The sequence below is a fragment of the Tursiops truncatus genome, chromosome 8, assembly GCF_011762595.2.
Source record: "Tursiops truncatus isolate mTurTru1 chromosome 8, mTurTru1.mat.Y, whole genome shotgun sequence".
Lineage (NCBI taxonomy): Eukaryota > Metazoa > Chordata > Mammalia > Artiodactyla > Delphinidae > Tursiops > Tursiops truncatus.
Genome location: NC_047041.1, coordinates 65273119 through 65485652, shown reverse-complemented (window position 1 = coordinate 65485652; position 212534 = coordinate 65273119). Strand labels below are relative to the sequence as shown.

Here is a 212534-nt window from a genome sequence, read left to right as displayed (position 1 = left end):
CAGGATATGTTTGTTTTTCTCTTTCACATAATTTTTAGAATCACCTTACCTAGTTCTGAAAAACTTATCGGTATTTTTATTGAGTTAATTTACAAATTAACTCAAGGATAATTGACATCTTTATGATACTGAAGCTACTATGATAGGAAGCTACTCACTTAGGCAAATCCTTTATTTCCTTCAGGAGAGTTTAAAAGTTTTCTTCATACAGGCCTTGCAAACTTCTTTATTATTATTATTATGCTTTCACTACTATTATTTCTATGGGCTTATCAATCTCAGAAATCTGCAGGACATCTATGGAGGATGGGAAAAAGCGTATATGTTCCAAGCCTAGCTGATATAACTAAAGAATATTTTCACATGAATATTTAAGGAGAGAGAAATGTAAATAAAGCAATTTTTATGTGGAGTAGAAGGAATGACATGGGGAGATTAATGAAAATATAGGAAAGGCTTTATGGTTCATTTAACTTATTTTAGCAAATAATTCCAGGGCTTTATTATGTGTCAGGCACTGTTCCAAGTACTTTATAATTATTAATTTATTTAGTCTCACAGCAACTCTATAAGATGGGTTTATTGTCATCATCGCCCCCGTTTTACAAATGAGGAAACTGAGGTAGACAGAGGCTTGAATTGCACGGCTGGTTAAGGGGGCAGCTGGGATCAGACAGAGCCGACTGGCTTCTGGGGCCATGCTCTTAACCAGATGTTCTGCATTATACGGAGAAACAGTGAATAGGGACTAGGTTATTATGGCCCCAAATATTAAAACACCAATGTGTAGAAAATAGGTAACTTGCAGAATAAATGTGAGATTTTTATTCATGACTTGAGAGGGATCTCATAGTGTCACTGACTCTGTGGAGGCTGGAGCTGGACTGGAATATGCTGACAGAAGAATCACCTTCATTCACAGAAACAGCCCTATGAGAAGGGGCAGGGGTGGAACGTGGGTCACTTGAGTGAGAATCAATAAACCTGGCAGTGGTGAGGACACCTGTGGGACTTTGTGGTAGGTCACATGGCCATGGGGAGACATCCAGTGATCCCATCTGAACCAACAACAGAAAGGACACAAATGGCACTATAGCCATGATGGGGAGTTGTCTCTCTGGATCCTTTCCCAAAACCTCAGGTTCAGCTAACAGCAGAATGATTGGCAAGCAGACTTGTGAATGATATTATCTCCAGGAACTCTAAGAAGTGACCTGAAGAAATTCATCTGTTTGTTATTCTGATCAATGAGGAGAGATTGGCTGGTTTAATAAGACTGGGAGGGAGCTGTGTTATTTACAGCTATAAAGCTACACAAAAATGATTTGGTTAAGTGACCACATTATCTCATTTCATTAGAGACGAGGGTAGTCAGATGTGTACTCTAAAATTCAGGGTGAAAGATTCTAAATAGATAAGAAAAATAACAGAGGCATGAATTTATAGATTGGAACTGTGAAAAGAAAAAGAATATAGGAAGGATAACAAGAGATGAAGGAGATAATTGACATTAATTATGTGCTGACTGTGTCTCTGTGCTTTACATACATACTGTGGCCAGGAATAGACCATTAAAACAATGAAACAGAAGGTCTAGAAACAGATCCTTGCATTTATGGAAATTCAATGTATGATAAACAGAGCAAAGAATAGTGATAGTAACACTGGGTCTTCACTTAAAAAAAATTAGAGCCCAAGTTTTATCCCCAAATAGGTTCCAGATGGAATATAGAGTTAAACCTAAAAATAAAATGTTAGAAGAAGAAAATAGAATCCTTTATCATTGTGAGTGGGAGAGGGCACAAAAGTCAGAAGCCATATGTAGAAAGAAACGGATGAATTTAATTCCATCAGATTTTAAAAACTTTTGTGTGACAAACTATATCATATCAAAGAAATGGCGTAGGTGAAACTTTTTGCCACATTTATAATAATACTCAGAGTTCCTAAAAATCAATAACTAAAAGACAGAAAACCCAATAGAAGAAGTGGGCAAAGAAAATGAGCAGGCAATTCACAGGAAAAATACAAATAGCCAATAATCAATGGAAATCAAGCTTAATGTCACAGTAAATCTGGAAATACAAATGAAATGAATACTGAAATACCATTTTTTTACCTATATTTTAAAATGACTTAAAAACTGATAGCATCCATTATTGGCCAGGGTGGTGGGAAGCAGTTATTCTCAAACAGTGAGGGAGGGAATTAAATTGATGCAGCATTTTTGGATTCAAATGTTCTTTCTGTCAGACATAACAATTCAACTTCAAGATATCCAGCCAAAGGAGCACAGTGATATGAGCCTGGCTTTTGGAGCAAGGTTGCCTGGGATCTAAATCCTTGCCTGTTAACTTATTCCCTGCTGACTTTGGGGGCAAGTCATTTAACCTCTTTTTTTCTCAGTTTTGTCATCTGAAAAATGGAAATGATAATAATAGCACCAACCTCAGATGGCTTTCGAGAATATTAAATAAGTTAATACATGTAAAGTGCTTATAATAGCATCTGTAACTAAATGATGATGACCATTTCTGTTCTATAAACCCAGTGGAGCCAGGATATTTGGTATTATTTGTAAGTAGTATTATTTGTAAAAGGTTAAAAAAAATGGGAAGGAACCATCTCTTTGAATAAAGTAAACATTCTGGTTACTTTAATGGCGAAAGGTTGAGTAAATACTATTGAAGACCATGTAGACATTAGAACAAAAGAGGCTGGACATTCATTAGTTGAAACTTTCTTTCTTTCTTGAGTTCCTACCATGTTCCAGAGACGGTTCTAGCACTCGAGATACAGTCGTGGAGAGAATCAAATCTTCACTGAAAAGGAAGATGCTCGAAGAAATGTTCAGAAGGCAGTTGAAGAACAATGTGCTTGGAATGAATGTATTAATGATAAAAACTAATAACCATGCAAAAATCTATGGATATGTGGAATGCTGAGAAAAATATGTGAAAAGATACCCAACATACTACTGTATCTCCTTGCATCTTTTAACATCTCAGAAATGAGCATGTATCTGACAATTGACGGCATTTCAGTTTGCATGAAATATGGCGCGAGCAAAGGTAATCTTGGAGGTAGGATCGATTATTAAGTAAGTGATGAGAGACATCTGTATTTATTCTATATACTTTTATATTGTTGGGAACTTTACTAAGAGTATATATATATGTGTGTGTGTGTGTGTGTATGTGTATGTATATATATCTTAGTTGTGTAAGAAAACAACAACAACAAACTCTTCAGGGTTTGTGGAGGAGGGCAGTCTAGATGAGGTGAGGACAGTTGCAGTTCCATCCTGACGCCCAGGTCAACCACTTCACCTTACAAATGTTACCGGGACGCTCTCTGTTCCTACCTTGGCCTGTGGACCTTTCTGGGCTTCTGTCTTAGCCAATGTTCTTTAGGTTATAAGTGACAGAAACCCACTCATACAAGCTTAGTCAAAGAAAATAGGGGGAGGGGGATTATTATAAGAATAGATGGGTTTTGTAGAATCCAAGGATGTGACCAGACCTGAGCAAAGATACCCTTAGGAGCCAGGGTCAGGGTCGTTCAGGGGCTGTCTGACTCTACGTGGTCTCTCTCTGCTTCTGTTCACCTGGTCAGTTCATTCTTCTTCTTTTTCTACAGAGGGGGTTTTAGGCTTCTCTATCTACAGGACAAAAGATGGCTACTCCACTGCTGCTAAAATACATCTCTTCAATTCAAATGGCTAACTGGGACATGTAGCATCTTTGGATCCCAAATATAAACTCCTGGACAGAGAATCTGATTTGTTCAGTTTGGGTCAGGTGTCCATCAGTGATCAATTAGCCAGGGGGTGGGGAGCAGGGCATATGTTCAGCTAATGCTGTAGCCAAGGGCTACTTTTGTGGCCAAAGAAATGCAGCTTCTCTGGAAGCTAGATTATGGGCTCAGCAGATGACTATATTACATTAATATTATATTATATTAAAGTAATTTCCATGCCATTTTATTCCTTTATGCTTTTTGTTCTGGTCCTGAAGGCTTCTAAGGTTTTGGTGCCCTATGGTACCAACAGAGCCAGGATGCTGTTTCGCTCCCTACAAACTACTGTTTCTCCCCCAGATAGTCCTTCCTTGTAAGGACTTAGTCTGGCTTGCTGGCCTTGGGAGAGACTGATAGTTTTGCCTTCAGGGACATTAATTAGTTAGGGCCTCACCAACAAAGCCAGTGACCTACTAGTTTATCTCTTAGCCTTTGGAGATGAAATGGAAAGGTGTCTTTTTGAAAACACTGGAGATTAAGATGATCCATGTCCTAGGCTACTGGTGCCAAGATAAACAAGTCTTAACAGCCCAGCTTACTACAGAGAACTCTTCTCAAGTGTCTACCACTCCTTGGTACCAATGCCACCAAGTGGGAGGGGGAATCAGAGCACAGGGCTCCCAGCAGAGAGCATTTCTCAGTATGACCAGCACAGGAGATGTTTGGAGGACACACAGAAGTCTCTGGATGCCTAACTCTAGGCTCAAGCTTCCTTTTTAGTGTGGTGGTAAGAAAATTTCTGTTGAGCTGCTCTTTGGGGGAGAACATGAATATCACAGTTTCTAATTTTAAACAGAAAATCCCACTTCTACCATCATCCTCCATTAAATGTAGCCTTTTCTAAAAGCTGGGGGGGATCGTAATGCGGAAATCTGGTGAGCTCACCTGGTCTCTCGAGTACATTTTAAAGGACACAAGGAAGCACTTCAGGAAAATGAAAATGCAGTGGGTTTGAGTCCCTTTCTTGAGGAAGGACAGAGAAAGCTTCAGGGGTGGGGAAGAGGGGGTTGGGCACATTCCCCTAGTCATTTTCTTGAGGATGAGAGAAAGAGGAACGAATAGAAAGATCAGCTGAAGAAGTGGGACTCTTTGATGCAATTCTTTTAATAAGCTTCCATCTGCAGTGGTGAGGGAAGTGGCCCATACCATTCCACTCCTGGGAGGCTGTAGGAAAGTACTGAACAGTGTGATTCCTGTTGTGTCAGGGATGTGAGCAAGGGAGGAGACTTAGCTGGTCCTCTGCAAAGCATCCTTGGGCCAATGGCACTCCACACATTTTTCTGAGACTTTGGATCATTTGCAGTTTGCCCCATAACTCCCACACATTTGCCTCTTAGTGTCCCAAAGCTCTCCCTGCTGCAACGTTCCCATAGGAATGTGGATGCCTGCCAAGCGACCTCATGAACATTCCATTCATCTCCTTGGCTGGGAGGCAGCAAGGAAGCCAAATTGGCTGATATTTAACTGTTTGGGTCCCAAATTCACCCTGAAATGAATGGCTAAGCTTGTTGGAATTTTCCAACAATCATGAAGAAAAACAGAAGATAAAACAAAAGAGAAATACTTATTTGTTCATATGATCCCATCGGAAAGACAGTTCTTTTTAAAGGTAGCCTAATGAAAACCATATTCTCTGGTTCTCCTTGTTGTGAAATCCTCTTCCAGCGGAAAGCATTTTGAAGTAATGAGGCTTTGTGAGGTGTGACTAAAAACAACGTGACTATTATTTTTCAGCAAACACAGCAGAATATAGCCCTCCAAATGAAGGTTGCTGTCTTCCAAGTAACCTCAGAGGGATGTTATCCTGCAATTCTAAGATGCTCAAACATGTGTAACATTCCTTTTAGGGAATTTCTGTCTGAGTCTTGTTCTCACTGTTTTTCTTTCTGTTTATCATTCATTCAGCATGTATTAGACACCTCCTGTGTGCCAAGTACTCTGCCAGGCCCTGGGGATGGAATGACGATGGAGATGCAGTCTCATTGAGTGATGGTAGGAGGCCCCCAGGGGCCAAAGGAAAAAGTTAGCCCAACCTAGGTTTGAATCCCAGTTTTGCCTTGTGTGGATTGTGTAAACTTAGGCAACTTTTAAAAACTCTTTGAGTCACAGTGTCCTCATTTCTAAAATAAAGATGGTAAAATCTACTTCATAAGATTACTTTGAGGAGAAAATAAGATAAAGTGTGTAGTAAGTAGCTTTAATATAAAGGCTGATACAGGTTAAATGCTCAGCAGATGAGAATGCTAGTGATTATAATTGTTTGAATTCTATAGCTAGTTCAACCATCTTTCTTTGGACTGGACTCTGAATGTATTTTGGAAAAATCAGTTATTTTATTATTGTGTATATGGGTAATACAAGGTACAAAATGCAACATCTATAAAAATCAGATGATGAAAACAAAACTTCTTGCTTTCCCTTGGCCCTCTGCCTCTAGTTTTCCTCCCCAGAGATAACCAGTATGGCTAGGATCTATTTCTTCAACATGGATCTCTAACAACACTGGTTTATTCTTGCTACATCATTCTTTTTTTAATGATTATTTGGCATTCCATTGGCTGGATGTATCATAATTAATTTAGACAGTCTCCTTTATATATATATATATATATATTTAAATTTTATTTATTTATTTTTGGCTGCGTTGGGTCTTCGTTGCTGCACGAGGGCTTTAGTTGCAGCGAGTGGGGGCTCCTCTTTGTTGCGGTGCGCGGGCTTCTCATTGCGGTAGCTTCTCTTGTTGCGGAGCACGGGCTCTAGGCATGGGGGTTTCAGTAGTTGTGGCGTGCGGGCTCAGTAGTTGTGGCTCACGGGCTCTAGAGCGCAGGCTCAGTAGCTGCGGCACACAGGCTTAGTTGCTCCGCTAGCCAGTCCCCTTTTGATGAACATTTGTTTCTGACCTTTGGCCATGGCAGTGCAGCAAAGACCATTCTTGCACTTGGTTTTGACTAAAAATGATGAACCAAAGACATACAACAGGCCCCTAAGGCAGCTCCAGGAGCTCCGGTCAATGCCCTTGGAATAAGGTGACTAGTTGGAAGCAGATAATGCTGATCTGATTGGATTCATTCTGGATTGTTGTCTCAAAAAATACCTCACTATTCTATTCCTAGATTATTCATACCACTCCCCAAATCTGCCTATTTGAAAAGTGTAGAATCTACATAATAATATTACAAGAATGGTGGCATTTTCGTCCAGACATGACTGTCTTAAAACCCCTCCAACATATATAATAAATGGAATAGTCTTTCTTTGGTTGGCACCAAAGAGTCAAAGATGCAGAGATTTCAGACAGCCACTCTAGAAGCGGCTGTTAAGGAGATTCCCACTCTAATTTTCTGTCACAGCTTGAAACAGCGAAGTGTATTAAAATGTGCCACATTGGTTAACATGGGTTCGATTAGTTGAAGCCTGCCAATTTGGAAGGAGGGCAGATATTCCTTGGTGGCCATCTTCACTGCTGCCCAGGCCTGTACAGGCTGGGTGGGGAACCGAATCAGAGAAAACCTATATGTGAGGTTCTGGCACTATCCAAGTACAAGTAAGACCAGGGGATTAGCCTTCCTGGATGAATCATTATTTCCGAATTAGGAGAAAGACACACGTGGAAGGGAGGCAGGGGAATGGAAGTCTTTCTAAGAAGTTTCTGCTGTCAGAGGCGCGATGCTCAAATGAGCTCCATGCAAATGAAAACCAGTCCCAACGGCGTCTTGAGCCAAAGACAATTCTTGGTTGGGGTTGAAGAAATGTCAGATAAATAGTTTCTCCTTGCTTCTCAGCAGGCCCCGGCTATCACTGCAATCCAGATCTGGCCTCTGAGCAGTTCTGGCAGGTTTATCTTGGACCAGCTGCTGTTATGAAATTGCAGTAATTCCAGGTTTCCCTCAAATCTGGACTGAGCCAAAGGCAGTCTGGGCTTCTAGCATCCGGCTTACTTCATTGCCTTCTCTCCAGTCCCTCCTCAACTTTCAAGCTTTTGATTTTTAAAAAAAAAAACTGAAGTAGGGATGGTCGAGGAAACCCTTCCAGTGCAGCCCAGAAATCTGAAAAATGTCTATTTCAGGTTAGTTCAAGAAACCTATATGGAACACTAGTGAGTCTGTTTAGGTGGGCTACATGGTGTGATGCTGAATGACACGGACTGTGTATCCGACAATATGCCAGGCTATGTACCAGTTCCCCTACGCAAAAGATCTCATTTAATCCACCAACAGAGCTGTGAAGTAGGAACTATTATCCCTATTTTACAAAAGAGGAAATTGGGTCTCAGGAGAGTTACTTTAGAACTCAGTGGTAAGTAGAAGTATGTGGATTGGAACCTGGCTGTAGCCTGAATCTCAGGCCTCTGCTTGTTCTCACTATGTTACAACACTGGCCATAAGCAAGAAGGTCTTATTTAGCATCCAGGAAAGGAGACTGAGACAAGAAAAACTAAGGTGAACAGTAGAGGGGAAACTGGAACTCAGGTGAGAGAAGGTAGAGGTAGGTGGGTAGAGTATATGATAAAAATGACAGAGGCTAGGCCCACATTCACCCCGAGCCCAACCTCTGAAGACCTTGTGAGCCCTGGGAGCCCAGTGGGAGGTCATTGACCAAATTTCCCCGGAAAGCACTTATTTAAGGAGAAGAACTTTGAGCGACTGGCACAGAGCCTGAAGTGTTCTGAGAAGCAGCCCTTGCTCTTTGCCCCCGAGGGAGAGGAGGAAGCTTCCTGGGTGCACCCAACATAGAGATACGTCTGTGCTCTAAGGAGTTCAGATTCCAGACACGACGGCCCAGGGCACTGAGAGACCTACAGTGGGATTCACTGGGGTTTAGGGAGCGATGTTTATGGATTACAATCCCTTTCAAACAGACTTCCTGGGCCAGATGGGTGGCTGAGTGCCCACTCCTGGGATTCTGGGCTCCCAGGAGGATGGCAGCAGATCTGTTTTAAGGCACAAATCATCCTCAATCCAGAGAGGGAGATGGACTCTGAGCATATCCCAGTAACATCCAGCAGTGTGTGCTGGTGAAGAGAGAAGAATGGGTTCATAGCAGACCCAGTGGGACCCTGAGGCACATGACATGTCAAGAAGGACACTTCTGGGCTTCCCTGGTGGCGCAGTGGTTGAGAGTGCGCCTGCCGATGCAGGGGACACGGGTTCCTGACCCAGTCCGGGAAGATCCCACATGCCGCGGAGCGGCTGGGCCCGTGATCCATGGCCGCTGAGCCTGCGCATCCGGAGCCTGTGCTCCGCGACGGGAGAGGCCCCAACAGTGAGAGGCCCGTGTACCACAAAAAAAAAGAAAAAAAAAAGGACACTTCTGAGCAAAGCTGGCCAACAAATGTCTTTCATTTTCTCCTGTGGCATCTTAGAGCGTGTCCCCTGGATCATCCTGAGGCAGTTCTAGAAGGCCCAGAGGTACCAGAGGCTGGTGGTAAAGTGGAGGAACTGCTGGATTCCAGAGATGGCTCACCAGTGATTCTGACCTGAGGAAAATCTGCTGTCTAAAGAGCAAAGAGAGAAGAGGCATCCCACATCCCTGACTGTGGGCTCTCCCTGACATGTCTCCAGCTGAGGGAGGGGAGACATTTGAATCTTCCAACTATTTTGCTGGAATCTTTATGTGAGGCATTAAGAGTCAGAAGAAATGGCTCAACTTTGCATCTCTTGGAAGGGGAAGGGCGATCCCTACTGAGTAGATCAAAAAAGACCAGGAGAGAGAAGCAAAAATTGGCCTTATGACAATAACTTTTGAGACCTACGTACCCACATGCTAGTTTAACTTTATACATTTTTTAATTGCTAAGCTAGAACATCAGTAGGGCGAGGGGCATGGAGAACACGACTGACAGAAAGAGAGTGGTCTCTGAATTAGGCAGACCTGAGTTTGTCCTTGTGCCTGACGCCCATGAACCCTGAGACTTTGGGCAAGTTACTTCCTGCCCCACAGTGTCAATTATTTGTTAAATGGGGTACAAAAAAATACCCTGAATCTTGACATGAATGTTATATATTTCTAAAACTTGTAGCACATTATGTGTGTTTAAGTAAATGTTAGTTAATAATAACAACAATATAAAAGATAATAACCCAAAGGTGCCAGATTGTAAGCTCAAGGGTAGAGACTCGGCCTTGTTCATCCCTGTACCCCCATCACTCTACAAACTTCTTGGCACATAGTAGGCAACCCCTAAATGTCTTGCATTAAATCCAGCTAGTTTGTTGAGCACCACCTATCTGAAAAGCATTGTTCTGGATACGCTTGGGGTTACAGAAGTGAGGGAGAGGCTGGGTAAAATCCAACAGATGAGGATTCAAGTCATTGAGTTCTTCTCAATGTCATTTTTTTCTTCCACCTAAAGCCAGAGAAAATAGCATTTACCAGCACCAGAGATAGTTGGTCAGCTCCGCCCAAACCATTCTCCCCTTTTCCCTTGCTGGCAGAATCCTGATTGTATTCAGGGCTCCATGCTCCCTCTCCGTGACTCAGGGAGGCATAATAAATATTCATGATTTCAGGCCAGTCACCCTGGTGATCTCACTCCCTTTGCCTGAGATTGTTTTAAGGGTGGCCGTGAGGCTCAGTCCTGGCCGAGGAGACATGCGAGAACATCACTAAGGGATGCCAGGAAAGGTGTTTTTGCTTTAAAAAAGAGGAAGAAGAAGACACATAGGGGGAAATAAATCCTGTTCTGTTTCCACTGGCTTTCCTTGAGTCTGCCTGTGAGGTCTGGAACGGAGGCAACCGTCTCAGGCCCATATGGAGAAACACTGACCCCTGAGGATGGCAGCACTGAACCCCAGAAGGAACCTGTGCCCTTGATGACATCACAAAGCCACCGAATTAACCAGCCCTGGAATTCTTGTTACATACAATAGATGAAGTTTCCTTCTGATTTAGGCCGGTCAAGTCAGAACTTATGCTTTCTCTAGTTGAAGGCGACGTATGTGATACACTCCTTCACGGGTTTGTTAATGTTGGTTCTCCTCCCTTCCCCTTCCCGGAAACAGGACGTCCATCTGCCGGGAATATTGTGGGACGGGTTCCTGCCTTGTGTGGGAAATGCAGCAGGTCCTTTCAAACTCTGAATTCTTTGCTCCTGTGCTCTTCAGAGAGAAACTCTGAAAAGCCATTGGAGGGAGTTCCTTAGGGAAACAAGGGAGGGTGGGCGGGGGCACTAGAGAGAGTGCAGGACTTGGAGGAAGAAATACCTACCTTGATCCTGGAGATTCCGTTGCCAGCTCTGCAGCTCTTGCTGAATCACATAAGCTCTCAGAACCTCAGTTTTCTTACCTACAAAATGGGGATATAAGGAGCCGCTACCTGAGGATAAGGATTAAATGAAAAAATGTCAAAGTGCTTTACAGTGTGAACTCCTCTTTATACAAAATCTAAAAAAGGCCTCAAAGAGCAGAAAAGGAAGACTTTCATTTACCTTACTAGAAATATATAGATATTTGTTGGGAAACAAAAATTGGGGGGAAAGTGGTGGTCTTCTCTAGGAAGGATTTCATGCCCTCTCCCTCACCAGCTTTCCCAAATAATACAACTCTTTCTAAGTGGTTTAAAGAGCAGAGTAGCTGAGAGCAGCGGGGAAAAGAGAAGTCCCTTGGACAGTGGCCTGCAGCCCTGCTGCTACGAACTATTAATAGCCTATAAACACTTGGAGCAGGGCCCCAGCCTCTCCTACCCTGGGGACAGTGGAGGGGTCAGAGCACTGCCTGATATGGTCTCAGAATACTGGTGATCCCCGGAATTCTCCCAGTTAGGGAACTTTTTTCCTGCTGGGCTGGGCCTGGCTAGACTTCCTCCCGAAGAGCCTCCAGCCTGAGCTGCTAGGTTCGTGTTCGGCAAGCATTGATTGACCTCATTCTGGGTGCTCAGGGCACACAAGCTGCCTTGACACACGTGATCTCATTGCACACCCCCTCCCCCCAGCAATGAGCAAAGCTGTTCTCCAGTAACAGAACCCAGCTCAGAGAGTGGTCATGTCCCGTTCAAAGTCATTCAGAAAGGAAATTGTGCTCTAACATTTATATTACACTGTGAAGTCTGAAGATTTCTGGGCCTTAACAAGACCATCCAAATCCTCTGATCCTGCTGGCAGGAAGCATAAGGAGCCTGGGGGTAAAGTGAGCAAGAGAGCAGGGATGAAGCCACCTGGCACCTGGACTCTGTGGGCCAGGGGAGCTGACATGCCCATCGGCGCTGCTCTGGTGGCCAGGCTGTGAGCCCAGGGAACAGGCAGGGCCCCTCTTTCCCTCTCCTTGCATGGTCACACCTGATCTTATCACTTCTGAGCTTAGAGAAACTTGGAGACCCTCTCTCTCCGGAACGCGGGACAAAGACAGTCCCTTAGCTTGACATTCAAGGTCTTTCACGACCCAACCCCTGTCCTTCTTTCAACACTTACCCCTACTCCGCGCCTTCCGTTCCCTATCACTCAGACCTGTTTACAAGTCTGAGGATAGCCATTTTGAGGGCAAAGATGTGTCTTATGCCTTTCTGAACCCCCAGAGCCCAGCCTAGCATCTGGAGGAGCTGTGATGCTCAGGGACTGCAGCAAAAGCTGTCTGCCTTGTTAACTGGGTCCAGACAGCTGGAGATCCTGGGCCTGGGATGCTTGGCCTTCTCTCCTTTAAGATGTGCTGGGACCTGGGGTCTCGGTTCTTTCTGGGGCATTGGGTGCAGACTGCTTCCAGAAGTCCTTCTCCAATAGCCTGGGTACAAATATTAGACCATGAGTGTTGTTTTCTTGGGTCCAGATGGCAGTACATGCCATGGGGGAATGAAAGCACGATCGTTCACTGACTGCTGGTGAGGGGCCAGGAATTGTTCTGGGAGCTGGTATCCCAGGAAGCACGTCCAGAGAGAAGCCAGAGAGATCATTTTTTTCCAACAAAGACTGGGAACTGGGGAGCTTCTTCAGTTGGCCTATCCTGAGAACTAGAATCACTAAGCTTATAGACAGAGTCTACCTAGGTTGGCTTCCCTCATCACCAATCACCTGGAGCTCTTGTGAGCATAAAGAAGGGTTTGCTGGGAATGACTGATCCCACACTCTACAATGAGAACCTTACCCAGTTTGTACACCATGGGTCAGGGCAGGTTTGAGAGGTACGGGGGGAGTTATCTCTGCCCTGACTCAGGCAGGAGTCCTCTCATTCCAGCTGCTGTATTCCCTGACTGGGAGCTCACTGCCGAGTTTCACTGGATGCCCCTTCCATGCAGGGAATTCGCAGCATCTACAGTGGTTCAGTTGGCTGTGAGCACAGTCTTGGTGAATTAGCTCTCTTGGAGGTTACTTCTGTCTAATCGGCTTGCCCTGCTAGTACCACCCCAAATCCCCAAATGACTTCTCTCCCTGTGACCTTGGTACTCAGATTTCTGGGACCTGGATGTCTGTTCTCCATACCAATCAGCATAAACTCCCTCCTGCCCTGAGGCAGGGAAGAGTTAGCCCTCCCTCTGCCTTTGATGGGGAGAGTCATTTCCCCACTGGGCACTTCCACCTAGAGGAGAGCACAGAACTCGGGACACTCCCCCTTGATCTTCCGCACCCTTGGGTGAGTACTTTTCCACATTCCATGCACTCTTTCAGAGTCATCATGGAAACTCTGTGAAGTAGAGATTATCATCACTCCTGTTCTGCTGTTTCTGAGAAAAAGAGACTCAAGGAGAAGCCGCAACTAGTGGCACAGTGGGAACTGCACCCAGAACTGCTGGCACTGCATCCAGGCGTGCTTCCTCAGCGCCCGATTCACGTCCCTCATGCAACTAACGAGGAGCGGGCCCCTCATGCAGAGAGAGCACATGCCCAAGGGTTTATCCTAGATGCCTATCCCAACCACCAGGGCACCTGGAAGCCGCAGGATGCCCTCTGAAGGAGTGTGTGTTCACCAAGACTTGGTGAGCCGGCTGCCGGAGGACCTGCAACTTTGGCTGGTATGTGCTTTGGACCACGTTCTGCCCTGAGGCCGAGTCATCTCTGGACATTCACGTTGGGTCACTCTATGGTCTCATATTACCTGTCTTAAAGCATTTTGGGGGTTCTTTCAGACCTTCCCCAGCCCTCCTTTAGGGGGACTGGTTTCATGGGCAACCCATTTCCTGAGACAAGCCGAGCTCACTTGCTTTTTCACTTTTATTTTCACCATTTCACACTAAGTCTGTGCCATTTTCTTCCATGTCCTGTGTCCCTAAGAAAGGAAAGGGAAGAGCTCCTACTTAATGAGAACAAACTGTATGCCAGGCATTGTGACAAATCATCTCTTTGAATTTAATCTTCATAACAAGGCTGTGAGAGTTTATTCCCATTTTTACAGTTTAGGATAGTGTCTTTCTTTAGTACTGTTTCTTACCTAATAAGTGGCAAAACCAGAATTTGAACCTGGGCCTTTTAACTACTCCTTTTACATATACCCATTGTCTCCTGAGGAAGTTGGTGCCAACTGTGGCGGCCACTTAAATTTACACTCAAGTTTGAACTCTGGGTCTCCAGACTGGCTCTGTGAGCATCCACAAACTTTTCTGTCCCAGGTGCCCTTCTCAGTCCTTCCTTCTAGTGGATTTATTTGCTGAGAATCCTAGGCTCCGAGAGCTGAACGGGACTTCAGAAGTGCCCCAGTCCCCCGTCTGCCGGATCCTCACAGCCTCCTTGGAGGTTAGCAGGACAGATATGGTTTCCTCCTTTTTTGGATGAGGAAATGTTTTCAGAGGATGTACTGGATCGTCTCTGTTTGCCCCTCCAGGCCTGCTTCTAAACTTTGTTCATGCTTCTCTGTGCCCCCAGGAGACTGCAACACCTGGGCTCCCCTGGCCTCCGGCAGGAGACTCAAGGGCCGGAGGAGAAAGAGGGGGTGTTCATCTGCCTGCCTGACCTTGGTTTGGCAGTAGTGAGTAGATTCCACCACCAAAAGCCATGGCTCCTGGGCTTCCCTGGTGGTGCAGTGGTTGAGAGTCTGCCTGCCGATGCAGGGGACGTGGGTTCGTGCCCCGGTCCAGGAGGATCCCACATGCCACGGAGCTGCTGGGCCCGTGAGCCATGGCCGCTGAGCCTGCACGTCCGGAGCCTGTGCTCCGCAGCGGGAGAGGCCACAACAGTGAGAGGCCCGCGTACTGCCAAAAAAAAGGGAAAAAAAAGCCATGGCTCCTGTCTGGTGGCCCTTTCTTGCAGCTATAGATTTTGTTGGGTCCCTGTGAGGGCCCCTACTCTTGCCCCTGGCGTGGTACCAGGTCCCCAGAGCTGCTTGTCTCCAGCGCTTCATTGTCCCTCATTGCTCCCTCAGCCCTGCCCGCAGCTTTGAAAACAGTGACTTCATTAAATTCTCACTCCTTCTGAGTGCCCCATGCATTTTCTGCAGGGACTCACCTGAGACAGAGGTGCTGCGACTCGCCCAAGGTCTCCCGGCATCTCAGGGGTGGAGCTGGCTCTTGAACACGGGTCTCAGGACTCCTTGCCTGATGACACATCTCACGTGTTACCTGGACTGACCCTGCTCTGCAGCCCCAATGCTTCTGTACCAGGCTGAGCACCGTGACAGCTCGTCTCTTGTATGCATTCCTGGGGTACACCCCTGCCTACCCTGGGTCACTTTTCGGGGACTGATGACTCTTGGCTTTTCTCAGGCAAACGTTGCTGAGTGCGTGAGCACCTCAGGGTCCAGACCCCTTATTTCTTGCCCTGGCTGGCCCCACCTCTCCAGGGCTCTCATTGCTGATCCAGATGCAGTTCAGTCCTTGGGCCTAGAGGCCTTTTCTGGCCTGGGGCTCAGCCCTGAACTCCAGGGATTTCCCTGAAGCTCCCAGTCTGCCAAGCTGGGTAGGTGGCCAGCATCTCCACCCTCTGCCTGATGTTGGATATTGGATACCATGTCTGCCTATGGGGCTGGCCCTGCCCAGGTCCACCCCATCTAAACCTTGTCTGAGCTTCCGCAGCCATATAGCGCCACCTCCTCTGACCACCCTCCATCGTCAGCTTCTAACACCCTCCATCGGTGGCCGAGTGCTGGGAACGCTATCCCTTTGAGGAGGCCACAACCAGTGGGCACAAATACTGACATCCCTACCCCTAACCCCTGGGGAAGGGAGCCAAGGCTGGGCATGATGTCAGGACCTCAGTCAAGCGGGGTGGACTCAGGATCAGCAGTACTTTCTTTGGGAAATGTGGGAACCAGGAAAGGAAACTGGGGCAGAAACGCAGGTGTGTTGGGGAGCGGTGAGAGGCCGCTGCTCAGATTCGCAGCGTCTGAGGCCTCAGCCACGCAGGCTCACAGGCGTGGGAGGATAACATCGCTGGGTGCTGCGGGGCCCTCTGTGGGCTCAGGGCCTGAAAGGAGACTGACCTGGCAGGTAGAGGCCTCATGGCCTGAGGTGCGCAGGGTCGGGGTGTGTGTGCACATGCAGAAGCAGTGCAGGGGCACCCGCAGGAACTGGTGGGCCTGCCCCCTGCTTTTCTGCCCATTTCCCTTTCTTGCCTGTGCAGAGGTAAGCCCTCCCTTTTCTCTCCTGGCTGGTTTGTCAGGAGGCTTTTATCCTCCTCCTCTTCCCCGTTGTACCTCGTCTTGGACATACAGCCTGCTGCCTCCTCAATGAGCCATGTCTTGAGTCACAGCAGTTCTGACTCAGCCTAGTGTATAGAGCACGAGTGTGACACATTTCTGTCACCTTTGGGGACCTCCCTGGGGAGCGGCAGCGGATTTGGCTTAATTCCTGATTCTGCAAGCTCTGGCATTCCTGGGGTGGAAGGCCAACCTGACAGGGCTGCCCCGAGGAGTACGTGGGAACTTGATCTGCAAAAGGAATGACTACATGTGGGCCACATTCAGCTCAGGACCCGCCGCGGCCTGGAGCGCAGCCTCGTCCACAGAGCACCTCCCCAGGCCATCCTCACCCAGAGGCAACAGGGGACGGGACCCACGTGGGTCTCGTATGTGTCATAAACAACCCGTTTTCTCCCAAAGAGCTAGTGGCACTGTGCACAGAGTCTGGGCTGGGGAGATGTGCAGACCTGGGTTGGAATCTGGCTCCACGATCTCCAAGCCGTGCAACCTCAGGCAACTCATTTATAACATCTGTGAAAAGTGAAGCTGATGACATGTCCCTCACAGGGGTGCTGTGAAGATTAGGGGAAATGCTTATATACAGAGTAGGTATTCAAATGTATGGTCAGGCCGCTCAAGATGGCTGTTCTCTTGCTCTTTGTACATCCTCCTGCTTGACCTACACTGGCTTCACCTCTGCCCTACTGACATGAAGGTGCTTGCTCCCTGCCCCTTTGGCCAGAGCAGCTCCACCTGTGAGTTTATTAAAGGAAAACATCTGCTCTCCTGATGGTCATTAACCTGAGGGGCTGTGAAGGATCTGCCCCTGCTGCTGGTTTCCCTGGTAGCTGATGAGCCAACCTGATGTTAATTCCCCCTATAAATGGTAGCCTCCATCTCCTCTGGGTGGAGGAGGGTGTTGTCACGTCTTCCCCGCTATCTGGCGCACATGGTGGAGTGTTGCTTTAGGTATGTAAGACCTCCCTATCCATTAAACCACTGATGTCTCTGTTGCTGTCTCTGGGCCAGTTAGTTGTGTTGAGGCTGGGCAACTACAAGCCTTGCAGGCCTGTGGGGTGTAGCCCAACATCGAACATGTCAGGAATTTTAGTATCATCCCACAAAGGTGGAGGGCAATGGGGTCAAATACCCCTGGGGCCAGCGTTGCCACCAATCAGCTCTGCAACCTCGGGCAGGCTGTTTCCACGGGTGGGATGGTGGGGCTGGGTGAGATTAAGTCTCAGTGCTCTCAGTAACCAGACCCCATGACTCTTCCTTCCCTTTCCAGGCTCTACATTTCAGCTTCCTGGGAAGCAGGCTCTGAGATGGAGGTTTGCCAATACCAGGCAGACAGGGGAGCGGGGAACAAGATCCACCTGTCGGGAGCGCTGACTGCAGGGCCCACAGCGGTGAGGGAGCCGGAGCCGGCGGGAGGGAAGGTGAGCCCCGCGGCCGCTGCAACTCTCACCGGGAGCTCCGAAGCCGGGCCGGCTGCGCAGAGAGGTCCTGGACAGAAACAAGGTACTGGCCTTGGTGCCCACGTGGACCGGTGATTGGGTCTCCAGGGGACGCCGTGTAGACTTGGACCCAGCCGCCTCTTTGGCTGGGGCTGATGGCCGTGTGGGAGACAGCTATGGCGGGAGGGGGACGGAGGAGATAATGGGGGAATGAGAGCTTGGGTCCTAAGGGGAATCTGGGTGGGCACCATAGCCTCCACAGTGAAACCCTTCCCACCTCCAGACTTTTCTTTCCTTTTAAATATTTATTATATTTATTTGGCTGTGCCAGGTCTTAGTTGCGGCACATAGGATCTTCACTGCCCTGTGCGGGATCTTCCTTGCCGCATGCGAACTCTTAGTTGCGGCATGCATGTGGGATCTAGTTCCCTGACCAGGGATCAAACCCGGGCCCCCTGGATTGGGAGCGCGGAGTCTTAGCCACTGGACCACCAGGGAAGTCCCCCTCCAGACTTTTCTAGAGGAGAGACTTGGTCTGCTGGCTTCTTTGTCTCAAGCCTGGCCTTCCCCAGCAGAGGAAAATCAGTGTCTGTCCACAAACACTCACCCTCTGCCTGGGGCTGCCAGAAATTCTGAAGGCAAAAGCTGAGGAATTTGAAGCATTTATGACTTAGCGGGATTGTTCCCAAGCTGCAGGCTTCTCTATAAAGAGCCTTCTGGATTTCATTGTGGTTGCTTCTCAGCTCTTAGAACCTGGCCAAGGGCTCCCTGGGTCTCACTTTTCAGGCTGCCCTCTGGCTGCAGGGTCTGCAGGTCTCTGCAAGGTTGTCTGGGTAACACATGGGTGTTTGCAAACCTTGTTGCCTGCCCAGAGGTAAAAAGCACAGAAGCTGGGGGCAGATGGTTCTAGAGGGTCATCTTGTCCATACCACTTAACCTCCCTGGGTTTGTTGGCTCATCTCCCACGTGAATTGGTGCTACCCTCAGAACCCGGTGTAGTGGCTTTTCCAGAGGAGAACAATAGTTCCACCTGAGCAGAACAACGTGCTTTCTTCTAGTAGATGTTTCCTTCTCTCAAGTTTGAATGGTAGTTACTACCTCCTTATAGATTCTGCCTTCTGCCCCTATGCCCAGGTGCAGCTAATTGGCCCAGGAGTAGGTATCTGAGCTAAACAGGGCCAGTGATTAGCATTCAGGCACCTATTTGGAGACTTGTGTTTGTATCCAAGTTGTAAACTCTGTGCAGCATTGCAATGGCAAAGAGCTTTCCTTTCCTACCTCCCTCCTACTCCACTGCAGACATCGCTGGTCAATCTAAGGAGGAAGAGTGCTGGATTGATTAGTAATGTCTGCCGTAGGTATGTGAGGAGCTGAGTGAGCGTGCTGCTTTTGGCCTACCCTGGTCTTATGCTTGTAGGAATAACAATAATAAGAACTTCACATCCACCTTGGCGCTCTCGGCTTCACTGAATGTCTGTAGCTACACTCATTCAGTTGTCCTGACAAGCACTGGGTTATAGAATGGTCCTGCTGGGTTTGGGATGGTTACCCTCAGAGTTGAAACACAGCCCTCAGAAGGGAGGCCTGAAGAGGGTGAGGTTAGAAGGATACACCTTCTGAGTCAGGCAAGCAGAACCAAGCCCAATACTCAATGTGTGACGACCCCCCTTTACCTCTCACTGCAGAAAAAGAGGCTCAAAGAGGTAAAGGGACTTACCCAGTGACACACAGCTAGCAAGTGCTAGGGCTTGAGTCCAGGTCCTTTGCTCGAAACAGAAGTTTTCAGGGGTTCTGGCTACACCTAGTGCTTGTGTCCTCTCTCCTGGGTTTGTCCTGGTTCATGTAAGTTAACTCCCTGACCCATCGGGAAAATCTAAGAGGAGGAGAGAATGGCTGCTGTGTGTGGCTTTCTTTGTTCCCTAGAAATCCATTCTGAAACGTGATCTCATAGAGTTATTGTAAATATGCATCTGTGTGGCACCTTTAACTTTGGAACTGCATTTATGCGGGCGGAGGCCAGTGTGAGTAATCTTGGGTCGTGAGTGGAGGAAGCAGAGACTTTCGGTGCAGCCGTTCACACATGGACACCGGCCCTGCCGACAGAGCCGTGTACTCTAGGCAGGGAGGCTGGGCTGGGCCTGGATTTGTGAGCCAGGATGGCTGTCATCACATTTCTTCAGTTCCCCACTGCTGGGTCCTGGGTCCACTGATATGCCCAGCCAGATGTGGGAGCCAACTCCCTGACTGGGGGAATTTGGGGAGGAAGATTGGAGAGGGTGGGGATAGGGTTCGCAGGCAGATGGCAGCTCAACAGCTCTGGAAAGGTTTGGTTGTTAAAGACCCAGTGTCACGTTAGAGCACCTGGGCACTTTAATGGCAGCGCCCTCTTCCCTGGCTCTCTTGTCCACCTCACAGGCGTAGGCTCCTGCCTGGACTCCCGCCCTACATCGCCGTTCCCCAGTGGTGCTCAGAAGGCTAGTTGGTCAGCCCCCCTCTGTGTTCTCAAGCCTTGCTTACTGCCTGGGCTCAGACCTACCTGCTGGGATCCTCCTTCCCACCACCCCCTCCCCATATACCTGCCTGAACTGGGTGGAGCCTGTGTGAGCCTCACCTGTGGGACCTCAGCAGGTCTGGCTGCTTGCCCGGCAGTGGTCAGTTGCCCCAGCCTGCTCAGACCCAGGCCCTTCCCCTCCCTCCAGCCACGTGCCTCGTGCTCAGCCTGTCTCCTGCGTTCTGCCCAAAGTCACACAGCCCCCTGAATCCCCACTCCAGGGAAGTGACAGGCCATGTCTTTGCTGCAAAGGAAGTAAGCCTCCTTCAGGCATTTATACTTGCACCCCTTCCCAGAGTGTCCCAATAACCAAGTGTTTGCCAGAAAAGACACGGAACATACCCTCGAAAGAACACCTTTGGAGTTTTGTTAAACCTTTCTTCATCCAATTAGAGTTTCTTGCAGTCAGTTAAGGAAAGCCCTACCATTCCCCCTCTGCCAATCAAATAATGAAATACACAAATACATAAAATAAAGTCAAGAAGAAACATAGTATTTAAGACATTAAAAGGAACACTGTCCCACAGTTAAAGTCAAACCCCACTGGCATTGCTCTTGACCCCTGTCTCCATCTCGTGTGCCCTGGGTCAGCCACGATTATAAGAACATCAAGGCAGCAGGGAATTGTGGAGAGAATGGAGACTTCAGAGTGCGACAGAGCTGGCTTTGAGTCCCAGCTGGTGAACCTCTGTGGACCTCTGTTTTCTCTTCTGTAAGATAGGGATAACAAGAGCACCTACCTGAGAGGTTGCTGAGATGTGTGTAGGAGCCAACCCTGTACCTGGCACATGGTTGGAGTCCAACAAGGGTTAAGTCTTTGCTTTACCACTGCCACTCGTCACTGAATCATGGCCTCCTGAGCAGAAAGGGGCTTGGAGCTGAGCCTTCCCAAGAGGGAGCATCTGTCCCTTGGCAGCACTCTTGGCTATGGCAAAGCACAGGTTATGTACGACACAAGCAAAGGGGGTCTGGTCCCAGAGACAAAGGGATTAGCAGGTTCCTAGCAGAGATGGCAGCTGTAGGGGGTCAAGACTGAGCAGAAGCACAGGAGGTGCAGCCCAGTTCCACGTGGGGTCTGGAGCGTATACATGTCGGGACGAGGCATGTCTGTTTTGTTCTCTGTGGTGTTCTGTGCCTAGAACAGTGTCTGGCAGTATAGGTAATGTCTAAATATTTATTGAACAAAGAATAAATGAATGAACGACAACCTTATCAGTCAGAACCTGGTTGTTTCAGGAATTCCACTTAAAAACAAGGCAAAGGAGAACAGCTGCTGGCAGGAAACAAAGGTTCTCTGGCAACAGATGGTTCTGTCTGGATGCAAAGAGTTAACGATTGCTCAGGTGGCAAAGAACCAGATTCTGGGGGCCTTGAGTAGGCAAAGGGATTCTGGTCTATGGACAGTGGGAGCCACTAATGGTTCTGAGTTCATGAAGTTAGAACCTGAACTCTGGGGCCGGGCTGCCCAGGCTCAAAGCCCAGCTCTGTCACTGACAAGGCATATGACCTGTGTCAAGTCACTAAATCTCTGTGCATCTTCATTTTTTCTTCTGTAAAATAAGGATGATAGTGGTACCTACCTCCTAGGGTTGTTGAGAGGATTAAATGAGATTTACATGTGTAAAGTGCATACTGTCAGTTCTCAAGAAGCACCACCGTTAGTGTTATTTGATAAGTTGTGAGATAATCTGAGCTGCATTTCAAGACATTTAAGCAGGGAACATGTGAAGCATGGATTAGCCCAAAGGGAAACTAGTTCAGAGGCCATTGTGATGTCCAGGAATGAGAGGATGAGGTCTAAGTCAGGGAAATCATTGAGTGCCTGAGAGGAGGGAATCAATGCAAAACAGGTGGTTCATGAAGAGGCAGTCAGTAGAACTGACTGGCTGCAGTGGGGTGGGGAGCAGAAAATTCAGGACACATGCATCTGAGAGCTAGGAGGCCTGGAAAGGAGAAAGCACCTCTGGAAGAGACAAGGGATGTTTAAAGAAGAAGCTGGTGTAGGAAGGATAAAAATTGAGTTTGGGGTGTGCCAAGTTGGACTTGGGGTACCCCATTCAAAAGGAGATGTTGTGAAGCTGGAAATACCCAATTGGCCGGTGAGATGTTGGGGCCAGGGGATAGCAGGTGGCAGGAGATGCCAGGGAGAGATGTAAGGAGAGAAGTATGGAGCACGCCCCCAGGCGGCATTCACATTTGGGGGCTGGGGAACGGAAGAGGGTACCTAGGAGCAAACAGAGCAGCAGCCGGAGGCTGGGAGGGAAGCAGAAGAATGCAGTGCCTCCGAAACCTTGGCTGCGGAGTTCCTGGAAGGAAGCGATGGACAATAAGGTCAGACGCTGCACAGCCTGGGAAATAAGGGCTGGCTCAGCCCAGTGGGTGGAGAGCTGACTACTCAGAGAGCAGTTTCAGCTTCTGGAAAACTAGTGATAGGTTTTAGGGATTCATAAAAGAAAGGGAGGAAATGGAATCAGTATGGATCTGTATACTTCCAGGAGAATGTCTTAAGGAAGAGTTCAATAGGGAAAAAGATGGAATTGCAGGGAGGAGTGGCTCAAATATCGATACAAGTTTTTGTCATCCTAGAAATATGAATGGTTTGGAGTAAAAGTCAAGATGCTGGAGGAGGAGGGAGGCTCGAGTTTGTAGGAGGATGAGGAAGCTGGTCCTGGATGAGGCAGGTGGAGGAAGGGACAGTCCAGGGATTGAGGTAGGAAGAAGCAAGAGGCAGCAAGAAGTTGAGATTTTGTGGAAAGAACATGAAGCAAACAGCTTTGATTTTTTGGTGAAGGAAGGGCTGAAGACATAAACCGGGAGGAAGTGAGAGAAGTGGCATGGGGAAAATGTAGGGCATAGGTGCTTGTAAAGGTGAAGGCAATTCACGAGAGATGAGAGAGGACTTGCAGAAGCCAGGGAGCACCCAATGGCAACTGAGGATGCACCCAAGATGACCGAGTGGGCAGCTGGTGTTGTCCACACTGTGACTTTCTGCAACAATTCTGTGCTGGGAAAGAAGACTAGAGATGCCTAATGGTGGGGCTGAATGAAGGGAGACTTGGAGAGGCAATGGAGCTTTGAGTGCAATGACAGAGTCAAAACATCTGGCAATGGAGCCCAGGCTAGACGTTGGGGTCCTTGCTGGCTAGTTGGGACCTGTGGAACAAAGACAGTGATTTCCCAGCAACAAGCAAGAACTGTAAAAAACTATTCCTAAGTCTCCATTTGGCTTTAGGGTGAGTTGTGTGGTTTTTGAAGCACCAAATCTGTATGGAACATGAAATTGCTGATCCTAGGGGCAAATGCCACTGGAGATTACATGGCAGCTGGAGCTGGGGTATTTTCTGGGAGAATCTAACTAGGGACCCTCAAAGGTATCTAGCCTGTCTCATCACGTCACTGAATTATTTCAAATGAACTGCATCTGTCAACCCCATTAGGATGGAAGACTCCATTTGGGAAGGGACCCTGTAATTTCTGATCCCATTCTGTGCATAGAATGGGCCTGGACCTAGAACAGGCATTCCACAAATATTCCCAGACTTGACTGCATTCTGATCGTGTGCAGTCTGGGGCCTTGCCAAAGGAGTTGACTGGGAGTCTTCTTGTCCCGTGGTGTTCGGTGTTTTGGTCATCAATGCTAGGGCAGGCCTGTGCTGCCATGGGTGGGAACACTTCATGTAGGAATTGGAATCATCATGAAAAGAACAGCAGAGAAAGCTCTGTATCTTATTGGAAAATCACACCAAAGGTACGCAGGTCAGAAAGCCATTTATTCCATAAATGAAGACACATGAATAGGTAAATTTTATAAACCAAAACAATCTGGCAGGTCCCCAGATTAGAGCGGTTGCTGGTAAGCTTGGTCTCTCACAGGCAATGGCAACCTTGATCATGGGTCTGGACTGCATGCAATTCCAATGCAGATAGTAGGACATTATGGGAATTAGCTGGAGAACCAACCATGCAGGAAGTATAGGCTCAGGTACTGTACAGAGGATGCAGCCACTCCCTGCCCCCAAGTGCGCTGCATCATCTAGAGACTCACAACGTGGAGGAGATGAGGGGTACATGGCCTCAGTAACCTAGCTTAGCACATGTTCACTGGTCACCATCTTATTATCCATTATTTCAAGCCAAATGTCCCCAGTTCTATGAGAGTTTATATTCTCCAATACCATGGCAAATAAGGAAAGATGGGATAGCCTCTGAAGCTCGAGTGAAAAAAAATCCTTCCAGGAGCTGCTTTTCAGAAACACTGGCAAATGTTTGCCAAGGGCAGGCAGTGAGGCCATTGTCAGGGCTTCCAGGAAGACATACAAGAGCCTGAGTGTCGTGCGGTCCTAACCCTGACTCCCAGACTGAGCAAACGTGTAGCAGATTAAATAGTTTTCTATTGTCCTGTCCACCTCAATAAAACAGGGCACTCTTTAAAGCAGTTGCCTTAGTGACGTTTGTGTGTCTTGGAATGCCACCCAGGGCGAACAAATCAGATCTGAAGATGTGAAAACATGAAAATTGATAACAAGAAATGAAAAGTTCATTTCACTGATAAAACATCATTTATCTTAATCATTGGGGCTTTTTAGAATTTCCTAAGTGCCCTTTGAAATGCCAGCATCAAGGCTAGTGCCTGTGTGTTTGCAGAAGGCCTAGGGGAGTCGAGGCAAGAATACCGATTGCTCGGGCAGGGAGCCTGCTAAGGAGAATCTGTATCCTTCTGGGGCAGGTACCCACTGGACTGGTTTCCACCCAAGGAGCTCCCAAGCAGGGGTTTCCTGGGATATTTTTGGTATTTCAAAACTCCCAGTGAAAATAAAATAATATACTACCTTCCTATGAAAGATATTTCACAAGACCCTAACTGTGAAGCATAAGTGACCGTTTTGATAGGCTTTATGTAATATAGCAATAGTAGTTCACACTGATGAATCTGAATTGGGAAAATGAAATTATTATTCCACCTTCAGGAACCCTATACCTTGCCCTGCCCCCAGGCTAGATGACAGCATTCCCACTGCCCGCATTGAATCCATACAGGGATAAAATAGCACAGGTCCTCTGGTGAGAAGGTTGGAGGCCCTGGTACCCAGAGATCAGCTTTCTGGCTGGTAGTCCTCTCCTTTCCTTTGCTTTACATATGCAGCCTCGTCCAGTCTTCTGGTTCCCTCAGCTCTTTTCAAAGGACCCAAATGTAGAGAGGATGGAGATGGCCTAAGAGTTGCTGTCCCAGCAGGAGGTGGAGTATTAGGGGCGCCCAGCAGGCCTTGCATTTGGATAGCACAGCCAGGCTTCCTGCACATGCTTGAGACCAGATTAGCTGTGGGGCAGGGAAGAAGCTGGAGCTCCTCTCCTGGTCTCCTTTGCCCTCCAGCCATGACCACAGTATGGAGATGGGAAGGGCAGTCTCAGGCCTCCATATTGCTGACATAGCTTTCTCCAGAGTTTTCCCACATAGTGGCCAGAAGGCTTTTTAACACACGTTGTGTCCCATTTCTCCTATGATAAAATCTGTAATCCTCTGATCTGACACCTCTTCTCCCCGCTCACTCTTTGTAGTCTAGCCATCCTGGCTTTCTACCAGCTCCTCCAGGGAACCTAGTTTTCTCCTAGCTGGGACCCTTCCCTTAATAGCTCTTTACTCGAGCGGCTCAATGATTCAGGCGTCACTTTAAAACATCACTTTGCCAGAGACCTCTCTTGACCTCAAAATCTGAATGAGATCTCCTTCAGAATTTTTTGTACTTCTTCACAGAGGTCATTCCGATGCTACTCTCTCACTTCGTCCCAGCTTCCCCTCCGGCATCTTTATTCCTGCCCTGACACTAGGTTCATCGGTACCGTTTGTTTTAGATTCCATATAGGTGCGTTAGCATACGGTATTTGTTTTCCTCTTTGACTAACTTCACTCTGTATGGCAGACTCTAGGTCCATCCACCTCATTACAAATAACTCAATTTCGTTCCCTTCTATGGCCGAGTAATATTCCATTGTATATATGTGCCACATCTTCTTTATCCAGTCATCTGTCGATGGACATTTAGGTTGCTTCCATGTCCTGGCTATTGTAAATAGTGCTGCAATGAACATTGTGTACATGTATCTTTTTTTATTCATATATCTTTTTTTTTTTTTTCTGTATGTAGGCCTCTCAATGTTGTGGCCTGTCACTTTGCGGAGCACAGGCTCTGGTCGCGCAGTCTCAGCGGCCATGTCTCACGGGCCCAGCCGCTCCACGGCATGTGGGATCTTCCCAGACCGGGGCACGAACCCGTGTCCCATGCATCGGCAGGCAGACTCTCAATCACTGTGCCACCAGGGAAGCCCCATATATCTTTTTGAATTATGGTTTTCTCTGGGTATACGCCCAGTAGTGGGATTGCTGGGTAGTATTGTAGTTCTATTTTTAGTTTTTTAAGGAATCTCCATACTGTTCTCCATAGTGGCTGTATCAATTCACATTCCCACCAACAGTGCAGGAGGGTTCCCTTTTCTTCACACCCTCTCCAGCATTTATTGTTTCTAGATTTTTTGATGATGGCCATTCTGACTGGTGTGAGGTGACACCTCGTGGTTTTGGTTTGCATTTCTCTAATGATTAGTGATGTTGAACATCTTTTCATGTGTTTGTTGGCAATCTGTATGTCTACTTTGGAGAAGTATATATTTAGGTCTTCCGCCCATTTTTTGATTGGGTTGTTTGTTTCTTTGCATTGAGCTGCATGACCTGCTTGTATGTTTTGGAGATTAATCCTTTGTCAGTTGCTTCATTTGCAAATATTTTCTCCCATTCTGAGGGTTGTCTTTTCATCTTGTTTATGGTTTCCTTTGCTGTGCAAAAGTTTTTAAGTTTCATTAGGTCCCATTTGTTTATTTTTGATTTTATTTCCATTACTCTAGGAGGTGGGTCAAAAAGAATCTTGCTGTGATTTATGTTAGAGTGTTCTGCCTATGTTTTCCTCTAAGAGTTTTATAGTGTCTGGCCTTAACATTTAGGACTTCAATCCATTTTGAGTTTATTTTTGTGTATAGTATTAGGAAGTGTTCTAATTTCATTCTTTTACATGGAGCTGTCCAGTTTTCCCAGCATCACTTATTGAAGAGGCTGTCTTTTCTCCATTGTATATTCTTGCCTCCTTTGTCAAAGATAGGGTGACCATATGTGCATGGGTTTATCTCTGGGCTTCTGATCCTATTCCATTGATCTATATTTCTGTTTTTGTGCTGGTACCACATTGTCTTGATTAGTGTAGCTTTGTAGTATAGTCTGAAGTCAGGGAGCCTGATTCCTCCAGCTCCATTTTTCTTTCTCAAGATTGCTTTGGCTATTCGGGGTCTTTTATGTTTCCATACAAATTGTAAACTTTTTTGTTCTAGTCCTGTAAAAACTGCCATTGGTAATTTGATAGGGATCACACTGAATCTGTAGATTGCTTTGGGTAGTATAGTCATTTTCACAATGTTGATTCTTCCAATCCAAGAACACGGTATATCTTTCCATCTGTTTGTATTGTCTTTGGTTTCTTTCATCAGTGTCTTATAGTTTTCTGCACACAGGTCTTTTGTCTCCTTAGGTAGGTTCATTCCTAGGTATTTTATTCTTTTTGTTGCAATAGTAAATGGGAGTGTTTCCTTAATTTCTCTTTCTATCGTTGTTATTGTATAGGAATGCAGGAGATTTCTGTGCATTAATTTTGTATCCTGTTACTTTACCAAATTCATTAATTAGCTCTAGTAGTTTCCTGGTGGCATCTTTAGGATTTTCTATGTATAGTATCATGTCATCTGCAAACATCAGATTATTTTTGATCAGCCCCTACTTAGGCAGGGCAAAACCGCTTGACCTACTGACTCCATCTAGTCTCATTTTCCAGTGGAAAAATAAATTAGTGATAATATAGGGGGAGTGGATTATGTATACATTTGCTCTAGCACTGGAGTATGGATGATTCATATTTGAACCACAATGTATACATGTCTGAGAGTCAAGTTATTGGAAAATTACAGCCCCAGAATACTGTTGATGCAAATAAGCTTCAGTATACTCTGTAGGGTTAACCAAGCAACCCACAACAAAATAAACTGATAATGATAAAGCTAAGCTAACTGTAATTCATAATTAAAAAGTACTGAAAGCAGCAATTGCAAATAGCAACCAACTCAAGACAACACCGATGATATCCTGATAAAAAGTCCTTCTCTCACATTTTGGAAGTGTCAGTTCTGTGCCTGCACATGTGAAATTGGACCTTCTCATAGAGTGGACAGGCACTGTACAGGCATCAGGCTTATAGCAGGATACTGTGGGGCACTCAGTAACCTTTAGCACTTTCTTAGTCAATTACAAATTAGTAGCCCTAGTAATATGTACAAATGAAAGCTTAATCAAACTGTACATCATTTGCCATAATAATCCAAAGGAGGCCTTTAAAAAAATAAATTCAGTTTAGGGCACAGAAGAATGTTTCTGGTAATGCCCTCCCTACCCCCCCCCCCCCCACCCCAGTAGGTACCAGTCTTGATTTTTGAAATCACTGCCTAGGCAACGTTACCTCCTTCTGGTAGGGCTTTCGTTTTCTAGCTCATGCAGACCAGAGGTGTGCATTTGTATTTATAAAGTACTCATATTCTCATTTTAAACTGTAAGAAGTTTTAATACTCAGTGCAGAATAATCTCCAAGATAGAACATTAAGTGAAAAAAGCAATGTGCACGATACTGTGTATAATATGCTATTTATGTTTAAAGAATGATTTTATATGTATGTTGACAAATAATTATATGCTTTATATTGTTGGGGCATCTCTGGAAGTGAATATAAGAAACAGAACAAAATAGTTGCTTCTGGGGACAGGTACTGGCTGCTGGGGGAGGGGAGGGAGAGGAAGTAGGTTTTTCACTAGATACCCATTCACACTTTTTAAATTTTGTACCATTTATACATCAGCTATTAAAAAATCAATGAATTTAAATTTAGAAAAGAGGAAAAGGGGGAAAAAAGGACCCAGTGAGCCTACAGAGACTTGATTCTTGCCTCAGCTTTTCTTTTTTCTTTTAAAAGAGATGAGGGTTAAGTCTGGCTTGTTTCCTGATGCCTTTTACCCCCCTTCAAAAACACAGTCATGTATTAGGCAGAAGGTTCCAGAATGTAAACAAAACCTCTAAATGAGACAGCAGCATCATAAAACCAGGCCCAGGCCCTGGGATTCTGGACTGTGGCGAAGACCTCAGTCTCAAAACACAATTTTCTGATAAACTAGACCTGCTATTAAAAAAGTTTCCGAGTGTTCTGATGTGTCTTCATACAGTATATTTGTAAAATATAAAAAAAGGATGCTCTTCATAAGGCCACTTGTCCACTGTCCACTTGCAGCTTGAATATAAGAACACAAAAAAAGGAGACAAAATTCATACAGCAAAGCACGTTTAAATGAATGCATTATTTATTTCATCCCGCTTTAGTATTGCTCAAGGAGACAAAGCAATTATTTATGTTGATTTGCTATCAGGAATTTAAAAGAGAGCAAACAAATATCACAGTATTTAGTGTTTCCTAATGACAAATGAAATATTTCACTAATTATGTAAAAAGAATTGTATACTTTTGCACAAATTGACCCAGAGAGTACATTTTCTTTCTATCCTTAATGCTCATTATGCTAATACTTCTTTCTTAGAGCAAAATCTCCCCAGAAATAGGTAGTATATCGAAATTGTATGGGTTCTGAGTGACTGCAGCTAGACCATAGAGTAAGAAGTGATGAAAAGCTGGAAGGAATGTTTTGGACATGATGGGAGGCCTCCCTCTGGGTGGTGTAGACAGAGATCACAGTGAATTCCTCAAACTAGGGATGGGCTTTGGGCAATTGGGCCTAAAGTAGTGACAAAGCAGGCATAGACTTCTGGCGGTGGGTATACAGACTGGTGTCCACTGAGCATACTTAGGAAAATTCTATAATGAAGATATAATATCAGTACAAGTTATTAATTATCCTAAGGGCTTGGTCAACTTATGAGTACAAGTGTTAAGTACCCCAAGCTGGAACCTTCGGTCTAAGGGGGTCCCATGCATACTAAGTGTGCAAGTATTTGCCCCACGCTTCTTGTCCTCCTAGTCGCCCCCACTTCAGCCCCTTTCCTATCCCTCCAGGCCCCACAGGCTGGGACAACTAGAGCCCTGTATTCCAAACTTGGGTTCACGTAGAGGGGATCCATGTAACTGCAAGTCTGCGGGTAACCCACGCAAGGAAACCACTCAGCTTGGGTCTAAATAACTTACATTTTCCTCGCCTAAATTAGCCAGTAATTGCATGTGGGCAGACTTAGCCAGAAATGGTCTAAATGATCAATTAGAGGGCAAAAAGGAGTTCCTTTCTTTAAGCTCAAGGGTCCCTGTTGAAGAGCCCTATTTCCCAAGCCCTGCTCGCATGGGCCCGCGCCCAGCTCTCTGTGGTGCCTGGGTATATTGCACATTTGCCTAACGATAGTGAATTGAGGACTTATTTTGTAGGAAAATATAGGGCACTTCCATTACATGCAATCAAGCAAGAAGGCTGCAAAATGTGCCACTCCATTAATTTTAAACAGGATCTACCCCAAATGTCACCCTGAAACCAGAGTAAGGGGTTATTACAAATCTGAAGGAATTAAGAGTAATTTTCATTTGCAAAGGATTTGAGGGACATGACTCCTGCCACGCACACACTATTAATTGGGTGAAATTTGATTTGCCAATTTCAGTGTGAATCACTGAGCCCTGACCTAGCCTGCCTGGTGGTGAGATCAGGGGGCTCCTGTCTTCTTGGAGCGCACAGGTGCACACGTAGACACACACACACACACACACACACACACACACACACACACACACACACGGATAGAATGTGCAGAGACTGTAATGCAACGGGCTGGTTATTAACACATATGTTCTTCAAAGAAGAAAAACCAATGGCAGCTACTGGCAAGTCATGTAACCTCTCTGAGCCTCAGTTTCCGTATCTGTAAAAGGGGCTGATAACATCTGCTTCAATGGGAGTCATGAGTATTTGTGAGTTTGAGTAGCTCAGAGCACTTAGTGTGGTGCCCAGCCCATAGGTTACACCCATTCAATGGTAACTATTACCTTTATTTTCATCTTCTGAGGGTGGGTGGGGGGGTGGGCTCTTGTGCCTACGTTGGTTCCAGATCACACTGAGGGAAATCTGGACCTGGCACTAGGATGGCAACAACCTTCACAAGCCATTGCAGGGTCAGCTTTAGAGCCTGGGAGGTGTGGGTCAGCCCCCTGAGTTACTGATCATTTCCTTCCTAATCTCAGTTTCCACTATCTCTGGGAATAGAGCAGGCGGACTTGGGAGAGAGCACAGAGCAAGAGACAGGAATAAGCAGGTTAAGGCGGTCCAGGGGACGGTCCAGTCTGCCCCTCACTCCACATTCCGGTACTTGGTGAAGAGGTTGTACAACACTCGCAGTGTGGATTTCAGGTCACAGTTGACGATGTCTGCATAGAAAACGAAAAAACACACATTGCTTCAGTGGTGCCACATGGCCCCAAACTGGCATTGGGTGTCCTCTTCCTTCTGCCACCCACCATGTGCCCAGCATGGTCCTGGGGAGGGTGTCTCCCCTCTCCCATAGGACACCATTCTGTGCTCCTGAAGAGCTAGCTCCCTGTCCTGCCGGGAGAGAAGAGCATCCCCATGAGACAACCAGGGGCAGGTGGGTGTTGAAGGATGGGCAGTGTGTGCAGCAAGAATTCAGAGCAGGGGGCAGCGAGGGGCAGAGGTGCTGGGGCATGGGCGTCTCATCTCTCACTGAAAGAAAGCAGACCCCAGAGCATGTAGTCTTCGCCCTGGAAATAGAATCCCAGGCGAGAGGACCCTGACCCGACTCTGTGCCCTGGGTCTCACCTGTCTCTCGGGGGCCCCTCTCCCTCTGCCTTCACCCTGCCCCACAGAGCCAGCCGTGAGGGGTGGCAAGGAGGGGAGGGCCTGCAGCTACACTGGGGGACGAGGTGGTGAGTTAGGAGAACTAAGCTGCCTCTCCCTTAAGACGGGAGGGAGGGCCCCTAAAGGGCAGAGAAGCCCACCCGGCAGGGAGCACTCAATAGATTATGTGTCATCCGAAAGATTAAGGACAGAGCAAGGCGGCCAGGTTTGAGGCTGGGAGCTGGATTATATTTTCAGGAGAGTTCCACCGTGGGTCCTGAGCTTTTATACAACCATTTCCTCCCACCCTCACTTCCCCTGACCCCTCCCTCTCTTCCTTCTCTTTACTGGTCACCTCCTCTGGCTGCCTCTCTAACCCTCTGTGGAATCCTCTGCCTTCTCCTGCCCCCCAAGGCCCCACCCTGCACTTGCCCCTCTGCACTCACACCCCTGTGGGAGCGCCTTCCCTGAGGAACTGGCATAGTGAAAACATAAAGAAAGGAACTCTGCCTACTACTTAGGGATGCAGACTGAGGTAATAGAAGGAAAAGGAAAAGTTTAAAAAAAAAAAAAAAAGAAGGAAAAAGGCAAAAGCCTGATGACTATACAAGTCAGGAGAGTTGAGGTTGAAGATTGTGTCCAAAAAGAGCAAGCGGAAGGAAGTCTGGGGAGCTGGGATTGCTGTATCCCTTGAGCTGGGTGCTGGTTATATGGTGGCTTGTTGGATAATATTTCACTAAAGTTATTTGAAAAAAACCCTAACTGTGCAGAAGGTCTGATGAAGTAAATGATGTAAGAGAAAATAATAGAAAATAATAAATGCTCTGGGTTTCAAAGGTGGGAGGCTGAGTCACTGGGAGGGAAGGGATTGGGGGACAATGTCAGGGCTCCAGCAGCGGCATGGTCAACAGGAACAGGGATCGTCCAGGACCAGCAGAGCGGGAGGCCGGTGGCTCTGGCAGGCTGGGCTGTGGTTCCAGGTCTTAGCCTTGGGACTCTTGCAGTTGTAGCTGCCACAGTCAGGTGTGCCCAGGCCCTAGGCCCCGCAAAGATCAACACCTACTGGGCCATAAGCCAAGGGCCCAGGGCTGGGGAATCTCCTTAGGGCTCCCCAAACCCCTGGGCCCCATCCTGCCTGCCCCCTCCCAGGCCTTAGTCCCAGTTGTAGACCAATCCTACTCCACCCCTGCTGGGTTCAGACTCTGCTTCAAGCTCTCTTGCGATAGACCAGGGGCTCAGGGACCACCCGTGAGGCTGGAGCTCAGCTTCCTTTCTGCTCCCATGCTGGTTTGTGCACGTACGTGAGCCTCCAGCTTGGACCCTGCCCAGTGGCTGAGCCCTGCTACCTTGCCTTGCTAATGCTGAATCGCCCTGTCAGGTAGGTCCTATGTCCTCTGGGCTGATTCCTGTCCTCCGCTGACTGCTTGGCGATGAGTGTTCCTTAAATTCCACCCAAGTCAAAGATTAGGAAGTTACCCTAAGAAGGAACTGCTAGAAAGGCAGACAGGGACAAAGGTGAGCTCACTAAGGGAGTGAGCGTGAAGGGGAAAGTAGGCTGACACTGGGGCCACTGCAGCAGGCTCCTAACTGGGCTCCTCAAAGCCTCTTGCCCTCTCCAGTCCCTTCTACCCACTGCAGCTAGACTATTTGGCTTCTGGGTATGGTTGTGCAGGATGCACACTGCACAACTCCAGGGCACATCTTCATATTTCCAAGGTATCATTACCACAGACTACAATACAACTCTGGCCCCAGGGATTGTGCAGGTCACAACTTGTATGCCCACACAGCTATTTCACATAAGATAAAGTCCAGAATCCTAATCCATGGTTTTACAAGGCAAAAGCTGACTCCGGCCCACCCTTCCAGTCTCACTTCATGCCACGTTCCCCCTCATTCACTCTGCACTGGTCACAGGGGCTTCCTTTCACAACGTCCCAATAGGCTGTGCTCCTCCATCATCTCGGCCTCTGCACATGCTGTTGCAACATCTAGATTGTTCTTCCCAAGTAGCTGCCTCCTGATCCTCTTGCAGACCTCAGCTCAAAGCACTGCCTCCTGAGTGAAGCCTTGACACCTGGCCTTGGTGAGGGCATCCTGTCTTATGTTCTCAAAACCCCCACACTCTTCCTTCATAGCACTCACTCCAGTTCTCAAGCAGTGGTTTGTGTGCTTATCTAATGAAATCTGCCTCTGCTCGGGAGTGTGACCAACGTGACTGCAGAGAGTTGATCTTGTTTTGCTCCAGTGCCTGGCCCAGTACCTGGCATGCACAGACCTCAAAAGATATTAATAAATAAATGCATGAATGATTTCCCAATGTCCTGGAAGCCAAGAAAGAAAATTCCAGAAAGAGGGGATGACCAATAGAGCCACATGCTCCCAAGAGGGTGAAGAGGGTAAGGGCTGGAAAGAGTTCCCAGGGGACATGGTCCTGCTGGTGGCTTGGGAGAGAGCAAGGCCATGTGCAGGTGGTGGCAAGGTGTGAACAGCAGAATGGGCAGATGAGAGGTGGAGGCAATGGGCATGGGTGCAAAGAATGAACTTGGGAGACTGAGGAAGGAGAGCTATGGATGGAGGCGGGAGGATTTATTGTTCCCTTTTTTTTTTTTTTTTTTGCGCTACGCGGGCCTCTCACTGTTGTAGCCTCTCCCGCTGCGGAGCACAGGCTCCGGACGCGCAGGCTCAGCGGCCATGGCTCATGCACCCAGCCGCTCCGCGGCATGTGGGATCTTCCCGGACTGGGGCACGAACCCGTGTCCCCTGCATTGGCAGGCGGACTCTCAACCACTGCGCCACCAGGGAAGCGCTGTTTTTCCCTTTAAAGACAGGGGAGTTCTAAGATTGCTAGAGAAAGAAAATGTCCAATATGGGAGAATGTTTCGAAATGACCATTTAATTTACTCCAATTTATTTCTTTTTCCTTTTATTGCTGATTTACAGTATAGTTTATTTACAGTGTTATATTAGTTTCAGGTATACAACACAGTGATTCAATATTTCTGTAGATTTTACTCCATTTAAAGTTATTATAAAACAATGGCTATAGTTTCCTATGCTGTACAGTATATCCTTGCTTATTTATTTTAGGCATAGTAGTTTGTTAATCCCCTACCACTATCTTCCCCCTCCCTCATTCCCTTTCCTCCCTGGTAATCACTAGTTTGTTCTCATATCTGTGAGTCTCTGTTTTGTTATATTAATTTGTTTTATTTTTTAGATTCCACATATAAGTGAAATCATATAGTATTTGTCTTTCTCTGGCTTATTTCACTAAGCATAGTATTCTCTAGGTCCATCCACATTGCTGCAAATGGCACTATTTCATTCTTTTTTATGGCTGAGTAGTATTCCATATTATATATATACCACATCTTCTTGATCCATTCATCTGTTGATGAGCACTTGGGTTGCTTCCATGTCTTGGCTATTGTAAATAGTGCTGCTGTGAACATCAGGGTGCATGTATCTTTTTGAATTAGTTTTCATCTTTTCCAGATATATACCCAGCAGTGGAATTGCTGGATCATATGGTAGTTCTATTTTTAGTTTTGGAGGAAGCTCCATACTGTTTCCATAGTGGTTGCAACAGTTTACATTCCCACCAACAGTGTAGAAGGGTTCTCTTTTATCCACACCCTCTCCAGCATTTATTATTTGCAGACTTTTTGATGGTAGCCATTCTGACAGGTGTGATGTGATATCTCATTATTGTTTTGATTTGCATTTCTCTGATGATTAGCCATGTTGAGCATCTTTTCATGTGCCTGTTGGTCATCTGTACATGTTCTTCAGAAAAATGTCTATTCAGGTTTTCTGCCCTTTTTTTTTAAATGAAAACTTCTTTATTTATTTATTTTTGGCTGTGTTGGGTCTTTGTTTCTGTGCAAGGGCTTTCTCTAGTTGCGGTGAGCGGGGGCCACTCTTCATCACGGTGCGCGGGCCTCTCACTGTCACGGCCTCTCCCGTTGCAGAGCACAAGCTCCAGATGCACATCTGCCCATTTTTTAATCAGGTTGTTTGACTTTTTGATATTGAGTTGTATAAGCTATTTATATATTTTGGAAACTAACCACTTACTGGTAATATCATTTGCAAATATTTTCTTCCATTCAGTAGGTTGTCTTTTCATTTTGTCAATATTTCTTTTGCTGTGCAAGTTTTTAAGTTTAATTAGGTCCCATTTATTTATTTTTGGTTTTATTTCTTTTGTGTTAGGAGAGAGATCCCCCAAAATATTGCTACAACTTATGTCAAAGAGTGTTCTGCCTATGTTGTCCTCTAGGAGTTTTATGGTTTCAGGTCTTAAATTTAGGTCTTCCATTCATTTTGAGTTTATTTTTGTATATGATATGAACAAGTGTTCTAATTTTATTCTTTTACATGTAGCTGTCCAGTTTTCCTTGTACCACTTATTGAAGAGACTTTTTTCCCATCATATATTCTTGCCTCCTTTGTTTTAGATTAATTGACCGCAAGTGTGTGGGTTTATTTCTGGGCTCACTATTCTATTCCATTGATCTATGTGTCTGTTTTTGTGCAAGCACCATGCTATTTTGATTACTGTAGCTTTGTAGTTTGGTCTAAAGTCAGGGTGAGTGATTCCTCCAGCTTTGTTCTTTTTTCTTGAGATTGCTTTTGCAATTTGGGGTGTTTTGTGGTTACATATACGTCTTAGGATTATTCTAGTTTTGTGAAAAACGTCATGGGTATTTTGGTAGGGATTGTGTTAAATCTGTAGATTGCTTTGGGTAGTATGGACATTTTAACAATATTAATTCTTCCAATCCATGAACATGGGATATCTTTCCATTTCTCTGTATTGTCTTCAATTTCCTTCATAAGTGTTTTATGTTTTTCAGATTATAGGACTTTCACCTCCTTAGTTAAGTTTATTCCTAGGTATTCTTATATCCTGCAACTTTACTGAAATCACTTATTAGTTCTAATCATTTTTTGGTGGAAACTTTAGAGTTTTCAATACATAGTATCATGTCATCTACAAATAGTGACAGTTTTATTTCTTCCCATCTGGTTGGATGCCTTTTATTTCTATTTCTTTTCCGATTGTTATGGCTAGGACTTCCAAACTATGTTAACCAGAAGTGGTGAGAATGGGCATCCTTGTCGTGTTCCTGGTTCTAGAGAAAAAGCTTTTAACTTTTCATTGTTGAGTATGGTGTTAGCTGTGAGTCTGTCATAAATTGCCTTTATTATATTGAGATATGTTCCTTCTATAACAACTTGATGAGAATTTTTGTCATGAATGGATGTTGAATTTTGTCAAATGCCTTTTCTGTGTCTATTGAGATAATCGTGTGATTTTTATCCTTCTTTTTGTTAATGTGATGTATCATATTGATTTGGGGATATTGAACCATCCTTGCATTCCTGGAATAAATCACACTTGATTTTGGGATTTTTATATTGTTGAATTTGGTTTGGTAATATTTTGTTGAGAATTTTTGTTTATATTTATCTTAGATATTGGCCTGCAATTTTCTTTCTTTTTTTTTTTTTGTAGTGTCTTTGCCTGATTTTGGTATCAAGGTAATGATGGCCTTGTAGAATGAATTTACAAATGTTCTCTCCTCTTCAATTTTTTTAACAGTTGAGACGGATGATATTAGTTCTTCTTTATATGTTTGGTAGAATTTCCCTGTGAAGCTTTCTGGACTTTTGTTTGCTGGGAGTTTTTTTCTTTTTGTTTGTTTGTTTGTTTGGTTTTCTTAAAATTACAAATTCAATTCACTACTAGTGATCACTCTGTTCAGATTGTTTCTTCCTGATTCAGTCTTGGAAGGTTGTATGTTTCTAGAAATTTGACCATTTCTTCTAGGTTGTCCAAGTTTTTGGCATATAACTGTTCATAGTATTCTCTTATGATTTTTTTGTATCTCTGTGATATTGGTTGTTATTTCTCTTCTTTCATTTCTTATTTTGTTTTTTGGGATCCTCTCTCTCTCTCTTTTTTTTCCCTTGGTGAGCTTGGGTAAAAATCTGTCAATTTTGTTTATCTTTTCAAAAAAATGCCAGCTTTTGGTTTCATTGATATTTGGGTTTTTTTTTTTTTGGTCTCTATTTTATTTATTTACTCTCTGATCTTTATTATTTCCTTCCTTCTGCTAACTTTGGGCTTTGTTTGTTCTTCTTTCTCTAATTCCATTAGATGGTCAGTTAGATTGTTTATTAGAGATTTTTTTCTTATTTCTTTAAATAGTCCTGTATTGCTATAAGGTTCCCTCTTAGAACTGCTTTTCCTGCATCCCACAGATTTTGGAAAGTTGTGTTTCCATTTTCGTTTGTCTCGAGGTATTTTCTGCTTTCTTTTTTGATTTTTTCATTGACCCACCACTTTTTTAAAGTAGAACATTGTTTAGTCTCCATGTGTTTGTGCTTTTCCCATTTTTCTTCCTGTAGCGGATTTCTAGTTTCATACCATTGTGTTTGGGAAAATGCTTGATATAATTTCTATCCTCTTAAATTTGTTGAGACTTGTTTTGTGGTCTAGCATGTGCTCTATCCTGGAGAACATTCCATGTGCACTTGAAAAAAACGTGTATTCTGCTGTTTCTGGGTGGAATGTAGATATCTATTAGGTCCAACTAATGTAATATGTCATTTAAGATCACTGTTTCCTTACTAATTTTCTTCTGGTGATCTGTTCATTGATGTAAGTGGGTATTAAAGTCCCCAACTGGGACTTCTCTGGTGGCACAGTGGCTAAGAATCTGCCTGCCAATGCAGGGGACACAGGTTTGAGCCCTGGTCTGGGAAGATCCCACATGCTGTGCCACAACTACTGAAGCCTGTGTGCCTGGAGCCCGTGCTCCACAACAAGAGAAGCCACTGCAATGAGAAGCCCACACACTGCAACGTAGAGTAGCCACCACTTGCTGCAACTAGAGAAAGCCCGTGTGCAGCAACAAAGACCCAACACAGCCAAAAAATAAATTTAAAAAAGTCCCCTACTATTACTGTATTACTGTCAATTTCTCCTGTTATGTCAATGTTTGCTTTATATATTTAAGTGCATATATGTTAACAAGTATTACATCCTCTTCTTGTATTGATCCCTTTATCATTATTATTATTATTATTATTTTGCGGTACGTGGGCCTCTCACTGTTGTGGCCTCTCCTGTTGCAGAGCACAGGCTCCGGACGTGCAGGCTCAGTGGCCATGGCTCATGGGCCTAGCCGCTCCGCAGCATGTGGGATCTTCCCAGACTGGGGCACAAACTCATGTCCCCTGCATCGGCAGGCAGACTCTCAACCATTGCGCCGCCAGGGAAGCCCCCCTTTATCATTATTTCATGCCCTTCTCTTTTGCTATAGACTTTGTTTTAAAGTCTATTTTGTCTTATATGAGTATTGTTACTCCTGCTTTGGTCTTTCCATTTGCATGATATATTCTTCCTTCCCCTCACTTTCAGTCTGTGTGTATCTTCAGTTCTGAAGTCTCTTGTACGCAGCATTTAGATGGGCATTTTTTTCTTTATCCAATCAGCCACGCTGTGTCTTCTTTTCTTTTAGAATGTATCTATCTATTTATTTATTTATATTGAAGTATAGTTGATTTACAATGTGTTAATTTCTGCTGTACAGAAAAGTGATTCAGATATATATATATATACACACACACACACACACACACACACACACACACACACACATATACATATATATATATTCTTTTCCATTATGGTTTATCATAGGATACTGAATATACAGTAGGACCTTGTTGTTTATCCATTGCATATATAATAGCTTATCTCTGCTAACCCAAACCTCCCATTCCATCCCTCCCCCAACTCCCTCCCCCTTGGCAAGCACAAGACTGTTCTCTATGTCTGTGAGTCCGTTTATGTTTTGTAGATAGGTTCATTTGTGTCATATTTTAGATTCCACGTATAAGTGATATCATATGGTATTTGTCTTTCTCTTTCTGACTTACTTCACTTAGTATGACAATCTCAAGTTGTATCCATGTTGCTGCAAATGGCATTATTTTGTTCTTTTTTTATGGCTGAATAGTATTCCATTGTACATATGTACAAAACAAAAATAAACAAATGGGACCTAATCAAACTTACAAGCTTTTACACAGCAAAGGAAACTATAAAAAAAAAATCTTGTTAATCTTGTATCCTGCTACATTGCTGAATTCATTTATCAGCTCTAGTAGTTTTTTTGTGGAGTCTTTAGGGTTTTCTCTATACAGAATCATGACATCTGCATATAATGACAATTTTACCTCTTCCCTTCCAATTTGGATACCTTTTATTTCTTTTTCTCATCTGATTGCTGTGGCTGGCTAGGACTTTGCTGGTTTTGGTATCAAGATGATCGTGGCTTCATAGAATGTCTTTAGGAGTGTTCCCTCCTCTTCAAGTTTTTGGAAGAGTTTGAGAAGGATCGGTAAAAGTTCTTGTTTGTATGTTTGGTAGAATTCACCTGTGAAGCCATCTGGTCCTGGACTTTTGTTTGTAGGGAGTTTTAAAATCACAGATTCTACTTCATCTCTAGTGATCGGTCTGTTCAAATTATCTGTTTCTTCTTGATTCAATTTTGGTGGGCTGTATGTTTCTAGAAACTTGTCCATTTCTTCTAGATTGTTGAATTTGTTGGCATATAATTGTTCATAGTATTCTCTTATGGTTTTCTGTATTTCTGTGGTATGGGTTGTTGTGTCTCCTTTTTCATTTCTTATTTTGTTTATTTTGGTTCTCTCTCTTTTCTTCTTGGTGAGCCTGGCTAGAGGTGTGTCAATCTTGTTTACCCTTTCAAAGAAGCAGCTCTTGGTTTTATTGATTTTTTTCCTATTGTTTTTTAAAATTTAATTTTTATTGGAGTATAGTTGATTTGCAATGTTGTGTTAGTTTCTGCTGTACAGCAAAGTGAATCAGTTATACATATACATATATCCACTCTTTTTAAAATTCTTTTCCCATGTAGGTCATTACAGAGTATTGAGAAGAATTCCCCATGCTATACAGTAGGTCTTTTAGTAATCTACTTTATATATAGTAGTGTGTGTATGTCAATTCCAATCTCCCAGTTTATCCCTCCCCTCCTTTTCCCCCCTGGTAACCATAACTTTGTTTTCTACATCTGTGACTCTATTTCTGTGTTGTAAATAGGTTCATTTGTAACATTTTTTAAGATTCCACATATAAGCGATATATGATATTTGTTTTTCTCTGTCTGACTTACTTCACTCAGTATGACAATCTCTAGGTCCATCCATGTTGCTGCAAATGACATTCTTTCATTCTTTTTTATGGCTGAGTAATATTCCATTGTGAGATATATATATATATATATATATATATATATATATATATATATATATATATATAAATAAATACATACATACACACACACCACATCTTCTTTATCCATTCCTCTGTTGATGGACATTTAGGTTGTTTCCATGTCCTGGCTATTGTAAATTGTGCTGCAATGAACATAGGGGTGCATGTATCTTTTTGAATTATGGTTTTATCTGGGTAGATGTCCAGGAGTGGGATTGCAGGATCATATGGTAGTTCTATTTTTAGTTTTTTAAGGAACCTCCATACTGTTCTCCATAATAGTTGTACCAATTACATTCCCACCAACAGTGTAGGAGGGTTCCCTTTTCTCCACATCCTCTCTAGCATTTACTATTTGTAGATTTTTTTGATGATGGTCATTCTGACCACTGTGAGGTGATACCTCATTGTAGTTTTGATTGGCATTTCTCTAATAATTAGTGATGTTGAGCATCTTTTCATGTGCTTTTTGGACATCTGTATGTCTTCTTTGGAGAAACGTCTATTTAGATCTTCATGTTTTGATTGGCTTTTTTGGTTTTATTGGATATTGAGCTGCTTGAGCTGTTTGTATATTTTGGAGATTAATCCCTTGTCAGTTGCTTCCTTTGCAAATATTTTCTCCCATTCTGTGGGTTGTCTTTTCGTGTTTATGGTTTCCTTTGCTGTGCAAAACCTTTTAAGTTTAATTAGGTCTCATTTGTTTATCTTTGTTTTAATTTTCATTACTCTACGAGGTGGATCAAAAAAAATCCTGCTGCGATTTATGTCAGAGAATGTCTATTGTTTTTTTAATCTCTATTTTATTTATTTCCTCTCTGATCTTTATTATTTCCTTCTGCTGACTTTAGGTTTTGTTTGTTCTTTTTCTAATTCTTTTAAGTGTGGGTTAGGTTGTTTACTTGATTTTTCTTGTTTTCTGAGAAAGGTGTGTGTCGCTATGAACTTTCCTCTGAGAACTGCTCTTGCTGCACCCCAAAGATTTTGTATGGTGTGTTTTCACTGTCATTTGTCTCAAGGTATTTTTAAATTTCCTTTTTGATTTCATCGTTGATCCAGTTGTTTTTTAGTAGTACGTTGTTTAATCTCCATGTAATCATTTTTTTCTCGTTTCTTTTTCTGTGGTTGATTTCTAGTTTCATGCTGGTGTAGTCAGAAAAGATGTTTGAGATAATTTCTATACTCTTAAATTTGTTGAGGCTTGATTTGTACCCTAGTGTGTGGTCAATTCTAGAGAATATTCCATGTGCACTTGAAAAGAATGTGTATTCTGATTTTTTGGATGTAATGTCCTGAAAATATCAATTATGTATAACTGTTCTACTGTATCATTTAAGATCTCTGTTACCTTATTAATCTTCTGTCTAGAAGAGCTGTCCATTGATATAAGTGGGGTGTTAAAGTCTCCTACTATTATTATATTACTGTCATTTTCTCTCTTTATGTCTGTTAGTATTTGTTTTATGTATTTGGGTGCTCCTATATTAGGTGCATGTATGTTGACAAGTGTACAATCCTCTTCCTGTGTTGATCCTTTTATCATTATACAGTGTCCTTTATCTTTTTTTATGGCCTATGTTTTAAAGTCTGTTTTGTCTGATATGAGAATTGTAACCTCTGTTTTTTCATTCCCGTTTGCTTGAAATATCTTTTTCCATCCCCTCACTTTCAATCTATGTATATCCTTTGCCCTAAAGTGGGTCTCTTGTAGGCAGCATATTGTAGGCTCTTTTTTTAAAAATCCACTCTGCTGCTCTGTGTGTTTTGATTGGAGCATTGTGTCCATTGACATTTAAGGTTAATTATTGATAGATACCTATTTATTGCCATTTTAACACTTTTCCCCATTGATTTAATATTTCTTCTTTGTCCCTTTCTTTTTGTGGTTTGATGATTTTCTTTTGTATTATACTTATGTTCTCATTTTTTGTTTTTTTTGTGTGAATCTATTGTATGTTTTTGATTTGTGGTTAGCCTGTTTTTGAAGTATGTTAACCCCATCCTGTATCTACTCACCTTAGACTGGTAGTAATATAGGCTCAAACACATTCTAGGAAATGAAAAAAAAAAAGCTACATGTTCTTCCTCCCCCACATTTCATGATTTTGATGTCCTGTTTTACATCTTCATGTTCATCCTTTTGCTGTTCATTGTGGTTATCATCACTTTCACAGAAATTTTTTGATTTTTAAAAAAATCTGTGTACTTGCTTATTTAGGTGATTTGTTTTCCAATTGTGATTTTCTCTTTCCTATATATTCTTACTTCTTTTCTATTTATAGGAGACCTTTCAATATTTCCTTTAGGATAGGTTTAGTATTGCTGTATTCTTTTAGTTTTTGCTTTTCTGAGAAATTCTTTATCTCTCCTTCTATTCTAAATGATAATTTTGCTGAGTAGAGTATCCTAGGTTGCAGATTTTTCCCTTTCTGGACTTTGAATATATTTTTTCCACTCCCTTCTAGCCTGCAACGTTTCTGTAGAGAAGTCAGCTGATAGCCTTATGTTCACTTGTAATGAACTCTGTGTTTTTCTTGCTGCCTTTAGAACCCTCTCTTTAACTTTTGCCATTTTTATTATAATATGTTTCAGTGTAGGTCTGTTTGGGTTTACCTTGTTTGGGACCTTCTGTGCTCGCTGTACCTGGATATGTTTCCTTCTTTAGGTTTGGGAAGTTTTCAGCCATAATATCCTCAAATACACTTTCAATCCCCTTTTCTCTTTCTTCCCCTTCTACAATCCCTATTATGCATAGATTGGCATACTTTATATTATCCCATAGGTCTCTTATATTGCTTTCATTTTTTTTTAATTGGTCTTTGTCTGCTGTCCTGTGTGATTTTCATTATTCTATCTTCCAGGTCACTTATTTGTTCTTCTGCATTATTTATTCTGCTATTCATTGCCTTTAGTCCAGTTTTTGTCTTGGCAAATGAGTTTTCTAATTTTCCTTGGTTCCTCTTTACAGTTTCTAGTTCCTTTCTGCAGTACTTTGCATTTCTGTTGATAGCCTTTCCTAATTCCTTCAGTATTTTCTTTATCTCCTTTTCGAACTTGGTGTCTATTAGGCTGAAGGGATCTGTTTCATTGTTCTTTCAGGGGAATTCTCTTGGTCTTTTAACTGGGAGTGGTTCCTCTGCTTCTTCATTTTACTTATACTTCTCTTATTCTGTGAGTTTAGGAGAAACAATTATCTATTGAGGTCTTGGAGGGCTGTTTATATGTGGAAGTGCTCCTGTGTAGCTTGTGTGGGTTTAGTATTTTTGGTGCAAGGGCTGTTTTTAGTATGGGTGCTTGTTACCTCTTTCCTCAGTATGTGCTGGCTGTTATCCCCTTAATAGGGAGTGTGTAGATGCAGCAGCTGGTGCCCAGTCATGGGGTTCTCAGCAGCGGTGGTGGCTCATGCATGTCCCCAGAGCATGTGATGGGAATGGAAGCAGTTCACAACCGCTCCTGAAATGGGGCACCAGCAGTGGCAGCTTGTGACTGCTCCTGGAGCTCCTGTAGGCAGTGTCCTGCCACCTGAGAGCACATGAGGGGAAAAAGAGTGTAATGGTGGGTCTTGCCCCTTCCCTTGCATGCCACCGCACAATGGCTCCTTGCCTCTAAGGTGGCCCAGGCTTCCTCTGCATACACCCTCAGGTGTGGTTGCCCCTTCAGGCTGTTTCCATGCAGCCCATCCCAATCCTCTCCCCAGGTCTGATCTCCAAAGCCCGAGCTTCTGCACCCAGCCCACGCTTTCCCTGGCAGATGCACTGGGGAGAGGAGAGCAGTGGCACTGACCATCTGTGCAGATCTCTCTGCATTCTTTCTGCTGCAAACTGGTTCTTGCATTCTCTTCCAAGGCTCTGAAGCTCTGTCCTGGCTGATGTCCCTACTGGTGACTGGGGACTTCCCAAGGTGCAGGAAGCTTTCCTCTTTCAGAGCTCCCTCCCAGGGTGCAGGTCCCATTCGGATTCCTTTCTCACTTTCTTTTTTCTCTTTTTTTTTCTTTTGTTCTACCTGGTTACATGGAGATTTTCTTGCCCTTTCAGAGGTCAGAGGTCTTCTGCCAGCATTTGGTAGATATTCTGTGAGAATCATTCCACATGTAGATGTACTTTTGATGTATTTGTGGCAAGAGGTGAGCTTCACATCCTGCTACTCCACCATCTTGATTGCTTTGATTGCTCCTTCCTGCTCTGTCTTTTCTTTCTTTCTTTCTTTCTCTCTCTCTCTCTCTCTCTCTCTCTCTCTCTCTCTCTCCCCCTCCCTCCCTCCCTCCCTCCCTCTCTCCTTCCTTCCTTCTTTCCTTTATGGCTGCATTGGGTCTTCGTTGCTGTGTGTGGGCTTTTCTAGCTGTGGCGAGCGGGGTCTACCCTTCGTTGGGGTGCGCAGGCTTCTCACTGCAGTGGCTTCTCTTGTTTTGGAGTACGGGCTCTAGGCATGTGGGCTTCAGTAGTTGTAGCACATGGGCTGAGTAGTTGTGGCTTGTGGGCTCTAGAGCACAGGCTCAGTAGTTGTGGTGCATGGGCTTTGTTGCTCCATGGCATGTGGAATCTTCCCGGACCAGGGCTCGAACCCATGTCCCCTGCATTGGCAGGCGGATTCTTAACCACTGCACCACCAGGGAAGCCCTGCCCTATGTCTTGATTGGAGCATTTAGTCTATTGACATTTAAAGTGATTACTGATAGGTATGTACTTACTGCCATTTTGTTACTTGTTTTCTGGCTGTTTCTGTAGTTCTTCTCTGTTCTTTTCTTCTTTTAGTTTCTTCCCTTTTGGTTTGATGATTTTCTTTAGTGGTATGCTTGTGTTCCCTTCTCTCTATCTTTTGTGTATCTATTGTAGGTTTTTGATTTGTGGTTACTATGGGGTTCATATATGTTGACCTATAACTATGTGTAACTGACAGTCAAAGTTCAAACATTCTAAAAGATCTACATTTTTTTACTCCCCTCCCCAACATTTTGTGTTTTTGATGTCCTCTTTTACATCTTCATGTGTATTCCTTCACTGTTTGTTGCAGTTAAAATTGATTTTACAATGTTTTTTGTCTTTTAATCTTCATGTTAGCTTATTTAATTGGTTGATCCTCATCCTCTACTACATATTTGCTTTACTAGTGGGATTTTTCCTTTCCTATAGATACTTCTTGTATTAGCCTCCTATTTTCCACTTAGAGAAGACTCTTTAACATTTCTTTTAGGGTCATATCAGTATTGATGAACTCTTTAGTTTTGCTTGCCTGAGAAGTTCTGTATCTCTCCTTCAATTCTAAATGATAATTTTGCTGGGTAGAGTATCCTGGGTTGCAGGTTTTTCCCTTTCAGCATTTTAAATATAGCATACCACTCCCTTCTGGCCTGCAAAGTTCCTGCAGAAAAATCAGCTGATAGCCTTATGGGTGTTCCCTGATATATATTACTCTGTTTTCTTTCTTGCTGTCTTTGGAATTCTCTCTTTAACTTTTGCCATTTTAATTATAATATGTCTTGGTGTGGGTCTGTTTGGGTTCATCTTGTTTGGGACCCTCTGTGCTTCCTGTACCTGGATATCTGTTTTCTTCTTCAGGTTCAGGAATTTTTCAGCCGTAATTTCATCAAATACATTTTGGACACTTTTCTCCCTCTTCTCCATCTGGGACCCCCCATAATCTGATTTTTTTTTCATGCTTGATGTCCCAGAGGTCCCTTAAAGTTTCTTATTTTTTAAAATTTCTTTTTATTCTTGCTGTTATGACTGGGTGATTTCCATTATTCTATTTTGCAGATCACTTACACGTTCTTCTGTATTACCTAGTCTGCTGTTAATTCCTTCTAGCATGTTTTTCATTTCATTTATTGTATTCTTCAGTTCTGACTGGTACTTTTTTATATTTTCTAGTTCTTTATTAAAATTCTCACTGTATTAATCTTTTTTCAGTAATCCAGTTAGCATTCTTATTACTAATGCTTTGAACTCTTTATCTGATAAATTATTTATTTTCATTTCATTAGTTGTTTTACAGGGGTTTTCTCTTGTTCTTTCAATTGAAACAAATTCCTCTAGCTTCTCCTTTTGCCTAACTTTCTCTGTCTCTATGAGATTAGGTGAAACAGTTACCTACTCTGGTCTTGAATGGGTGTCCTTGTATGGGCGTGACCCTATACAGTCTGCATGTGCCCAGCGGCTTTGGTGGGAGAGCTGGATCTGACATGAGCATGAGTCACATCTTCCCCCATGGTGTTCTGGCAGGTATCACATTGGTAGGAGGTGGGGCTGGAGATGAAGGGGCTAGATCCAGAGCTAGGTGTGAGCTGGGCCTTCTGCTCTGCTCAGTGGCTGATATCACCTTATTTGGAGCAAGGTTGGGTCCCAAGTTGCTGAAGCAGAAGCCCTGAGGGTAGGGTCTGAACTGGCTCTGTTCCCCCTAAGTGTGTGCTCTCCCCCTCCCATCACTGGCACCCTCATCTCAGAGCAGAGCAGTGCTGGATTGGGCACTCAGTGTGGGTCTGTGTGTGGGCCATGGCAGTCCCAGCCCTAGCTAGGGTCTCAGACTGCTTCTAATGCGCTGCCTCCATAAGCACCAGTAATGGGTTCTCCTGCCCCTTTCAGATGCTGTTCTATGTCTGAGCCAGCTCCATCCCTCACAACTGAGCACTCCCCTTGGCCGCAGCAGCCCTTGCCTTAGTGTGGAGCAGCATCATGGAGCAGGTGGGGCTGGAGTGTGTACTCCGCTCAGGCTGGGGCAGTTGTGGGAAACCGGTCAGAGTCCCAAGCAGTTTCAATCTGCTTCCTCCGCTTGTTTTGGGAGCTAGCAAGTGTGTGTGTGCTCTTCATGAGGAGTCTAGGTTTCTTACAGCCCTCCTATTAGTCCCACTGATTGTCAAGCCTAAGGGAACTCGTCTACCTGGTGTTAGACCTCAGGGCTGGCGTGCCCAATATGTGGCTCAAACTGCTCCCTCCCCAGGGAGATCTCTGTCCATGTAATCCCCCTCCTCTTCTGAGTCCCCTCCCAGGGGCACAGGTCCCTGATGACTTCTCTTCCCTTCCTACCCGATTCTGTGTGGATCTTTCTTACAGCGCTGGTTGTACAAGAGTCTTTCTGCCAATCTCCAGTTAATTTTCAGTGACAATTACTCCACATGTAGATGTATTTTTGGCGTTCATAGGGGGAGGTGAGCTCTGAATCCTTCTACTCTGCCATCTTGATATGTCTCCTCTGTTTTAATTTTAACACCCACTGAAGTTTGAAGTCCATCTTCACTACAATGGGTTAAAGGTGTAAAGTCATTTAATGTCTCGGTATCAGTTTTCTCACTGGTAAAACTGGGTTTTATGAAAAACACCTGGAACGTATGAAGGGCTCCCTAAATGGTAGTTTCCTTCCCACTTTCCCACCTTTGCCTAGTAGCAGAGCTGTTATGTATAGCTGTTAAGTCTATGCACTGCACAACTCCAGGGGGGTACCATTCACAAAGATTAAGCCCTGCTCCTTGGCAAATCTGAGTTGCTTCTTCCTACAGGTGATCACCATGAGGTGGGCCTGGTGAAGTGGTGGTGGGGGGGACTACAGTCAGAGACACTGCTTATTGTCTGTTCTTTTCAAGAAAACCAACAGCCACACAGGTAGTTCCGGGTAGGCCAGTGGGTAGGCCATCTCAGCTAGGAGAAGAGCTTTGGCTTCCTGGGAATGATCTGTGACTCCCTGCAATATAGAGCCTCTTTAAAACCCTGGGCTAATAAATTACGTGATTAGCAAGTTAGCACTGCTCTGATCATTTCTCTGTGCTGGCCCAGAGTCCCCATCTGGGAGCAGGCAGTCAGGATGGTAGGGCACCTGGATAGACAGCCAAAGCAGAGGCTGTCTGGCTGGCTGGGGCCAAGGAAGAGACAAATCAGACCCAAGACCACTCTGAGGAGAAAATGGCCTCTGGTCAAGGGGAAAGGGCTCTAGGTTTGCTCCTCTCACTCAGTGGTATTAGTGACAATTCCCATCCATCAGAGGACCATCCGAAATGAGTTTGTGGCTCTTTAAAAGATGCAGAAGTCTAGGAGGGAGAGGAACTCTGCTAATGCAGAAACCCAGGCTTTACACAAGGGGACATGGCCCTGTGTGGCTATGCCCTCCATGGACCCCTTTGGCCTACCCCAGCCTGTCTCATCCCAGGCTGAGGCCCCTCCCTTCTCTGAAGTCTCTCCACCTCCATCTTTGAATTCCCTGACCAAGGTGGGAAGAAACCTGGTGGCTCAGTGCCACCAGCTGGTGGGGGCTGGAATAAGTTGGGTGGCCACAGGCTGCCTACTCAGGGTAAGCCCAGCCCCCAAGATGTCCATCATGTTCCAGCCTCCATCCCACCTCCAATGGATGTAGCTCATCCTCAGTCTCTGTCTCGCTCTCCTGTTTACTCCCTATTCCCCACTGAGACAGAATCCATCCTTTGGTATTGGTCATTTTCGTGGTGGCCTGCTACCCTATCTGGTGATCTTGCCATTTCTTTACATATTAAAATTTTTTCGTATGACAAGCATCCAGAAAAGTACATTCAACATATATATGTTCAGTTTTAAATACTTTTAAGGGAATCCTCACGTAACCACCACCCATGTCTCAGGTACAAACATTGTCAGTACCCTAGAAGCACCCCCTTCCTCTCTGCATTCAGGTCACAACCCTCTCTCACCCTTCAAAGATAACCAAAATCCTCACTTTTATCGTGATCACCTCCTTGCTCTTCTTCATAGCTCCACCAGCAACATATGCACCTTTAAACAGCAGACTGTAGTTTTATCTATTTTTACAGTTTATATAAATACTCATACTATGCATATTATTTTGTGATTTTTTTTCCTCAAAATTGTTTATAGGATTCATCCTTTAAACAATTTCATTGAGGTATAATTTATTGTTTTATTGAGGTATAATTATTCTAGTATATTCTGTCATTTTTCAAGAATGCTTCTCAGTCTGTTATCTACTTCTGGTAAATATTTAGTGCCTTGAAATGCCTGTTTTTGATCATTTTGTCCAGTTTTACACTTGCTTTTTTTGCAGAGGATAATCACTGACCTCTTCATGCTACAGTAACTAGAAGTCTCTCACGCGATTTCTCAGTTCATTCTTTCCTATTGTTGCCATTGTGTAATAATCCATGGTATGAATATACTCCAACTTATTTAGCTTGTTCCCTGGGGATGCACTCTCCAGTTTAGTCTATCATGGATATTTTTGGACTAGGGTCCGAGTATATGGACATGCATACTTATGAGTGGAATTGCTGGTCATAGGGTATATTAGTTTTCTATTGCTGCTTTAACATATTACCACAAATTTGGTGGCTTAAAACAATCCAAATGTATTATCTTACCGTTCTAAAGGTCAGAGTCCAAAATGTGTCTCACTGGGATAAAATCAAGGTATCAGCAGGGTCGTGTTCGCTTCTGGAGACAGTAGGGGAGAATCTGTTTTCTTGCTTTTTCTAGCTTCTAGGGGCTACCAGCATTCTTTGGCTCATGGCCCCCTTTCATCTTCAAAGCCATCAATGGCTGGTTGAATCTTTCTCATGCTACATCATTCTGATGAGTCTTCTGCTTCCCTCTTCTCTTGTGATTACACTGGAACCACCCAGATGATCCAAGGTAATCTCTCCAGCTCAAGATCCTCAACTTAATCACATCTGTAAAGTCCCTTTTACCATGTAAGGTATTAACAGGTCCCAGGGATTAGGATGTGGACATTTTGGGGCAGGCCATCATTCTGCATTTAATACCACAGTGGTATTACAAATATTAAATGTATTGATAAGGACAAACAGAAACAGCAGTTTTTGTACATCCTCGTTAATACTTGACATTATCAGAGTTTAAAATTTTTGCCACTGGTCTGTACACTATCCCTAAGGGAATGGGGAAGGGAAGTTGAACCATTTCCCATATTTCCAGCCACTGACCAAATCATTCCACAGATAGTATTGATCATCTACAACTAAGCTGCCTTCACCTGCCTGGATTTTCAGCATTGTTTTAAGTAGCTTGGTCCCAGCTATTTGACTCCTTGTATTTTAGATATTCCATCAGCCTGCTGGCTGTCTTACATTGCAGATTTCATTCCTGCCTTGTAGTAAGTTTCTTCTAGTCCCCACCTGTCTGTTGTGCTGGGGTCTTAACCATACTCAATGATGAGTCTACTTGGATGATAATAACAGGGTAGGCATGTGCATTTGAAGACACATGGTATGATACCCTAAATAGAAAGCCACCAGCTTCATGCCAATATGTCAACTGCTCCGCTGGCCATGAACTTGCTGCTGACACTTGGCTTACACTAACTGGGGTACTGGAAGATTATGAAGCCTGGGCAGCAAAAGTCATCTGAGCTGGAAACCCAAAGTTGCCAGGGGATTTCAAGGTATAACAGAGCTTTGAGCGTCAAACAGCATGGCAGAGGATGCATTTTCCTGACCTTAAAAACATTTGCCATGAAAAATGCCTCTGCCACATCCAGTTTGATGCTGAAACACCCTCAAAGAATTGCCCAGATTAGCCCCTTTTGAAAGTCTGCAGTATTTACTACTGAGTTTCACCTCCCAGTTAGAAGCAGAGAAACAAGAATGCTGGGGTATACCTCTTACCAAGTATGGTCTCACAAAATACCATTTCAATTCTCCTTTACGCGCTGGAAATTTTCAGCATGGGCATGGTGCCCAGTATAATAGCAAATAAAACAGATGTGTTTTTCCATTCATATTGGTCAGGAAATTTCATAGTAAGCAGTTTAATATTTATACAAGAAATGTCATCTATATACTGAAATATCCCTATAAATTAATTGATATTGGGAAAACTGTCTTAAGGGAAATAAATGCTTGAAAACTGAAGTATCAGAAGAAGTACTTCCAATCTGTAACCAGGAAGTTTCATATTAAGCAGTTCAAGAAAACAGACACAGAAATGCTGGCCGGACTATCCTGCTATGTCTCTCCTACCCAGAAGCAGGGTGCTTATCAGCTGGCTACAGGACACTCAGGGTCTACTTCTAAAGGCATTAGCATGGCTATAGTGGCCTTGCAGGGAGACAACCCTGTGAGGGACAGTAGCCTTGCTAGAGGTCCTCCTCTGGCAGTGACCAGGTGCTTAGAACAAGGTGATGCTAAATGACACTAAGGGATTGGCTTTTGTTGACCAGAGCTGATAGTTACTGAGGTCTGGAAAGAGTCATGAGACAGGGACCAACCAATGTCTTCACAATTGACCTCTCTCCTCCAGTCTTCCTGCCTTCTTCTCCAGCTTCACGAGTAAAGGCATTCCCACAAGATATTGTCCCTAACCCTTCCCTTTTCTCTACATGCTTTCCTGTTATACACCAAGAGAGAATGGAACAAGTGGAAGACTTGCAGTGATATAACCACAGCCCTGATCTTCTACCCGAACTCCAGTTCTGCTTGTGCCAATGCCTAGGTGTCAACCTCAAGGTTTCCAAAGCTGACACTCTTATCTCCCCTCCCAAGCTTGTTTTTTCCTCCTAGGTTCCCCAGTACTGCTGATGGTGCCCCACATCTAAATATCTGTTCTTCACACTGCCTTCCAAGTCATCTCTCTGGAATAGAGCTCTGATTACATCACTCACTTGCTCAAGAAACTTCCATGACTCCTACTGCCTACAGAATCAAGTCCAAACTTGCTGCCTTGGCATCAAGTCCCTCCAGGACTTGCTTCACTGTAATCAACTATTATTCAATTCATACTCTTAATATTCCAGCCAAATAGGTAACGGCTATATACTCATTATTAGGTGTCAGGTGCCGTGCATCAGACATCATCACATTTAATCATATAATGTGCATGTCCCTAGGATTTCCACTTTTATAGACAAGAAAACTATGACCAGTAAGTTGCCCAAGGCTGGTGGGGTAGGGCCTGGACCAAGGTCTGTCATGGCTTAGCCACATACTTGGCTGTCTCATAAGCTAAGCCCTTCCCCATTTCCCAGGCAGGACATTTGCTCACATGGCCATCCTGTCTGGGATGCTTACTCCTCTATCCTAATGTCTAAATACAAAAGCCCTGGGGGAGAGGAGACAAGATGGAGGAGTAGAAGGACATGAGTTCACCTCCTCTTCTGGAAACACCAAAATCACAACTAACTGCTGAATAACCACCAACAAAAAAATGTTGGAACGTACCAAAAAAGATACCCTACATCCAAAGACAAAGAAGAAGCCACAATGAGATGGTAAGAGGGGTGTAATCATGATAAAAACAAATCCCATACATGCTGGGTGGGTGACCCACAAACTGGAAAATATATAACAGAGGTTCTCCTACAGGAGTGAAGGTTCTGAGCCTCACATCAGGCTCCCCACCCTGGGGATCTGGCAATAGGAGGAGGAGCCCCCAGGGACTCTAGCTTTGAAGGCCAGCAGGGTTTGATCACAGGAATTCCACAGGACTGGGAGAAACAGAAACTCCACTCTTGGAGGGTGCACACAGGGTCTCAAGTGCACCAGGACCCAGGGTAAAAAGCAGTGACCACATTAAGAGACTGGGCCAGACTTACCTGCTAGTATTGGAGGGTCTCCTGCGGAGGCAGGGAATGGCTGTGGCTCACTGTGGGGACAAGGACACTAGTGGGGGCAGTTCTGGGGAGTACTCATTGGTGTGAGCCCTCTTGGAGGACACCATTTTCTCACCAAGACCTGGCCCCACCCAACAGCCTCTAGGCTCCAGTGCTGGGACGACTCAGGCCAAACAACCAACAGGGTGGGAACACAGCCCCACCCATCAGCAGACAGGCTGCTTAAAGTCTTCCTGAGTAGACGGCTGCCCAATAAACACACCCCCTTACACGGCCCTCCCCACCAGAGGGACAAGACCCAGCTCCACCCACCAGTGGGCAGGTACCAGTCCTTCCCACCAGCTAGCCTGCAGAAGCCTCTTAGACAGCCTCATTCATCAGGGGGCAGGCAGCAGAAGCAAGAAATACAACCCTGCATCCTGCAGAACAGAAATCGCAATCACAGAAAGTTAGACAAAATGAGAGGGCAGGGGAATATGTCCAGATGAAGGAAAAAGATAAAACCCCAGAAGAATAACTAGTGAAGTAGAGATACACAATCTACCTGAAAAAGAATTCAGAGTAATGATAGTAAAGATGATCCAAGATCTTGGAAAAAGAATGGTGGCACAGATCGAGACAATATAAGAAGTGTTTAACAAAGACCTAGAAGAACTAAAGAACAAACCAGTTGAACAATACAGTAAATGAAGTAAAGAATACAGTAGAAGGAATCAATAGCAGAATAACTGAGGCAGAAGAACAGATAAGTGACCTGGAAGACAGAATGGTGGAAATCACTGCCATGGAACAGAATAAAGAAAAAAGAGTGAAAAGGAATGAGGACAGTCAAAGAGACCTCTGGGACAACATTAAATGCAGCAACATTCACATTATAGGGGTCTCAGAAGGAGAAGAGACAGAGAGAAAGGGCCTGAGAAAATATTTGAAGAGATAATAGCTGAAAACTTCCCTAACATGGGAGGGGAAACAGTAACCCAAGTCCAGGAAGCACACAGAGTCCCAGGCAGGATAAACCCAAGGAGGAACACACTGAGACACATAGTAATCAAACTGACAAAAATTAAAGACAAAGAAAAAATATTAAAAGCAATAAGGGAAAAGCAGCAAATAATGTACAAGGGAACTCCCATAAGGTTATCAGCTGATTTCTCAGCAGAAACTCTGCAGGCCAGAAGGGAGTGGCATGACGTATTTATCAGGCTCCCTAACTTCAGACTATTACTACAAAGCTACAGTCATCAAAACAGTGGGGTACTGACACAAAAACAGACATATAGATCAATGGAACAGGATAGAAAGCCCAGAAATAAACCCATGCACCTATGGTTAATTAATCTATGACAAAGGAGGCAAGACTATACAATGGAGAAAAGACAATCTCTTCAATAAATGATTCTGGGAAAACTGGACAGCTATATGTAAAAAAATGAAATTAGACCATTCCTTAACACCATACACAAAAATAAACTCAAAATGGACTAAAGATCTAAATTTAAGACTGGACATTATAAAACTTAGAGGAAAATATAGGCAGAATGCTCTTTGACATAAATCGCAGCAATATATTTTTTGATCTGTCTCCTAGAGTAATGGAAATAAAAACAAAAATAAACAAATGGGACCTAATTAAACTCAAAAGCTTTTGCACAGAAACAGAAACCATAAGCAAAACGAAAAGACAAAGAAAAGACAAAGAATGGGAGGAAACATTTGCAAATGATGTGACCGACAAGGGATTAATCTCTAAAATTTACAAATAGCTCATGAGGTTCAATATCAAAAAACAAACAAACAACACAATCAAAACATGGGCAGAAGACCTAAATAGACATTTCTACAAAGAAGACATACAGATGGCCAAGAGGCACATGAAAAGATGCTCAATATCGCTAATTATTAGAGAAATGCAAATCAAAACTACAATGAGATATCACCTCATACCAGTCAGAATGGCTGTCATCAAAAAGTCTACAAACAATAAATGCTGGAGAGGGTGTGGAGAAAAGGGAACCCTCCTACACTGTTGGTGGGAATGTAACTTGGTACAGACACTGTGGAGAACAGTGTTCCTTAAGAAACAGAGGTTCCTTAAGAAACTAAAAATAGTGCTACCATATGATCCAGCAATCCCACTCCTGGGCATATATCTAGAGAAAAACATGGTTCGAAAGGATACATGCACCCCAGTGTTCACTGCAGCACTGTTTACAATAGCCAAGACCTGGAAGCAACCTAAATGTCCATCGACAGATGAATGGATAAAGAAGATGTGGTACATATATACAATCGAATATTACTCAGCCATTAAAAAGAATGAAATAATGCCATTTGCAGCAACATGGATGGACCTGGAGACTATACTAAGTGAAGTAAGTCAGACAGAGAAAGACAAATATCATATGATATCGCTTATATGTGGAATCTAAAAAAAAATTATACAAATGAACTTATTTACAAAACAGAAACAGACCCACAGACTTAGAGAATGAACTTACGGTTACCAGGGGGAAGGGTGGAGGGAAGGGATAGATTGGGAGATTGGGATTGACATGTACACACTGCTATATTTAAAATAGATACCAAACAAGGACCTACTGTATAGCATAGGGAACTCTGCTCAATATTCTGTAATAACCTAAATGGGAAAAGAATTTGAAAAAGAATAGATACATGTATACGTATAACAGAATCACTTTGCTGTACACCTGAAACTAACACAACATTGTTAATCAACTAGACTTCAATATAAAAGAAAAAAGAAAAATAAATACAAAAGCCCTACCTGGTCCTTCCAGTTTAAACCAAGTCTTACCACCTTCCCCTACAAATGCACACATTGCTTCAAGCGCAAGCATGGGAGGGCTGCTGGAGCATTTTGCTCCTTTTGTATTTTTTCAGCCTTAACATTTGCAACCTAAACCTGACAAATCAAACCTTGTCCTTGGGCAGAGTTGGAGCAAGCAAAGGGCAGAAAAGGGAATTATTCTCCGAGTACAGCTGCCTGTGATGACCCCTGTATCTTCCCCCTGCCTACCTGGGAGATAGTTCTTGGGCAGGTCAGCACCCTGTCCAGGCAGAAGAACCTGGAAACCAGGCCAGGACAGTTCTTGCAGCAGCACCTCCGCTCTGTGACATGTCTGCATGGGCCCTTATCCCTATGACCCCATGTGTGGGATTTCAGGTTCTGCTTTTTTTCCCTGAGGCTGTGCGATCTGCAGCTAGCAAAGGATGCCCAGGACTAAGCAGCTGCACCCTGTCCCACCTTCCCCTGCAAATGGCAAAGAAGGCTTCAGAAAAGACAGTCTTCCCTCTGGTATCAGACATGAGCCTTGCTCTGTGCCCTGAAAACCTGTGTGCAGGGGAGGGTCTTGCCTATTGTCACCAACCCAGGCAAGAGCAAAGTACCTTCTGGCCGTGGTTTTGGCTTTTCCAATCCTCCGTCTTGCATGAGCTCAAAGGCAAAGGAGACATTCAAGACCTGGAGAGAGAAAGGCAGCGCATGAGGTGCTGCGCACTCATTCCTGGACCCTTGGGGCTCCCTGTGACCTGCCCCTGGAAAGTGAAGGAACCAGCACTGTAGCCAGTGGGGCAGGGGCTGAGCTAAAATGAGGCTGCCAAACTGGGCTGGCCATGAGGAGTGTGAGGCAGGCCCAGCCTGCTGTTGGTGAAGCACTCCCAGAGGAGTTAAGAATCCTCTCCCTGTCTTACTGTGTTCTTGTGTCACTGCCAGGACTGTAAACTCAGGGACATAAGTGCCCACAGGTGAAAGGATCAGACAGCAAGACATGCTCAAGAGGCAGAGAAGGGTTTCTGCTTGGGACCAAATGCCCCTTGTCTAGCAGGTGGGCTGGGGCAGCCTGTGAGAGGCATCAGAAATCGGCTAAGTGCCGGCCTCAGGTCTGACCAGCCTTGCAGCCACCTGTCACCTCTGGGGAGAGATGAGGCTGGGCTGTGGCCCCAGGCAGGAGCATACGGCTAGGGGACCAAGGTGCAGGAGAGGGAAAGCTGTTCAGGATGCTCAGTGGCCTGTAGGTAGCTGCGTCCCAGCTCAGCTGTACATCACAGTGAGCCCCCCATCCAACCACTGAAGACTCCGGGCAGAGGGGAAGCCGCCGCCTTTTCCCCAGATGGCCTCAGCAGAGGTCGGGCATGTGGGCTCGGGCCTCCCGTGATGTCACCTCCCCTAACCTTCTGTTCAAAGCTGTCCGGGGTCAGGAAGAAGCTGTGCAGGGGCACGAAGTAGCCCTCCAGGAGCCCCATGAGCAGCACCAGGTACACCCCATCTGCAAACTGGAGGGAGAGAGACAGGTGAAGGCACTGGGCCCCTGAGCGCCCCAGCCCAGGCCCTTCCAGGGGCACATCAGCTTCCGTGTTGACCCCCGCGAAGGCTATATCCCCAGGCAGGCTGCTGCCAGTGGGTGAGGGGCAGTAACCCAAGGCAGGAAGGTCTGCTCTGCAGCAGGCCTGCCCCATGTCTGGCTGGTCCAGCACAGAAGCCACAAGCCCATGGTCCTGATCTCAACTGGTCCAGTATTTACTGAGTACCGACTAAGTACCAAGCCCTGATCTGGCACAGGGACCACAGAGGTGGGTCAGGTGTGGCCCCTGCCCTGGAGGAACTCATGGTACAGTGGCGAGACTGTTGTGGAGGAAATGCAGCCGCTGCTCTGATGGAGGGAGGCATGCTAGCCTGCATGAGACTGACGAAGGTCACTCATCCCACTGAAGGCAACAGGGAAGGCTTCTGGAGCAGGCGCTGCCTGGGTGGAGACATGAGGGATGAGCTGGAGTTAGCTAGGGAGGGCAGAGGGAGGAGGGAAAGGGGATGTCCAAGGCCAACGGCATGAGGCTCCTAGGGCTACTTCTGCTTTATGAACAGGGAAAGATCTAGTGTCATACCGGCCTGGGCATTCTCCCCTCTCACCCTCGCCTTATTACTGCTTGAGAAGCAGCATAGTATAGCTGTTAGGAACGTGTGCTCTGGAGCTGGCCTCTAGCTCTACCACTTATTAACTGAGTGACTTGAGCAAGTTACAGAGCTTCTCTGTGCCTCATTTTTCTCACCTGTAAAATGGGGACAATAATAATATAGTACCTAATTCATAGGGTTATCATGCGGCCTAAACCAGTAAGTATGTGTAAGGTGCCTAGAACACTGCTTGGTGTGTAGGCAACACTTAACACATACTAACTACTGCTATTTCTATCCAGGAAAACAACAAAGCAGTCACACAATGTACTGGCTCTTGCTGATAAAGCACAACCGTGTGCTCAGGGCCATGGCAAGAGGCTTAGAGCTGGTCCCGGCGCCTGTGGGATGAGGGAGATTTGAAAGGAGTAGGTGTTCTGGGTATGGAGAATGGCCTGAGCAAAGTTACAGAGGTCAGGTGCATATCTGCTATTCTAGAACCTTGCAAAGGAGGCAGGGCCATCAAATATTGGTATAAACAACAGTTACTAGAGTTCACAAGAGGTCAAAGTTCTTGGAATCATCTTAGGAAACTTTAAAAGTCCTGGACGGAATTAGTATTCTGTCTGGGCTGGGCCCAGTGTCTGAGTTCTGCTGGGTGACTGATCGGTGGGCCTGTGACTCAACCTTGGTTATGGGCAAACAACCTGGAGTATGAACTTGACCTAGAAGCAGCTTCCTCCCTGTTTCCATCCATCTGGCTGGTAGGGCCTGAGCATGACTCATCCCAGGCCACCCCAGGGTGGACAATGGGAAATAGACCCCAGCAACCGTGTCAAAATCACGGCCCGCCCATGGAACTAGTTAACTAGGCCTAATTCTGGCTGTGGCTGGAATGGGTTGAGAATGAAAGAAACTAATCTGTCAACTCAGGGGAGCACCCTGGGTTAGGGTCAGGGTTAGTCACAGCTGTGAGTACCACTGACCTAGACTGCTCCCACCCCTGACTGCTGGTTCCAATGACTTGGTGGTAAAACTCGCAGAAAGACACCAGATATGCTCGGCAGAGACCCCTTCCCTGCCCATGGGGAAGGGAGAGCTCATTCCAGCCCTCTCCAGGAATCATTGCTTCTGCAGCGCGTTCCCTATCTCCTGAAGAGCATATGAAGCTGCCTCCAGAGTCCAGACACACCCAGGCAGATCTCAGTCACAGACCCGGGCATTGCCTTTAACAATAACAGGAGGTGCCCCTGTGTTCAAAAGAAAACCACACTTCAGAAGTTCATTGCGAATGAAAAGAGGTTGGGAAACAGGATACATTACACGGTATAAAGATTATACCTAATAAAGATTAGTTATTAATTATAAAGCGGGGGGTAGGGGGGAGGAGCTTTACAGTAGGGAAATCTGGGGGATGCCCACTTAGCCAAGTGGTCAAAGTTACCACCACCAGGAACAGAACTGATGGAGAAAAGTGCCTGAGAAGGGACTTCCCTGGTAGCGCAGTGGTTAAGAATCCGCCTGCCAATGCAAGGGACACGGGTTCGATCCCTGGTCTGGGAAGATGCCACATGCCGTGGAGCAACTAAGCCTGTGTGCCACAACTACTGAGCCTGAGCTCTAGAGCCCGTGAGCCACAACTCCTGAAGCCCACGCGCCTAGAGCCTGTGCTCCGTAACAAGAGAAGCCACCGCAGTGAGAAGCCCGTGCACCGCAAGGAAGACCCAACGCAGCCAAAAATATATATATATTTAAAAAAAAAATGGCCTGAGAAGAACACAGCATTGCCTCCATGGTACTGTTCCTGAACGTGCATAACCTGGTTCTAATCATGAGGGAGAAAAACAGAGGCATTCTATGAACTAAATGGTCCACACTCTTCAAAAATGTCGATGTTATGCAAAGAGAGGCTGAGGATTTGTTCTCTATTAAAAAGAAACTAAAGAGACGTGACAACTAAATGCATCAGGTGAGAATATGAGGACAACTGTATTTCTCTGAACCATGTGACACGGTCAAGAGTAGTCACATATCAGTGATTTCATATGGTTCAACCTAAATAGATTAACATATTGTACTGATGTTAAAACTGCCTGAATTTGATTACTATATTGTGATTCTGAGGTATTTAGGGGTGGCGAGAGAGAAAAAAAACCAAATATGGCCAAATGTTAACAATTGGTATATGTGTGTGAAGAGTACATGGGGATTTATGATAATATTCTTGCAACTTTTCAAAATAAAATACTGGAAAGAATTCAGAGAAATTCCATGCAGTTCACCCCTCTGAGTGAAGAGAGAGAGAATCCCCTCTCCCTTCCCCGGAAAAGCTCCAGGATCAAGGTGGAAAGCCCTCCTGGCAATGTGGCTGGGGCACTGGGAACAGTGGCTGTCCAGCGGGGCCTTGTCCCCCACCCTGCACACGGGGCCGTCACCCACCTGGGTTTCCAGTTCCGTGACCTCCAGGTTCAGTTTATTCAGGTGCTTGTTCACGAAAGTAATGAGCGTCTAGAAGAAAAGCACAAGCCAGACATTGAGATGAAGACTCTCACCCTGGAGGCCGCCCCTGTGACTCAACCATGATGACACAGGACGAGACCCAGCCAAGATCTCGGGCCCGGGATCCCTGTGCCGAGCGGAGTGAGGCTGAGCAGCCTATAAGACTCTTGCCAAACTCCTTGAGTCCACAGGGCAGGATGGCCCCCAGGACTGGCAGTCCCATGCACTGTGCGATTCCAATAGCCAGGTCCAGAACTGTGCAACGAGCAGGGAGTGCTAAGAGGGCAGAGTGACAGGTGGAGTGTCCTAGCCGGGCTCAGGGGGCCAGAGGAGAAATGACCGCCTTGGGTCCCTCCTTCCAGTCCCCCTAGGTGCAGGTACCGGTGCCAGGGAGACAGAGGGAGGTCTGTGTGAGGAGCAGGGATGGCGGGGTTCAGTGTGGGGGTGGAGACACAGGACCGTAGCCTCAGAAACCCCCAAGAGATGCTGTCATCCCAATGGGAGAAGAAAGGGACTGGGTAAGGCATCCAGTGAAAACAAGACAGGTAAAACGGACATCAAGCAGGAAAGCTCTGTGTTTGTGGTGGTCTGGTGATGACACCAGTTTCGGGAAGCTTGCAAACTGCAGGGGGTGGGTTTTCCTAATGTTTTCCTACATCTCGCTCCCCTCCCTCCCTCCCTCTCCCCCTCCCTCTCAGGCACCTCTTTCCCACCTTTTTCACCACGTTCAGCTTGTCTGGTGCGTGGTCAAACAAGGTGTCAAAGGCATCACGTTCTGAAAAAAGAGGAAAATGTAAAGTAGGGCCCAGAGCTGATGCCAACCCAGGTCCCAGCCACGCGCCTCTACAGGCCACATGGTCAGCTCCAGGTGGGAATTCTTTGGGGTATGAGACTGTGCTGGGAAACTGGTTTGGGCAGGGATTTGGGGTTGATTCTTATCTTAGTGGCCTTTTTCTCTCTGTGTAGATGTAGGTGTGTGTGTATCCACCCTCGACATCAGCCCTCTTTGAGCTGGGGTTCAGGAGCTCTGGCAGGCAGTCTGACTTGGAGCCAGTCATTTCTCTTTACTATTTGTATTCTTTGATATCATGATTTAGTCATGATTCTAAAGTGTTTCTGAAGCTTTTTGGAAGCAGAATGTCATCCAAATATCAAATCACTCCCTAATTTTCAAAACCAACTTGCCCAAGACATACTTCCTGGCAGAGGGCAGATAAGCGGATTGGGAGCTACAGAGCCCTAGAAGGGGAGCTCCCCCTCTTGAGGGATCAGGTCACTTCAATCCTTTTAGCCTCACTTTCCTCTTCCATAAAATGCCCACTGGGTACTTCCCTGGCAGGCCAGTGGTTAACACCCTGCGCTTCCATTGCGGAGGGCACAGGTTCGATTCCTGGTCAGGGAACTAGCATCCCGCATGCCAAAACGCAGCCAAAAATAATAATAGAGAAAAGGCCCACTGAGCATGAACCTCCCCTAGGTGGGTTATGAGGATGAAAGACAAGAAAGTACATTCTCTGTAAACTCTGAAGTATCTGCTGATCTGAGTTATTATTAGAATGATTGGAATATTTCAATATATTATCCACAGTAAATACAGAATCATAGAAAATAGCGAAGCCATTCTCCCTGCAGGGATTTTCCTTGCTATAGCCCCCCTGGTCCTCTGATCTGAGAGGTGAAATAGTGGAGGGATCTGTGACTGGGAATGAGAAATCTCCAAGAGGAACCGGGGCTGGGAGGGTTCGTGGTCCTGGGCTGCCTTTCCTACTCTTTTTTTTTTTTTTTTTTTTTTTTGTGGTACGCGGGCCTCTCACTGCTGTGGCCTCTCCCGCTGTGGAGCGCAGGCTCTGGACGCACAGGCTCAGCGGCCATGGCTCACGGGCCCAGCCGCTCTGCGGCATGAGGGATCTTCCCGGACCGGGGCACAAACCCGCGTCCCCTGCATCGGCAGGCGGACTCTCAACCACTGCACCACCAGCCTCTCCTACTCTTGATGAGTAAATCTGAGATGGCCAGAATGGTGATTGTGATCTTGGACATTCACAGACCTTATAAACACACCCAAAGTTCTGGGAAACCAGAGAGGTAGGAGGTGTGATGAGGAAAAAGGCACCTTCTACAAGGGCTGGACAGAGTGGGGAGAGGGTACAGTCCCCAGCGCATACGTACACCTCTTGCTTTACTTCCACAAGATGCTTAGAGCAAGACTTCCCTGCAAATGCCCAGGACCCATCCAGAAGCCCAGCAGGGTCAGTGGTCTTGTTACTTGCAAGAGGCAGCTGTGGTTACTTTTCCTCTTCCCTCCAGTGCGCTGACCCTCCCTACCGACTGGCCCCGTCACCAGGTTGGCACAGACACACATGCAGGAATCAAGCTGAGTGCCTGTTCTTCCCAGCTGCTACAGAATTAACTAGACCCCATTGGCAGTCAGCAGTGACAGAGGACACTCTTATGCAACTCACCATGCCTTCCAGAAAGAGCCCTGCGGGAAAAGGAGAAAGAAAGCAGCGTGACTTTTCTCTCCGCACCCTTGGTGGCAGATCCCCAAAGCTTCCTTCCTTGGCATTTTATTCTGCACTAAGTCTCCAGCTATGGGTGGTCTTTACCACATTACCACCTATTTTCCCCTCTGCTTTATAGATTTACTGGTGTTTGCATAAAGCCTGGTATAAGTGATGCATAAAGGACTATTTCTTGCCTTAAATAAACTCACATTATTGCTTACAGTTGAGAAAGAATATTGGACTCAGAGATTCAGGATTCCCAACCATGTTTTAGGAGCAGAGCTCAGGTACCATCCCAATGTGGCATTTCACTGCCCAAGTTGCTGAGGGCATCGGCTTGGGGAGGTCAGATTGGGCTCTCTCCTGTCCATCCTGTGATACCCACCCAAGCTGCACCTGCCATTGACCTAGAATAGGTTTTCTCAAACAGGGCAGGAGCTGGAACCATACTCATACAGTGAAGCAGCAAAGTATTAGGAGCACAAGCATTAGGGTCAGACTACTTAGTTTTAAATCTTACAAAGCCATTTGCTTGCTGTGTGACTTTGGGCAAGCTACCGAACCTCTCTGGGTTTCAGGTCACTTATCCTTAACATGAGGATAAAATGGTAAACAACTCAATCAGATGTTGTGAGCATTAAATGATTTAATATATAGAAAGATTTTAGCATAATTTCTACTATATACTAAATGCTCAATACATTTTTTTCTCAATACGTTTTTGGTTCTTATTATGTTGGTTTATTCCAACTATACATCTGTCACCTATTAAACAATGACTTGTGGGTAGTGTACTGGGAAGAATGATGAACGTGGAGTTCAAGCCAGGTAGACCAAGGACAGTTTCCTCCTCCACCTTTGGGGTGTGGGGTTTTAGAAGGTGTAATCATTGCTTCGTGTGCCCCTGCTCTTTCCACTTGCTCTTCTTGTTCAAAGGAATATAGAGGAGAGTTAGGGGAGCAGGAGATGATACGAACAAATTTTGCCCGGTTTTGCGTGCGGCCAGGGCTCAAGCCTGCCCAGGGATCTCAGACCCACGCACACCGACCGCCCTGCTCTTTCTGCTTGAGAACAAAACTTCTCTTTCCCATGACAAAACTCTTACATGTTCTGATATTCCAATTTCTTAATGTAAATGAAAAAAAACAAACCAAAAAAGAAACCCCAAACAATCCACCACCCTAAGGTAGAGAGGGGCTTTCTGGGTCATGGCATGTGACCATATAAATCAGATTCAGAAAAGGAAGAAAAATGTCCTTTTGAAGGTTAACAATTTAAATTCATCCCCATGTTTATGGCATGATGATTTCATGCTGGTTGGCTTTTTCGGGCACACTCTTTCCTGGAGTGCCACAAAATTAGAATTTTTCAATCACGGTTAATTCCCTCTCCCCACTTCCCCACCCAAGTTTGTACCTTAAGCATTGAGAGGCATGTTTTGAATGCACGGAAAAGGCTAAACTATAATCATTGGCTGAAGTCTAATCCCTCTTGCAATCCCAATAAATGAAAACTAAATATCAGCAAATGGATGAATTTCGGAGAAACATCTGTGTTCCATTACAGAATCGCTGGCAACAATGCTGTTGACATACTCTGTGTTACCAGTTATTTCCTCTTGGATTTGCCGAGACTGGAGGATTCCTTCTCGTTTCTGAAAACGGGGGTGGGGAGAGGGTTGGGAGGAAGAGAGAGAAATATGCATTAGAAAAATACAAAAAACTGATTAGCATTCCTGATACTTAGAAAGTTACTGGCGTTTAAGAAATGAATCCAGAGACGAGATACTGCTAGAAGTGAAATGAGGCTCCTGCTTTCCTGGGACTGGACTGTACCATTCATACTTAAGTGCAATTAGTGTTTATTCCAAACAAGTCGGCTGTTTCTTGGATGGTGAATCTTTTCTTTCTTTATTGGAAGACATTCTGCTGGAAGCACACTGTTTGCCTCCTGGAGAAATCCACAGTAAACCAAATGGAAATGAGGGCCAGGGTGTGTCTGCCCTCCAGCTGGGGCCACGGAGGGAAGCGGAGAAACACATTTAACTGGGGCGGCTGGGGTGGAAGAACTGAGGTCAACTTGGAGAATTCAGAGGGAGAGTTTTCAAAAAACGTTTAACTAGAGGAGCTTTTAAGTAAGTAGAACAGTCCTTGGGTGACTAGCTTACTCTCTGAGAAAAGCGTAGGCACTTTGGAGGTCCATCCACCCACCCATCCACCCACCCAAAGTGCCATCCATCCACCCACCCACCCATCCATCCATCCACCCACCCACCCATCTGCCCATGCATGCATCCATCATCTGTCTACCCCTTCCCATCAATTCATTCTCTTTCTTCTCTGTTTCATTAATCAGTGCCTTCTCTGTACAAGCCACTGTGTTGGACTTAGCAAACACTGTGGAACATATGACATAGTTTTGGACCTTAAGGAACTTAGAGTAAAATGGCGTAGATGAACAGGTATGCAAGAACAGTTTTCCCCAGACAGTCCTCCTGGTCCCAGCTCAATGATTAGAGTAGGATCCCCTTTCCCTCTCAAATGTGTCATGGATAATTAATTACATGGTGGCCCCTTGCAGAGAGGAAGTGCTGAGGGCAGGACAGGAACAAGTACTTTCAGCTGAGAGGGTCAGGGAAACCTTCCAGGGGGAGGGGTTCTTGAGCTGGAACTTAACGGACAGCTAGGATTTGGCTGGACACAGAGGAGAGACCTCTTCAGTGGGAGGAATGGCCGGAGCAAAAAGGCAGAATAGGAGAGCACAGGCGTGTTCAGGAGGCCATTTGGAGGGACAGTGGCTGCCCTTGGTCAGTTGAGTGCTGGTTTGGAGTTTAAACCTCACTGTGTGGGCGTGGGAACCGATGAAGGAGTGCTGGCGTTCAGGAAGACCTTCTGATGGGGGTGAGGAGGGAGATGCATTTATCACGTTCCTACACAATCAGTTACCAGACGCTTGGAAGGCAGTCTGGGCAGGGCAAGAGGCTGTCAGAGCAAATCCATCTTCCACAAAGACTGAGATGTGTCAAGAGGGATCCTCCAAGCATTAGTGTTTCAGCTGAAATCTGCCTTCTCGACCCTCCTGCCCGAACTTCCACAACCTTTTCTTCACATTCCCAATAGCCACAGAAACTAGCGTCCTTGCAAAATACTTTTACAGAAGGAAAGGTAGAGCTGGATAAAGGCCATGAGTGTATCTGGATTAGATTAAGAAGAATGAACTATCAAAGCAAAAAAGGAAGAAAAACATTAAAATACCATTGAAAAAAGATCTAGTGTGGATAAACCAGGACGTTTTCCAAATTCAGCTTCAACATATGTAAAATTTTCACACAGGGCTAATGGAATCTGTGTCCTTGTCTTGCGAGGCTGTTCACAGACATCAAACCTCATCTTCAACTACATGCAGAATTAAATGCTGGTACACAGAATGGAAAAGAAATCTGGGTTCAATGACAGCTCACACAGCGTCCTGATTCATTTCGATCCACTGTTCCCTAAAGAACTCTCTCTGTAGTTCAGTCAGTGTCTTACAGCCAATTCTGAGTCTTGCTTCTGTGCCTGTTTAACTTGATAACGCAAAACACCCCATAAACCCTGACATACCTTGATGCCATTTTATGTAATGCCTCCTCCTTTCTCCCTCACACTAACAAAACTGCCTGCAGTAGAAATTAAACCAGCAACAGCCTTCTGATGGCCTATAATTGAGCTCAAAATAAGGCATGAGACATGGGCTTCCAGTGACCACTGTTTCCCCCCCAACCCTCGCAAATCCTGAATCATAGTTTTAAAAAATAAAATGAAATGGATTCACACTTTATTGATTGTTAAAAAATGACACAATAGAGATGGCCTGGATTCACTAGGAAGATGCATGTACCAGGATGCTCTGGGCTGGCACATATTCATAAAATGCTTAGCTCCACGCCTGACATGGTTGACAGCCCAATAAATGAAGCCAATTAGTCTCTTTCAGTCAGCGGCACTTAGTGTCGGAACCACACGCGTTTGCATTGATAGGGGGCTTCTGATAGCCCTCTCTGCTGCTTATGTATAGTCCTGTCTCCGGGAAGGCAGGGCCAAGGTGTCGTCTTTCTATTATACCCCCTTGACGTTTAGCAAGTTAAGTACCCAGAAGGTGCTGGAAGAAATACTTTTTCATTAGGTCACTGGCTGAGCAGCAACCCCATGTCCTCCTCCCCTCCCCCATTCACTTCTGATCCCTGAAAGCTCAGCCCTTCTGTCCTGGAAGCTGGCCTGGCCTCACCTCACCTCTCAGGCAAAGCCTACCTGCCCTCCTCACCAAGGGATGGCAGAGTTGCCAGACAGAACCCTGGATAACCTTGGATAGCCAGGGAGCTGCTCATAAGGGACGTTCTCCCTTGTAGCATGTTTATTTGGAAAAGAACAGAAGCCAACAAAATGACGACCTTTTGCTCATGGGCGTAAAGTTGGAAAATAAAATTGAATTTGAGTATCTAATGGGGTTAGGAGCAGAATGAGATAGTCACAGGGAGAGAGCATCCCCTCATTGTGGAAATCACACAGCCATGTGTGAATGGAAATTCCATCCAACAATCTGGAAAAAATGACTTGAGATACCAGCTGTGCTTCTCTGGGCAGGTGAAAATCGGCAGTGCCCTCAACACAGGCATGGCCTGTCAGGGTCTCTCTCAAATACACACACGTACACATGCACAGATACTTGCCTCTTCTCAATAACTGTGCATTGTTTGTTTAACCAAAAAATGATTCTTGGGCTTCCCTGGTGGCGCAGTGGTTAAGAATCCGCCTGCCAGTGCAGGGGACATGGGTTTGAGCCCTGGTCCGGGAAGATCCCACATGCCACGGAGCAAATAAGCCTGTGCACCACAACTACTGAGCCTGCGCTCTAGAGCCCGTGCTCTGCAGAAAGAGAAGCCACTGCAATGAGAAGCCCATGCACTGCAGTGAAGAGTAGCCCCCGCTCACCACAACTAGAGAAAGCCCACGTGCAGCAATGAAGACCCAGTGCAGCCATAAATAAATAAATAAATAAATAAACAAGGCAGCCCAAACAATCGACAACTCTACCAACATTTAAAATCCACAGGCTTATGACCCCATGATCCCACTTATGGGGCTCCATACTGTAGACACTGGAGCACGAGGCTGCATTATTTAAAAAAAAAAAAAGAAGATTCTCGCTGGCTGGCAGGACACACACACACACAGGGATACAGCCTCCCGATCCTACTACACAGACCTGCACTGCTGGTGGGAATGTGAATTGGTACAGCCACTATGGAGAACAGTATGGAGGTTCCTTAAAAAACTACAAATAAAATACCATATGACCCAGCAATCCCACTACTGGGCATATACCCTGAGAAAACCATAATTCAAAAAGAGTCATGTACCAAAATGTTCATTGCAGCTCTATTTACAATAGCCCGGAGATGGAAACAACCTAAGTGCCCATCATCGGATGAATGGATAAAGAAGATGTGGCACATATATACAATGGAATATTACTCAGCCATAAAAAGAAACGAAATTGAGCTATTTGTAATGAGGTGGATAGACCTAGAGTCTGTCATACAGAGTGAAGTAAGTCAGAAGGAGAAAGACAAATACCGTATGCTAACACATATATATGGAATGTAAGAAAAAAAATGTCATGAAGAACCTAGGGGTAAGACAGGAATAAAGACACAGACCTACTGGAGAACGGACTTGAGGATGGGGAGGGGGAAGGGTGAGCTGTGACAAAGCGAGAGAGAGGCATGGACATATATACACTAACAAACGTAAGGTAGATAGCTAGTGGGAAGCAGCCGCATAGCACAGGGATATCGGCTCGGTGCTTTGTGACCGCCTGGAGGGGTGGGATAGGGAGGGTGGGAGGGAGGGAGACGCAAGAGGGAAGAGATATGGGAACATATGTATATGTATAACTGATTCACTTTGTTATAAAGCAGAAACTAACACACCATTGTAAAACAATTATACCCCAATAAAGATTTAAAAAAAAAAAGACCTCACAAATACATACAACACACTCTCAGATATACATTACACAGGCACCCTCCCGAGGAAAGCATGTAAACCCCAGGCACACGTCCCACACAAGCCTGTCCCAGACAGAAGCACACGCTCTTCCACCCTTTGCACACATATCAGGGATAAGCCCACATGCATCAGAAAGCTCACTCACATGCCTCCCAGCATATGGCACACCCAGACACACTCAGCATTCATTCAGCGTTCCTTCTAGCGAGCTACCCAGTGTGCCTTGGCTCTCACAGGAGCTTAGCCCCTGCACCCCTTTAAGGGTGCAGATGTTTTTAGTGGTTTCTAACTTACCTGAACCACAACCACTTGGATGGAAACATGATCTGGGAGTCGGATTGGTGCCCGGAAATACTGGGACAGAGCAACCAGCAGATGCAAGATGGCTACCAGGCTCTTGGCGTGAACAGCTGAAATAAAAGATGATTTATAAATTAGAGAATCTTCTTCTAGGTTCTCGGCAGATATACGCAGATCTCCAGAGTGTGGCAGTACCACATCCAATGCCCCTTTCATCCCACCCCTATGGGTCAGGGGACACGCTTGGTCATCACGGGCCTCACGCTGGGACCCCTCGGTTCTCAGCCAGGTCCCGTGGATCTGCTTCCTAGATCATGTTATTGCTGGACAGCAAAGTTGTGCTTCTCCACTCTAATCCAAGGTTCCCATCGGGACCCTGACAACAGCTGAATTCTGAGTTCAGGTCAGCCCTCTGCCACCCCCATGTTCTTGTTCACTCTGTGCTGATAACCATGTCTGCTGAACCCCCTCTCCCTTCCCATCTGACTGTGAACTCTGTAGGTTATCACCACTACCCTTGTCCCAAGGCTCTACACAAAGCAGGCCCTCAATCAATGGACACTGAGTCAGGACACTGGATCCCTCCCTTTGTTCAGGGCTTTAAGACACCTGGAGGAAGGCATGAGAGACATCTAAAGGACTTTGTTGCTCTCTTGAGTGCCATATATAGTCAGTGCAGGCAATGCCCTCTGGGCAGTAGCTGGGAGGGGATGTTCGTGACCCAGGTGGCTTCTATAGCTGAGCTGTGTGCCAGATCATTTAGGTCATTTATGCTGGAGAAGGCTGGGCAACTACTGAGTTGTAGTTTCCTCAGTAGATGAGAGGAGAAAAAGACTGTGATGTAACAGGCACACACAGTGTTGGCCAACGGGAGCTTGAGTTCTGACTTGACAACTCTACCATTTATTTACTGAGTATATGACCTTAGGTAGGCCACTTAAGGTCCCTGAGCCTCAGTCTGTTCAACCTCACACATGGGGATAACAGTACCTATGCAGAAATATGGGGAGTAAGAATTTCCAGACATAATGTTGGCAAAGCTCCTAGTACATAGCAATGCCTAGGAATGATTGATATTTTCTATTATCACTTATGAGAAAGTACCTGGCATCTAGGCAATTACTGTCAACTTTCTCCCCTTTCTTTCATAAAAGGGAAGAGTCCCCAGATACTTTACCTGCCTTCACAGTCCTACCAGCGTTATGGCTCTCATTACAGGGGGCATTTAAGGAAAGAGCAAAAAATTGTCCATTTTGTGTAGTTAGCATGAACTGGGCCCATTATTAGGGTGTCATTCTGTCTGCCCTGGGATCAATGAATCCACTCTAACAGAAGCTTTGAGAAATCACCAAGAAAAGGAACTGATCCAGACAACCCTTGGGGACTCACTAGAGTTTCCTGTTATCACTGCTGCTTCAAAGAAGGTTTTCCACTGACTATGAACAGCAGCTCAATGCCACCATCAAATAGCAGATGAGCGGCTCCTAACTCATAGGCTTACAGAAGAAGTGTTTACTTCTGGGCTTTTGGGCTTTGCCAACTAAGTATCACCCACAGTTATAACCTCAAAAAAAGCACCTGGCATGGACTGACCCACTGACATGATGGACAGAGGCAAAAACCGGGTTTGCTCTTCTGTTCAGAACTGCCACTGCATCAGTCCCGTCACTGAGGGTTGTAAGAATATTTGCTACCTCTCCCCTTTAACGACAAAACATAATGCTGGAAAAGCAGTGGTCAGAAAGGTTGTTCTCACACACTGGGGACACTGTATGTTACCTTGACTGTCTTCGTAAGCAAAGTAGAGCTTTGTTGTAGGCACCATACAGATGTTAGACTCTTTCAGTGAGTGCTCTGTCCTCCTGGGTATTTTTTCAAGAGAAATAATTACACAGTTTCTTTTTCTATCCCTCTCTCACAGACATACATGCTACGTAGAAAAAGATGTTAATTAATAAATGCTGGAGAGGGTGTGGAGAAAAGGGAACCCTCCTACACCGTTGGTGGGAATGTAAATTGGTGCTGTCACTATGGAGAACAGTATGGAGGTTCCTCAAAAACCTAAATATGGAGTGCCCATATGATCCTGCAATCCCATTCCTGGGCATATATCCAGATAAAACTATAATTTGAAAAGATACATGCACCCCTATATTCACAGCAGCACTATATACAATAGTCAAGACATAGAAACAACCTAAATGTGTAACAATAGATGAATGGATAAAGAAGATATAGTGTGTGTGTGTGTGTGTGTGTGTGTGTGTACATACACACACACACACACAAAATGGAATACTACTCATCCATAAAAAAGAATGAAATAATGCCATTTGCAGCAACATGGCTGGACCTAGAGATTGTCATACTAAGTGAAGTCAGAAAGAGAAAGATGAATACCATACAATATTACTTATATGTGGTATCTAAAATATGACACAAATGAACTTATCTACGAAACAGAAACAGACTCACAGACTTAGAGAACAGACTTGTGGTTGCCAAGGGGGAGGTTGGGTGGGGGAGGGATGGATTGGGAGTTTTGGATTAGCATATGCAAATTATTATATATAGAATGGATAAACAACAAAGTCCTGCTGTATAGCACAGGGAACTATATTTGATATCCTGTAATAAACCATAATGGAAAAGAAAAAAAAAGATGTTAATTATTGTGTAATATATTATCCTTAAAAAAAATCTGAAACACATATATCCAAATGAAAGATGATGGTTGACCAGTGGTTTTCAAATTTTTAAAAATTAAGAAGAGAAATCCTTTGTTCTAAAAACCATTAGGCAAACCTGATAAAAAACAGTGCAACTGCTCTGGTCCCTTTGTCCTAACTACAGCCTGCCCACAGCTGCTTCTCTTCTCCTCAATGATGCCTGAGTTTTTCCTTGCAGATCCCTAGGTTGGGCCAAGCATGGCTTAATAGTCACTGCTTTAATAAATTATGGTACATTCACATAATGAAATAGTTTGCATGTGCTGAAAATCATTAAGACAATGTAGCTATAAATATTAATAATATAATGTTAAAGAGAACTAGAATAATGTAAATATATACTTTCATGGATTTATGCATATATAAATACACATATTTGTATATATATACATATAAATATACATACACAAACATGTGCGCGTGCGCGCACACACACACACACACAAACGTACTTGTGGCCAAGACTTGGAAAGTTAAAAAAAAAAAATAGTTATGCTATAGTTGAAAGATTTTTTTTTCCTGTTTCAAATGTTTCTTTCGAATAAAAACATGTTATCTTTTCAGTTAAGAAAACTTCTAACTACCTTTGCATGTCTGGACACTCTCATCATTGCCATCTCTCAGCACATCTCCTGGGAGCCTTCTCCCTGATGCCAGGCAGAACCCAGGGCCACTGTGCTCCTGCACTCCAGTCAGGATGAAAACATGCAGAATGACAGCAGGGTTGAGAAGCCAAGACTCTGCTGTATAAACTGGGCCCTGCAGCCACTGTGCCAAGAGGGTCACTCCAGTGCTGGGAGACTATTTCAAAGGAGCTGTTGAGTTAGAAGCAGTCCTCCAAACTTGAATTGTGGTAGAAACAGAAACTGGTACAATTTGGGGGGAGGCAATTTGACAATATGTGATATGACCTTAAAATGTACATATTCTTTGGCCCTAAACTACCACTCCTAGGTATTCATCCTTAAGAAGTAATTATGTCTATGAGCAGAAAGAACTCATCAGGCTGTATTGATATTAGTGAAAAAATGGGAAAAAATCTTAAAATTTTTCATTAGTTAAGTAAATTATGATATACCCAATCTATGTCATAGAATATTAAAAGTGACATATAGAAGGATGATCTGTAAAGCTATACATCTTCTAAATAACATATACAGGTTGATACCATCTTCGTAAAAATAAGAAAATATACTTTGTATATAAGTATATACACACATTTTATTCATTTACTGATATATTTATTTCTTACACACACACACACACACACACACACACACACACACACACATGACCTGAAGGAACACACCATAAGGCTGACAATGCCTATATCTGATAGGCAGCTCATGAGGGCAGTATGTGTGGGCTTAGTACACAGGCTCTGCAGCCAGACTCTCTGGGTCTCATTCCTGGCTCCACCACTCCCCACTTCCCCCAACCCCATGTGACATTGGACAATGACACTTCTTTAGCAAATAGTATTGTGCTTAATATTGCCAGTCACTTTTCCAGGTTTTAGGGATACAGCAGTAAAGAGACAAAAAACCTTGCTCTTAGGAAGCTTACACTCACTGTTTCTTAACCTCTCTATGCCTTGACTTTCCCATCTGTAAAATGGGGACAGTAAAGTTCTTACCTCAGATGGTTGAATGAAGATTGCAAGATTCAAAATATGTAAAATATTTAGATTAGTACAAGGCATACAAGCACTATAAATATGTTAGATGTTATTTAAATCTCTTTTAATTGATCTGTATTTTCTAAGTTTTCAATAATGAAAATTATTGTTGCTAATAAAAAAAAATAGAAAAGGAAGAACTCCCTAAAACCCTGGATCAAGGACGTTGGGAACTCAGCAGCTGTCCCTGCCACCCTTTTCCTGAGTGGAAAGATGACATGATGTCCCCAGAAACAGCCAGGGAAGATAACCAAGAGAGGAGGTGTCGGAGCCTGCCCTGGAGTTGCGCCTGCTGCATTCCTTATCACAGAAACCACTGCTGCCTGAAGCCCTGAGACATCGTGGGGAGCTGGCCACTGAGATAATTATTCCCTCTGACCTAGTAATTCCCCTCAGTTCTAAAAATCTATCTGACGAGAGTAATTCAAGAGAAGCAAAAGGAGTCACAACATAACATTTAACTTGGCCCTGTCTGATATTAGCAATAAGCGGAAAAACATCCTAAAGGATCAATGTCAGCATAGGGTTTAAGTTAACTATGGAATATCTACCCCAGGAAATAGAGCAGCTATCAAAAATTATAACTACAGGGTTTCCCTGGTGGCGCAGTGGTTGAGAGTCCGCCTGCCGATGCAGGGGACACGGGTTCATGCCCCGGTCCGGGAAGATCCCACATGCCACGGAGCGTCTGAGCCCGTGAGCCATGGCCGCTGAGCCTGTGCTCCGCAACGAGAGAGGCCACGACAGTGAGAGGCCCGCGTACCGCAAAAAAAAAAAAAAAAAAAAAAAAAAAAAAAAATATATATATATATATATATATAACTACAAAGACCACATGTGAATATAGAAGATGTGTATGATGTAACATTAAGACAAAGTGAGTTTGTATATACCTTCATCAAGTAAAAATATGAAAAAATATGCATTGATGTGGATGGTAATTACAAAAAATGAAAACAGCCAGATGAGAGTGGTAATACAGGTGATTATTTTACTCCTACACATTTCCCCATAAGAAATGAAAGTGAATGCAAACCCAAAACAAATCATTCAAAGCCACTGAAGACAATGGTTCTGAAGTGGCTTTAAAAAACTCCATTCTTAAGGCAGGCAAAATGGTTTGGGGGTGGGGAAGATGGGATGAAGAATGTTTCAGATCAAGGAAATATCTTCCAGAAATGGTTCTAGAAAGGTGGGAATATTGTGGCCCATTTAAATGAGGCCAGTGTATGGATGACGAAGAGAGGTGAGAAAGCATGAAGTATATGTGTGGCTGGAGAGGTAAGTGGGAGACCAATCAGATGTTATGGGTTGATATGCGACCCCCAGCCTCAAATTCATATGTTGAAGTCCTAACCTCCAGTCCCTCTGAATGTGACCGTATTTGTAAAATCATTGCGGACGTGATTAGTTAAGATGAGGTCATATTGGAGTAGGCTGAGCCCCTAATCCAATATGACAAGTGTCCTTATAAAAAAGGGAAAATTTGGACACAGAGACATGCATAGAAGGAAGATGATGTGAAGAAATACAGCAAGAAATTAGCCCTCTGAGAGCTAAGGAGAGAGGCCTGTAACAGATCCTTCCCTTGCAGCCCTCAGAAGGAAGCAACCTACCAACACCTTCATCTCATAATTGTGGCTTCCAGGACTCTGAGCAAATAAATTTCTGTTATCTAAAAACAAACAAAATAAAACAATTCCATTCTTCCTATTTCCCAAACTGGGTTCCACGATAAATGAAAAGGTGTTTTGAAACAAGGTCTTACTGTATAGCACAGGGAACTATATTCAATATCCTGTGATGAACCATAATAGAAAAGAATTTTTAAAAGAATGTGTATATATGTATAACTGAGTCACTTTGCTGTACAGCAGAAATTAACACATTAGATGGTAAATCAACTATACTTCAATTAAAAAAAAGAAAGATAAAAGGGGTTTTGTTTTGGAGTGGTATATAGAGATGGTCTGTACTCAAGGGAGTGGGAAACAGGATCAAACAAAATTAAGCAGAGGTCACCATCAGAGGACTTTAACGCTTATTACTATTATGGACTTCCAGAATGCAGATACATTTCCCCAACTAGTGATCAGCCCCTTTTCCCCTCCCCCGCTGAACACTATTAGCATTCCTGGGACACGGGGCAGCATCTAGGGCCCAGAGCCGTGGCCTCCCCTCCTCCCGCCCTCAGGTGTCTCCTCTGCTCCACAGAGGATGCCCTGTTCCCAGCGTGCTGCTAGAGGCAGCTTTTCACGCTGTGCAAGCAAAGGTGTCATTGTGCTGAAGGAGGTGCTTGGCGTCTCGCCTCCAACGGCGGGTGTTAGGAACCTGCTGAAGAGATTGCCATTGGCAGCTGCTGGGTCTCTAACTTGGAAAGCTGAAGATTCCCTTTTCTTTCCCAAGTCTGAAAGGTGTTTTTTTTTGGTGGTGGTGGTGGGGAAGATGTCCATTTTAAGCTGTATACATCAGATGCAATAAGATCTAATACTCAACCCCTTAATGCTTAAAGGCAGGAAACACAATCTCAGTCATTTCATTAATCTAAATTCATACTTTTATCTATTACAAGGAACAAAACAACTTTGGGCTCCCGATGGGAAACAGGTTGTTGCTACTGGATTCACCCAAATCTGCTGATTCCATGTTGACTCTGATATGGACTCAATTAAGTCCATATTAGCCAGGCCCTTGAGGCAGCAAAAGAATGAACGGTTTATACTTTCTGAGATCCTTGAGCTATACTAGCACGAAAACCTGAATTTTAAAATCCTATTCCATTGCCTATGCTCTTAGCCATATCTTTGCTCCCTCTGGGCAGTAAGGGGGTGAGAGGAAGGGCGTGGGCACTGGAACAGACCCAAGTCCTTGCTCCCCGCTTCTCAGCTGCCTGAACTGGGCATCTCCACTTCCCAGAGCTTCAACAAGCTGGAGACAGGAGCTTTTTCAAAAGGTTGTGCTGAGACTCAGAAGTAGCTCAATGAATAGGAGCTTCCTTCTCCACCAATCTCACATGAGGTTCCTACAGACAGCCTTTTACGGAAAAGGCTCACTAGATTTTGACATTTTGCTGTTTTTCTCAGCTTTCCTTAGATGTGGATGATGAGCTTCCTTTCTAAGGAAAGGCATATCTCGCTCAGAGATAAATGAGTTTGCACCCATCCGGGGCCTCCCAGCTTATGATGCAGCTTCCTGGGGAAACTCCACGGTAGGAACCACAGGTGTCATGTAACAGTCCCATTTCCTTTGCAAAACTCACTGTCTACATTCCACTTGATGCTCCTGGGAGGAAGTTTCAGGGTTTCATTGATCTTCTCCAGGACAGTCTGCAGCTTTTGCTTCTGGGCAATCTCTGACTGGGTGACCTCAGCGACGTTCAGCTTCTCACTCTCAAGTTTCTCTAGGGTGACAAGGGAAAAGAGAACAGCTGTTACCTTTGCCACAGACAGACCTAACCCACGCACTCACACATTCACTCACTCACTCACCATACTGAGCACCTAGTAGGTGAGGGACGCTGCTCTCCCCTCCACGTCTGGTGGTGGCACTGGTGGTGCCAGTATGTACTGTGAAAACCTTGTGATTGTGTCTTGAAGCCCCAAATTATAAGATCCCAGGATCATAGAAGGAGGGCATTTAACCCAGCTTGTCATATTTGAGCTCTTTTTCCTCATTCTGAGGTTTTCCCTCTTCTTTTCACCTCTGTCTTCTCCAGAGACATTCCTGTGCCCTGACTGGAACACCTTCGTGCTTGCCTGGGCAGCGGTCAAGTCCTTATCCAAGGTGTTTTGAACACTCCTGTAGTACAATATGTGTCCTGTTGAATCATATTTATGTCTTAAGAACCTTCTTTCCTCTTAAACCCACCTGGAAGGTAACTAATTTGATGAGTCCTACTTCACTAGTTCTAATGTACACACTTTTCACATTTTAACATCCCTGAAATCAGGCTGTGTCTTAAAATTGATGGCATCCTACAACTACCAACAGCCAGGTGGAAGGTATAAGAGTTATCACTGCTTCCATGTGTGTGAACTTGGTCATAGCTCTTCATAGTGTTGTCACTTCCATGTCTCAAAAAGCCTACAAGATGCTGTACAGCAGAAATTAACACAACATTGTAAATAAACTATACTTCAATAAAATAAATTTAAAAAGAACCTACAAGAGCAATTTCAAAAAGTAGAACATAAAAATTCTAAGCAATAAGAAAACATTGGGTTATAGTTTAATAGAAGTACTTTTTTCTCTTTGAGTGGTACTTATACTGGTATGTTTTAAAATCAATGGTTCTGGATTGGTTCAAGATGGCAGAGAAGAAGGACATGCACTCACTCCTTCTTGAGAGAGCACTGCAATCATAACTAACTGCTGAACAATCATTGACAGGAAGACACTGGACCTCACCAAAAAAATACCCCACATCCAAAGACAAAGGAGAAGCCACAATGAGATGGTAGGAGGGGTGCAATCACAATAAAATCAAATCTCATAACCGCTGGGTGGGTGACTCACAAACTGGAGAACAATTTATACCACAGAAGTCCACCCACTGCAGTGAAGGTTCTGAGCCCCATGGCAGGCTTCCCAACCTGGGGGTCCGGCAACGGGAGGAGGCATTCCCAGAGAATCAGACTTTGAAGGCTAGTGGGATTTGATTGCAGGACTTTGACAAGACTGGGGGAAACAGAGACTCCACTCTTGGAGGGCACACACAAAGTAGTGTGTGCATCGGGACCCAGGTGAAGGAGCAGTGACCCCATAGGAGACTGAACCGGACCTACCTGCTAGTGTTGGAGGGTCTCCTGCAGAGGTGGGGGGTGGCTGTGGCTCACCGTGAGGACAAGGACACTGGAAGCAGAAGTTCTGGGAAGTACTCCTTGGTGTGAGCCCTCCCAGAGTCCGCCATTTGCTCCACCAAAGAGCCTGTAGCCTCCAGTGCTGGATTGCCTCAGGCCAAACAACCAACAGGGAGGGAACTCAGCCCCACCCATCAGCAGAAAAGCAGATTAAAGTTTTACTGAGCTCTGCCCACCAGAGGAACACCCAGCTCTACCCACCACCAGTCCCTTCCATCAGGAAGCTTGCACAAGCCTCTTAGATAGCCTCATGAGCAGAGGGCACACAGCAGAAGCAAGAAGAACTACAATCCTGCAGCCTGTGGAACAAAAACCACATTCACAGAAAGACAGACAAAATGAAAAGGCAGAGGACTATGTACCAGATGAAGGAACAAGATAAAACCCCATAAAAACAACTAAATGAAGTGGTGATAGGCAACCTTTCAAAAAAAGAATTCAGAATAATGTTAGTGAAGATGATCCAGGACCTTGGAAACAGAATGGAGGCAAAGATCGAGAAGATGCAAGAAATGTTTAACAAAGACCTGGAAGAATTAAAGAACAAACACCTAGAATAATTAAAGAACAAACAAACAGAGATGAACAATATAATAACTGCAATGAAAAATACACTAGAAGGAATCAATAGCCACCAATAGCAGAATAAATGAGGCAGAAGAATGGGTAAGTGACCTGGAAGACAGAATGGTGGAATTCACTGCCATGGAAAAGAATAAAGGAAAGAGAGTGAAAAGGAATGAGGACAGTCTAAGAGACCTCTGGGACAACATTAAATGCACCAACATTCACATTATAGGGGTGTCAGAAGGAGAAGAGAGAGAGAAAGGACCCGAGAAAATATTTGAAGAGATTATAGTCGAAAATTTCCCTAACATGGGAAAGGAAACAGCCACTCAAGTGCAAGAAGCGCAGAGAACCAGGGAGGATAAACCCAAGGAGAAACACGCCAAGACACATAGTAATCAAACTAGCAAAAATTAAAGACAAATTATTAAAAGTAACAAGGGAAAAATGACAAATAACATAGAAGGGAACTCCCATAAGGTTAACAGCTGATTTCTTAGCAGAAATTCTACAAGCCAGAAGGGAGAGGCACGATATATTTAAAGTGATGAAAGGGAAGAACCTACAACCAAGATTACTCACCCCAGTAAGGATCTCATTCAGATTCGAAAGAGAAATCAAAAGCTTTACAGATAAGCAAAAGCTAAAAGAATTCAGCACCACCAAACCAGATCTAAAACAAATGCTAAAGAACCTTCTCTAAGTGGGAAACACAAGAGAAGAAAAAGACCTATAAAAACCCAAAACAATTAAGAAAATGTAATAGGAACATACATATCGATAATTACATTAAATGTGAATGGATTAAATGCTCCAACCAAAAGACACAGGCTTGCTGAATGGATACAAAAACAGGACCTGTATATATGCTGTCTATAAGAGACCCATTTCAGACCCAGGGATGCACACAGGCTGAAAGTGAGGGGATGGAAAAAGATATTCCATGCAAATGGAAATCAAAAGAAAGCTGGAGTAGCAATACTCATATCAGATAAAATAGACTTTAAAATAAGGAATGTTACAAGAGACAAGGAAGGACACTACGTAATGATCAATCCAAGAAGAAGATAAAACAATTATAAATATATATGTACCCAACACAGGAGCACCTCAATACATAAGGCAAATGCTAACAGCCATAAAAGAGGAAATTGACAGGACCACAATAATAGTGGGGGACTTTAACTTCACTTACACCAATGGACAGATCACCCAGACAGAAAATTAATAATGAAACACAAGCTTTAAATGACACAATAGACCAGATAGATTTAATTGATATTTATAGGACATTCTATCTGAAAACAACAGATTACACTTTCCTCTCAAGTGTACATGAAACATTCTCAAGGATAGGTCACATCTTGGGTCACAAATCAGGCCTCAGTAAATTTAAGAAAACTGAAATCATATGAAGTATCTTTTCCGACCACAACATGATGAGATTAGAAATAAATTACAGTGAAAAAACCATAAAAAACACAAAATCATGGAGGCTAAACAATATGTTACTAAATAACCAAGGGATCACTGGAGAAATCAAAGAGGAAATCAAAAAATACCTAGAGACAAATGACAATGAAACACGATGATCCAAAACCTAAGGGATACAGCAAAAGCAGTTCTAAGAGGGAAGTTTATAGCAATGCAATCCTACCTCCAGAAACTGGAAAAATTTCAAATAAACAATCTAACCTTACACCTAAAGGAACTAGAGAAAAAAGAACAAACAAAACCCAAAGTTAGTAGAAGGAAAGAAATCATAAAGATCAGAGCAGAAATAAATGAAATGGAAACAAAGAAAACAATAGCAAAGAGCAATAAAATTACAAGCTGGTTCTTAGAGAAGATAAACAAAATCGATAAACCTTTAGCCAGACTCATCAAGAAAAAGAGGGGGAGGACTCAAATCAATAAAATAGGAAATGAAAAAGGAGAAGTTACAACAGGCACCGTAGAAATAAAAAGCATCCTAAGAGACTACTACAAGCAACTCTATGCCAATAAAATGGACAACCTGGAAGAAATGGACAAATTCTTAGAAATGTATAACCTTCCAAGACTGAACCAGGAAGAAACAGAAAATATGAACTGACCAATCACAAGTAATGAAATTGAAACTGTGATTTAAAATCTTCCAACAAACAAAAGTCCAGGACCAGATGGCTTCACAGGTGAATTCTATCAAACATTTAGAGAAGAGCTAACACCCATTCTTCTCAAACTCTTCAAAAATATAGCAGAGGAAGGAACACTCCCAAACTCATTCTATGAGGCCACCATCACCCTGATACCAAAACCAGGCAAAGATACTACAATAAAAAAAATTACAGACCAATATTACTCATGAATATAGATGCAAAACTCCTCAACAGAATACCAGCAGACAGAATCAACAGCACATTAAAAGGATCATCCACCATGATCAAGTGGGATTTATCCCAGGGAGGCAAGGATTCTTCAATATATGCAAATCAATCAATGTGATACACCATATGAAGAAATTGAAGAATAAAAACCATATGATCACCTCAAAAGCAAAAGTATTTCTGCATCTCTGTGCCCATTTTTCTCCAGAAAGTGGGCATAGAGGGAACCTACCTCAACATAATAAAGTCCATATATGACAAACCCACAGCAAACATCATTCTCAACTGTGAAAAACTGAAAGAATTTCAGGAACAAGACAGGAACAAGAGAAGGATGTCTACTCTAGCCACTATTTTTCAACATAGTTTTGGAAGTCCTAGCCACGGCAGTCAGAGAAGAAAAAGAAATAAAAGGAATACAAATTGGAAAAGAAGAAGTAAAACTGTCACTGTTTGCAGATGACATGACACTATACATAGAGAATCCTAAAGATGCCACAAGAAAGCTACTAGAGCTAATCAATGAATCTGGTAAAGTTGCAGGATACGAAGTTAATGCACAGAAATCTCTTGCATTCTTATACACTAACAACAAAATATCAGAAAGAGAAATTAAGGAAACACTCCCATTCACCACTGCAACAAAAACAACAAAATACCTAGGAATAAACCTACCTTACGAGGTAAAAGACCTGTACTCAGAAAACTATAAGACACTGACGAAAGAAATCAAAGATGACACAAACAGATGGAGAGATATACCATGTTCTTGGATTGGAGGAATCAATATTGTGAAAATAACTACACTACCCAAAGGAATCTACAGATTCAATGCAATCTCTATCAAATTACCAATGGCATTTTTTACAGAACTAGAACAAAAAATCTTAAAATTTGTATGGAGACACAAAAGACCCCCAATAGCCAAAGCGGTCTTGAGGGAAAAAAAGGAGCTGGAGAAAGCAGACTTCCTGACTTCAGACTATACTACAAAGCTACAATAATCAAGACAACATGGTACTGGCACAAAAACAGAAATATAGATCAATGGAACGGGATAGAAAGCCCAGAGATAAACCCACGCACCTACGGTCAACTAATCTATGACAAAGGAGGCAAAGATATACAATGGAGAAAAGAAATCTCTTCAATAAGTGGTGCTGGGAAAACTGGACAGCTACATGTAAAAGAATGAAATTAGAACACTTCCTAACACCATATACAAAAATAAACTCGAAATGGATTAAAGACCTAAATGTAAGATAGGACACTATAAAACTCTTAGAGGAAAACATAGGAAGAACACTCTTTGACATAAATTACAGCACGATCTTTTTTGATCCACCTCCTAGAGAAATGGAAATAAAAATAAACAAATGGGACCTAATCAAACTTAAAAGTTTTTACACAGCAAAGGAAACTACAAACAAGACGAAAAGACAACCCTCAGAATGGGAGAAAATTTTTGCAAATGAACCAATGGACAAAGGATTAATCTCCAAAATATATAAACAGCTCATGCAGCTCAATATTAAAAAAACAAACAACCCAATCAAAAAATGGGCAGAAGACCTAAGTATACATTTCTCCAGGAAGACATACAGATGGCCAAGAGGCACATGAAAAGCTGTTCAACATCACTAATTATCAGAGAAATGCAAATGAAAACTACAATGAGGTATCACCTCACACCGGTTAGAATGGACATCATCAGAAAATCTACAAATGACAAATGCTGGAGAGGGTGTGGAGAAAAGGGAACCCTCTTGCACTGTTGGTGGGAATGTAAACTGATACAGCCACTATGTAGAACAGTGTGGAGGTGCTTTAAAAAACTAAAAATAGAATTAACATATGATGCAGCAATCCCACTACTGGGCATATACCCAGAGAAAACCATAATTCAAAAAGACACATGCACCCCAATGTTCATTGCAGCACTCTTTACAATAGCCAGGTCATGAAAGTAACCTAAATGCCCATCAACAGACAAATGGATAAAGAAGATGTGGTACATATATACAATGGAATATTACTCAGCCATAAAAAGGAACGAAATTGTGTCATTTGTAGAGACGTGGATTCACCTAGAGACTGTCATACAGAGTAAGTCAGAAAGAGAAAAACAAATATCGTCTATTAACGCATATATATGGAATATAGAAACATGGTACAGATGAACTAGTTTTCAAGACAGAAATAGAGACACAGATGTAGAGAAAAAACGTATGGACACCAAGGGGGGAAAGCGGGGGTGGGGGTGATGGTGGTGCGATGAACTGGGAGATTGGGATTGACATATATACACTAACATGTATAAAATAGATAACTAATAAGAACCTGCTGTTTAAAAAAAATTCAATAAAAATCAATGCTTCTTGTGTGCAATGACATAAAAATTATTATATTAAAAGGCAAAAAAAGTCTAATCATGTTCTTAGTATAAATTTATATTTTTATCTTAAAGAACAAGTCTGGATTCCCTAATGAGAAATATGTTGTCTGCTATTGGATTCACCTAATCCACTCTCCACAACTCATTCGAGGATTGATAGAACTGACTCTCTGAAACATGTTTAGAATGTCTTTTCTCCTCATTTTTAAGGGCTGACATACAAACTAATTAAACTTCAACATACATCAATGGTTCCCCTATAGTTTACATTATCTTATTTTTCAGTAGTTTTAGCTTATCCAAGTCAAATGTCCCTTGAGTAATTCTTTGAAGATAAGATCACCCACTGGAAAATTTCTGTAGGTTCTGTGGATTTAAGAATTCTTCTCAGTAGTCTTGATAGGATGATCTCAAGCTATTCTACCTGTGATTGCCTGAAATGTTATCTTTCTCTTTTCTTTAGTTGCTTGATGCCATCATTCTGTATTTCTGAAGTTCAGGGATTTAACAAGCATATATCTAAATGTCTTTCTCTTGAATGTTAAACCTTTGAAAGAAACTGTGTGCCTTTTCCATTTTCAGGACATGAATTATTACCTTGTATCCTCTCCTATTGAAGAAATGACAAGTTTTCATATTACACTGCAACTACCAGCGTTTAGTAGAGGTATGCTGGCCATTGGTAGAGGCTGCCCAAGGTACTCAGTTAAGAAAACTTCTGAAGCCTTATCTTGGCTCAGAGGGAAAGACTTCTGGGATATATTAGTGACAACTGTCTTGGGAGTGGGCTGGGTAAGTGGGGAGGGGAGGAGTGGAAGCAATGAGAACCACTTTTTTGCTAGACCTGCTGTATTATATCATTGCCTATGAATTTTTATATTTATAACCTCCTCTGACTTTGGACTACTTACAGTGAATAGGGTAGGTCTCTGAGTCTGTCTTCTACGTCAGTAACTTTTTCTTGCACTATTGTCCATTCTGTTCTTGTTTTTAAAAATTGGATTTTACACATTACCTACTGCAACACTCATGGTTTTTCTGTTTCCATCAATATTTTTAAGTAGTTTATTATACTAAAATTATAATTCATTTTTCCTAAAATTAAAAAAAAATCTGTTTTTAGCATCTGACATTTCTTATTCAGGATAAGAGTTTCTATGGTTTTGCTTTATTTATCTGCATTACTAATATTTTAGAAAATGTAATTCTGCTTTACATTTTCCACTTTAGTTATTATATTTGGATTTGTCTTCTTGCATTTAATTTTTGTTGTTGGGTACATTATTTTAGGCATTGATATTAGTATTAGGTGGATTTGAGTAAAAAGACTATCTCAAAGTAACACTTATTAACAGTTTTAAGTGTATCTCTTCATGTTCATAATACACACAAGAATAGAAAGAGTTCTCTCTCTCTCATTCTATTAGTAGAAATGAGATTACAGTGTGTATATTTTTCTGCTACTGTTTTTTTTCCCATTTAAACATATATTGTATCTTTCCATGTCAAAATATATGGATATACCTCATTCTTTTCATTGTTGTTGGTACTTTTGGACAAACTTTACCCATTTTATCCACCACTCCCCATCCTATAGCAACCACCAATCTGTTCTCTGTATCTATGAACTCATTTTTGGTTTGGTTTTGTTTAGCTTCAACATATAAGTGAGATCATAAGGTATTTGTTTTTCTCTGTCTGACTTATTTCACTTAGCATAATGCCCTCGAGTTCTATCGTGTTGTTGCAAATGGTAAGATTTCCTTCTTTTTATGGTTAAATAATATTCCATTGTGTGTTTATATATATATATCTATATATATATATATCTCACATTTTCTTTGTCCATTCATTCATTATGGACACTTAGGTTGCTTCCATATCTTGGCTACTGTAAAGCCAAGCCATTGGCTCATGATGCAATGAACATGCGAGTTTCAGTATCTTTTCAAGTTAGTGTTTTCATTTCCTTTGGATAAATACCTAGAAGTAGAATTGCTGGATCATATGGTAGTTCTATTTTTAATTTTTCGAGGAACCTCCGCACTGTCTTCCACAGTGGCTGAACAAATTTACATTCCCACCAACACAACTGTTCCCTTTTCTCCACATCCTTGCCAACACTTATTTCTTATCTTTTTGATAATAGCTATTCTAACAGATGTGAAGTGATACCTCATTGTGGTTTTGATTTCCATTGTCCTTATAATTAATTATGTTGAGCACCTTTTAACATACCCATTGGCCATCTGTAGGTCTTCTTTGGAAAAATGTCTATTCAGCTCCTCTGCACATTTTAAAATTGGATTGTTTGCTTTTTCGTTATTGAGTTGTATGAGATCTTTATATATTTTGGATATTAACCCCTTATCAGGTATATGATTTGTAACTATTTTCTAACATTCCACAGGTTGCCTTTTCATTTTGTTGATGTTTTCCTTTGTTGTGCAGAGCTTTTTAGTTTGATGTAGTCCCACTTATTTATTTTTGCTTTTGTTGCCTTCCTTCTGGTGTCAACTCCAAAGAATCATCACCAAGACCTATGTCAAGGAACTAACTGCCTATGTTTTCTTCCAGGAGTTTTATGGTTTCATGTCTTACATTCAAGTCTTAAATCTATTTTGAGTTAATTTTTGTGTATGGTGTAAGATAGTGGTCCAGTTTCATTCTTTTGCATGTGGCTGTCCAGTTTTCCCAGCACCATTTGTTGAAGAGATTGTATATTCTCATCTCCTTGTTGTAAATTAATTGACCATTTATCCGTGAGTTTATTTCTGGGCTCTCTATTCTGTTCCATTGATCTATGTGTCTATTTTTAATGCCAAAACTATACTATTTTGATTACTATAGCTTTGTTATATAGTTTGAAATCAGAGAATGTGATTCTTCCAGCTTTGTTCTTCTTTCTCAAGATTGCTTTGCCTATATGGGGTTTTTTGTGGTTCCATGCAAATTTTAGGACTGTTTGTTCTATACCTGTGAAAAATGCCATTGGGATTTTGATAGGAATTGCATTGAATGTGTAGACTGCTTTGGGTAGAATGGATATTTTAAATAATATTTATTCTTCTAATCCATTAGTATGGAATATCTTTCCATCTATTTGTGTCTTCTTCAATTTCTTTCATCAGTATCTTATAGTTTTCAGGATACAGGTATTTTACCTCCTTGGTTAAATTTATTCCTAGACATTTTATTCTTTTTTGATGTAATTTTACATGGGATTGTTTTCTTAATTTCTTTCTGATAGTTCGTTATTAGTGTATAGAAACAAAACAGATTTTTGTTTATTGATTTTGTATCCTGCAACTTCACTGAATTAATTTATTAGTTCTAACAGTTTGTTGGTGGAGCCTTTAGGGTTTTCTATATATTATATCATGTCATTTGCAAATAGTGACAGTTTTACATTTTCCTTTCTGATTTGGATGCCTTTTATTTGTTTTTCTTGCCTAATTGCTTGAACTAGGACTTCTAATACTATGTTGAATAAGTCTCTAGAGTAAGCATCCTTGTCTTGTTCCTGATCTTAGAGGAAAAGCTTTCAGCTTTTCACTACTGAGTATGATGTTAGCTGTGGATTTGTCAAATGTGGCCTTTATTATGTTGAGGTATGTTCCCTCTTTACCTACTTTGAGAGTTTTTATAATAAATGGAGGCTGAATTTTGTCAAATGCTTTTTTTTTTACATCTATTAAGATATCTTATGATTTTTATCCTTCATTTTGTTATCGTGGTGTATGACATTGATTGATTTGTGGATGCTGAACCACTCTTGCATCCATAACTACATCACACTTGACCATGTGTACGATCCTTTTAATGTATTGTAGAATTCAGTTTGCTAATATTTTAGCAAATTAAGGGTTCTTGCATCAATGTTCATCAAGGATATTGGCCTGTAATTTTCTTTGCTTATGATTTCCTTGTCTGGTTTTGGTATCAGAATAATTCTGGTCTCATAAAATAAGTTTGGAAGTGTTCCCTCCTCTTTTTTCAGAGGATTGGCATTAATTCTTCTTTAAATGTTTGGTAGCATTCACCAGTGAAGCCATCTGGTCCTGGGCTTTTGTTTGTTGGGGAGTTTTTTGATTACTGATTCAATCTTCCTACAAGTATTCAGTCTGTTCAGATTTTCTGTTTAATCATGATTCAATCTTGGTAGGTTGTAATTTTTAGTAATTTATCCATTTTTTTTCTAGGTTGTCTAGGTTTTTGGTGTATAATTACTCAAAATAGTCTCTTATGATCCTCTGCATTTCTGTGGTATCAGTTGTAATGTCTCCTCTTTCATTTCTGATTTTATTTGAGTTCTCCCTTTTTCTTGATGAGTCTAGCTAAAGGTTTGTCAATTTTGTTTATCTTTTACAAGAATCAACTATCAGTTTCATTGATGTTCTCTATTCACTTTTTAGTCTCAATATATGTCTCACTCAAACATATCGTGAGTATCTTTCTATGTCAATACATATTGATATAACTCAATCTTTTACAAAAAACTGCATTATATATTATAGAACTTATTCAACTATTCCCCTGTAGATATGCAGTCAGGTTATATTACACTTTTCCCCTATTTGTAATAAAGTTGCAGTAAACATCCTGTGTGTGTGTATTTATGTATGTATTACCAACTGATTATTACTGGTTAAAAAAAAATGCTGCTGCCTTACAAATTTTCTTCTTAAATACAGTCATCTTACCAAATCCCCTTATTATTGTTTGAGTTTTTAACATTCTCTGGGTATGCAAGTAACATAAGATGCAGTTGTCTCTATTTTGTAACCTTATATCACTTATTTCGATTGTATGACATTTTAAGATGGAAGATTTGAGACCCTCTCCTGCTATTTCTACCCTTCACATATTTTTAAAATATTCAACCCTCAAAATTTAAGAGATCTACTCAAATATTCCCATAGTTAAATAATAATTTCATTCAGTGTTGCTAAGAATTTAAAGATAATTTCTTTTTTAAAGTCTCCTCAGTACAGTTTTCTTTTTTGACTTTTATTTTATTTAATTTTTATACAGCAGGTTCTTATTAGTTATCTATTTTATACATAATACTGTATATATGTCAATCCCAATCTCCCAATTCATCACACCACCACCACGCACCCCTGTCACTTCCCCCCTTGGCATCCATACATTTGTTCTCTTCATCTGTATCTCAATTTCTGCCCTGCAAACCAGTTCATCTGTACAATTTTTCTAGGTTCCACATATATGCGTTAATAGACAATATTTGTTTTTCTCTTTCTGACTTACTTCACTCTGAAGACAGTCTCTAGATCCATCCACGTCTCTACAAATGACCCAATTTCATTCCTTTTTATGGCTGAGTAATATTCCATTGTATATATGTACCACATCTTCTTTATCCATTTGGTATGTTGATGGGCTCTTAGGTTGCTTCCATGTCCTGGCTACTGTAAAGAGTGCTGCAATGAACATTGGGGTGCATGTGTCTTTTGAATTATGGTTTTCTCTGGGTATAAGCCCAGGAGTGGGATTCCTGGGTCATATGGTAATTCTATTTTTAGTTTTTTAAGGAACCTCCATACTGTTCTCCATAGTGGCTGTATCAATTTACATTCCCATCGACAGTGCAAGAGGGTTCCCTTTACTCCACACCCTCTCCAGCATTGGTTGTTTGTAGATTTTCTGATGATGCCCATTCTAACTGGTGTGAGGTGATACCTCACTGTAGTTTTCATTTGCATTTCTCTAATAATTAGTGATGTTGAACATCTTTTCATGTGCTTCTTGGCCATCTGTATGTCTTCCTTGGAGAAATGTCTATTTAGGTCTTCTGCCCATTTTTTGATTAGGTTGTTTGTTTTTTAATATTGAACTGCATGAGCTGTTTATATATTCTGGAGATTGTTTGTCTGTTGATTCATTTGCAAAAATTTTCTCCCATTCTGAGGGTTGTCTTTTTGTCTTGTTTATAGTTTCCCTTGCTGTGCAAAACCTTTTAAGTTTCATTAGGTGCCATTTGTTTATTTTCGTTTTTATTTCCATTTCTCTAGGAGGTGGATCAAAAAAGATCTTGCTGTGATTTATGTCAAAGAGTGTTCTTCCTACGTTCTCCTCTAAGAGTTTTATAGTGTCCTATCTTACATTTAGGTCTTTAATCCATTTCGAGTTTATTTTTGTATATGGTGTTAGGAAGTGTTCTAATTTCATTCTTTTACATGTAGCTGTCCAGTTTTCCCAGCACCACTTATTGAAGAGACTGTCTTTTGTCCACTGTATATCTTTGCCTCCTTTGTCATAGATTAGTTGACCATAGGTGCGTGGGTTTATCTCTGGGCTTTCTACCCTGTTCCATTGATCTATATTTCTGTTTTTGTGCCAGTACCATATTGTCTTGATTACCGTAGCTTTGTAGTATAGTCTGAAGTCAGGGAGTCTCTTCCTCTAGCTCCATTTTGTTCCCTCAAGACCACTTTGGCTATTCGGAGTCTTTTGTGTCTCCATACAAATTTTAAGATTTTTTGTTCTAGTTCTGTAAAAAATGTCATTGGTAATTTGATAGGGATTGCATTGAATCTGTAGATTGCTTTGGGTAGTATAGTCATTTTCAGAATATTGATTCTTCCAATCCAAGAAGATGGTATATCTCTCCAACTGTTTGTATCATCTTTGATTTCTTTCATCAGTGTCTTATCGTTTTCTGCATACAGGTCTTTTGTCTCCCTAGGTAGGTTTATTCCTAGGTATTTTGTTCTTTTTGTTGCAATGGTAAATGGGAGTGTTTCCTTAATTTCTCTTTCAGATTTTTCATCATTAGTGTATAGGAAGGCAAGAGATTTCTGTGCATTAATTTTGTATCCTGCAACTTTACCAAATTCATTGATTAGCTCTAGTAGTTTCCTTGTGGAATCTTTAGGATTCTCTATGTATAGTATCATGTCATCTGCAAACAGTGACAGTTTTACTTCTTCTTTTCCAATTTGTATTCCTTTTATTTCTTTTTCTTCTCTGATTGCCGTGGCTAGGACTTCCAAAACTATGTTGAATAAAAGCAGTGAGAATGGACATCCTTGTCTTGTTCCTAATCTTAGAGGAAATGCTTTCAGTTTTTCACCACTGAGAAAGATGTTTACTGTGTGTTTGTTGTATATGGCCTCTATTATGTTGAGGTAGGTTTCCTCTTTACCTACTTTCTGGAGAGTTTTTTTATCATAAGTGGGTGTTGAATTTTGTCAAAAGGGTTTTCTGCATCTATTGAGATGATCATATGGTTTTTATTCTTCAATTTGTTCTTATGGTGTATCACATTGATTGATTTCAGTATATTGAAGAATCCTTGAATCCCTGGGATAAATCCCACTTGATCATGGTGTATGATCCTTTTAATGTGCTGTTGATTCTGTCTGCTGGTATTCTGTTGAGGAGTTTTGCATCTATATTCATGAGTAATATTGGTCTGTAATTTTTTTTATTGTAGTATCTTTGCCTGGTTTTGGTATCAGGGTGATGGTGGCCTCATAGAATGAGTTTGGGAGTGTTCCTTCCTCTGCTATATTTTTGAAGAGTTTGAGAAGAATGGGTGTTAGCTCTTCTCTAAATGTTTGATAGAATTCACCTGTGAAGCCATCTGGTCCTGGACTTTTGTTTGTTGGAAGATTTTAAATCACAGTTTCAATTTCATTACTTGTGATTGGTCTGTTCATATTTTCTGTTTCTTCCTGGTTCAGTCTTGGAAGGTTATACATTTCTAAGAATTTGTCCATTTCTTCCAGGTTGTCCATTTTATTGGCATAGAGTTGCTTGTAGTAGTCTCTTAGGATGTTTTGTATTTCTCCAGTGCGTGTTGTAACTTCTCCTTTTTCATTTCTAATTTTATTGATTTGAGTCCTCTCCCTCTTTTTCTTGATGAGTCTAGCTAATGGTTTATAAATTTTGTTTATCTTCTCAAAGAACCATCTTTTTGTTTTATTGATCTTTGCAACTGTTTTGTTTCCATTTCATTTATTTCTGCTCTGATCTTTATGATTTCTTTCCTTCTACTAACTTTGGGTTTTGTTTGTTCTTTTTTCTCTAGTTCCTTTAGGTGTAAAGTTAGATTGCTTATTTGACATGTTTGTTGTTTCTGGAGGTAGGACTGTATTGCTATAAACTTCCCTCTTAGAACTGCTTTTGCTGTATCCCTTAGGTTTTGGATCATCATGTTTCCATTGTCATTTGTCTCTAGGTATGTTTTGATTTCCTCAGTGATCTCTTGGTTATTTAGTAACGTATTGTTTAGCCACCATATGTTTGTGCTTTTTACTTTTCCCTGTAATTCATTTCTAATCTCATAGGGTTGTGTTCAGAACAGATGCTTGATATGATTTCAGTTTTCTTAAATTTACTGAGGCTTGATTTGGGATCCAAGATGTGATCTATCCTGGAGAATGTTCTGTGCACACTTTAGAAGAAAGTGTAATCTGCTGGTTTTGGATGGAATGTTCTGTAAATATCAATTAAGTCTATCTGGTCTATTGTGTCATTTAAAGCTTGTGTTTCCTTATTAATTTTCTGTTTGGATGATCTGTCCATTGGTGTAAGTGAGGTGTTAAAGTCCCCCACTATTATTATTTTACTGTCATTTCCTCTTTTATAGCTGTTAGCAGTCGCCTTATGTATTGATGTGCTCCTACCTTGGGTGCATATATATTTATAATTGTTACATCTTCTTCTTGAATTGATCCTTTGATCATTATGTAGTGTCCTTCCTTGTCTCTTGTAATAGTCTTTATTTTAAAGTCTATTTTATCTGATATGAGTATTGCTACTCCAGCTTTCTTTTGATTTCCATTTGCATGGAATATCTTTTTCCATCCCCTCACTTTCAGTCTGTATGTGTTCCTAAGTCTGAAATAGGTCTCTTGTAGACAGCATATATATGGGTCTTGCTTTTGTATCCATTCAGCGAGCCTGTGTCTTTTGGTTGGAGCATTTAATCCATTCACGTTTAAACTAGATATTGATATGTATGTTCCTATTACCATTTTCTTAATTGTTTTGTGTTTGTTTTTGTAGGTGCTTTTCTTCTTTTGTGTTTCCCACTTAGAGAAGTTCCTTTAGCATTTGTTGTAGAGCTGGTTTGGTGGTGCTGAATTCTCTTAGCTTATGCTTGTCTGTAAAGCTTTTGATTTCTCCATCGCATCTGAATGAGATCCTTGCCGGGTAGAGTAATCTTGGTTGTAGGTTCTTCCCTTTCATCACTTTAAATATATCATGCCTCTCCCTTCTGGCTTGTAGAGTTTCTGCTGAGAAATCAGCTGTTAACCTTATGGGAGTTCCCTTGTATGGTATTTGTTGTTTTTCCCTTGTTGCTTTCAATAATTTTTCTTTTTCTTTAATTTTTGCCAATTTGATTACTATGTGTCTCGATGTGTTTCTCCTTGGGTTTATCCTGCCTGGGACTCTCTGCACTTCCTGGACTTGGGTGGCTATTTCCTTTCCCAGGTTAGGGAAGTTTTTGACTATAATCTCTTCAAATATTTTCTCCGGTCCTTTCTCTCTCCCTCCTCCTTCTGGGACCCCTATAATGCGAATGTTTTTGCATTTAATGTTGTCCCAGGGGTCTCTTAGGCTCTCTTCATTTCTTTTCATTCTTTTTTCTTTATTCTGTTCCACAGCAGTGAATTCCACCATTCTGTGTTCCAGGTCACTTACCCGTTCTTCTGCCTCAGTTATTCTGCTATTGATTCCTTCTAGTGTATTTTTCATTTCAGTTATTGTATTGTTCATCTCTGTTTGTTTGTTCTTTAACTCTTCCAGGTGTTTGTTAAACACTTCTTGCATCTTCTCGATCTTTGCCTCCATTCTTTTTCTGAGGTCCTGCATCATCTTCACTATCATTATTCTGAATTCTTTTTTTGGAAGGTTGCCTATCTCCACTTCATTTAGTTGCTTTTCTGGGGTGTTATCTTGTTCCTTCATCTGGTACATAGCCCTCTGCCTTTTCATCTTGTCTATCTTTCTGTGAATGTGGTTTTTGTTCCACAGGCTGCAGGATTGTAGTTCTTCTTGCTTTTGAAAGAAGGTATTTTCAATTCAATGCATATGGAGTTTCTGCTAGTGATGGAGGGTCTCCTGCAGAGGTGGGGGACAGCTGTGGCTCACTGTGGGGACAAGGACACTGGCAGTAGAAGCTCTGGGAAGTACTCCATGGTGTGATCCCTCCCAGAGTCTGCCATTAGCCCCACCAAAGGGCCTGTAGTCTTCTCATTTTCTTTATTCAGCTAATTTCAGCTAGCTCTTTGAAAATTTTCTATTGATAATTTTTTTTTTATTCTTCCAGGAAATTGCTTCTCTCACGTTTTTATAGTTCTGCAAATTGTTCATCACTAGTTTAACTTGTTATAAAGTACTAGGCATGATTTTGAAATAGGATGCTATTTAGAAAATGTTCTGATAGGATTATTTTGTGAATCTTTCAGTTGTTTTTGAAGTTAGCATCCAAATATGCTTTTGAAACAATGGAACAGTATTCAAAAAGTTCTGAAGTATAAAGACAGGGCAGAATAAACTCAAGAATTCTGAATGATAGAAGGACTGAGACGTTCTAACAAACAGAGTTGCCATATATATCATACTATATTAATGTAACCACCCTTCAAAGAATTAGAATACATAAAATACTCCATCCAGTATGAGAAATTCTAAGTCATTATATTTTTGTTTCCAGAAACATGGAAATGGTCAGTTTAAAAAAAAATTTTTTTTAATTGCATCATGGTCAAAGAATTTGGTCTGTATGATAACTTGAGACTTACTTTATGGACCTAAGCAAAATCTGTAAGTGTTCCATACAGTTGAAAAGAATGAGAATACTCCAGTTTGGGGGTGTTGCTGGTTAATTACATTGTCCGCATCTTCTCTAGTCTTATGAACTTTTCCCTTAATGTGTTATTAAGAGAAATATGTAATGGCAGATTTGTCAACTTCTTGTAATTCTGACTGGCATTTTAAATTTTTATATATTTAATGCACAAAAGTGTGTTAGGTTGAAAATGTCAATATTTTCCTAGTAATTTTAGTCTCATTAATATGTAGAGACTCACTGTAGTGATGCTTTTTGCCTTAGTCTATTTCATTTGATATTAAAATAGTTACAGCAGCTTTCTTTTAATTAGTATTAGTCTAGTATATATGATTACTTCTATTCTTTTTCTTTCAACCCTTCTGTGTCTTCATGGTACTATCTCTAGTAAAGAGCACAGAGCAAGATTTTATTTTGTTATCTAATCTGATGATCTTTGTCTTTTAAATGGATAATGCAAGAGGGAAAAGATATGGGAACATATGTATATTTATAACTGATTCACTTTGTTATAAAGCAGAAACTAACACACCATTGTAATGCAGTTATACTCCAATAAAGATGTTAAAAAAAAAACCCGACACACACAAAAAGCCAATTTACATTGATTGCCTTTACAAATATACTTGGATTCACTTCTACCAACTTATTTTAAGCTTTCTACTTCTCTACTTTTCTGATTCTTTATGTTCTGCTTCCATCCTTGTTGCTTCTTAGATTAAGGTTTCTGTTCCCACTCATTTCATTTTCTCCCCATTAAAAGTAGGGAGGTTATACACTGCTTTATTATCTTATTGATTTCCCTAGAAAATTTATCATGTGTATTTAACTGCACAGAGTCCTATGTTAATTAGTCTCTTTATTCACATACTAAATAATACAAGAACCTCAGCACACTCTAACTCAAATCACTCTTCCTGAGTTAAGTACCTTAGTTGTCTGGAATTCTGATTCTATCTTCATTTTTTGTTGCATTTCAGATAATTTTTTGGGGGGGTTCACTTTCCTTCTTTGTGGAGAACACCCTTTAGAAACTCCTTTTAGTGAGGGTCTTTTGGTAGTAAACCCTCTCACTTCATGTTTGCTTAAAATGCCTGTTTTCCCCATTTTTAAAACAGGTTTTTTGGTTGTTTTTTTTTTCCTGGATATAAACCTGTAAGTTAACAATATTTTTTCTGCACTTTGAAAATATCATTCCAACAGCTTTGGGATTTGATTGTTCCTGAGGAAAGACAGCTTTCAGTCTATTGTTCCTTTATAGGTAATCTCTTTTTTTCTCTCTGCTTTTAATCTTTTCTTTGTCTTCAGTGTTCTTAGGTATCATTATGAAGTTTTCTTGTTAATTATCCTGTTTGGGATTCCTTGAGATTCCTGAATATGAGACTTCATATCTTTCACCAATTTTGAAAATTTTTAATTCATTATGTCTTTAAATATTGACTATACTCCATTCTCTTTCTTTTCTCCTGCTAGAATTCCAATTAGCCATATGTTGGATTTTCTTAATCTCTATGTCTTTTAATTCTCACTTTCCACTCCATTGTCTTTCTAATACTGCATTCTGGGTAATTTCTTCAATTCCATCTTCCAGCTCATCAATTCCTTCTTCAGCTGTGTCTAATCCATTGAGGTTTCTAATTTCATTATTCTATTTTTTCCCCATTTCTAGAAGTTCTATTTAGTTCTCTCATATCTGCCTGTCCAATTTTGATAGTTGCTTGTTCTTTTATCATCCTTTCTATAGTCTTAAAACTTTTATTTTGACATATTAAATATATTTTCTATTCCATAACTGATCAATTGCTAATATCCATAGCATTTGTGGGATGAATCTGCAGTTTATTGTTTTGGTTGATGCTGCCCATGGTGCCTTCCTTTCATGTGTTTGTTGATTTCTGATTTTGAGCTCATTTGTCTTGGAATTTTATCTCTGGGAATTTTTTGTGGCCTGGGTTTAAAGTTCATTCCTTTCAAGAGGCATGTGTTCCCTTCTGCCTTGGGGAACACTAATAACTTGGAACAACTTTTAACTATATTTTCAGCTTGGGGCATTTAAAGCCACATAAGTACTGTGAATCCTAGTCCTAAAATCTGTGTGAGTACAGACATTTTATGATAAGGAATTATCAGTGCAGACTTCTTCTTTATCTTGTCCCTTTCATATCCAAGGCTGAGATAGACATTTATCCTTACTGCCCCTCTCTGTGGGACAAGATTGTTTTAGTTTACCCACTGAAAGTGTTACCCTTCAGAGACACTGGCTCTATACAGGGGTCTCTGATTCAATTCCCCTTCCTTTCAGACTTCAGGCTTTGTGTCTTGGCCCTGTAAGTGTGAACCATTAAACCTCAGGCTAATTAGGCCATTAGAAATTAACACTTATTTTACTGGATTTACACTTCCTTGTTGTTTTTGGCATCAGTAGGATTTCCTTCCCTTTCAGCTTACCCATGCAATACAAAAATATATTTTTTAAGGCTTATCCAGATTTTTAAACTATGCAGACCAAGAGGATTTGCTTGAACATTTAGTCAGCCATAATGCTCAACCTGAAAATCTATTTCCTTATCTTACGACATTAGCTTGTATATCCAAAACACTTATAATTGTGATGATAGCCATCATCTCTGATTTGTTCCTAATACCATGTCTTTGATATTTCACTATGTAATGTGTTCACTGTTAGGTTTTGTATAAATTGTCTTTATCTTATTTAGGTGGTTTCCTTTTCTTCCTATTTTACTTGGGATAGCTGTTGAAATGTATGAAGTATTATTTGACATCCACCGATAGATTCAGTTTTGCTACTGAAATTTACATATGTACTCTACCATTCTTTTATAAAATTGAGAATATACAAACATGGAAAAACTTCAAGGTGTGAGAATTAAGTCCCCTCTTCCCATTGCAGTCCCAAGTTCCCTAGTTCCACACCATAGAGAGTTTATTGTGACTTACCAGAGATATTCTTTATATACTCAATTGTTAGATGTGTCTCTTAATGCACACGCACAGTGACATATATATACACACAGTACTGTACCATACTTTTTTTACTTAGTAACACACTCTAGAGCTTCTCTACTACTTATAAATAAAAGAATAAGAATAAAAAGAATTTCATCCAGCTTTTGAGTTTTTCAGAGACCAGAAAATGTCTCGTCCAGCTTAAGAATACCAGTATACATTATCTTCAATTATCTTAGAAACAGTGACTATCATAGCAGTACCTAGGGCAGTGCTGTCCAAAACAACTTTCTGCTATGATGGAAATGCTCATTTCTGCACTATTCAATATGGTGGCCACTAGACACATTTGGCTAGGGAGCATTTGAAATGTAGCTGGTGTGACTAAGTAAAGGAATTTTTAATTTTAATTACTTTTAATAGCTACATGTGGTTAGTGAGTGCTGTACTGAACCACTCAGCTGTACAGTTGCACAGGCCATCTTCCTGGTTTTACAGAAGAGTGACCTGAGCTGCAGAGAAATGTTTTAGTGGCAGAACCAGGATTGGAACTCAGATCTCCTATCTTTCTCTTCATTCCTCTTTCAATTTTAGCATAGCTGCTACTTCAGCCTAAGTACTTTTTTGGGTGTAGGGAAGCGACTCTCAAAACCAATATGACCAAACCCTTCAAGATGCTGCTCTTCCAGGGACTCATGGAATCATCCCTATTTAACATCCATCACTTAGGGTCAGCCTGGTTTACTTCAGCTGCTCATTCCCTACATCACTAGGTTCTCTTAAAGCTTCTCCCCATCTATACTGCCACTCCTCTAGTTCGACACCCTTATTATCTTATAAAAGGATGCTTTGCTGGTGTTTCCTCTACTGCCTCTGAGCAACCCTCCTGCTGCTCCTATTTCTGATCATGGTGTTTTGCTCACAAGCCATCAGCAGTTACCACTGGGCACTGCATATAGTCTAAAATTTTTACTGCAAGGTCCTCTATAATGTAAGCTCATCTTATTTCTTTAAACAAATTTCTTGTTTTAGAATGGTTTTTAGATTTATAGAAAAGCTGAAATGGCAGTTCAGATAGTTCCTACATATCCTAAATCCAGGTTCACCTATTGTTAACCTCTTACATTACTACAGTACATCTGTCACAACTAATGAACTGACATTAGTACATGACTATTAACTAAACTCCATATTTATTTGGGTTTCACTAGTTTTTCCTTAACATCCTTTTTCCGTTCACACCTATTCATCATTACCTGCCTCATGTCCTCTGTTCTAGGATCATTTTTTCAGAGATGTCTGGTTTTTCAAGACCTTGACAGTTTTGAAGAGTACTGGGTTTTTCCTATATTTTTCTCATGGTTAGACTGGGGATTTTGGAGAGAAAGACCACAGAGGTGAAGTGCCCTTTTAACTGCATCCTATCAAGGGCACATGCTATCAACGTGACTTATCAACGGTGATGCTAACTTTGATTTGGCCAAAGTAGTGTCTGTACGAGGTTCCTCCACTCCATACACTAATCATTGGAAGCCAGTCACTAGATCCAGTCCACATCAGGGATGGGGAGTTAACTTCTACTTCCTTGAAGGAGTTATAAATCAATAACTTATTTGAAATTACTCTGTAAAGAAGATTTGTCTCTTCTCCCTCATTTATTTATTCAGCTATTTATTGATATCAATATGGACTTAAGGATATTTATTTTAGACTTTGGGTTATAATCCAACATTATTGTTACTCATCTTCTGGCTCAAATTTCCACCTTTAGCCATTGGGAGCTCTCTCAGATGGGCCCTGAACACTTTCAACATGCTGCCCCGCAGACATACTTTCTTCCCCTAGTGCCTCTTTTTGGCACTGCAAGATGCTCCAGGCTCATCTGTATGCCCTGGTTTCTATTACTGGAGACTGGAGTTAGAAACCAAGGTCTGGGTGCTGGTTCCCATCTTCTTTGTTAGCCCCACACCCCACTCAACCAATGCTGATGGTCACCTACCCATATGCTCCTGTCTCTATAACACTCTCCACTCACACCGAACTCCACAGGTGCTTACCAGCAACATTTTTTACTAGAATGTTCTTCTCCTCCTTCATCTGGCTGAAATTCTGCTCCTTCCAGAAGGCCTGATTCAAAATGCCGCCTCTTTCATGATGCCTTTCCAAATCTTCAACTTGACAGCCCACAGCCCTTCATAGTACAGGTTGTGAGTTACCTAAAGGCGGCGCTGTGATGTATTTACGTCCGTATCCCTAAACTCAGCAGTAGGACATAGCAAATTAAATGGCTATTGCTTGACAAATATTAATTGATTAGATTAAGGTCAGTGTAAGATGTACTCTTTAGGGTCTACCAGCGAAAAAGAAACACACACACATACCCAACACAAAACAAAAAACCCTCCTGCAGGACCTTTATGTCCAAGGGACCCTTCCTAGTCTCATGCCCGAAGAAGACACCCTGTTTCAGTCATATGTTATTGCGAAAACCAGAAGGGAGAGCCTTATGACTTCCATCCCTCAGAAAAGGCCTTTTCTGTTCCCAGTTACACACACATGTTCAAAGATTAGGATCAGGGGAATCTAACATGCCATAAGGCAAATTGCAGAGCTGTCCCAAGTCAGGAAACCTCAATAGGAAACAGGCAGCAGCCCATGGTCAAATGAAATGATGACCCGGGATAGGCATTTCCCTAGAATCCCCTGCCTCCTGCCTTTCTCACTTAGTCACATCTACCGCCTAGGGGATGTGATGTTGGCGATGCAAATACAGCAAGGTGACCATGGATGCACCTGTAAGCTGAGACGCTGGGAAATGTGTCCCAACTTCGAACCATTCTGGGACTTTTACCCCACTTATTGGTGCACTGGGCTAAAAGAATACCCGGGGGAAGTGAGGATATTGCATCTATCAGTCGCCCTGAGAAGAGGCTAATCCTGGGATAAAAGATGAGGTGAATTTCTGTCAGGGGCTAGGGAGAAACTTCCTCTTCATTCTTGGGGGTGGGGAGTTTGTGTTCTGAGGTGTGGAAAGGGCTGGAGCCATTGTCATGAGAGGAAGGGGGTGGGCACCATAAAGAGGCAGGCCAAAGTGGCCAGCATCTGACTTTTCCCAGGCGGTGACACCAATGATACAGAGAAATGGCCAGTGTTGGGAGGAGCAGTCCTTAAAGTAGGAGTTGCACCCTCTGGTCTTCCTGGATGACGCTGACGCCCCTTCCCTGAGCTCCCAGCATTCACCTGCCACGGCAGACAGCTATCTCCGGCCCTGAAGCGCTCGCCTTCTCTAGCAGGAGTACAGTCCAGGGGTTCTTAATTCCTACACAATCCTCAAGCACACAGTGATGGGAGCCATAGGATAAACGTCCCTGCTCCCTGTCCTGAGTAGGGGGATTTTGAGGGGTGGTGTCACCTAGTTTCTCAGCCCTGGGCCCTGGTTGCAAACAGAGCTGTCATCCTCATGAATGCATCCTTAATGGTGTCTCTCTCTTCCTCTCTTCCATTCCCCACTTGACCACCTGTACTTTCTAAGATCACCCGTCACATAAACTTCCTCCACGCAAGTCCTTGTTTCAGCATCTGCTTTCAGGAAAACCTCAACTCAGATATGCTGCCCGCGCAAGAGGGAAGATGCAGAGAACAGAGGCCGCAGTGGGCAGCTGGGCTAGGCAGCTCAGAAAGGAGGACCTGGGGGAGGCTGCACCAGAAGAATTTCCCAGACTTGCCTAGGGACTCAGAAGGGCAAGGAGACCGGGCACTGATGCTGAGCAAGTAGCATCTGGCCACACAGAGGAGCAGCAGGTATGACGCCGCCCTCTCAGAGCTCAAGATCAGAGAGCACCCAGCCAGACAGTCCACCTGTCATCTCAGGGACGCTCAACTATTCAGAATTTCACCATAACAATAACACGCACGCACCTCTGGCCCAGAGATCCCTGCCTTGGCATCTTGCTCATTTCTGGGTTGAGTCCTTGTGCCATGATGTCATCAGCATGGCTTCCCGGATTCCAGGTCCATATCCTGCTCCCGAGATGTGACTCGGCATATCTGGACTCCTGAAGGTCGCTATGCCATTTTAATTTTTTTCTAAATGCCAGTATTTCATAGTTAGTTTACTAATCCCAAACTCAGCCCCCTCCTACTCTCCATGCCCAGCCCCAGTACAATTTGAAGCTGAATTTCTGGAAATGATCATGCCTGCTTCATCTTAGTACCACCAGGTAATAGTACCGTACCTACACACGGATGTTTATCTGTGTGACAGGTAGCCAGTTAAAAACACCAAGTAATATGCCCAGATACTGATTTCTAAGCACCATTCTCTAATAAAAGAAACTGGGGCTCCTTGAAGAAGTAGTTGATTCTAGGCCCAGAGTAAAAGTGAAATATAAGATAAGCCTGGAGCATCTTATGATATGAGAAAGTAAAGAAGTGCTAAGAAAAAAAAATATGGGGCAGCACGTCCAGGAAGTGCCCAGGAGCCAACCTGAAAGAGCTCCTAGTGGTCAAAGGGGGAAGTATATGAGCAAAACATGAATAATGATAACATTGATGATAAACTAAAGTATAATAAGTATCTTTGTATCCATACTGATGTAAATAAATAAGTAAATGGGGGACAAGAGACAACTTTTCCTTACAGAAGACTTCCAGTTAATAAATGTGGAAGGAATAGGAAACTAGAAAAATAGAAAACCTCCACTAGGCCACCACAGTAATAACTGGCAGACATGCTCCACCAATTACAATTAGTGGAAGGAGTGGAAGGAGAAGCAAGATATTTGCAAAGTCTTAAAGTATCTCCCCACAAATAAATTAATAACAAAGAGAAAAATAGCAACTTTACAGTGAAGGAATCTGGCGGACACCAACTTAACCGAGTGGTCAATGTTAACATCAGCAGTGATAAGACATGTTAACATCGTGTCTGCCCTGATATGATGCCCTGAGGACACATCAGCTCCGTGGGGTCCTTCCCCAAAACATATCACCTTGGAAGCCCAAGGTTAATTTCTTAGTTTTGATGCTTGCCCTATGGTTGGTAAGATGCTAACATTAGAGGAAGCTGAGTAAGGGGAGACAGGAATTCTCTGTACTGTCTCTGCAGCTCTACTATAAGTCTAAAATTAGTTCAGGGGGCTTCCCTGGTGGCACAGTGGTTAAGAATCCGCCTGCCAATACAGCGGACACAGGTTCAAGCCCTGGTCTGGGAAAATCTCACATGCCGCGGAGCAGCTAAGCCCATGTGCCACAACTACTGAGCCTGCGCTCTAGAGATCATGAGCCACGACTACTGAGCCCATGTGTCACAACTACTGAAGCCCGCATGCCTAGAGCCCGTGCTCCACAACAAGAGAAGCTCTGCAATGAGAAACCTGTGCACCGCAACGAAGAATAGCCCCTGCTCGCAGGTACTAGAGAAAGCCCACACACAGCAAAGAAGACCCAACGCAGCCAAAAATAAATAACATTTAAAAAAATAATAAATTAAATAAATAAATAAAATTAGTTCAAAATAAAAAAGTTTTAAAGAAACATTGACAAATGGGCTATGGGTTTAAGTGTTAAGACAAATAGTGAAATATAAAGACGATCTGGGAGAACTTCAGAGTGCTACCAAGGCAGGAAACAGCTTAATGTGAGAAAAGGATTTTGGAGCCAGAGAAGTTAAGACAAATGATGAGGTTCTGAGCTAAGGAGGAAGCAGTGGGGCTGGAAAAGTTTTTGAAAGCCAACCCTGACCTAGCACACAGTGAGCCAGGCACTTTTCCAAGTGCTGCACGTGTACTAACTGATTAAGAAATGGGACGGTTTGACACACACACACACATATGGGAACACAGTTGTCAGAACTGTGACTAACAGAATATGAAGGAAGAAGAAAGAGCTATCCACGATGACCCCCAGGTTTGTCATCTGTGGTCATAATAGCATTCCTCAAGGTGGAAAACAGATTGGACTTGGGGAGGAGGAAGATAAGCTCAGTTTGGGGCAGGCTGGTTATAGGTGCCTGTGTGACAGCCAGGTGGGCAGGTACAAGATAACCTTACTTACAGCTTCAAAGCGAAAGCCGTTCCAGAGATAGAGACCTGAGAATGGTGATCATATAGCTGATGGCTGAAACTATAGGTGTGGATGAAATCACCCAGGAAGAGGGTATGAAACAAAAAGAGAAGGGGGCCAAGGATGGAAGGTGGAGGAACCCCAACCATTACGGAAAGAAGAACAGATGAGGAGGACTGAGAAGTGGGTGTCAGAGGCGGAAGAGGACCCGTCACAGAAACCGTCAGGCTGGGGTGGGGGGGTGAGGTGTTCAGTAGTGTCAAATGCCACCACGTAAGAAGAGCTCTCAATTGACACTGGTGACCTGGGAAGGAAAAGTTGATGGGTAGGTGGTGGCACCCAGCCTGTACCTAAGGACTGAATACTTAGTGGTAGGAAAGCAGAACAGGGAGTGCCAAACATTATCCTGAGAAACCTGGCTGGGAACGAAGAAAGAAAAATAGCCAGAGGGGAACTCGAGGTCAGAGGGGTCACCCAAAACCCCGTCTCCAGACTGATTCCTCCCAGGAGCTCCTGACACATAGTTTCAACCGCAAACTAGTTCTCTCCACTGGGTACTCTGCCTGTAGCTTTTGAGTGTGTACGTCTAGCCTTAGACCTACAACGGTTCTACACTTAAGTTGACAAAAGAGGCATCACCTCCGCTGTGAATCGCATTTTCAACATGAACATTGAGATCTGAGATGATCTAACCTGACTGTACTTGATGCCTGACTTGGGGCGGCACGGATGATGCTGGACAGTTTTGTAACCATTCCCGGAGGTGAGATTGCTCACGACCACGTTCCATCACTGCACAGCCATGTTCCACCCCTGCTTTCAAAGCCCAGCGTAGAACACTTCCAGACAGTTTCAGATCCCAACTAGAAATCTGCTGGCGGGGTTAAAAGCTACAGTCACTAGGAGAGATGCTCAATGAGGCTCACGGCTTTTTCACTTCCGCATGTGCCAAAGATGTTTCATTCCTCTCCGTGTTCAGTTGCGTCTACAAGCCTTTAGATATGAACACTCATTAATATTGACGTTTGAGTACTGAATCGGCTTAGCTTCCTAGAAATTACTAGATTTTATATTATTCATTCATTCATTCAATATACATTGATTAAGTGCTGGGCAACATGTTAGTACTGGAGAAGACTGGATAAATAAATGCGAAAAGGTTCCTTTTCTTGAGAAGCCCACATACACTTACATGAACAGCTACAAACAACATGGAATATCCTATAATAATAAAGCCATGTATATTATGTATACATGTCTGTGTGTGTCTATATAATAAAGCATTATGTTATGTATACGTCTGTGTATCTATATAACAAAGGCACGTATGTTATGTACACGCGTGTGTGTCCATGTAATAAAGACCTGCCTGTTATGTATACGTGTGTGTGTATCTATTTCTGAGGGAACACAGACGACAGCATGACTGTCCCTTCCAGATGCGACTGGGTTGTGAGGGGTATTAGAGGGAGGCGCGCTCAGTTGACTGTAGAGATTGGAAAGATGAGCAATAATGGTTTGCCTCGGTGGATAAAGGAGGAAGAAAGGCCCTAGAGGCAGGAGGAACAGCAAGTGCAAAAGTAGAGAGGTGTGAATATGCCCGACGCATGTCATAACGTGGTGATGGTGTTCATAAACGTAACAAAACCACCAATGAAATGACGAAAGACACTGACTGGGCACTGACTGGGCATCAGGTGCTACTCTAAGCACTTTCCATGGCATGAGCCACGTGTGTGAGTGGTCAGAGGGGAGGCTGACGAGACAGCTGGGGATCGGAGGATGAAATGTTTTGAATGTTGTACTAATAGGCCTGGACTTTGTCCCACAGGTAGGGGAGAGTGAGTACTGGCAAGATGAGACTTGCAATTAAAAAAGATTCCTCAGCTAGCTGTGTGGGGAACGGGTTGGAGGAGGTGAGATGGGAAGCAAAGAGGTGAGCTGGGAAATTGTTTCAACAGTTCAGACAAGTGAAAAATGCAGGGAGGAGGAATGCGGGAGAGAATTCTGAGTAAGAAACGGGCCTTGGAGACCCCCCCCCGCCCCGCCCCACAGCCATGGGGGGGCAAGGAAGAGGGGACGGGGTTCTAGTCACTCGGAGGGGCAGGAACATCTTCAGGAAAGTGGATGAGCTCAGCTGAGGTGCACGCAGGTGGAGGTGCCGAGTGGAGTGGGCAGCTAAGAATGAAAGTCTAGAACTTGGGGCAGTGGTTAGGATGAGAGAAAGTGGGGTGCAGAGAGGGGAAGTCCAAATCTAGTCAAGTTGAATCTGTCCTTTCATCACCAACCTCACCCTGAAGTCTCCCGTCCCCGCCTCCTCCACGCTTTCACACGACAGGTATGAATGGATACAGGGACACATACCCTTGCAGATGCAAGTTACCTGGAGACACACAGGGGCCAAGCATCATAAAGCACGTACTTCCGCATACTTGCACCAACCTAGAGAGAGATACGCAGAGGAACACACACGCACACGCACACACACACACACACACGCACACACACACACACACACACACACATACACACAGGTCCATAGGAGAGAGGTACACGAAAACATACATGCATCTCCACACACATGTAAATAGACCTCCAGAGGTCACAGAAGCACAATTTTCTGGAGAGGGCGAGGCATGTATTCCAGTGTACAGCGGAGTCTTTCCATGCTGATGACCCTTGTCTGTGAGGGGGAGTAGCCCCATCTGGTCACAAAGACTCCCCGTGCAATGCATTCATGTAAAACATTCCAAGAGGACATCTAACTGATCTGTTATCCCACACAGGACCCATTCCTACTCCATTCCAGGCGGACTGCTGTGAATGGAGAACAACTCTAAACTAGGAGATTAAAGACATCCACTGCAATATTCAACTCTCCTCTTACCAAAAAGCTTCTGCAGGACTTGGCCATCGTATAAATCTTCAGCCAGGTCTTTCACAATGATTCTTTCTCCAACCAAAACATCATTAATCCAGTCAATTAATACCTACAGAGAGAGAGAGAGAATAAGAGAAGAGTCATGGGGTATTTTCTTATAGAACAGCTTTCTCATCCTGGACAGTTAAAATTTAAATGAACTTCAGATTTTGAAAGGAACAAAACTATCCAAATGGCCCAGTATGTGGACAAGTAGCTGTAAGTGGGAGCCGCAGCGGCCCTGTTAACTTTCAGGTATGAGCTCTTCTAGTGCTGATGGTACCAGTGTCTCTGCTAATACCTCTGGCCACTACCATTCCTTCCCCGAATGGCAAGCAACGTTTGCACAGTGCTTGGCTGTGTGGTTTTGTACCGGCAAGAGTATGGGCTTTCGAGTTATGCAAACTGAGGTTGAAAACCCCACTTTACCTACTAATTAATTTGCGCATCTCTGGGATCTATGGACATCTGTGTGTGTGTGTGTGTGTGTGTGTGTGTGTGTGTGTGTACCTCTGTCATCCATGGACCTCTGCGTGTGTACCTCTGTGACCTATGAATCTAAGGCAAGCTACTTATCTGCTCTGAGCCTCGGATTCCCCACCTCTATAACTGAGGTTGAAGATACCTCCCACACTAAGTGGTAGAAAAGAATTACAGGAATTCCCTGGTGGTCCAGTGGTTAGGACTCTGCGCTTCCACTGCAGGGGGCATGGGTTCGATCCCTGCTTGGGGAACTAAGATCCCGCATGCCATGCAGAGTAGCCAAAAAAAAAAAAAAAAAAAAAATTACATGCGGCAAGGACCGAACGGTCAGTAAGGGCAGATTTTATTCATAAATAAAGCACTCTCCCGTTGTGACATCTGGCCAGGTGGTTACTGTGTTCAGGAGGGGAAATCAAACACAGAAGTAAACATATCTGCCCAAGGACAGAGCTAACCGTGAGCGGAGACAGGAATCGGACTCTTGTCCACCTCACTCCAAAGCACATGTTCTCCTCCCTGCACCAGGCTCCCTCTCAGTGGGGCTGTGCAGTCTCCTGCCTTGTCTGTAACTTAGCCCCCGTCATTCCCTGAGAGTCCTCCGTGCACCAGGCATCCAGCAGAGGCATTCCAGGTGATGTCTCACCCAATTAATCCACACAACACCCGAGGGGCAGGTAGCATCAGGTAAGGAAACTGAAGTTTGCACAAGGCCATTGCCTTTTTAATTTTAACCTCTTGTTTTGCTTATGAAGATATTATTTATATAAAATAAAATTAATTTTAAGTACACAGTTTGATGAGTTTTGGTCACTGTACACGGTTGTGTAACCACCACCACAATCAAGACAGAACAGTTCCCTAGCCCTAAGAAGGTTCCTTTGGTTTCTTTGTGCTCCGTCCCCTCCCCTGATCACAGGCCGCAGGCAACCACTACCGTTTTGCCTTTTCGACCATTTCACCTATAAGGAACATCATCTTTTGTGTTTGACTTCTTTGACTTGGCAGAAGTAGTTGCCTTTACAACACAGGTGGGAGCTGGGCTAGGTTTCCATCCCTGGCTGTAGCCCTGTGCCTTCAAAGCACATTGTTCTACCGTCCTAAGGCAGGAGCTTCCTTTTTCCCTTCCTCCCTCCTTCCCTCCCCTCTCTTCCCCTTCCCCTACCTTCCTTCCCACTCCCTCCCTCTCTCCCTCAACCATCCATCCAACATCTATCCACCCAGCGTTTATTAACACCCGCTGTATGTCATACTCTGTGCTGGATCCTCGGAGTACAATGATGAAAAAAAGAGACAATCTTTAACCCCAAGCAGCTCACCATTTAGTGAAGGAGACAGAGAAGTACGTGAGTAGTTGTAACGCCATGTGGTGACTACAGTGACAGAACTAAATGCGTGAACCAGCACACAGAGGGGCTGAGAGACGCCCTGGGGTTTAGAGAAAGCTTCCTGGAGGACGTGGCCCAACTTTGGCTTCAGGTGAAGAGCAGGTAGAGCCCCTGGGGGCAGGGGCTGCATGACCGAAGGCCTGGTGGTGGCAGTGCCGAAGCAAGCACAGTGAGCAGGTGTGTACGGGGAGTCAAGCCGAACAGATCTGGTGTCCTTGTGTTGTCAGGCAGGGATGATCTGAGGTTAAAGAGGCAGCTAGACATGGAGGCTCAAACACCACCCCCAGGACTGTGGGCTTCAACGTGCACTTCTTAGGAAACTACATATAGGTTTTGAACAGGAAAATGGTATATTCAGATGTGCATTATGAACGAATCACTCTGGCACCCAGTGCCGTTTTGTTCTAAGTGCAGCTTGAAGAAGCTGAAGAAGACAGACACAGGACGAGGAATCAGAAGGGGGATGAAATGAACATTTTTTGAGGGTGACCATGTGTCAGCCACTGTGCCAAGTACATTACGCACAGTATTTCATTTCATCTCATTCATTTCTGTTTGAACCTCATCTCCTCCACTCAGCTGCGGCCATAAACAAACCATCTGGCTTTTCTGAGTCTCAGTTTCCTCATATGTAAAATGGGGGTGATACTAGATCTTACTTCACAGGGTGCTTCTGAGGGACCTTGAGAAGAGTGGTGAAAGGACTGTGTGAGCTCTAGGATCCTGGCAAATGGGAACTGATTTGAGCTAACTTCTCCAGTGCTTATGGTCAACACCATTCGTTGGGCACTTGTCATGTCCCACTTCTGTTACCTTGTAGATGTCCACCTACTGGACCACGAGCTGCCTGTGGGCAGGGACTACCACGCCTTTCTATTCTCTCCGCAGTGGCTCATGTGGCGCCTGCACAGGGTGGGTGGTCTAGAAACACCTGTTGAGTCTGGGAGGCACCTGAAGCCCCTTCTAACTTCCTCTTACCTTTATCAGTTCTTGAAGTTTGGGGTCGCTGCGTGAGTTGGGATCCACCATTGTTCGCACTTCGTTCTCCTCTTTAAAAAGAAAAGACAGTCAGCGGGGTGGTCCCACCTGAAGGCATTAGGCTAACCCAGAGAACAAGAGACCCCATTACCCAGCATTGTGTCCTCAGGGTCCAGCTCGAAGGGGATGGGGCTGAGGGGCAGGTTGATGGCGTTCATGCCCTCCTCCTGAAGCTCTGACACTGCAAGAAGGAAGCACAGAGTCACACTGTAGCCCACAGAAAACAAGGGGTGGAGCTCGTAACAGTCATGTTCCGTATCAATGTGGATCGAGAAATAAAAGCACCAAGGTGAGCCTATAGCTGTGACTCAGCCTGCATCCGATTCCTGCCTCTCCTTGCTAAAAGGACCAAACCGTCCCCTTCATCTCACCTCTTCTGACCGTCACCTCACTTGCTTTCCTGGAGAAATAGGGCACAGAAATCTGCCTCCTTTCAGAAATGATCTCGGGATAAACAAAAGGGAGGTGGGCACTGCAGTTTTCCTTAAGTCTCTGCCATTGCCTCCTGCCTGTCCCTTCCAGGGCTTGCCATCTGGTGCAGGTGCACCTGACAACTCTTTGTTGACTGGATGAACGAGGTCCCCACACTGAGGCTACATTTATGTTGTAGATCATTTCCATCCTCCGTTCAACCCTCCTCTGACTTCTCTCCCGATTCTGCTTCCCTGAGTATTTTTCTGATTATCCCGCCTCCCTCCTTCACCTGGCCCCAGCTGCTGCTTAAGAGTACCTCATTCTGGCCTCTCCCTGGGCTCTGGACCTGTCCCTTCAGCTGTAAGGAATCATGGGCCCTGTGGCCAGGCACCTCACCTCTCCAGGCCCGTTCCCTCAGCTGAACATGAAGACCTGGACAGGATGACCAGTAAGTTCTTTCTTACTTCCCAAATCTTAGAAATCTATGATTCCACTGTTCTCAAGAAAAATAACAAGAGGTCCATGACCACTAAAGACTTCCAGCCTGCTCCCTCCATGCACTGAACCCTCACATGAAGCCTTAGTAAAAGATAAAAATCCCTACCACAAAACCAGTTGTGTGATGGACCCTTGCTGAGCACTTACCTTGGATTTTTACCTCTCCTAAAAGCAGCGGCTCAAATCCCCTCACCTCTACTCAATTCCAGTTTGAGTAATTACTTTGCACCAATTAAGCACAGAATGACCATTTTCTCTGAAAGCATTGATCGCCAAAGGGTTCTCAAAGAGCTGGTACGGCAGCTGCGATCAACCTTTAGTAAAAGCAATGTCCCATCTTTCCATTTTATTTATGTTTATTGACTATGGCCTCACGGATCGCCAGCATATACTTGCAAGAACTCTTAAGCACAAGGCAGTTGCTTACAAAGAGTTCTTTCATATTAGCAAACTCACTGATTGTTGCAGCTGGACAGGGAACGAGATTGCCTAAGAAAGGGAGTGAAACCCACTCTGCCCTAAAGGACACAACTCGCATTATGAAGCTGGTATTTAGTCCTGTTGTTGTGGGATCTTGACATTCATACGGGATATCAGCCAGTGATCATCTTGAATCTCCAAATCCACAGACACCCACCACTCTATATAATTCCCCCCACCCCCATAAAACATAACTGAAAAGTGTAAGTGACACCTTCAAGGCTTAAGTGATTCTACAGGTATAGGATTGCACGTGCTTTCCAGAGAACAACTGCTTCCTGTTAGACTCTATAATGTCTCCTAGCGCTCCTCCTAGGACTAGCAGTTTGCTTTCTTTTCCAGGCTGTTTCTTACAAAGAAGCCAGATTTCCACTACTTAACAAGCACTGCGACGCAAGCAACGGGCAGTGGAAATAAAGTCACGTTTCAGTGTGGGTGTGAGACTGGGTTTACTGGCCATTGAAGAGACTAGCTCTCGCTGCCATCTATGACTCCTTCCCGTGTCCGCCCCCCGTCACCACCCCCGGCCAGGTCTGTGCTGTCCAATACAGTAGCCATTAACCACATGTGGCTACTGACGTTTAAATGAATTAAAAATTCCGTTTCTTAGTTGCGCCTGTCACATTTCAAGCGCTCAATGGCCCACATGGGGCAAGTGGTACCACACTGGACGGTGAGAATGTAGACTTCCTCACGGGAGATTCAGTTGGACGGCGCCGTCCTAGGTAATCCCATAGACCCAAATGCTGATGATGCCCGTGTTTAAATCTCCAGCCTGATGTATGCTTTATTATATATTTTTTAAATTAATAAGATGTAATTATCTAAAACTGAATTCAAGGCAACAGAATCAGGGATAGGATAAAAATGAAGCATCTTCCTGATGTCTTTCATGTACAAAAACAACCAGGCTTTGACCTCATTTATTCTCTATTGGTTTTATTTTACCCAGCCTCACTGGGTTGTGAAAACAGAAGTCAAGCCGTTATTAAAACAAGACCCAGAAACAAACAAACAAAACCAAACAGAATCTCCAGCCTAGGCCTGACCCTGAGCTCTGGACTCAATATCTCCTCTTATGTCTATGGGTGGAGATCTCAAAGTTACACGTCCAAGACAGAACTCGTGATTTTCAGCACCCTCACCCCCACCACAGCAACACTATATCAAGACCTGTTCATCCCCTACTCTTATCCTCCTCGGTGAACGGCACTACCATTTGCATAAGGGTTCAAGCCAGAATCTGAGGAATCACCCTTCACTTCTTTTCCTCACCGTTTGCAGCCAATACATCGGCAAGTTTTGTGGGCTCCACCTCTAAAACAGGACCCTAGACCCTATTCCAACCACTTCTCACCAGCCTCCCCACCATCGTCCTGGTGCAGATACCCATTATCTTTCACCTAAATAACCAGAACCACCTTCTAACCAGCCCACTTTCTGATGCACTGTCCCCGCGCCCGTCTACTTCCTATAGCACAATCAGAATGATCTATAAAGATGTAAACAGCTTTCTCCAGCTTTAAGCCTTCCTCTGGCTTCCCATCATACTCAGAATAAAACCCCAACTCCTTCCTAAGACCTACAGGACCCTCTGATTAGCCCCCTGCCTCCCTCTTGGATTGTATTTTCTCCACAGCACTCATCATGATCTGAAATACCTATCATTTCTACGTTTGTTAGCTATCCCCCCCTTAACAGAATGTAAGCCGTGGGAAGACTGGCACTTTTTCTCTTTTGTTTGTTATGAGTCTCCGAAGAGGAGCCAGACTGCCTAGAGTCAAATCCAGGCTCTATCACTTACTAGCTATGTGACCTTGGGCAAGTTCATCAACCTCTTATACCTCAGTTTCCTTATCTGCAAATGGGGATGATAATAATATTGCCTACCTCCTAGGGTTGTTGAGAAGATTAAATGAGTTAATATATGTAAAGCACTTAGAAGAGCGTCTGGTACCTGGTAAGAGCTATGCAATTATTTGCTATTATTACTTAAAATGGTAAGCACTCAAGAACCATTTGTTGAATAAATGAAAAAAACTGTGAAGACCATCCTTCCCCTGCACAGGTTGTAAGCTAAAGCACAATTTAGCAAAGCCGTGTATAGGATGTAAAGAAGGATTTCAGCCTGTCCTTCGGGGAAAAAATTATATTTGGGCCTGACCCTGCGTGTGCGTGTGTGGGCACATTTCTAGGGCAGCATTTCCAGCATACATTTTTTTTTTTTTCTGTGGTATGCGGGCCTCTCACTGTCGCGGCCTCTGCCGTTGCGGAGCACAGGCTCCGGACGTGCAGGCTCAGCGGCCATGGCTTACGGGCCCAGCCGCTCCGCGGCAGGTGGGATCTTCCCGGACCGGGGTACGAACCCGCGTCCCCTGCATCGGCAGGCGGACTCTCAACCACTGCGCCACCGGGGAAGCCCTCCAGCATACATTTTGTAAAGAGACAAAAGCTGCCTCTGTCCCAAGACTGTTGTACAGCCAGAGCCAATTTGTGAATATAGAGATATTTACACCTCTAACATGTGACTAGAAATGCAATATTTGCAGCCAAATATAAAGGTGGGTCTGCACGGGATCTCTTTTTCTGTGTAGATCATTGTTAAAAATGTTTTCAGATGAAAAATTCCCAGTCAGAAACACTCCCCTCTGCCCTGCCTCTTTAATTCACTCACAGAGACAAAACAAACCCGAGAAGAAAGGCTGAGATATGTTTGCAATTGGAAATGTTTTTTTTTTTTTCAGGAAATGATTTGGTACAGGAACATCATTCCCATCCCATTAACTGCTGAATCGGAGCCAACTGTTTGTAAAAGTGAATATGCAAACTGCCCGGTTCAGGCCTGGCCCCCGCCCCATGGGGCTGCATCAGTGGCCACATTCCCAAAACAGCCCGCGTGCTTTGGAGGTTTCATTTCTATTAAACCAAAGCAGGACCCAGCAGAAGCCCCTCGCCATCCTTGTGCTCTGAAAGAGAAAGGGCTGCAATTGAATTTCCTCGGCATAGAATATGAATATGATGTTTATCCCTCGAACCTCCTCTAACAATCTAAAACTAGGTCTGAATGTGCAGCCCTCAGTGTCTCGTGGCGCCATTAGTCATAACTTAATAAACAGATTAAATGCCCAGCTGAAGGCCGGGCTTGGGAGAGCAGGGCGATTGCCTCAACTCCTGAAGTGCTCACCATGAGAGAGGGGGCATGGCTTTTCTGGGAAACACAGTCTGACTCCGCACCCAGCTGTGCAGCAGAAAAAGTACACGGATGGGCTTTGGAGTCTGAAAGAGCTAGATTTGAATCCTACTTCTATTTTTATCAGCCATGGGACCTTATGTTAGTGACTTAACCTCTCTGAAGTTCGGTATTAAAACAATTCTGTATAAAACAAGAGTATAGGGACTTCCCTGGCAGTCCAGTGGTTAAGACTTTGTTTTCCAATGCAGGGGGTGTGGGTTTGATCCCTGGTCGGGGAGCTAAGATCCCACAGGCCTTGCGGCCAAAAAACCGAAACATAAAAAAAACAAAAATAAAACCAGAAACAGTATTGTAACAAATTCAATAAAGACCTTAAAAATGGTCCACATCAAAAAAAAAAAAAACAACAACACGAAAACAAACAAACAAACAAACAAAAACCCAAGGGTATAGCTGACACTATTGATTTCCTCTCCAATACTGATTTTGTTTTTTCTCTGCTGAAAGAACCCTCATTTTGTTCCAGTATACACTCTGCCTCCTGTGCCTCTAGGTACCTAACTAGTACATGGAACACCAGGATTATAAAGTTGATGGATACGATGAATAGTAATTTCCCTTTCCTTTTTTTCCATGAGAAACAGAATAGCTGCAGGCATCTCTTACACTCCAGAATATATATACAGGTGCTCAGTGAACACCAGGCAGAAAACAAGTATGGTGAGAAGAATGGAGAGAGGTTTCTAAGAGTACAAAAGGGTCTATTTATGGAAGGCCAGTAATTTCATTCCTTCAACCAATAAACATTACCAGGCACCTCCTCTGAAGCAGACCTTGTGTCAGCACTGGGGATAAGGGTTTGGGGATCTGACATGAGTTTGCCTCAATCTGTTCACAGGTGGTGGGAGAGGTAGGCACAGAAAAACACAATGGGCAGTATGTTGCACTCAGGGGTGAGAGACATGTAACTAGATGGCTGTGGGAGCTCGGGGGGAACAAGGATAACTTTGGATGTGGAAGACTGGGAAGGATTCCCAGAAAGGGGGACAGGTGAGCTGGACTTTGAAAAACTTAAATTTTCACCCAACACAGGTGCCCCACAAAAAGCACATCTTGTGTATAAACAGCAAAGTGTGGACCAACAGGGCAGGTGTTGAGAGAGTCGTGATTATGTCTGAGCACCAGGAATGCAGGGCGCACACAGGGGAAATGCGGGGAAGAACAAGGGGCAAATAATTAGGTGAGGTCCAGAGTGTCAAGGGCTGTGAATTCATCTGTTCCCCAGCATGCCCTGGACCATGCTCCCCGTGTCTACAGATGAAAACCCCAAACAACATACTGAGGGAGGGCAAGAAGATAAGCAAGATGTTTTCTCTTTCAGTGCAAGTGGGCCCCAGTGAGATACGTAGGCTGCTCTAGATGCTTATCAGGACTCCAATGATTAATTTCTGGCCCTCGTAAAAGATACTCAAGCTCCCTTAATTTCTAAATGGCTCAAGGGCCACCCCCCAGAAGTTCTTGCAGCTAGAGACAACTACACTGTCTGGTCGGCAAATCCCAACAATTTTTCTCTATATGAAAAATCAACCTGAAAGAACATCTACCAAAAAACTATAGCTAACATACTTAATGGTGAGAAACTGGAATACTTATACCCTAAGATTGGGAACAAGGCAAAGATGTCTCTTCTCATCACACCTATTAAAAATCATACTAAAGGGCTTCCCTGGTGGCGCAGTGGTTGAGAGTCTGCCTGCTGATGCAGGGGACACGGGTTCGTGCCCCGGTCCGGGAAGATCCCACATGCCGTGGAGCGGCTGGGCCCGTGAGCCATGGCCGCTGAGCCTGCGTGTCCAGAGCCTGTGCTCCTCAACGGGAGAGGCCACAACAGTGAGAGGCCCGCGTACCGCAAAAAAACAAAAACAAAACAAAACAAAAAAATCATACTAAAAATTCTAGCTACTACAATAATACAGGAGACGGAAATAAAAGGTATACAAATTGGGAAGGAAGAAATAAAACCATCTTTGTTTGCAGATACCATGATTAACTATGTAGAAAATCCCAAAGAATTGACCAAAACAAAATGAAACAGAAAAAATCCATACTCTTAGAACCAGTTAGTAATTATGACAAGGTGGCAGGATAGAAGGTTAATATACACAAGTCAATTATTTTCCTATACACTGGCAATAACTGATTAAAATTAGAAATTAAAAACACAATATCATTTATAGTAGCACCCAAAAAAGCAACACTAAGATATAAATCTAACAGAATGTACACAGGGTTGATATACAGAAAATTACAAAACTCTGATGAAAGAAATCAAAGAAGATCTAGATAAATGGAGAGATAGTCAGTGTTCATGGATTATAAGACATAGTATTAAGATGTCAATTCTTTCCAAGTTCACCTATAGATTCAAGGTAATCCTAGTCAGAGTCACAGCAAGCTGTTTTGTGGATATCGACAAACCGATTCTAAAGTTTACACAGAAAGGCAAAGACCCAGAGTGGACAACACAATATTAAATATTACACAGGAAGGCAAAGACCCAGAGTGGACAACACAATATTAAAGAAGAACAAAGTTGGAGGACTGACACTATCAGACTTCAAGACTTACCATGATGCTACAGTAATCAAGACAGCGTGATACTGGCAAAAGAGTAGACACATAGATCAATGGAACAGAATAAAGAACCCAGAAACAAACCCACACAAATACAGTCAACTGATCTTTGACAAAGGAGCAAAGGCAATTCAATGCAGAAAGGATAGTTGTACTAACAAATGGTGCTAGAACTGGACGTCCATCTGCAAAAGTTAATCTAGATACAGACCATACACTTTTCATTTTCTTAACAATATCTTTCACTGAGTAGAAATTTTAATGAGGTCCAACATCAACTTTTCTTTCATGGATTGTCCTTTTGCTGTCATATGTAAAAACTCATTGCCAAACCCCTAAATCACATAGATTTGCTATGTTTTCTTCTGTAAATTTTATACATTATGTTCTATACTTAGGTCTGTGATCATTTTGAGTTAAATTTTGTGAAAAGGTCATTAAAAACAAGGAAAGTCTGAGAAAATGTAACAGCCAAGAGGAGCCTAAGAAGATGTGATGGCTAAGGGTGATAACGGTATCCTGGAACAGAAGAAGGACATTAGGTAAAAACTGAAGAAATCTGAATAAACTATGGACTTTAGTTAATAATAATATATCAGTATAGGTTCCTGAATTATAATGAATGTACCATACTAATGTAAGATGTTAATAAGAGGGGAAACTGGGCATAGGCATATGGGAACTCTCTGTACTACCTTTGCATTTTTCCTGTAAATCCAAAAGTATTATAAAAACAGTCTATTAAAAAAATCAACCCAAATTTGCTATTTTTCCAACCACATAGAGTGTTCACTGGGGGGAAATCCATGATTTTAAGAGACATATGTTTCTTCCCATCACCAAGGAGAGAGTGGTAATTTATCCAACATTAGCTGAGCCCTATAGAAGCATTTGCACGGGAGGCAAAGCACAAAGACCATTTCAAAGCCCTACAGTGCAAGCTGTACTCATTCCCAAGTGAGAACTTGTTTCCAGGAAGAAAGTGCCTGGTGTTTTGCTTTGTTTCCAGGGCTGAGATGAGAAGACAGAGCTTCCTCATAACTTAAGGATGCTGGGCAAGGTCATTTCTGCTTTCCCAAGAAGAGGTCTGTCCCGCAAGCATAACCGTCACTGAAGGTGTCTTTAATGCTTTCTCCGGAACTGCTCTGGAAACTCTATCTATCCATTGTCCCTGATGGGGCCTTTACATCACGGGCTTTGGTATTAGTTTTCTATTGCTGTAGTAACAAATCACCACACACTTGGTGGCTGAAAACAACACAGATTTATTATCCTGATGGTTTGGTAGGTTAGAAGTCCAACATGGGTCTCACTGGGCTAAAATCAAGGCATTGGCAGGGCATGTTCTTTTCTGGAGGCTCTGGGGGAGAATCCATTTTCTTGCCTTTTCTGGCTTCTGGAGGCCACCTGCATTCCTTGGTTTGTGGCCCCCTTCCTCCATCTTCAAAGCCAGCAATGGGGGGTGAAAATCCTTTTCACGTTGCACTACTCTGACCTCTTCTTCTGCCTTTCTCTTCCACTTTTAAGTACACTATGACTACACTGGGCCACTTGGATAATCCAGGACAACCTCCCTATTTTAGAGTCAGCTGATGAGCAGCCATAATTCTACCTGCAACCTTCATTTCCCTTTGCCATGTAAGCTAACATATTCACAGATTCCAGGGATTGGGATATGGATTTCTTTGGGAGGCCATTATCCTGCCTATAACAGGTTTCTTAGTTAAGGGACCCTTGGTTAAGGGGTTCTGTTCTCAATACTCACCCCTGCCTACCACATGTGGGTTCACGTTTCTTCTAGGTGAGATTGTCAAAAGGAAATGCAAAATCCCAACCCCCACCATCCCAGCCCTTAAACCAGAGGAGTTTTACTGCTTTTAACTAAAAGGATACTTATTTCAGCAGCCTTAACATAAAGCATCAGGTAAACATGGGAGCCAGCTCGTAGTGGCCTCAGCAGACTGTCAGGGTCTCCCCACGCTCCCCTCTACTTGACACGGCTCTTAGTCACCAGAGTCTGACATCCAGGCCTTGGAGTACAGCCAGAAAAGGGAACTTAGAGGCTGGTGTTGTGATGGGAGCTGACAGGGGGATCTAGAGTCCTGAGTCTTAAAGTTTCCACCAGCGTCTTGGTTTTGGTCAGTTTTATAATCTCTGCAGGGTTAGAAGGCTGCCAGGCAAATGGCCCCTGGACATTAATTCGTTGTTCAGCCAACCACATGATTCAGTTGTCCTCCAATTACAAGTAAGCACGGAGGGAGATGGATGGACTATTGGCTAGCTCTGGGGAGTTGAAACTGTCTGAACTGAAACACTGGTGAGGTCTCAAGTAAGTCATGGGAATTTAAAACAGTGCACAGGCACAGAGGGCCCAGCATCAAATACATCACCATTCTTTCTCTTTTGCCAAGCCATGTCCATTATCTCTTTAGATCTAGAACCAGAACCATTTTCTTGATTTTAAAGGTCTGCTCTTACTTCAGCAGAAAGTGGTGTGGGTATGCCATCCTGGGAGTTTCTAATGGAAAACACCAAGCCGTTGTGCACGCGTGTGCATCTGTGTGCATCCACGTGCCCTAAGCACTGGTAACAGCCTTGGGGAGACTATAGACATTGACCTGGTATGTTGGCTAATTACATGTGAAGTGTGGGTACAATGAGCGACCCAGGACAGCTAGGGTGGAACTGGCACTGCTTATCTCTTTCATTCATAAGCATGTGTGGGCATCTCTGGTGCCAGGGGCTGGGCCAGGAGTTGTGAATACAATGACAAACAAGTACTTCCCTTCTGGGGTCGGTAGATCCCTGAAGAGCAGCTACCTGTGGTGGCCACGAGAGACCAGTACAGTGCCAGGCACCTGCTACACACTCAATAAGTGCTCAGAGGATGCTTTAGCTGGGGGAGGAGGGGGAAGATGTACACACAAACTGCAATGCAATATGATAAGGTCCTCCATGCAGTCCTGAACCAAGTCCTGAGAGCAGAGCATCCTTCTAAGTTGGAGGGAGCAACAGAGGAACACATGGGATATGCAGAGGCCATGGGAAGGCCAGTAGGGCTCCAGGCACCCAGGGCAGCCTCTCTTTATCTCTGTGTATCACTGGAGTCAAATTTCTTCATTTCGTTCTCTGTGGCTCTTTGACCTTCATATCTATATCCTTCTTATTTATTAATCCTGAAGAAGTCCTTTATTTTTGCAGTGGCCCAATGCTGCTTAATAAGTGCCACATCAAGTACCAGTCCGCTGGAATTCCCAAGTGGCCTCCGTTGAAACAAGGGCTCTGGGTAGGGGTGTGGCCAGTGAGTGACCATGGCATTGCTGTGTCTGGTTTGGATCAGTTCACTGGTGGGCTAATTCTGGATTTGTCTGAAGGTCAGTCAGTGGTTTATCCTGAAGGAGCACTGTTGGGGGAAACTCTCTTGAATGGACGATGAAGATGATGCCTGTGAGAGAACACATACTTGTGCTGCACTTCCTTTGTACCACTCATGTAGATGTGGCACCTTTTTTAAAAAACATATATCAACTCATTTAATCTTCCCAACAATCCAGTGAGTAGGTACTATGATTATCCCCATTTTACAGATGAGGGGCCCAGAGAGGTTATGTAACTTGAGCAAGGCCACACAGCTAGAAAGTGGAAACCAGATTTGATACTAGGCCAGCTGGCTCCAGAGTTCATATCCTTAACACGACACTGTATGTTGTCCCAGTTTTATGTAACAATTTTTTTTTTTAATACGAAAACGTCTAAAACATGGTCACTTCTACATTCCCATGTAAAACCAGGAGAAAGTTCCATGGGGAATACTCTTGTGTATGCTGAGCCCTACAGGTTGTCTGGTCACTCTATGGAGGCTCAGTTTCTATGAGGACAGATTAAAAGGGAAGTGACATTTGAGGAGTGTTTTTGTTTTAAATAACAGGTTGACTTATTTCTGGCTAGAAAAGAAAAACATGCTCATTTAAGAGAACTTTGAAAATATTAAAAAACTGAGAAAATAATCCTACTGCTTAGAGATAATGTTATATTTTCTTAAGCTTTTCTATGTTGTACACACACACACACACACACACACACACACACACACATATTGGGTACACAGTACCGGGTAGTTCTATGGCCTGCTTTTATAGTATCAGATAATCTCATTATATTTCCTCATGCCATCAAGAATATCCCTTTAACTGGCTTTCTCAATCTGTGCTGAAGGTACGCACTTATGTTTACTTAACCATTCCATAACTATTGGACATTTAGGTGGTTTCCAGTCCTGGGGGGAGGCAGCTGAGTCTGGAGGGTTGAGTCATTCACCAGCTTTGCAGGGGGGAGGGGGAGGGGCGCTCAGGCACCGGGACCAGCAAGTGCAGAATGTGGGGTCTCTGGGGAACCAGATGACAGCCCGACGCGAGGGTCAGGCCACAGGCTATTTGCTCTCTTTCATGGATGAGGAAGCTAAAGTTCAGAAAGTTTAGGAGATTTCCCTGAAAAGTTCCCTAGAAGATGATTCTACCGGTTAGCCGTCTCCTGTCCCCAGTGTCTTAGTTTGAAGTCATTTGCAAGTGGGAAGAAATCCCAGGGAAAGGAGTGAGGGGCGAGGAGAGAGATGCAGAGACATAGAGGAGCCAGTACAGGGGGCGCACGTTACTGAGCCTGTGACCTGTGGGCAACTGAGCCGCAACCCCCATGGGGCTGAGGAACCGTACACAGTGTCCCCAGGAGACTTCCCTATTACTGAGGTGACGCCTGGGTGCTACTCTCAGCACTTCCAGGCCACGCTGGGTGTGGACTGAGGGGGCTTCTGAAGCTAGAGCCCTGGGACAGAAAAGTGGAGGTGCCAGATTAAGGGGGGAGCCCTCTGTGTGCACCAAACCGTCTACCAGGCTGGGCTGAAACAGGAGGTGACTGGGGCTTCTGTGTTCAGTGCAAAAGCATCTGCCGCGCTCACCCAGGGATTTGGGGGCCAGGATCTGCCACCCCTTCCCCTAGGAGACAATTCTTAGGAGACTGGGATGGAGTTAAGAGGGTACATTTTTGGCAACATATCTGGGAGGGGAACACATTCTTGTTCTCCAAGGAAGAAGCAAACCAGAATGGATGGGCTGCAGAATTCCATTCTTCTTATTATGACACTAGACCAGTGCTATTCAAAATAAACATTCCATTAGTCCCGACTGTGACATGCCCACACTGGAGATTCAGACTGAGCTGGAAGCGAGCTCTGCCCCTGACCCGGCTCAGGTCTGCCCTGAGAGGAGGCCGGTACTGCTGCTGGGCAGGTTGCTTCCATCAGAGCACGAGGCCATCCCAAGGAAACTTCTAGGGGGCAGGGGAAAGGATGTACCCTGTGCTGAAATGCTACACAGGCCATGTGCTCAAGGTTTCCATTCATTATTCATCCTCTCCACCCTTTCTGGAGGAGAGATGCCCTCTTTTCGGGACGGAGCTGAAGTTTTGGAACTAGTTCATCGTCACACCATTATGATCATGGTGCTGAGGGAAGTCTATGACGCTTTTATCTGATGGAATGGGGCCCTGTAAAATGTGCTCATGCCCTTCCTCCCAGTCTTAAGTACTGATTGAGCACCTGCTGTATGCCACACGCTATTCTAGAGAAGAACGAACCCTTGCCCTAGCAGCGTGCAGTCACATACACCAGAGTCTTCATGGGCTGACGGCCAGCACAGGCCTGGCTCCAGGCGATGAGGGAGACCAGGCTAGGCTTGCACTGCCAGAAGGGACCAAGGAGGGCTTCATGGAGAAGGCGGCACCAGACTCTTCCATGGACGGATCTCTGCTCTTCTCTCCATCTCACTTAGCACGGTTTATAATTACCCATCCGTGCGCGTATCTGAAGAACCCCGGTCTCCTCCACTATTTCGAATATGCCAAGAGGACTAAGCCTTGCCCACCGCTGCACGGCCAGCACACGCCACACCATGGGTGCTTCACGCGTATTTCTGGAGTGAATGCACAGTGCGGCCACGCTGGGTCCCGAGCAGCGCCCCCTTCCAGCAGAGTCCCACAGCCAAATGACAGCTCCACCTTCTATGTCACAGCCAGACAGGAATCTTGGGTGGGTCTGGGCTTTAAGAAGAGAAGGATAAGGAACTGGAGGCAGCAAAGGAGGGAGCAGAGAAGGCCAGCGGGTCCGAGACCTTCAGGTAGAAGCATTTTTGCTTATCATCTAGGCCTCCTCAGCATTATGACTAAGTCCTATCCCAGAGCAGAAATCTGTGACCATTGCCCTGAAAGCAGCGGCAAAATGCTGTGGGTAGCTGTGCATCACAAGAGTTATTGCAGCTCCCTGTTGTTTTTTTCCCCTAAACCAACAATCCATGTTGACAGCAATTCTGTATGGAGAACCTATTAAAAGAAATTATAGTAAATCAGAGATGCTTAAGCTCTCTGTCTGGTGTTGTGATTGCCTGCCCGACACTTCCACTGTAACTTCTTTTTGTACAACCTTCCATTTGATTCAATTCCACGGATAATTACTGAGTCTTGACTGCGTGCAAGGTGATGCACTGGGAGCCTCATGCCCATTGCATCTTCCAGGCCCAGAGCATAATTTAACTTATGGACAAAAATAAACATGTTCAACGGAAGCAGAGAGTGACAGAGGCCACAAGAAACCATACAGACCATTTCCAAGAAGATAGCATTTTATCCACGTAAGCGTAGGATAGCTGGTACCACACATTCATTCATTTGTTTAAGTATACATTGAACAGTATTGCTGAGCAACTTCCCTGGGCCAGGCACTGTGCTGGGTCTGGGGTCAGAGGGATGAATAAGACCCAGACGCAGAGTCCGGCACAGTCCCTTAGGGGAACCAAAACAGCATCACTTAACCCATCTGGAGGTGGAAGTCAGGGAGGGCTTCTCAAAGGAGATGCTTCAATTGTTTCTTTCTTTCTTTCTTTTTTTTTTTTTGCGGTACGCGGGCCTCTCACTATTGTGGCCTCTCCCGTTGCGGAGCACAGGCTCCGGACGCACAGGCCTAGCAGCCATGGCTCACAGGCCCAGCCGCTCCGCGGCACGTGGGATCTTCCCAGACCGGGGCACGAACCCGTGTCCCCTGCATCGGCAGGCGGACTCTCAACCACTGCGCCACCAGGGAAGCCCTCAATTGTTTCTTAAACAAGAAGTAGGAGTTCACCAGGTGAAAAGGAAGCAAGACATTTAGAAGAGCTGGAGACATGAGGACAGGCACATTTTCAGGAAACTGCTGGACAGGAATGAGTCTGTGAGGTGTTAGAGATTTAATCCAAGAGCCAGAACATACAAAGTGTGAATTTATTCCTGAAAGCAATGGGGAGCCACTGTAGCATAAGCAAAGCAGAGTTTTGCAAGTTTGCAGAAGGGCTCGGGAAAGATTCCTTAGTGAATCCGTCCAAGTAGAAGTCCGCCTGGGATATACCACCATGACAAGGCAATTTGAGCTGGCCTGGGCTCTGGAGAAAGGTAGACCTTGAGCAAATCCCAGCTCTGCCTCTTATTTAACTTTTCTTCCCCTCTGAAATGGGAATCATAATTCTTAGCTCACGGGTTTATAATGAATATTAGATGACATAACACATATGAAATGCCCAGCGTAGTAGGACATGCGTCAGTGAGCATTCAGTAACTGTTAGCCCACCCTTCCCCACCTTTCCCAGTGTGTGCCTAGTGACATGTATAAGCCCTGGGAGAGAAAGGGACTGCTCAGAGATGATCTCGTGAAACAAGCATGACTTTGGCAAGCCAGTAGAGCTCAAGAACAAAGTTGGAGGAGACTTTTAAGAAATTATGATCTGTCCCCTTGTCTTGGGCTGATAAAGAGAGACAGGATTGTGAAAGAGGCAGTAGAAAAAGGCCCACCAAATGCTTCACAATGCAGAAGGATGTTTGGGGTCAAGTGGCATGGTGAGAGCACACAGGCAGGTTAGAGGGGGAATATTTTGTGGGTGTTATAGAGCCTGGGAGGTGGCCTGGAGGCAAGGTGAAGGCCGGATGGAGATGGCAGAGCGGGTGACAGCCGTCGTGGCTTTAATGAGTGGTGGTGTTGCTGGTTAGTGGTGACTGTGGTTTGGACGGATTTTCAGAGGTGGAAAAAAAATGGTGTTCAACACCTAAAGCACCTGGATTGTGGCCTGTAGATAATAATACCATTACCTATAAAATGAATCAGGGTGTCTTGGAGAAACGGCCGATTCTAGCACCGAGGCAGGAAACATATAAGATGAGCCTGGAACATCTTATTGCTAGAAATCAGTTAGGTATGAATTTCTACTAGATTAGGATCACATCAAAGAGGCTTCCAATGGCCAAAGGCGGAAACATTTGAGCATCAATAAAGATAAAAATTGCAATGGGTTCAAATGCATTAAGTATAGTGAAATCCATGAGTTAATAATGATACAGAAAAACAAAACAAAACACCTCTCTAGCCACCTCTGGAGGATGCGAGGAAACCCATTCATTTTTAAAACTGGTAAATAAAGTGAAAATATCTGACGTTTATCCTATCTTTCTAAATCAAACTGTGCCTGTGTCGATCAAATACTTAATGAGGCAATGTTTATAAAGCATTTCAGCTAATAAATGATGATGGAATAAATGAATTAGCACATAACCATTTGGAAACCCCTAACGAATGAAGGTTTCTAGGTATGATCACCAACGGTTCCTGACAAATGAGTGACAACCAGATGTAATGCCTCTCCTTCCCCCCACCCCCACCCCCAAAGAGACATATCACCATCAGTTCTAGATCTACCTCCCAATTTTCAGGACATGCAGGGGACAGAGGAACATGTTAGCTGACACCATCAAGATACAATTAGCAAAATCTAGACTGTGGGAACTCAATCGGTTTCTTCAACACATTTTTTTCAAGGAATAAAAGAGATCTGGGATCATACCCATCAACTGCAATGCATGGGGCTTATTTTGACCTTGATTCCAACAAACTGTAAAAATAATAAATGAAATGTTAGAAATTTTGAGATTGAATAGCTGAAGATGTTAAGGAATTATTGCATTTTTATCTACATGTAATATAATTATCGTTGTTTCTTTAAAATCCTTCTCCTTAAGAGCGATAACTGAAATACACACACTGAAATGATATATCTGGGATCATCTTCCGGCAGGGGCTGAGGGTCAGATGGGAGGTATACATGAAACAAGATCAGCTGTGGATTAACCCTTGCTGAAGTGGGTGATGGGTTCATGGGTGTGTACCACACTATTCTTTCTACTTTTATATATGTTAGAAGTTTTCTATAGTGGAAGTTCTTGTTTTCCTTTTTTTTATTTTTTATTTTTATGGTACTTAAGAAGTAGAAGGAAACCACAGGCTTGTTGCATAAAATAAGGAGGCAGATCAGGGCAAGCAACTAAGAATAAGGTCAACCTGGAAACAAAAAACGAAACTAATATGGCAAAAGCATAAATTAACATTCTTAATGTATAACGACTTCATTATAAAAATCCATAATAACAGTCTATCAAAGCCCCTATGGAAATTTAATAAAATACATTTCACGGCAATTTATATAAAGAAAAAAATATATAATTATCTAGTAAATATAGGGGAAGATAATCCTCTGCATTGGTCTACGCAAGTAAGCGAAACAACAACGAAACGCCTCTCAGTGTCATCCTGGACCTTCTCTCTCCATCTCATCCTTCCCCCCTTGTCTGCTCCACCCACTGCTCCAGCCCATCAAAGGGAAACACCAGCTCTGCTCTGGCGCATCCCCGGGTCAGCGGAAACTTCAGGATCCCTCAGTCTCCCGCTTTCCCCTCAGAGTTGCTGGCTGGGACCATTAACACAAGTGCTTTCCCAGAGGGTGTGCAAATGAGTGACTTTGGGGTTCCCTGATTCATCAGTCAGCTGTGAATCTGTGATACAAGCACCGTGGGCCCCGGGAAGAAGCCAGGTCCTCCCTACACATCTTCAGGGGAGCCAAGGAAACTGACTTACCACAGTCATCCCTCAGGCTCCCACGTGACTAAAAGTTGCTCACAGCCACCCTTTTTACTCCTTTATTAGTTGTGGTCCTTTCAGAAGCTGGATCAAAGAGCCCAAATTGATGTAACCTTTAACCTGTCAAAAGCTATGGGGTGGCATTTCAGCCCAGACATAAACCCAAACGTGAATTTTCAAGCCATGTTTAATCTGGGTGGAAACCGAGTGGAAAGTCTTGCTGCGAACTCGCATGCACGTCAATCAAACCCATTTCAGTTCTTGCCTTTGTCTCTATTCCAAACTGTTGGGGGGAATTGCAAAGGCCCATTTAGGCATTACTGATTATGAGCTCTTAAAGTAAGAAATGTGTCCAGTTCCTATCACTGTCACTAATGAGAACTACAACACCCTCTCTGCTCCAGCTACGGAGCAGAGCTGGCTGTTAGGTCTCAGGAAAAGCATTCAGCAGGTTAATAGCTCACGGAAGCCAATAGCTTCTCGCTACACTTTCAGAATGCAGGCTTAGATTTACCTTTACCTAGGAGAAGAGGACAGCAAGCAGTAAAATGAGGTCGATCTGTTCTTTCGAAAGTCCTTTATTTCTGTGTTCATCCTCATCTCCTCCCCCCCCACCCATAAACATCACACGCACACACACGCACACACGCACACGCACACGCACACACCCATCCCTCCAGAGCTATCTCTAACAACAGAGCTAGGCTAATGCAGGCCAGGTTGACACTAAAAACCTTCAGAGGCAGGAGGAGGGGCACCTACCATCTCAGAAGCCCAAACACGGGAGATGTACCAGGAACTGACCAGGGCACCCCCAACAGAGAACCTCCCCTACCACAGCACGTCCAACTTTGTCCAGGCTCTGACCCACCTTTAGGGCAAAATGCCCCGCAGCCCATGGTCTAGGATTTCAGCCACAATCATGGTATCTTCTGCCCAGAGCTGAGCCCTCCCTGTGGTGGCCCACAACCCTCTGCTTTCAGGCCAATTTTCAGAGGTCCGGAGGTCTACGGAGCTATTGGATCTTTTCAACCATTTCCCGAGGAGAAGGCTGACTGCTCAACACAACTCTCAGCTCAGCACAGCAGTTGAGAACAAGTGGCTGCCTATATAATTTAATATGATGCCACATGGGACTCGCAGACCTGCTGCAAAGCAAATAGGATTCTAGCGCTTGCCTCTTGGCAACTGGAAATCTGGAGTGGCTGCTTGTTTCTGTTCAGGCTGGGTATACTCCTCAGGCAGAGATGGGCAGGGTGTTTTCAAGGGGTTGATGCTGGGGCCGCTGAGAAGTGAGTCTCATCTGGGGGATCGAAAATTTCTTACTCTGCCACAGACTCAAAGTCATAAGCATCTCCTTAAGCAGAGGCAAGGTGTGAGTACAGCTGACCCCAAGCAGCCCTGGACACAGCCTGAGGGCCATGCTGTGCCTTGAAGCCTCGTCTCAGCTGTGGGGAGGGAGCCCATCCTTTCAGGAAAGATAACCTGAACCCACAGTTGGGTAATAAAATGGGAAGTTATCTGCATATACATTTCCAGGCATGAACTTATCAGCTTAGGCATCCGTTAAGCCCAAGAAGAAAAGGTTCTTGTATTTGAATATTAGTCACCATGGCCCACTGGGTTTGTTGGCTGGTTGGTTTAAGGCAAAGCCCTGGTGGGGAGTGGTGGGGAAGCTCTGGTACTGTGCACCTGTTGCACTCATGAATGAAGCAGGGAGGTGACCCAGCACTGGCACCTCCTCAGAGGCTGGGACCAGTTCATCTGTGCCCTGGTGGACTACAGAGAGACTCAGGACTGGTTCCCAAAATGCCGGAGCGTGGGGCATCAGCAGGGATGCCCACCACTGTGATCAGTCATCCAGAACTCTGTGCCCAAATCGTCCTGCCCCAGGGGTGGGGAGAGACTTAGCAAGGGGACAAAGATGGCTTCACTGAGAGTCAGTCCTGCGGAAAATCTCTGGGCTGAAAGGAGGGACCATGGCCAATTAAGTGGGAGATTCTTACTTCCTGTTCTATCTGACCCCAAAGACCGAGGAGTGGATTGTGCTGGGAGACAGGGCTGCAGAGGGGTCCAAGGATGCTCGAAAGCCCAGGAGCATCAGACACCTGGAAGTGGCTACAGGTGCATTTTCCAGGGCAACATGCTTTGTGCACCCAGATGAAGCGGGGGGGTGGGGTAGCCCCAGGAGCTGATCCAGACCCTCCTTTTTAGTCCTCTCTAGAAGCCTAGCAGCTCCAGGTGACGAATGAGTTCCTGCTGTTGTTGTTGTTTTGGGGGTGAGGTAGCAGGAGGCTATCTGGAGTACTTTTTCCTTTTGGAAAAGGGTAATACTCCAAGGTCCAACTGACCGCCTAAAAACCCCAGAAGGAGAAATCCTGGGATGTAATTACTATGCTACCCATGATCATTTGAAAACGGAGCCTTTTCATAAACATCAGCTTTATCATCCAAGAAGCACCATATTCTTCAAATAGCGAACACCCAAAAGGCACAAAGTATGCAAATTTGACTAACATTTTTGATTAATAATTGTTACGTGGCTGGCATTAAGTCAACCGTGCACACATTATCTCATTTAATCTACAGGATGCAGAATTCATAAAAGTGAGTTTATGTCATACCTGATGCCTAACGCATCAGAATATGTAAAAGAGAAGTCCAGAAATAGCACTGCAGGACTGGACTAAAAGGTTTGGATTCACAGCAAAGGAAATTTAATTAAAACATGTAATGTCCATTACTGTCATTCATAATCATATTATACCTCCGAGAAATAATACAGATATAAAAGTCTAGAGTTACCTGCATGTTTGATGTAAATAGGATAAAATTATCTAAGTTCTGAAAATATCCAGATATCAGAAGGAAAAAGAAGTATCTCTACCTAGCGTCATGTGTCATCAAATTTCATTAGGTAGGGACATGAGTATCTAGCCACAAGAAAGCCCATCTCTCCTCTGAGAGCAGGTTGTAAAAACTTCCAAAGGTGCCTGAAAATCTTGGGTTTAACACAGTCATGATTTTTTTTTTTTTTTTAAGCTCCTATAAACAATCAGACGCTCCTGCTTGTTTTGACAAAGCTCAGGAGAGCCCAGACAGTGGATACTCTCAGCCCATCCCCAATACTTTTTGGACTCTATATGGTGATAAGGACCAGATCCTCTCACAGGGCAGCTTTGAGGTCCAGTGGAGGGAAAGAATCACGGGAAAGCTCCAGGGAAGAGAAAACATGGCACAGTTGCCAAGCCACAGCTAGGTCTCAACAGGTCCATCTATGGGCATCGAACACTCTGCCACTTCATTCCCTTGTCCCTTAATCTCTTTTGGAGTGCGCACTATTGCCAGACCTAAAGCTGAACGGTGGAACCACCCGGGGAGCAAGGGAGCAGTAAGATCCTTGCATTCTTAGGATTACAGTATAGTGGGGGAGATGAACACTCATTTTAAAAACATACACATTCATAAAAACAAGGCAAGTTCCACCGAGAGAGTTTCCGCAAATCTGAAATGCATCTTATAAGATTTCTATTCCATGAGGTCCTGGCAAAGATGAAATAAAATATACAAAGCCCTTGGCTCAATAAAAATTAATAAAAATTCTGCTGCTACTAGGATTACTATTTTTACTACTAGTGAGTGGCTTCACCAGCTACTAGCTGTGTGATCTTGGGTAAGTTACTTAATTTTCTCATGTTTCAGGTCTCCCATTTGTAAAACGGGATAACAATAATTCCTAACAAAAAAGATTAAATGAGCTAATATGTAGGAAGTGTTTGGAACAATGCCTGGCACACAGTAAGAAATTGATAAATGTTAGCTGCTAGTGGTGATTATTATTTTGCCAGAATCGAAGACACCACGTCAGCTCATAACATGCTTACAATCTAGCCCAGGGTTTCTCACCAGAGGCACTATTGATGTTTCAGACTGGATAAGTCTTTGTTGCGGGGCTGTCCTGTGCATTGTAGGGTGCGCCATAGAATCTTGGCCGTAATCTACCCAGGATGCCAAGAGCATCCGCCCCCGCCCCCGCCCCCAGTCCTGACAACCAAAAATGTCTCCAGACATTGCCTAATGTCCCCTGGCAGGAAAAATCGCCCCATAAAAAAACCCACTGGTCTAGCTGGAAAGTATAATGCACCAAGAGGAAGGGAGACAATGCAGAGCTAGCATCTGTGGTCATGAGGAAAAGAGCGAGGGCAAGTCCACGAGGGAGCCTTTCAACAGAAAGTCAGGGAGGGCTGCTTCCAAGAGGGGGCTGTAAATGGCGCCTCATGGCCATCTTGAATCTGTGTCCCTTCTGCTAAACATAAAATCTGCTTTAGCGAGATTTCAGATTTCAAAACGAATTAAACATCATGACTAAACCCAAATTAAAGCAACTATAATACACCGAGGATAACTTTCCATTACTTACAGTTCCCTCCTTTCACCAAAATCCTGATAGAGCTTCTTGGCTAAATGTTACCCACATGGAGTTAGATAAGCTGGGGAGAGAAAAAAAGGGAAAGGAACAGAGAAAGGGAACCTTCTAGGTCACCCCCAGAGAACTCGGGAGCAATGTCCACTGACATCTGCGGAGATGAGCCCAAAGTTTAACCAAGTGGCAGCAAGTGAGTCCGCTTTCAAGAAGAACAGTGTTTGGCCCACACTGGCTCCCAGCTACTGCATCCCATCCCATCCCCATGACTCAGATCAACTGACCCTCATCTGTAACTCAGTCCTGCCCCAGTTTCTAGGATTCCACCTTGACCTGAGACTGTCCTGGGCTCAAGAGCATCATCATCTGACCCCAGACAGTGCTTCATTCCAGTACCGGATGGAGTTCGTTATCTAGACCCTTAGCAAAGTTCTTATTATTGACCTTCTGCTTTGGTCCCTGTTGATGAAACCCTGTCCAAGAATCTGCCTGGCATCCCATCCCAGAGCCCTGCCCAAGTACCCCTACCTAGTGTCTGGGGCTAAAAGTGTCCCAAGCCTACCATCTGCTTTTCTATACATCTGAGCGTCGTTTCCCCCAAGTTCCTGTTGCTGTGCTCCGTCTACCCATTGGGACATCGTACTACTTCATTTTGGGCACTTCTTTGTTGCTGTTGGTTTTGGGGGACGGTGATCAGAGATTACTGTATCCCATGCTGGACAGACTGCATCTTCACTGCTAGCATGTGGACCAGTAATCTGAGTGCAATCCTTTCCCCGAGGAAGAGTCAGATCCAAGTCCCATCCCTTTCTGCCTTCCTCCTGCCTTTTTGGTACCTGGCCATGCCCCAATATGACCAAGGGAGAGCACATTCTCTGTGTTTGGTTATCTCTGTTGTGTGGTAAGTGAATCAGGCTGTCGCTCTGTACATGTGACTCAATTACAATGTATATACATGATAAACCAAGTACCTCCTGTATGCAGGATGCCCTATCGGGTGAGAGAAGGGGAAGAGAACTAATGCTTATGGAAGGTTTATTTTGTACCATACATTCATTTACATGCTTTACAAGATTATTTAATTTTAACTCACAGCCACTGCAAGAGGTAGATACCATCATTAACAGTTTCTGTATCAGGAAGAGAGGCAACGAGGCATCAGTTAGGATCAGAACAGTGGTCCAGCTGACTTCAAAACTTATGCTCATTCCTTGAAAACCAGGAGTGGTCTTTTTTGTGTGTGTGTGGTACGCGGGCCTCTCACTGTAGTGGCCTCTCCCGCTGCGGAGCACAGGCTCCGACGCACAGGCTCAACGGCCATGGCTCACGGGCCCAGCCGCTCCACAGCATGTGGGATCTTCCCGGACCGGGGCACGAACCCATGTCCCCTGCATCGGCAGGCAGACTCTCAACCACTGCGCCACCAGGGAAGCCCCAGGAGTGGTCTTTTTGATGGGTAACTTGAACTCACAGCACTCACACAAACTGTCCTCGGCCTCCTCTCTCAGGTTTTTTCTGCTATGAGAATTCAGGTTTCAAGTGCTTTCCTCGAGGTTACACAGAAAATGAAATGTGGAATTTCCATGAACACTCTCAAGGGGTCTGCGTACAAGAACTTATTACACATTTATGGGAGCCACTGTTTTATCGAGCAAGGTGCCAGTGGGACCTGGGTTTCCCAGAGGAAGTCAAGTCACCAAAGCAGACTGGGACACCACCTACAGGGTTCAGGGTTCAGCAGTGTGCCTTGGTCCCTCTCTCCCTGTTCCCAGAGATCGAGGAGTCGGCTACACACTGGCTGCAGGTTTATAGGAGGAACATGGGGATTGGCATTTGTAAGTGTCACATTTGCATAATGAACTCCCCACCCTGCTCCCCCTTTTTTTTTTTTTTTTTTTTTGCGGTACGCAGGCCTCTCACTGTTGTGGCCTCTCCCGTTGCGGAGCACAGGCTCCGGACGCGCAGGCTCAGCGGCCATGGCTCACGGGACGAGCCGCTCCACGGCATGTGGGATCTTCCCGGACCGGGGCACGAACCCGTGTCCCCTGCATCGGCAGGCGGACTCGCAACCACTGCGCCACCAGGGAAGCCCCTCCCCTTTTTAAAAAATTTTTTATTTTATTTCTTTTTTTATACAGCAGGTCCTTATTAGTTATCCATTTTATACATATTAGTGTATATATGTCAATCCCAATTTCCCAGTTCATCACACCCACACCCCCATGCCACTTTCCCCCCTTGGTGTCCATACGTTTATTCTCTACATCTGTGTCTCTACCCGCTCCCTTATTTTTTTTAACAGATTAGCATTTAAGGCTTTAAAAATACCACAAAAATATACACTAGAGATTGACTTGCTTTTTTTCCTGCAGTGGGGGGTAGTAACTAGATTGATCTTTATATAGATAAACCTGAAGCGACTTCATGGTTGAGTTTAAATAGTTATGTTTGAGGATTTGAGTACCACATAGAAGGAATCTCATCACCTGTCAGAACCAGGTGTGTGGGTATTCATGGGTCATATTCAGGAGGGAGAGAAAAGAGACAGAGAGCAGAGGGTTCCACAGCCGAGGAATACAATGCTAGATAGGAAGCAGCTACCCCTTCTGTACAGAGATCCATTCAAAGAAGCAGCCAGCATCACCCCCGACACTTAATCTACAACCTATAGGAGTCAGACCGTGTTCTTACTTTTCTCATTATTTTTATGGTACACCGGGCTACATTCAGAATGTCTAAAACCAGCAATAATGAACAATGAGCCAGAAACCACAGAATACACTTTTACCTTAGAAAACTGATGAACTGCCCATTTTAGATTCCTAGCTGATCCTTACAATTGGACAAAACTAGCTTTCACATGGCTACATCATTACTGCCAGTTTCACTGTACTTCTTTGAAGCTTATCATTTTTAAATATATCTTCCCTCATGTTTACAAAGTGAACATATTTGGTATTTTAATAGTATAATACTTATTTATCCTAGACTATTATAGTTAAATCATCACACAATTGTTGGTGAATTGGGTTGTCTCCGTGTAGGTAAAACTATATACGTGTATGTATGTGTGTGTGTGTAGATATACAGTTGACCCTTGAACACCATGGCAATTAGAGGTATCCACCCTCCACTTAGTCAAAAATTGAATATAACTTTCCAGTCAGCCCTTGGTATTTGTACTTTTGCATCTGTGGATTCTACCTACTGCAGTGTAGTTCTGCAGTACATATTTATTGAAAAAAATCTGGATATGAGTGAACCCATGCAGTTCACATCCATGTTGTTCAAGGGTATATATATATAGTATACTTTTTTTTTCTAATGTTATTTCCTTGGGATGTATTTCCAAAGGTGGAATTGTTGCGTCAGAGTCAAGGGTTGCTTTTGTGATCTATTTTACATAGCACCATACTGTTCTCTAGGAAGAGAAAAAAAGAGATAATTTTTAATGCCTTCTGCAAAGAATATGTTCCCACAAAGCCCTGTTCATGTTACATTTTATAGCTTTTATTTATTTTTGATCATGTAAATAGGTGTGAATATGGTAACTCGTAGTTGTTTTAACTTGAATATGTTAAATTACCTCCCGGGGATGTGTTTACAGTGAATGTTTCTCTTGTGTGAATCATCTCCTCGTATCCTTTGACCATCTGTCCAATGAAGTCTTGATTGTGCCCTTGAAGATTTATATAAAACTCCCCAAAGTGTCTGGATGGTAAGTTTTAGCTGTTATGTTTATCGTGACTACTTCCCCAATCTGTTGCTTCTCTTTTTACCTTTTAGTTTTGTTGATTTTCTTTGTACAAAAAAAGAAAAAAAGGCGATTTTTTAAAAATGTAATTGGAGCCCTCAAACTTGTCACTGATAATTTCTTCAATGGCTTCAATAGTCAGAAAATTGTCTTTTCTCAACAATTGGGATAAGTATACCATTAAAAAAATTAGCTCTTTAAACCATCTGGCATTTGTTGTGGTATAGGGATACAGTGACCATATTTTCTGAATCAAAAATTGGAACATGCGATCTGACAAGTGCCAGTATTCTTTTGGGCAAAATGGGACAGAATATTTGAAATTGAGACTGTCTTGGAAAATTGAGGACATATGGCCCCCGTATGTATGGAGCAAGCTGTTATTTTAAAGGTACAGTGCCAGACCCTCTTTTCTCAGCTCCTGTCAACTCTAAACAACAGAGATTTTTAGCCTGAGGCTCACCTCACCTGAATCCTGAGCCTCGCTTTACTAGGGCAGATAGGATATTGGTAGTGCCACTCCCCTCAGAAGGAAGGATCCAGAATTGGTTATGCGGCAAAAGCTTACTGTTGGCCCCTCCAGATCCATTGTTCCCCACCCTCTCCCTGCCCAGGAATGGCTGCATTAGTGGGCACACCTGTCTTCTGCCTTCTGCCTTCAGCTTAAGTTAGACCAATGGGAAGTGCCCCAGGAATGCCAGGAGAGAGAGGGGAGCTGGGGTTATTTATTTCCTAATTCCCTTGCGGTGGCGTCGCCATCACCTGTCTGTTGGGTGGCCCTCCTCGCACCATTTTTTCTATCTCTGAAATTCGGTAATCACTCAGGCCCAGGAGTGGTAACAGCTCCCTATGATTACTAGCCCCAGGAGGGAGTATACTTAGCTCACTTCTTTTAGATAAACGCTTTATTAAACTGTACTTGAGTTACACAATTTGAGTGTGCAGGGATCTTAACTGAGACACTGAGTATCCAGGGGGCCTCGGTGAATAAGTACATGCAACTGCAGTAAGTTTTCCCCAGACCCCATCACTAAGTTAAACCACCACGATGTTTAGCTCCCTTCTTGAAGCACGCCCCTCCCCTAGCCCACAGCCTATTTGACCACTCTGCCAGTCCCTTCCTTGGAGGACAGGACCTCTCACCTCCACTCACACTGCAGGACTGCTCCATCCTAGACAGGCCACCAGGCACTACTCCAGTCACTCACATGATCTTGAAATCCTGAACTTCCTGTCCTGGTTCTACCTCATCCCAGCTGCTTTCTCTTCCCCCAGGCCAGGGCTAGCGGTCAGAATGCCTCAAGGTTCACCTAGGTGGCAACAGCCAGTGGCTTCTTTCTTCAACCAGAAAGCCAGAGACTGTAAAATACCTTTAAGACACATGGGCCAGAGCCATTATACATAAAAATCGGTTGAGTCATTGCAAGCACAGGGTGATAATCATCTGAGCTGCCCGTTCCTGGTCCCCCACACCTTTGTTAGTGGGGGCCTGTCTCTTCTTGGCCCTTGAACTGTGGCTCATGGTGCTGTCTGGAGGATCCTGCTATGACTCCACGCCTCACCCACAGCTGTTCCCATTGACAATGTGAATTCCACTTCTGCCAAGTACATACCACTTGGGGGCAACACCGACATGCCCCCACTCTGTGGGGAAACTATGAGCAGAGAGAAGTCGGGGGCAGGAAATTCAAAACACACAGTGCCGTAAGTGACGACCTCTAGGCTCGGCGTGGGGGTGGAGGGGGCTTCAACAAGCCCCCGCCAAGCCAGGCTCAGGACTATCAAACCACGCTGAAAGGAGGAGGCAAGCAGGAGTGAGATCACATGACAGGAAACTCGGGGCACAGACAACAAGCAAGTGGTGATCCACCTGCTGGAGAAGATCTGGCAGTGCTTTGGAGGAGAAGCAGGGCTCAAGCTAGAGCTTGAAGGTAGAGGAGGGGAAGAAAGTCCGGAAGCAAGGTCTCAGGGACAGAAATCAGCAGCAATGGTCCCTATATGAAATCACTGTTGGCTGAGGGCACGGGGAGGGGAATCAAAAATTATGCCACACCTGCTTCCATCCAAGTACCTATGTGCTCCTATCTGATACCCACTAGGCTGCATCTCTGATTCCCCAGGTCTGGAACAGGGTTGAACAAGAGCAGGCATCACAGATGCTCGTTGAATAAAGAAATGAATGAATATACTTGACCCTGTTATTGCCAAAAGCCAAGAGTTCAGCTTTCTATCTTTGAATCCTACATCTGCAGGGGAAAAGCGTCACCCAAGAGAAAAAACAGTTTGTGATGGATGCTTTTAAGAAGATAAGTCCACAAGAATCACAAAACACCTGGATAATTTCCCAATGGCTATGGAAACTGCCTTTATTTCATTCAGGGGCTGTGGCAGCCCTCTGCCTTCTACCTCATGAAGCTTTGGGGCAGGCTCTTGTCCCCTCAGGTTCTCAGACTCAAGCTTGCCATCTGGTTTCTCAGGGAGCCTGGTGGGTAGCTTGTTAGAGCTCTGCTCTTAGGATGCACTCCCGAGAGCTCGACCTGGGTTTCTGTCTAGGGCCTGAGGCTTCTGTCCTGCACAACGGTTGTCCCTTCCTCCCTTTTTAAAGCAGCTTCAAGCTCCTAGAGTTAGATTTATTGGCCTTGAAAACACAATGTCTCTCCCTGCATTTCCTGTACCTGTCTTGGGCTCCGCGTTCCTCTTTTTTAGGTCATCCACCATCCTAGGTGGGAACCTCAATGTCTTCCTGTTAATAGTGCTCCTATCATACAATCACTTACATTTGCTTAATGCTTTACAAAGCTGACACGTGCATCTTATTTGATTCTGTAACAATCCTGCTAACTAGGCATCACGATCTCTAATCGACACTGAGGCTCAAAAGTACCAGGTCCCCCAGCAGCACCAGGCACTACCCAAGATCTAGGATTCCTTATCTTCATTCATAGCTGCTGCCTTCTTTCCTCTTCTCACTCCTTGCTATGACTCCTCTTTCTACTGACCCACGTCAGTAGGATCCAGCAGAGCTGATGACCTCCTGTCTCCACGCTGCTGAGTTGGTCCATGCATCAAAGAAGGCTTGGACTAGGCTACGAGGGGTGAGGATTCTTCTGACTCTGAGCCTCTCTGATTCTATAATCTCACGATTGTTCAACCTGCCAGCAATTTGCCACAAAGTATGCTTTCTCCCTCAAATCCTCCCAATTTACTATGTCTTGACACTCAGCTCTGACGATACATTTTTTTGAAGCCAGGCAGTGAACTGGATAGCAATTCCATACCTCCGATTTCCTGGAAAATTGTGTTACATTGGGCAAATGAAGAGCTAACAGCGGCAGGGAGAAAAAAAAGTCATAAAAATGTAGCCGTTTTTGTTTTAGCCTGCCTCCCTCAGCAGATTTGGTCAGTGACCTCTCTCTGAGTCACGAAAGGCTATAAAACTTGCTCTGATTTACATTTGCAGGAAACAGAGTTTACATCTTGCATTTTTCTTAAAAAAATTTTTTTATTACCAAACCATAGTTTATTCCCTTCTCTGTGGAATTCCTTGATAATACCTCAAGACGAAAATATACGTACAGGACTTCCCTGGTGGTGCAGTGGTTAAGAATCCGCCTGCCAATGCAGGGGGCACAGGTTCAATCACTGGTCCAGGAAGATTCCACACGCTGCGGAGCAACTAAGCCCATGCACCACAACTACTGAGCCTCCACTCTAGAGTCCGTGAGCCACAACTACTGAGCCTGCGTGCCACAACTACTGAAGCCCGCGTGCCTAGAGCCCGTGCTCCGCAACAAAGAGTTGTGGCCACCGCAATGAGAAGCCCACGCACTGCAACAAAGAGTAGCCCCCACTCGCCGCAACTAGAGAAAGCCTGTGCTCAGCAACGAAGACCCAACACAGCCAAAAATAAATAAATAGATTTATTTAAAAAAAGAAAATATACGTACATAATACTTCTCGGCTTCATGGTGTGCTTTAACCAAAACCACTCATTTCAACAAGAGCCTGTAGGCTTTAAGCCAATTACCCCCAATGTATTCTGTAAGCTATAGCTGGACGGTCCTCTCCTCATCAATTAAGTCATGGGAAAAAGCTCAGGATCACCAATGATCTCACTTAGAGAGCGATCCTCAAGGAAAGGCATTAAAAAAAAAAAAGTTTTCTACCCGAGAGTTTAGAGGCAAGGGGCTATTTTCATTACTTTTGGCATCTGAAGTATGGCAGATGGTCTAATCTTTCACATCTCTACACTGAACTCTATTCCAGAGGAAAAATAAAGAACCACAATTTAGCAGAGGTTAAGAAGACAAAGTTTGTAACTGCAAACCATCCCCTTGCCCGCAAAAGCCTAGGCCATTTGGATTATGGCCATTGCTCTTTAGTTGCAAGAAACAGACCCCTCTTCCACCATTCCCTCAAGCTAACGAATTAAAGGAAATTAATAAAATAAATACTGTGGTAGTCGGAATCCTAAAATGGGCCCTCAAGATTTTCTGTCCTGAAGCTAGGACTGTGAATAGGATGAGATATCATGTCCTGATAATCTCAGGTTACGAGGCAAAAGGGATTTTGCAGATGTAATTAAGGGTACTGGTTAGTTGATTGTGAGTGAATCAATAGATTATCTGGGTGAGCCTCACCTAATCACATGAGTGCTTTAAAAGCAGAGTTTTCTCCTGCTGGTAGCAGAAGAGGAATTCAGAGAGCTTGTGGGGGGCTCTCTGTTGCTGACATGGAGAGGCCACATGGCGAGGAACTGGGAGTAGCTTCTGGGAGCTAAGAGCAGTCCCTGCCAAAAGCCAGCAAGGAAATACAACTCAGTAACTCAGTCCTACAACTGCAAGGAATTGAAGATTGCCAACAAGCTGAATGAGCTTGGAAGTGAAATCTTCCCCGGGCCTCCAGATAAGGGGCCAGTCCTGCCAATTCCTTGATTTCAGTCTGAGACCCTGAGCAAAGAAGCCAGCCCACCCAGACTTCTGACCTATAGAACTGTGAGATAATAAATGGGGGCTGCTTTAAGCTGCTAACTTTTTGATAATTCATTATGCAGTCAGAGAAAACTAATACAGATACCCAGACAAGTCCATTGGACGGAACAAACACAAACCCCAATACAAATACAGTCAGGCCACAGTGGGAAAGAGAATCCCCCAGGCAGTGAAACCTTCTCTGACACCTGGACTCTCTCTCACCCTAGCTTCTCTTTTGATCTTGACCAACTTCCCAGGCTTACATGGGACGAGCATGGCTGTCAGCCCAAGCCTGACCGACCCATGGGGCCAGAACCTCTCTCCAACCAAGAAAGTCACTGTGTCCTTAGTTCAGATCCTGAGAGAGAAGCTCGTCACTTTCATTCATCTGGCAAATATTAATTGAGCACATGCAATTGTTAAGAATTGTTCTAGGTTTCTAGGTGCTGCGAGGACACAGCAATGAACAAGACAAACTCCTGCTCAAGGAGGTTTAAGTTCTATGAAGGGGAGAGACAAGGAAAAGGCAAGCATATATGTTAGGGCAGCAAAGATAGGTTGTAAGGGAGCACAGAGCAGGGCAATGGGATAAAGGGAAACAGGAAGTGCTATTTTTAAATCGGTGGTCATGGCCCTGGGCGGGAGGGGAGCATTTTAACAGAGATTTGAGTGACCGTGAAGGAGCCGGATATACAAACACATGGCGGGAGGAACATTCAGGAAGAGGAAACAGAAAATTAAAAGGCTTTGGGATGGAAATTTACTTGTCCTGTAAAGGGAACAAGGAAGTCAGTAGAGCTGGAACAGAGAAAGCAAGGGGAGGATGCCAGGAAATGAGGTGGGAGTTGTAGCCTAGGCCAACACAAGTAGAGAGGACGGGCCACGGTATGGACTTCAGAAAACCTTTAGAGTTGACTGCAAAGCACTGACATGGATTGGCTGGTCTTAGGTCAGAGATCCAAACAAGGTCTAAAATATGGCCTCACAGGCCTGTCCCTTCAGCTGGGCCTCTGGTGCTGTCATTTCCAAAGAAGGGGGATGGGTGAGTTAGACTAGACACCTACTTCGTGTCCCCATTAGAGCAAGAACCAAAGTTGGTTAATTCAATCACGTTTCTACCACCTCTTAGAGGAGAAGCCTGAGGACTAAATCAGAAGAGTAAAGTCCGTAGGCAGGAATGGGTCATTGGTAAACTCAGTGAGGGTCTGTACCAAAGGCTCCTCCCTACAGAGACAGCTGGACCTCCTTCCACTCATGCCATGTGGTTTTGGAGAAGAATCAGCAGAATCATTGGCCAAGAAATGGTCGCATACCCCATTCATCCTCATGTCTTGAGAGAGAAGAGGGCATGAGGACACCTTCAGGTCAGAAATCAGGAGAGGGGCTCCAGAAGGGTTACCGTTCATTAAGTGCCCCAGGGTCAGCACTAGCAGAGTCTCCTCTGCCGCATCCCCAAACCTGTCCACTCTCCATCCTAAACACACTCTTACTTACAGCCTCTCTTTTCCTGGGTCGTCAGTCATTCTAGGCTCCATGGTGCCTACCCTCACCCCATTCTTTCTCAATCTTCCCCTAAACCGGATGAGCCAATCCCTAACCCTGAACTGCCTCTTCTTTCCTCTTTCTTCCCATGTTGGTCCAAAGTTTTCTGGAATTGATCCAACAAACACTTATTGGGCACCAGCCTCATGACCTTATGCAAGGCAGGAGGGATTAAAGCCCTGGGTTCAAAATCTGATCTGCCACTGATTAGCTGCCTTGATTTGGGCAAATAACTCAACCTCCTGAGCTTCTCCTGTGACATGGAGACAATAATATCTACCTTGAAAGGGTGTTCAGGGGTTAGGGTTATTAAGCAAAGTTTGTAGCACAAAGCTGGACACAAAGTAGGCCCCTGGTGGGTGTTTGTTGAATAAATGAGTGACAAGGGTTGAAGTATATCTGATGATTGGATATTGATGAAACTGTGATGAATGCTTCAGCAGAAGTACAAGGTCAAAGCGTGAATGGGAAGAAGTGCGCTGCCGTCTTTTCCTCTTCCTCTCTGCCTCCCCAGCACATTCCCCACACAGGCTGCCCAACTCCATTTCTGTGCTTCAGCTTCGGTGTCTTCCCCACACGTCTTCTTCAGATGAGCGGCCTCCTCCTTCTCAAAGGAGACTTGGTACCAAGCATGGCCTTGATGCTCTTCTTTTTCACCCCCCATGTCATCCTCTCTATATCCACCCTCCAGGTCTGCTCTCTAAATTCAATTTAATTTAATTCTGGTGAACAAACCTTCACTGAGCACCTACTGTGTGCAGGGCAATGTGGACATAGAGATGAAAGGGCCACGGTCTCTGTGCAGAGCTCATATTCTAGCAGGATGACCACCAAGATGGCCAGTCTACACAGTGACACGACGGCCAGTCCACGGGACAGCAGCAACGTGCAGGCTGATTAACCTCTGGTGAGCTCTGGGAGTTTGTGGGGAGGCTGAGAAGAGAAGGTTTCTCAGACGAAGGGACCCAGGAGTTGAGCTTCGAGAATGAATAGGACCTTGCCCGGCAGAGGAGGGCAGAGCTTCCAATAGCTCACCTCCTCCTTCCCAAGGACTCTATACCTTTTTTTTTTTAATTAATTTTTATGGAGTATAGTTGATTTACAATGTTGTGTTAGTTTCTGCTATACAGCAAAGTGAATCAGTTATACATGTACAGATATCCACTCTTTTCTAGATTCTATTCCCATATAGGTCATTACAGAGTACTGAGTTTCCTATGCTCTACAGTAGGTCCTTATTAGTTATCTATTCTATATATCGTAGTGTGCATATGTCAATCCCAGTTTATCCCCCCCACCCCCCACCCACAAGCACATTTATCATTCCTTTAGGAGAGTGTTTCTCAAGCAATCTGAAGAAAAGCACCAGTTTCTTTTTTTTTTAATTTTCAAATCATTGCAGACTGATACTCTGCAATATATGATAAAATAAATGACTAGAAAATGTTGAAATAACAGAACATACAAAATGCAAGCACAGTGATCACATGCTCAGATGGTGCACGGATATCAAATTGCTGTAAAAGTTTCTCCTCTTGTGGTGATGGGAGCACAACAGTGTGAATGTTCTTAATGCCACTGAACTGTGCACTTTAAAAATGGTGAAAATGGCTAAAATTTCTGTTATGTATATTTTACCATATACAAGAGTTTCTCCTTCATTTTCATAATACCCCCTATAGGAGTTTTGGAAAAGTTGAAGTTACTTTTAAGTCATTTTGTACTTCCATCTCTGTGATACTATGATTTACAAAAGGAAATATATATTTGGTCTTCATCCCCACTTCTGGTACAGAGCTCTGAAAACCCTTGGAACTTCCTAACTGATAAAAGCAATACAGGTTTTATATCATAACAAGCCTCTTTCGATCACACCTGAATTTATGCTAATGGGGTGAGTTTATGTTAATGAGGATAGGGGCTGGTTGTCAGGGGAACCTACTACTAGATTAGAGGGTTGGAATTTATCCTCACCCCCTGACCTCATGGGAGGGGAGAGGGGCTGGGGATTAAGTTCAATCACCAATGGCCAGTGATTTAATCAATCAAGCTTATGTAATGAAGCCTCCATAAAAACCTGAAAAAGGATGGGGTTCAGAGAGCTTCCATTATGTAAACATGTGCAGGTACTGGGAGAGTGGAACACCCAGTGAGGGTGTGGACGCTCTGCACCCCTTCTCACACGCCTTGCCCTAAGCATCTCTTCCATCTGGCTGTCCCCGGGCTGTACTCTTAATAAATGGGTAATCTAGTAAGCAAACCGTTTTCCTGAGTACTGTGAGTCACTCTAGCAAATTACTTGAACCTGAGGAGGGGTTTGTGGGAGCCTTCAGTGTATAGTGGGTCAGAGACACAGGTAACAACCTGGACTTGAAATTGGCATCTAAAGTGAGGGTGGGGGAGGGGGGACAGCCTTGTAAAACTGAGACCTTAACCTGTGAGGCTACCTCCAGGTAGACAGTATTAGAATAGAGTTGAATTGTAGGACATCCATCTGGTCAGTGGCCACTGAGAATTGGATTATTGCTTGACAGTGTTGGAAAACACACACTGGAATCACCAATATGAAAACTGTCACTAATGCTTTTCATAGTTTTTTTTGAAATAGTTTGCACTCCCATCCTTTCCTTCCCAACCTAAGCCTGTACTTCCTCAGATCAGGGTCTGGCTCTGAAACCATCTGTCTAATGTCCTCCCTGGCCCCACCCCCCCAATCAAAAATGTCTTATACATGAGGAAGCTAAACTCATCTTCCTAAAACATAGTTTGCATGTTCTCACTCAAAAATATTTAGTGACTCCCTGGGGCCTTTGGCATCAATTTTAATTCCCTCACCTAACTTTAACAGAAGCCTATGACTATCACACATTACTTGCTTTATACTAACAGGACATTCTATTCCAGGCAGCCGAAGGTTCTCCCAGGCCACTTGTCCCATCTACTCCATCCCACACTGATCTCTCTATCTCCAGAACTCCTGCTCCCCAACCTCAATGAAACCTGGATCGGATATTATGACTGAAATGGCTCTAACGGCACGGTGCGTGGTTTCAACCGGTCTGTGAACAGGGACCAGTTCTGCTCACTCTCTCCTCGACTCTTGATGCTAGCGCCAAAAAGGAGGATTATTCAGTAATTTGGGGTGAGCTGTCAGCTTAATGGTGACCTAAGAGAACACCACTATATCAGTTCAATCATCCTACTGAATTAAGGCTAGCAAATCATAACATCTTCCTAAGATGTGCTTTACCCCTAATCCTGGGTAGAAGATAATGTCATCTATTTTGCAAATGAAAACACTGAGATACAGCCAGGAGAGAACTCAGTTGCCCAAGGTCACATAACTGGTAAGAGGAAAAAAGGTTTTGAAATATAATGTCTAACTCTAAACCTAGTACCATTTCCACTGTACACGCCAGCTTTTAAATGGCAGCTCTTCTCCGAGTTCTAGGAACTGCCCATTCATCGTCCCTGATGGCCTATGAGAATTTCACACCCAACATGGTAGTGCAAACCCTACGCGGATGCCATGGGGCTTTGCCCATCCAGAGCCCACAGGCACCAGCACTTGCTATTGCCACCAAAACGAACACTTTTCAGCCCTGAGACCCATGCCGTCATCTTAGAAGCAGACCGACCGTTAAGCACCACCGGTCACCTAGCGTGTTTCCCTTCCCATCCGAGTCGAATGGGAAGGATGTTTTCAGAAGTGGCCTTTGATAAGATCAACCCTGTTTGTTTTTTCCTATGTTGTGGGATCAGGGTCATGGCTAGAAGTGAGGAGAGAGGGGGCAGAGGATGGGAACTCAGGGAATAATAAGTTTTAAGAACCAAGGAAAAGGGATAGTCCGTGGGGAAAACGGATGAAGTGTTAGGAGAAGGGGGAACCCTGAGAGATGCCTGTCACAGACAAGGAAGAGAAGTACTCCAAGAGGCTGACAGCTGAAGAGAGATCATGTGAAATGAAGAGAGAAAATTTGGAAGTTGGGAGGTCACGGGTAACCTTTGCTGGAACGATTTCAATGGGAGCAGAAGCCAGACTGCAGTTTGATACATGATTAGAAACTGCGAAAACACAGTGCTGTAGATGGATTTTCAAGACATTTGCTGAATAAGGGGGAAAAAGGAGCTGACTGAGGAGAAAGGATTGGGGTGGCACTGAGGGCTGGGGTAATGTTAGAGTCAGGGGTTTGTCCCAAGTCATTTACGCAGATTATGTGATTATCTCCAGCAGCTCTTAGCAGGCCTGTGGCAGGCTCAGCAAAAAAGGCCTTGGGAGTGGATTCAGGCTGGGGATTGCACAGCTGGGACAGTGAAAAAACAAAAGGAGTTGGGGTGGAGGTGGGGAAAACTGAGGATGCTGGAGAATGTGGCTGAAATAATCCACAATTGACCGGGCTGGGGTGTGGAGGACTGAGGGTCTGGGAGAATAGAGGGTCAGGAGCTAGAGGCTGGCGAGCACGTCTTCCTGGGAATTAAGAGATGGTGACGTGGAAGGTTGTGGGCAGGGAGGGGACGCTCAGAGGGCAAGCGTTCGGGAGTCCAGACGTGGGAGCGAAATCACGTGGTGGAGTGGATGGAGCAGCTGTGGACGCAGAGAGGACAGAGGAGGTACACGGCTGGTGGCCAGGTCAGTAAGGAGGCTGCTGCGTTCATGGGGAGGAGGGGCGTGTGTGACAACCCCAAGAGCTAAAGTCCTCGGTGAGCAAGAAGCTTCCAGGGGCTCGTAACAGATGGGAGTGGGCTGATCAGCCTAAAAGGAGGCGAGGTTTCAAAGGAGTCACGGAGGACAGTGAGCTACAAGTGTGCACGGAAAACCAGGGAAGCGTGGGAAGAAAGCCGTGTCCCAGAGACAGGCCCGGGTTTCTGGGAAAGTGCATGAGGAACGAGTTCAGGATGTCTGATGTTGGGGAGTTTCCTGACTGCAGAGCCAGGGCTCCAGACAGAGAACCTGGTGGAAGGAGTGAGTGGAGCTGAAATGGATGGGAATGAGAAGACAGAGAATACAAGCGAGCAGAGGATTGGGGCCCACCTCGTGTTGGCCCCTCGTAAAGGGAGGGCAACCCAGTCTTCTGCTCTGAGGATCGGCAATCATTTTACAGAGGCCCGGAGCAGACGGCGGTGCCCCGAGTGCGGGGACCCTCTTGGCCCTCCCTGCCTCGAGCTGACCTGCAAGCAGAAGTCCCATCACCCGATGGTGGTCACAGCCACAGGCAAAGGCAGCGAGTGGCACAGAGAAGGATGAGAGGTGAAAGCCAGCGTGGCCTTGGCAATGGAGTGCCGGACGGAGGAAGATAGAGAAAACAAAGGGACTTCATAAAACCTAGTTTATGACTTTGGTGGGAGAATATCCCTCTGGGGGTTTAAAAAGGCATAAATGCCTGTCTAATCCTAAAAAGCATGCCGTAAAGGAAAGCACAGGCCTGTCTCAACAAGCTCCTTCCTAGCTGGGCCCGTTCTGGGTAGTCAACTCTTCTGTCAGGCTCAGAAAGACATTCTCAGGAATAATGAGGGCCTAGTTCTAATTAATTGGGCCCAGCTTGCAGCCGAGATAGCAATCAAAGCAATGGGAATGCAGAATTGACCCGCGCAGAAGGCTGCAAAATGCCACTCATTGCTCTCCTTTGGGGAACCGAGGGCTCCAAAACTGCTCCCCGTCAGTATGTTAGACTTGCCCCCCCCACCCCCGCCTTTCCAAACAGGATGGAAAAACTGCTTATGTGGTATGATATTTTAACCGGAGGGCACTTGGAAACTCAGAGTGTGAGGGTAGCCTGCACAGGAGTCTCGAGGCCAACCGTGGATTTATGGAAATGTCCGGCAAAGGGCTCACGGTGGCTCAGACCCGAGCCACGAGGTAAGGCAAGTTACGGCTCTGCCTGCCTCCCATTTCTCTCTTTATTTTTATCTTCGGGATCAGGCGTGTTGGAGAGAAAAGAGGAGGCCTGGTAACAACAGCTTCCCCGTCATTCTTGGTTACTTACATCTGTGGTCAATTTTCCACACTTTATTCCATAAAAGGTAAACGGGGCACGGTACTTGCAAGAGGATAATCTAAACAATATGAACCATGTTGCTGTTAAAGACCATCTGGTTGATCACGCTCAGCCCCAGACTTTTAACTCCTTGAGGTAAGAAAGATGCCAAACCCAGAGAGGCCGGGCCCTCCTTTGGTCTTTTACTCCAGAATCTTTCCCTCCCTCCTCAAGTTCATTAAAACAAGGACCTCTAAGGTCTCTGCCAGCCCTAATATTCTAGGCTGGCTGCTGGTGAAACTCGGCGAGTTTTGTGAATGAGCAACTTGCAAAATGCTTCTACCAAATGACTCTTCTCTTCTTTCTCTTTAAAAGGAAACATTAAAAGCTTAAAAAAAAGCAAAGCAAAGCAAAAAAAAAAAAAAAGCGCCCTATGCACAACCCAAACTAAAATACTCAAGTGCTGGAGTTGTTTCCTTCATAGCTGATCTGCTTCAAGCCAAGGGATCATTTACATAATTTTAATTTGAAAAAGCAACTGACACTCGTGAAGACACAATGAAGACCGTGCTTTGCTTTTATTTGGGCTTACACATTTTCTGGCCATCTGTTAGTCAAGAAAGTTGCAAACTCCAATGAGAGATGGGAAAATGGTGTTTTTCAGATGGTGTTTTTCATCCTTTGGGTGGGGAGCTGATGATAAGGGATTCCGGGAAAGTTTCAAATGGGTAAGGCCACTGTAAAAATGAGAGTTGGCCTTCCCTGTAAGGTGCAGCGTTTCCACCTGCAGGAGGAATTCAGCATTTGACCTAGAGGTTCAAGTGCATTTTATTCTTCCAGTCAGTCATTAAGAACTCTAGCTTTCCCCCAGCAACCTCTAAGGGTATTGGAACCATCAAAACAATTCAAGTTAATACACCTTTTAATATTTTAAGCCATGTGGTACTGCAGTATTCCATCAGGGAAGCATCTTCCAATATCAAGGCCACAACAGAACCCTCATTTCTAGCCAAGATCTCCTTTGTGTGTAACCACAGATTAGACCTAAGCAGTCAGTTTTCTGGAAAAAGGTTTTCCGAGGTCAAGGCAGAAAATGAGCTCAAATACTGTGGCTCTGCCAGGCTTCAACAATAATGTCTAAAACCAACAGTGCTAGAGCTACTACTAATTCCCCCTTTTAAAAGCATTCTGGAAAATCTCGATGACATAAACAGAAGACATCAAAACCCAAGGGAAGGCCACTTGGCATCCTACACACATGAGAGAATGTGGCTCTCAGTCTGTCAAGGCACTTTAAATTCCACAGGCCCAGATGAAGCAGTGGCTTTGCTGTTGTTGTTATTTAGCTCTGTTGACCTGACAGACAAACTGCTGCATCCTTCCTTCTCCCCACATCCTCCTGCGAGTTGCCTCCGCGGGTTGCACAAAGACGGAGTACTGAGTTGAAGGAGTACTGAGTTGAAGGAGTACTGAGTTGAAGGAGTTAATGGTCACCAGGAGAGCCCCTGGGAGATGAAGCTTCATATCCCATGATCATAAATCTCTTTCAAGGCAAGTTTGAACCAGGACTCAATTCTGCTACAGCTCCCCAAGCTCAGCATTCATCTTCAATTAGATAAAGTGACTTTCACATCTATTTATACTCTCTTCATTTCCCAACACATTTATCTCATGAAATGACAACTGGAAAACACTCCTGTCCTAAACACGCATGTTATTTTGAAAGAGTTACTGAACCAGGCTGAATAATGTAATTAATAGGCTTTTACTGGAATTCACTTTTAATATATGTTCTTAAACATCTGTGAACAATGTTTTTCAAGCAACAGGAAAGAAAGAAAATGAGAAAAAAAAAAACCCATGATTTAATCATTCCTCAATCGTAGTAGTAATTTCACAATTCAAAGCATAGTAGGAAAAAGTTCATGTTAATTGAAAAAATGACTTTACTATGATTCTATGACTGGACATCAATCGCATTACAGCTCCTTTTGAAAAGCCCTTTCCCTCTGGAGAAGTAGGTTCCATCTCTTTTTTGGTTTTGGTCAAATGGACAGGAGACCCCAATGTAACTTAGAACGTTTATCTCTATGAAGACCAGAGCTGTGGTCAGAACAGGAAAAGCTGGGAATTTCCCACAGCTGCTGGGTTCGAATTAGCGCTCAGGTTTGGACCCATGGCAGAAGATGAGGAAAAAGTCCCCAAGGGCAAGTGAGGCACTGTGACTAAGTGTTGACGGCACAAGGAGAGTAACAAGAGGCAGGGAAGTCGGTGGAGAGTGAGATGAGGCTCCAGGTGGCATCAGCCTCAGGGTCCTCTGGACACAAGCTGATAAAGCCCAGCCCATTGGGCAGAGGGTCTGCATTTGGAAGGTCTAATAGTAGATGGTAAGGCTCTAGCGTGGAATGGGGGTGGGGCTGTCAGGCAGCTGAGAGCTCAGAGGGCTTTAAAGGAGCTAAGATGTTGGGGATAAATGAGTGAAGCCACTTGGGAACCAGCCAAGGATGGGACAGGCAGGGCAGACACATCAGAGAAGGGGCCTGGACTCTGAAGACCCTTTCCTGATGCTTAGCTGCTAAGCTCTCTATTAGAACCACGATGGGATGGCACAGCCACGAGACAGGCCTGAGCCTTTTGGCTTGGATCTGGAGGTGAGGGCTGAGCACACAGGGTGTTTTGTGCCTCAAAACCTGGGATCGAGAGGATGCAGGACGGGTGATGGTCAAAATACTGAACAATGGGCAACATCCGGGCACTGTCCGGTCAGTGTGGGAAGATGTAGGGGTGCCTGCTGGTTTTGGACTGTGGGAGGGGCTGGCCGGGCCGAGGGAGGGGCAAGCTTGCCCTCGGAGGGTGGGGGTACTGGTGGAAATGGGGGAGCAGCTATTTACCAACCAATGCAAAAATAAACTGCCATGAGTCAGCCTGGGGAGAGGGGCGGGCAGGTTATTCCCACACCCCACTTGGCAGTTTTTTCACATCTGTGTGAAAGGGATATTGCTTAAGAAAGGAAAATATGGCCAAGGGTAGAGCCAGGGGAGCCTGTTTTGGTCAAATTTCTCAATAAAAGTTTGCTTTGCTGATAAAAATTTGTGCCTTTAATGTTAGGAATCGTGTCTTTTTGTTCTTGTGGCAGAAAAAAAGGTAGAAAACTTCCCTAACCCATCAGGCAGGTTTGGGTCTCTTTCGGGAAGCAGGACAGGAGGGGGCTGTGAACACCGCAGGGCAACTAACTGGACGGCTTGCCCCACTGCTCTGTTTATCACCATCCTCTGAGATCCTTCTTCCTCACGTTTATCTTTAAAGAAAGAGATCACGGAAACAAGTGTGCACTGTGAAGTTGTTAGGGACTGCATCAAACGTCAGGATCAGGGTGAGTAATGGGCTTGGGCAAGATCCACGTCAAACCCTCCACAGCACGCCTGGTATCAAGTTCTGGAAAGAAATGAGCCTCTGTGTGAGTTTTCCTGCTAGAGGCAGCATGAGCAACTACGACCTGTATGTCTGGGAGGGGGAAGGCAAAGAGAAGTACAGAGTTCCTCCCCAGAGAGGAGACCTCCCCGCTCATCAGGAGTGGGGTCAGTTGGGGTGTTGGAGCAGCTCCGACCCGCTCTCAGGTATTATGTTTTCAGGAACTCATGGAGCCGGTTGTTAAAAACAGCCATTATTAAAATTTAAATCATACACTTCTAATTAAATAAATTATGCTGAAAAACAAGGGTAATAAATACTCAAAACTCATCACTTATTTTGTTATCTATGCTCTTGGGATTTTGTACATTTATAAGATCTATGTGGTAGAAATACTACATAATGATGTGTTAAATCGTGTATCTCTTCCCAAGTCCACGTTCAAGGATATCACAAAATTGGCCACGACAGGGGTGGTATTTATACACACAAGTATATAAATAGCAAACACTGCAAGTCAGAGCTTGGTTTCTTGCTCTGTTGATTATCTAGAGTTAAGGAAGTGATGGAAGAAATGTCAATAATGCAGATTAAACTTAAAAGTGAGTCATGTCCACCTAGAGGGGTGGGATAGGGAGCGTGGGAGGGAGACGCAAGAGGGAGGAGGTATGGGGATACATGTATGGTTGACTCACTTTGTTATAAAGCAGAAACTAACACACCACTGTGAAGCAATTATGCTCCAATAAAGATGTTTCAAAAAACAACAACAAGAAAACGCTCCACCCAAAATTGAGCCTGTGAAGAGGAAAACAGAATCATGGAGCTCAGACAGCCCAGAATTGGGTAACTAGACTGTGAATAACTGCAAGTTAGTGTTCGCTGAGGCTTGAAGAATACAAAATAAATCTTTTCAATCCAAGAAAAAAAAAGTGAGTCATGTCTGTAGTCATTACACTGTGAATAGTATTAAAAAAAAAAAAAAAAGGAGGAAAATACGCTCCCAGTATTTGAAAACGATTATCTGATTCGGCAAAGAAGGTGTTGAGCTTGGTGGTGAATGAGTAAGCTCTGATAAATGTAATGCTTAAGCTGAAAGAGGTTTCAGTTGAATGAATATAACACAGATCATCCTTGACTTTCGATGAAGTTACATCCCGATAAACCCACTGTTAAGTCTAAAATAGCGGATGTCGAAAATGCATTTAATACACTTAAGCTGCCAGACATCGTAGCTTAGCCTAGCCTACCTTACACATGCTCAGAACACTTACATCAACCTACAGTTGGGCAAACTCATCTCACACAAAGCCTACTTTATAATGAAATGTGGGATGTCTCATGTAATTGATTGTATTGAAAGTGAAAAACAGACTGGTTGTATGAGTACAGAATGGTTGTAAGGGTATCGGTTGTTTATCTTCATAGTGGCGTGGCTGACTGGGAGCTGTGTCTGCTGCCGCTGCCCAGCATCACAAGAGAGTTATCATACCGCCCATCGCCAGCCCGGGGAAAGATCAAAATTCAAAAATCTAAGTACAGCTTCTATTGAATGTACATAGTTTTCTCACCATTGTAAAGTTGAAAAATCGTAAGCCGAACCACTGCGCAAGAGTGAGAAATAGTTTAGCAGATCACATATTAGATTTAATGACAGTAAATGAATTGGGAGTTAGTGGACTGGGATGAAATTCCACTAGTCAAATCATGGTTGAACTGCGACCATAGGTCAGCTATGGATAACACGACACAAAAATCAACAAAAACGTTCAGTGAGGATCAACTGGCTCGTGCAATTTACAAGAAAGAGGATTAGACATTTTATTATTACTTATGAATTGTGCGCTACAGATCCTTCATATCAATAAGACTTATATGTACTTATGCATTCATACACATACTTTTTTTTTTCTGGAGAACTGGTTGTTGAATATTTACCAGCACACAACAGAATGAGAGGGTCTGTAATCTCATGCCTTGGGGGAGAGTTTTTTCTTCCCCATTCCCACTGCCAAAGAGTTAAAGGGTCAGCGCTTCTTTTAAGACTCTGAACCTGGGACTTCCCTGGTGGCACAGTGGTTAAGACTCTGAGCTCCCAATGCAGGGGGCCCGGGTTTCTAGATCCCTGGTCAGGGAACTAGATCCCACATGCATGCCACAACTAAGAATTTGCATGCCACAACTAAGGAGCTGGCAAGCCATAACTAAGGAGCCCACCTGCCGCAACTAAGACACGGTGCAACCAAATTAAAAAAAATAAAAAAACAAGACTCTGAACTTGATTAAATTCTGGATTAAGACATGTCACACTCTCCCTACCAATCCACAGAATTTAGTCCTCCCCCAAATTCCTGAAGCTCCTTCTGTTTCTGTTCACTTGGCACTTAGCAAATGCTACCCGTATATTGACTTTTCAATTTACAGCATTTTAAATTTATGCCCCATCTCGTTTTAGGACAAAGGTCAGTCTCAGAAGCTTTCTCCATGCCTTTTAAAGGTGGCAGCGTGGAGTAGGTGCTCAAAAATGTCTTCATTCAGTTGGTCAATAGGTCAATGTAATATTCACGGAGTCTGATGTCTGCACTAGACACTTTGCCAACCCAGAAGTTCCAAGATTTAAGAACAACCTGTCTTGTCCTCGAGGATCTCACAGCTTTGTAACGATGATAGTGATGGTGATGTGATGACAGTCGGGGTTTGCCAAGTACCAAATATGTGCCAGATGCTATGCCAGGGACTTTGCATATAACATCTAGACATACCAGTATCTGTGAACATGTGGCTGACCATCCAAAGGAGATACCTCAAGATGGTACCTTGGTCATCTCAGGAGCCCAATCTGCCCTGGCTTAGTAATGTCAAATGCATGCAAGAGTGCATGAATGAATAACTGAACGGCCTAGTGTTAGCATCTAGTTATCCATCCTCTCTGCTGCTTCTCTTCTTCCCTCTGCTTACCTTACTTTCCTTCCTTCCTTTCACATGAGGGACTCTATATGGAAAAGGAAACTCGAGTGGCCTGAACTTGATATATGAAAGCGAAACTGCTTTCGATTGTGATGCAGACATCGTAATCTGGCAATGCCTAATGCACGCGGCTTGAGACTCCATTTTTGACCAACTTCTCTATTCTTCTTCCACCATTGTTCTGCAAGTTTCCCAACCCCCCCTCATAGAGAGCAATTGGTCCATGGAGAAGAGCTGCTGGCTCTCTGAGGGAGGTCCCATAGGCTGGTAGTGAGCCCCGTCCCAGGTGTGAAGTTTTCCACAGCTGGGGAGACTTCCCCCAGGAGGAGGAAGCTTTGGAGTAGACGGACATGAGGTGGGACCTGGCAGCCACTCCCAGGGGTTCGTCCTCCCTCTCCTGCTCTGTCAGTAGAGGAGCTTCTGGGCACACACCTAGATAGACACAGTCCTGCTCGCTGGAAACTGGAAACAGGTTTCCTCACATCTCAGTTGGAGAACCTGATGGTAATTTACTTCTCACCATTGTCATTCACCTTTTCTCAAGAGAATAAAAGTGAGCAGCACAGCAGCTATAACTTGACGTTTTTACCTAAACATTTATAACCTAAATTCGCCCTTAGATGCTTCCTTCTAATTTTATTCAGCCCACTCGGTAATCCATATGATAAACGTTTCTAGATAATTTTTATGGTACAGAACTTGCTTTTTTAAAAAATATGTCTGTTGTGGTAGAAAGCATTTCTAAAGCAGATGAAACCCATCTTTGCTCTCTTCAACAAAAAAGGCTGAACATAACGTAACCTTTGCTTGTACTACGGCAAGGCTGTCTCCACTGATGGTAATTGCTGATTTGGGCTAAAATAATCATGTATACACGTTGATGGTTTCATTTTTCTATTTTAGGAAGGGATTTGAACAGGATCGTGAAGACTGGTCAGACTTCAACAGACAGGGAGAGAAGAGGGGGAAAAAGAAAAAGAATGGGCCCCACGGAGGGCATAGATCTCATATCAGATCTCATGACAATAAAGTGTTGACCAATTTCATTATCTCACTCGACTTAAGTTATCTTTTCAGCTTGGTTAGCTAATTTAGCAAGGAGTTATAAATGATATTCCATACAAATGGCCCATTTCTTTTATAATAATTATATTTCCTTTTTCACTTATTTTCTTCTTTTCTACTGTACCAGTTTAAAAAAAACCAAAAAATCTTACTTTATTAGTCTGATTTGTACTGCATTTCTGATCCTAATTTTCATGCTATGCTTTTGCTGGTTAGTTTGTTTCTTTTCTAAATTCTAAATTCTTTAAAATGAGATTTCAAAGCCTTTTTTAAAAAGTCTAAGTAAAGCATATATATTTATTCCCTTATATCATATTTCCCTTTCTCTCCTCTTGCCCTGACTCCAAAATACTGATTTCTCCCCCAATTACACAGCATCCCCTGGTCCAAGCTCTGGCCTCTCACCTGGACTGCTGAAGGAGCCCCCTAATTTATCTGCCTGCTCCTACACCGCGCAACTCCATCACCCAGCGGTCAGAACTTGGGCTCTGGAGGCTCAAGACAACCTGGTTATATATTGACCCCTTCACCAACATTCTGTGTGACCCCTAGGCTAGTTGCTTCACACCTCTGAGCTTTGTTTTCCTGCATTGGAAAATGGGCATAATACAAGTACCGACATAATATGGATGTTCTCAGTATTAAATAAGATAATATATATGTATATTGCTTGGAGCAGTAGTGGGCACATACATTGGCTTAGAAAAATCTCTAACGTGTACATCCAGATGGCCTAAAACCCAAGTACTTTGGCATCTGGATCTGCCTCAACCATGTCAATTTCCCCTTTATTCACCATGCTCCAGTCACACACTGACCTTTGACTGTGTCTCAAACCCACTAAGCTCTTTCATGCTTCAGAGCCTTTGAACATGCTGTTCCCTCTGTCTAGCTTCTTTACTTGGCTTCACTTGGCTAATGAACAGTCCTTCAGCTCTCAGCTTAAATGTCACTTCCTAACCTGACCGAGGCCCTGATCGACCACCCAGGCTAACATTAACTGTCCATAACCTTCTCTTTCCTTTATAGCACTTAGTACGATTTGGAATTATGTATTTGTTGGTTTCCTTGTTTAATACCAATCTCTCCTGCTAGACTGTGAATACCATGAAGCCAGGGACCATGTTGATTTTGTTCAACACTGTATCTCCCACACCTAGCACATAGGAGGTACTCAAGAGTTATCTGTTGAGTGAAGGGGAAACAGTGGCTGAATTAACAAACTTGGAAGATGAGTACGGTCCTTTATGGAATTTCCTTTGCCTTTTTCTCCTAATAGGTTATACTAGTTTACTAAAGCTAATAAAACCTGCCCTTGGCCACAGATTTTACTGTTTTTGCCTGGTAATGAAGTGAGATTCCTTAATTTATGAAAATACTTATTCAACAAGTATCTCTTAATACCTGCCACATACTCAGCTCTATATCCTGGACTCTGTTCGCTAAACAAAAGAAATAGAAGACCTGAAATCTCCCTCCACGCCCACCCCTACAGGGATATTAGACATATGACATGTACATAATGACACAGAAGATAATTAGATAATATGACAAGGATGTGAATAGTTATTTGCCAAAAAGAATGACACACTCAAGGAATACATTAAGATGAGAGCAGAGGGAAATCACTCAGGGAAAATCGCAAAGACAGGAACTTTGGGTGGGTCCTCAGGGTGAATGAGAGGTGAAGAGGAAAAGGGCATTCTCTGCACAAGAAACTTGGAGTTGGGAAGAGGTAATGAGGTCAAGGGATGGGGGTGGGGAGATGAGAAGACTGACCTGGTGACGCATGTTGGGAAGTCCAGTGGGGCAGGGGGGTTGAAAGGTAGGGGGAAGCCTTGAAGAATCCAAGAAGAGGGAACGTGAAAATCCTCCTTCTTTTTGATTGCCAATGTCACATTCATGTTGTCATCCAGCACTTTGCCTAGTGTTTTACCAGAAGTTTAGATTCAGTGGTGCTTGCTGAACTAATTATGTTGAATAAAAAATGACAAACATGAAGAGACTCATATCAGAGGAACTGTGAGGAAGATTTTGTTCCCACCATACATTTCTAAAAGAAGCCCCTGATGGATTCTCAGGAGAACGTCACTAAATTTTCACATACCAGTTACATAAACTGTTTTAAAATATAGACAAGATATGTTATAGAACTCATATTAGGAAGGAAATAAGATCTTGATTGAACACTAATGAGGATGACACTGTGGGCAGCGGGGGTGTTTTGGAATTACAGGACTGTCTTACTCAAGAATGTAGTTTAATAAATCACAAATAATATCCTACAGACAGAAAGGGGAAACGTTTCAAAAACAAACAATATGAGCTATCCTACGAAGTTAGAATTAGCACTACATGGGGAAATTATTAGGATGGTTCAACACTTTGATAGAAAAAACATTATTTTTAAATCTAAGAATCATTTTGGTGGATGCTGAGCAGACCATCATTAACATTCAACATTAGCTCTTTATAAGAACCCTTTGAAATAGGAAGAGGGGGTGTATTCCTTGAGATAAAAACGATTGGAGATTTAAATCAGAGTTTCAATATTATTATTATTTTGTGTGTGTGTGTGTGTGGTACGCGGGCCTCTCACTGTTGTGGCCTCTCCCGTTGCGGAGCACAGGCTCAGCGGCCATGGCTCACGGACCCAGCCACTCCGTGGCCATGTGGGATCTTCCCGGACCGGGGCACGAACCCGCGTCCCCTGCGTCGGCAGGTGGATTCTCAACCACTGCGCCACCAGGGAAGCCCCTTCAATATTATTTTTAGTGTGGAGATCCTAGATGACAGCTGTCCATTCACATTTTCTGCAATGATGGAAACCTTTATTCCTGCACTGTCCGGTATAGCAGTAACTTGTCACATGTGCCATATCGCATACTTAAATGTGGCTAATGTGACTGAAAAACCGATTTTTAAATTTTACTTAATTTTTAGTTTATTTGAATTTAAATATCCACCAGTGGCTAGTAGCTGCTGACTGTAGTGGATAGCACAGTCCTGGGGACTTTACTTTGCAAACACAGGCAGAGGTCTAAGATGCTCCTCTCAGCACCTCTACTGGAGGTCATAGTAAAAAAGATTGCAGGACAAGATGAACAAGAAATAGAGAATAAGTATAGGAAAGGCAGAAATAGAAATACCACTTTTTTGCAGATGATACAATAGTGTAAATAGAAAATGCAAGAACAATCCAATGCACACCAATGATGTAGAGCTAGAAAAGGCAGTGAAAAATGCTACTATCCCCAATACTGAAAAAAAAATAAAATACTTGAGAACCTACAAATCTAGATGAATAAGATATGTGGTGAAGTAAAAATGATAAAACCATAATGAGAAGGAAAATAAAGAAATACCTAAATAAACAAAGTTACAGCCATTGCTCCTGATTTAGAAAATTTAGAGTAATATCACTAACATTAGTCTATAAAACAAAAAACAGATTAACATAAGAACAATTAAATTCCTGCGAGCCTGCTCTAGTATGTGATTAATCACTAGCAAAATTAATAAGGAAAACTAAATACACAATAATACCAAAGAAGATTGGAGGATGTAATAATCAAATTTAAGTATGTATTATAAAGTGATCTTCAACAAAACTGAATTTTGTTGGATCAAAGCCAGGACAAAGACTCCAATAAAATAGTGATTCCAGAGATGAATTTAAGCACATATAAGTTCTTAGGATACAGCAAACAAACAAACAACTAAGAATCACAATAAATGGATGACAGAATCACCATTTAATAAATGCTGGTGGAACAATCTGGTATCAATAGTATCAATAAGAAGGAAAGTAGATTATATCCATAACTTACCAAACATGACAATACTTTCCAAATTGGTCATTTTAAAAAAAGGGTATTTATCCCAGCTATAGCTGAGAGATGACTTCATGACTATTGACAGACTAAATAGTATTATAAGGCAGGAGGGAGGTAGATTCAAATATTTTGAAGTCTATTTAAAGTCTCCCAAAAATTCTCAACAAAATATTAGCAGACTGAATCCAACAACACATAAAAAAGATCATACACCACAACTAAGTGGGATTCATCCCAAGTTCACATGGATGGTTCAACATATACAAATCAGTCAATGTGATACACCACATAAACAAAAGAAAAGACAAAAACCACAGGGATCATCTCAATAGATGCAGAAAAAGCATGTGACAAAATTCAACATCCATTTTATTCATGATAAAAACTCTTACCAAAGTGGGTATAAAGGGAACATAACTCAAGATAATAAAAGCTATTTATGACAAACCCACAGCTAATATAGTACTCAATGGGGAAAAGCTGAAAGCCTTCCCAGTAAAATCTGGAACAAGACAAGGACGCCCACTCTCACCTTTTCTATTCAACACAGTATTGGAAGTCCTAGCCACAGCAATTAGACAAGAAAAAGAAATAAAATATATCCAAATTGAAAGGGAAGAGGTAAAATTGTCATTATATGCAATGATATGATACTATATACAGAAAATCCTAAAATCTCCACACAAAACTACTAGAACTGATAAACGGATTCAGCAAAGTAGCAGGATACAAGATTAACATACAGAAGTTGGTTGCATTTCTTTACACCAACAATGAAGTATCAGAAAGGGAACGTAAAAAAAAACAATACCTTTTAAAATCACACCCCCCAAAATAAAATGCATAGGAATAAACCTGACAAAGGAGGTGAAAGACTTGTATTCTGAGAACTATAAAACATTAATAAAGGAAATTAAGGAAATGGAAAGATATCCCATGCTCTTGGATTGGAAGAATCAACATTGTTAAAATGGCCATACTACCCAAAGCAATCTACAGATTTAATGCAATCCCTATCAAATTACCCATGAAATTTTTCACAGAACTAGAACAAATAATCCTAAAATTTATACAGTACCATAAAAGACCCAGAATTAATAAAGCAATCCTGAGGAAAAAGAACAAAGCAGGAGGCATAACTCTCCCAGACTTCAGACAATACTACAAAGCTACAGTAATCAAAACAGTGTCGTATTGGAACAAAAACAGACATATGGATCAATGGAACAGAATAGAAAGCCCAGAAGTAAACCCACACACCTATGGTCAATTAATCTTCAACAAAGGAGGCAAGAATATACAATGGGTAAAAGACAGTCTTCAGCAAGTGGTGTTGGGAAAGTTGGACAGCTGCATGTAAATCAATGAAGTCAGAACATACCCTCTCACCATATACAAAAATAAACTCAAAATGGCTTAAAGACTTGAACATAAGACATAACACCATAAAATTCCTAGAAGAGAACACAGGCAAAACATTCTCTAACATAAATCATACCAATATTTTCTTATGTCAGTCTCCCAAGGCAATAGAAATAAAAACAAAAATAAACAAATGGGACTTAATCAGACTTAACAAGCTTTTGCACAGCAAAGGAAACCATAAACAAAATGAAAAGAAAACTTACAGAGTGGCAGAAAATATTTGCAAATGATGCGACCGACAAGGGCTTAATTTCCAAAATATACAAACAGCTCATACAACTCAACAACAAAAAAAACAAACAACTCAATCAAAAAAATGGGCAGAAGACCTAGACATTTCTCCAAAGAAGACATATAGATGGCCAATAGGCACACAAAAGGATTCTCAACATCACTAATAATTAGAGAAATGCAAATCAAAACTACAATGAGGTACCACCTCACACCAGTCAGAATAGCCATCATCAAAAAATCTACAAACAATAAATGCTGGAGAGGGTGTGGAGAAAAGGGAACCCTCCTACACTGTTGGTGGGAATGTAAGTTGGTGCAGCCACTGTGAAAAACAGTATGGAGGTTCCTCAGGGAACTGAAAACAGAATCACCATATGATCCAGTAATCCCAATCCTGGGCATATATCTGGATAAAACTATAATTAAAGAAGATACATGCATCCCTATGTTCAGAGCAGCACTATTCACAATAGCCAAGACATGGAAACAACCTAAATGTCCATTGACAGATGAATGGATAAAGAAGATGTGGTACATATATACAGTGGAATACTGCTCAGCCATAAAAAATAACAAAATAATGCCATTTGCAGCAACATGGATTCAACTAGGGATTATCACACTAAGTGAAGTAAGAATGAGAAATACAAATGCCATATGATACCATTTATATGTGGAACCTAAAATATGACACAAATGAACCTATCTATGAAACAGAAACAGAATCACAGACATAGAGAACAGACTGGTGGTTGCCAAGGGGGAGGGGGTTGGGAGAAGGATGGAGTGGGAGGTTGGGGTTAGCAGATGTAAGCTGTTATATATAGAATGGATAAACAACAAGGTCCTACTGTACAGCACAGAGAACTATATTCAATATCCTATGAAAACCATAATAGAAAAGAATATTAAGAAAGAATGTATATATATAAGAGAAACACTTTGCTGTGCAGTGGTAATTAACACAACATTGTAAATCAACTATACTTCAATTAAAAAAATAAAGTCTCCTTAATAAAAACTAACAAAACAAATATAAAAGGAGCAAAAGAAAGTTTTAAATTATGATAGATATAATGGATAAGTATTTACGATCCAAAATAGGAATGAAATCTTATATTGTGATATAAGCATACTGTCATCAGTAATGACACCCTATTTGACCAATGACTAATGAGGGAAAGGGAAAAGAGGGAGAGAGAAAGAACATTATTAAGCGGTAACCTGCGCCAGCCACTTTATACACGCATTCTGTTCCCTGGAAATGTACCTGATAAACCAACCCATGGGAAAATGTTCCACCTCACTAATAATTTAAGAAATATGAATCAAAATAACCGTATACCTACTTAAAAACAGCATAAGAGACAATGATAGAACAATACTGGCAGAGCTGTCGGGAACAAGTGTGCTCAACCATCGCTGGGGGCACTGTGAATGACTCCAGTGTTTCTGCAGGCTGTCTGACGCTATGGAACAAGAGCTATAAAACCTCTGATCCTTAATTCTTCTTTGGGACTACACTCCCAAGGAAATACTCAAAAGGAAAAGAGAGACAGAAAGGAAGAAAGTAAACAACGCGAACAAAGTTTCTAACAGCATATTAATAAAAACCAAAATCGAATCGGTTTAAATGTCCAATTCAGGGGAACATTAAGTAAATTCAGTATAGCAATCCAACAGGATTCCATGAAGTTATTAAAAACTATAAGTGATCACATAAACAGATCTACGGATATAAGTGTAAATATGGAACAATTTTTAAGTTAAAAAGACGTGTAAGGATCCTAAATGGGAGCACAGTGTAAAATATTTCACATTATACACAGAAGACGATGATTGTGAGTGGAAGCCCTTACCTGGCTGGGGCACTCTCCAAATGCAGGGAGAAGTCAAGTTAAAGCAGCAGCATCTGGCTTGCACAGCCCCCTGGTAAGACTTTGAATTCTATCAATGGATCCTGAACTACTCAATGCAGAATACTCCAGGCCTGACCTGTTCCCATATTTCTAGAGCTTAGATAGTTAAACTCCAAAAGAACATAATCAGAAAAAGATGTGATCAGCCCCAATACTTTGGGAATGCATCCTTCTGGTTTGTCCTTTTATTTTGTGGATTAAGGAATGGAGTGTACAAACTACATTTGTACAATTCCAGTTGAAGAACTTAAGCCATTTTTTCCCACAGAAATACGTAACTGACTAAAAGCACTACACCTAGATCATTGCCAACAAGTGCTTGATTTCTAACTGCCCTTGCAATCGTCACCAGCCTGTCTATAAAGCATGGCCTGGGCAGTTAGGTATTAAGAGGTGGGCAGTGAGATATGCCCTGGTGGATATCCTAAGACCACGTGAAGTCCATTTCAGCAAAACTATTCTGCAATCATTACACAAATAGGAAAAAAAAGGCAAATTAAAAAAAAAATCTATTGTTGGGATTCATGTGGTATTCAGACTTGCAGAGCAAGAATCTGATAAATGTAGTCAGAGTCACCACATTGTACACTCTCCTTAGGAAAGTTCATTCTTGTGGCTTAATGGCCACCACCACCACCCTCATCCTCAATTCTAGTCCCACATCTTTGCCTAGATTTCCTAATAGGGCTGAGACGTTTGTAATCCTTCTGTTACCATGCTTGGATACCTTTGTCTGTGCCATCCTTTGTAGTGAATCAGATCCTCAGTCACCTCCCTGACCATCCCATGTCAAGCAATTCATAACGGGAAACACCTGAGTCCATCAAGATGTAACACACAGTAAATTCAGGACAGGACCACCCCTCAGAGCTGGTACAGACTGCAAAATACCCCCCAAAAAAGTCCTAAACAGGTGGATAAGAATAGACAGTTGACCGCTGTTTGGGTGACCATTGAGGGAAACAGGAATTGAAGACCTCTAGCAGCTCACTCCTTCCATCCTTGCTGGGAGCGGTGGGGTGGTAAGCAGAGCACAGGCTCTGGAGTTTACTGCCTGGACCTGAACGCTGGTTATGACACTTACTAGCTGTGTGACCATGGGAAACTAATTCACTGGGCCTCAGCTTTTTCCAACTGGGGATAATGATGGTTCTTGCCCCATAAGGTTGGTAAGAAGATGAAGTGATTTAAGACCTATAATGTGCTTAGAACAGTGCCTGGCACAGAGTAGGCACTCAATAAACGTCAGCTGCTATAATCATCTTCATCATCCACTAAGAACAAGTTTGGGCTCAGGATCAGAACCCACAGAACAATCCTTACTTCAAGCAGAAGCAAAGATGGAGAGAAAAGATCCAAAGAGGAGGGTCAGGAAGCCATCCGATAGCAAGAGAACAGAACAGAGTCATGTTAGTGGCAGGATACTAGACTGACAGTCCAGAAACTTCTACCAGTGAGGCCTCTCCTGCTGCCTTAGGTTCTGAGCACCCTTCATGCTCCTCCTCCTTAAGGTCCAGCTCTCCTGTGATGTCTGCTCAGCCTCTGGTCTGCCTTGTCTATTTTTTCAGACTTCTTGTCCACGTACATCCTTAAACTAAACCCCCTTTGCTTGAGATCATCTGAATAAGACTCTTTGCCTCTCTGAAACTACGATCAGCCAGCCGTGGCCTTTGTTTTCTAGACGAAGATGTGAGGCATCAACGAAGCAGAGTGAATTCTCGGCCAAGCTGGGCTGCACCAGGCCTCTCAACTCCCAGCACAGTGCTCTTTCCAGCTGAACCGTCTCCTGGCTTGTGGAGTTGTCTCCTGGCCAGGCTGCTGCTGTTTGAAGTTTGCTTGCCTCAGACCCTGAAGGCTTCCCCCACCTTTCAGGGGTCTGTGGCAGCAAGCGTGGCCAGGGTTTTTCCTGCCGCGGTACAGTTCTTGCCATTTTTAAAATAAATAACAGAAACCAAAGGGTGTGCATGGGCTTCAGATATTTCTCTGCACGCTCTTTAGCGCTCCCATGCCTCCTGTTCCCTCGCCTACTCTAGCTGTGCCCAACTCATTGTTACTGGAACCCCTTACAGGGAAGGCTGAAAGGGACTAAGAATTTAGCTCTGCAGTCATTTCCTTGGGTCTCTGTAAAGCCCTCCCTCCCTCTTAATTAGCAGCCTCACTTCCTCTCTGTCCTGCTTTTTCTCCTCTACTGTTGTAAAATCCATTTCCCCCCAGTCAGTAGAATCTCCCTTTTCCCCAGCCAGAAGAATTTTTCAACTTCCCTGCTCAAATTTCAACGCAATAATTCCTTCCCTAATGCACACCACCTTTTCCCCGCTTTAGATTGTCAAAGGCCCATCAGTTCCCCATCTTCTCCTAATTTTTCATTATTTGGACTTTCTGGCTCTCAGCCCTTGAGGACCCTTTCTTTTTTCTGCCTCAAATAGTGTCTGCTTATACAGTATTCTTAGGCTCTTTTTTCTCTCCATTTTGGGCTGGGAACCAATCCCAAACTGCCTTCCCTTAGTTACAGTTTCCTACTTTTTTTGTTGTTATTATGTCCCTCCGCACCACTCAACACCACGCAGGGTGCTGGCTTCTGTCTTCACGCCTTACTTTTCCAAACAGAATGGGTAGAATTTGCTTCTTCCCTCATCTTGCCTCAACTATAGATCACCCAAAAGAATTCCTTGTTTTGCTAAGGCACCAAAAGCGAAGGCAACAAAAGTTAAAAAAAAAAAATAGATAAATTGAACTACATCAAATTTAATACTTCTGTGCATCAAAGGACAGAATCAACAAAGTGGCATCCCAGAGAATGGAAGAAAATATTTGTAAATCAGGTATCTGATAAGGGGTTAATATCCAGAATATATTAAAAACTCCTATAACTTAACAATGACAAAAAATGTGATTAAAAAATGGGCAAAGAACTTGATAGACATTTCTCCAAAGATACACAAATGGCCGATGAGCATGTGAAAAGAAGCTCACGTCTCTAACATGTGGGAAGTGCACATCAAAACCACAATGAGATACCACCTCACACCCACTAGGATGCCTACTATGAAAAAAACAAGAACTAGCATGTGTTGGGGAGGACGTGGAAATATTGGAATCCTTGTGCACTACTGGTGGGAACATAAAATTGTACAACTACTATGGAAAACAGTATGGTGGTTCCTCAATAAATCAGAAATAGACTTACCATATTACCCAGCAATTCCACTTCTGGGTGTATGTCCAAAAGAATTGAAAGCAGGAACTCAAACATATATATCTATGTTCACAACAGCATTATTCACAATAGCCAAATGTCCAGGGACAGATGAATGGATAAGCAAAATGTGGTATATATATGCAATGGAATACTTTTTTATAGGCATATTTTTATTTATCTATTTATTTACATCTTTATTGGAGTATAATTGCTTTACAATGGTGTGCTGGTTTCTGCTGTATAACAAAGTGAACCACCTATACATATACATATATCCCCATATCCCCTCCCTCTTGCGTCTCCCTCCCACCCTCCCTATCCCACCCCTCTAGGTGGTCACAAAGCACGGAGCTCATCTCCCTGTGCTATGTGGCTGCTTCCCACTAGCTAGCTATTTTACATTTGGTAGTGCATATATGTCCATGCCACTCTCTCACTTCGTTCCAGCTTACACTTCTCCCTCCCCGTGTCCTCAAGTCCATTCTCTATGTCTGCATCTTTATTCCTGCCCTGCCCCTGGGTTCTTTAGAACCATTTTCTTTTTTTTTAGATTCCATATATATATGTTAGCGTACGGTATTAGTTTTTCTCTTTCTAAACTTACTTCACTCTGTATGACAGTCTCTAGGTGCATGCACGTCTCTACAAGAGACACAATTTCGTTTCTTTTTATGGCTGGGTAATATTCCATTGTATATATGTGCCACATCTTCTTTATCCATTCAACTGTTGATGGACACTTAGGTTGCTTCCATGTCCTGGGTATTGTAAAGAGAGCTGCAATGAACATTGTGGTACATGACTCTTTTTGAATTATGGTTTTCTCAGGGTATATGCCCAGTAGGGGCATTGCTAGGTCGTATGGTAGTACTATTTTTAGTTTTTTAAGGAACCTCTATACCGTTCTCCATAGTGGCTGTATCAATTTACATTCCCACCAACAGTGTGACAGGGTTCCCTTTTCTCCACATCCTCTCCAGCATTTATTGTTTGTAGATTTTTTGATGATGACCATTCTGACCGGTGTGAGGTGATACCTCATGGTAGTTTTGGTTTGCATTTCTCTAATGATTAGTGATGTTGCACATCCTTTCATGTGTTTGTTGGCAATCTGCATATCTTCTTTGGAGAAATGTCTACTTAGGTCTTCTGCCCATTTTTGGAATGGGTTGTTTGTTTTTTTGATATTGAGCTGCATGAGCTGCTTGTAAATTTTGGAGATTGATCCTTTGTCAGTTATGCAATGGAATATTATTCAGCCTCAAAAAGGAAAGAAATTCTGACACGTGCAACTACATAGATAAACCTTAAGAACACTATGCGAAGCCAGTCCCAAAAAGACAAATACTGAATGATTCTACCTATATGAGGTATATAGTCAAATTCATAGGGACAGAAAGTAGAATGGTGGTTTCCAGGGTCTGGGGGAAATGGGGAGTTGCTGTTTAATGGGTATAGAGTTTCAGTTTTGCAAGATGAAAAGAGTTCTGTAGATCAGCTGTGCAGCAGTGTGAATGTAGTGAACACCACTGAACTGTGAACTTGAACATCATTAAGACCGTACATTTTATGTTATGTGTATTTTACAATTAAAAAAAAAAAAGAAGAAGAACTTCTTGGTCACAGTTTGGTTATTTCACTAATTCACTTACTAATGGCAAGTTATTCAATTTCTCCATGGTTCAATTTTCTCATCTGTAAATGGGATTAGTTAGTACCTACTTCAGAGGCCGTTGTGAGGATTAAGTAAATTTCTATATGCAAAGTGTTTATAAAAGTACCTGACACAAAGTATTGTTCAATAAATGTCAGTTATCACAGTAGTAATAATAATTATTATTATAGTGTGCAAGGTATTATTCGAAGCACTTCCCTATGTTAGGGCACTCAGTCTTCTCCAACCCTACCCACAACCTCCACCCCCAATAAAGCTGAAATTTTACAGATGAGGAAACAGAGGCTCAGAGATGTTAAGTGATCTGCCTGGATCACAAAGCCAGTGGGTGGTGGATAAAGATTAAGTCTGGCTCCAGTGAGGTCCAGTTGCCTTACAGAGAAGCAAGCAGTCATTGTGCTGGCTCCCAATCAAGTCAGAACTGAATCTTACATCTCAAACATGAACTAGGGGCAGGGCAGGCTGTGGTAGGGACGGATGAGAAATCTGGGCTCTGCTCCAGGCCAGCAACCCACCAGCTAAAGAATTCCAACTGTCTTCATCCTCCTCCCACACCTATCCTGCCACAGGGATGAGACCAGCTGGATGCAACAAAGAGAAACCAAGACAAGAGTGGGAAGTGGTCCCAGAGTTCACCACGGCCCTCAAGCAGATGGAAGAGCAAGATCCAGGGGCACACCTCAGAGGCCTGTGGTCAGGGCCTGCCAGGGCACCTTCACCAATCCCACAAGGAGGGAATAAAACCCATGCCACCCAGAGACTGGGAGCATCCATCATGGAGAACAAAAGCCAGGGAGGGGGCCCGCACACCCATCTCAGACTCTCAATGGGCCCACGCTAATCTCCTTGGAGAATTTCTGAGAATGAGGCAGGAATTCTGTTCCTGGTTTTCCTCAGGACCCAGACGGGTATGCCAGCAAGAACCTTCCAATGACTGGCAGTTTGGGGGTTCTTTTTTCTTTCTAACAAGTGATTTTTCCTCTTCACCCGAGTCTTTTATTTTTTATTTTTATTTTTTTATTTTTTCCGAGTCTTTTAAAATACCCAAGCTGGGGCTTCCCTGGTGGCGCAGTGGTTGGGAGTCTGTCTGCTGATGCAGGGGACACAGGTTCGTGCCCTGGTCTGGGAAGATCCCACATGCCGCGGAGCGGCTGGGCCCGTGAGCCATGGCCGCTGAGCCTGCGCGTCCGGAGCCTGTGCTCCACAACCGGAGAAGCCACAACAGTGAGAGGCCCGCCTACCACAAAAAAAATAATAATAAAAAAAAATAAAATAAAATAAAATACCCAAGCTGGCCTTGGGTGGCCTCTGGTCACTTTGCATTAGAATCTGGTTGTGGTGGGTCTCCAACCCAGAGGAAAGTGTATCACCCAGCCAGAAGTGCCTTGCTGACTCTCCCTTCAGTGCTGCCCAGCTGGAAAGGCATCCAGCCACCTGAGAGGACTCAGCTCAGGCTATGAGCAAGAAGGAAGGCTTGGCACCAGAGGGCCACTGAAGCAAAAAGAATCCAGAAATAGGATTTTGACATTTGGGGAAGTTTTTTTTCCCCTTCCAACATTGGGAGGAACTCTGTAAACACAAACTTAACTTGGGCCCTTCTCTGTGGGAAAAAAGCTTGAATAAATCCTCTCTCAGATTGAAAAATCCCCCTCTCCTACCAATTGTTCTTTATATTAGGCAAGCAGTACATATTCATTGTAGAAAATAAATGAGAAAATGCAGACAAGAAAATTAAAATCACTCCAAACCCTACCTTCCCAGTTTCAACCATTGTTAACACTTTGGGTGCGTACCTCCAGACTTTGTTCAATGCAAATATAAATGTATATACACATATAAATATATAAATACTTTCCGAAAAGATTTTAATTAATATACTGTGAAAATCATTCCATGTTAATAATATAGAGCTGCACCGTAGTGTTAATGATATCATGGTATATTATACATGTACTATACATACGCCATGATTTATTTAATGTCTCTTATTAGACATATAGTTTATTTCAAAGTTTTCACAAGCATGGACAATGCTGTTATCCACACAGGGTTCACACCCTTGTCTAATTATTTCTTAAAAATAAACTCCTCAAGGTGGAATCGCTGGATCGAAACGTTTTTGTAATATGCATAAGTCTCCCGAATTCGTCTATTTCATTGATATACAAGTTTTCTTAAGTGAGGGACCTCTGCACTGTGTTTATAATCTGAACCAGCCCTCCGTTTTCTCAAACACAGTTCTCCATTATAAGTAGTTCCAAAAGAAAACTCCTTAAACCCCTTGTCTATGGGCTCATAAATGACTCAGTGGCATTTAAAAGATACACCATTTCATTTTGACTTTAGTAATCCGCTAAACAGAGATCCACGGGACAGATGTACCAGGATACTTGCCACGCAAAACATATTTGTGCAACGTTAGACTAACTACCCACCTTCAGACCACTCCCATCCTCTGCCCCTCCATCTCTCTGTTTTCTTTGTAACTTTCTTCTCCTCATCCCTCCCTCCATTTATCCATCCACCCACCCATCCATCCTTCTTCCTCTCCCTTTCTTTACAAATCGCTCCCCTTCTTTCTTTCCCATCCCCACCCTTCTCTTTCTCCCTTTCTTTCCTTCCTTTCTCCTTATCTCCTCTTCCTCCCAGAAGAAGTAGGGACCCTTCATCAGAACAGACAGTGTTGGAGTTGCACAAAGTTTCCAGCTGCACAGAGAGCTGTAGAAGCTGTCTATGAAATCCTCAGTTCTTGGCATTCATTATTTAAGTTCTGTGGCAATGGGTTTGCTTTGAAGTCTACTGACTCATCCTCCTCCTTAACTTCTTATTTCCTGTAAATGATCCATTTGTTTTTGGCAAGGTCCACGTCACACAGCATTCCCATCAGAAGGGGCTGTTCCACAACCCTGGGCACAGTGTGAACACCGCCTTTTGCAGTGGAACTGGAAGCAAGATGGGCACGTGTAGACTCTGCTTTCTTGAAAGTTGCTTCAACTAGCCCCCATGCCGCCTCGAGTTAATAATGTGAAACGCATGCTCCATCTGCCTGCTAAAGGGTGACAAAGCCATTTATGTTCATAATGGCCAAAATGATTCCACAGATGAAAAGTTTTCTAAAGCTGCTCACATAGGCTAGTGGATCAGTTCCACCAAAGGGGAAAATTCCCCCTCAATCATTCCACTTGAGACCTCTTTGCCAAAACGGGCAGTTCACCAAAGCATTAAGATGTTAAAAGGGGGAAACAAATGGAGATTATAAACAGTTCTCATAAGTTTTTAAACTCTCTGCCCCTAATAAGGCATGCATAGATTAGTGCCAGCAGCTTAGTGGGAAAGGTCATGTGCCTTTTCACAAAGATCCAGGGAGCTACGCGGGGCTCTTGTGGACTTCAGAAATTAAACAAATCAGTTACAAAGAAAAAAATCAGTTCTTCTTTAAGAAAAAAATCAAATTGGGCTGAAAAATACTATTATCAGCAAAACGCTAAATCTTCTCCCCTCCCCCTGCCCCCAGACTCCCCACCTCCCCGGCTGGTGGGAGCAGAAAGATATTCCTTTGATATAAGAGCAAATAAAAGTTTGAATTATTGACTGCTCATGTTAATGCTGAATTTTACTACCACCATATTTCAAAATGAAATTATTCTAACATCTACGCCTCAAATTAAGATCTGTGATGATATATATTGCAGTCCAGAAAATGTCTTAGGTTCAGATGATGTAAAAGTTGATTCCCCCGGAGAGTAAACACTGGCCATTGTTTCTCAAGGGCTAAAACTCTCCTCATCCCTCCAAATAAATTTAAGTACTGATGACATCAGGGAGTGCTGCCTGGTTATCAAAGCACATCTGGGGGTGGGAGTGGGGAGGGCAAGATAATGCCACTTAATAGTCAAAGTGGTGGAGGGTCGTCAAAATAGGGCTTTCTCCTATAATTTACCGAAATGAAAGCCCTATGAGAAAGTTCAGCATATAGCACACAAAACTTAACTCTTTCCGCTCTGTCATACTGGAATCCTAGTTTCAAGTTTCTCACTCCATCTTTGCTCCATGGGCCCTACAATGTCTTTTGGGGGTGTTCACAGCTGTCCAGCGCCCAAATGCCCATCTGTGTAAGTACAGCCAAAAGCTCACTTGCCAGAGAGAAACTCTCTCCCCAAGTCCTGAAGTCCTCGGTCCTGCCCTACTGGCCTCCGCACATCGCCCACCAAGGCAGTGGGAGTGGAGGACGTGGGTGAAAAGCAAAGAGCTAAGCCAGCCCGCCTGTGCCCAGGTGGGTTCCTGCAGCCAGCCTTACGTTCTGAAAAGAGCACGGCCCCTCAATCTGTGGCATTCGTTCCTCTGACACAATGGGAAGATGTCTTCTCCTCCCAAAACCTCCGTGGAGGAAAACTTCACCAACTTCCACTAGGCTCACTAATGAGAGGTTCGTGAACAGGCATCAGGGGCCAGCCACACCCCACAGAGCTCCTCTCCCACCCCGCAGACAGGGTCACTGGCCAAACGACGTCAAGAATCTAATTCCACTTTTTAAATCACTTTTCACAGTTCCTCTCACTTCTTATGAAAACAAGATCAAATGTTTGTAAGGACTCGCTTGAATATATTTTCACTTTCCAAGCACAAACCAGGGGACAAAAAAAAAAAAAAGAGAGAGAGAGAGAAAGAAAAAGAGAAATTCTCGGCAGCCACAGGACAAGAACGCCTTTTTCCTTTCCTGCCAAATCCAAGCATTATGCACATAGAAAGAACATGATGCAATAAAAACATCTCCAAATGCTTTCTGATACATTCTCTCATTTAATCTTCCAACTCAACGTTCACATTTTAAGCGCAGTTTTAGAGCCTTAAATTCCTCCAGAGGTGCTAAAATAAAAAAGAATTTGAAGCATTATTTCATACTAACGAAGCAAGAGAGAAGGAGTTTCAGGCTTCTTAAAATAAAAATTTATCTTCAAACGCCTCAGAGTCTGCATGAAACACAGCAAACAGTCTGTTGACTCGAGGGAAGTAGGCTGCCGTAAAATGTACCTAACTCCTCACTGGCATTGCTAGTTTTTTGTGTGTTTTAATTTTAAAACCGGAGTGTAATTATCTCTTATTTACTAGAGTCACAAATACCGCCAAAGGGAATACAAACCACTCCTTTGGGGATGAAGATGCTGACAAAGGTTTGACAACAAAACATGATGAATAGCTTCATGATGACCCGGGGTGAGTCCCGGAGCGCGGCGAAGTGAACTTGCCGAGGCTGTGCCAGGTACGGCCGCATGATGTCCGGCCAAGGGCACAGTACACACCTGGTCCTGAGAAACTGGGAGGTTTCTAAAGGGACTTAGGCTATCGTGTGGGACAAAAGTCCAAGAGGTTTTTGTACATCCTACTTTAGTTATGGTTCTGTGTAGAAACTGCTTTGCTCTCCAGTTACAAACGCTCTCCTATTTAAGAAAGCTGTGGATGGACAATTAATGTCTTTCAGCTGGGGCTGGAGTGTTCTCCAAGTTTGGTTCTGGGCTCTACCGTTTAGCATCTCATTCTCAGAAATCCTGGTGAGAGAGCCTTCGGGACAGACAGCTACCAGTGCCAGTTTCCTGGAGCCTGTCCGATGGGCACCTCACCTGACCACAGCCGCGTTTGGGAAGCCAAACAGAAGATGGGTGTGGAAGGATCATAAACAGTGGGGTCAAAACCCTTAGGAGGAGTCCGGCTCTTAAAACGTGCGAGGTCAGAGATTCCATCTTAACTTTGCTCTTAAAGTAAACTATAAAAGCCTTCTGGGGCTTCCCTGGTGGCGCAGTGGTTGAGAGTCCGCCTGCCGATGCAGGGGACGCGGGTTCGTGCCCCGATCCGGGAAGATCCCTCATGCCGCGGAGCGGCTGGGCCTGTGAGCCATGGCCGCTGAGCCTGTGCTCCGCAAGGGGAGAGGCCACAACAGTGAGAGGCCCGCGTACAAACAAATAAACAAACAAAAGCCTTCTGAGTACAAATAGCATTAAATTCTAGCAGATATCCCTCTGTATTTGTCTATCATGACTGCCAAGAAGCTCATGGCCCCAGAACTGTAAGATATTATCATCCTTTTTATCATTATTATTAATGATGGGTTTACTTGTAATACCTATACATTTCTGTCTCCTGTGATAATCCCTTCCCATCCCCTGGAGCAGAGACATGTTTCATGATTGGCATCTTAAAAGGAGCCTTTTGGGGTGTGTTTGGGTGATTGACAAGCCTTCAGGTTTTGAAGTCAGAGAGAATCTGATTTCTAGCCTTGACAAACCACTTCATGTGGCTGACCCTCACTTTCCTCATCTATGAGGTGGAGCTCATATCTCTGTAGCAGAATGGGCAGGGATTATACTGCTCTAATTCCCTCTGGGTGTCCAAGGTCAAGTGTCTGGCATGGGCAGAATCTCCATCCCAAAGTCTAGCATGGAGTAGGCACCCAATACACAAGGGCTATTTTACTCTTATTACTGTTAGTAACATCAGCCACAAGAACAAAATAATAGATGTTACTGACCCCAGAGGCCAATTTCTAATTCAAGCGTCATTCTCTCAAATTAATTCAGCTGTTTTTTTCCCCTCCTCATAGAATTCAAAAAAAGCCCTGAGATTCTGGCTCCAACTTCTCAGTGATAATCTTGGCTTTAGGAATATCCATGAAGAGTTTCTGATCCAGGGAGAACTATTAACACTGGAGTGGAAGCAGAAATTGGGAAATCTGAATGAAGTGAAGGTCTGCTGGCAGCTATAATGAGATCATTTGCTCCTGCAAATACTATTTCTTGGCTATTGGTATCTTTTGTGCCGATTTCTGCAGGCAGAGACCTCTGGGGGAAAAATGACGGTCCAGGGCCCACACATGTTTTCAGAACAGACTGGTACATCCTGTCCTTGCTGCAGAGCCTGGCACATCAGTAGCAAAACAGACCTCTCTTTTGACACACTTTCTTTGTGGATTCTGCAGGACTCGAGTCTTGCTGCTGAAGCCACCACTGAACCTTCTTCTCTGGCTGGGCCAGTGAACTGCTCCCTGGAGCCCCCTGGTGGCCCTTTCCATGTTCACACCATGTACTCACACCCCTCTGGGGCAGGGAGAAAGCAGCTTTAAAAGAACCACCCAGGGCTTCCCTGGTGGCGCAGTGGTTGGGAGTCCGCCTGCCGGTGCAGAGGACGCGGGTTCGTGCCCTAGTCCGGGAGGATCCCACATGCCGCGGAGCGGCTGGGCCCGTGAGCCATGGCCGCTGAGCCTGTGCGTCCGGAGCCTGTGCTCCGCAGCGGGAGAGGCTGCAGCAGTGAAAGGACCGCGTACCAGGGGGGAAAAAAAAAAAAAAGAACAACCCAAGGGTTGGTTATTGGCATCCCGCATCCATTGGGGCACGCCACATTCCTAGGATCAAGTCAACGTGCTGTGTTAAGGCTGGTACGGATACAGCACCTTTCTCTAATGTCAGAGTCATTCACTAAGCATCTCTTGAGCACCTACTGTGTGCCTAGGCCTCACACCGGGCATGAGGAATACAGAGAGGACTATGACTCAGTCTCTGCTCTCAAGAAGCTTCCAGCCTAGAGGGAGAGGTGGACCTGTGAACCAAGAAGAACAATACAGAGAGATGTGACAAGTTTTGAGGGAACCCCGGGGACAGTGACTTTTCCTTAGGGAAAGAGGGAAGGACATCAGGGAGGGGGAAAAGTTAAACTGGATCTTAGAGACCAGGAAAAGCCAGGCAGAGAAAGGAGGGTAGGCATTCCAGGTAGAAGAATCAATATACCTCAAAGCCCAGACCTACTGGGGGACTTCGGTGAAGCTGGGATGCTCCCAGCAAGGAGAGGAGGCTGGTGAAGTGGGCAGGGCAGACTGAGAAGGGTCTCGTAGGCCACACCAAGGAGCCCGGACTCCACTTCTCCATCTGTGATTCTCCAAACCGTGCTTGAGGCTTCCTGCAGACATTTGATTCTAATTTCATGGATGTTGAAGCTAAGAGAACACTGTAGTGCTGAAGCTAAGGGAACCCAGACATTTGCAGTCAGTGGATTGTGGATCGTGGATCCACTGATTGCAAATGCCTGTGTTCAGCTGCAGGCTAACCAGGAAAGAAACATCAGACAAATTCCGATAGCGGGGCATCCTACAAAATATCTACAAAATACCAGTACTCCTGAAAATTGCCATGAAAAACAAGGGAAGTCTGAGAACCTGTCACAGACAAGAGGAGCCTACGGAAGTGTGACAGTTAAATGTAATATGCTTTCCTGGATGGAATCCCAGAACAGAAAAATGACGTTCTTAGGTCAAAACTAAGGCAATAAAGTACAGACCCTAGTTAATGGTTCTATATCGATATTGGTTCATTAATTGTAACAAACGTGCCACACTAATGTAAGACGTTAACAATAGGGGAAACTAGATGCCAGGTAAATGGGAATTCTCTGTACTCTCCTCACAATTTTCGGTAAATCTGAAACTGTTCAAAAAAATACAATTTATTTTTAAAACGTTGTCTGTTCATCCAAACAGCTAAACTATTGTCCCCAGTGGGCTGTATAATTAAATGTTAATTATACAATTATATAATTAAATGATAATTAAACGTTATACATGAGACTTAGAAAATTAATTCATATTCTAGTAACAATAGCCAACATTTATTGAGTACCTATGCCGGGCCAGGCACTCTACTAAGTACTTTACATACCTCATCACGTTTGATCTCCAGAACAGCCCCCTGAACTAAGAACTGCCAACATCCCCGTTTTACAGATGAGGAAATGGAGGATGGAGCAGTTAGACAACTTGTCTGAGGTTATATAAGTGGCAGAGTCTGGATTTGAACCCAGGTCTGTCTGATGCTAGAGTCCAGATACTTAATGATGTTTCTATACTGACTTTCAGTTTTACATACTGATATTTCATTGAAAAAGAAATGTACTGAGTTTATTTTTCTTCTTAATGTTTGAAACCACAGCTATAAATGGGTTGAGTAGAGGGAGGGAGTTCTCCAGGGGAGGAGGATGGCTGGTGTTGGAGTGAACGTTCTGACAGCTGCAGTGGGAAGGACGGACTGGTACAGGCTGGGCCCCCGTTGCTGAGATTTTCTAGCAACGTCTCCAAAAGGAGCAGGAGAGGCAACCACAGAGAATGAACTTCCCTAAAAGGATACAGCAACAGCCCTCGCACAGGAACCCTTCGTATCCAGCCCCAACCAATCAAACCACGGGCGTTGCTGAGCCTCTGACTTGCGCCTGGCTGGGCCTGCCTCTGGAAGCCCCTGGCTGCCGCCTCCACAGACAGGACCCAATGGTTAGTAAAGGGAAAATAAGTGCAGCCCAAGCGACGCAGCAGGTTGGCCTGGAGCCCCGCCAGGGGAGGGGCCAGGTCTGGGAGGGAGTACTTCCTGTGGGCTGGGTTAGGCTGGGGTGCTTCAGGGAGGAGGCCTGCAGGCTGAGAAGGGCAGATGGAGAGACTTCAGGCAGGGCCCAGGGCCAGCACAGGGCAATCCCACCCGTCCCTGCAGTCCGTGTGCCTGGGTCACCCAGCCCAAGGGTACTGGAGCTGAGAACCCAACCTCTTACCATGAGCTCTGTAGCTTCTCCTGCCCTCCCAGATGGATGAAAAGCAGGCCTCATTTCACCCATGTACCCGAGAGGCTATTATGTGCCACCCAGAGGTATATATGGAGTTTGGCATCCCTAGAGGTTACGGAAAACACCAGCGAGTCTCCTAGATGGTCAACCCCCCAAAAGCACAGATGCTATCTTACGTAGCCTGGCACGTCATAGGCACCAATCAATAGATGGTGAACTAAACAGATTTAAAAATTCACGGGTCACAGGTCATACTGGAGCGCACTAAATTGGAGCTTGGAATATTTAGTACAAAATCCTTACCACATACTTAGTGGCTTAAAACAACACAAATTCATTATCTCACAGTTCTGGCGGTCAGAAGTCCAAATGGGTTTTCACTGGGCTCAAATCAAGATGTTGGCAGGGCTGCCTTCCCTTCTGGAGGCTCTAAGAGAGAACCCATTTCCTCGCCTTTTCCAGCTCTGTGGCCACCTGCGTTCCTTGGTTTGTGGCCGCTACCCCAACTTCAAAGCCAGTAACACTGCATCTCTCTGACCTTCCTCCATGGTCATGTCTCCTCTGACATCCTACTGCCTCCTTCTTCCTCTTCTAAGGATGCTTGTGATGACACTGGACCCACCTGGATAATCCAGGACTCTCCCCCTATTTTAAGGTCAGCTAATTAACAACGTTAATTCCATTTGCACCTTAATTCTCCTTTGCCATGTAAGGTGGCATAGTTACAAGTTCCAAGGATTAGGACATGGGACATTTGGGGGGTGCCATTATTCAGCCTACCACAAACTTCATCTTTTAAGGCCAAACTATAGGAGACAACCAGTTTTTGTCCAAAACATGCAAATATTAATGACCACTTATCAAGCACCTACTGTGTACCAGGCATATCACTAGGTACCTTGCATATATTATCTTAGTTAATTGCAGTTAATGTTCAAAGAAGCAGGCACTGTAATAAACCAGATCGTGTTATTCACTTGCTAAAATCCTCTGATGGTGTCCCATATGTTTTGGGGAAAAACTCACAGTCTTGTGATGGCCCTATGGGGCCCATGGAATCTAGCCTTGGCTTGACTCCCAGCCCTGTCTCCCACCAGCCTTCCCTTGACCACCATGCTTCAACCACGGGAGCCTCCTTTCAGATCCTTGAACTTCCGCGGCTGCACCTGCTGACCCCTCTTTCTGGAACATTCATCCTCATGATCTTCACATAGCCAGCCCTCCGTCATTATTCAGATCTCTAGCCTATTCACTGCCACATCTCCAGCTCCTAAAATAGGGCTTAGCACATCGTAGGCACACAAGACATATTTAAAGATGAACTAAGCTGAATTATATCAGTGAGGAAATGAGATGACATGGCCAAGTTCACAGAGCTAGTCAGCCGGGATTCCGACTCAGAGTGAAGTCTACACCCCCGCCTCTCAAGGAGCCACCCCCGAGCTCCCCATCAGAGACCCCTGGTCCAGCTGGGAGTTGTGGGGATGAAAACACTAGGTCGAGCTCTTGAGCAGTCCCTGCTCACTGGAGGGCTGTGAAAGAGTGACACAGCCTGCTGACCAGGCACCACATCCCAACCAATCAGCGAGCACGACGGAGTATGGTCTGCACGCTTGGCTGGGAGGGCTACGAGACCAGGAGAGGACACGGTCATGGCAAACCAAGAATTCCTAATCAAGTGGGGGAAAACAGTACAAAACATAAAACCATCAGATGCACCGGGAGGCATGTGATCCAGGGTTCACTCTGACAGGAAGGGCTGCAGGACCAGACGTGAGAGCACAATGGGCGCAACAGCAGTTGGGCTGACCCAAGCAGGGCTGGGGCGGGTGGTGTGGGGTGAGGTGGACTGGTGGATAGGGGAATGCACGAGCAAAGGCGCAGCTCCTCGTATTGGCATGTGTGGAAGACAATCAGCAGAAGGCAATGAGCATATTAGGAAGCAGGGGAAAATAAAGTCAAGTTAGAACCTGACTCTGGGGGCCTTATAAGAACCTGACTCTGGGGGCCTTATAAGCTGAACTGAGGGCTTCCCTGGTGGTGCAGTGGTTGAGAGTCCGCCTGCCGATGCAGGGGACACGGGTTCGTGCCCTGGTCCGGGAAGATCCCACATGCCGCGGAGCGGCTGGGCCCATGAGCCATGGCCACTGAGCCTGCGCGTCCGGAGCCTTGCTCCGCATTGGGAGAGGCCACAACAGTGAGAGGCCCGTGTACCGCAAAAAAAAAGAAAAGGTGAACTGAGGAATCTATGCTTTATCCTTTCAAAGGATGGAGAGTCCTGGCAGGTTCCTGAGCAGGAGAAAAGCCCATGTTTTAGGAAGACTTATTTTAGCAATGGAAGCAGCAATGGATTGGACGGCAGGAAGACCTGTTCTCCACTAGGCAGAGTAGATACCAAAAAGACCTCCAATCACAAAACACCTCCATAGTAATATCACTCAGCCATAAAAAAGAATGAAATAATGCTATTTGCAGCAACATGGATAGACCTAGACATTATCATACTAAGTGAAGTAATTCAAAGACAAATATCATATGATCTCACTCATGTATGGAATCTAATTTAAAACATGATCAAAGGAACTTATTCACAAAACAGAAACAGACTTGCAGATATCGAAAACAAACTTATGGTTACCAAAGGGGAAACATGGTGGTGGGGGGGAGATAAATCAGGAGCTTGGGATGAACACACACACACTACTATATATAAGATGGATAACCAACAAGGACCTACTGTATAGCACAGGGAACTCTACTCAATATTCTGTGATGACCTATATGAGAAAAGAATCTAAAAAAGAATGAATATACGTATAACTGAATCACTTTGCTGTACCTCTGAAACTAACACAGCACTGTAAATCAACTATACTCCAATAAAATTAAAAAACAAAAACAAAAAACCCTCCATAGCACAAAGCCAACTGTTGGGACTCGATTCCCTTGGGTTAAGCACTGCCCTCATGCTAATGCCCGTCAAGAAAGTGATGATGCAGGGAGAACTCAACATCTCCAGGTCATGAGTGTGTCAAACTGCTTTCCTCTGTGGTGGGGATCATTTGGGCAGCTGGGAATGGATGCAAGGGTGTAAGAAGTAACCAAGAAAGAGGAGAAAAAAAAAAAAAATGACCTGTAACTGAAGCCTAAGCAATCCCCTCTTCTCCCAATCCCTAGAGTGAATATTTCCAGTTTTTTGGGGGTTTTTTCTGATTTCAGAAAACAAATTGAAAAGTTGGCTGGAAAGAATTCTTGATTCACTGAGCATGTTTCCAATGAAATATTTTAAAATATCCTTTCATGTTTTATCTTCTCGATGCTTCAACTCCAAAGAATAAATCTATATTTCTGTGGCCCTTCCCTAGCACCAGTTCATCTACAATGCCTGCAGTAAAAAACTATACTCATACACTACTTTTTTCTAAAGACATCCAAGATAGAATGGAGGCTTCAGAAATAAACCTTAAAAAAAGAAAAAGATGGTTCCAACCTCCAAAGGAATTGATTTTTCCATATTCTAGTAATCAGATATATGCTTTTTAAACATTAGCATTTGCATTGCCCGTTGCTGTCGTTTTGGGGGAACTTAAACAGATGTCATCATGTTTTTCTATGGGTGACAGCAACAGCAGCCCTGGTATGCCACTATTTTATTTCATTTTTATTTATTTATTTTTTAAAATTTTATTTATTTATTTTTGGCTGTGTTGGGTCTTTGTTTCTGTGCGAGGGCTTTCTCTAGTTGCAGCAAGTGGGGGCCACTCTTCCTCGCGGTGCACGGGCCTCTCACTATCGCGGCCTCTCTTGTTGTGGAGCACAGGCTCCAGACGTGCAGGCTCAGTAATTGTGGCTCACGGGCCTAGTTGCTCTGTGGCATGTGGGATCTTCCCAGACCAGGGCTCGAACCCATGTCCCCTGCATTGGCAGGCAGATTCTCATCCACTGCGCCACCAGGGAAGCCCGCCACTATTTTAATGTGGGATGGGGAGGCCACTGCAACACAGATTCCAGAGACTGAAATCCCAACCAAGCTAAGTACACTGAAGAACTCTTATTAAAATTCCTTGCAGGGCCTCTGAAGAACCAAACACGTCAGCAACGAGCCAGCAAGACAGCAACCAGTAGGACAGCATGATAACGATGGCACCGATGCTGGCAGACTTTTGTCCCTGCTTATCACATTCCCTCCTGCCCCAGCTGTAGACGAGGGAAACAGGAAGAGGGAGTGGAAAGAGAGTGAGAGACCATGACCGGCCCACCACCCACTGCCCGTGCCCGACTCCTGAGGCAGGTTGGGCCGGGAGGAGGGGAAGAGCACGGAACCGGATGGGAAGCTGAAGTTCTGCTTTCAGACTGGACTAGACTTTCATACCTACCGATGAGTCGTAATTCCCTAAAGGTCCTCAGAGCTGGACATGCAATCCACCTCAGATGTCACAGAGCGTGTTTTTTGTTTTGTTTTGTTTTGGGTTTTTTTGCGGTGCGCGGGCCTCTCACTGCCGCGGCCTCCCCCGTTGCGGAGCACAGGCTCCGGACGCGCAGGCTCAGCGGCCATGGCTCATGGGCCTAGCCGCTCCGCGGCATGTGGGATCTTCCCGGACTGGGGCACGAACCCGTGTCCCCTGCATCGGCAGGCGGACTCTCAACCACTGCGCCACCAGGGAAGCCCACAGAGCGTGTTTTAAGGCAGTGCTTGGCAGGGTTGTGGGGGAAGCTCTTTCCTGATTGAACTCCCGCAGAAGTCAGCCGACGCAATAAATTCGTTATAGAATAAAAAGCCAAAGAACAACAGAATATCGTTTTTCGCCCAGCATGTTGAAAAGGTAAAAGACAAAATGATGCCCAGTTTTGACGAGAGTGAAGTAAAACAGGCATCTCTTTATACTTCTGGTATGTTCTAGTCCATTCGGGCTGCTATAACAGAACACCACAGTCTGGGTGGCTTATAAACGTTTCTCATAGTCTGCAGGCCGAAGTTCAAAGTCAAGGCACCAGCATGGTCACGTTCTCCGGTGAGGACCCTCCTCCTGGTTCAGAACCGGCCCCTTCTCGCTGTGTCCTTTTATAGTGGAAGAGGCTAGAGCTCTTTCTGGAGCCTCTTTTATAAGGCATTAATCCCACTCATGAGGGCTCCACCCTCATGACTTAAGCACCTCCCAAAGGCCCCACCTACTAACACCATAACACCAGGCATTAGGAGTTCAACAGATGCATTTGGGGGGAACACAAACATTCAGACCATAGCATGGTCTATAAATCGGGGCAAATTTTCTTGGGCAGTGCCTCTCACGCTGCAATGTACGTACAAGTCACATGCACATCTAGCTAAGATGCAGATTCTGATTCAGTAGGTCTGGGTGAGACCCAAGAATCTGCCTTTCTCACAAGCCACCCAGTTATACCGATGGTGTCGGTGCAAGGATCACACCTTGATAGGCCTAGAGAAAATTTGGCAACGTGTATCAAAAGCCTTAAAATCTTTATAACTTTTGACTCAGTGATTCTCTGCCAATGATATATCCTAGAGACTAATAAGGAATACATAAAAAGAAGATGTACCCGTTGATGTTTATCACAATGTTACATCTACAGTGGAAACTGGATACAACCTAAATATCTGACAACAGGGAAATTTATAAACAAACGACGGTAAAGCCATTTGGTGAAAAAAACAATAGAGTCATATCAAGTTCTTAGAAAATGTTTGCTGCTGCTGTGAAAAAATGTTCATGACATGGGAAGCAAAAAGATCAAAATACAAAGTTGGGGTGTGTCATATGTGATAGTCAGTTTTACGTGTCAACTTGGCTAGGCCATAGTACCCAGTTACTTAATCAAACACTAGATTTTGCTGTGAAGGTATTTTGCAGATGGGGTTAACATCTACCATCAGCTGACTTTAAGTGAAGAAAATTACCCTCTGTAATGTGGGCAGATCTCATCAGTTCAAGGCCTTACAAACAAAAACTGAGATTTCCCAAAGAAGAAGAGGTTCTGCCTCAAGACTGTAGCCTTAGCTCCTGCCTGAGTGTTCAGCTTGCTGGCCTGCCCTACAGATTTCAGACCTGCCAATCCCACAGTCATGTAAACCAAGCCCTTGAAATAAATCTCTTCATATATATATGTGTGTGTGTGTATCTGTTAATACGTATGAGTATGTGTGTATGTTATGTGTATGTGTGTATATATATTTATGAACACCCACACATACACACATATATCTCCCATTGGTTCTGTTTCTCTGGAGAATCCTGACTGATACACAGCATGATTCTAATTTTATAAAAACAAAGCTAAAAACATTTATGTGTACAAATTACATTGAAAAAGCTTGAGTTCCATAACTGAATATATAGTATGATTCTTATTTTATTGTTAAAATATTAGATATATGAACGAGAGAGAGGAAAACATCCAAATATTAACAGTAAAAAGACTGTGGTTTATTTTAATGTTTGTCTTGATACTTAATATTTTTTTCTAAATGTTTTCTTATACGCATATATTACTTTTGTAATCAGGGAAATCATAGTTACAATATGATCTGAATTGAACAGTGCAATTTCAGTTTCCGCTGAGAGGTATACCACGCAATTTTAGGCAACCTGAAGAAGAGAATACCCTTCTTTATCATTTCACCTGCTTCTCGAGTCAAAAACAGCATTCTTGGCATTTCCTCCAGACCTGTCCCAGTCCCTTTTTTGGTGTCCCATTCAGCCTCCTGCCCTGTCCTTCACTCTCTCAAATAAAAAACCCATTAGATGGGCAAGGCAGTGACTTTTATTATCCCCGTTTTATAAATGAGGAAACTGAGGCTAAAAGGGTTTAAGTGGTTTGTACATAGATACCCAGCTGGTAATTAGCACAGCCCAAATTCCTTCCTTTGTAAACTGGAAAACCAGGCACATGTGAGTGATTTTCATTACTGTTCCCATATGGACCGTGTGAGAACCATGTCAATTACATTACGAGGTCTTCTCCCTGGCCTTCCACAGCCTTCCTCAGTGACTTCAGACAATGGCTCATTAAGCTCCAGAAAAGATGTGGATGGCCAGGGTCAGGTGCCGGGACCAAAAAGGCTCTGGGTTTGGCTACATGTGCAAACCCCCTGGCCAGGGCCTCTGATGACTCAAGCTCCACAGCTGGAAGCTGGAAGCAAGCAGGGCCACCCGCACTGCCCCAAATGGGGCCAAATCCAGTGCTTTCTTTCCAGTCCCCACCTAATGATGGGCACAAGGCCCTGGCCAGCTGCCACCCTGTGCCCATGAGGGACGGCTCCACTGCAGAAGACTTAGGATACAAAAGCAATTCCAACTGCCGGCAGCAACAAGTTCTTGGATTGGGCTCTGATATGAAGGGCTTTCCCTCTTCCCTCAACTTGGGCCTGCTGAGACTGAGTGTACTCTTGAATCCCTTTAGGACTGGCCCCTTTCCTGGGACCCTGACACCCTCCTTGGCATTCCCAGGGAACAGGGTGTGGAGGTACAAGCATCCCTGCAACAAACGGGCTGATCTTCTCAAATCATGAGCCCTTTACCTCCAAGCACTAGAGCCCCAGCCTATCCTGCTGTCACCCACAACCCTAAGACCCAAAGGTAATCCAGGCTGGGATAGTACTGGTGTTTGCTAAACAAATGAATAAACATACTACACACAGGCTGTAACTGAGGTTCTGGCCAGCCTCCTATCTAAGCATTTCCCAATGATTTAAAAAAAAAAAAAAAGAGCCATATTAAATGGTGAGCCAGCTAGATGGCTGCTTGGGGTGCAAGTTTATAAGAAATGTTAAAACATCCCTGGAATAAATTGGAAATATGGTACCAGTTAACTCGGGCTTCCACCCCTTCCATACTGATAAAGTATAATTCGTCCCCCTTCTGTCAAAGAAGATAATGCACTTGGTGGGAGGGTGGGGGGAAAGGCAGAGTCCTCTTGGAAAGCTACCTTGGATGAAGATGCTTGCACTGCCAAATGTGCAAGTTGCAAGGTATAACCAGAGGCCACATCACCAACCCAGCTGACGGGAGCCTGAAGTCAGCAGGTCCAGGTCTGTGGAAATTTAGAAACGAAACTAACCCTAGCCATTAGACCTATTTAGTGGGAATAAGTGACTTATTTGAGTAACTCAGTTTAAACTCCATTTTAATATTTTCCAAGATGTTGCTTAGTTCAGAAAATCACGCAAAACAAACACGTGTAATCCCTTATTCTGAAGACAAAGAAACAGGCTTGCTAGCTTTATTTATATAAACACCAGCTTCTCCCCATCCCCACTATATAAATGTTGAACACATACTTCAAGTATTTGGCCTAATACTGTCTGGATCTCACATCAGAACCCCTCAGGCCATTGGTGAAATGCTCAGAGCACTGGCCGGGCACTGGGAAGGCGAGGGGGCTCCGATCAGCCTCTGACAATCAGCTCCCCCTGAGGGCTGTGTAGTGTCCCATCGCCCACTAGGGGACAAATCAGGGCACCTGCTCCTCATTCAGGTGACCTCAAAACCAAAGACTCGGGCTGCTCATGGCAAAACTGGAAAAGCAAGAGGATTCCCCTCCCCCTATGCTGTTCCGATTAATAGAAAAGGTAGGGAAGGGAGAGGGAGGAGAATAAAGGTGGCAGCGTGGAGTAGGGGTTTCATAAAGAAGTCTTGGAGGGCTTCCCTGGTGGCGCAGTGGTTGAGAGTCCGCCTGCCGAAGCAGGGGACACGGGTTCGTGCCCTGGTCCGGGAAGATCCCACATGCTGCGGAGCGGCTGGGCCCGTGAACCATGGCCGCTGAGCCTGCGTGTCCGGAGCCCGTGCTCCGCAAAGTCTTGGAAAGACAGAGAGAAGAGGAAACTGAGAAAAGTGGATAGGATCTTAGAGCTGGCCCCCACCCCACTGGCCTCTGTGAGGAGGGAGGGAGGCAGTCAAGACATGTGCTGGCAGGGTTGATGGCGTGTGCTCTACACAAAGATTTAATGGGCAGAGTTAACCATGGCTTATAGAGCGGGGTTGAGAAATACCTTCTCCACTGTGCCAAGTACATTACAGAAAAGTTACCATCAGCATCAGAAAATGTATTCCGGTTTCTGGGACTGAGATGAGGTCCAGCATGGAGACTCAACAACTGAATCACAAGTATTAAACTTTCATATGGAGGGCCAGACCCAGGAGGAAAACAAGCTCTTTCTTATGCACATTTGTGCATGTTATCTGCCATGAAGCAGAATATACACATTGACATCCCTTTGAAATTGTAAGGAAGGGCAACAGCTCATGGCTTCATGTTTATTGAGAGCTTATTATGTGCCAGGCACTGCTCTATGTGTCTGACATGTATTAGCTCATTATATTTCTCATATCATGAGGACAAACAGGTCTCAACAAATCCCTTTAAGGGAAATACAGGTCAACATTTATTGCCAGACTCCAGACTGCTCCCCAGGCCTCACTCTGCCTACACTGCTAGTACAGCACACAGCAATACAGTTAGATATTTGTGTGCAGGCATCTAGACTTCCCTAAAATCATCCAGATTTCAAAAATTCTTCCTACTTTCCCCATCATTAACAAAAATGTGTCAGAAATTCCGGTGGATCAGTAGTTTCAAAATTGCTTCATTCAAGCTGGCTTGCGATACTTACAAAAGAGGCACAAATCACACACACACACACACACACACACACAAAGGAAAAGAAAAAGAAAAAAAGAGAGAAAAAATATTTCTAAGGAAATAATTGGAAATACTTGAGAAACGTCCCTGTCTGAGTCTGTTGGGCTGCTGTAACAAAATGCCATCAATGTGGTGGCTTATAAACAACAGAAATTTATTTCTCACAGTTCTTAAAGGTTAGAAGTCTAAGATCAAGGCACCAGCATGCTTGTGTCCAGTGAGGGCCTACCTCCTGTTCATAGCTGGCACCTTCTCACTGTGTCCTTGCATGGTGGAAGGGACCAAGGGCTCTCTCTGGAGCCTCTGTTATAAAGGCGCTAACCTCCCTCAAATCACATCCCAAAGGCCCCACCTCCTAACACCATCACTTGGGGGTTAGGATTTCAACATATGAATTTGGGGGGACAAAATCATTCAGATCATAACAGTCCCATATAGGGAATTCCCTGTCAGCCCACTGGTTAGGACTCCTCGCTTTCACTGCAGGGGGACCGGGTTCAATCCCTGGTTGGGGAACCAAGATCCCACGAGCTGCGTGTCACGGCCAAAAAAACCAAACCAAACCAAAGAAAACAAACAGTCCTGTATACTTGCTTCGTATATTATGCATCGGTACGTTGACGCATAATATTTGGTATGAATTCAGATGGGTTATTCTAAAGATGGGGACCATCAAGACCATATAAAGGCATTCCCCAATTCTGGCAGCAGAGAAAAGGGGAAGGACCTGGAAAATGGAGATACCATACATCAGTAAGTACAGACGTTATGTACAGATTTACTAGGCTTCCAATCTAAAATAGTTTGAAATCTGTTCAAAGCAATAACATTAGCCCGGAGATGGAAACAACCTAAGTGTCCATCATCGGATGAATGGATAAAGAAGATGTGGCACATATATATAATGGAATATTACTCAGCCATAAAAAGAAACGAAATTGAGCTATTTGTAATGAGGTGGATGGACCTAGAGTCTGTCATACAGAGTGAAGTAAGTCAGAAAGAGAAAGACAAATACCGTATGCTAACACATATATATGGAATTTAAGAAAAAAAAAATGTCATGAAGAACCTAGGGGTAAGACAGGAATAAAGACACAGACCTACTAGAGAATGGACTTGAGGATATGGGGAGGGGGAAGGGTAAGCTGTGACAAAGCGAGAGAGTGGCATGGACATATATACACTACCAAACGTAAGGTAGATAGCTAGTGGGAAGCAGCCGCATGGCACAGGGATATCGGCTCGGTGCGAACACCTGGAGGAGTGGGACAGGGAGGGTGGGAGGGAGGGAGGGAGACGCAAGAGAGAAGAGATATGGGAACATATGTATATGTATAACTGATTCACTTTGTTATAAAGCAGAAACTAACACACCATTGTAAAGCAATTATACTCCAAAAAAAAAATAACATTTTATTCTAGTGCCCAACTGAGTATAAAGCAAAAGAGGAAATATAAATGGCTACATGCATGGAAAATGTTCAATCTCACTAGTAATCAAAAAAATTAAAAACAATTAAGGTTGTTCCCATTAATTAAATTATAATAAGGAATGCAGAAAAGGATGTTGTTAAGCAGACACTCTCATAGACTACTGCTGGGAGCATATATTGGCATATATCCCTTTTAGAAAGTAACTTGGTAATAACTATCAAGAAATTTAAAAGGCTTCATATTGTTTGATCCAGTTATTCCATTCTAGGAAAACTACCCTATGGAAATATTAAATATGGAAAAGTAAATATACTAAAACAGTTCAACATCATATTTTTATCATGGCAAATACCTGGGAACATACTAAACTCCATGCTAGAGGGACTAGATTGTTAATCTATGGTACATCTTTCAGATGGAATATTATTATTATATCATAGCATTAAAGATTATACTCAAGAATGTTTACAGTAACATTGTAACAGGAAATGTGGTAAGAAAAAGAAATGTGTAGAGACTAAAAATAAACCCCCCAAAATAGAAAAATACTGAAAATAAACACGCTAAAATGGAAACATTGCCTGTCGATGTCAGTGCAACTGAGAGTGTGATTCACAGACCAGCACCAGTCTGCGAACTGTGTTAACTGTTTATAAAGAAAATAATATTACAGTATGCATTTGGAAACTTTTAGCAATTTGATATTGCTGCGACATCGAAAAGCATGTCCCACGGAATTGAGAGTTGAACAGGGTGCAGACCAGCTTGAGTGCTGTCAAACTGGGATGGAGAATTCCAGGTGACACGAGCTGCACAGCAGTCACACACAGTGCGACATCACAGTCCGTAAAGGACTGGAAATAAAAAACAACTGGCCCTTTATGTGGACCACTGGTCTAGGTGGTAGCACTGTAGATACTTTCATCTTTCTCTTCTATATTTTTCAAATTTTTTTATAACACTCTATTGTTATTATAAGAAAAAACATGTTTTATTTTTTTTTAATGCAAGTAAAAAGAGGAAAATAAATGTCACTTAACTGTTATATCTTTGGAAAACTTTCCTATAGAAATATACAAACATATACTGAGAGGCAGGAAGACACAGTGGTTAGGAAGGTAGATTCTAGAGCTGATAATCTGGGTTTCAACCCTGGCTCCACTGTTCCACCATTTACCAGCTATGGGCTAGTTGCCCAACCTCTTTGTGCCTCAGTTTATGCATGCATAAAACAGGGATAATAATAGAACCTGTCTCATAGTGACTCACTGGGTTTGGCAGAATTAAATGAGTCAACATACATAAGGCCCTGGAACACAATAAGCTCTACAGAAATGTTCACTCTTACTATTATTACAAATCATAGGCAGGGATGAGAGCTACAGCCAACCACATTTTCCAATTTTTTATTTGCAAAATGGGTCAAGAGGAATGGTAGAAATAGTAGTAACAACTGCAATTAATATTAAGCGCTTGTGTGCCAGGTTCCAAGCCAAGCACTTGACATGAGTTAGCTTATTCATTATTAACAACACTAGAGAAGGATAATACGTTCTTTTCATCCCTTCTGCAGAGGGGAAAACTGAGGTTCAGAGAAATGAAGTGACTTGCCCAGGGTCACTAAGCTCTTAGGTGTGTCTTCCTCCAGGGCACTTAGCTAGACACAGGAGGACAGGGGTCCCTAGAGGCTAGACTGTGAGACCCTTGAGAGCAGAAATGCACTGGGTCTTGTTCCCAGGGGGAGCCAGGGTCAGCAGCCTATTCAAAGACAAGGCCACAAGAAAAATCCAGGCCTTGTTTCCAGCCAGGGCCCTCACTGGGTCCCCCTCAGCCAGGTCAGCAAACAGCAGCTGGCCCTCCTCCGTAGCCTGGTCGGGGCGTTGCTCATAGGGAGTGATCTAAGCCCTGAGGAAGGCAGCTCTTGGAATGCAACGGGAGGATGTAGGGGCTTATGAGTCATTCTGCTCCCCTCCTCACTGTGGTCCTGCATGCAATTTATTACCCTCATCACTGGGATGGCTGGGGATTGGTGGGGCAGTCGTCCCTAAAAGGAAATCAGTCTGTTAACAAGTCCCATCTCTCCCTGCCAAAGGGGCTGGAGACAGAAGGAAGGACGCTGGTAGCACCCGGCTGTTTCCGGGCCTGGAGGGATTCAAGGAGGCAGAGAGGCTTGTGGGACACTTAGCAAGACCCTGGCTTCAGCCATCTGCTTGCGGATGCCCTTCTGTGAATTTCTCCACCAGTGAGAAATCTGGGCCCTCTGCAGCAAAGGGTATCCATTCCAGAAGAGCGTGAAACCTCTAAATATTCACCCCAAAAGTTGAAGGGAGAAAACAAAAATCCTTCCCTCAGAGAACGGGGACAGTGGGCCTGGGAGTGGTGAGACAGTGAAGAACACACAGAATTTTGCCCTGAAATCCAGAACACTCTCTCTCTACCAGAAGTCTGAGAATTTGATGCCTAAAAATGTGTGGCCAAGGAAAAGCATTTCCAGTAAAATTACAGTTCAGGATAACTTTTCGTTTCTACCCTCTCTTTTCAAGTGTGAATTCTTAAAGAGAAACAAGAGTTTTAAAGTTTGGGTAGGCGTTTTTCTTCCCTAGTATTTCCTTTTTAGTGAGCAATTTGGTAACCTCCAACAAAATTCAAACGTAACAAATGTTTGACCCAGCAATTTCACCTCTAAGAATTTATTGTACAGATGAACAGGTATAGAATGTTCTTGTTTGCAAGCCTATACAATGCAGCACTGTTTGGAGTAGCAAAAGACTACAAAAAAACTTAAATGTCCATTGATAGGGAACTGGTTAAATTTAACAATGGCACATCCAGGCAGTGCATTAAAATGTTTATTAAAAACTGAGGTAAATCCATATGTGAAAGATACTCAAGATAAATGGGTCTGTGAGAAGTATAAACTGCTAAACACTCTTTACAATGTTATTCCAGATCTATAAGAATAGGAGGAGTATATATGCTTACAAAAGAGAGAATATCTGGGCTTCCCTGGTGGTGCAGTGGTTGGGAGTCCTCCTGCCGATGCGGGGGACACGGGTTCGTGCCCCGGTCCGGGAAGATCCCACATGCCGCGGAGCGGTTGGGCCCGTGAGCCATGGCCGCTGAGCCTGCGCGATCGGAGCCTGTGCTCCGCAACGGGAGAGGCCACAACAGTGAGAGGGCTGCGTACCGCAAAAAAAAAAAGAGAGAGAATATCTGACACTACACTATTATGATGATCATCATCGGATACACTATCATCTTGAAAGCCTGAGAGTCGGAAAGTAAAGGGGCCCTTACTTTCCAGTTTATATTTCTGGCCTCTTTGAATTTTTTTTTTTTTTTTTTTTTTTTTTTACCATAAACACATTTAGCTAGTTTAATAAAAATAAAAGCAATAATATCATCTGGCTAAACATAAGAGGTAAAGTCCATGAGAGTCAAGACACAGCTTTCTCTAGGGCCTTGACAGTGTATGCCAGGGACTCATATATATGGAACTCCCCCTGAGGGTCAGGCTCTAGTTTAAACACTTTGCAAGTACCAATTCCTTTAGTCCTCATGAAAACCCTGTGAAGTGGGTACTAGTAATATGCCATTTTGCAGATGAGGAAGCTGGGGCTCAGAGAGAAATCCCAGGTCATGCAGCCAGTGTGTGGTGGGACCAGGCAGGCTGGGGGGCTCCGGAGCTAGAAACCTCCCTACCAGGCTGCCTCTCAATAAACGTTTGTTGATGAAATGGACAAACTAGAAAAGCAGCCAACACCTTTAAAGCCAGAGAAACTGTAAATAAATAAACAGTTACTATTGTTACTCTTTTATTCATCATTGTTAGTTATTATTGGCGAATGAAAAATAAACACCATTCAGAAAAGCCAGGTGGGCAAAGCATTAGATTTGAGTATGAAGAAACGGATTCCCATCCCTGCTCTACCACTTAGTGGCTGAGAGACCTTGGGCAAGTCACTTCATCTCTCTGAGCCTCAGTTTCCTCACCTGTAAAATGGACATGACAGGACCTCCCATGGTTACTGTTAAGGATTAAATGTGACATCATATATGAACGCACCTCTGTGCTTGACGTTCACTGGATACGTGTAAAAATAGGAAAAGCTACTGAGAATGGGATGAACTATGTTCAGAGCACCACCAAGCAGACCCCCATCATTTTCAACCTGCTGAATTTTAAAAAGGAACTGAACAACTTATATGCATATATACTCCAACGATCTGAGGAGGAAATCAGAGTTTTTAATTGTTCTGATCCTGCCTCTAGAATATTGATTTAGGACATTTAATACCATCTCCAAATGCCAGGCTTAATTTGCATTGGGTTGGAAGCCGGGCTGCTGAGCGGTGGCTGTTGATTTTACGCAGGGGCTTGGGAGGGCCTGCAGCCCACCTTCCTCCTGGCCCGCAGCCAGACAAGAGCTGGCTTCACCTGGGACTCCGGCGAACTGGCTGTCTGAGGAGGCCACGTCTTTGATGGATTTTCACTGTTTGATTAAAGTGCAGCTGGGGCCTGGGGCTGAGCCGTACCTTTCGGCAAGATGTTCTTCACTGGTTGCACGAGCAGCCTGTGCTGAGGCCGTTTGGCCAGGGCAGAGCCCGACTTTGGCCCAATCTCTCCTCACCCAGGAAGCCTGTACTTCTGCCTTTTGGAGGCCCCGGGGCTCATTTTCAGGAGCTCAAGCCTCTGGGCACTGAATCTCAATTCAAAACCATGGCTTCCGGAGTCCCAGAAGACCTGCTTTACAAAACACCCCAGGCTGCTCAGCTGTTCTCCAGCAAATGCATTCAGTGCTCTGAGCCCACCCCCAGCACTTCATTTACCATCCAGGGGGCTAGAGGAAGTCCATTCATTATAGTCTGATTCATCAAAGTCTCCTTTACTGTAATTATTATGGAAAATTTCAAATAGACCCCAAAGTGAGAGATTAGTACCACAATCCTCCATGTACCCATCATCATTCTACAATAATTGACAACTCGCAGCCACTTTTCTCCACCGACACTGCATGATTTCAAGCAAATCCTAGATATTTGATCCTGTCATCCACAAACATTTCAGTATGTATCTCAAAAAGATAAGGACTTTTTTCCCTTTTAAGGTAACCATCCTCCCACCTGACAAATTAACAATAACTTCTTCATGTCATCAAATCTCCCGCGAATGTTTACGTTTTCCTAATTGTCTCGTAAATGACTTAGAGAAGTTGCTTTGTTTGAAGCAGGATCCCAACAAGGTTCTGGCTGCGTTTTGAATGGTACCTACGGTGTATTTGGCTTTCTCATCTTCTCTTCCCTTCAACCCCTACCTCGCACAGTGGTCCTGTGTGAGGGTTTTTGAAGCCCAGAGACACCACACACTTATATGGCCTTGGACACATAACCAAGCTCTCTCTTCAGCTTCCTCGCCTGGAAAATGGGAATAATTATAACTCCCTATCTCCTGGGGTTAATTGTGAAGATTAAAAGAAGCAGAACATGTAAAGTGCGCAAACACTCAATTAATATTAGTTCTCACTGTTATTATTTTCTGAAGGACAGCAACTTTGACAGAATTCCCAAGTACAGCATCCAGGCAACCAAATACAGTTACAGGTGGGAAGAAAACCGAGCAAAAACTGATGTGACCTTCTCCATTTTTCTCAGACTTTGAGCCACTGTTCACAGTGAGGAGGTAGAATGTGCTAGTTTAGAATTAGTCTCTGGAGCCAAACTGCCAGTGTTCAAATCCCATGTCTTCCACTTGCTAGCGACAGCAAAATGATGCATGCACTTGCCAAAGCTCCTTTCCTTGCCCTCTGGGCAGACAACTCAACTATGATTCTTGGTCTCTCGTACATGTAGGTATGGCCCCATAACTGAGCTGTGACCAGTGGTGAGTGGGCAGAAGTGATATGGATGTCTATACCTGACCCATAAAAACTTCCCACTGCAGTCTTGTTCTCTTTCTCACTAGCTGGCTGATTGGTGAGGACTCAAAGAACCTGAAGGAAGGCAGAGCCATAAGGGGTAAGGGGCCTGGATCCCTGAATGACCACGTGGAAGGCAATCCAATCAATAACGATGCCATCGGGTTCTGCTATAAGCAAGAAATATACTTTTATGATGTTAAGTTTCTGAGAATTGGGGGCTTATCCGTACAGCAGCTAGTGTTACCTTAAGCAGGACACCAGCCCTGACCTTGGGCAAGTTACCTGGCCTCTCTGTCCCTCACTTTCCACATCTGTAAAGGGGCAGAGATGCTAATAATATCTATGTCATGGGGCTGTTAGGAAGATCAAATAAGTTAATATATGTAAAGCCTCTACCGCATTGCCTGGCCCATAACTGCACAACGCACTTATGTAATTATTGTCACTGTTGTGTTAATATTATTATTTGAAAAGCAATGGTATATCACCAAGAATTTCCGTATTTCACTTAAATGTACACGTTTTAAATCTTTGCTAGTTTCCTGGTATAATTTTTCTTTAACAATTTGGGGTTAAAACTGTATTCCAGGGCTTCCCTGGTGGCGCAGTGGTTGAGAGTCCGCCTGTCGATGCAGGGGACACGGGTTCGTGCCCTGGTCCAGGAAGATCCCACATGCCGCAGAGCGGCTGGGCCCGTGAGCCATGGCCGCTGCGCCTGTGCGTCCGGAGCCTGTGCTCCGCAACGGGAGAGGCCACAACAGTGAGAGGCCCGCGTACCGCAAAAAAAAAAAAAAAAAAAAAAAAAAGCTATGAAAATGAAAAAAAAAAACAAACAAACTGTATTCCAGACAAACAATTTCTAATAATGCAAGTCAGTGGTATAACAGGATGATGACAATTCGCTTCACAGGAAATATTTCAGGAATACAGTCATTCTGCAAGACGAAGAGGCACCTAGTACAAGATGCAGCATGTCTGCAGTGCTCCTCGCCAACATTTAAAAAATGGGAGGATGAGACTTCACCGGGGTGCACCTTTCTGGGTGGCAGGCAGGGCTCTCATCATGCTCAGGACGGAGGAGAGGTGCACTGAACTCTATGGAATTTAAAAAGCCTAAGTGCCCAAGAAGACTTACAAATGGTCAAAAAGCACATGGAAAGAGGCTCAACCTCATTAGCCACTGGGGAGATGCAAATGAAAACCACAATGAGGTACTCTTCACACCCACTGGAAGGGTTATAATCAAAAGGTCAGATAATAACCAATGTTGGTGAGGATGTAGAGACACTGGATCCCTCATACACTGCTGGTGGGAAGGTAAGATAGTGCAGCCTGGAAGTTCTTCAACATGTTAAGCACAGAGTTGGCCTATGAGCCAGCAATGCCACACTCCTAGGTATATACCCGAGAGAAATGAAAACACAAGTCCACACAAAAACTTGTACGTGAAAATTGATAGCCACGTTATTCATAATAGCCAAAAAGTACAAACCATTCAAATGTCCATCAACTGAGGAAAGGATAAACAAAATGTGGTGTATCTATATAATAGATATTCAACATTGGTCAGCCATAAAAAGGAATTAAGTACCGATACAAGCTACAACATGGATGGACTTTGAAAATACTACGCTAAGTGAAAAAATTCAGTCACAAAAGACCACATATCACAGGATTCCTTTTATATGAAATGTCCAGAATAGGTAAATCTAGAGAGACAGATTGGTTACTTGGAGGTAAGGGAATGGGGCGGGGAGGGTACAGGCTTTCTCTTTAGGGTGGTGAGAACATTCTAAAGTTGGTCGTGTCGAGGGTTGTGCAACTTTGAATATATTAAAAAAATACTGAATTTTCCTGCTCAAACGGCTGAATTGTATCTCAATAAAGCTGCAATATTTTTTTTAAAAGTACCCACTCCTCTATACGGATCAGACCACCTCTCCTCTGGACTCCAGCTGCCATCAGAAATCAGAGCACGTTCCCACCTCATCAGAAGCCTTTGAGAATTATGTGCCCTGTGTTACAATCCAGGTCTGTCCCTGTGCACAAGTGACAATGCCATGACCCACATATGCTAACGAGTCTGAAACTCAGGTGAGAGGTCACGGCTGGAAGTGTAGCTTGGGGAGTTACCAGCACATCCAGGTAGCAGATGAAATTGTCATCCACACTCCCATGTAAACTGATAACCCGACATAACTGTCCAACCCTAGCGATACAAGCAAGGTGTTTTTTGGTTTTCGTTTTCTATTTTTTGTCCACATAAGAGCATAAGCTAGACCATGAACCACATGTCCCAGAACCAGAAATAATGAAAGGGCTAGGTAGCTGGGAGCCCAAATTACTTAAATTGATGTCATATCATTTGAAAAGTGACATTCAAGCCTTACAAACTGAAGGACAATTGCTATCTATCTAATTCATGGCCCTGGACTCCTGTTTCCCACCTGCTCCAACACCAATTTAAGCAATTCTGAACTTTGGTCTCCGAGGCAGAATGTCTCAGATTTATTGAAGTGTCGGGTCCCAACTGTGCTAACATCCACCCCTGGCAGGGCCATTACCAGGTGTGAAATCTGGGTGCCCCTCACCCCCGCCAAGTTCGGCACGGCGACAATCAGAAGGAACAAATCAACCTGCCTCTGCCTAGTCATCGTGGGAGCCTTGTAATTTACCGTAATGACAGGCATGGAGGAGAAGCGGGTGAAGAGATCGTTCTGTTCTCCAGGCCCTTGTCCATGTGCTGGAGGGGCTACTGAGCCCTGCAACCCTCAGCCAAGAGGCAGCTGCTGCTCCTCGCGAGGGGCTGTTTCGGGACTTGCCTGTATCCTGAGTTGCTTTCAAATGGAATTGCGCTACCCTTCTTCTGTGTTTTGCAGACAGCACCCAAACTGTCGGTTCCTCCTGCCCCTGTTTCTCCCAACTGTCATCATTAACCACCTGTCATCTGCAGGTCTGTCCCCCAGGGCTGGGAGCCCTGGATAGCTCTGCCTTTCGATAAAGCAGAAACACCCCTCTCCACTGAAAGGAAAGTTTATTTCCAGGCCTGGAGTGTAGGGGAGGCTGAGCGAGACGAGACCCAGGCTTCCCATGAGCCTTGGCAGCCTCCCCTCCTACCTCCACTCTGGGGGGCCAGGGAATCCCGAGTCCACACTGAGCCTTAGCCTGCCCCTGCTCCTTTCCTCCTCCGCTAGGGTCCTGACTTGCCTGCTAGGTTCTGCCAGCTTCTGTCCCCAGGACCCTGAATCTCAGACCCCACCTACACTTGGAGGAGCCTCCCTGATTCAGGATGCAGATACCCAAAAGGTGCCAGGGATCCCTGCACCCTGCCATCTCGGTGCTCACGGACCAGGAGTGCCCTTGCCCCCGAAACTGGGCGACTGGTGTTGCAGACCCTCTTCCTGAACTCCTCTCTCACTTCCCTGCCCCACAGGATGCATTTTCCCTCCCAGCAGGCCCCACAGCCAAAGCCATGCCGGCCAAGACAAAAACTGCTTTAGGAAGAATTGTTTTGAATTGAAAAGTCAATGTAATACTGCAATTGGCAGATTATTCTACCGATGAACGTTTCCTAGAAAGAAACAAGTGCAGAACCTGGCTCCATCGAGCCCTGTGGTGTAGTCGGGAGCTCTGTGACCTTGGGTTTACATCATTGAGGGAGCAGACACAGGCCGGCAGCCTTGCCCATCTGCCATCCAACATCATCAGCCCCAGGAGATCTGCTGCATCATCCCCAGCTCCTCAGGGTCAGGCTGCGTTTTTCACAGCCTAGAAGAGGGGAGTTGCCTCTGGATTTTAAAAGAGATAAGGGAATGAGTGAAGAGAAATGGGATATGACTCAGCGATGAAATAAATGCCCGCAATACATCACTCCTAGGGAGGGGATCTGCCTCCACAAGTGATTCCCCAGAAATACTCCCTGGGGTGCTGGGTGTGATAATTACATGCTCCAGCTGGCTCTGATCCATTCTCAGGAGATGAAATGGGACACCTGACTACTGCCTCCTAAGCAGGTTGAGGAAACTGAGCCCCAGAGGCATCAGCCCTGCCCACTCTGTCAAAATCCAACCTGAAACTCAGAAGGCTCCCGAATCCCGTCCCTTCTCTTGTCAGCCTGTGGGGTTCCTCCTCTGGCTTCAAGACCCAGCTTGAAAGCACCACATCGCCTAAGGGGCCCTTCACCCCTGAGATCCAAATTTGTCTGCTGTGGCACTCAGCCCCCTGTCTTGCGATTACCTCCCATTTGTCTGTGGTTACCGACTTGTGGGGCAAGTCCAAGAATTCAGAGGTTAGGAGATGGGAGGAAGTGATCAAGGGAAGGAGGGGCTTCTTGAACAAACCTCCACTGGGTCTTACATGCGCCTGGTGAGAACTCAGAGTGACAAAGGGTGGCAGCTGTGACTTCAAGGATGATTATTGCCAAGGCGGACACACCTTGGGTCCTGTTATAGACCAGGCCATGGAAGGGTGAAGAATGGCCATGAGAGGATGTTCTGAAATGAAGACCTGCCTGTACTAGAGCTTACTTTGCACGTATCAGTGGCCAGGATGGAAATCTGTGCTCTCCTGACCCATTCATTTCCCATCCTACCCCACCCCACAGGTGACCTGGTCCTGCCAGAACAGAAACTTTTAGCCTAACAATGTTGGTTTTACTTTGAAACAACCTACCAGGAAGACCACCCAGACCCAAAAGCAGTCATGTCTCCTGGTTATCAATTATAAAATATTGATAGTAAGCAAGCCAACTGTTACCCTTTGACCCTATAATTGTACTTCTGGAGCTCTAGTCAAAAAAAAATTACTCTGAATATTTAAAAAAAACAACAACACTTTAGGCATTATTTGTAGAAAAATTTTTAAAAGCACCAAAAGAAATGGTTAAGTAAACAATAGGACATTCACTCGGTGGAATATTATGCACCAATAAAAAGTATGTTTAATTAAAAACTATAATAACATGAAAACTATTTACATTATAATAAATGAAAATAAAGATACAGAATTTTTATCTATATAATATACATGGTATAATTACAATTATAAAAAAAGAAAAGTTATAAAGAAGGAAAAAGGAGAAAAAAAACCCACCCCAAATCCTAATAGTGATTGCCTTTGGGAATTGGAACATTGCATGATTGTTTTCTCTTTATATTTTCCCATAAATCCCATAAGTATAGGTTAATTTTATAATGGGGAAGAAAAAACAACTTTTATTTAAAAAGTCAGAAGCTAAGTGATTTGGTTCATTCTTCCTTCCCCCAGGAGAGTGTGCAGTAGTTAAGACTATTTCTGTTTAAACTGATGAAGTTCACTGCTTCTTCCATCCATGGCCTAACATTTCCCTAAGGCTGGTTTGAAGGGAAGCCAATGACACTAGTCACAAAGTTGGTTTTTCTAAGGCTGCGGCAGGTGGGTATGTTCGGAGCAAACAGAATGATCACTTAGTAAATGCTAGGAGAACCAGATTGTAAGCGAGTGCTAGAGGGCTCCCACCCCACACAGATATTCTTCCCGGGCCTGACAAGGAGGCAGCGACCATGAACAGGAGCGAGGCGGAGCTCAGGGGGGCCTAGCATCAGCCACCCTCTGCTTTGGGAGGTTCTTTTTCTTGGTGGGCTGGAGTGGGGAGAGTTGTAGTGATGGAGCTCCCTTGCTGGGAAGTAACAATCGTGGCCGGGCTCTGGCCGATTTTCAGATTTCCTTAGTTCTGCACTTAGTGAGTAAATGAAGCTGAGAGAGGCAAGAAGGGATAAACGGGGCGGGGGAACAGGGCCAACTTGGAGGAACGAAAGGGATTCTGAATCTCTCTTGTAGAGTTCCATCTGCACGTTTCTCTTGTCTCCCCCAAACCTTGCAATTAGGCTACTCCACCTCCGTCCTTCTTCATTGAAGCACTTTAACATGAACGTGTGCAATGCCATTTCCACAAATGAAAACAAAGAATGCTGGCCTTGTCCCACCCTTGGCCAGTGGGCTTCCTCTCAGGCGCTCTGCTGCCGCTGCCCAATCCGCGCCCACAGATTCTAGGACCCACACCTCTGGTCTCTGGCGGCCTTTGTGTGTTTGTCAAATAACAGAGCTAAGTGATAATGTCTTCCCACAAAGAGATTCCTGAGGGGAGGGGGGAGGCAGTTTTCTAAGCCACACACACACACACACAGCCAGAAGCGAGGCCTGGATGGAATCAAGGCCCCAGAAGAGTCATCGAAGCTTAGAGCAGAGTTCGAAGTAACCTGGGCATCTTATCCCCACTGACCTTTCTGGCACTTAAATACTGCTTTGCAGAGCACCTGTTAAGTGCCGATGCTGTGCTAGGCACCTGGGATACAATGTGAACAGAACAAATACAACTTCTGTCCTCTGGAGTCTACAGGGAAGATGGAAAAGAAAGGATGAGGCCATCTTGTCCCAGGGGCCCTGGTCCTCAGGCAAAGCCCTCATTTGGATTTCCTACTGACTGCAGGCTACAGAACATATTGAATATGTAAGAGAATGTTTACATCTTTTTTTAAGGTATTTTATTTTTATTTTTAAAAGTATTTTTAAAGCCTTTTATTATTAAAATTGTTGTAGCGCTTTCCTCAACTGTGTTCCTTTTCCCATGGCAGTAAGTGGAGATTTTAGATGCTTACACATGTTTACATAAGGATTTCATCTCTCCTCCTGTACTAATGGCTAAAACGTAATTATGAGCTGTGCTTGTTAACCAAATGGAGATATGCCATGAGACAAGGAGACCGATTCCTAATATGGAGGTGTCCTTGGGCCGCAGCCCACTTATCCTGGTTTCCATCTCCTCCTCCCGACACAGAGGTGCCTTCATTAGTGGAGGAAAGAAAGAGGTCTTTGTGATGATGTCACTCCCAGACCACCCTACACAGACAATAAAACTGAATTTGAGAGAAGCCTGGTGAAATGAGAGCTCCGAAGTCATAGAATACCAGAGCTGCAAGGGCCCTGAAAGGTTACTTAGCCTAATCGCCTGATGTTAGAAACGGGCAAAGGGGAAGAGACTTGTCTAAGGTTACACAACCAGTTAGTGGTGGGCTGTTTTCACCAAGGTAAATACGGGGAAATTCATTCCATAGAAACTGCAATATCATTATGTGTTAAATACTATGCCAGGCAGGAGGGGCACAGGAGGAGAACTCTCATCAGAATGTGACATGCACAGCCACATGGCAGCATGTGGAAGCGTCTTCCCACAAAGGGAAGCGTCTCACTCTTCCTAGGGGAGCTACAGAAGGCATCAAGCAGGACGGGATATCTGAGTTGGGTCTCAATGATTGAACAGGAGTTTGTTGCAGAGAGAAGGGAAGAAGGTCATTCCAGAAACATGGAACCACATGTCTAAAGGTGAAAACACGTGGAAGAACATGATGTGTTTGGGGAATGAAGAGCATTTTCGTATAGCTAAAATGGAGGCTTCTTAAAGGGATATAATGGAGACTAGACCAAAAGGGCAGACCACGGGGCTTCCCTGGTGGCGCAGTGGTTGGGAGTCCGCCTGCCAATGCAGGGGACACAGGTTTGTACCCCGGTCCGGGAAGATCCCACATGCCGCGGAGCGGCTGGGCCCGTGAGCCATGGCCACTGAGCCTGCGCGTCCGGAGCCTGTGCTCCGCAACGGGAGAGGCCACAACAGTGAGAGGCCCGCGTACCGCCAAAAAAAAAAAGGCAGACCACGGAAAAACTGTGAAGGACTTAATACCACGCTAAGAAGTTTGCTGGGGAGATGTTATCTCGGTGCTTAATAAAACCACATATCGGCAAAAGGATGAAGGGTGGGTTGAACAAAAAAGGACCAGAGCTAGGGAGACTAGTGGGGTGGATACGGCAATACTTCAGGTGGAAAATAAAGACGCTGAAGATTAATAAAATAGGCAATCCCAAAGAAGACAAAGAGCACTCATGAGGCCTGCATTAAGGCAGCAATATTTAGATGGCAGAATTAGCAGGACCTCGTGAGAGATGATTGGCTGTGGGGATGAAACAGAGCAGGGATGGGCGAACTACTGCCCAAGGCCATATCCAGCCTCCATCCATTTTTGCACAGCCCCAGTACTAGGAACGGTTTTCATATTTTACAAGTGACTGAAAAAGAACAAAAGAAAAAGAATATTTTGTGACATATTAAAATTATGTGAAGTTCAAACTTCAGTGTCCATAAGTACAGTTTCATTGGAACACAGCCAGGCTGGTTCATCTGCCTATCGTCTGTGGCCTCAAGGGCAGAGCTGTGTAGAGGCCAGAGGGCCAGCAAAGTCTAAAATATTTACTACCTGCCTCTTTGAAAAAAGTTGCTGACCTCTGAAACAGAGGACAACTGCAACATTTCCACCTTAGGCAGCTGGTGGGATGGTGGAAGAGGAGAAGCAGATTTGGGCAAGTGGGACAAATAATAATTCCATTACAGGCATGCTGAATCTGAGGGTCCCGTGACACATCCAGGAGACAGTGGAAAGATGTATCTGGATACAAGATCTGGATTTGAGATGTGGATTGGGGAACCACAAATGGGCAGGTGGCCCTTGAAGCCATGGGAGTAAGTGAGAAAATCCATGGAGAGGAAAACAGAATGAGAGGGCAAAGCAGGTGAAGTCAGGACCCCGGGAAATGCTGCTGAGAGGTAAACAAATAACAGAAGCTCGAGAAGGAGTCCAAAAAAAATAGACACAGGGAACAATTCAGTGTGGATAAGATCAAGGGAGAAGAGAATTTTAAGAAATTTTAAGAAAGAAAAAGTTGAGGGACTTTTAAGGAATTTTAAGAAAGAAAAAGTTGAGGGACTTCCCTCGTGGCACAGTGGTTAAGAATCCGCCTGCCAATGCAGGGGACATGGGTTCTATCCCTGGTCTGGGAAGATCCCACATGCCGCGGAGCAACTAAGCCCATCTGCCACAACTACTGAGCCTGTGCTCTAGAGCCCGCGAGCCACAACTACTGAGCTCGCACGCCTAGAGCCTGTGCTCTGCAACAAAGAGAAGCCACCGCAATGAGAAGCCCATGCACCACAATGAAGAGTAGCCCCCGCTCGCCACAACTAGAGAAAGCCCGTGCATAGCAACGAAGACCCAATGCAGCCATAAATAAACAAACAAACAAATAAATAAATAAATTTATAAAAAGAAAAAGTTGAATAATATGAACGCCACCAAGAGCCCAAGAGGAGTGACGATTGAAAAGGAGACTGGATTCTGGAGAATTTAGCCAGTGAAGTGTAAATCTTGGGAACAGAATAAATTCTTCAATCGACTTCCAGGAGTCCACACTCTCCCACTTCCCCTCCTATCACACTGGTCACTCCTTTCCAGCCTCTCTCGCTGGTTCCCCCTCATCTCCCAATTTCTAAATGTTGGAAAGTCCATGAACCTCTTCTACGTCCTATACTCCTTCCTTGATGATCTCCTTCAGTCTCATGGCTTTAAGTACACCTACACACAGAGATGTCTCCAGCCCAGAACCCTCCCCTGAGCTAGATTCCTAGAACCAACTGCGAACTCAATATGGCCCCGGGAAGTCCAGGAGGCACCTCTAACTAAACAGGTCCAAAAGAGAGTCCTGCTCTTTCTCCCCACATCAGCTCTTCCTGTAGAATTCTCCAACTCAGTTAACGTCAATTCCATCTTTGGGTTTGTTCAAACCCAAACCCTGGAGTCATCTTGATTCTACTCTCTCACCTTCCATCCGATCTTTCAACAGATCCTATCCACTGTATCTTCAAACTATATCCAGAACTGAACGCTCACCCCTCCACTGCTACCGCTCAGTGCCAGACCACCTCTGTCTCTCACCTGGATCACTACAGTGGCCTCCTAACTCACCTCCCTGTTTCCACTCCTGCCCCCCTCAGCCACTTACCACCATCAGAGCAAGCGTGATCACATTATTCCTCGGCACAAAACTTCCCGCGTCCCTCTGAGTAAAGGCCCCAGGCTTACGATGGCCTCCAGAACACTACACAGCTGTCCCCTCACTCTAATTACCCCTGAGACCTCACCACCTTCCACAGTTGTCCTCAAGACACCAGGCCCACTCCCGCCTCAGGGTCTTTGAATCTGCATTCCCTCTACCTGCAGTGTTCTTCTCCAAGATACACATACTGTGCTCCCTCACTTCCTCAGGACCTTACCCAAGTAAACCCTTCTCGGTGAGGCCTTCTCTAGCCACCCTATTTAAAACTGTCAACCATCCCTCCTCCCTCACTCCACAACGCTCCATTTCCCCCTTCCCTGCTTTATTTTGCTCTAGAGCACTTATCACTACTCTAATACAATATGTACATTTTACCAATTAATCTTGTCTTTTCTACTAGAAGGCAAGCTCATGAAGGCAGGGATGTCTGTCTGTTTGTTCCCTGCCATATCCCAGCACCTAACACAGTGCCTGTCACATGGCAGGCAACTCAATAAATAACTGGTGAAACAATGGGAATAGTGGATCAGCAAGTGACTAGGAGCTCAGAAAGGGGAAGCCAGTGCAGACAACTTTTCCAAGGCCTTTGGTGAGCAACTAAGAGGAAACTAGCATCGGGAGTGTCTACAAATGGCAAAGACTCAAGCATATTTGCAGATGTTAAGGTGCTAGAGCAGCATGAAAAAGATTGGGGATATGAGAAAAACGATATGGCTATGCCAAGTCTGGGAAGAAGTGGAAGTGAAGGGCCTCATGAGCAAGGGAAGAAAGGACCTCCTCGGAGGGGACTAAGAGAGGGAGGGGACAGGAAAGGACAGGTGTAGATACAGATGGGACTGGCGGGTGGGGGGGGTGAAGAAAATTTGAACAAGTTCATACCTGGCACTTAATTTTCTATCTCAAGGTCTGGGGAAGAGCTTGAGTGACAAGGGTTTCAACATGGCACTTTGGAAAATGAAGATGCAAGCTGATTAGGAGAGAAGGATTGCTCAGCAATGCTGAGGCTTCTGCTCACTCTAGAAACCATAAATCTATTGCAGAATTTGGGGATTTCCCCCAGTTACACGGGACAGCCAATGAGAACCAAAATGGTACACTTTGGGCACCAGACAAAATGTAAAAACTCTGAGGGATGATAAATAAGTGGTTAAAATATAGGAATAACCATTGCTGCAGGCCTAATTTAGGACACCTTCAGCTGGGAGATACAATTCAAGATGACATTCCTGGAAAGAGCAAGTCGTGAAGACAGATTTGGAGGAAGGCAGGTGAAAAGCGGCCCTTTGGCAAGTAGACTCTGAAAGGCTAGTCTAAGAACTACACAGCATAAATGGGGACTGGAAACCCAAAACGAGAAGATCCACAGAGGAAAAACAAAAGCTACCTAGCTACGACTCATGAGAATGGGACCAGATATTTGTAAATGCTGAAATGTGACATCTTGGGAAACAGGATGATCTGACTTGCAAAGAAAGATCCCTCATTTCTAAAGGACCAAAAGAGTGCTACACAGGCTTCATACTGTCGTGTGAAGCTTTTTGCAGAACCTGCAGAATCTTCTTGCAGTCCATGATGAAAAGACTATTTCAAATTTGAAAGACTATTTAAAACTGAGCCGTCAATTTTAATAGCTTCCATTATTTGTGCCATGCTTTGTCTCATTTAAGCCTCACAACCTCCATGTAAAGAAGGAATTTTTATTCCCATTTTATGGATGAAAAAACAGAGGTTTCGAAGCATTGGGGAACTTGTCCGAAGTCATAGCAATAAATAGCCAGACCAGAAATCAAGCCCAAATATGTCTGGTCCCAAAGACCATGCTTTTAGCCTCTATTCTCTCTTGCCTCCCTCATGCTATTTTTTTCTTATGAAACACAGGAGTGATCATTAGTTTTACTATATTCTTATGAGACTGCCAGTCATTCTATGATATGTTAGTAGGTATTCTTAGGAAAACATACTTTTAATATGAAATTATTGACCTAAATATTCTAACATGTATCTGACTGTGAGACACAACAGGTTTCAAGTGAATGAATGGGAGTCCTTGGGCCCAGGAGAATTCTACGCCAAAGCACTGGGGAAATCTGTGGATAGACCAGCGTCCATGATCTTGAGGAATCATGAAGAATGGGAGGTTCCAGAACACTAGGAGGAACATGGAAGAAGGCAGTCTCTGCAAAGCACAGAGCTGTGAGTTTATGCAGGATCCAGAGCAAGACCTAGCCTTATTGCTACTGAAGAGATGGTTAGTGGGCCCTTGACAGGGAAAGCACCGATCACGGAGATCCAGCACATGCTCGCCAAGAGCAGGTCATTTCAGACCAACCCCACTGCCATCTTTGACTTTGCAGGACCACCCCGTGTAGCAGCAAGCGGCTATAGCTGGGTGACGGCATCCCTTTAGAAGAAGCACATGCTCTTCCATTCACCCCCTTACATCCCCTGGATTAGCTAATAGACTGAATAAAAGAATCAGGACTTAACAGTTAAGTACTATAACAAGGCTAAAAATAAGATCTTGCCCTTGGTTTCAAAAACCCAACTGAGCCAATCCAAGATAGGGAAGGGAATGATTTAGGAGCAACAAACATTAAAATGTCTTTGAGTGAGCTGGTAACAAGCTCAGAGAGAGCTGTGATGTTGCTGGCAGAATAAAGGAAAGCAGCCTCAGCTGCATTAACAGAATGTGGTGTCTCTGCTAGAACAAAGGAGGTGACAGCCCTGTCCTAACGGACCGGACTACCACCATACTGTGTTGACTTCTGGGCAGCTCACTTTGAGAGCCTGCTAGTTATTCTCTGTTTCTCAACACTCCCACTATGATCTACTCTCTGCATTGCTCTGCGCCCTAAGGGAGCTGACCCCGACGTATTGCATCACCCAGATTCCCTTGCCCTGGTGACTTCCCACGGGGTCTGGCCAATGGGAAGAACCAGCAAGAGGTTCAAGGGCAAGAAGAGAGAGAACATGCAAGTACCTCTTGCGCCACTGTCTCCCTGCTCCATCTCCACATTTCCGACAGTGGCTGTGTCCCTCTACAGCTACAGTTCCTATCAGGCAGCGCCCCTTCCATAGCTCCAGCTCTCAGTGGGTTGCGGTTTGCTCCCCTGGCCCTTCAGGCCTAGGGGTGGTAATGGCTTCCCCTTGGTGGTAACTCCTAGCTGTCTCAGCATCCTTCTGGGTTCTCTTCACCCTGCCCACATCTCTGTAAACAGTCCCTTCACCACATTATTTTTAAAATCCCAACTAATGTGCCCTTCTGTTTCTTGCACAGACCCTGACTGAAACTGAAAAGATAGGATACCAGGGGGCCATGAAGCTCATCTGTGAGGACCAGCTACTGGAACAGAGGATGTTTGGACTGATCAAGGGGCTCCACAAAACAGGCTGGTCCACTTGGACAAAGTGAAGAGCCACCGTCCCACTCGTTCTCCTGGCTGCATGAACAGAATAGTAGTACATACAGAGAGACCACCTTTGAGCTCAATATAAAGTAAACTTTTCTAAAGAGTTGGCAAAGTGGGGTGAGCACTTCTGGTAGGTCATGAGCTTCAGTAATTCTCAGGTGCCCAGTCTCAAGCTGGAGAGCCCATATCGGGAACACTGTAGGAAAAAGTTACAGGGATACCTAGGAAAAGACTCTCCAATCCAGGGTTTCACAATTTGTTACCAACTACACACTACTCACACAACGGTTTTCCGAAATAAGCACACTGGAGGGAGGGCAGGGACATTTTTGGGGATATGTTTTGCTGCTTCTCAATTCAATATAGAGAATAGAAGTCTAGTTCTTTGTATCAAACTTGATAATTCTCAACACTGAGTTCTTTTTCATGCTTTAAGATAACTCAGGAACATGAAACTTATTTTACATATCATCATCACAAACTTAAAAATGTTTATTCCCAAACCACTGAAGTCTATGAAAATAAAAAAATTTTTTAACTAAGCATCTTCTACCTACACACCAGTCACTAGCCCTTTTTCCGACTGTCACCTCATTATTCAAAATAAAAATCAGGATGCTACAAATAAATGGTGGAGAGGATGTGAAGAAAAGGGAACCCTTGTCTACTGTTGGTGGGAATGTAAATTGGTGCAGCCACTTTGGAAAACAGTATGGAGGGTCCTTAAAAAACTAAAAATAGAACTATCATATGACCCAGCAATTCCACTCCTGGGTATATATCTGGAAAAGATGAAAACTCTAATTCAAAAAGATACATGTACCCTAATGTTCATAGCAGCACTATTTACGATAGCCAAGATGTGGAACCAACCCAAGTGCCTATCAATAGATGACGGGATTAATAAGATGTGGTGTAAGAGAAAAACAAATACCGTATGCTAACACATATATATGGAATCTAAAAAAAAAAAAAAAAGGTTCTAATGAACCCAGGGGCAGGACAGGAATAAAAATGCAGACGTAGAGAATGCACTTGAGGACACGGGGAGGGGGAAGAGTAAGATGGGACGAAGTGAGAGAGTACCACTGACATATATACACTACCAAATGTAAAACAGATAGCTAGTGGGAAGCAGCCGCATAGCACAGGGAGATCAGCTCAGGGCTTTGTGACCACCTAGAGGGGTGGGATAGGGAGGGGGGGAGGGAGACGCAAGAGGGAGGAGATATGGGGATATATGTATACGTACAGCTGATTCACTTTGTTATACAGCAGAAACTAACACAACATTGTAAAGCAACTATACTCCAATAAAGGTGTTTAAAAAAAATAGATGTGGTGCATATATATATATATATATATATATATTGGAATATTACTCAGCCATAAAAAAGGAACACTGCCATTTGCAGCAACATGGATGGACCTAGAGAATAATAGGCTTAGTGAATTAAGTCAGACAAAGGCAAATACCGTATGATATCACATATATGTGGAATCTAAAAAAATAATACAAATGAATGTATATGCAAAGCAGAAACAGACTCACAGATATAGAAAACAAACTTGTGGTTATCAAAGGAAAGAGAGAAGCAGGGAGGGACAAGTTAGGGGTGTGAGATTACAGATACAAACTATTATATATAAAGTAGATACGCAACAAGGATATACTGTATAGCACAGGGAATTATACCCATTATCTTGTAATAATCTGCAAAAAATACTGAATCGCTATGCAGTACACCTGAAACAAACACAATATTGTAAATCAACTATACTTCAATTTAAAAAAAAAGGATGCAAAATCTGCCCATGGGACAAAATATTTTACATGTAAACTGTCCTGGAAAAAAATAAGATCACCTCAATTCACCCTGGTGAGAAAAAGGAAATGGTTTTTGCGAGAGCCCTTAACTCTTGAGTTCACAGAAGGGTCAGATCAGATCCCAGGATGCTACAAGTGTGTGTGTCTAATCGAGGTTTTCTCCTTGGGTGTGAGTTTATCATTTATCACAAGGCGGGACTGCTAGGACTGCCACCTCTCCACTCATTCGTTCGACAAACATTTGGTGTTGATCTACACATTAATAGAGCCCTGCTGGGCCCTGGGGACGGACGAGAGATCCAGAGGCCAAGGCTGCTACCGTACACTTCAGCAGGTCTAGGAAATGATCTGATTTCAAAGACCAATGAAGGCAAAGAGTGAGAATGACGGCGCCCAGAAAAGTTTCAGAAGAAACTTGGAAACTGCCAGCCTTCGGCGCGGAGAAGGCGGGGACTTGGGGCCCAGGGGAGGACGCCGCCTCCGGGCTGGCGGGCCCGGCCGCCTCCTCGGCCCCCGGCCCAGCGCGGGCGTCGCCTGGTTGCAGGCCCGAGTCGCCACACCCGATCGCCGCGGGGCCCAGGAGGGCAGCGCCCAGGCGACCCAGAGCAGGGCTGCGGCGAGGCCCGGCCCCATGAGACATTCCCGGGCAGCGCGCGCCCACACCGCCGCGCGCCCCGCTCCCCGGCGCCGGGCACCCGCGGCGCGCTCCCGCCCTGCCCGAGGAGCCCCGGCCCCTCGGCCCCCCTCCCGGCAGCTCGCCGGCCCGGGCCGCACTCACCCTCCTTGGCTTTCTTCCTCCGGGCCAGAGTTCCTCCGAGTTTCCCCAAGAAGGAGTCATCTTTCTTCCGGGACGGGGGCGACTTGGGAGTGGGGGACTTGGGGACAGACGGCGACTTCTGCGGGGAGGTGGCCATGGCGACGAAGCGGGCAGCCGCGGGCCGGTCGGGACGCGGAGCGGGCGCCGGGCGGACGCGGCGGGCGCGGCGGGACTGAGGCTGCGGCTTTCCAAACGGAAGCGGAATTATTCCAAGCATTTGAGGCAGCTCACGCTCGCCTTTCCCTTCCCTCTCTCCCTCCCTTGCGCCTCCCTCCGCCCTGAAAGGAGCTGCGCGCTCGGGGCCCGCGCCCCGCTGCTGCCCGGAGCAGGGAGGATGCCCCAGATCTGCCCCTTGCAGGACGTGCGGCCTTACCTGTTTCGGTGTGTATGACCCTCTCAGCCTGGGAGCCCTGGAGCCTGGAGGCCGTAGTTGCCCCGGCTCCGCACTCAGCAGAGTTCCTCGCTCCAACCCAGGGTTCAGTGATTGCTGAACTGAACCCACCTGCTACTCTGTCTCCCGCTGATTTGGCCCGGCTGCTGGGTGAGGAGCTCGCTCCTCCCCTGCATTTCAAACTGTAGTTATTAGGCCCGTGTCTTGTGCCCATGAAAGAGTGAGCCTGCTCAGGAAGAAATAGAGGGAACCAAAATGTGTTCGGGCCCCACCAGCTGGACACATCCAGCTGTTCCTGCACTTATCCATGACTGTCAACCTCCTCTACACCTCCAACCAAGAGTGAGAAGTTTGAAGTTCATGAGTACAGGCCAACACCTAGAGACATCTGTGTTTCTAGCAGCTCAATGGCTTGTACAAAGGAGGATCCCAAATGTAGGTGGAAACATGAATGGGAAGGTACGGCCATCGGCTCCTGTGGGAACCGCCTCTCCACCCCTCCCCCACCCCCAACTTATCTTGCCTTAAATAAAAGCAACAGAGTGACAGGGGAGTGGCACAAAAGCCAGCATTTCAAGGACTCATGCTGGAAATGATTAAAAGGCACATTTTACTGTGCTTGGCCACTTGAGGTTCTCACTTGGGCTCCCCTGGCTGTCTTCGGGTCTCTTTTTCACACACACACACACACACACTCACACAACCCCTTGGCAACTGTGTTTCCTCCAAGTAGCTACAGCTGATTGACCCTGAGTGATCACCTGACCCAAAGGGCCCTAATGCTTGACTGGAGAGCAGCCAATCAGATAGTCTCCATCAAGAATCTAAGCTAGAGACAGTTGTCAGAAGTCCAGCACTTAGCGATGATAATGCAGACTCAAGACTGGGGGGGTCCATTTTTAGCCACAGGCCTGCCGATGAGTAGAGAAACAAAACAATGGAGCAACGAAGTGTGCTCAAGAAGCCTTGTGGTCTGAGTAATGAAAAACCATGGGAGTAGCTGCCTGGACCTAGAACCTCTTCTGAGGGCCTACCTGTAGTTCTCAGGAGGGCCATCTGTGCTTCCTTCTGAGGACATGTTCCTAAAGCCTTGTAATCACCCATCCACCTTTACTTGAGCCAGTCAGCCAACTAACAAGCAACGATTCCTGAGAACATAAATTTAACGAGGTGGTCAATAGATTCTCAGCAGATATGTGTTCATCTTGTCTTTGCTTAAGAGTCGTAATTTGACCTTTTTTGAAAGTTATGCTTTAGCTGTTTCCTCTTACCTAGTAGAAAGCAGAGAACTCACAATGACTGCTAGAATTCATGCG

The 212534-nt window shown here is 44.1% G+C and overlaps 1 protein-coding gene across 1 annotated transcript; it reads right to left on the bottom strand.

Annotated features, from left to right (window-relative positions):
• Positions 1–29756: 29756 nt before the first annotated feature.
• On the bottom strand, positions 29757–211351 carry PARVA (parvin alpha). Its single transcript, XM_033862568.2, has 14 exons — positions 211201–211351; positions 210789–211011; positions 110750–110839; positions 110599–110669; positions 107720–107822; positions 78047–78187; positions 70375–70490; positions 65626–65684; positions 63989–64008; positions 62240–62301; positions 61467–61535; positions 58307–58408; positions 57524–57596; positions 29757–31835 (listed from the first exon to the last, which is right to left on the bottom strand). Exons 2-14 carry the CDS (start codon positions 210922–210924, stop codon positions 31759–31761), a joined length of 1119 nt encoding a protein of 372 aa, XP_033718459.1. The 5' UTR covers positions 210925–211011; positions 211201–211351; the 3' UTR covers positions 29757–31758.
• Positions 211352–212534: the final 1183 nt, after the last annotated feature.

Bases quoted from the DNA above. Each gene is read 5' to 3' on its own strand.
- PARVA (XM_033862568.2), bottom strand. From the start codon at position 210,924: ATGGCCACCTCCCCGCAGAAGTCGCCGTCTGTCCCCAAGTCCCCCACT. The intron at 110,670-110,749 runs GTAATGGGGTCT...TTCTTTTTAAAG, and splicing joins CCCTGAGGACACAATGCTGG to AGGAGAACGAAGTGCGAACA. The intron at 62,302-63,988 runs GTGAGTTGCATA...CTCTTTTTTCAG, and splicing joins GGCTCTTTCTGGAAGGCATG to AACGTGATGCCTTTGACACC.